This window comes from Danio aesculapii, chromosome 9, assembly GCF_903798145.1.
Source record: "Danio aesculapii chromosome 9, fDanAes4.1, whole genome shotgun sequence".
Taxonomy (NCBI): Eukaryota; Metazoa; Chordata; class Actinopteri; order Cypriniformes; family Danionidae; genus Danio; species Danio aesculapii.
The window spans coordinates 45850935-46130976 of record NC_079443.1 but is presented as its reverse complement, the minus strand read 5'-3'; the positions used below and the strand labels follow the sequence as shown (position 1 = coordinate 46130976).

At 35.3% G+C, this 280042-nt stretch overlaps 5 protein-coding genes and 1 pseudogene across 8 annotated transcripts; 3 read left to right on the top strand and 3 right to left on the bottom strand.

The window, feature by feature from the left end:
* The first annotated feature begins 4944 nt into the window (after positions 1 to 4944).
* Positions 4945 to 11119, top strand: zgc:66484 (uncharacterized protein LOC327557 homolog). Of its 3 annotated transcripts, none has more exons than XM_056465867.1 (4): positions 4945 to 5114; positions 5287 to 6488; positions 7521 to 7704; positions 9978 to 11119. In XM_056465867.1, exons 1-4 carry the CDS (start codon positions 4980 to 4982, stop codon positions 10095 to 10097), a joined length of 1641 nt encoding a protein of 546 aa, XP_056321842.1. In that variant the 5' UTR covers positions 4945 to 4979; the 3' UTR covers positions 10098 to 11119. The 3 variants fall into 3 exon arrangements, with proteins under 3 accessions (XP_056321842.1, XP_056321844.1, XP_056321843.1); XM_056465869.1 differs by having other exon boundaries at positions 5078 to 5146; XM_056465868.1 differs by lacking the exon at positions 4945 to 5114 and adding an exon at positions 5119 to 5160.
* A 404-nt stretch (positions 11120 to 11523) lies between these two features.
* dnajc10 (DnaJ (Hsp40) homolog, subfamily C, member 10) lies at positions 11524 to 39596 on the top strand. Its single transcript, XM_056465866.1, has 23 exons — positions 11524 to 11577; positions 14347 to 14599; positions 17397 to 17562; positions 17690 to 17740; positions 19459 to 19541; positions 19646 to 19777; positions 21795 to 21888; positions 23331 to 23408; positions 23482 to 23525; positions 23632 to 23763; positions 23860 to 23949; positions 24214 to 24324; positions 25616 to 25730; positions 26151 to 26278; positions 28568 to 28684; positions 30497 to 30598; positions 30687 to 30842; positions 32117 to 32250; positions 32342 to 32395; positions 34516 to 34663; positions 36428 to 36550; positions 36635 to 36742; positions 38846 to 39596. The coding sequence occupies exons 2-23, from the start codon at positions 14402 to 14404 to the stop codon at positions 38855 to 38857; spliced, it is 2376 nt and encodes a 791-aa protein (XP_056321841.1). The 5' UTR covers positions 11524 to 11577; positions 14347 to 14401; the 3' UTR covers positions 38858 to 39596.
* A 25247-nt stretch (positions 39597 to 64843) lies between these two features.
* On the bottom strand, positions 64844 to 66897 carry LOC130235006 (secreted frizzled-related protein 3-like; annotated as a pseudogene).
* A 21253-nt stretch (positions 66898 to 88150) lies between these two features.
* On the bottom strand, positions 88151 to 94695 carry frzb (frizzled related protein). The gene is made up of 7 exons (XM_056465859.1): positions 93851 to 94695; positions 93175 to 93213; positions 92969 to 93025; positions 92713 to 92778; positions 92381 to 92585; positions 92245 to 92308; positions 88151 to 90632 (listed from the first exon to the last, which is right to left on the bottom strand). Exons 1-7 carry the CDS (start codon positions 94305 to 94307, stop codon positions 90582 to 90584), a joined length of 939 nt encoding a protein of 312 aa, XP_056321834.1. The 5' UTR covers positions 94308 to 94695; the 3' UTR covers positions 88151 to 90581.
* Positions 94696 to 97862: 3167 nt separating this feature from the next.
* On the bottom strand, positions 97863 to 194886 carry nckap1 (NCK-associated protein 1). 2 transcript variants are annotated; one of them, XM_056465856.1, is made up of 30 exons: positions 194586 to 194886; positions 175417 to 175527; positions 164962 to 165054; positions 163211 to 163267; positions 162974 to 163116; positions 162789 to 162879; positions 159489 to 159626; positions 157691 to 157739; positions 157054 to 157210; positions 156863 to 156919; positions 153551 to 153754; positions 152296 to 152428; positions 151731 to 151812; positions 150150 to 150208; positions 143400 to 143545; positions 141580 to 141712; positions 133182 to 133301; positions 131264 to 131403; positions 128265 to 128396; positions 124117 to 124335; positions 121649 to 121779; positions 121438 to 121535; positions 113535 to 113628; positions 112543 to 112625; positions 109105 to 109185; positions 108935 to 109028; positions 102832 to 102948; positions 102565 to 102674; positions 102336 to 102425; positions 97863 to 98817 (listed from the first exon to the last, which is right to left on the bottom strand). In XM_056465856.1, exons 1-30 carry the CDS (start codon positions 194691 to 194693, stop codon positions 98701 to 98703), a joined length of 3387 nt encoding a protein of 1128 aa, XP_056321831.1. In that variant the 5' UTR covers positions 194694 to 194886; the 3' UTR covers positions 97863 to 98700. The 2 variants fall into 2 exon arrangements, with proteins under 2 accessions (XP_056321831.1, XP_056321832.1); XM_056465857.1 differs by having other exon boundaries at positions 164962 to 165048.
* A 2964-nt stretch (positions 194887 to 197850) lies between these two features.
* On the top strand, positions 197851 to 204596 carry dusp19a (dual specificity phosphatase 19a). The gene is made up of 4 exons (XM_056465858.1): positions 197851 to 198144; positions 198488 to 198534; positions 198637 to 198789; positions 204019 to 204596. Exons 1-4 carry the CDS (start codon positions 197922 to 197924, stop codon positions 204235 to 204237), a joined length of 642 nt encoding a protein of 213 aa, XP_056321833.1. The 5' UTR covers positions 197851 to 197921; the 3' UTR covers positions 204238 to 204596.
* Positions 204597 to 280042: the final 75446 nt, after the last annotated feature.

The following is a 280042-nucleotide window of genomic DNA, read 5'->3' as shown; positions in this document are numbered from 1 at the left end:
TTATTCCTGGGGAATAAAATAAAATATAAAATATGGTAACACTTTATTTTGATGGTCCATTTGAATATTAGTAGATTGTCTGCTTAATATCTGTTGATACTGCTCCTTTAACAGACATTTAACTGACTATAAGAAACTTTGCAAGTACATGTTAACTTACACTAACCCTAACTCTAACCCCAACCTTAACCAAAATCTAACAGTCTACTTATAATCTAATGATAATTAGTTGGCATGTAGATGCAATGTAACAAACGAACAATCAAAATGAAATGTGACCCAAAAGAATATATATATGATATAAATGAGTGACAGCTTAACCCTTTGACTACCAAACAGTTGGCAGATTTGGCCAGGGCTAAACCCCTAGTCTTTTTCGAAGGACATCCTGGGATTTTTAATGACCACAGAGAGTCAGGACCTCGGTTTAACGTCTCACCCGAAAGACAGCGCACACTGAGCAATATAGAGTCCCCTTCACTATACTGGAGTGTTAGGACCCACACAGATCACAGGTTGAGCGCCCCCTGCTGGCCTCACTAACACCACTTCCGGCAGCAACTTAGCTTTCCCATGTGGTCTCCCATCCAGGTACTGACCGGGCACAGCACTGCTTAGTTTTAGTCTGCGACCATGTGAGAGTTGCAGAAAGCTATAGCTGCCAGTGTTGAGTGTGTTAACTAGCGACATTAGGTGTTAAAAAATGCAATCCAAACATTTTTCTCTTGGTGGGGTAGTTAAAGGGATAGTGTGGCCATAGTGTGTGTAAGTGGGTATGGGAGTTTCCTAGTACTGGGTTGTGGCTGGAAGGGCATCCACTGCGTAAAACAATTGCTGGAATACTTGGTGGTTCATTACACTGTGGCAACCCCTGATAAATAAGGGACTAAGCCGAAGGAAAATTAATGATGCAAATGATAAATAAAAAAATATTTACTGCATTAAATAGGTTACATTTTATATAATTATAAAATTATTTAGCATTGACTTATGCAGTACCACTGAAAGATGTGGACATATAATGGGGTAACGTTGGATGATTATAAGGGCAAACGAACTTTGGGGGATCCCCCAGAGATCTGCTTTATTAGTATTGCCAGTACTAGCAGCTTGGCCCAATCTGCTTTATTAGTATTAACAGTACTACCAGTGGGCCCAACCTCAAATATTTTTCATAGGGCTTAACATTGCTAGCTCCCCTGAATACTACTCATATTCATACTATATAGAACATACTATTCTAATGGTCGTGAAGTAAATTCAAATGTAGTACCTACTCGATTTCAAACACAGCCTTGCTGTGAGTAAACAATGAGGGATAGTTAAAGTGTCATGGATGGATGATGTCAAACTCCAGGTGAGTTTTCTTGTGTGTCTGTGCCAGAAACACATCGAAGGGAAAATTTGATCCAATAGCCTTTATGCAGCTGTTGGTGAACATGTCAATCCAACAAAGACTACAGATTTTAGCCTAAAATTATAGGAATCTTTTAGGATTTCCCAAATATGTCTCAGATAAGCAAATCATGGCTGAAATCGCACAGTGTGTGCAGTGATTAAGACCTGATGGGTGACATTTTGCATAAAATAATTTTATGGAGCACAGTTGAAGTCAAAATTATTATCATTTAAAAAATCTTTTTCAAATATTTGCAAAACGTTTTTCACAGTATTTCCTACAATATTATTTCTTCTGGAGAAAGTCTTATTTGTTTTATTTCGGCTAGAAGCATTTCTTAAACCATTTTAAGCTCAGTATTATTAGCCCCCTCATTTTTTGATTATCTAAAGAACAAACCACCACATTATACAATAACTTGCATAATTACTTTAAATTGCCTAACTAACCTATTAAGCCTTTAAATTGCACTTCAAGCTGAACACTAGCTACTTGAAAAATATCTAGTAAAATATGATTTACTGTCATGGCAAAGATAAAATAAATCAGTTATTAGAAATGAGTTATTAAAACGATTATGTTTAGAAATGTGTTGAAAACTCTTTCCATTAATCAGAAATTGAGGAAAAACTATTATTATTAATAAATAATAATTAAATATTTATTAAATAATTATTCTGACTTTAACAGTTCATTAGGACTGCACGATACTGGAAAAAAACTGACATTGCGATATTTCTTTTTCTGTGATACATGTTGCAATATTGTATATAATTTCACCAGATGAAATTAATAGCTCTATTTAAAGAGAAATTACAAAATTTTACATTGATTGTAATGATTTTGTAGAGTGCATCTGCATTAAATATAATAAACCAATCAAATATCGATAAAAGCAGTAGAACAAAGATGTAAATGAAAACAACAACAGTGTTTTTTTTCTGGGAGTCTAGCAGTATTCATATACACAAACTAGCAGTGTAGTTTTCATTGTGGGTATATATACTTAGGTATAAACAATCTTTCTTAAAGTTAAAGATTACATTTCTGGTGCATGAATGCTTTACATGCTTACACAATCACATGCCTCAAAAACACAAACACGATCACCTGTGGTTCCTGAACAACTATAATCCCGCCTCAACATTTCAGATGTGCAATTGCAGATGTGCACATTGCGATATCGATGTTTTGTGAAAACGATATATTGTGTAGCCATACTGTATATCAGTGTGTGGATATTACATCTGTTTTGTGCTGTAGTTAATTTTTTGTCCTGCACATGAACTGTTGTCTTGGTTCCCTTTTTTACTGTATGAGAAAATGTAAATGTGGCATTAGAAAATGTCATTTACTTCAGGGTTGTCAGCCATTTATAATGCATTAGTCATGCAATGTATAGACAATAGAATACTTTTGAACTACAGTTCTGCAATTCTTTACTTCAATAAATAATAAACAAGACTGTTCCCCAAGACATCGTTAAGCAGCCTGTCGGACCTGACAAAAGCAAAGCCAGACAACGAGACTAGGTGGGTATAAACTTTCTTTCAGCAGGGATTGTTGACTTTAATCCAGGTTTGTAAAATCCCACACAAATGACCCTGTTATTACGCTCACACCCGACACGCCTGGTTTCACATACAGTGAAAATTTAATTAAAGAGAAAACAATGCAAATGTGCAGACAGAACAAATGTGCTATGTCATCATGAAAGTTCAGCATTTGTGCTTATTAGGCACACACACATACAACATCCAAATATTTGATCCAAAATTAGTATTAACTTAGTATTTTGCCAAAGTGAGTAATTTGAATTTTATTAATTCCAACATTAAGGATGTATTGGAAAATAATAAACATGGCAAAAGGCTATATGTGCCTGCAATGCCTTTAAAAAAACTAATGTTTTTAAAAACAATATGCAGAGGAAAACTCAAGTCCCAATTTTGGGACTTGATTTTTTTCTTCAGGGGACCCTTTACGTTACCTCAGTACTGCAAAGTATTTAGATTAAGTCAAAAGAGCTGAGCAATCTAATTAAATACATTAGAAATTCCTTTTTTTATGCTTTCTATTAAATGTAACAAGCTGCAACACGGTGACTCAGTGGTTAGCACTGTCGCCTCAGCAAAAAGGTCGCTGGTTCGAGTCTCAGCTGGGCCAGCAGGCATTTTTGTGTGGGGTTTGTATGTTCCCCTTGTATTTGTGTGGGTTTCCTCCAGGTGCTCCGGTTTCCCCCACGGTCCAAAGACATACGGTATAGGTGAGTTGAATATACTAAATTGGTCATTTTGTGTGTGAATGTGAATGTATTGGTGTTTTCCACAACTGGGTTGCAGCTGGAAGGGAAGATGGATAAGCTGGCGGTTCATTCCGCTGTAGCGACCCCTGACAAATAAAGGAACTAAACTGAAGGAAAATGAATGAATGAAGGAATGAATGAATGAATGAATGAATGAATGAATGAATGAAAACAACAAGATTTTTTAGAATGGAAAAAAATTATTAAGCAAAATTAAATTATGAACAATCACTGTGTGAATCTGGTGAGCATTTAAAGTAATGAAAACTAATTACATTTTTTGGGATGCATAGGCCTATTAATCAGTTCCTAAACAGCCTGGCATAAAAACAGTAAAATGTATATAACAGGACATCTTTAAAACATCTTTAAGCAGAAAACTTTAACTAGCCAGACTAACCTGTGGGAATAAGATCAGCAAACGAGATTAACGTTAGGGTAGAACTTTTCAGCAGGAATGGTAGGCTAATTTACACAAAAACACACAATACAGACACATCCTAGCTAAACATATGAAGAAGTACTCTAATATATTATTCAGAAATAAAACTTTCGTGAGAAACAGCGCAAACACAAACCTTGATATGTTTTTCGCAGTAGCTTCAGCAAACACAAGATGACTTTTAGGTAGAGTCGATATGCTTTAAGGGAAAGTAATTTTCTTTCAAACATTTCTCGTCAATATTAGTTTATCTGTTTAGAAATTAGTTATTTTGAAGATTTTTTGAAGTGTTAGGTAATTTCGTAAACAGCTAACTTCATAATTATGTAGTCTGAGACAAGTCAACAAGCACGAAAAAAGCGGGTTGTTAGCGCCATCTTCTGACTATCAGCTTAAATTCCGCTTATCAGACACAAGTTTGGTTTCATTTCATCAGTTTTTCCTGTGTAAAAGTTTTATGTTTCGCGTTAGTATAATTAGTAGACTCAGCCTATAAGTGACATTCATTTATAAAGTAATTCTTAAATATTTACTAATATAAATCTATTAATAGACTAATCTGTTTGTTTATTGATATTTTTTGCTAACAGGCTATATCAATGTTTAGGCTATATGTTAGTAGATAAAAACAAATTAATAATAATAATCATTTAAATAATGCATATTTAAGATTTTATAGTCTTATTTAAAGTAAATTAAGTCTTATCTAAATAAGTTTACTTCTTTCTTTTATACACAGACATTTATTTTGAAGTTTGGCTTTATCGTGAATGTGGCTGCATTCACACTGTCACTGCCGTCAAAACAGCAGAAAAACAAGAATGTGACCGTTCATGTTTTACAGGATATTAAATAAATCTGCTATCGTCACGCAGGCAAAGTGTAAACGAGAGAAGAGGTCATGGTGCCTACAATACTATTTACATCTCCATCTTCCATTGGATAACGAAAAACCACCTGATCTTTATGTAAATAATACTGTACTATATGAATGACAAAGGTCAGGTTTTACAGGTGCTACGGGTATTAAGTACTGCTACATAAAGGCAACTTTAAAGTGCATAGGGCACTCTTTAGCATTCTGTCTGTTAAGTTGCTGTCTGCAAAAGTTAATGTATACATTTTCTGCTTTCTAAACAGCTCAACAAAGCAGCAAGAATGAATACAGGACCAGAAGATGCCAAAGTTCTAGTGATAGGTTCAGGGTTTGCAGGTTTGGCCGCTGCATCCAAGTTAATCGAAGCAGGATTTCAAAACGTCCTGGTTCTTGAGGCAAAGGAAAGAGTTGGAGGTCGAGTTCACACCACCAAACCATTCACCGAGAACATTATCGAAGTTGGAGCAAACTGGATCCATGGGCAGAAAGGAAACCCATTGTACAAGATTGCCAAAGAGGAGAACCTGCTATCTGAAGGACCGTCAGCAATGAAAAACATGTGCCTTCCTCATTCTGTCTCCCCTCGAGATTACTTTTTCAACCAGGATGGCAAGCCAGTCTCCAAATCAATAGTAGATCAAGTGTGTGCACGCTTCAGCAAGCTCACGGATAAAGCTTTTGATGATGAGCTGGACGGCAAGTACAGAAAACTAACACTGGGTGCGTATTTAGATGATGCCTTTGGAGGAACAGCATTATCCAAAACTGAAGATGCCCGACAAGTTTATGAATGGTGCAAGAGGGTTGAATGCACGGATGAGGCTTGCTCCAGTCTGTACGAGATTTCTGCATCTCAGCTTAGCAATTACACCGAGCTAGAGGGAGGCTTTTTCAACACTTTGGGACCTGGTGGATATCGAGCAATTTTAGATGTTCTTCTTAGAGTTGTTCCTTCAGGAGCTGTCCGGTGTAATGCACCAGTTAAGACCATACACTGGGATTTGGTTAAAGAAGGCCAGAGCAAAGAGCAAGATCATCCTGTTCAGGTGGTCTGTGAAAATGGACAGACTTTTGAAGCAGACCATGTGATAGTCACTGTATCTCTTGGTGTTCTCAAAGAGCATGCTAAAACCATGTTCGAACCGACTTTACCAGAAAAGAAGCTGTCCGCTATTGATGATCTCGGCTTTGGGATTGTGAACAAAATCTTTCTGTTTTTCGAGAAAAGTTTCTGGCCGGATGATTGCGCTGGGGTTCAGCTGGTGTGGACAGAGGGACTCGAGGATAAAGATGTGTATGAGGCTCTGTCTGAAGGAGAAGACTGGAAACAGACGTGGTTTAAGAAGATCACTGGTTTTGATACGGTGGCTCGTCATCCTACGGCTCTGTGTGGCTGGATCACGGGCAGAGAAGCACTTTATATGGAGGGTCTTCAGGACAGGGAGATCGGGGAAGTCTGTGTGAGGTACAGTGTATAATGGTGACAAAATTACTCTCTCTCTCTCTCTCTCTCTCTCTCAATTTAATAATTCAGTTCAATAATTGCTTTATTGGCATGATTGCTTATGTTGCAAATGTGTTGCCAAAGCATTTATAAAGTTTACATTAAAAAATCATACATATATTTAAAAAAAACATAGTAAATACAGTAAATAGTAGAAGTAGTTAAAAAAATTAAATAATTAAATAAAAGTACAAATTAAAAATGTTAATAAATCAGAATAAACTACATTTAAAAATAAACATTTATAGATAAAGCAGTAATAATAAATAATAATAATCAGTATATTTACATGGATTCATTTATAATAATCTAGATTCTCTCTAATATTACTTATATTTTATTAAATGTTATTTTTTAAATAATTTATTAGCACACATGCTATTTGAGTGTATGTGTTACATAAATATATTTTTTATTTTATATTTAGATGTAATATTTATATTTAATATTTAGTAAATAACATTGGGGCATCCCAGTGGCGCAGTGGGTAGCACGATCGCCTCACAGCAAGGAGGTCACAGGTTTGAGCATCGGCTGGGTCAGTTAGCATTTCTGTGTGGAGTTTGCATGTTCTCCCCGTGTTTACGTGGGTTTCCTCCACAGTCCAAATACATGCGGTATAGGTGAATTGGATAAACTAAATTGGCCGTAGTGGATGATTTCCAGTACTGGGTGGCAGCTGGAAGGGCATCCGCTGTGTAAAATTTATGCTGGATAAGTTGGCGGTTCATTCCGCTGTAGCAACCCCTGATGAATAAAGAGACCAAGCTGCTGTGAGGTGACAGTGCTAACCACTGAGCTACAGTGTCACCCTAGTGTTGTTATAAATTAAAAAAAAAAAAAACGATATCTGCCTATAGATCAGTAATTAATTAGCATATATAGCAATTAATTATAAACTATCACAATTTAAGCGCTTTGCACATAGTGTATTGTTGTCTGTTGTATTTGTTGTTACTAATAAACTGAATATCTCTATATGTATTTTCACAGGTTGCTCAGGTCTTCCACAGGTTGGTCAGTACCAGAAGTGTCAAAGACGCTGATCTCCAGATGGGGTTCTGATCCTCAAGTCCGCGGCTCTTATACATTTATTCCTGATGGTGTTGATGGAGTGGAAGCACACAAGGCTTTAGCGTCTCCTCTTCCCCCTAAACACAGGTCCAGGGGAAGGAAGGTAACATTTTAATATCCTGTATAAATGTTTGAATTATATTACACATGTTTAATTTTTATCCGTACAGTCTAAAATATACAAAAATCTGAATATAATGAATATAACTAATGACTATATATTTGCCAATGGTATTTAAAAAGGACATAGTGTTATTTATTTTATTTAGTTTTAGTTTTGTTACATGCTTTTAGCATTAATGGTGTTTTAAAACTTTTTTTCTTTTTTAAATATTTCCCAGAATATGTTTAACAGAGCAAGTAAATTTTCACAGTATGTCCGATATTATTTTTTCTTCTGGAGAAAGTTTTGTTTTATTTCAGCTAGAATAAAAGCAGTTTTTTATTTTTTAAACACCATTTTAAAGTAAAAATTATTAGCCCCTTTAAGCTATTGTTTTTTTGATAGTCTACAGGACAAACCATCAATATACAATAACTTGCCTAATTACCCTAACCTGGCTAGTTAACATAATTACCCTAGTTAAGCCTTTAAATGTCACTTTAAGCTGTATAGAAGTGTCTTGTAAAATATTATTTACTGTCATCATGGCAAAGAATAAATAAATCAGTTATTAGAAATGAGTTATTAAACTATTATGTTTAGAAATGCATTGAGTCGACTAAAAAGGCTCTGTAGCAAGTTACCTTACAATTTTAAGTTTTAAAAAGTAAAAAATAAAATACAGTGTAGCTTATGGATATGGTGGCACGGTGGCTCGGTTAGCACTGTCGCCTCACAGCAAGAGGGTTGCTGGTTCAAGTCCCGGCTGGGCCAGGTAACATTTCTGTGTGGGAGTTTGCATGTTCTCCCTGTGTTGGTGTGGGTTTCCTCTGCATGCTCCGATTTCCCCCACAGTCCAAACACATGCGCTATAGGTAAATTGGATGAACTAAATTGGCCATAGTGTATGAGTGTGTGTGTGAATGCAAAAGTATATGGGTGTTCCCCAGTACTGGGTTGCAGCTGGAAGGGCATCCGCTGTGTAAAACATATGCTGGAATAGTTGATGATTCATTCCGATGTGGAGACCCCTAAAATAGAGATTAAGACTAAGAAAAATGAATGAATGAGCTTATAGATATACTTAAAGGGCACCTATGGTAAAAAAATCTACTTTTCAAGCTGTTTGGACAGACATATGTGCATGTATGGCATATAGACCGTCATATTGGGGTGATATAAGCACACCCAGTGCTTTTTTTTCAATTTAACAACATAAAAACAGTGGACCAATTGGAGCTGTTTTCAAACCAACCGCAACTTTACGTAGGAGAGCGGTCCCCCCGCCCACCAATATTGATTGACAGGCGCAAACTGACATCATATCCTCAGTTTGTTGATTCACGTCCGCCATTTTCAGCATGAGTCGAAGCGATATCACTAAAGAAACACCCTAGCTCTATTTTTAGATGCAAGGCTCATTGAGCTCAACACAAGAGCAATATTCTCCACATTATCGCTCTAATCGGAATTATTGGTTGTATCTTTAGGTAGGTTTGCAAACATGTGTACTTCTCATTGAGTCTACCTTATACTTCAGCCGTTTGAATTTCTCGCGATCCCAGAAGCTCCCTGTGATCTTAACTAGCATGCGTTTTAGAATTCTAAACATCGGTTTCTATCAGGGTACACTCAAGTCGACGGCTGGGCGCCGCGGACCGCTGCAGAAACCTATGTTTAGAATTCAAAAATGCGTGGCGCGACGATTCAGGACACATGTTTCTGCCGCGCTACAGAGTGTCTGGTGTGCCATGTCGCGGCTTCGAGCAGCGCTCCGGTGCCTCAGTCAAAGTTAATTCGGTGTCCGTGGTTATTAGTTTCTGTGTACAAGCTCGGCACTTGAAACTTGCACACAGTTGGCTGTAAAACTGTACAAGGACACAAATGATTTTGTACTCTCTGCTTGGTCTGTGTCCGAGTCGTACATGTACGACTGATTGCTGATCCTCTCACTCCAGCTCGTTCTCGCAGTCTGCCTGTCAGACTCTGTTGCAAACGCAGAGCGGGTGATCACTAATTTACATGTGAAGCAACACACCCCTAAATCAGCGAGCTGTGGACACGCCCCCAACATGACACTTTTTAACACATTATAATAAAAAAATCTGAATTGTGTTTTAAACTGAACCTAAACTGGCACACTCAGAAGAACCATAATATTAATATTAAATCATAAAAAAGAGGTAAACTATGTGCCCTTTAAAACTAACATATTGATACTAATGATTTCACAGGGACTTTATTAACAATTTTTTGTCTCTCTGTTTTTGAAGAATCTTCAGATTTTGTTTGCTGGTGAAGCGACGCATGTGAACTTCTACACCACCACCCATGGAGCCTATTTATCCGGACTCCGAGAAGCAGAAAGACTCATCAGCTATTACTCTGACTGAACATACAGTCACAAAGATAGAGGAACATACACTTTGGTTTTATGAAGAAACATTTTATGAGCGTAAAAAACACTTTATAGACTTGCTCTTACATCATATAGAGTCTGCGTTTTGTCTTTGCATGACCCAGAAGACATTTATAGCTTAACTGTGAGTGCTTACAAATGACATCCACCTGCTCGTGTTATCATGCATATCTCCGTCCTGTTAATTGTTAAACATCACCGACGTGTCGTACGTGTAGTACTGATGAAGAAATATTCTTTTGCACTTGCCAAGCATTTATACAGTTATGGAGAAAAAAATTAAAAAACCACTTGAAAATTCCTAGTTTCTCTGGATTTATTAGGTGTGTGTGTGTATGAGTAATATTATTTGTTTTATTTTATAAACATCTAATTTTTTTCCAAATTTTAATAATAATAATAATAATAATGATTTTAATGTATAAAATGATTTATAATTACAATTTTTTTTTTCAGAAAATATCAATTGGTCACAATAAAAAATCATTGTGATTGAAAACCAGGGTTATTCCAGCAAACATCGATTTCTTAACTTTTTAGAACTAAAACAAAATATGTTGTCTTAAAATGAACATAATTATGTGTTTTGTTTGTTTATTGTTTTATGCAAAATAATAATAACAAATGATAAAATTACAACATTCAGAATTATGTCATCAGTATATTATAGAATAAAAATAAATTATGTATTGCTCAAAGACATAAATCGAAGAAACTGGGAATTTTCATGTGCTCTTAATCTCATTTCATTGTACAATATTCATATTTTCCAAAAAGAATGTTAGTCAATTATAGACGTAAATTAGTATATTACAGCATTTTTTTTAAATCCTGACCTACATGTACATGTATTTTGAAAATTTAGAAATGAAGCTGATCCATATAACATATGATGAGCTATTTATCTGCAATACAGTGCCTTGATTGAACAGAATCGTTTATTGGGAATATCTATGTTTGTCTATTTAAAACAATAAAAGCACTTTTACCCCCAAATTATTTTCTACTCATTTGTTCAATTTTTTTAATTAATTGTAATGTTAGCCATGTCATTTAAACTGTGAAATCCAGCATGTATGGATTTGGGAAATGCATTGTGATTATCAATTTCTGTAGCTGAATACTGTTAGGCTCCTAGGAAAAATATTAAATAGAGCTATTCAAATGTATTATGAAACTCTATTTATATGGCAATATTTACTGCAGAATAATAAAATATCAGATTTTTTCCAATATCGTGCAGCCCTAACGTTCCTTTATAAGAAATTCGCTAAAGTTCACAGCAACAAAATTAATTGTTTTGAAAATGTCTTTTATTTTGAAAATATCTTACTTCCGGTGAGTTAATTGTCCTCTTTCCGTCGTTTGCTTCACTCTGCTGCAGACACCGGTGTGAGTGGAAATAACATGATCATCTGTGCGAAATTGGAGCAACAGTAAAAAGTGAGACAAAGGTGAGAAAATCGAGACACAAATCCATAACACAGGAGTCGATGTCACTTTCGTTTATATTTAGGAATCACTTGTTGTGTCGTTTGATCAAAAGTTTGCATCGGAATGCAGTAATTAGCTAGCTGACGGTTTAACTTATGTTAACGTTACTGACTTTAAGTGTTTCCATCAGTGTTCATTATCTCAATTATAAACTTTCAATTATGGCCTTAATGTGAACTGAGCAGCTGTACAAAGATAAACAGACGAGAATCTGACTAGTTTGCTTCAGCTAACAGGATCTAATCTGACTAACTAAACAAACTAATAAACTTTATACTTTAATAGTACTGACTGTGAATTTCAAAACCCGGGCAAACTGCAGAGAAAATATTGTTTGTAATCGATGTTATTTAAATATATGTAGATATTATTGCGTTCTAGATGGTCAGTTAAGCACATTTACTATTTATAGGATCATTTAAGTTACAGTACTATAATACTACATAGTCAAGTAGCTGTACCATTCATTCATTCATTCTCCTTCAGCTTAAGTTAGTCCCTTTATTAATCAGGTGCCACCACAGTGGAATGAATCGCCAACTTATCCAGCATATGTTTTACACAGCAGATGCCCTTCCAGCTGCAACCCAGTACTGGGAAACATACCTACACACTCATTCACACACATACACTATGGCCAATTTAGGTTATTCAATTCCCCTATAGCGCATGTCTTTGGACTTTGGGGGAAACCGGAGCACCTGGAGGGAAACCCACGCTGACATGGGAGAACATGCAAACTCTACACAAAAATGCCAACTGACTCAGCCAGGACTTGAACCAGCGACCTTCTTGCTGTGAGAGGCGGTAGTGCTAACCACTGAGCCACCATGTAGCCCCTAGCTGTACCATAATGCAACAGTATTTATATATCATTGTGGTATTTGTTGAACTTCGTTAAACTGACTCAATGAGATTTTAGGGTTTGGACTGAATTAAATTTACAAAAGATATTTCATTTAGAGAAAAATTAAATGCAAGTGTCTTAATAAAATGAAAGATGTCAGTATGGACGAAATAGTATTTTAAATTCACTGAGCACAACATATATATATTTGTGAAAAATCAAATGACGTGCACAATTTTATAACACGTTTATTATTAAAAGCCTTTACTGAAAATGGGTCAAATCTTGTGGTTTGAAGGATAGTGGCACAGTTTTAATGACGATTAATTAGTTTTATGGTCTTTTGATTTGTTGTAAAATGTTTCATAATTAGTATGAATTATTATTAAACTGAAATATGTTTTAGTGGGTCTTTCTGTAAATTATAATAAAAAAATGTATGAGAGTCATGATTTTTTTTATCAGAAAAGAAATTGAGACACATTCAATAATACAAATTATTATTATTGTTAATGTTAAATATTATTGTATTATTGGTTTGATTCTTGATTCCTATGCTGTATTGAACCATATGAATAGGGATATTATTTTCTAAATAGTTTTAAGTATTTCCCAATTTATATTTGCATTCTCCATCACATATATGCCCAGTCTGGTGCAAAATCAATTTTTAATTATATTTTAAAATAATAAATATAATATATATTGTATATATATTGTGATGCCGGAAGTGGTGTTAGTGAGGCCAGCAGTAGGCGCTCAACTTGCAGTCTGTGTATTGACACCCCAGTATATTGACGGGTACTCTTTCTGCTTGTTAAGTCATGACGTATGAATACTGTTTCCAGGTCCAAGCTGCTACTCATTAAAATTGAGAAAAGATTTGTTTATGACCACTTATTAGTCCTATCACACTTTAAAGTGAATTTTATATAAAATCATGGTGTACACAACAACAATTTCTGGACTTGCTGCATCACAAACATCAAAATTTTACCAATTTATAAAAAATGTATCACTTTCTGGCCATCAGATATTAGGTATATGGATATATATTGCGATTGTGATTTTCGAAAGTATTACATTGCTTTGTAAACGTCTCCCCATTCAGTCTGATAGAGCGCTTGGACCAGGAAGCCGCTTCGTGTGACGTCACACTTAACAAGCAGATACTGCTCAGTGAGTGCTGTCTTTCAGGTGAGATGTTAAACCGAGGTCCTGACTCTGTGGTCGTTAAAAATCTCAGGATGTCCTTCGAAAAAGAGTGGCATCCTGGCCAAATTTATCCACTGGCCTCTGTCCATCATGGCCTCCTAACCATCCCCATATCATAATTGGCTTCATCACTCCTCTCCATCAATCATCTGGTGTGTGGTCTGCACACTGGTGGTGGATGAGGAGTGACGAAAATGTGTAAAGCGCTTTGAGCGTCCATGAAAGTGCAATATAAATGTAAGAAATGATTATTTAGATTTCCAATTTTAATATGTAAATTACCTAAAAATCTTAACACTTCAAAAAATGATGAATCAAACAGAAAATGAATTTAGGAAACACCCAAATTGAATTGATGTGTATAACGTGCAAGCAGAAAGGGTAGCAAATAGATCATTTAAATATTATTTGTCCTACTGCATTTAGACTTGTGTTGGAAAATAGGATTGCTTTTTCATCATAACACCATGGGACGCTTCTAAAATACTGAACTGGGTTATTACAGTATTGCGAATCACAATTAAGAATATTGATTTAAAAAAATATGGATCATGACAGACAGCTTGAGAAAGTTGCTCCGCCCTCTGTAAACACTGACGTGTTCATTTCCAGTAGCACTGCATTTGTGAACACTTCTCTTCCTCTTTATTTCACTCTCTTCATCAAGGTCTCTTGGCTGATCATCACATATCTGTAACCTCTAAAGTTCTTCTACACCAACAATGGAGATGATCCTGAATCATTTAACACCTTCAAGGAGGTCTCTGCTGTTTGTCTTCATCGCAGTATGGCTTTTTGTTTCCATTTCCTCCGATGAAGATTACTACAAGCTTTTGGGTATCTCGAGAGAAGCCAGCACACGTGAGATTCGACAGGCGTTCAAAAAGCTCGCTCTCACGATGCATCCAGACAAAAACCCTGTAAGTCGCTTTATTATGGAATGCGGGTCAGATACAGTGGGTAAAATAAGTATTGAACATGTGACTGTTTTTCTCACATGATATATTTTTATAAGAGCTGTTGACTTGAAATTTTCGCCCGATGTCGGTAACAACCAAAGAAATCCATCCATACAAAGAAAAAACGAATGAGTTTAGAAGGCATAGTTCAGCCCAAATAACTACAGACACTCCCTCGAGTGATTTCAAACCTTTATGTGCTGCTTTATTCTGAAAAAAAAAGATGATATTCTGAAAACCTGTAACCATTGACTTCCATAATAGAAAAAACAAATACTATGGAAGTCAGTGGTTACAGGTTTATAACATTCTTCAAAATATCTTCTTTTGTGTTTAACAGAAAAAAAAGAAACTCAAAGGGTTGAAACAAGTAAAGATTGAGTAAATGATGACAATGTTCTTTGTTAGATGAACTATCTCTTTAAGTTATGTGTAATAGATTGAAATGACACAGGGAAAAAATATTGAACACATGAAGAATTGAAAGTGTACAAAGGCATGGAAAGCCCAGACAGCAGCTGAAATCTTTCAGTAGTTAATCAGCAAGCTTGCCTCTCTTCGGTTTAAATTAATATTAGAAGCCTCAGTCCCAGCACCTATATAACCAGATGATGAAGATGAAACCATGGTGGACATTTCAGCAAGACCTGTTCTGGACTGGCCATCTGACAGACCGGGCAGTTTCCTGCTGGGCCGATGTACTTTTTGGGCCGGTTTGATCATCTTCTTATGATCTGATTGGCGCATAAAATGCTTAGCAGCCTATCAAATATTTCTGCCTAATCAATTGATGATGCTGTGATCTGTGCCGCTCTGGAAGTAAGATGTTTTTTTTTCATACAGACTAGCCCATGTGACAAAATCTGCAGCCCACTGGTTCTTTTCTTTATTGACATTAAGATGACCCATCTTAATCTCAAACTCCCATTTTGGGCTCTGTGTGAGCGTGCAACGTCGGTGTGCATTTGTCAAAATAGTCGAGAATCAGAGAGAAGGAGAAGAAACGGAAGGGAGGAACAGAGAAATTGCGGGAAAATATGGACAAAATGTTGCAAAATAACTAAGATGTTTTCTGCTGCGGGACTTTCATCAGTGATCACTGGCAGCACCAGTGAGAAAGAAAAAGAAAGGAAGAGGGTTGAAGTGAGTGTAGAGCTTGCAGTAAGCATAACTGCTTTCAGAACACTTAGGATGTGAAATAAATGCAGATACCCCTTGTTAAAACGGAGACAAAACATAAAATAATGGTGATTAGCACTGTAATAAATGAATAGCATCCTATGCTCTGAGACTACGTGAGTTTGGCTTGTTACATTTATGTACGCGGGAGTAGAAAGCAACACTATAACCATAAGGTGGTCAAAACTACTTTTTTTTTTGTCACTGTCAGGTTAAGTCTAAAGCAAACAGCAGATCTTTAAGCTATGTTTCACTGTTGAGTTAAACGTTTTAATTTTTGAATGGTCTCTGATACATTGCTTTTATTATTTAACTTAATTTTGTTAATCAACATTAACTGTGTGCGTCAGCAGGCAGTTTTTGTTATGTCCATTATTTAATATAGGCTTCCTCAAAACACACAGGCACACACAAGATGGACTTCCAGTGTGGATAAAATTTTTTATTTTATAATAGTAAATATAATATAATAACTTATATTAGTTAATTAGTTATAAGTTAATATAAATAAGTTTTTAATTTGCAAACTCTCATTATTTCCTATTTGTGCTTTTATAGAATAGGAGTTGGAAAACATATTCAAGGGCGTCTACAGATAGCGTTTTGATTGTATGTAGTGGCCCAAAATGCCAGGGCTAAGAATTTGTATTAGTTTTGGTACCAGTCCAGCCCTGAGCAAGACCATGATCCCAGATATATCCAAGGAAACCCTCAATGTGCTTTACAGAAGTGTTTTTCAGCCATCGATAAACATCCAGTTAAAGGTTGATGTAACTATCTTCAATTTTAAAAGATTCCTTTTACAGCATCGTTAATGTAATTTAATCACAATATAGTCAGTTAAATAGATATGTGACCATCTATTTAGCGTTCAAGCTAAAGTGTTTATTTAACATTTATTGTTCAGGCATAAAACAAGTGAAAGGCCGTTTAAATGCAAACATCGTCAGAAGCAGCAGCTGAGCGCAGAGAAATGTTGTGGTAAAATAAATGTTCATATTTTAAAGATATGGCGACATGTCAATGAAACCCACATTATATTGTATCTCAATCAGGCAGTGACGATCATTGATTTTAAATAAACCAAATCTTAAATGCAGCAATTGTTATAATGGTTTTTTATGGCACGACAGTTCAGCGGAAGAGCCTGAGCCCCGTGCATAAGGTTTATTAGTTTCAGAAAAAGAAAATAAAGCTTCTAGAATACAGTAAAAAATAGGAACTAAAGGTCATCGATGAGACCCACAGATACATCTAGATTTTTAGTATGAGCAAAAAAAAAATGCATGCAACTCCATTCTCCATACAAGAGGTGTTTTGAAGCTGTCATTACTACAAAAAACCTCTTATACAAAGTATTGAATACATTTCAGTAGTTCAGTATTTTCTCCTTGTGTCATTCCACTGTTATTGCACACGTTTTTTGTTTTGGCTGTATGTTTGGATTGTTTGGGTTTTTGGGTCAGCAGCTTCTTTAGAAATATATTTACTAGGAAAAATCATGATGCGTTCAATACTTATTTTCAATATTTTATCTATGCGGCATGTTTCATTGAGAATGTTGTGATTGTCTTTTCAGAACGATGAAACGGCCCACGACAAGTTTTTGAAGATTAATCGGGCCTACGAGGTGTTGAAGGATGAGGACTTGAGGAAGAAATATGATAAGTATGGAGAGAAAGGCCTGCAAGATGAACAGCAGGGAGGAAGATATGAAAGCTGGAACTATTACAGATATGATTTTGGTAATTATTTTTTTCTGCGTGATGTTCTGTGTGGATGAAGATTTTAAAGTGTTACAGTACAACAGTGAACATGTTGGAGGGTATGCTGTAATTGTCTCTATACTGAAGGAAAATCATGTTTTTTCAGGAATCTATGATGATGATCCAGAAATTACTACATTAGACAGAGGAGATTTTGGTAAGTGTTGATGTAATTTAACCCGAAATAAGTGATGGACTGTATTTATTTGAAAACAAAAGAAGAAAAAAGCTTAAAAAAAGGATGCTGTATTGAATCCCACCAAAACATTTTCAGATTATTAAAATAAAATAAAAAATAAAGTGCCCTCAACTTTTACAAATTATGCATCCTGACATGTAAATGCATCCCAGTCATGTATATATAATACTTTTGGTGTATTAATTCAGCAAAAAAATAAACGATACAATAAATTTGATTTATATAATGTTATTTTTTATGCCTGGGGTATGAATAATTTCTGTCAATCTCACACACATATACACACAGTAAATTATTGATTCCTCCTGTGAAGTTGTAATCTGTTTTCAAATATTTTCCAAGTGATGTTTAACGGAGAGACATTTTTAAAAAGCATATCATTTTTAATAAATAATTTCTTTAGTCTTCGCCATGCTGACAGTACGTAATATTTTACTAGTTATTTTGCTAAATAAAATACTAGTATTCAGCTTAGAGTGCAATTTAAAGTATTATCTAAAGTTAATTATGTTAATTATGCAAGCTCGTAAAAAACAATGTATGTATATCATTTTTAAAGGGGACTAATATTGACTGTTTCAGGCAAACTAAAAGAAATATTACTTTATTTTAATACTAACCAATGAGAATTTGAGGGAAAAAATGTGCCGGAAAACAAAACATAAAATAATGGAATTTAATTTACAGAAATTTACTTTAAAATAATGAATGTTAAATTAAAGAAATTTACCGTAAAATAATGAACTTTTTTTTTTTTTAAATGTTTCAGGCAAACTAAAAGAAATATTATTTTTTTTTAATACTAACCAATGAGAATTTGAGGGGAAAAATGTGCTAGGGTGCTGGAAGACAAAACATAAAATAATGGAATTTAAATTACAAAAATTTACTGTAAAATAATGAATTTTAAATTACTGAAATTTACAGTTAAATAATGCAAGTTAAATTACAGAAATTTACCGTAAAATAATGAACATTAAATTACAGAAATTTACCAAAAAATAATGAACGTTAAATTACAGAAATGTATCATAAAATAATGTACGTTAAATTACAGAAATGTATCATAAGATAATGTACGTTAAATTACAGAAATTTACCGTAAAATAATGTATGTTAAATTACAGAAAATTACCATAAAATAATGAACGTTAAATTACAGAAATTTACCGTAAAATAATGGACATTTAATAACAGAAATTTACCGTAAAATAATGGACATTTAATAACAGAAATTTACCGTAAGATAATGTACGGTAAATTACAGAAATTTACTGTAAAATAATGGACGTTTAATCACAGAAATTTACTGTAAAATAATGGACGTTTAATCACAGAAATTTACTGTAAAATTATGCACATTAAATTACAAAAATTTTCTTAAATTTAAATTTCCAGTAAATTTCTGTAACGTGTTATTTTACAGCAATTTTCTGTAATTTATCGGCCAATATTTTAAAATAAAAATAATAAAGTAAAATAATGGATTTTTTTTACAGAGTAGTATTTGTAGACAAAAGCTCAATTTTCTGTAATTTAGCCTATTAATTTTCAAATCAGATTTCTAAAAACACACCCATGATATCTTTTAAGCTGATCTAGCTGTGTTTATAGAGGACTGAGCAGCTTCTGCCAGTGGTGGAGTGTTGACACACCGGTTTTGTCTTTTTCCACAGATGCAGCTGTAAATTCTGGGGAGGTCTGGTTCGTGAATTTCTATTTCCCACGCTGCTCACACTGTCACGATCTTGCCCCTACGGTGCGTAATTCAGTTATCTCCCACTTACAATCACTTTCTCCTCACACGTTTGATTATTATAGTCACTGTAGTGGATCTGTCTGATGTGTGAATGAACCCTACAGTGGCGGGAGTTTGCTAAGGAAATGGACGGTGTGATTCGGATTGGTGCTGTGAACTGTGGTGATAATGGCATGTTGTGTCGCAGCAAAGGCATCAACAGTTACCCCAGCCTCTACGTGTTCAGAGCAGGAATGGTAAGAGCATTGTCCAAAGGGCTGCACGATATTGGAAAAATCGGACATTGCGGTATTTTGTTTTGATGTGATATTTATTGCAGTATGAATGAATATAATTACCTCTATTTGGAAAGATTTCAATTATTTACAGGGTTTCTGCAGGTTTCACCAAGTTAAATTCAAGATTTTTAAGACATTTGAAGACCATTATGAATGAAATTTTAGACTAGTACAAGGCTAAATGCAAAGTTTTTCGAATGTCCCAGTTGGAAAAGATTTTTATATGTCCTATCAAGAAATGTATTATTATTTACTAATAAAACATTTAAATAATTTAGTTATTTTCTTAGCAAAATCTATTAAATAATGTGTCAAAACAAGCAAGCTCAAGTTATATACATACAGCTTTTCAACAACTTCTTTGAAATAAAATAAAAAAATTAACAAATGTTTTAAAAGTTATAATAATCTAAATGTATGTAACAGTCTGTCCAGGTCAGTGTCCTCAGCAGTAAATACACGGGGAACCTTTAAACAAACGTTATTATGAGGAAAATAATTAAACCATTATGATAAATAGTGTTAAAAATTATATTTTAAATAAAAAATTAAAGGTTTTATTGAAATGAATTGTTGGTGATTGGATGGGTGTTGGCCAGATTGGGCAGCTATACATGAACAAAGGAAAATTAAGACCTGTTTAAAAAAGACTTATGGCCTACAACATAATATTTCAGTAAATTTAAGACTTTTTAAAGCCTAACATTTTGTTTTTGAGATTTAAGACCATTTCCCGCTAACATTTGATTGCTGTTGAGCACGTTCTTAAACAGTGCTGATTTGCCATTGTTCAGGTGCTTATAAGAAATGACTGTGATTGGCCGAGAAGGTCATCAGTTCACCAAACTCACCGCTGTTTACTGAGTGTAACCACAGGAAGACAGGAGCATTTAAAAGCTGCGATTCATCAGCAGATCGCTCGTATGTCAGCTTATACAGGGTATATGCAGAAATTTTAAAGATAATTTCAATACTTTTTAAGACTTTTTAAAGACCTTCTCAGAATATTTGAAGACCTCATCGCCACTTCAAGTTCTAATCAGTATCAAAGCTTTAACTTAATAAACAGTTGTAGTTAAATAAATCAATGGAGCACAACCACGCAACAGAACTCTGATAAGCTCAGAAGAAACAAAGTTTGAAATAATAAATAACGCGGTTGTTTTCAGCGACAGGCTTCAGCCTCTGTTTAAACTCATTTTTCTTCAACCAGGAGTACGCAAACTAACATTTTTCCATTTTGCCGTCTGTTTTGCTCTATGGTTTCGCTCCATGTGGAGAACATTACATCACATTCCCGCGTTTGTCGCAAATTACGTGACATTACCTGGATAAAGGAGCTTGGCCGGATACACCCCAGGCCGAACCAATCACGTGGATCGAGCATGCAGTTGTTAATATTAGGAGAAAAATAAATATATTTATGCTTTAAATTTTAACAGAAGTTTGGACCTCATAAAACGTAATTAAGACTTTTTAATACCTTTTTAAGGGCCTTAATTTGCTATAGACAAACTAGCTTATCGACGTGACTTTAAAATGCTCTAGTTTTCCTGTACCTGTGGTTACACTCAGTAAACAATGGTGAGTTCAATGACCTGATGACCTTTACGGTCAATCACAGTAATTTCTTTTGAGCACGTGAACACAACGGCAAATCAGTGCTGTTTAGAAACGGGCTCAAATGTTAGCGGGAAATGGATGTTTTTAAAATTTCAGTATTGATTGGTATCGAATTCCAGTACCGTGACAACACTACCATGTACAAATAATAATAATAAATCTGTTAATCTTTAATAAATAAATCAATTCCTGCGATATGACTATTGCAGGTACAATTGTGGTATAGATGCTCAAACAACATATTGTTCAGCCCTAATTGTCTATATCAGTATGCAACTCATGTGTATGTACAGAATGATATATGTTTAATGTCTGTAGTCATCCAAAATGATAACTGTAATCTTGCCAACAGAATCCTGAGAAATACTTCAATGACAGAACAAAATCAAGCCTCACCAAATTTGCAATGCAGTTTGTGAAGAGTAAAGTGACGGAACTATGGCAAGGTAGTAAATATTATAATTACATTTTCATGTAAAGCCAAAGGTAATGTATTAAATAATGAGTTAATGTTAGTGTTTTAGTGAAATGTTCCTTTGAGATTGTTATGATGCTATTATTTACACTCACCAGCTACTTTATTTGGTACACCTGTCCAACTGCTCGTTAACGCAAATTTTTAATCAGCCAATTACATGGCAGCAACTCAATGCATTTAGGCATGTAGACATGGTCAAGATGATCTGCAGCAAACCGAGCATCATGATGGGGAAGAAAAGTAATTTAAGTGACCTTGAACGTAGCATGGTTGTTGGTGCCAGACGGGCTGGGCTGGTTTTCATGCACAACCATCTCTAGTTTTTACAGAGAAAAAATGTCCAAAAAAGAGAAAATTTACTCAAATGGCCTCCACAATCACCAAAACTCAATCCAATAGAGCACCTTTGGGATGTGGTGGAACGGGAGATTCGCATCATGGATGTGCAGCTGACAAATCTGCAGCAACTGTGTGATGCTATCATGTCAATATGGACCAAAATCTCTCAGGAGTACCTTGTTGAATTTAACCTCCTAGGGCTTGAGTGTTTGCATACATGGACAGCACATTTTAGCTCTTAAGTGGCTATTTAAAATACTTTGAATGTTTTACATTTTGTTACAGACATACAGTGTCATCCTGAAACTGTTTTGCAGCAAATGAAATGTCCCAAACACTATTTTTAACTGTCCAAAATGAAAAAAAAAATTGTTTTTACTCTCTGATAGTCAAAGCAAGTTCCAAAAAATTTTTCAATGTTAAATATGCATTAAAAAAATTATGGAAAAAGTGTTTTATGTAAATTCGGACCAAATTCAAAGGGGGTCCAACCCGGTACTAGTAAGGTATACCTAATAAATTGGCTGATGAGTGTATAATGAAAGTGGTGTATTTATTAAAGTGGAAAATGCTAAATGGACTAATTTTTACTTGTGATTTTTGTCTAACTGTAGATTTTGTAAATGGATTTTGTAAATAAATTATTGAAAATTATTTTTTTCTTGTTTTTTAATACATTTTACATTTACAAGTGGTTTCTTAGCATGTTATGTGTTCATCCCAGTATTAAAAATACAGAAATGTTTTGTACAAAGAATCTGATTGCAAATTTTAGCCTTATTTGCAAACAACCTCTCTTTCATTGACTTAATGTTATATATATATATATATATATATATATATATATATATATATATATATATATATATATATATATATATTTACAGTAAATTACCATCAAGTTTTGTCTTTTGTCAAACAGGCACATTCGTTCCATTTAATAAAAATGTCTTTTTACCACTATGTGAACAGCACCAGATGCTAAATATATTATTATCAGCTTTAATATTGTACTGCCTTTTACTCATGCTGTATATTGTCTGTGTATTTAATTATGCATTTAATTTTCAGGGAACATTTTTAGTGAGATTGAGCGAGCATTTGCTGAACGAATTGGCTGGTTGATAAATTTTTGTGCAGACACCGGAGGTGAGACTACTACTGAAGTTTAGAAATCACTGTTATATATCCTAAAAATCACTAAAACCAGATTTGTTCACAGACTGTTTGGAATCTCAGACTAGACGGAAACTAGCAGGAATGTTGGTAAGTGTTCCCTGTTTTTCTAAATTCAATTCCAGTGTCTAAACATTTAATAATGGCTCTTATTGTCCTGTGAGCACAAATGAACATTGTAATCCCTACAATACAGGATGGTTTAGTTAATGTAGGATGGATGGACTGCACCAAACAGGTGGATCTGTGTGAGAGCTTTGAAATCAATACCAGCACTACAGCCCTCTTCCCTCCAGGCAGTTCTCTCACTCAGAAAGGCAGTGTATTGGTGGGTAAAATATTGTGTGTCCTGTTTAGATGCATCGTTTTCTTTTTCATATGATATAATGGAGTGCTTTTGTTTTAATTTTGACCAACCTTGCAGTTTATTCAGAGTTTGGATACTAAAGAAATATATGCACAAGTGCTGCAGCATCTTCCTGACCTGGAGATTCTCACAAAGAGCAGCTTTGAGGTAAGAGTGCAAGTGACTGGAATGCATTTCAAGAGAGCAAGGAAAAGTTGTACATAATAGGTTTGTGTTTGCAGTCAAGTGAGTGTAGTCTTGTACCGCACCCAGCCCTACCTGCAGTATCTCTGTTTACACACTAACTGACACTAACTGGATCAGATATCACATTGTGTGGTGGAATTGTGTGGCTCTTTTTGAAAACTTCATGAAATATACCTTATTAATTTATTAATTATCTAATAATGTTCTTTAACTTTGTCATTTCAGCATAAATTGGCTCATCACCGATGGCTTGTCAGTTTTTCTTTTGGACGCAATGATTTGGCTTCACACGAGTATAAAAAACTCAATGCTCTTCTGAAGAACTCGCATATACAGGTTCCTGATGTTTTCAATTGTATTCATTTAATTTTATTCATGAATATATATATGAGTATAATATATATATATATATATATATATATATATATATATATATATATATATATATATATATATATATATAGTGTATATATTGTGTATATAATTTTTTCATTATTTATTAGCATCAGTATTTAAGTATATTAGTATTTGAGTAAGTTATCCATCATCCTATTTTAATAATCAATTTTGAATCTCTACTAAATTGTATGAAATACAAAGTGAAATTTTAAAGAGATTTTTAAAACATTTTAAGACTAGATTTGATCAACTGATTTTTACTAGATGTCGTATTGGACATAGAAGATTAACCTATGGTTTTTTGCTTAAGGTGAAGACCCCACTCTGTGTGTTTTGCACACACAATTCCTATTACTGTAAAACATTATTCAGGGTGCCTTAAAAGGTATTAAAAAGTCTTCAATGCTATTTTGCAAGGTATTCAATTTTATATAATTTTTGATTATACAATGTATGGTTGTATGATAAAGTGTGCCTTAATTAAATCTGAATATCAGGATGCTGTGTATTTTGCGAAATCAATGAAAGCCTACTAGAGTTGACATCATGCTGCTTTATTTTCTGCAATTACCAAGGCAACACCATTATTTCTGCAGTCCTATAGGCGCCAACCTGCTGAATTAGCTAGATTTAATAGATTTTTATTCAGTGTATGAATGTTTTATTTTTGGAATTTTTTTTTTTTACATTTAATATTTAGCAAATATACTGTAAGTTAAAATCTCGCCAGTGTTTCCTGTTGAAAAGTGGTTATAAGGTCTTAAAATGTAGGGAAAGAGTCTTAAAAAAGGTTTTAAAAGGTATTGAATTTCACTCGCTGATTCCTGCATATATTCTGTTATTGGACTGTCCTGCTTTTAGCCACTGCAGAAGGTTTTTTTTTAATGAAATTAACAGTGTTGCCAGGAAAAAATGTAGAATTTTTATCATGTATTAACGTTAAAAATCGTATCTAATTTATGTATTCATTTGATTGTGGTTTATTGGTTTATTTTTAATTGTTTATTTATTAATGAAATGTTTTTCTGCCATAAAAATAGCCTTTGTTGCTGACATGGCATTAAATCAAAATACATGATATGAATTGAATCTCTACTACAACAGGTTAACATGCATTCTGAAAACACGCTTCTGTTTTTACTGCTGTTTTACACAGTCTGTTGGTCATATAACTTTCTGGTATATGATGATGTTGTGTTTGATTCATCGCGTTTATCTGTTTGCACAGGTGGGGAAAGTAGACTGCATCTCAGATTCAGAGCTGTGTTCTTCTCTGTATATACATAAGCCCTGCGTGGCGGTTTTTAAAGGAGTCGGAATTCATGATTTTGAGATCCACCACGGTGAGTTCAGACACGCTTTAGTAAGACTAATCTTAATAACCTAATAAATACAGTAAAAGCAAACAGTTTATATTTTTTTAAATGTAGGCTATGTCTCTGACAGTAAAGCTGAAATGCTTTATAATATAATAAATGCTTTTACTGTAACTTTTTTTGATCAATTTAATGCATCCTTGCTGAAAATCTTATTTTATATGAAATTATTTCTGGAAAAAACATCTCTCAAATGTGGTTTGATTAAAAAAAATTGATTTAAAAGCAGCATCAGAGGGTTAAAACACTTTTGAATCCACCAACAACAATAAAATGCCATAACGTTGTTCTAAATGAGCATTAGCATTAGCAATGAGTTAGCATTAGCAAACAAGTGATTTTCTTAATTGTTTTGTGATGCCTGTTACTCTTTTTTTAAATCTTTAGGTAAGGATGCTCTGTACAACGTAGTGGCCTTTGCCAAAGAGAGCGTGAATGCCCACGTCACCACACTGAGGCCTGAAAACTTCCCCAGCCATGAGAAGGAGCCCTGGCTGGTTGATTTCTTTGCTCCTGTGAGTTATTCCTTGCATTATAAACCTCTGCTGAAGCATCCATTTGAACAGTAATGATTATCTGCTGCACACACACTCACATTGCCATGGTAACTTCCTGCCGATGGTTGATTCATCAAGCTCAGGATGGTGAGAAATGATCTGTGAAGGCAAGCATAGAGTGAACATTACTGCCACAGTGTGTAATTTGTATATTAAAAGGTCAAGATTTCCCCCTGGTTAATACTCAATCACATTTGAAAAATGTGTGTTCTGCTGTGGAGTGGATAAATAGATCTTTAAATACAAAAGCTTCTTTCTAATGTATGTATCATTGCACACAACAAAACAAGCATGTATTGCACGCGTAAACACGTATACCCAATGTTTACTATTATTAATGAAGAAATATTCAATTCAAGTTTATTTGTATAGCGCTTTTCATAGAAGTTACTGTTTCAAAGCAGCTTTACAAAAGGTGCATATTATTGCATTACAATCAAATTCTGAAAAGTTAAGGTTATTATTTACCATAATTATATTAGTTACTAATAACTTTAACTAATAAATTTGCAATTAACTGCTAGGCCCAGATGGAATTTGCATCCAGATTTCTGCAGAATTTTAGCCCATCATTGAGTCTATTTGTTTACATGTGTAATTGTGTGTAAATTTATATTTATTTATATTAGTTTTTATATTAATTTCAGTAATATTATTAACAAATATGAAAATGTTCATATGATTTATTTACAATAATTTTTAATGTTATATTTTCTGTTATTTATTAGATGTATTATATAAGATACTTGCTTTGTTTTCTAAATAAGTGGATCTAATTGGATTTGCACTGTAAACATTAAATAAAAGGTAATACATGTATAATTTTGATTTCCTATATTAAGTTATGATACTTCCAAAATCATTTTGCAGAAATCTGCGGATTTTTTACAAAATTCTCCCACTACTAATAGCTATTAATGGTTAAAGTAATATGTATAAACATAGCTAACCTGCAGTTATATGGTATGTTATATAAATGCACAGTCGTTCATATTTTAACTCTGCATTGAAAACGATGCTTATTTTGTTATGTTTATGTAAGCCATTTGATTGGCTGTATCTCGGAAAAGGCTGGTTACACTTGCAAAAACGGCATTTCTGTTGATAATTCTGTACAGGCAAGACAAGTCTATTTATATAGCAAATGTCTTATACCATAGTAATTCAAAGTGCTTTATATAAACAATAAGATAATATGAATTTGTATTATCTCATTCGTACGATTTGGTCATCCCCCAATAATGGTTGGGTTTAGGGGTGGGGTCTGGTGCCACACCTCCTTTTTAAAGTGGTTCATTTTCATAAGACTGAACTAGTACGAATTAGCCACTAAACTAACAAAGCATAAAATAGTTATGTTTCCTCATGAGATCAGGCTGAATGCTAGAATAGACTCCCAAAATAATCATACAATAAGAAATAAAAACAACAAAAAATTAAAATGATTGAAAAAAATGAATGTCGGCGCCAATAGGCTAGTGGTTAAGCGCGCTGACATATAGCACCATGGTGCTCACGACAACCAAGTTCGATTCCCGGCTTGAGGCCCTTTGCTGATCCGTCCCCTGTCTCCCTGGCTCCCAATACTTTCCTGTCTGTAACCTCCACTGTCCTGTTAACTAATAAACCTCACACAGAAACTCCAACAAAGCATAAATAAACACTCACTTTTGGATCTATGAACACATTTGTTCCTCACTGCATGCATTCCCATACAACACATACAGTAGTTTCTGTCAGACAAGCACTGAAAAATAATAATGAATAAAAGTCATGAATAATTAAGCGGATCATCTTCTCATAGGATATGAATGCTCGCTTAACACAATTAAAATAAACCAAAAACAAAATTGCCCTCTGTTCAAAACAAACACCTCTGTTAAAATGAATCTCTGTTTGAAATATCTTAAACATATCTGAAAAATATTGGTGATTAGACAAAGACAAGAATACGCAAGACATGTCACTCATATAGGTTTAAATGGGAAAAAGTGTAACGTCAATATGGCAAATGAGGCCCCGCCTTCTAGTACAGGAGCCAATCATTGATCGCTATAGACAGGATTCTCTGGGGGAGGGGCTCGGACCAAATGTGAGTTTCTGCAGACTTTGTGTGATGTCATGGGCGATTCTTAATATGAAATTTAATCGTAAGCTTGGCAAACAATTTTAGAGAATTTGATAGCCGCTGAGTGTAATGACTTGCCTTAAAGATACTTTGTTATTAATAATGAATCTGTCCTACAGTGGTGTCCGCCATGTCGAGCTCTTCTCCCAGAGCTGAGGAAAGCCTCCATCCAGCTCTTCGGACAGCTGAAGTTTGGGACTCTGGACTGTACCATTCACGAAGGCCTCTGCAATACGGTACTGAAACATTCACACTCAAATTAAGGCTGCACGATATTGGGAAAAATCTGACATTGTGATATTTTATTTTTCTCTGAGATGTATTGTGATATGAATACAATTTCAGCAGATGACTTGAATAGCTCCAATAAAATCATTCATTTAGATTAACTGGAATAATCTTGTAGTGGACTGAATCAAACAAATTGCAAGCATAAATAAAATATGTAGTGCTTTATGGTTTTCTGTAGAGTGAAACAGTAGTCAGATATGGAAGTACAGTAATTAAATAATTAAAGGTAATGTAAAATAAAACTGTAGAGTCTTCGTTGCTAATCACAACTCAACATTGCGGATTCTGCGATGTGACTATTGCGAATGCACACATGGCAATATCGATGCTGAAACATTGTGTTGTATATAGAATAAACCAGGGGTTTTCAAACTTTTAGAACACACGCCCCCCAAGCTTGTCCAATTTCAATCGCAAACCTGTATTTATTGTTGTACAGAATCACAAAAAGGATGCTGATGCGCACATGCTCAGTAGACAGTTGTAAACACTTCTAGCTTTAACCAAACTACTGTACTTGAAACTGTAAGGTTGATGTGTTGGATTTGAAGTTGCATGTGTTCAATGTGTGTAGCATTTTAATGTGGTTTCCTGCATAAGCGTGCACTTAATAGGATTACGATCCTCATTAGCTTCCTGTCTGAGTGAACAGATCTGTATATAAAATGTGTTCAAAGAATCGTCTATATCTTTTTGAATCTTTGCCACAGGAAACCACAGCATTTGACGTCTTACATTTTCTTCATATTGCTTCTGCACCACTAGCAGCAAAATTACAAAACGAACATAATCTTGGTTTTAATGGTAATTACTTTATATTTTATATTTATCATACTATAAAATCAAAATAATAATGAGAATACACTGTAAAAATCGAATTCTGTTGGGATAACATGAAGGAATTAAGTTGTTTTTACATATGTAAGTGGATTTCACATAAAACAATTAAGTTGTCCCAAAACCACCTCAAGAGATGTTGTTTCAGCTCATTTTACATTTGTTTGAACAAATGTCTTTTTTGTGTCAAAAATAATAATAGTTAATGTTATTTAATGTTGTCTATTAATATTCTATTATTTTAGTTATTAAAATTTTTTACAGCTATTGAAAACTTGAGCAAACACTAGAAAATTATTAGAATTAATAAGGTATAATTTTGAGGGAATTGCTAATATTTTTTATTCTATAAAGATCTGATAATGTTTCTTCATGATTTCAAATAAAAATAATGTCATTTAGAGCAATTGATCACAATAACAGATATTTTTACTTTTCATTAAAAAATGGGCATTTACTCCAATTACCCAAAAATTGGTATTGTGTAATAAATATTAACCTTTAAAAAGATGGAAATTTTTTGTTATTTTATTCAACAAAATTGATATAATTAACAATATTTGTTTATTTTAAATGTGGCAGAAATGGCATGCGTAGTTCAAGAAATAAAACAAATCACAATTTAATTAATCACATAATTACATTGTGATTTGCAGCATTTTCTTTGGCATAAAATACATAAAGAGGTGCCATGTTCATTTTACCAATATTGTTATTTGTATTGTTCATATGCAATAGCAATGTTTTGACTTCCAATTTTTATTATTATCATAATTTTTAGACTACTTTTTGGACCTCATCCTGCTTTTGCTTTTAATTACAATTAATTTCGGCTAGACTTGTATAATAAGCTAATATTACCAAAGTTTGAATATTCAGATGACATCCAGTTTAAACTCTTGCATCTTCCCTTTCTTCAGTACAACATTCACGCTTATCCAACAACTGTAATCTTCAACAAGTCCAGCATCCATGAATATGAGGGCCATCACTCTGCAGATGGCATCCTGGAGTTTATAGAGGTCAGTATACATTTATTTATATACCATATAATACTGTATGCACATTGTCTATCTGTTTCAATGTAACAGGTGGCTGTGTTTTGCACAGGACCTGGTGAACCCTGTGGTGGTGACTTTGGGCCCAGAGTCATTCCAGGAGCTAGTGAAGAGACGCAAGTCCTCAGAGACATGGATGGTGGACTTCTACGCCCCGTGGTGTGGCCCCTGTCAGGCCCTGCTGCCCGAGTGGAGGAGAATGGCACGGGTACCTGCTCTATTACATTACACTGACAGCGAGTGCAGTGCTAATGCATGACCTTATTACTTATTACTGTTTTTTTTTTTGCAGTTGCACATTATTATTGATGTGAAGACACTAGATTAAGCGCCTGTCCACCATTGTTTGATAATGTTGTGCACTTTAAATTATAATGGCAAAATTCCATGCAGTTATTCAAAACGCCATGAAACAATTATTGTTTTTTAATAATAATTGCAGCTAAAAAAATTAATTAAAACAATATAATAAATAAATAAATAAATAAAAATAAATGACAGTTCATAATACTTGTAAGTATAATTGAGATAATAATTTGAATAAAATAGTAAACTTAATTTGTTATTCATTTTTAATTAATGTTTAAAAAAACACAATTATAATAGTGAAAACTAAATTACAGTTAATAATACATGAAAGTATAATTAAGCTAATAATTTAAATAAAAAGTAAAATTAACTTTAAAGGACTTTGAGGTTTTAATATTAGCATTTATGTTATGTTAGGGATAAAGTACATCCAGGAGGTTATTCTCGCAGAATAACGCCGGACAGGCTTATCAGCAGTGGTGTAAAGTAACTAATTACAAATACTCAAATTGCTGTAATTGAGTAATTTTCCTCAGAAATTGTAATTTACTAAGTAGTTTTAAAAATGTGTACTTTTACTCTTCCTTGAGTACATTTAGAGTGCTGTATCGGTACTTTTACTTCACTACTTTCCTTCAACCTGCAGTCACTACATTATTTGTTCTTGTCTGTGTGTGTGTGTATATATATATATATATATATATATATATATATATATATATATATAGAGAGAGAGAGAGAGAGAGAGAGAGAGAGAGAGAGAGAGAGAGAGAGAGAGAGAGAGAGAGAGAGAGAGAGAGAGAGAGAGAGAGAGAGAGAGAGAGAGAGAGAGAGAGAGAGAGAGAGAGAGAGAGAGAGAGAGAGAGAGAGAGAGAGAGAGAGAGAGCGAGAGAGCGCGCGCGCGCGAGAGAGAAAGATATCTAGATGTATGTGTATGTATGTGCTCACACATTATATAATGTTAATAGTAATAAAATATATTTCAAAAGTCTTTACGTATATAATTTATAATTTAAAATATTTACATGTATAAATGTTTCCGAGTACATTGTGTAGAAGTTGTGTAATTAGCTTACACTCTATTTGAAAAAAAAAAGACAAATAATTTTTTACAGTAATTTGACATAATTGCTTACAAAAATGTCATGGTCATTACTGCCCTGTGTGTTCTAGATGCTGAGTGGGATTGTAAATGTGGGAACGGTTGACTGTCAGAAACACCACTCATTCTGCCAGAGCGAGAGCGTCAGAGCTTATCCAGAAATCCGTCTGTTCCCTCAGAACAGTAACCGCAGAGACCAGTACCAGTGCGTGTACCTCACTTGCTCTTCCTCATACGCATTCACTCTATTAGTTCTACAAGTTCTGTGTTTCTCTTTCATTCCTCTTTTTCATCAGGACCTATAATGGATGGCATCGAGATGCTTTTTCACTCAAGACCTGGGCCTTGAGGTGAGTCAGATTCTTTGCAATGAAGTATCCATTTTTAAAAATATAACTACACTGTGAATTGTGCAATTAGTTTAGCAAAATGTTTATGTCGAACTATTGAAATAAAAGGAGCTGTGGCCTACAGAAATTGTTATTCACTTAGTTCACTTGCTTTGATTCAACTCCGGGCCAAACACAGTGTCGATTTTCTGAAGCAGACATAAAGGTCTGCAATATGCATTACGAGGGATATATTGAGGATGTGAGTGTAACTGAAAATAAAAACAACAACAATTAAAATAAAATTGAAGGTATAGCCAACAAGAGACGGGAGTTTCGGATCATTCAAATATAATAAGTGTTACATATTGATCCCCTAATATAATTCATAAACAAAAGCAAACAGTGGCATCTTAAAACAAGACAAAACTATAATGCATCTGAGTTTGAAATAAGAGATAGTGGTGTAACAGATCACAAATCTCACGGTTCGGATCACATAACAGTTTTTTAGTCATGGATCGGACCATTTTTCGGATCAGCCATAAAGGGGAGGGGACAAATGTAATTTGGTTTCCATTCATTACTAAAACAGCACTGCAAGACAACTTTGAACCTGTAACTGCATTAAAAATAAAATGAAGAAATAATCACTTGAATAAAAATAAATAGTAAAATATCCAGTACTGTGAAAAATTCACTGTTACCACTTTTGCTGATGACGCTAAATACATTATAATTGTATGACCCATATTTATTTTTTGATTAATTTTAAATAAATGATTCAGTTATTCACTCATAAAACTTCATGTTTCATTGCTAGATGGATCATTTTTGAAGAATTATTCAGTGGAGTATTTTTGATGGCTGGTTGTTGCCACCTATTGGCTGAATAATGTAATTGCTGCCTACAACTTTCATTTTTAAGCGTCGTTAAATGCATAAGATGGAGATTTTAATCTTTACCATAAACATCAGTGGTTATATCTAAACTATAAACTGTTTTCCCAGTACTTCTGTGTTATTTGACTGTTTGTAACTTCAGAATTAACTCAGAAGACTAAAGAATGAATCTCTTTCCTGATTTTTACGTTTTCAGATTTAAATTCAGCGATTGGAAGAATTAGTAAATGTATGCAAATCACCAAAAACGACATGAGAGGTGATCTCTCTGTGATCAATACAAATTTAGGATTAATCTAACAGTAAAAAAAAAATAATTAATCTGCGGGTCACGTGTGTTCCGTGAGATAAACCGTGATCTTTTACACCCCCTAATATGAGACAGTAAAGACTGATTCATTGTTTATCTAGGTCTCCGGGGTACACTGCAAATAATGCTTTTCTTACTTGTTTTTAATCTAAATGTCTAAAAATTGTTAAATTAAGAATAAGTTTCTAGACAAGTAAAAAAAACATCTATTTTTCAGAAATAAAAAGTAAAAATTAGGGGATTTTTCTTAAAACAAGCAAAATAATTTGCCAATGAGGTAAGCAAAATAATCGTATTTCAAAACGAAAACAAGATTATTTTACTTCCTCTGATACTTCACTGGTTATTTTGCCATGTAACAAGTCACATCTTCCTAAACGAAAGTTATGCAGGCTGTGCCAGAAATGATTAGTTCATGCATCTCGAGACCTTGCATTTTGAGTCATTTGTTCAGCAGTAGTGACCGCACTATTAATGACAGTTGATGGTGATCTGTCCACACAAAAGTATCAATTTTATATGCTTCTCTAGGTCTCAGGAAAGGATTAAATTGTATATTGCCACAGGCTTTCGAGGTGCCAACTGCTACTACAATGCCTGTCTGACAAAATGAAAAGAATATCAGCGTTATGATTGGCGGTCAATCAATTGGCCATGAAGGGTCAATTGAGTCGGATCAAATTCACACCTACAAAAAGTACCAGCAATTGTTTGGAAGCAGACAAAGAATTGGGTCTGGCTCCATCTGTTTGGTGTGCACCAGAGTGCTATATTCACACCTGCCCAAAAGATGAGGAAAAGAGGAAACAAACTTGAGGTTGATTAAATGAAATCAGGCAAGACAGGTGTGAATACAGCCTTTGGTTCTACGTCTGTTAGGATACTGAGTTATTTGCTTTTGTAAGTTAACTCTTGGACTCTCTTATAGCTCACTGCCTCGTGCATCAGTGGATCTGTCACCTGAGGATTTTAAGAGGAAAGTTTTGGGAGGAAAAGATCATTGGGTGTTGGATTTCTATGCCCCGTGGTGTGGTCCATGCCAGCAGTTCGCCCCCGAGTTTGAAGTTCTTGCCAGGGTAAGACTTCATTTCGACAAATTTGTGAAGACATCTGATAATTGTAAAGCATTTACCCTGATTATTTTTTTAAACCTGCCAGACTTTTATTTAATATTAAACTTTTCTTGGTATAGTTAAACTTCAAACACACACCAACTTCTTCACACTTGTGTTTTAAATGTAAGTTTGGCAGTGTTGTATTTAAATTGTTCAACATTTTAGATTATACTGCTGTTGTTGTGGGCTTTGATTACTTCCTTTGAGATTATCTGGCATTTTCAACTTAACTAATGTTTTTCACAAACGTTTACTGCTTTGTAACTATTGGAATTTCCTAAAACAAATGCAAATATAGCTGCAAATGAACTTTAACCAGCTGGACCAATGAAAGCATGTGTAGTGCTTTAGCCAATCACATACATTATTGCTTTTTAATGCTGCCAAGTTGTTTTGCATGTACACCTGTGAACTGAAACCATGTTTCTTCATTTAATCATATATATTTTTCTTTCTTTTTTGTTTGATTAGTAACGTAAGTTATTATTAATATAATCATGTGGCTAATTGTACAAATATAGTTTTGATAAGCCGAGAATGTAAATACTAATATATATATAGAAAAATAGTAAAATAAACATTTCAACTGCCTATCTTAGATTTAACATAAAATATGTGGGTCGCTCTTGACAATAAGCTTTCATTAGTTAATGTTAGTTAATGTATTTACTAGCATGAACTATACTTGTATAGCATTTATTAATCATAGCTCAACATTTACTAATGCATTATTAACATCCACATTCAAGCTTGTTAACGTTAATGCATTTTAAGTTAACATATAAACTAACATAAACAACTGCATTTTAATTTACTAACACTAACTAACAGAAATACTGTAATAAATGTACTGTTCATTGTTTGTTTTTTAATAAATGCATTAACTTACATATTGTAAAGTGTTAACAAAATGTGTGGACATAACATCAAATGTGAATTGTTACACAAGAAATTCTGGGATTATCAATTTATGTTTTTTCCACTGTAACTCTAAAACTCTAAAATTACAAAAAATGTACTGTTAGATGTATGATAGTATATAATAAAACTTGGCTATTAACAGGTTTTTACTGTAGCATTTAACTTAAAATATTTTTTTTCAGATGGGTGATGGAAAATGTGTAAACATGACAGATGGATGGATGGATGGATGGATGGATGGATGGATGGATGGATGGATGGATGGATGGATAGATAGATGGATGGATAAACAGACAGACAGAGACGGATAGATAGACAGACAGATAGAGACGGATAGACAGACAGACAGACAGACAGATAGATAGATAGATAGATAGATAGATAGATAGATAGATAGATAGATAGATAGATAGATAGATAGATAGATAGATAGATAGATAGACGGACGGACGGACGGACGGACGGACGGACGGACAGATAGATAGATCTCACTAAGGGGAAAATGCTTCAATAACAAATACACTACTTATTTAATTCTTAAATAATTTTAGTTCCATTTCTTTAGTTATTTTTATGTCTTGTAGTCTGGTGTTGTTTTTCTGTACTGAATATCAAGATTATCATTCTTAAATCCTGCTTTAGAACATGATCATCATGTTTTGATCATCAGCTCCGGTATTAACTTTTCCATTAAACTGAAGATAATGCAATTGTAATATAAAAAAGCAACAGTTTCAAATCCATTGACTTCAGTCAGTGGACATACTCTGATCATGAATAAATCTGCCTGTTTCTCTCCTGCAGATGATGAAGGGAACTGTACGAGCTGGAAAAGTGGACTGCCAGGCACACTATCAGACCTGCCAGAGTGCTGGGATCAAGGCTTACCCCACTGTCCGATTCTACCCCGCCCTGGGCACCACACGGGTACAGCTCAAGCATTGGCCATCATAATGCTCTCATATTGTTCATCATATTGTGCTCACTGTTATTTGTGTCTCAACCTCTTAGCGAGATCAAGGAGGAGAGCATATTAACAGCAGAGATGCCAACGTCATTGCAGACATTCTTCGACAGAGACTCCAGCAGCTAGCATTACAGGGAAAGTCCAAACTTAAAGTAAGAAACTCATCGCCTATAGGATTATCTTACTGCTTTTGGTTTGGGAATCTTTGAAACGCTTCAAATGACAATGCATTTGCATTTAAAGGGGTAGCTCACCCAAAAATGAAAATATGCTCACTATTTATTCACCCTCAAGTGGTTCCAAGCTTTAATGAGGGCCTTTTTATTTTGGTTGAACTCGCAAGATATTTTGAAGAATGTTAGAAACCAGTAACCAGGGTGTGAATTACAGGGGGGTTTGGGGGGGGGGGGGGGGGGGTGGATTGACCCCCCTAATTAATGCTTGATCCCCCTTGTGAAAACAACATATATTGGGGGTCAGTCCTCTATATAGAATTAGTAAGAATTAGTTTGCTCTGATCTCCATCTTAAATACCAATATTACTAATTGAATAATAATAATATAAATATACATATGACCACCCCTATAAAGGATTATACCACTGTGAATGCATAATCTCATCAATTAATCAAAGCTGATAGACATGGTAAGTGTTCACTTTTGTTTATTTTTAAATATAGCCTAAAAGTAAGGTCAAATTAGATGCATAGTTTGACCTATAGTAACCTACACAAACAAAGAATACACAAACTATCCCACAAAACACTGGAGAATTAAATATGTTGCATTAGTAAAATAGATGTCATTTCATTTTGACAAGTGAAGGGTGATTATATGATGACAAAATATCCAGTTTTGAGTGAACAATCCCTAAAAGACAACATCATGTTGAATCTGAAAAACTGTGCTGTCAATTTATTTTTTATTTTATTTATTATTATGCTTTTAATTAAGTTTGTTTAATATAAGCCATGTTGCCACTCAATTAGGGCAAAAGTTAATCATTACTTTACATTTAGTTCAGGAAAATCCGATCAATCATTATTTTTCATTTATTTTAAATAAATGAACAGTCGATTTACTTGAATTGTAAATACATTTATTTTGGAAAAAATACTTTAAAAAATATATATATATAATTTAACCTGTTTGCCAGCACTCACTATTGGGGATTTACACCTACCTAACTTTAAATAGTAACAGTTCTTGACCCCATTAAGCTACAAACAAAGATATCATTGGAAAGAAGACACTTTGAGCTTTACTATGGTCCATCTAGAAAATTTCATGCTAAAAAATATAAAAAGTTATACTATATAAAGAAATGAGAGAAAAAAAATCGTATTGTGTAATATTTGTTTTCCATATACAAACACAGGAAAACATTAATGTAATGACCTAGAAAAAAACATGCCTTGAAAGCCAAGTGTTTCATGAGTTTATATTTCAAATTTGATGAAGATAGCTTGCAAAATAAGATTTCTGTAAAAAGTTTTGTGAGATTGTATCAGTGTCCTTCTCTCCCACACCATCAGAGACATTTTCTCAAAAATGACCTTCCCAAACTAAAACAGTAACAGTTGCTGAATAATTTGGTCTATATTCTCAGTTCATGTATCTTTAAAAAAGAAGACACTTTGGGCTTTATTATCCATCATCTACAGTTTATAATGCTTAAAATGAAAAAAGCTATAGATGTTATATATTATTTTAGGTGTACATACATATATTTTTCACAATGGAAAGTGCGATTGTTTTAAATAATTTTTTTGAGGGGGACAACCCTCACATGTTCCCTCCGTCCCCCCCGGGATTGACACCATTATATAACGGGTAAATATGACATTGAAATTGACAGTAGATAGTCAATTGCCTGTATTAATTAGTAATTAATTGAATCATTCATTAAAAAGATTAGTCCAAAACTGCTGATTTGAATCAAGGGATTGCTATTGTTGATGGGTGATTGAAAAGGGATGTAAGTATGTGTAAACTGATGGTACTGTTGAATTATTAAAGAAAATAAACGGTTAATTGAATCAATGATAGCACTGTGTTAAAACAACAATTACGTTGACAATAAATATCACACACACCATTGTGACACCAAAATCATTTTATCTTGAGCGTCTTGCTTTTCCAATAGTTGAAAGTCAGATTCATAATTGAAAATGAATTATGGTTAATCACCCAGCCCTAATTTACAGCTCAAACTTGAGTTCCTAATAGCACGTTTTCCTTTTACTTCACTACAGGATGAACTTTAGGGCCCATTTTGGATCTGCAGAAGCTGTTGTATGTGAAGCAGTGACAGTGATGGGAGAAAACGCACATGGACTCATTTTGATGAGAGATTTGAGTTTGTTTACTGCCAAATGGACTGTGGAAAGCAGACTCGCCTCGGCTGCTTCATAGAGGGAATGAATCAGGACTCATCTAGAACCTCTGAATGTGATACTGATGCAAGAAGAGGTGGTCAACACAGTGCAATTATTTATGACTGTCTGCAATCTGTGAATGTACTGTCAACTAGTGTCTTCATTTCTAAACACAAACTATATTTATGACTGTAATGTGTTTTTCGCAGCTGCTCTGTTTCGGGTTTCTGTGATTAAACAGCCGATTTTGAATTTTTAGGACACTTTTATTTGTATGTGCTTCTAGAACATGTTTTAGTTTTGCCCCATTCGCCATAACTATCATGCAGTTTGACCTTAAACCAAATTACTGGAGAAAGCATAAAACTACACTGGCTATAGACGGAATCTGTAGTTGACTTTGTTTATATATTTAGTTTTATTTGATCTATTTTAACCATTTTTTAGTCTTTGTTTACTGATGTTTTTTAATAAAACTGTGTGAATGTTCTCCACATGGCCACAAGGAGGCGATGATTTTACACAAAGTCCTCACAGGCCTGTTAAATCAAATGTTCACGTTCAGTGTGAGGAATATTCACCATTGTTTTATAGAAGTAACAGCTTAATAAACCTGACAGAATTCCCAGTCTGTCCTAATCGGTGTATTTTGATGTTCTGTAGCTGAAAATATAGGGATTTTTCTACAAAGTTTCATTAAGCTATTTTAACAAGTTTTAACACAGTCACCTCACAGCAAGAAGGTCGCTGGTTCGAGCCCCGGCTGGGTCAGTTGGCATTTCTGTGTGGAGTTTGCATGTTCTCCCTTTGTTCGTGTGGGTTTCCTCTGGGTGCTCCGGTTTCCCCCACAAGTCCAAAAACATTTGGTACAGGTGAACTGGGTAGGCTAACTTGTCCGTAGTGTATGTGTGTGAATGAGTAAGGATGTTTCCCAGTGATCGGTTGCAGCTAGAAAGGCATCCACTGCGTAAAATGTTTGCTGGATAAGTAGGTGGTTCATTCCGCTGTGGCCACCCTAGATAAATAAAGGGGCTAAGCCAAAAAGAAAATGAATAAATGAATTACTGACCATCTTGATTGGGTTTTGAAGACTTGTTTCACATCTGACTGTACGTTCTCAATCCCTTGTTAACATTCTTATCTGCTAAAGAAAAGCCATTACGACACCATCTACACTCTTGAAATAAAAAGTACAACTGTACATGCTAAGTACAAGTTACCATTATAGTAGTATTCCATTTTGCACTGCACCTAAAAAGGTAAGGTTTTTTTAGAGAGAGAGAAAGAGAGAGAGAGAGAAAGAAGGCTCTCTAAGATTGCCATCAGATTTTTAGGACTTTGTACTATTAAGGTAAGCATGAAACATCCATTTGACATATCGTCCACATCGCTATTTGACCCTTTTCCTCCCTAAAACAATGATAAAAAAATATATAAACAACATAAGTTGTTTCTGTGACAGTCCAAACCTTGAGGCAGATGATTGGCTGCCCGTGGCTAAGCAAGTAACTTTATAACCTCATCATCAGGGGCAAATAGATGACAACAACAAACCATCAAAAATGAGAAATAAAAAAAAAAAAAGAGTTCATAAATCATTGACTGAAAATGAGATGAATAAATATTAATAATTTGTTTTTGTTTACAAGATTGTAAAATGTATACATTTAGTGATTTTATCAGCAACAGTAGTGATAAAGTAATAAGAAATGGTTTTAAAAGTATATAGTACAGGTTTTCTGTAGGTTTCCCAGAGTGAAATTTAAGACCTTTTTTAAGACTGTTATAAATGAAATGTCAGACTTATACAGGGCTAAACACTAAGGAATTTTTTCCGGTTGGTCATGTGGAAAAGAGGTTTACTTGCCTCATCCAGAAAAATGTAATTAGCTATTTCTTTGCCACATAATTTAAATAATGTGTCAAAACAAGCAAACCCTAGTTTTATACATGCACTTTATTTTAACAATTTTTCTGAAAAAAAAAACATATTAGTATATAGAGTTTGGTTGAAGGATTATTGAGATGTGTTGTTGTTGGAGACATTGACAGATGAAAATTAAGACTACAAGACAATATTTCAGTGAATTTAAGACTTTATAAGGCCTAAAATTTAGTTTTTGAAATTTAAGACTTGTTAAGACCCTGATACCTGATAGTAGTGAGCTTTCAGTGAAGAAATATTTCATTATTTTATATATATATATATATATATATATATATATATATATATATATATATATATATATATATATATATATACATATACAGTATATATATATATATATATATATATATATATATATATATATATATATATATACATATACAGTATATATATATATATATATATATATATATATATATATATATATATATATATATATATATATATATACATATACAGTATATATATATATATATATATATATATATATATATATATATATATATATATATATATATATATATATATATACATATACAGTATATATATATATATATATATATATATATATATATATATATATATATATATGCAAAGTTCAGAAAAAGAAAATATACAGCAGTCAGCAATATTTTATATATGGCTGGAGAATGTTAAAGTAATGAGATTGCGTGCTGTATTGGTCCAACCATTAAAATGGTCAGTGTCATTACAAAATTACAAACAAGGATATCAACCACAGGTTTAGAATTGTACTATGTAAAAGGCCACATATGAACTATGAGCAATCAAAACATAAAGCAGGAATCTGTTTATGGTTTGATAATTTATCCTAGAAATTGACAAGCTGTACTGTATGCAGTTGTCAACATTTGAAGTGAATCAAAACTAAAGTTCAATTGCAAACTGTTTTGTAAAATTGCTTCAAACGGTTTTGTAGACTACAGTATGAAGCGTGTATGAATGTTAGGTTGTTACTGTAGTTGGCTTTTAGCAATAACAATCTGACACCCCATTGATTCATACTACTCTTCTGACAGCACAATGTGGGGTTAACTGGGTCTCATACCCTTGGGGAAATACCCTAACTTTATCTGGGATTAAAAGTTAAATTTAGGGGAGTAGGTGGGCTGTCAGGTAACAGAATACTTGACAGAGTGAACAAGATTTCTAATGCATTTGTCCATTTAATAACACTGACACTGCGAATATGCAAATACGGATATTTACCCCTGAGAGTTAGTGAACAAAAGCAGGGTGAGGGATTAAACCTGAAATCATGGCTGAAATTTAGCCCTGACTCAGTTGCATGAAGCAGGCTAAATTACATTGCTATGGAGATATATTATTTACAGCTTGCCTGCTTCAGACCAGGTTAATAATATATGCTAAACAGACGAAATAGATACACATATTAGGTAAGTGTTTGCAAATAATCTTCATGATAAATTTCCTGAATAACATGAATGTTCACTGGTCAAGTAATCAACTGTTAATTTGTTAAAGGGGACCTATTATGCTCCTTTTTACAAAGTCTCTGATGCGGGAGTGTGTATGTGAAGTTTCAGCTCAAAATACCACACAAATAATGTTTTATACAGTAACTCTTTGAAACTGCCCCTTCTAAGTAGAGCTGTGCGATTAATCAAAATCAAATCGCAATCACTATTTGAAACATTGCGATTAGCTAATTGCAAGAGGCTGCGATATGAAATATATATGTATTACCTAATTTCCCCGCTCAGAGCAAATGCGTGACTGCCATCTGTGTGTGACAGACTTACTAGCCAATTGAGTGAGCACACTTTCATTCTGCCCAATCAGAATTGCGCAACCAAACTATGCAGAACGCCCACAATAAAACAAACAAACAGGAAATTGCAGTGGGATGACAGCATCTGGTGTTTCAGAAGCACTGACAGACAAATGAATATCAAAGAAAAACAGCACGTCGGTAATATGGGAATATTTTGGTTTCAAACTCACGGACATCGAACAAAAACAGGTCGTTTGTAAGAGCTGTCGCAGAATTGTTGCCACAGCACGAAGAAACTCAACAACCAGCACCTACAAAAGCACCACAGGTGGTGATATGAGGAGTTTCTTGCTAAAAAGTCTATTGAAAATGCTGCCAGTGACACTCAATCTAGTAGCAAACAACAACAAAGTATAATTTCAGAGTTGTTTGCGGCTGTTACACCGTTAATATTATTTCAGTTTCTTTTTTTAACTAACACTCACTGAATTTTGCAGTAAGAAGATACAATACAGAATAATGAGCTGAAGCTTGACTACGAAATTAAATTGCAAATCAAATCGAAATCGCAATATCTGTTAAAAAAAATGCTGTTAGATATTTTCCCCAAATTACACAGCCTCACTTCTATGCTTTAATCCTAATTGTGCCATTTTGGTGACTGTTGCTTTAAATTCAAACAAGATTGTGCTCTTTTTAAAAGAGGGCGGAGCTACAAATGCCTGTTTAGTGGCAGCATAGTGGCAGATTCAAAAATAAGACTCTGCTAAAGAGGAGATATTGTCACTAATGGGCAGGGCTCTCTGATGTACAAAGGGAGAATGTCAATCAAAGAGTTTTTATCAAGTGTGATTATAAAAACATTTTACCATTGGAAGCTGGCTATATTCACAGACTATTGTCACACAACTGTGTTCCAAGAGGTCGCCCTTAGCTGATGATTGATTATATAGCGTGTTTGGCATGCTGTCCCGGAAGAGAGCCCTGAGCTCGAGAGATCCTCGAGCCTGGGGCTCCCCCCTGTTGCAGGGCGAGAGGGGAGTCTGTGTTCAGGTAGGTCTCGAGAACTCCCCTGCTTGATAATGGTAGATGTAGATTATGAATGCTATAGAGTGTGAATACCGGATTCAACGCTTGTCTATGTCAATTTAGTTGTCAATTTACTTGTGTTACATGTTTTTTCAGTGTCATGTGAAGGAAACCGGAGAGCCCGGGGAAAACCCACGCAAACACGGGGAGAACATGCAAACTCCACATAGAAATGCCGACTTGGCCAGGTAAGAACTGAGCCAGTGATATTCTTGCTGTGAGGCAATGATGCTAACCATTAGGCCTCCGTGCTGCCCTGACAAGGAAATGGGAGGAGTAGGGGTGGAAGGGGGGATTCTTCAAGACGAAGATGGCTACGGTAAGATACTCTAGTGATTTAGGAATCGTCTGATTGGTGAATCATGCGTTAGCTAATGAGGACCAGCTGCTATCAATCATAAGCGCGTGCTCCTCTCGAAATTAGTTTATAAATAAACTTCACTTAAAGCTCTTATGAAAATGATTTTTGCATAATGTTTCGTCTCCCCATGTTTCCATTAAGTCTCTGAATGAAAACACAGGATTGATTATTTGTTAATCCTGAAGTGTGAGCAGTAATAAGCAAGATAACTTCTCTAGGTTCAGAGTGACTCAACTACTTCACCTTTGAAAAGGCTCTTTTTTTCTCAATTTCTGCAGGGTCAGTGTGGCTGTATGGCTGCCTCCACTCTGAGTTCATTCAAACTTCCTCCATTTTAGCAAGGGAGAAGAGAAAGGAGGGGTTCAAAGGGCTCGCCGGGCCCCATGTGCAGATGTTCAGCGGATGAAATGTCCAGGGATTGTGGCAACACATCAAACTCTTTTCTTCTCGCTGTCTGTCACGAGCTCCCTTCATAGTGCGCAGTGTGTGTCCTGGCATGGGCGCTGGAACAGGGTTCACCCCGCGCGGACACCAAGGACACGCTGCTTTCCTTGGATGAAAGCTCGCGTGGGCCTCTCGCATACGGGCCACTGGAAGAAAATCCCTCTGTGGCGTGACCCTACTGTACCCCCCCAACCGCCGGGTCTCGTCCAGCGCTTATGAAATCATGGGTAACACGCAGGGTGGGGAGAAGGCCATAAAAAAAGCAGCACACCCCAAATTAAAGCAAGGTTCAGTAGTAATTGTTCAGGGTCATTTTGACCATTAGAGAACATTGGAAAGGAATCATGGGAAGCGTGTGAACGTCCTGCCCAGGTGAGGCAGCGTTCCCAGAGCTGCGGTTTGCGCTGGTGATTCCTGCGGGATCGCTGCGCATTTATTTTCTTTTATTCTGAGGTGGAAAAATCCCACCTGGGGCCGCTGGACAGGCTCTCTCGGCTGGCAGTGCTTTTCCCAGTTCTGGCGTCAGCACCTTGTAGCACCTTGTAACCACAGTGTGGTTTTTACGAGAGGAACACTAGAGTTCACGGAAAACACACACTATATGCTTTTAAAAACCAACGTCATTTTGGGCAATCATAAAGATGTGTTTTGAAATTTACACCGTGATTAAGGTTTTATGCTTTTTCAATTAAAAAAAAATCTCACCAAACTAATATATTTTCTTCTTCTTTTTTTTAAATTGACTTTAAAGTTCCTATATTCTTATTTTGCTGCCGTTCACACACATTGGGGAGTCGGGGGGAAAGCAGGGTTTATGAAGCCCATGTGACACTGTAATGATTTTCCTCCATCAGGTGCACAACCAAACTAAAACAACCACAAAGAGGGCTATGGGAAAGTCTTTTACACTGAAACAAATGATTTATTGGATTTACTAAATGTTTTAGGTAAGCAGTTGCAAACAATTTATATGGGCTGAATTCAAACACACTAATAAAATTTAGTAATGTTCAACTTAAATTGTTTAAATTCAGCCCATATCGATTGTTTACAACCACGTACCTAAAAAAAAATGTAGTAAATCCAATGAATGTTTGTTTAGTATATATTGGCCAATTACATCAGGCATGTATTTAAAAAATTAATTTAATTACTTGAATGCAGCTCTTTTATGCTAAAGGTTTTCAATGTCTGTATTAAAAGCTATTTTTATAGTTTTAATAGGTTTTAATGTAAAACTGTGAAGCTACTGTAACTTTACATACGCTACCTGACAAAAGTCTTGTTGCCTATCCAAGTTTTAAGAACAACAAATAATAACTTTGACCTCTAGTTGATCATTTGGTATCAGAAGTGGCTTTTATGAAAGGCAAAAGCCCCTAGATTACGCTTATTTTACCTAAATAAGATATCATCATGCCTTGATTTTTAATTATTTAATTAAGACAGTAAGGTCTGACTTTGCTTAGACAAAGGTCTTATCACTTATTACTTATCACTATTTAACAGAAATAATGTACAGTATAGAATATAAAGTCATGGTGCAGTGGAAAAAGGATGAATATTGTGTATGACTCCCATGAGTTTAAATAACCTATTAATAAAGTCATCTGGAATGGCAAAGAAAGCAATCTTGCAGGACTCCCAGAGTTTTTAGATTCATCTTCGATGCCTCCATCTTACCCCAGACATGCTCAATAATGATCGTGTCTGGTGACTGGGCTGGCCTATCCTGGAGCACCTTCTTTGCTTTCAGGAACTTTGATGTAGAGCCCAAGTATGAGAAGGAGCGCTATCCTGTGGTTTGTAATGTAATTGGCAGCACAAATGTCTTGATACCTCAGGCTGTTGATGTTGCCATCTACTCTGCAGATCCCTCATACGCCCCCCTACTGATATCTGTGAGAATCTTTGGTCCATGCGGGTTCCAATAGGTCTTCTACAGTATTTGTGATGCAGTTCAATAGATCACTCATCAAAAAAATTTATGTTCTGTCACTTTTACAAATGATCAACAGAAGTCAAGTTATTATCTGTTGCTCTTACAATTGGGATCAACAAAAAGACTTTTGTCAGGTAGTGTAGAATTTAAAAATGTTATGAAAACAATAATATAACATAATTTTTTATTTACTGTTTACAATTTTATGATATAATATATTTCCCAAAAAAGGTATGACAACAGTATTAATGTAAAAAAAACTGGTTCCCATTTAAAACTGAGCTAAATCTAACATTTTTAAAGCTGAATTTTAGATGTGGGAATTAAGTAAAAAGCTCTAAACCCATTAAGTCCAATCAACGTTTTGTTTTTGTAAATGTCCTGTTTGATGTGATGAGGTCTTTGGTGTGAATGACTAGGTAAATAAGATGCAGGTAAAGTCTGTCTGTTTGTCCAGACAGTGTAAACCTGATAAGCAGCTCTACATGATGTCTCTCTGACTGGTTTGCAGAACATCTAAAACAGCTTGCATCTGCTTATCATCACAGAGATTTTTCTTGTAGATTCATCTATAAGCAACACAGTCCTTAATACCTCACAGCAGACTATATTTGAGCAATTAGCATTGACCTATCCCTTGATAAGAAAAGGTAATAAATCAATTAGTATAGTCAGCCATAAAAATGAAAGACAAAGCATATTGTTTTTAAGAGCTAAATTGTAGGACTGTGAAAGGAATCATGGCTGCGGGAACCATGACCAATCACTTTAAAAGAGGAGTTTAAGACCTCCACCAGGTCCACTGCTGCAAACAGAACTGGTTAATAGAAAACTGTTCACTAAGATATATAGTATATGTGGAATTGAATGGTAATTGACAGATGTAGCAGACAGTTATCAGTAAATAATGCCAACATTTTTTAATCTGTTACTGACAGAAAGCCCCCCTATTACCAATTATATCCTCTTTTATATTTTTTGTTATTTTATCTTTACTGATCTTCAAATTGTTTCAACATATTTAGTGTAGCAAATACATTTATATGAAAAGCACTAATAAATATAAAACATAAATACATTAATTCCTTCATTTTCTTTTGGCTTATTCCCTTATTTATCAGGGGTCGCCACAACGGAATGAACCGGCAACTATATAACGATATATGCAGGGAATCCCCAGTGCCTAATTCACCTATAGCGCATGTCTTTGGACTGTGGGGGAAACTGGAGCACCCGGAGGAAACCTACTCGAACACGGGGAGAACATGCAAACTCCACACAGAGATGGCCCAGCTAGGACTCAAACCAGCAACCTTGCTGTGAGCTGACAGTGCTAACCACTGAGCCACCTGCCAAATTTCAAATGAAATGACAAAATTTATTTCCATATTAGGGCTGAAGCTATTCTGAAGGTGAATGCGGACCTTGGCTATGAGTGTCAAACAACAAAAAAAGGTCAAAAATCTTGTTATTCTGGAGTCAGATCTAAGTTTCAGTAGTCATGTCAAAGCAGTAAAGATTTTGTGGGGAACTGACTGAATCATTGCCTTAATATTGGTGGATCTCATGTGATTGACATAAACCTATGTAATATTGTATAATTATATAATATTCATAATATTATGACTGTTTCTTATGACTTTATTGTGAATTTGCACATGAGTTATCTGTGTTAAACAGAAAAAACATTTTGAAGTTGTCGCTTTGCTGCTTCTTTGTCATATTTAATCCTGGAAGCATCAATTTGTATGAAAAAGAGCAACTGATGCAATTCTTAAAATATCTATTATTTGTATTCATCAAAATCATTAAAAGGTTTGAAACAGCACAATAAAATGCATAAATAAAGCATCCCAAAATGTCAATTTTTACAGAAACCGACTATTTATTCATTAGTTGAACTAATAATGAACAATACTTGTACAGCATTTATTAATCTTCAACATTTACTAATCCATTATTAAAATCTAAATCAATTCTTGTTAAGTAAGGATGTCGTGAAATGACCAATCAGAATCAAGTATTCCAGATAGCCTTGTAACATCATTAGTTATCGCAGTGAATTAACACGAACAAATGGACAACTTTATTTTCATTAAGCAACTTTATCAAGCATGAATATATATACTGTAATAAATAATTGTTCATAGTTTGATCATGTTAGTAAATACAATAACTATCATTTTTTTAATAAAAACATTTTTGTCAAGTGTTACACACCGTTGGCTAAATAGGATATTAGCTCTAAGCCACCAAAATATCTTCTGACCATAAAATCTAAGATTTACAAACATTTTCTTTCTGGTTTTAAATCTAGTATGAAAACATGTTGCAATAGACGTTTCTATGCTGTTTTCTGTATTTAGTCTTTAGTAATTTAGTATATGTGGGTTTCTCTAACATGGAGATTTTGTGGGGAACTGACTGAATCATTGCCTTAATATTGGTGGATCTCATGTGATTGACATAAACCTATGTAATATTGTATAATTATATAATATTCATAATATTATGACTGTTTCTTATGATTTATTGTGAATTTGCACATGAGTTATCTGTGTTAAACAGAAAAAAGCATTTTGAAGTTGTCGCTTTGCTGCTTTTGTGTCATATTTAATCCTGGAAGCATCAATTTGTATGAAAAAGAGCAACTGATGCAATTCTTAAAATATCTATTATTTGTATTCATCAAAATCATTAAAAGGTTTGAAACAGCACAATAAAATGCATAAATAAAGCATCCCAAAATGTCAATTTTTACTATTTAAAACAAACTAGCAGTCTGTTTGTGGCCCATCCAGCAGCTGTTCACGTTTTGGCGTTCTGCTGTAAGTGGCCACACGGGGCTCAGGAAGACTCCACTTGTCTTTGGCCTCATTAAAGGGCAAAGTTGTTTTTCTGTGGCAGAGGGCAAAGAAACCAAGCCATAAATGTGAGCTGCGCAGATGGTTTAATGTTCTGCAACAGCCAGGCAGACTAAATCAAACATCTGCAATGCATTTGTGCTGGATCTCCGCAGTCCAGACAACCCTTCATCATCCACCACTTCGCACCTGCAGTGGAGACTCACGCATATAAGAGCACGTCTCTGTGTGGCTGAGTAGAATATAAATGCTAACATACAGTAAGTGTTGCTGATTTGGTGTCACATGTTTCTTTTGAAGCTTAATCGGAAACGAAGGGCTTGATTTCAACAAAATAGTTCAGCGCTGTAATGTGCTGCGTTGTGCAATAGGCTTATTCATGCTCCCAAAACAAGAGTGATCAGACTGAGGCCGAATACACAGCCACATATGAAAGTGCTTAGAGTCAGTTTATCAGCACGGCCACATGGATTTAGAACACAACAGAAAGATTTGGATTTCCTGATCAAGTTCTACACATATCTATATCCTGTGTTATATATTTGTTTACTAAAGATTTTGCCTAATTGGCTAATATTTGGATCACACTTTATAATAAACACACAAAAAAATTATTTATACTTTTATTTATATTTATAATTTTGGTTTATATAATATTTATTTCTGCTTGTCTATACTACTCATTTAAAATGAGCTGAACCAACACAATTGTTGAGTTTTTTTTGGGGGGGACTACCTAAATTGTTTAAGTTCAATCCACTTAAATGTGTAAAAACAACTAAGATAACTTAATCGATTTGTGTTGGGACAACGTGAAGGAATCGTGTGGAACCCAGGATTTTTATAGTAAATTTACATTAGTTGAACTAATAATGAACCCTCTAAAAATATTTTTGCTGCTTGTTCAAACTACATATTTAAAATGAGCTGATTTAACACAATTCTTGAGGTTTTTGGGGGGGCAGGTTAATTGTTTTATGTTCAATCAACTTAAAATAGTTTGATGCCTACTTTAAATAAATATAGCCTATGCTAGTTGATACAAGAAAGTTGATTTATTATGTATAATTCTTAGCGGATAGCATATTCAAGATTTATTCACAATTTTCTTTTCTTTTTATACATATAATTTTGGCTCAGATTTTTTACCTTTATCTAACAACATGGGAGGGAACGTTCATTTAACAATGCACTGATAAATCATTTAAAATAAATACTTCATTCCTTTGGAATTTCAATACTTAGGAATTTACCATATTGATATTATAGAATTTAAGCTAACACCATTTAATTCCCAGTCATCTAATTGGCAGTGTGAAGTATGAACAATTATGAAAGGTATAATATATTTTACCCAAACCAAATACTTTTCAATGCAACTTGTATTGCAAAACGTGTTTTCTCAATGAAAGTTTGCTTGTTTGTTAGTTTGTTTTACCTCTATGGTTCCTACAGGTATTAACTGAGCAATGGTGATAGTAGGTTAAGTCTGGATGAGTATGTACAATGAGACATTTGCCATTTAAAATAATATTAATTTCTAGTAGTGAGTTAGACGCAGATAGACAGACAGACAAGTAGATGAACGGACGGACGGACGGACGGACGGACAGACGGACAGACAGACAGACAGATAGACAGATAGAATTCTTAATAGGATAGTCAGAACCTTAAGGAAAATAATGGTTGCGTTCTAGCTGTTTTCTTTTGGTAAACGTATTCAATATTTAAAAGTAGGTTATGTAAATGTGACTTTTTTTAACGGGAGATAAAATATCATTAATAATGTAAACAAACGTACATCTAAAAGCATTACAAATGTACAAAACTCACCAAGTTTGAACTTGTCTGTGCTCTGTTATTGAAGTCACAACAGCTGAACGCGAGCTTCACTCACTACGTCGATGATCGGCTGGCTGTATTTTGCCTGATTAAAAATATGTGAGAAACGTTAAAGGTTTGAATGGGTAAATACATTCCTTTATCTGTCAGGACATTCACTATAATTAACGATAACCATAAAGCGCACCTGAAGTGAACAGCAGACGAAGGATAAACACACTGAAAGCAAATCAGAGAATCATTCTGCTCAAAGGGCGCGAAATTAAAGCGCCAAAAGCACTGCTTGAATGCAACAACAAAAATGTTATCGTGCAATGGTTTGGATGATAAAAACGTGTTTATAATCTCAAAATGGAAATTTTTATGCTTTCTAATGGTTTTTAAAATATATTTTGCAGAGATATTTACTCCTAAAATTTGTCAAATACAAGTTCCCTCCCCTGTAAACGCTATGTATAAGCATAACTGCCTTGTTATTGCTAAGTGACTCTTGGCTTTGCTGTGCCCATTTCATTCCCTTTGCGTGCAAAACTTAATTAGCATTGGAATATCTTTTTTCCTGTTAACACGTACTGAAGCACAGAAGGAAAAAAAAAACATAGCAAAGTGTAGCTTTAAAGGGGAGCTCAGTCATTTTTTTCCTCATTAAAAGGTTTTATACATAAAAATATGAACAATACTTTTGATTATAACGTGGCTCACATGGAATGACTTCATTTGTAAGTAGGCCTAACGAAAAGAACTAAAACAATGTAAATAATGTTTTTTTTTTTTTGTCTAACTTGGTATATATTTACAGGGAGAGAGAAGGGAGAGATTTTATTGTTAGAAGGTCATGTAAGTTTTAAAAAAGTAGATGATTGTTTGTGTTAGAAACTTTTATGAAGAAAACAAAATAGATAAAACAACTGGAAATTTTTATTAAAAAGACTAGAAAATGGATTAGAAAGGGATTATTAGAAAGTTTTTATTGATTTATTTTAGCTATAGAATACAAAATATAACAGAGTGTTAGTATAGTGTTGAATATATACTGATAATTATATAGATTTAACTACATTTTTACATTTAAATATACATTTATCTATATAATTATATCTAAAAATAATTATATACGTGATTTAATATCTTAAAAATGTACCTGGGCTACTTCATGAAAAGTCCAAGTTTGTCAAATGAAAACTATTAAACATGAATGACTGTGAGCTTGAAATACAATCTACATTTTGACTTGCACTGGGCTGCACACCTCAAATCTGAAACATTTGCCAGATTTTTCACACACATTTCAACATGTGTTTCTGATCACTGTTCATATTCATATAGCAGAGCCATATGGTGTGACAGGAAGTGTCTAAAAATAGGCAAAGAGACCCAAAAGAACAGTTTCTCCTGTCAGCAGTTCTTTATGGTGTGAATTACAGTGGCTTTGATAGTTTCTCTGCGTTCAGAAATGGACAGTTCTTTTCGCCAGCGCTTGCGGATAACACAGCCTACATCCAATACACCTAGAACGGTTTTAGGAGTTGTTCTGCTCAGCGGTGTTCTCGAATTTTTTTGTTCTTGCTGAGCAAATCATATTTTTACTGCTATGCTCTTCTAAGCACCAGACCCAGGCAGCGCATACCATGCCAAAAGACTATAGAGTAACTTTTCCTTAAATGGATTTAGTTTTAATTGCTTTTACATATAATCATGTGGACCCAATCATTGGGTTATAACGTGGAATTTAAATTCAGTTGAAATAAATAACACAATGTTTGTCCATATTGATCTAACGTTGGATTATGACAGCTCAGCATTTTTAAGTGTGTGTGTGTGTGTGTGTGTGTGTGTGTGTGTGTGTGTGTGTGTGTGTGTACAGTGCTCAACATAAATGATTCCTCACAGATCTCACTTTTAAATAAAAAATTCCTATAGTATGCTATATCCTATAGTCATTATATTGGATTAGTCAGTACCAAAGCCAAAACTGCAACTAATCTAATAAAAAAACAACTTATGATCAAAGTCCAAAAATTTGTACACCCAAATTAATATGTTGGGGAAAAACATTAAATAAAAGAGATATATATATATATATATATATATATATATATATATATATATATATATATATACATATATATATATATATATACATTTTTTCACAAAAAAAGGTTTAAAGTTGGTTATATCTATATTTTTCAGTAGCATGTCAGTTTGAAATATTTACATTTCCAATCATTATTTTTTTCATTAATTGTAATTAATACAGTGAGATTATTGTCTGCACAAGGAGTCTGACAACAGCCAGTGCTCCACACAGAGATCTGATCTGATCATCATCCAGTCTGTCTGAAATAACATGAAGAAACAGAACAAACTGAGACAAATTAAAACCAGAAAAATTTTGGAAACATCTTTAAGACACTTCAAAAAACCTATCTAGATGACATCCGACACCGATTCAACATGCTGACCATTGAATCAATGAAGCCTAATGGCAGACCAAGTGTCAAATCCAGTTCCTGAAGGGCCTCTGCACAGTTTAGTTCCAACCCTGCTTACACTTACCCGTAGGATTCAAACAACCATGAAGGACTCAATTAGTTTGATCAGGTGTGTTTAATTAGGGTTAAAGCAAAACTGTGCAGAGCTGCAACCCTCCAGGAACTAGATTTGACACATGAGTGTCCAGGCCCACGCCTTCTCCTGAAGGAACTTGCATTGAAAACATTGTTTTCCAGCCGCAGCCGCACTTCATTCTCGAAATGTATAGTTTGTCTAAAGTGATACAGACTACATAGACTACTATGACCAGGGATACAATCAGCCAGCACAGTCATCCCTCCATAGTAAAAAAAAAAAGCGACATTTTGTGTCTGGCGGTTTGTTTACTTGTGGGAGTTCCACTGTCATTTACCCGCACGTTAATTCTGACCAATCGAAAAGCAGTTTAGGAAATACGTTCAATAACATCTGGCCAATGAGTGATGTGGATTTTGTCACATGACTGCATTTAAGTTCTTTTCCACTGGTTCGGATTAAAGAAATCAGTGTGGTGTGAAAAGGACCCAAAAACGCTAGAAAATGCTACAATGTATCATTTGTTCGGACTAAATAATCGAACCACAGATGTGAAAGAACCCTTAGTGGCTAATTCGTATGAATTCGTACAATCTCATTTATACAATTTAGTATAACTTTCTCGTCCCTTAATGACGGTTGGGTTGAGAGGCCGGGTTTGGTGCCATGCCTCCTTTTAAAAATTGTACATTTTCAGACGACTGAACTATGAATTTGTACATCTAAGCCACTACACTGACAAAATGTAAAATAGCTATGTTTCCTTATAAGATCGGGCTAAATGGTCAGATTTTGAAAATTACCAAAACAAACATGTATTTTTAGTGGATTAACTTTCGCAGATTAATTCTTCAGCTCAAGACTAACAATGTGCGCTCGCAAAATAAACAGTCAATTTTGATTTCATGGAGACCTTTAAAACTAGAAACGCAGTGCAGTTTCATGTTACAATTTTATGCCACATCAGAACATTGCGGGTCAGCATCATAAAATGAATATATCATCTGCCATTCGTTCCCTTCTCATGCATAATGGATGTCAAACCAATCCAGTGGATGGTGGTGCGCAAGCTGATTTTATATGTTGGAGCTGCTGTTAGGCCTCACTTCAAGTGCTCCTCTGGTAGTCATTACAGGGCTGTTTTGTGAAGTCAGTGATATGTTTTGAGGAGGCAGGCTGGCCATCAGTTTGACGCAGGGCCAGATGCTGAACGAGGCTTTCAGCTCTAGAGCAACGGAAACAGAAGATTTACATCGCCGCCATGTTGTTTTGATGGCTCCCACATGTCGCGTAATTTCAACAAGTTAAAAAATGAGGGCAGCAGTACAGACCTGTCACTGGGGCCATTTCATTAGCCTCGGTTACGGTGGCTCTTTCCTGAAGATCTGTGGGACGGTCAATTTATGTACCGATAAATCATCCATTTCATGTTAATTCTCCCATGAACCCCCCTGTCTGCGATTACGTCAACCTTTTGGATACATAAATTTGTCGCAAAGTCATTTTTCTTCAGCCCAGCCAAATCTGCTGGAAGTGACAGCACGACATAATGTGGGTCAGCAGTTTCTGGATGGATGGCTTTTATAGCATTGGAATGTTCTGATCCAACCAGTAATATCTGTGAATAATACATCGATTAATATAGTCATGAACGGCATGTTCAATTTTTTAAACTTTTTAGAACAACACCCTTCCCCCCAAAGTAGCTACTTGTCACTTTTTTAAGGTCTATATGCAAGGTAAAATAAACTCTGACTAGAATATATTGTTATGGTGCCTATACATTTGTGTTATGAATGAATATTAACAGATATTCATATTTTTTTAATTTATTCGATTTTTTTTTTTTTCATAATTATTAAAATAGTAAACACTATGACATTGCAACTTAGTTTCATTAGGTTTTTGTAAGTAATATTGTTTATAAGCACATAAATATTATTTATAAGCACACACACGCACGCACGCACACACACACGCACACTTGGTCAGAATTATTAGCCTCCTGAATTATTAGCCCCTCTGTTTATTTTATTCCTCAATTTCTGTTTAACGGAGAGAAGATTTTTTCAACACATTTCTAAACATAATAGTTTAATAACTCATTTCTAATAACTGATTTATTTTATCTTTGCCATGATGACAGTAAATAATATTGGACTAGATATTTTTCAAGACACTTCTATACAGCTTAAAGTGACATTTAATGGCTTAACTAGGTTAATTAGGTTAGGGTAATTAGGCAAGTTATTGTATATCGATGGTTTGTCCTGTAGACTATCGAAAGGGGCTAATAATTTTGACCTTAAAATGGTTTTTAAAAAATTAAAAACTGCTTTTATTCTAGCCTAAATAAAACAAGTAAGACTTTCTTCAGAAGAAAAAATATTATCAGACATACTGTGAAAATTTCCTTGCTCTGTTAAACATTATCTGGGAAATATTTAAAAAAAGAAAAGAAAATCAAAGGGGGGTTAATAATTCTGGGTTCAACTGTATATACACACACACATACAAATATCTATCTATCTATCTATCTATCTATCTATCTATCTATCTATCTATCTATCTATCTATCTATCTATCTATCTATCTATATATATATATATATATATATATATATATATATATATATATATATATACATACAGTATATACACACATATACACACACTCACTGGCCATGATTTTGGTTCATATTGACATGATAGCATCACACATGACTGTGGAGGCCATTTGAGTATAGTGAACTCTGTCACGTTCAAGAAACCAGTTTGAGATGATTCGAGCTTTATGACATGGCGTGTTATCCTGCTGGAAGTAGCCATCAGAGGATGGGTACACTGTGGTCATAAAGAGATGGACATGGTCAGCAACAATACTTAGGTAGGCTGTGGCGTTGACATGATACTTAGTTGGTACTAATGAGCTCAAAGTGTGCCAAGAAAATATCCCCCACACCATTACACCACCACCAGCCTGAACCGTTAATACAAGGACCAGGCAACGTTTTTCCCATCTTCTATTGTCCAATTTTGGTGAGCCTGTGAGAATAGTAGACTCAGTTTCCCGTTCTTAGCTGAAAGGAGTGGCACCTGGTGTGGTCCTCTGCTGCTGTAGCCCATCCTCCTCAAGGTTCAACGAGTTCAGAGATGCTCTTCTGCAGACCTCGGTTGTAACGAGTGGTCATTTGAGTTACTGTTGCCTTTCTATCAGCTCAAACCAGTCTGGCCATTCTCCTCTGACCTCAGGCATCAACAACGCATTTGCGCCCACTGGACCATTCTCTGTAAACCCTAGAGATAGTTGTGCATAAAAATCCCAGTAGATCAGCAGTTTCTGAAATACTCAGAACAGTCCATCTGGCACCAACAACCATGCCACGTTCAAAGTCACCTGAATCACCTTTCTTCCCCATTCTGATGCTCAGTTTGAACTGCAGAGGATCGTCTTGACCATGTCTACGTGCCTAAATGCATTGAGTTGCAGCCATCTGATTGGCTTACTAGAAATTTGCGTTAACAAGCAGTTGGACAAGTGTACCTAATAAAGTGGCCGGTGAGTGTATATTCTGTAGGTTATAAATACAAGTATAAATTATATCTTACCTTTAAATTTAACACTGTATTACACTGAATTTTAGGATTAACTGAAATGTTTACATATAAATTAACAGACATAATATTAATAAAATCACAACTTTAGCAAGCACTTATTTATTCCAATAAATACATGCTTAGCAATTGGTCTGGATGTGAAGGAACTTTGTTTAAGAATTATTTTTCACATAAAATCAAATACAAAACAATAAACACATTTTAAAATTATCTCTTAAGTGTAAGTGTGGTATTTTAAGGGCAGACCTGCTCTCTATTGCAGTCTGTACCTGTAATGGTGGACATGTTGTGGGGTCAGCATAACATCCGCTCCCAGGAACAGGTTATTTACAGAACGTCACTCTGGACGACTCTATTACGGTAGATTACTGTATACTAACCTGCAGCACTGAGAAGCAGAAACAGAGACTCTCTCTTTTCCCTGACAGCAGGAATGCTTCACTAAACTAGTCTGGACTGGCTCCAGCTATCCCGTGACCAATGGCCTAAGGAAGAGCAGGGGAGTTTTCAGGTCAGGAAATCTACTTTTTTCCTCTTGTTGTTGTAGTTCACAAAACTGTTGCAGAAAATAGAACATTTTAATTTTGAAGGAACACTCCACTTTTTGTGGAAATAGGCTCATTTTCCATCTCCCCTAGACTTATACACTTGTGTTTTACCATTTTTGAATCCATTCAGCTGATCTCTGAGTCTGGCAGGAGCACTTTTAGCTTAGCTTAGCATAAATCATTGAATCGGATTAGATTATTAGCATCTTGCTCTAGAAATTCCTAAAAAGGGTTTTGATAATGGTCCTATTTAAAGCTCGACTCTCCTGTAGTTACACTGTGCTATTTTCTAGGGTGATATGGTTAGAACTATACACTCATATCGGCGTAATAAATAAACAAAGGAATTTTGCTGCTGGACCATGGCTGCAGCAGGTGCAATGATATTATGCAGCACCTGAAAATAGTCAGTAACTAGTCTCGCATAACCAGACCTCAGACTGATAGTTTCTGAATTTTAGCCACAATAAACGGCCGAGGACTGCTTATGCTATTTGACTGACAGGTTAACCAACCAATCACCTTTCATTTCGTGCCGCGTCATGTTTAGGGATGTGGAAATGTCCACAGAATAACAAGCCGCAACCGTGCATCATTCATTCATGAACTCTATAAGTTTACAACAATGGTGCATCAATATGCTTAATGATCTGTCAACAAAACAAAGGAAATCAGTAGGACATGTACAGGATGTAGATGGAGACTGAGATGAACATGTCATCAGACTTGTTTTCAGGCAGCCTGGTTTAGATTTCTGCACACTTGACTCCTGGAAATCCGGTATCTTTAAACCAATTAGAGGACGACAGAGGATCTGCTGAAGTGAAAAGTGAGATATATGCATCACATGTTTGCTAACAGTGATGTGTAATATCGTTACTCTTGCAGCGGCAATGGTACGGCAGCAATGTTCCTTGATTATTACGCTGGAAAGAGTATAGGAATATTATCATAAAAATTACCTTTTATTTTTTTATGTGATGCTAATGGTCTAATCCGATTCAATGATCTATGCTAAGCTAAGTTAAGCTAAAAGTGCTCCCGCCAGACCCGGAGATTGGCTGAATGAATTTGAAAATGGTAAAACTGTTCATCTAAAGTATATGAGTCAATTTCCAAACAGAAGTGGAGTGTTCCTTTAAAATAAGTAAATACTGTCAGTACTATGAAAGCATTACAATTTTTTTTTACTTACTAATTTACTACTATATTAAAACAAAGACAGGTTTAATTAAGAAGAAAAATGACTAAGATATTAAATACTGTTTTCTGAAAATATGCATTACATTACAGCTAATTTCAAAAACAAGAAAATGTATCTTAATTTAAGGTGAAAAGATCTTTCTAACCTCACCGGCAGACCTTTATGTAGATATTATAAGCAAAATATATATATATATACAGTATATTTTCATAACTCTTACATCATTTTGCTTCTCTAGTACCTGCATATGGTTTTAAAATGTTTAAATATTTGTACTGTGAACAATTTGAAGTGTTGGTTCACCAAAAGGGGAAATGCCCTTACCCACAACTGGTCTCAAACCTGTTTGAGTGTCTTTCAATTGCTGAAAACAAAATAAACTATTTTAAAGATTGTTGGAAACAGGTACCCATTTACTTCCATACTATTGGTGATACTGTTCCCAACATTCTTCAAAATATGTTCTTTCAAAATATAACTTTTGTGTTCAGCAGAAGCAAGAAACTCTTACAGGTTTGGAATGGGATGAATAAATAAAGACAGAATTTTGTGTGAAATATCCCTGTAATAAGGAACCTGAAAAAGAAACAAGTAACATATATTTAAATAGAAACAAACATAAAGCATATGAGCATTTTGTTTGCTTTACATGTTTGTTAATATAACTTTTTCATTTATAGCACTTCATTTTTGCATTAATATTTAATATCTCTTGTTTAAATACACTATGAACAATTTCCACTCATCCCGAGGCCTCTAGAGATTGTGCAGCGCCATTGATGTAATCCAAGACCTGTGAAGAGATGATGCCAACCATAGAGGACTTTTAGAGGTATCCATAATCCTGGACCCGGCCGTATCCTGAGCAGATTCTGTGGCGGTCATGGAGGAGTGGAAAGCATGAGACTGATTCCTTAAAGACCCCAGTAACAGACGAGTCTTCGCATTGATCCCGTGGGCCAGCCTGAACACCCGCTGGTGACCTACTCACATCTGCAGCTCCTCCATGATAGTTGTCCAGCATTCTTCAGTCTCCGGTGCCTAGTCTGCAGCCCTGCGCAAGAAGTTTGGCCATAGGAGAAATGGTCGTGCCCAACTGTGCCTAATTTCTTTCCTTGTTTCACTTTCGTCAATTGGTGAAGTTTGTTCCTCGCCACTGGCTTGTTGGTTTACGACTTGTGGAGCTGCGCATCGATAGATTTGCTCTTCAGTGAGAAAATTTAAACTAAACTGAACTTCAACGCTGAAAACTGGATTGACACAGTTTTAATTTACTAGAACTTCTATGTTAAGCTGCTTTGACACAATCTACGTTGTAAAAGCGCTATAGCACTGGTCTTAAACTCAATTCCTGGAGGGCCACAGCTCTGCAGATTTTACCTCCAACCACCTCCAAGTCACACCTGCTTAATAGTTTCTAGTAGTCTTGAACAGCTTGATTAGTTGGATCAGCTGTGTTTGATTAGGGTTGGAGCAAAACTGTGGAAAGCCGCGGCCCTTCAGGAATTGAGTTTGAGACCTATGCACTATAGAAATAAATTTGAACTGAATTGAATAAATATAAAAAACAAACATATCACACTGAGCCAAATAAGATGAAACCTCTTTACTTAAACCCAAAATACAGTGAAGAAATCTTCTTGTTTGTCTCAGAAGACAAAATGTCTGTTTGCAAAATCGACGTCATTTGCGACGCATACAAACACGCTCATGTCATCCGTGAAGAGTTACAGGCTGATAATGGACTTTTGCAGCATTATGTACAGTTTGTACAATAGTTTCAATTGCATGACACTTCAAATGACATTTAAGATCAAGCGTATATCTACGAGAGGAACAGAAACTACAGGAATTATCACGTAAAATGCTTTAAAATCAACATCATTCAGAAAGCCCAACAGCTTGTTTTCATCGTCCGCAATAACGTTACACTCCTAAATCTTGGATCATCTCAACGTCTCTGTGCTTCTGCCAAAAGTATTCTCTTCAGCTTTCTCTCGCTGTTCATTGTTCTTGTGAAGAACGTTAAAACCTCCTGAGGGGAGAATTCAGCATGAGAGTGCGTTTGTTGCTTTTGTACGCAGAAAGCTGCATCATGTCAAAGTGAACTGGTGTCTTGACATTTCATCCAACCCATCAGATTATGCTATCAACACTGTCTCTGAACGGTTCTGAGATTGGGGTTATTAGGTGCATAGGTTAGGGCTTCATATCACACTACTCCACATTAAAAATTTACACTGGTAGCAAAATCTGATGTGTAGCGTATTGCGTCATCAAAATGTGCTACCTACTTTTTGAATGGGAGGTAGGACAATCTGACAAGGTAGGTCTAATCCACCCCGGCACCTCAAATACCTTTCAGCTTTGATGGGTAAAATGCTGCCCGACACTTGCCACCAGTGTTGGGTTAAGTTACTTTTAAAATAGATATATTACAATCTTAAAGGGATAGTTCACACAAAAATGAAGATTTATTAATTCACTCACCTTGAAGTGGCTCCAAACCATTATGAGTTTCTTATTTTGAACAATGATGAAAACCTGAAACCACTGACTTTCATAGTAATGCAAGTCAATGGTTACAGGTTTCAAACATTTTCAAAATATCTTATTTTGTGTTTGACAGATTAAAGAAATTCATACAAGTTTGAAACAAGTAAATGAAGACAGATTTTATTTTTATTTTTAGGCGAATTAACCTTTAAACCTATCTTAATTTTAAAAAATTGCAAATACATACACTGTAAAAAAAAACTAATTCCAAAAAGTTAGGACAACAAATATTTTATGTTGCTGTAACTTATTTTAACAATAAGGTTTTTTTTTAAACTAACTTTTTTAAAATTATATGAAGTTTAACTTAATATTTTAGTCAGTTTGATTGACATGAAAAGAAAATTCAAAAAATTATTCAACTAAAAAATGAAGGGAGCAAGAATCTTTTTAATGTACTTTGGCATTACTTAACTTAAAAAGTAATGGCAACTTCTTTTAAACAACATTGAACTAACCCTTTAGGCCTATCTTAATCTTAAAAAAAAAAGAAAAATAACAATACATACGCTGTTAAAAAAAGTTGACTCAACTTAAAGTTTAAGGCAACAAACTTCAGGACATTTTTGAGTTGACTCAAAGTTACTGCACTTGACTCGATTTAAGTTAAGTAAACTCAAAAATGTCCTGAAGATTGTTGCCTTAAAATTTTACGTTGAGTCAACTTGTTTTTACAGTGTACTTTTACAATACATTCTTTAAAAAGTAACACATTTCGTTAATTTTAAATCCTATTTTGGGTGAACTAACCCTTTAAGCCTATCTTACTTTTTAAAAATAACAATTACAATACATACACTGTAAAAATTATATGATCAATTAGTCCTGACAGCATGTTTTTAGGTCATTGTAACTTATTAAGTTAATCATGTTTTATCTTAATGTTATAAGTAACGCAAGCTGTTTTTAAGTGGGTTTAACATAATATAAGTTTATTGGAGGTAAGGGTAATTTGACTCAGCTTAAAAATGTAAAGCAACCAGGATTTTACAGTGTACTTTTACATTACATTCTTTAAAAAGTAACACATTTAGTTCAATAAAAATAATTTTGGTTGAACTGACCCTTTAAGCCTATCTTAATCTTTAAAAACAGAAAAACAAAAATAACAAATACATACTTTCACATTACTTTCCCTAAAAATGTAACATATTTAGTTATTAAATAGTTACTTTCTTTAAAAAAAAAAAAAGTGACTCAAGATTGTAATGCATTACTCTTAAAAGTAACTTTACCCAACATTCCTCGCCAGCCATTCCCAACACAGCAATGTCAAACCAACATTTTGTTTGTGCAAAGGCAACAATTGTTAATGAGAATTTAACAACAATAAAAATTAAAGCGACACCCCAAAAAAAAAAACAAATGGAAAAAAAAGTACAATAGTGCAATTTTTCAGTTTTCTGAAGCTCTTCTGCTCCTCAGGCTTGTCTGTGTGGTTTATTTCCAAGGACAGTTTAGTGGTGGATCCATTTGGTCCTTCTCCCGTTTGAAGCCTGGTCCCCAGCGCTGGCACACATGCACAGAAGAACATTAATCAGGGGCCTCTGTTTCCATATGCTCATTCACAGTGTTAAGAGATTATCACAGCAGGTCAGTTGCAGAACACAAATACTCTACAATACTTTATTCATAGAAAAGCATCTTCCTTTATAGATATATATATGATACCCACAAATATACACGGAAAAAAATATTCCCTGGATTTTCCCTGGAATTTATTTTCAGGTAAGTGGTTGAAAACAATTTATATGAATTTAAACACATTAAATGTAGTAATGTTCAACTTAATTTGTATAAATTGTTTGCAACCACTTATACTGAAAAAAAAAATTCAACGATGATTCATTGGATTTACTTCTTGTTTTTAAAGGTGGTCGTAAACAATTTATTTGGGCTGAATTTAAACAAACAAATTAAGTTGAACATTGCTAAATTTGATTTGTTTGTTTAAATTCAACACAAATTCTTTGCAACATTTTTGCTTAAATCATTTTTTTCAGTGTACCTTAAAAATGTGGAAATCTAATGAATAATTCTTTTCAGTGTACAGTAAGTTTTTGGACCACTCATTCTTGTCGTTACAATAGATCACTAATAAGATGTTAGACGAAAATTGTTAGGTTTGAAATCTTAATTTTAAAAGAAGACAAAAAATAGATAGACATTTCCATATATAGATAATTCTTAAGGGGGCCTTTACAGTAATGTTGACCTTAGCAGTTTTTAAATTATTATTATTACAGCCAAACTAAAAGGTATCAGACTTTCTCCAGAAAAAAGAAATAAAAAATTAATACTGTATATATGTATATATTATTGCTGTCAAAAAGATTAATCATGATTAAAACGCATCCAAAATAAAAGCTTGTATAAACCTATATATAATATACATATATATATATATATATATATATATACATATACATATATATTCACGTTTTCTTCGTGAATTTCCGACCAAAAACTGGACAAAAGGTGAATTTGGATTTCTTGTTACCAAAAATTGATCACACTGGATCAGTATGTCATGTGGAGGTGAGTCCACACACTGCCCCTACTGTTTAAAATATCACTACTGTCGAAGACATGGTACTGAGCCAAGAAGACGCAGAAGAAGGTTAATGCGGTGACATAAATCAGGTAGAGTGGAAAATGTATACATATTATATAATTTCACCTATGTGCCATCTAATTACAAAATATATTTAAAGTTTTAAAGTAGGAGGTATTTTGACGAAATTTTTCTGAGACATGATATATATAAGTTATGATAAAGTGTCTACTAGGACTTACTATAAAATTAGTTAAAAGGTCATATGAAGAAAAATTGTAATTGGATATTTTTCTGGGTGTGAAATGTAAGTCAGTCGTGAGTCAGTTCAGATTTTTTGTGGATAAATTCAGTTTTCACACAGGCATCCTTAGAGTAAAGATTGTAGACTATAACTACGCCTGTGTTTATTCTGTGGGGGCACCTGTGTAAAAAACTGAATTTATCTACTAAAAATCTGAACTGACTCAAAACAGACTCATCATTTGCATACACTTTGCATTGGATTGCAATGACAGTTAGACATTTTAAGTCTCCAACTTAATATGTTGACTTATTATCATCTTACCTTCACTTTCCGGCCTATTTCTCTTTCCACTTCTGTGCAATGGATCTGTCGATGAGCAGCAGCCTGTGGCAGAAATGATTTATGAGAACTGGAAGATAATCCACACACCTCCTCGTCACCTAAATCAGGCATTACCTGGAGCGTTCCTCGTTTTCATAACCCATGATTAATGTACTCTTCATTGGCTGTGAGGCGGAGGACACAGACAGCCGGAATTATAGTACAGAGTGACCGTGTCTCGAGGGATGTTGACCAGAGAAGACTTCAGAACCTCTTTGACCATCCCACTACTGCGCTCAGGTCAATGATTTCTAATCCTGATCTCCTTCACTCTTGCCCGGATCACTGCAAGGAGAAAACATGTGGCAAGATTTAGGATTACCTTCAGGTTGTAATAGTACTTGAGGTGCAGTTTAAGAAAAGAATGTAAGAAATGCAAGGAGGCTTTTGAAACAAAAAACATTCCGGCCTTACCATAATTGTAATTATTCTTTGAATATGGTCTTTTGATTAAATTTCACAGACTTGCATTTGCACCGATCTGAAAAAGCAAAGGGATTTAGGTTAAGAACTTTCAATGTACATTTTTTGTTTATTATCCAAAGTGCAAATACTAATCTTCAATATTAAACATATTTCCACATGATCTAATATTGATTTTGATTTTTATGTGTGGACCAAAAACCCCCCAAACATTTAAAATAAAATAATAATAATAATAATAATGTTACCATTCGCTCCTTTGCAGTTAGTATTGTGTGAATCCATTGGAAAGTCTGGGTTTCCCTCTGTGCAAAAAAACAGAAGATCAACATCCAACCTAAAATTCATTTTTGTCCATTTGAGACTCTAAAATAAACCTCATTAAATGTGCAATAATAATAAATAAATGTTAAAATCTAAATCTAAAATGATAATAATAGTAATAAATCCTCACCAGGGTTACATTTCGCAGGGTCTTGATAGTAAGAATTATCTTTAGGGGGAAAAAAAACATTCAAATATGATTTATTTTTACAGAATTTGTCTTACAAATATTAGAAATAAATGAATACAGTATAGATAATGCATACTTTTACTTTTAATACATGTGTCTATCCAGTTATATAAAGATAATATACTAATCTATATCTATCCATCTATCTATCCATCTATCTATATCGGCTGAATGAATGTAAATTGAGCAAAGGGTTCATAAATGTCTATATCAATATAGTATAACATACTCTAATTATACCCGCTTATTTTTATTATTACATCTATCGTTACATACCAATAATGTCCATTATTTAAAAAAATTCAAACATTGTACACATTAAACACATAAGAGTGCAATAAAATCTGAAATTTAATACTACATCTGCCTACTTTTTCATAATGAAATGACTATCATAGCCAAATAATCATAGTAAATAATCAAAATTTACTTGAATTTTCCCTAAATGATTGTATGTATATAACTTACATAACTGTATATTATTATACTAGTATAAAACTATTCACTATTGAATACAATTCTAAAAATTATATGAGTTTTCATTATACTATTGACTTTCTTGTGAATTTAAACATGAAATTTTTTATTTTTTATATTTTAAATAAATAATAACCTGGCCCCTCCGCCTTGACTATGGCCTCAGGTGAGATGCAGACTCCTCGGTCGTACACCGGCAGCTCCTCGCAGGCCAGACTCTCCGGCCACGTATGGTTGTACCTCTTCATGACCGGCTCGCAGCCGCACTTAGCCCGCTCGCACACGGACTTGCAGGGCTTGATCGGGTCGTGCTGGAAGTCGATGGTGCAGATGGGCGCGTACATGGCGCACAAGAAGAACAGCAGATCCGCGCTTGCACTGGGTGCCCAGAAGCCCTTCAACTGCTCGATGGCCAGGACGGCGTTGGCCTGCGTGCTGTGATGGAGGTGGTTGGGCATCTTGGTCATGTTCCAGGGCATGGATTTGCACATGGGGATGCGGATGGGCTCGCAGGACGCGGCTCCGGTGCCCCGCGGGATCTCCAGGAGACATGCGAAGGCCATGGACGCAGATGAACATCTCGTAAGAAAACATTTTTGCTTAAAAAAAATATAATAATTAAAAAAGCGGAGTTACATAGAAGAAGAATGACATGCGGAGATGTTTTGGAGACTCTTGCGCGTAAAAGCTCCCCGGCGGTGCCAAACGAAAGTTCCTCAACTAACTTCACCATTCATGAGGGAATGCATCGGATGGTAAGAGCACAAAAAGCTCATCTCTTTTTTTGAAATTGTCGATGAAATAACTGGAGTTAAGACAAAAAGAAGAAGAAAATTCTCTTGTGGAAATGCTGAGGGTTCCTCGCGTAAGGAGGAGCGCGCTTGTGAACTGGTCTCTCCTTCCCTCCCGGCTCCTGCTGACAGAAAGCGACTGGAGGAAGAGAGCTGGAGGAGGAGAAATAGAGGAGTGGGCAGGGGACATGAAGCCAGCCCACCTCCTCCATCACTTCAGTGTGTGTCCCGTGGCGCGGCTGTTACCTACTGCTGCCGTGTAAGCAAGACAAAAGCGCTGCTTGAATTAAGTAAAATGGTACATAGAGCCTGTAGACTTAAGGAGGTGTTAATTTAAAGGAGACCGCTAATAAACATCTGTCTGTGTTGATTAGGTAACTACAAAAGGGTCAAATCAATTAGACGTTCGCACTTTAAATGTAATTTTTGTTTGGAGATTTTTATACGATTATTTGTATATTATACAACTGTTTAGAAGACATGTAACTAGCTCTAATATACATTGACACTCAGAATCTATGTAAAATACCACCAAAGCATAATTTGTCATTAAAACATGCTACAAACTGCTTATTCATGAACTCAAATTCGCTAGCTAAACAGGAAGGCTAATTCGCCTGGGAACGTGTTTTAGCCGCAGTGATTGGTTTATGAGGTAAATAAAGCCAATGTTAACATTAACGTTACGTTTTACAGCATAAAGTACACAGTCATAACTCAAGACATATTTCTAAAAGAAAAAAAAAAAAGCTAGCAGGATATCGTGCTAGCAGCTTTCTACAGTTTAGACTACACGTTGCGTTCTTGGCGAATCCGACAGCCATTTTAAGTTGTTGTAAGAAATATTTGTCATATGGTACAACTAAGTGTTAAGTATCTTAAATAAATATACTACAAATTTTAATAAACAAGCTATGCTAAAAAAAAAAAAACAATTGAAACTTTAGGAGCTCGTGAATATTTATTCTTGAATTATTTTCTTTTAGGAGCATACGAACCAAGCAAACCCAGTGATATCCGTCACCAGAAGATATAAAACCTGATATAATATCAGTGCAACAAACTGTTTAACGCCACTCAATTCGACGTTTTTCGGGAAAAAAAAATGTATTACTACAATAATGACGGACCCCCCATTAGCTTGAAGTTAACATTCTTGACGATTTGGACAGCATTTTGCAGTTCTCACCACATTGTTAGCATCTCTTTAAGCCAGAAGAATATTTATGGAATGACATATATCTCTTATGTGTACAACAAAATGTTAAAGTCTCATTAAAAATGTTAACACACTTTAAATAAAAACTGCTGTGCTAAAAAACCCATCAGAGATGTCTAAGTGCACTCGTGGCTCAAAACTGCTAATTCTGTCTGGTCTTTATGACCCAACAGCTTTTAAGCAAATTCATGAAGTGATCTTTCCAACACTACATGTAATCGCTGACATTATGTTGTTAAAGCATCTGTAGTGAGAACAAGAATCTAGAAAAGTAGCAGTCGTTTGCATGACTCGTGGTTTATTTAAATAATTGACATTAAAGGGATAGTTTCACCCCCAAAACGAAAATTCTGTCATTATTTATCACACATTCTTACTTCAGGGGTACCCAAACTCAGTTCTGGAGGGTCGGTGCCTTGCAAAGTTTAGTTCCAACCCCCAATCAGACACACCTGGGCTAGCTAATCAAGGTCTTACTACTGTAGGCTTTCTAGAAACCTCCATTCAGGTTGTTGAAGCAAGTTGGAGCTAAAATCTGCAAGGCATCGTCCCTCCAGGACAGAGTTTGGACACCTCTGCTTTACATTTTCATACATTTAGTAGTTTCTTTCTTCTGTTGAACACAAAATAAGATATTTTGAAAATAAAACAAGAAACAATGTTTGAAACCAATTATTTAAAATTTTAGGTGAACTACCCCGTTAATTCGCATGGAGAAATCAGATTTCTTTAGCAGCATACAGAGATAAGTTTTAGATTGTATACACTCACTGGCCATGTTATTAGGTGTCTAACTGCTCGTTAGCGCAAATTCTAATAAGCAACTCCATGCATTCAGGCATGAAGACATGGTCAAGACAATCTGCTGCACGTTTAAACCGAGCATCAGAATGAGGATGAAAGGTGATTAAGTGAATTTGAACGTGGCATGGTTGTTGGTGCCGACAGACGGTTCTGAGTATTTCAGAAACTGCTGATCTACTGGGATTTTCACGCGCAACCATCTCTAGGGTTTATAGAAATATTCAGAAAAACGAGCAAAATATCCAGTGAGCAGTCAGTTATGTGGGCAGCAAATGGCATTGTTGATGCCAGAGGAGAATGGCCAGACTGGTTCGAGTGACTGAAGGCAACAGTAACTCAAATAACCACTCGTACCAACCTAGGTATGCAGAAAAGCATCTCTGAACACGCAATATTTTCTTGGCATGCTTTGGGCACATTAGTATCAATTGAATACCTGAGTATTGTTGCTGACCATGTCCATCCCTTTATGACCACAGTGTTCCCATCCTAATGGCTACTTCCAGCAGGATAACACACCATGTCATAAAGCCTGAATCATCTCAGACTGGCTTCTTGAACATGACAATGAGTTCACTGTACTCCAATGGCCTCCACAGTCACGCTCAATCCAATAGAGCACCTTTGGGATGTGGGAATGGGAGATTCACATCATGGATGTGCAGCTGACAAATCTGCAGCAACTGCGGGACGCTATCACGTCAATATGGACCAAATCTGTGAGGAATATTTCCAGTACCTTGTTGATTCCTTGCCACGAAGGATTAAGGCAGTTCTGATGGCAAAAGTGTGTCCAACCCTGTACTTGTAAGGTGTACCTATAAAGTGGCCGGTGAGTGTATATGCCAAAAAGTGCCAGGTACAATTTAAACATAAGGTAGCGATATAAAAAAGCAAAAACAAGCTCATAAAAGTAAATATGTCTTTGAAAAACATCTGCACAAACACTGTGCCTTTGGCTCGTTTCATCTGAGAATTTTAGATGATCAGCCTCTGATCAAAGAATTTCAGCAATGTTCTTTCAGTAACAACAGAATAGTCAAAATGCTGCTTTTAGAATTCATTTTCCACATTTCTGCATAATAAAATGTCAAAATCACAGATGTAACCTGTTACAGGGTTCCCGTACTTTATCACCAGTGAATTCCTGTTCATTTTCCTTTCATTTTAAAGTTGCACATGGCTTCGAGATGAAGATTTCAATATAAAACCACCCGTTTAATCATCAATGACATACAGGTAATTAACTTAGATGTTATTAATGAGTTCATAATCCACGTTTTTTTTATTATGATATAAAATACTCACTTAACAACATTAAAGTAAACCACTCAAACCATATATGACCTGATGTTTATTCATGTTATGGAAGATACATTGTCATTTCCAAAAAAATTCAAACATATAAAAACCGGTTAAGGGAGAGGAGGAAAGGGGGAAACGACTGATAAACATTCAATAAATATGTAAGAATGTTTATTATAGCTCACAGACGGGTACAATGGAGTGTCAATGCCACAAGGCATCATGAAAGTTAGTTAAAAAATTATACTATGCTTTGTACAAACAACACTAGGTTGCTTTTAGAACATGTAGTTATGCACAATTCTGCCGTTTCAATCCAAATGAGATGCTGTTATATTCATTAATTTGGCAAGTATGTAAAAGGAACACAAAGTGTAATGAAAATAAATGCAAATTCACAGGGAGGGAGAGAGAGAAGCACGCAGTAACCCACACAGATTAGATCTAGAACAACATCCAAAAAGAAAAAGAAAAGAAAAATCACTGTTTCATAGAGGCATCTGTTATCAGAACAAGCATTTAGCATCATGTAGTTTTTAACAATTCACCCCTGCCCTCCCCCCCACATCCCAACACTCACAATTAACTATTTAATGTGTTTGTTTCCAAGTTTAACCATTGCAAATTAAAACCAAACCAAAATAAATGGTCAAAAATGATACTTAGTGTCACTAGTCCCTGGGATCAAACTTGATTATTAAGTGGTCAATAAACAAATTATTATAATTATTTTTTTTGCCATTTTTCCCTCTTTATTCAGTGTCATAAAAGTTTTGATCCCATCGAAAGTCTTGTAAGACTATAACATCGGAGAATCCTACGGAGGAATATGGAATGAGAGTTGAAGTGTCCACCCCTGGAGTGCTCTTATGCTGAAGAAGATACCGACTGCTTGTATACGGCGTGATAGGCGTTTCGGAGCAGGACGTATGGAAAGCAGGACTCCAACAGGTCCATGGTGAGGAATGGCGATTCTTGAACGATCTAGACAAGAGCAGATCTCAGGGTGATTGGGATGTTCTGCTGAAGCTCACACAACGCACACGAGGCCTCGAGTCTGATATGTACGAAAATAAACGCTTCTTGCTTTCCATTACACCCTAATTCGGTGCATCCTGGAGATTATGCTTCAAAGAGCCGAAAATCCCACAGACAATCCCACACAAGAGTAACGGATCAAAAGAGCTGCGTGACTCTCAAACACAACAGCACATTTTCCCAGTCATCTGACGGTTATGGACTCAAAAGGAAGACGGAAATATGGAGAAATCTTTTCACTGGCTGGACTAAACACAGGATTGATTATTTGTTAATCCTGAAGTGTGAGCAGTAATAAGCAAGATAACTTCTCTAGGTTCAGAGTGACTCAACTACTTCACCTTTGAAAAGGCTCTTTTTTTCTCAATTTCTGCAGGGTCAGTGTGGCTGTATGGCTGCCTCCACTCTGAGTTCATTCAAACTTCCTCCATTTTAGCAAGGGAGAAGAGAAAGGAGGGGTTCAAAGGGCTCGGGGCCCCATGTGCAGATGTTCAGCGGATGAAATGTCCAGGGATTGTGGCAACACATCAAACTCTTTTCTTCTCGCTGTCTGTCACGAGCTCCCTTCATAGTGCGCAGTGTGTGTCCTGGCATGGGCGCTGGAACAGGGTTCACCCCGCGCGGACACCAAGGACACGCTGCTTTCCTTGGATGAAAGCTCGCGTGGGCCTCTCGCATACGGGCCACTGGAAGAAAATCCCTCTGTGGCGTGACCCTACTGTACCCCCCCAACCGCCGGGTCTCGTCCAGCGCTTATGAAATCATGGGTAACACGCAGGGTGGGGAGAAGGCCATAAAAAAAGCAGCACACCCCAAATTAAAGCAAGGTTCAGTAGTAATTGTTCAGGGTCATTTTGACCATTAGAGAACATTGGAAAGGAATCATGGGAAGCGTGTGAACGTCCTGCCCAGGTGAGGCAGCGTTCCCAGAGCTGCGGTTTGCGCTGGTGATTCCTGCGGGATCGCTGCGCATTTATTTTCTTTTATTCTGAGGTGGAAAAATCCCACCTGGGGCCGCTGGACAGGCTCTCTCGGCTGGCAGTGCTTTTCCCAGTTCTGGCGTCAGCACCTTGTAGCACCTTGTAACCACAGTGTGGTTTTTACGAGAGGAACACTAGAGTTCACGGAAAACACACACTATATGCTTTTAAAAACCAACGTCATTTTGGGCAATCATAAAGATGTTTTGAAATTTACACCGTGATTAAGGTTTTATGCTTTTTCAATTAAAAAAAAATCTCACCAAACTAATATATTTCTTCTTCTTTTTTTTAAATTGACTTTAAAGTTCCTATATTCTTATTTTGCTGCCGTTCACACACATTGGGGAGTCGGGGGGAAAGCAGGGTTTATGAAGCCCATGTGACACTGTAATGATTTTCCTCCATCAGGTGCACAACCAAACTAAAACAACCACAAAGAGGGCTATGGGAAAGTCTTTTACACTGAAACAAATGATTTATTGGATTTACTAAATGTTTTAGGTAAGCAGTTGCAAACAATTTATATGGGCTGAATTCAAACACACTAATAAAATTTAGTAATGTTCAACTTAAATTGTTTAAATTCAGCCCATATCGATTGTTTACAACCACGTACCTAAAAAAAAATGTAGTAAATCCAATGAATGTTTGTTTAGTATATTGGCCAATTACATCAGGCATGTATTTAAAAAATTAATTTAATTACTTGAATGCAGCTCTTTATGCTAAAGGTTTTCAATGTCTGTATTAAAAGCTATTTTTATAGTTTTAATAGGTTTTAATGTAAAACTGTGAAGCTACTGTAACTTTACATACGCTACCTGACAAAAGTCTTGTTGCCTATCCAAGTTTTAAGAACAACAAATAATAACTTTGACCTCTAGTTGATCATTTGGTATCAGAAGTGGCTTTTATGAAAGGCAAAAGCCCCTAGATTACGCTTATTTTACCTAAATAAGATATCATCATGCCTTGATTTTTAATTATTTAATTAAGACAGTAAGGTCTGACTTTGCTTAGACAAAGGTCTTATCACTTATTACTTATCACTATTTAACAGAAATAATGTACAGTATAGAATATAAAGTCATGGTGCAGTGGAAAAAGGATGAATATTGTGTATGACTCCCATGAGTTTAAATAACCTATTAATAAAGTCATCTGGAATGGCAAAGAAAGCAATCTTGCAGGACTCCCAGAGTTTTAGATTCATCTTCGATGCCTCCATCTTACCCCAGACATGCTCAATAATGATCGTGTCTGGTGACCTGGGCTGGCCTATCCTGGAGCACCTTCTTTGCTTTCAGGAACTTTGATGTAGAGCCCAAGTATGAGAAGGAGCGCTATCCTGTGGTTTGTAATGTAATTGGCAGCACAAATGTCTTGATACCTCAGGCTGTTGATGTTGCCATCTACTCTGCAGATCCCTCATACGCCCCCCTACTGATATCTGTGAGAATCTTTGGTCCATGCGGGGTTCCAATAGGTCTTCTACAGTATTTGTGATGCAGTTCAATAGATCACTCATCAAAAAATTTATGTTCTGTCACTTTTACAAATGATCAACAGAAGTCAAGTTATTAGCTGTTGCTCTTACAATTGGGATCAACAAAAAGACTTTTGTCAGGTAGTGTAGAATTTAAAATGTTATGAAAACAATAATATAACATAATTTTTATTTACTGTTTACAATTTATGATATAATATATTTCCAAAAAAGGTATGACAACAGTATTAATGTAAAAAAAACTGGTTCCCATTTAAAACTGAGCTAAATCTAACATTTTTAAAGGCTGAATTTTAGATGTGGGAATTAAGTAAAAAGCTCTAAAACCCATTAAGTCCAATCAACGTTTTGTTTTTGTAAATGTCCTGTTTGATGTGATGAGGTCTTTGGTGTGAATGACTAGGTAAATAAGATGCAGGTAAAGTCTGTCTGTTTTGTCCAGACAGTGTAAACCTGATAAGCAGCTCTACATGATGTCTCTCTGACTGGTTTGCAGAACATCTAAAACAGCTTGCATCTGCTTATCATCACAGAGATTTTCTTGTAGATTCATCTATAACAACACAGTCCTTAATACCTCACAGCAGACTATATTTGAGCAATTAGCATTGACCTAGTCCCTTGATAAGAAAAGGTAATAAATCAATTAGTATAGTCAGCCATAAAATGAAAGACAAAGCATATTGTTTTTAAGAGCTAAATTGTAGGACTGTGAAAGGAATCATGGCTGCGGGAACCATGACCAATCACTTTAAAAGAGGAGTTTAAGACCTCCACCAGGTCCACTGCTGCAAACAGAACTGGTTAATAGAAAACTGTTCACTAAGATATATAGTATATGTGGAATTGAATGGTAATTGACAGATGTAGCAGACAGTTATCAGTAAATAATGCCAACATTTTTTAATCTGTTACTGACAGAAAGCCCCCCTATTACCAATTATATCCTCTTTTATATTTTTTGTTATTTTATCTTTACTGATCTTCAAATTGTTTCAACATATTTAGTGTAGCAAATACATTTATATGAAAAGCACTAATAAATATAAAACATAAATACATTAATTCCTTCTTTTCTTTTGGCTTATTCCCTTATTATCAGGGGTCGCCACAACGGAATGAACCGGCAACTATATAACGTATATGCAGGGAATCCCCAGTGCCTAATTCACCTATAGCGCATGTCTTTGGACTGTGGGGGAAACTGGAGCAACCCGGAGGAAACCTACTCGAACACGGGGAGAACATGCAAACTCCACACAGAGATGGCCCAGCTAGGACTCAAACCAGCAACCTTGCTGTGAGCTGACAGTGCTAACCACTGAGCCACCTGCCAAATTTCAAATGAAATGACAAAATTTATTTCCATATTAGGGCTGAAGCTATTCTGAAGGTGAATGCGGACCTTGGCTATGAGTGTCAAACAACAAAAAAGGTCAAAAATCTTGTTATTCTGGAGTGCGATCTAAGTTTCAGTAGTCATGTCAAAGCAGTAAAGATTTTGTGGGGAACTGACTGAATCATTGCCTTAATATTGGTGGATCTCATGTGATTGACATAAACCTATGTAATATTGTATAATTATATAATATTCATAATATTATTGACTGTTTCTTATGACTTTATTGTGAATTTGCACATGAGGTTATCTGTGTTAAACAGAAAAAACATTTTGAAGTTGTCGCTTTGCTGCTTCTTTGTCATATTTAATCCTGGAAGCATCAATTTGTATGAAAAAGAGAGCACTGATGCAATTCTTAAAATATCTATTATTTGTATTCATCAAAATCATTAAAAGGTTTGAAACAGCACAATAAAATGCATAAATAAAGCATCCCAAAATGTCAATTTTTACAGAAACCGACTATTTATTCATTAGTTGAACTAATAAGAACAATACTTGTACAGCATTTATTAATCTTCAACATTTACTATCCATTATTAAAATCTAAATCAATTCTTGTTAAGTAAGGATGTCGTGAAATGACCAATCAGAATCAAGTATTCCAGATAGCCTTGTAACATCATTAGTTATCGCAGTGAATTAACACGAACAAATGGACAACTTTATTTTCATTAAGCAACTTTATCAAGCATGAATATATATACTGTAATAATAATTGTTCATAGTTTGATCATGTTAGTAAATACAATAACTATCATTTTTTTAATAAAAACATTTTTGTCAAGTGTTACACACCGTTGGCTAAATAGGATATTAGCTCTAAGCCACCAAAATATCTTCTGACCATAAAATCTAAGATTTACAAACATTTTCTTTCTGGTTTTAAATCTAGTATGAAAACATGTTGCAATAGACGTTTCTATGCTGTTTTCTGTATTTAGTCTTTAGTAATTTAGTATATGTGGGTTTCTCTAACATGGAGATTTTGTGGGGAACTGACTGAATCATTGCCTTAATATTGGTGGATCTCATGTGATTGACATAAACCTATGTAATATTGTATAATTATATAATATTCATAATATTATGACTGTTTCTTATGATTTATTGTGAATTTGCACATGAGTTATCTGTGTTAAACAGAAAAAGCATTTTGAAGTTGTCGCTTTGCTGCTTTTGTGTCATATTTAATCCTGGAAGCATCAATTTGTATGAAAAGAGCAACTGATGCAATTCTTAAAATATCTATTATTTGTATCATCAAAATCATTAAAAGGTTTGAAACAGCACAATAAAATGCATAAATAAAGCATTCCCAAAATGTCAATTTTTACTATTTAAAACAAACTAGCAGTCTGTTTGTGGCCCATCCAGCAGCTGTTCACGTTTTGGCGTTCTGCTGTAAGTGGCCACACGGGGCTCAGGAAGACTCCACTTGTCTTTGGCCTCATTAAAGGGCAAAGTTGTTTTCTGTGGCAGAGGGCAAAGAACCAAGCCATAAATGTGAGCTGCGCAGATGGTTTAATGTTCTGCAACAGCCAGGCAGACTAAATCAAACATCTGCAATGCATTTGTGCTGGATCTCCGCAGTCCAGACAACCCTTCATCATCCACCACTTCGCACCTGCAGTGGAGACTCACGCATATAAGAGCACGTCTCTGTGTGGCTGAGTAGAATATAAATGCTAACATACAGTAAGTGTTGCTGATTTGGTGTCACATGTTTTCTTTTGAAGCTTAATCGGAAACGAAGGGCTTGATTTCAACAAAATAGTTCAGCGCTGTAATGTGCTGCGTTGTGCAATAGGCTTATTCATGCTCCCAAAACAGAGTGATCAGACTGAGGCCGAATACACAGCCACATATGAAAGTGCTTAGAGTCAGTTTATCAGCACGGCCACATGGAGTTTAGAACACAACAGAAAGATTTGGATTTCCTGATCAAGTTCTACACATATCTATATCCTGTGTTATATATTTGTTTACTAAAGATTTTGCCTAATTGGCTAATATTTGGATCACACTTTATAATAAACACACAAAAAATTATTTATACTTTTATTTATATTTATAATTTTGGTTTATATAATATTATTCTGCTTGTCTATACGACTCTTTAAAATGAGCTGAACCAACACAATTGTTGAGTTTTTTTTGGGGGGACTACCTAAATTGTTTAAGTTCAATCCACTTAAATGTGTAAAAACAACTAAGATAACTTAATCGATTTGTGTTGGGACAACGTGAAGGAATCGTGTGGAACCCAGGATTTTTATATTAAATTTACATTAGTTGAACTAATAATGAACCCTCTAAAAATATTTTGCTGCTTGTTCAAAACTACATATTTAAAATGAGCTGATTTAACACAATTCTTGAGGTTTTTGGGGGGGCAGGTTAATTGTTTTATGTTCAATCAACTTAAAATAGTTTGATGCCTACTTTAAATAATATAGCCTATGCTAGTTGATACAAGAAAGTTGATTTATTATGTATAATTCTTAGCGGATAGCATATTCAAGATTTATTCACAATTTTCTTTTCTTTTTATACATATAATTTTGGCTCAGATTTTTTACCTTTATCTAACAACATGGGAGGGAACGTTCATTTAACAATGCACTGATAAATCATTAAATAAATACTTCATTCCTTTGGAATTTCAATACTTAGGAAATTTACCATATTGATATTATAGAATTTAAGCTAACACCATTTATTCCCAGTCATCTAATTGGCAGTGTGAAGTATGAACAATTATGAAGGTATAATATATTTTACCCAAACCAAATACTTTTCAATGCAACTTGTATTGCAAAACGTGTGTTTCTCAATGAAAGTTTGCTTGTTTGTAGTTTGTTTTACCTCTATGGTTCCTACAGGTATTAACTGAGCAATGGTGATAGTAGGTTAAGTCTGGATGAGTATGTACAATGAGACATTGCCATTTAAAATAATATTAATTTCTAGTAGTGAGTTAGACGCAGATAGACAGACAGACAAGTAGATGAACGGACGGACGGACGGACGGACGGACAGACGGACAGACAGACAGACAGATAGACAGATAGAATTCTTAATAGGATAGTCAGAACCTTAAGGAAAATAATGGTTGCGTTCTAGCTGTTTTCTTTTGGTAAACGTATTCAATATTTAAAAGTAGGTTATGTAAATGTGACTTTTTTAAACGGGAGATAAAATATCATTAATAATGTAAACAAACGTACATCTAAAAGCATTACAAATGTACAAAACTCACCAAGTTTGAACTTGTCTGTGCTCTGTTATTGAAGTCACAACAGCTGAACGCGAGCTTCACTCACTACGTCGATGATCGGCTGGCTGTATTTTGCCTGATTAAAAATATGTGAGAAACGTTAAAGGTTTGAATGGGTAAATACATTCCTTTATCTGTCAGGACATTCACTATAATTAACGATAACCATAAAGCGCACCTGAAGTGAACAGCAGACGAAGGATAAACACACTGAAAGCAAATCAGAGAATCATTCTGCTCAAAGGGCGCGAAATTAAAGCGCCAAAAGCACTGCTTGAATGCAACAACAAAAATGTTATCGTGCAATGGTTTGGATGATAAAAACGTGTTTATAATCTCAAAATGGAAATTTTTATGCTTTCTAATGGTTTTTAAAATATATTTTGCAGAGATATTTACTCCTAAAATTTGTCAAATACAAGTTCCCTCCCCTGTAAACGCTATGTATAAGCATAACTGCCTTGTTATTGCTAAGTGACTCTTGGCTTTGCTGTGCCCATTTCATTCCCTTTGCGTGCAAAACTTAATTAGCATTGGAATATCTTTTTTCCTGTTAACACGTACTGAAGCACAGAAGGAAAAAAAAAAACATAGCAAAGTGTAGCTTTAAAGGGGAGCTCAGTCATTTTTTTCCTCATTAAAAGGTTTTATACATAAAAATATGAACAATACTTTTGATTATAACGTGGCTCACATGGAATGACTTCATTTGTAAGTAGGCCTAACGAAAAGAACTAAAACAATGTAAATAATGTTTTTTTTTTTGTCTAACTTGGTATATATTTACAGGGAGAGAGAAGGGAGAGATTTTATTGTTAGAAGGTCATGTAAGTTTTAAAAAAGTAGATGATTGTTTGTGTTAGAAACTTTTATGAAGAAAACAAAATAGATAAAACAACTGGAAATTTTTATTAAAAAGACTAGAAAATGGATTAGAAAGGGATTATTAGAAAGTTTTTATTGATTTATTTTAGCTATAGAATACAAAATATAACAGAGTGTTAGTATAGTGTTGAATATATACTGATAATTATATAGATTTAACTACATTTTTACATTTAAATATACATTTATCTATATAATTATATCTAAAAATAATTATATACGTGATTTAATATCTTAAAAATGTACCTGGGCTACTTCATGAAAAGTCCAAGTTTGTCAAATGAAAACTATTAAACATGAATGACTGTGAGCTTGAAATACAATCTACATTTTGACTTGCACTGGGCTGCACACCTCAAATCTGAAACATTTGCCAGATTTTCACACACATTTCAACATGTGTTTCTGATCACTGTTCATATTCATATAGCAGAGCCATATGGTGTGACAGGAAGTGTCTAAAAATAGGCAAAGAGACCCAAAAGAACAGTTTCTTCCTGTCAGCAGTTCTTTATGGTGTGAATTACAGTGGCTTTGATAGTTTCTCTGCGTTCAGAAATGGACAGTTCTTTTCGCCAGCGCTTGCGGATAACACAGCCTACATCCAATACACCTAGAACGGTTTTAGGAGTTGTTCTGCTCAGCGGTGTTCTCGAATTTTTTTGTTCTTGCTGAGCAAATCATATTTTACTGCTATGCTCTTCTAAGCACCAGACCCAGGCAGCGCATACCATGCCAAAAGACTATAGAGTAACTTTTCCTTAAATGGATTTAGTTTTAATTGCTTTTACATATAATCATGTGGACCCAATCATTGGGTTATAACGTGAATTTAAATTCAGTTGAAATAAATAACACAATGTTTGTCCATATTGATCTAACGTTGGATTATGACAGCTCAGCATTTTTAAGTGTGTGTGTGTGTGTGTGTGTGTGTGTGTGTGTGTGTGTGTGTGTGTGTGTACAGTGCTCAACATAAATGATTCCTCACAGATCTCACTTTTAAATAAAAAATTCCTAATAGTATGCTATATCCTATAGTCATTATATGGATTAGTCAGTACCAAAGCCAAAAACTGCAACTAATCTAATAAAAAAACACTTATGATCAAAGTCCAAAAATTTGTACACCCAAATTAATATGTTGGGGAAAAACATTAAATAAAAGAGATATATATATATATATATATATATATATATATATATATATATATATATATATATATATATATATATATATACATTTTTTCACAAAAAAAGGTTTAAAGTTGGTTATATCTATATTTTTCAGTAGCATGTCAGTTTGAAATATTTACATTTCCAATCATTATTTTTTTCATTAATTGTAATTAATACAGTGAGATTATTGTCTGCACAAGGAGTCTGACAACAGCCAGTGCTCCACACAGAGATCTGATCTGATCATCATCCAGTCTGTCTGAAATAACATGAAGAAACAGAACAAACTGAGACAAATTAAAACCAGAAAAATTTTGGAAACATCTTTAAGACACTTCAAAAAACCTATCTAGATGACATCCGAACAACCGATTCAACATGCTGACCATTGAATCAATGAAGCCTAATGGCAGACCAAGTGTCAAATCCAGTTCCTGAAGGGCCTCTGCACAGTTTAGTTCCAACCCTGCTTACACTTACCCGTAGGATTCAAACAACCATGAGGACTCAATTAGTTTGATCAGGTGTGTTTAATTAGGGTTAAGCAAAACTGTGCAGAGCTGCAACCCTCCAGGAACTAGATTTGACACATGAGTGTCCAGGCCCACGCCTTCTCCTGAAGGAACTTGCATTGAAAACATTGTTTTCCAGCCGCAGCCGCACTTCATTCTCGAAATGTATAGTTTGTCTAAAGTGATACAGACTACATAGACTACTATGACCAGGGATACAATCAGCCAGCACAGTCATCCCTCCATAGTAAAAAAAAAAAAGCGACATTTTGTGTCTGGCGGTTTGTTTACTTGTGGGAGTTTCCACTGTCATTTACCCCGCACGTTAATTCTGACCAATCGAAAAGCAGTTTAGGAAATACGTTCAATAACATCTGGCCAATGAGTGATGTGGATTTTGTCACATGACTGCATTTAAGTTCTTTTCCACTGGTTCGGATTAAAGAAATCAGTGTGGTGTGAAAAGGACCCAAAAACGCTAGAAAAATGCTACAATGTATCATTTGTTCGGACTAAATAATCGAACCACAGATGTGAAAGAACCCTTAGTGGCTAATTCGTATGAATTCGTACAATCTCATTTATACAATTTAGTATAACTTTCTCGCCCTTAATGACGGTTGGGTTGAGAGGCCGGGTTTGGTGCCATGCCTCCTTTTAAAAATTGTACATTTTCAGACGACTGAACTATGAATTTGTACATCTAAGCCACTACACTGACAAAATGTAAAATAGCTATGTTTCCTTATAAGATCGGGCTAAATGGTCAGATTTTGAAAAATTACCAAAACAAACATGTATTTTAGTGGATTAACTTTCGCAGATTAATTCTTCAGCTCAAGACTAACAATGTGCGCTCGCAAAATAAACAGTCAATTTTGATTTCATGGAGACCTTTAAAACTAGAAACGCAGTGCAGTTTCATGTTACAATTTTATGCCACATCAGAACATTGCGGGTCAGCATCATAAAATGAATATATCATCTGCCATTCGTTCCCTTCTCATGCATAATGGATGTCAAACCAATCCAGTGGATGGTGGTGCGCAAGCTGATTTTATATGTTGGAGCTGCTGTTAGGCCTCACTTCAAGTGCTCCTCTGGTAGTCATTACAGGGCTGTTTTGTGAAGTCAGTGATATGTTTTGAGGAGGCAGGCTGGCCATCAGTTTGACGCAGGGCCAGATGCTGAACGAGGCTTTCAGCTCTAGAGCAACGGAAACAGAAGATTTACATCGCCGCCATGTTGTTTTGATGGCTCCCACATGTCGCGTAATTTCAACAAGTTAAAAAATGAGGGCAGCAGTACAGACCTGTCACTGGGGCCATTTCATTAGCCTCGGTTACGGTGGCTCTTTCCTGAAGATCTGTGGGACGGTCAATTTATGTACCGATAAATCATCCATTTCATGTTAATTCTCCCATGAACCCCCCTGTCTGCGATTACGTCAACCTTTTGGATACATAAATTTGTCGCAAAGTCATTTTTTCTTCAGCCCAGCCAAATCTGCTGGAAGTGACAGCACGACATAATGTGGGTCAGCAGTTTCTGGATGGATGGCTTTTATAGCATTGGAATGTTCTGATCCAACCAGTAATATCTGTGAATAATACATCGATTAATATAGTCCATGAACGGCATGTTCAATTTTTTAACTTTTTAGAACAACACCCTTCCCCCCAAGTAGCTACTTGTCACTTTTTTAAGGTCTATATGCAAGGTAAATAAACTCTGACTAGAATATATTGTTATGGTGCCTATACATTTGTGTTATGAATGAATATTAACAGATATTCATATTTTTTTAATTTATTCGATTTTTTTTTTTTCATAATTATTAAAATAGTAAACACTATGACATTGCAACTTAGTTTCATTAGGTTTTTGTAAGTAATATTGTTTATAAGCACATAAATATTATTTATAAGCACACACACGCACGCACGCACACACACACACGCACACTTGGTCAGAATTATTAGCCTCCTGAATTATTAGCCCCTCTGTTTATTTTATTCCTCAATTTCTGTTTAACGGAGAGAAGATTTTTCAAACACATTTCTAAACATAATAGTTTAATAACTCATTTCTAATAACTGATTATTTTATCTTTGGCCATGATGACAGTAAATAATATTGGACTAGATATTTTTCAAGACACTTCTATACAGCTTAAAGTGACATTTAATGGCTTAACTAGGTTAATTAGGTTAGGGTAATTAGGCAAGTTATTGTATATCGATGGTTTGTCCTGTAGACTATCGAAAGGGGCTAATAATTTTGACCTTAAAATGGTTTTTAAAAAATTAAAAAACTGCTTTTATTCTAGCCTAAATAAAACAAGTAAGACTTTCTTCAGAAGAAAAAAATATTATCAGACATACTGTGAAAATTTCCTTGCTCTGTTAAACATTATCTGGGAAATATTTAAAAAAAGAAAAGAAAATCAAAGGGGGGTTAATAATTCTGGGTTCAACTGTATATACACACACACATACAAATATCTATCTATCTATCTATCTATCTATCTATCTATCTATCTATCTATCTATCTATCTATCTATCTATCTATCTATCTATCTATATATATATATATATATATATATATATATATTATATATATATATATACATACAGTATATACACACATATACACACACTCACTGGCCATGATTTTGGTTCATATTGACATGATAGCATCACACATGACTGTGGAGGCCATTTGAGTATAGTGAACTCTGTCACGTTCAAGAAACCAGTTTGAGATGATTCGAGCTTTATGACATGGCGTGTTATCCTGCTGGAAGTAGCCATCAGAGGATGGGTACACTGTGGTCATAAAGAGATGGACATGGTCAGCAACAATACTTAGGTAGGCTGTGGCGTTGACATGATACTTAGTTGGTACTAATGAAGCTCAAAGTGTGCCAAGAAAATATCCCCCACACCATTACACCACCACCAAGCCTGAACCGTTAATACAAGGACCAGGCAACGTTTTTCCATCTTCTATTGTCCAATTTTGGTGAGCCTGTGAGAATAGTAGACTCAGTTTCCCGTTCTTAGCTGAAAGGAGTGGCACCTGGTGTGGTCCTCTGCTGCTGTAGCCCATCCTCCTCAAGGTTCAACGAGTTCAGAGATGCTCTTCTGCAGACCTCGGTTGTAACGAGTGGTCATTTGAGTTACTGTTGCCTTTCTATCAGCTCAAACCAGTCTGGCCATTCTCCTCTGACCTCAGGCATCAACAACGCATTTGCGCCCACTGGACCATTCTCTGTAAACCCTAGAGATAGTTGTGCATAAAAATCCCAGTAGATCAGCAGTTTCTGAAATACTCAGAACAGTCCATCTGGCACCAACAACCATGCCACGTTCAAAGTCACCTGAATCACCTTTCTTCCCCATTCTGATGCTCAGTTTGAACTGCAGAGGATCGTCTTGACCATGTCTACGTGCCTAAATGCATTGAGTTGCAGCCATCTGATTGGCTTACTAGAAATTTGCGTTAACAAGCAGTTGGACAAGTGTACCTAATAAAGTGGCCGGTGAGTGTATATTCTGTAGGTATAAATACAAGTATAAATTATATCTTACCTTTAAATTTAACACTGTATTACACTGAATTTTAGGATTAACTGAAATGTTACATATAAATTAACAGACATAATATTAATAAATCACAACTTTAGCAAGCACTTATTTATTCCAATAAATACATGCTTAGCAATTGGTCTGGATGTGAAGGAACTTTGTTTAAGAATTATTTTTCACATAAAATCAAATACAAAACAATAAACACATTTTAAAATTATCTCTTAAGTGTAAGTGTGGTATTTTAAGGGCAGACCTGCTCTCTATTGCAGTCTGTACCTGTAATGGTGGGACATGTTGTGGGGTCAGCATAACATCCGCTCCCAGGAACAGGTTATTTACAGAACGTCACTCTGGACGACTCTATTACGGTAGATTACTGTATACTAACCTGCAGCACTGAGAAGCAGAAACAGAGACTCTCTCTTTTCCCTGACAGCAGGAATGCTTCACTAAACTAGTCTGGACTGGCTCCAGCTATCCCGTGACCAATGGCCTAAGGAAGAGCAGGGGAGTTTTCAGGTCAGGAAATCTACTTTTTTCCTCTTGTTGTTGTAGTTCACAAAACTGTTGCAGAAAATAGAACATTTTAATTTTGAAGGAACACTCCACTTTTTGTGGAAATAGGCTCATTTTCCATCTCCCCTAGACTTATACACTTGTGTTTTACCATTTTTGAATCCATTCAGCTGATCTCTGAGTCTGGCAGGAGCACTTTTAGCTTAGCTTAGCATAAATCATTGAATCGGATTAGATTATTAGCATCTTGCTCTAGAAATTCCTAAAAAGGGTTTTGATAATGGTCCTATTTAAAGCTCGACTCTCCTGTAGTTACACTGTGCTATTTTCTAGGGTGATATGGTTAGAACTATACACTCATATCGGCGTAATAAATAAACAAAGGAATTTTGCTGCTGGACCATGGCTGCAGCAGGTGCAATGATATTATGCAGCACCTGAAAATAGTCAGTAACTAGTCTCGCATAACCAGACCTCAGACTGATAGTTTCTGAATTTTAGCCACAATAAACGGCCGAGGACTGCTTATGCTATTTGACTGACAGGTTAACCAACCAATCACCTTTCATTTCGTGCCGCGTCATGTTTAGGGATGTGGAAATGTCCACAGAATAACAAGCCGCAACCGTGCATCATTCATTCATGAACTCTATAAGTTTACAACAATGGTGCATCAATATGCTTAATGATCTGTCAACAAAACAAAGGAAATCAGTAGGACATGTACAGGATGTAGATGGAGACTGAGATGAACATGTCATCAGACTTGTTTTCAGGCAGCCTGGTTTAGATTTCTGCACACTTGACTCCTGGAAATCCGGTATCTTTAAACCAATTAGAGGACGACAGAGGATCTGCTGAAGTGAAAAGTGAGATATATGCATCACATGTTTGCTAACAGTGATGTGTAATATCGTTACTCTTGCAGCGGCAATGGTACGGCAGCAATGTTCCTTGATTATTACGCTGGAAAGAGTATAGGAATATTATCATAAAAATTACCTTTTATTTTTTATGTGATGCTAATGGTCTAATCCGATTCAATGATCTATGCTAAGCTAAGTTAAGCTAAAAGTGCTCCCGCCAGACCCGGAGATTGGCTGAATGAATTTGAAAATGGTAAAACTGTTCATCTAAAGTATATGAGTCAATTTCCAAACAGAAGTGGAGTGTTCCTTTAAAATAAGTAAATACTGTCAGTACTATGAAAGCATTACAATTTTTTTTTACTTACTAATTTACTACTATATTAAAACAAAGACAGGTTTAATTAAGAAGAAAAATGACTAAGATATTAAATACTGTTTTCTGAAAATATGCATTACATTACAGCTAATTTCAAAAACAAGAAAATGTATCTTAATTTAAGGTGAAAAGATCTTTCTAACCTCACCGGCAGACCTTTATGTAGATATTATAAGCAAAATATATATATATATACAGTATATTTTCATAACTCTTACATCATTTTGCTTCTCTAGTACCTGCATATGGTTTTAAAATGTTTAAATATTTGTACTGTGAACAATTTGAAGTGTTGGTTCACCAAAAGGGAAATGCCCTTACCCACAACTGGTCTCAAACCTGTTTGAGTGTCTTTCAATTGCTGAAAACAAAATAAACTATTTAAAGATTGTTGGAAACAGGTACCCATTTACTTCCATACTATTGGTGATACTGTTCCCAACATTCTTCAAAATATGTTCTTTCAAATATAACTTTTGTGTTCAGCAGAAGCAAGAAACTCTTACAGGTTTGGAATGGGATGAATAAATAAAGACAGAATTTTGTGTGAAATATCCCTGTAATAAGGAACCTGAAAAAGAAACAAGTAACATATATTTAAATAGAAACAAACATAAAGCATATGAGCATTTTGTTTGCTTTACATGTTTGTTAATATAACTTTTTCATTTATAGCACTTCATTTTTGCATTAATATTTAATATCTCTTGTTTAAATACACTATGAACAATTTCCACTCATCCCGAGGCCTCTAGAGATTGTGCAGCGCCATTGATGTAATCCAAGACCTGTGAAGAGATGATGCCAACCATAGAGGACTTTTAGAGGTATCCATAATCCTGGACCCGGCCGTATCCTGAGCAGATTCTGTGGCGGTCATGGAGGAGTGGAAAGCATGAGACTGATTCCTTAAAGACCCCAGTAACAGACGAGTCTTCGCATTGATCCCGTGGGCCAGCCTGAACACCCGCTGGTGACCTACTCACATCTGCAGCTCCTCCATGATAGTTGTCCAGCATTCTTCAGTCTCCGGTGCCTAGTCCTGCAGCCCTGCGCAAGAAGTTTGGCCATAGGAGAAATGGTCGTGCCCAACTGTGCCTAATTTCTTTCCTTGTTTCACTTTCGTCAATTGGTGAAGTTTGTTCCTCGCCACTGGCTTGTTGGTTTACGACTTGTGGAGCTGCGCATCGATAGATTTGCTCTTCAGTGAGAAAATTTAAACTAAACTGAACTTCAACGCTGAAAACTGGATTGACACAGTTTTAATTTACTAGAACTTCTATGTTAAGCTGCTTTGACACAATCTACGTTGTAAAAGCGCTATAGCACTGGTCTTAAACTCAATTCCTGGAGGGCCACAGCTCTGCAGATTTTACCTCCAACCACCTCCAAGTCACACCTGCTTAATAGTTTCTAGTAGTCTTGAACAGCTTGATTAGTTGGATCAGCTGTGTTTGATTAGGGTTGGAGCAAAACTGTGGAAAGCCGCGGCCCTTCAGGAATTGAGTTTGAGACCTATGCACTATAGAAATAAATTTGAACTGAATTGAATAAATATAAAAAACAAACATATCACACTGAGCCAAATAAGATGAAACCTCTTTACTTAAACCCAAAATACAGTGAAGAAATCTTCTTGTTTGTCTCAGAAGACAAAATGTCTGTTTGCAAAATCGACGTCATTTGCGACGCATACAAACACGCTCATGTCATCCGTGAAGAGTTACAGGCTGAATAATGGACTTTTGCAGCATTATGTACAGTTTGTACAATAGTTTCAATTGCATGACACTTCAAATGACATTTAAGATCAAGCGTATATCTACGAGAGAACAGAACTACAGGAATTATCACGTAAAATGCTTTAAAATCAACATCATTCAGAAAGCCCAACAGCTTGTTTTCATCGTCCGCAATAACGTTACACTCCTAAATCTTGGATCATCTCAACGTCTCTGTGCTTCTGCCAAAAGTATTCTCTTTCAGCTTCTCTCGCTGTTCATTGTTCTTGTGAAGAACGTTAAAACCTCCTGAGGGGAGAATTCAGCATGAGAGTGCGTTTGTTGCTTTTGTACGCAGAAAGCTGCATCATGTCAAAGTGAACTGGTGTCTTGACATTTCATCCAACCCATCAGATTATGCTATCAACACTGTCTCTGAACGGTTCTGAGATTGGGGTTATTAGGTGCATAGGTTAGGGCTTCATATCACACTACTCCACATTAAAAATTTACACTGGTAGCAAAATCTGATGTGTAGCGTATTGCGTCATCAAAATGTGCTACCTACTTTTTGAATGGGAGGTAGGACAATCTGACAAGGTAGGTCTAATCCACACCGGCACCTCAAATACCTTTCAGCTTTGATGGGTAAAAATGCTGCCCGACACTTGCCACCAGTGTTGGGTTAAGTTACTTTTAAAATAGATATATTACAATCTTAAAGGGATAGTTCACACAAAAATGAAGATTTATTAATTCACTCACCTTGAAGTGGCTCCAAACCATTATGAGTTTCTTATTTTGAACAATGATGAAAACCTGAAACCACTGACTTTCATAGTAATGCAAGTCAATGGTTACAGGTTTCAAACATTTTTCAAAATATCTTATTTTGTGTTTGACAGATTAAAGAAATTCATACAAGTTTGAAACAAGTAAATGAAGACAGATTTTATTTTTATTTTTAGGCGAATTAACCTTTAAACCTATCTTAATTTTAAAAAATTGCAAATACATACACTGTAAAAAAAAACTAATTCCAAAAAGTTAGGACAACAAATATTTTTATGTTGCTGTAACTTATTTTAACAATAAGGTTTTTTTTTAAACTAACTTTTTTAAAATTATATGAAGTTTAACTTAATATTTTAGTCAGTTTGATTGACATGAAAAGAAAATTCAAAAAATTATTCAACTAAAAAAATGAAGGGAGCAAGAATCTTTTTAATGTACTTTGGCATTACTTAACTTAAAAAGTAATGGCAACTTCTTTTAAACAACATTGAACTAACCCTTTAGGCCTATCTTAATCTTAAAAAAAAAAGAAAAATAACAATACATACGCTGTTAAAAAAAAGTTGACTCAACTTAAAAGTTTAAGGCAACAAACTTCAGGACATTTTTGAGTTGACTCAAAGTTACTGCACTTGACTCGATTTAAGTTAAGTAAACTCAAAAATGTCCTGAAGATTGTTGCCTTAAAATTTTACGTTGAGTCAACTTGTTTTTACAGTGTACTTTTACAATACATTCTTTAAAAAGTAACACATTTCGTTAATTTTAAATCCTATTTTGGGTGAACTAACCCTTTAAGCCTATCTTACTTTTTAAAAATAACAATTACAATACATACACTGTAAAAATTATATGATCAATTAGTCCTGACAGCATGTTTTTAGGTCATTGTAACTTATTAAGTTAATCATGTTTTATCTTAATGTTATAAGTAACGCAAGCTGTTTTAAGTGGGTTTAACATAATATAAGTTTATTGGAGGTAAGGGTAATTTGACTCAGCTTAAAAATGTAAAGCAACCAGGATTTTTACAGTGTACTTTTACATTACATTCTTTAAAAAGTAACACATTTAGTTCAATAAAAATAATTTTGGTTGAACTGACCCTTTAAGCCTATCTTAATCTTTAAAAACAGAAAAACAAAAATAACAAATACATACTTTCACATTACTTTCCCTAAAAATGTAACATATTTAGTTATTAAATAGTTACTTTCTTTAAAAAAAAAAAAAAGTGACTCAAGATTGTAATGCATTACTCTTAAAAGTAACTTTACCCAACATTCCTCGCCAGCCATTCCCAACACAGCAATGTCAAACCAACATTTTGTTTGTGCAAAGGCAACAATTTGTTAATGAGAATTTAACAACAATAAAAATTAAAGCGACACCCAAAAAAAAAAAACAAATGGAAAAAAAAAAGTACAATAGTGCAATTTTTCAGTTTTCTGAAGCTCTTCTGCTCCTCAGGCTTGTCTGTGTGGTTTATTTCCAAGGACAGTTTAGTGGTGGATCCATTTGGTCCTTCTCCCGTTTGAAGCCTGGTCCCAGCGCTGGCACACATGCACAGAAGAACATTAATCAGGGGCCTCTGTTTCCATATGCTCATTCACAGTGTTAAGAGATTATCACAGCAGGTCAGTTGCAGAACACAAATACTCTACAATACTTTATTCATAGAAAAGCATCTTCCTTTATAGATATATTATATGATACCCACAAATATACACGGAAAAAAATATTCCCTGGATTTTCCCTGGAAATTTATTTTCAGGTAAGTGGTTGAAAACAATTTATATGAATTTAAACACATTAAATGTAGTAATGTTCAACTTAATTTGTATAAATTGTTTGCAACCACTTATACTGAAAAAAAAAATTCAACGATGATTCATTGGATTTACTTCTTGTTTTTAAAGGTGGTCGTAAACAATTTATTTGGGCTGAATTTAAACAAACAAATTAAGTTGAACATTGCTAAATTTGATTTGTTTGTTTAAATTCAACACAAATTCTTTGCAACATTTTTGCTTAAATCATTTTTTTCAGTGTACCTTAAAAATGTGGAAATCTAATGAATAATTCTTTTCAGTGTACAGTAAGTTTTTGGACACTCATTCTTGTCGTTACAATAGATCACTAATAAGATGTTAGACTGAAAATTGTTAGGTTTGAAATCTTAATTTTAAAAAGAAAGACAAAAAATAGATAGACATTTCCATATATAGATAATTTCTTAAGGGGGCTTTACAGTAATGTTGACCTTAGCAGTTTTTAAATTATTATTATTACAGCCAAACTAAAAGGTATCAGACTTTCTCCAGAAAAAAGAAATAAAAAATTAAATACTGTATATATGTATATATTATTGCTGTCAAAAGATTAATCATGATTAAACGCATCCAAAATAAAAGCTTGTATTAAACATATATATATATACATATATATATATATATATATATATATACATATACATATATATTCACGTTTTCTTCGTGAATTTCCGACCAAAAACTGGACAAAAGGTGAATTGGATTTCTTGTTACCAAAAATTGATCACACTGGATCAGTATGTCATGTGGAGGTGAGTCCACACACTGCCCCTACTGTTTAAAATATCACTACTGTCGAAGACATGGTACTGAGCCAAGAAGACGCAGAAGAAGGTAATGCGGTGACATAAATCAGGTAGAGTGGAAAATGTATACATATTATATAATTTCACCTATGTGCCATCTAATTACAAAATATATTTAAAGTTTTAAAGTAGGAGGTATTTTGACGAAATTTTTCTGAGACATGATATATATAAGTTATGATAAAGTGTCTACTAGACTTACTATAAAATTAGTTAAAAGGTCATATGAAGAAAAATTGTAATTGGATATTTTCTGGGTGTGAAATGTAAGTCAGTCGTGAGTCAGTTCAGATTTTTTGTGGATAAATTCAGTTTTCACACAGGCATCCTTAGAGTAAAGATTGTAGACTATAACTACGCCTGTGTTTATTCTGTGGGGGCACCTGTGTAAAAAACTGAATTTATCTACTAAAAATCTGAACTGACTCAAAAAAGACTCATCATTTGCATACACTTTGCATTGGATTGCAATGACAGTTAGACATTTTAAGTCTCCAACTTAATATGTTGACTTATTATCATCTTACCTTCACTTTCCGGCCTATTTTCTCTTTCCACTTCTGTGCAATGGATCTGTCGATGAGCAGCAGCCTGTGGCAGAAATGATTTATGAGAACTGGAAGATAATCCACACACCTCCTCGTCACCTAAATCAGGCATTACCTGGAGCGTTCCTCGTTTTCATAACCCATGATAATGTACTCTTCATTGGCTGTGAGCGGAGGACACAGACAGCCGGAATTATAGTACAGAGTGACCGTGTCTCGAGGGATGTTGACCAGAGAAGACTTCAGAACCTCTTTGACCTCCACTACTGCGCTCAGGTCATGATTTCTAATCCTGATCTCCTTCACTCTTGCCCGGATCACTGCAAGGAGAAACATGTGCAAGATTTAGGATTACCTTCAGGTTGTAATAGTACTTGAGGTGCAGTTTAAGAAAGAATATGTAAGAAATGCAAGGAGGCTTTGAAACAAAAAACATCCGGGCCTTACCATAATTGTAATTATTCTTTGAATATGTCTTTTGATTAAATTTCACAGACTTGCATTTGCACCGATCTGAAAAAGCAAAGGGATTTAGGTTAAGAACTTTCAATGTACATTTTTTGTTTATTATCCAAAGTGCAAATACTAATCTTCAATATTAAACATATTTCCACATGATCTAATATTGATTTTGATTTTTATGTGTGGACCAAAACCCCCCAAAACATTTAAAATAAAATAATAATAATAATAATAATGTTACCATTCGCTCCTTTGCAGTTAGTATTGTGTGAATCCATTGGAAAGTCTGGGTTTCCCTCTGTGCAAAAAAACAGAAGATCAACATCCAACCTAAAATTCATTTTTGTCCATTTGAGACTCTAAAATAAACCTCATTAAATGTGCAATAATAATAAATAAATGTTAAAATCTAAATCTAAAATGATAATAATAGTAATAAATCCTCACCAGGGTTACATTTCGCAGGGTCTTGATAGTAAGAATTATCTTTAGGGGGAAAAAAAACATTCAAATATGATTTATTTTTTACAGAATTTGTCTTACAAATATTAGAAATAAATGAATACAGTATAGATTAATGCATACTTTTACTTTTTAATACATGTGTCTATCCAGTTATATAAAGATAATATACTAATCTATATCTATCCATCTATCTATCCATCTATCTATATCGGCTGAATGAATGTAAATTGAGCAAAGGGTTCATAAATGTCTATATCAATATAGTATAACATACTCTAATTATACCCGCTTATTTTTATTATTACATCTATCGTTACATAACAATAATGTCCATTATTTAAAAAAAATTCAAACATTGTACACATTAAACACATAAGAGTGCAATAAAATCTGAAATTTAAATACATCTGCCTACTTTTTCATAATGAAATGACTATCCATAGCCAAATAATCATAGTAAATAATCAAAATTTACTTGAATTTTCCCTAAATGATTGTATGTATATAACTTACATAACTGTATATTATTATACTAGTATAAAACTATTCACTATTGAATACAATTCTAAAAATTATATGAGTTTTCATTATAATATTGACTTTCTTGTGAATTTAAACATGAAATTTTTTATTTTTTATATTTTAAATAAATAATAACCTGGCCCCTCCGCCTTGACTATGGCCTCAGGTGAGATGCAGACTCCTCGGTCGTACACCGGCAGCTCCTCGCAGGCCAGACTCTCCGGCCACGTATGGTTGTACCTCTTCATGACCGGCTCGCAGCCGCACTTAGCCCGCTCGCACACGGACTTGCAGGGCTTGATCGGGTCGTGCTGGAAGTCGATGGTGCAGATGGGCGCGTACATGGCGCACAAGAAGAACAGCAGATCCGCGCTGCACTGGGTGCCCAGAAGCCCTTCAAACTGCTCGATGGCCAGGACGGCGTTGGCCTGCGTGCTGTGATGGAGGTGGTTGGGCATCTTGGTCATGTTCCAGGGCATGGATTTGCACATGGGGATGCGGATGGGCTCGCAGGACGCGGCTCCGGTGCCCCGCGGGATCTCCAGGAGACATGCGAAGGCCAGGACGCAGATGAACATCTCGTAAGAAAACATTTTTTGCTTAAAAAAAATATAATAATTAAAAAAGCGGAGTTAATAGAAGAATGACATGCGGAGATGTTTTGGAGACTCTTGCGCGTAAAAAGCTCCCCGGCGGTGCCAAACGAAAGTTCCTCAAACTAACTTCACCATTCTGAGGGAATGCATCGGATGGTAAGAGCACAAAAGCTCATCTCTTTTTTTGAAATTGTCGATGAAATAACTGGAGTTAAGACAAAAAGAAGAAGAAATTCTCTTGTGGAAATGCTGAGGGTTCCTCGCGTAAGGAGCGCGCTTGTGAACTGGTCTCTCCTCCGGCTCCTGCTGACAGAAAGCGACTGGATGAAGAGAGCTGGAGGAGGAGAAATAAGAGGAGGTGGGCAGGGGACATGAAGCAGCCCACCTCCTCCATCACTTCAGTGTGTGTCCCGTGGCGCGGCTGTTGACCTACTGCTGCCGTGTAAGCAAGACAAAAGCGCTGCTTGAATTAAGTAAAATGGTACATAGAGCTGTAGACTTAAGGAGGTGTTAATTTAAAGGCAGACCGCTAATAAACATCTGTCTGTGTTGATTAGGTAACTACAAAAGGGTCAAATCAATTAGACGTTCGCACTTTAAATGTAATTTTTGTTTGGAGATTTTTATACGATTATTTGTATATTATACAACTGTTTAGAAGACATGTAACTAGCTCTAATATACATTGACACTCAGAATCTATGTAAAATACCACAAAGCATAATTTGTCATTAAAACATGCTACAAACTGCTTATTCATGAACTCAAATTCGCTAGCTAAACAGGAAGGCTAATTCGCCTGGGAACGTGTTTTAGCCGCAGTGATTGGTTTATGAGGTAAATAAAGCCAATGTTAACATTAACGTTACGTTTTACAGCATAAAGTACACAGTCATAACTCAAGACATATTTCTAAAAGAAAAAAAAAAAAGCTAGCAGGATATCGTGCTAGCAGCTTTCTACAGTTTAGACTACACGTTGCGTTCTTGGCGAATCCGACAGCCATTTAAGTTGTTGTAAGAAATATTTGTCATATGGTACAACTAAGTGTTAAGTATCTTAAATAAATATACTACAAATTTTAAATAAACAAGCTATGCTAAAAAAAAAAAAAACAATTGAAACTTTAGGAGCTCGTGAATATTTTTCTTGAATTATTTTCTTTTAGGAGCATACGAACCAAGCAAACCCAGTGATATCCGTCACCAGAAGATATAAAACCTGATATAATATCAGTGCAACAAACTGTTTAACGCCACTCAATTCGACGTTTTCGGGAAAAAAAAATGTTATTACTACAATAATGACGACCCCATTAGCTTGAGTTAACATTCTTGACGATTTGGACAGCATTTTGCAGTTCTCACACATTGTTAGCATCTCTTTAAGCCAGAAGAATATTTATGGAATGACATATATCTCTTATGTTGTACAACAAAATGTTAAAGTCTCATTAAAAATGTTAACACACTTTAAATAAAAACTGCTGTGCTAAAAAACCCATCAGAGATGTCTTAAGTGCACTCGTGGCTCAAAACTGCTAATTCTGTCTGGTCTTTATGACCCAACAGCTTTTAAGCAAATTCATGAAGTGATCTTTCCAACACTACATGTAATCGCTGACATTATGTTGTTAAAGCATCTGTAGTGAGAACAAGAATCTAGAAAAGTAGCAAGTCGTTTGCATGACTCGTGGTTTATTTAAATAATTGACATTAAAGGGATAGTTCACCCCAAAACGAAAATTCTGTCATTATTTACTCACCATTTACTTCAGGGGTACCCAAACTCAGTTCTGGAGGGTCGGTGCCTTGCAAAGTTTAGGTCCAACCCCAATCAGACACACCTGGGCTAGCTAATCAAGGTCTTACTACTGTAGGCTTTCTAGAAACCTCCATTCAGGTGTGTTGAAGCAAGTTGGAGCTAAAATCTGCAAGGCATCGTCCCTCCAGGACAGAGTTTGGACACCTCTGCTTTACATTTTCATACATTTAGTAGTTTCTTTCTTCTGTTGAACACAAAATAAGATATTTTGAAAATAAAACAAGAAACAATGTTTGAAACCAATTATTTAAAATTTTAGGTGAACTACCCCGTTAATTCGCATGGAGAAATCAGATTTCTTTTAGCAGCAATACAGAGATAAGTTTTAGATTGTATACACTCACCGGCCATGTTATTAGGTGTCTAACTGCTCGTTAGCGCAAATTTCTAATAAGCAACTCAATGCATTCAGGCATGAAGACATGGTCAAGACAATCTGCTGCAGTTTAAACCGAGCATCAGAATGAGGATGAAAGGTGATTTAAGTGACTTTGAACGTGGCATGGTTGTTGGTGCCAGACAGACTGGTCTGAGTATTTCAGAAACTGCTGATCTACTGGGATTTTCACGCACAACCATCTCTAGGGTTTATAGAGAATATTCAGAAAAAGAGAAAATATCCAGTGAGCAGCAGTTATGTGGGCAGAAATGCCTTGTTGATGCCAGAGGAGAATGGCCAGACTGGTTCGAGCTGACTGAAAGGCAACAGTAACTCAAATAACCACTCGTTACAACCTAGGTATGCAGAAAAGCATCTCTGAACACGCAATATTTTCTTGGCATGCTTTGGGCACATTAGTATCAATTGAATACCTGAGTATTGTTGCTGACCATGTCCATCCCTTTATGACCACAGTGTTCCCATCCTAATGGCTACTTCCAGCAGGATAACACACCATGTCATAAAGCCTGAATCATCTCAGACTGGCTTCTTGAACATGACAATGAGTTCACTGTACTCCAATGGCCTCCACAGTCACAGCTCAATCCAATAGAGCACCTTTGGGATGTGATGGAATGGGAGATTCACATCATGGATGTGCAGCTGACAAATCTGCAGCAACTGCGGGACGCTATCACGTCAATATGGACCAAAATCTGTGAGGAATATTTCCAGTACCTTGTTGATTCCTTGCCACGAAGGATTAAGGCAGTTCTGATGGCAAAAGTGTGTCCAACCCTGTACTTGTAAGGTGTACCTATTAAAGTGGCCGGTGAGTGTATATGCCAAAAAGTGCCAGGTACAATTTAAACATTAAGGTAGCGATATAAAAAAGCAAAAACAAGCTCATAAAAAGTAAATATGTCTTTGAAAAACATCTGCACAAACACTGTGCCCTTTGGCTCGTTTCATCTGAGCAGATTTAGATGATCAGCCTCTGATCAAAGAATTTCAGCAATGTTCTTGTCAGTAACAACAGAATAGTCAAAATGCTGCTTTTAGAATTCATTTTCCACATTTCTGCATAATAAAATGTCAAAATCACAGATGTAACCTGTTACAGGGTTCCCGTACTTTATCACCAGTGAATTCCTGTTCATTTTCCTTTCATTTTAAAGTTGCACATGGCTTCGAGATGAAGATTTCAATAATAAAACCACCCGTTTAATCATCAATGACATACAGGTAATTAACTTAGATGTTATTAATGAGTTCATAATCCACGTTTTTTTATTATGATATAAAAATACATCACTTAACAACATTAAAGTAAACCACTCAAACCATATATGACCTGATGTTTATTCATGTTATGGAAGATACATTGTCATTTCCAAAAAATTCAAAACATATAAAAACCGGTTAAGGGAGAGGAGGAAAGGGGGAAACGACTGATAAACATTCAATAAATATGTAAGAATGTTTATTATAGCTCACAGACGGGTACAATGGAGTGTCAATGCCACAAGGCATCATGAAAGTTAGTTAAAAAATTATACTATGCTTTGTACAAACAACACTAGGTTGCTTTTAGAACATGTAGTTATGCACAATTCTGCCGTTTCAATCCAAATGAGATGCTGTTATATTCATTAATTTGGCAAGTATGTAAAAGGAACACAAAGTGTAATGAAAATAAATGCAAATTCACAGGGAGGGAGAGAGAGAAGCACGCAGTAACCCACACAGATTAGATCTAGAACAACATCCAAAAAAGAAAAAGAAAAGAAAAATCACTGTTTCATAGAGGCATCTGTTATCAGAACAAGCATTTAGCATCATGTAGTTTTTAACAATTCACCCCTGCCCTCCCCCCCCACATCCCAACACTCACAATTAACTATTTAATGTGTTTGTTTCCAAGTTTAACCATTGCAAATTAAAACACAAACCAAAATAAATGGTCAAAAATGATACTTAGTGTCACTAGTCCCTGGGATCAAACTTGATTATTGTAAGTGGTCAATAAACAAATTATTATAATTATTTTTTTTGCCATTTTTCCCTCTTTATTCAGTGTCATAAAAGTTTTGATCCCATCGAAAGTCTTGTAAGACTATAACATCGGAGAATCCTACGGAGGAATATGGAATGAGAGTTGAAGTGTCCACCCCTGGAGTGCTCTTATGCTGAAGAAGATACCGACTGCTTGTATACGGCGTGATAGGCGTTTCGGAGCAGGACGTATGGAAAGCAGGACTCCAACAGGTCCATGGTGAGGAATGGCGATTCTTGAACGATCTAGACAAGAGCAGATCTCAGGGTGATTGGGATGTTCTGCTGAAGCTCACACACACGCACACGAGGCCTCGAGTCTGATATGTACGAAAATAAACGCTTCTTGCTTTCCATTACACCCTAATTCGGTGCATCCTGGAGATTATGCTTCAAAGAGCCGAAAATCCCACAGACAAATCCCACACAAGAGTAACGGATCAAAAGAGCTGCGTGACTCTCAAACACAAACAGCACATTTTCCCAGTCATCTGACGGTTATGGACTCAAAAGGAAGACGGAAATATGGAGAAATCTTTTCAACTGGCTGGACTCTCCCTAAGTATTTTTCTCATTCGTTTTCTCCACAGGGATTTCAAAACAATCTTGAGTTTTAAGCATTTGTACAGTGTTTGGATTAAAGAAATCCTTTAATTCTTTGCAACAAAGTATATGAACAAAGTTAGCCAATTATTTATTCATTAGAGAGCACTGTGATCTTATAAAATAATAACCTGAGTCACTGTAAAGCATAAATACTACGTGTATGTATTGGGGTGGGTCAGTAAGACATCTCTTGAATCTCTTATTTTTGAACATAGGCTCATTTTACATCTTCCCTAAAGTTGAACGGTTGGGTTTTACCATTTTTATCCATTCAGCCAATCTCCGCGATTCAAGTGAGCAATTTTACCTTAGCTTAGCATAGATCATTGAATCGGATTAGACCATTAGCATCTCACTCAAAAAGATCTAAAAAATTCTTCTTTAGTTACACTGTATACCAATATCAACAGAAAATTAAAAGTTCATGGTATGGCAGCAAAGTTCCTTGATTATTACGCTGAAACGAGAGTTTAGTTCCTATCAGCCTTGAAATCTTTTCATTTTCTGTTCCTTAATAATTCTGACAGAACGAGAGTATAGTTCCTAGCCATATCAGTCTAGAACAGGGATGCCCAAACACAGTCCTGGAGGGCCGGAAGTTTAGCCCCAGCCCCTATTAGATACACCTGGGTTAGCTAATCAAGCTCTTACTAGGCTTTTTGGAAATATCCTTGTAGGTGTGTTGAGGCAAGCTGGAGCTAAAATCTGCAGGACACCGGCCCTGCAGGACCGAGTTTGGACACCCCTGGTCTAGAACATTGCAACTACTCATTTTGCGTTGGATTTAGTACATGATGTAACTACAGAAGAGTAATGGTTTAAATTGGAAAATGATAAAAACTCTGGTCATTTCTGAGTGAGATGCTAATGGTCAAATATAATTTAATGATCTAAGCTAAGCTAAACGCGCTCCCGCTAGACCAGGAGATTGGCTGAATGGATTAAAAACATTTTTTTCAAAAACTGTTTAACTCTAGTGTAAATGAGCCTATTTTAAGCCCATAATTTATTTAAAGACAGAGTAAAGGAATTATTTATATTATTAAATATAGTTTTCTATTTTGATGTATTTTAAAATGTATTCATTTCATGGCAAAGCTGAATTTGCTCCTTCATTACTCCGCAGCCTCCAGTGTCACATAATCCGTTGGTTACATTTACATTAAAATTTATTCATTTAGCAATCGCTTTTTTTCCAAAACTAAATATATAAATAAGGGATACAAGCAATTTTTCCTGAAGAGGAAAACTAATAAAGTGTTAAGGAGGGATTAAGAAAACAGGAATCAATTTTATTTCACTTGTGTCAGCCCACCAAATCATTTTATGTGGCCTGCGAGATCATATATACATAGTCAATGCAAACTGGGCACTGCAAATGGCACAACATGCTATAATTGTGTCTTCTGCACAAGTTCAGGATATTCCAAGAAAAATTCGAGTGAAAATTTGAGTGAGACGAAAAGCATCCCATACTCATTAGCAGCTCACAATTATTAGTTGTTCCATAGTTCTGCTTTTTTGGAGAAATTCTTCGTATATTATTTGTATATTTGTCTTTGTTATTTAACTTTGGTGTAATGTAGGTTTCTTAACCCGATTAAAGGCTATATATATATATATATATATATATATATATATATATATATATATATATATATATATATATATATATATATATATATATATATATATATATATATATATATATATATATATATATATATACACACACATACATACAGTTGAAGTCAGAATTACTAGCCCTCCTGTTTATTTTTTCCCCCAATTTCTGCTTAATGGAGAGAAGATTTTCAACACATTTCTAAACATAATAGTTTTAATAACTCATTTCTAATAACTGATTTATTTTATCTTTGCCATGATGACAGCAAATAATATTTTACTGGATACTTTTTAAGACACTTCTATACAGCTTAAAGTGAAATTTAAAGGCTTAACTTATTGTATAATGATGGTTTGTTCTGTAGACTATCGAAAAAAATATAGCGTAAAGGGGCTTATCATTTTGACCTTAAAATGTTTTAAAAAAAAATTAAAACGGCTTTTATTCTAGCTGAAATAAAACAAATAAGACTTTCTCCAGAAAAAAAAATATTATCAGACATACTGTGAAAATTTCCTTGCTCTGTTAAACATCATCTGGAAAATATATATAAAAAAAAATTATCAAAAAAAAAAATAAAAAAAAAAAAAAATCAAAGGGGGGCTAATAATTCTGACAATCAACTGTACACTTCAACTGAAGTAACACCTATTTTCATTTATACATGCATGTATTTGTTACTTTAATATGTTACAATGAAATAAAAAATAAAAAGACAATTATTTTATGATGTGTTAAGGGGTTGTACTAAAAACGGTTGTGCTGCTTTGCATTTTCTCTTGAGGAAACTTGAATGAACTGAAAAAAATAATAATTTATTTAAAATATAAATGTTTCTTCCCAGCAAATATGGGTGCAGGTGAAAAATTATATCACAATGCAGCTGAAATTACAGTTTGTTTTTTTAAATAGAAGTTTTGTTTCTGGCAGGGAATAAAAATAAAATTGTAATTCTGACAACCATCTACATATCATATCTCTTTAAAAACTTTGCTTAACCACTTAACTGTCGCCTCCACTTTTTAACATGTGGATTGCTGTAGCAAAGTAATGCTTTTACGACTCCTTTTAGCAAATTAATAAAAAACTATTGCTCAGTAATATCTCTAATAAAATAAACAAACAAAAAAAACCCAGCAGATTTAAAAACTAGAAATTTTAGAAAGTTTGTCCTGATTGCTTTGTTTAAAGTACAATATTATAGTTTAAAAATGTAACCATAAATGGTCCTAGGTTGTCTTGTGGCAGTAAATGTGTTTTAATCTATTGCTCTTTCTATGTAACAAAAAACAACAACAAAATATGTTTTCAGAAGGCTTACACCTTTTCAATGATATATAGTTTGCCTTCATTAGATTAGGAATTAATTGTAAAAACGTGAGGGGAATTTAAGCTTCCCGGTGGCGGGAATGTGACTGTAAAAGAATTAAAGTTAAATATGAGCTACATCTATGGAGAAAACCAATCTGAATCTACATACCAATATCAGACGCTGTCTTTTGTCTTATAGCTGAGTTGGGGATTTACTCACCATGTCCAGGAGCAGGTAAACAGACTCTCTGTTCCGTGTAGTGGTTTTATCCGTCTCCTGTCCAATCTTCAGCAGGCTGGAAGAGGCGAGCTGACAGACAGAATTGCAGGATTTATTAGGCCACAATGACAGTTGCAGAAATTGAGTGTTTACTGCTGATATGTTCATGTCAATTGTATGCTGTGTAGTAAAAGTACTGGAAATGAAAAGGACCATTCCTGTTACTTACGGCGAGGAACTCTTTGAGGCGATCCTCTATGCTCCCCTTGTGGATCGTGAACAGAGCGGCGGCAATCTGGTTTATCGCTTTAGCCAGACAGTGAATGTTGTTGCAGTGACCTTAAAAGATTTATAGAGAGTTAACGCACACACATACACACAAGCGATAAATGTCAAAAAACGAGCTGTTCCAGAGGACCGCAGTTCAAACAGCACAGATGTAATCTGATTTCATTCGCAGCGGTTCAGCGCAAGTCTGAAATGTAAAAATTGGTACCTTCTATTGCGGGACTGTACTGTGACATCACGTTGCTGGCCAGGGTTGGCATGGAAACCGCCACGAAGACCATCAACAGGCAGGCGATCTTGTACTCTTCCTCCGGGCTAATATTTTCTGTTACAAAACACAGAGAACTGAGTTCATGGGTTTTCCTTTAGGTAACCCCTGATATGCTGCCATTGGGAGAACGGCAGGGAAATTGCAGCGATTGCAGTTCTCACTCTGGACAGTGTCCGAAAATCTGCGTCAGGGGCCAAGAAAAACGGTGCTAATGTCCAAAAATTAACTCTTATTTATGTTATTAGTGCAACAGCGTTTGGGAGTGATTCAATTAAGTCTAGTTTGAATTGACTTGATATTTATATAGTAAACAGAAGACGTTTGGATTGAACTGTCGGGGGAACAGAACAAAAACATCAGCGTGGGCCAAGAGGCCCTGGAGGGTCTGCGCTGCTCTGAGAAAATCAGAGCCGTTCACTGGAGAGATTTGCTTAAATCTGGACAACTGCTATGAGCTCTGAGGTGTGTTTCTTCTCAGGAAGCTGATTCCTCGAACGGGCTCAAATGCTGGATGAAGGTTCGATAAGCAACACTAGGACACTTTGAAATAAACAGCAAAAAAAAAAAGACATTTAAAAAATTAAACAAAAAATGTTTAAATAACTTACAATAAAAAAAAAAAAAATTGAATTCACTACTGGTAATATTGATGTGTAGTTTCTGAAATATTGATAAATGTCAGTGTTTTTGCACAATATTTAAATGCAAGATTTTTAATTTAAGATTTTCTCTTTTTTTTCATTCGGTTTTTGACAATTGAGTGCAATTGTTAAAATAAAACCATAAGCAAATTTTATTTCAAATTGAATTCAAGCACTTTTAAGGACCTGTGTTTATTTTAAAGTTCTTTCCAGTGGTCCGTTCTTCATTCCTCGCTTAATTGATCTAAGATTTGGCAGATCCTGGGTCTGTTTATCTTGATAACTGATCTCTGGCTTTTTTTTGGTTCTTCAAACAAGTTAGCGAATTAGATTAAAATGTCTGGATGAACTGATCTGAGATCAATGCGTGTGTTGTGAAGGACTGATCTATCGATCCTCGAAATAATGATCAGCAATGCAACGATTGGCTGACGGCACAGCAGTGTAATGACATCATCTGATTAATATTCAATAGCAAAATTACATACAATTCGTAGTAAACGGTTTGTTAAATATGATGCACAATAACTTTTCAACTTTGTTGTGGACTGCAGGCTTTACACTTCCATGTGTCGAGAAGAGCATTTAGCAATTTATTTAGTTTCACAGTTAGAGCGGATTTTCTTTATTATAGTAGCCATAGTAGTGTTATAGTAGCCGGATCTTAATCGGTGTAAAGAATAACTGGATGTTTTAATTAATTTAGCATCACAAAAGCATTTTGATATTGGTAAAGGTGTCTGCAACTTTTGTGAAGGATCAAATCACGTCATATAAGCTGTCAAAACACGTGCATGACAGCATAAATGTATTATTCCTTAAAAAAAGAAAGTTGCATATTGTACATGTCTATTATCATACAAAAACTGTACTATATATATATATATATATAGAGAGAGAGAGAGAGAGAGAGAGAGAGAGAGAGAGAGAGAGAGAGAGAGAGAGTTAAAAATTGTATATAGTGTATATAACTACTACTGTAATAAAATATATAAAATATCAGAATTTGGTACATACTTTCAGTATTATCTTTGGTTTAAGCTAACAGAACTGTTGCTATGACAACAACTCTCGGATGAGTTTTGAAGAACGAAACGATCCTGGATCATGTCAAATCGTCAAAAACCAAATCCAGCTAATTAAGCAATCCATCTACGAAAAATGGACCCCAGGCCTTGAATCCATATGCTGGAAATTCAAGTACTTTTAAGTACTTTCAAAAAGTGTGGGAACCCTAAAAACACTAAAGTGATAGTTCACACTCAGTTCATCCTCATTTACAAACACTTTAGTTCTAAAATGTTAGTAAAGTTCTTTCTTCTGTTTAACACAAAACAAGATTGTCTGAAGTAGCCATTAATATTCAAAATAGAGACAGAAAAAATAATACTGCTGCTGCTTTCCAACATTCTTCAGTATATCGCCCTTTGTGCTCATCAGAATGGAGAAACTATAACATGTTTGGGACTAGTGGAAGAGGAGTATATTTCATTTTTGCATGAAGAGGTGTCAACAAAACATACAGGAACTGGACAGGTCTGCTCCACCAGTAATGTGACTGAATATGCATAACCGGATCTCCTCACCTTATGGATCCTTTTAACATTTCCAAAGAAATTTATTACATATAAAAATACATATAAATGTTCATAATTGTTTTTAAAAATGAAAATATTCAAAACTTATAAAGAATTAGGTGCCGATGACCGTTAAACAAGTCATAAACGTCTTGTCAAAAGAGTCAATGAGTGAATTACACAATGCAGCAGATCATATCAACAATTATGGCTGGATGGTTGTTATCTTTTTGACTACATGTTAGTCTGGTCTTTTTTCATGAACAATAACGTGCTGTTCATTCATTGGATGAGCAGATCAGAGCGCTCGCATTCAGTTTTCAGTCACGGTAATAGTGCAGAAGACGTGTCAATTTCTGCTGCCAAGCCATAGATAAAAAATAATTTTTCGGCCCTATTTTCATTGACGAAATTAACACTGGAATGAACTATCTCTTTAATTAAAGTAGATGTAATTCTTTACAGTAGTTCCTGAGGGGGGGGGGGGGGGGGGGGGGGGGGTTCATTTAATTTTACACAACAATAACATTTGGAAGTCTGAAAACAAGTTTTTGAAAAAACAAAACAAAAAAATTGTCTAATGAAATAGAAACAGAAAGAAAAACGATGCTCTTAATCACACAAAACAAAGAAATGGTTTGATGCACAATACAAAATCATCCAGCTTAAATTAAAATTTTGTGCGTTAAAGATTTATGACATAAAATGTAGAGCACTAGCATTGTGATAGTTGATTTGAGTGCTCTCAAAGACAACCATGTCTTTGTGTCCAGTCTACGACCTCCTTTAAAGGTCCCGTGAAATTAAAATAAACTATTTTAAGATGTTAGTTTAAGTCTGTTAGTTTTAAGGATATCTATTAGCCAGTGTGCTCCAAAACAGACAAAATTCATGTTTAGAAAGTATAAACCAGGTATAAACATCCAAAGCTTGCAGTTTGTCACTTCAGTTTCATGTCACCTCATATTTCAGTGTCTCATCACATCTTGACCAATCAAATGCTCCCTAGTATCTGACACCACTATATGTCCCGTCCTCTCTTCATGGTTCAGTTGAGAGTATGGCTGTTTCTCAATATGCGTTCTTCAGCGATCTTGCGTTCTCATGTTCTCGTGTCACGTCATCATCAGCTGCCAAAGTTTAGTTCCAATACTCAAGATCGCAAGAACGAAGGACACCTGAAAGTTCCCAGATGTGTTCTTGATATTGAGAACGCAACGATGCAAACTTGAGCACTGAACTCACTCTAGAATTCCCAGAAGTCATTGCGACTGGACGTGGGAAGCGCAGCATTTTATATAGCTTTATTATTAAAGTTCAGAGATATAACATATTTACCTCAGGAGTTTCCCTAATTAAAACAGTGAAAGTAAACACTTCACAGGATCTTTAAGCTGTATTCATAACGCATGACTCTTTATGCAATAAAAAGTATTGGATTATTGAGCGGTCAGTATAATAAGTTCTTTATGTTAGCTACTCATCAACACATTTACATTTACATTTACATTTAGTCATTTAGCAGACGCTTTTATCCAAAGCGACTTACAAATGAGGACAAGGAAGCAATTTACACAAGTATAAGAGCAGCAGTGAACAAGCGCTATAGACAAGTTTCAGGCGTGACACTGAAAAGAAGTCTAACACTGAAAAGAAGATTTCAGAAACCTTGATCTTCATATCTGCTAGTCACAGATATTTCGTATTATTTTTAACCCTTGAGGTTGTGGCCTGGCCGCGTGAGGTTTGAAAGTTTCTTGTGAATTCATTCACCGCAGAAATAATAAGACATGGTAAGCTGATACCATGACCAGACTGAACATGGGTGTGGATGTAATGCATGTGTGTGAGAGTGTGTATTATAGTGTGAGGTTACACCGTAATCACAGTGCAGGCGAGCATCCTCACGCTGCAGTACTTGACCAGTTTAGACCTGATGTAAACCATGTGATAGCACTTAAAGTTTAGACACAAACCAAAGCTTTTTTACAGCCAGCTAGCTTGATTCCAAGGTCTTTACGGGGATACAGGGATTTCTGGTAAATCATTTGGCATCAAATAGGCTTTAGATTTCAGCACCAAAGTGCACTTTGGAAAAACGATTCCTTTTCTTTCAAGTGCGTAAGTACCGACGTCACACTTTGGTAACTAACCATTTTGTTGCGAATGCTGTTGAAAGCTGCGTTCCAGTAGTTGACGCTTGATGTTCAAACTAAACTCGAGCAGAAACACCTGATGCATATCTGCACTTTCTTAAGAGGCCAAAACTAAAAGAACTTGCAGATATGCCATTTTATTTTCCTCTGACTTGGAAAAAGTGAGAGTGTTTCTATTCTGAAGACAACAAAATTGCACCTTGCCTTTAAAAAAATGGCTGGATTTGCTTTGCCATTTTGATTGGTCTGAAATACATGACTCGACATAACTTAAACTTGTCTCAACAACATATGAACACAAGTGGTTGCAAAAGTTGTATTTGACCGCATGATGATACCAGGTGGAAATGGTAATGCATCTCAGCTGATCGTCTGTGAATGGAAAACAGGTCTGATGTGCGGTGCCATATTGAATGGTCTGAAATAAATAATTCTAATACTATATTCCATGCATTTAATTAAAAAAAAGAAGTAATTTAAGATACATGTGACCCTGGAGCTTTGTCTATTGCACAGGTATCTTTCTGGCAATAGCCAAAAAACACACAGTATGTGTCATAATTATCCATTTTTCTCTTATGCCAAAAATCATTGGATTTTTTAATTAAATTTAATAACATTTTCTGGCATTTTTGCTTTTATTTGACAGGACCGTAGAATGACAGGAAGTGAAGTCGGAGATAGATGGGGACAGGATCGGGAAAGGTCCACAAGCCGCCTGAAGCACCGTTACGCAGACAAATGATTCAAATATTAAGTAAAGATCATTTTCAATTAAGATTTTTTAAGATTAAGATTTCCTACTGTAAATATATTAAAACTCATTGTACATACTAAATGAGTAATTTAAATAACTTTAAAAGGTAATTTTCTCAGTATTATGATTTTTTTTAACACTCAAATTTCAGACTCTTTAAAAGTTGTATTTCAGCCAAATATTGTCTTATTATAACCAACCATCAATCAATGGAAAGCTTATTTATTCTGATTTCGGGTGATTTATTAATCTCAATTTTTTTTTATCAAAATGGTAAACTTGTGGTTTATGGTCACAAATGAATGTGATTGCATAAGCAAAAAAAATCTGAATTTCAATAATCATTCCATAAAAATAATGCCTTGGTGATAGTTCCAGTAATAAGTGATTATTTACTTTAAATAAGTGAGAAAACCCATTGCCTTAAAAGTGACATATCGACTTTAATTAAATAAGCAAGTAGGCACGTTGTAACTTATAAAAATTAAATTAAATCTACATAAAAGTTCTAATTATGCACAGTTCATTTACTTAAAAAAATTAAGGCAATGGGGTTACTCACTTTAAGTCATCTTATTGGTTTAAAAGCCACAGGTTTACTATATATATATATATATATTTATATAATATGATTAAACTAATTTTAATCAACTTATAAGTTCCAAGTTACATGTTTGCTTTTTTTTTTTTATGGGTTTACTTACTGTTTAAGTAAAGTCAACTTATTGCCCTAAAAGCTACAGGTCTACTCACTTATTTTAAGTTAGGTCAACTAATCTTTTACAGAGTATTTTTTTTAAAATAAATATTCTCAACCCAACTCAAACATTGGAGCAGCAAGGTTTATATTTGATCTCAAAATGGACTAAGAAAATGAACTAAGATTTCGAATGGTTAGAAGTAACTTACCAGACTTCTGGGATGACAGCGCCACTACTAGAGCAGGGTCAATCTCACAGGGCAGCCCTGCAGCAGAAGACAGCTCGTACACGTTCATGGCCACCTGAGAGAAGGGAGAATTTCAGGTCTGGCTGTCCCCGCCATTGATACTGTTACCAGCAAGTCTGAACTCCACTTACCTTCATGTCAGTTTCACGAGGAATGTGATCTTTGAAGTCTTCAACTGAGCTCACCAGGAAGGGAATGTGGCAGGACAGCACCTGGAGAGAAGAACATATATTTGATGAGAGCTTATTTAGGCTACATTTTTGTTTAAGCAACCTTATTGCAATGATATTATCAACTTGTTAAGTCTGACATCACACGAAGCAGTTTCCAGATCCAAGCGCCCTGTCAAACTGTATGGGGAGGCTTAAAAAATGGTAATAACAAACATTTACAAAGCGCTGTAATACTTTCAAAAATCATGATCGCAATATATAATATTTTCTCAATTCAACTGAGTAGCAGCTTGAGCGGAAACAGTATTCCATAGGTCACAACTTTAACAAGCAGATTGTCGTTCTTCCTGCAAACAACACAATAAAACCTCCTTACAATAAAAGTGGACTGTAATTTGTGCCACCTATGCACAAAATCCAAATACTGACTAAATTCCAAGAATCCTGAAGCCATATTATATAATATAAAATAATCAGCATTATGTGAGAAAATGGGCGACTTTTAAATATTACTCACTGATAAAACGCAATTCAATCACCCTTTGCATATTCAAACTTACAATGTGACAACCAAACCTGAAGCGTTTCAAGCTGAATATTTGATTCAGATAATGTTATACAAATAAGATTTAGTATTAGTGACAAAGTATTTTTTAAATATTTTCATAATTTGTAGAAAATTTGTTAGCATTTTAAAATTAGTTTTAGTTTTTTATTATTCATTTTAAACTATTTTTTTAAAACATTTTTAGTGGTTTTTAACCTTTTACTGATAGAACATTGTAGAGAACTGACTGGAAATCATGGGGAGCAAGAAAAGGGGAAGGATTGGCAAAGGACCTCGAGCAGGGAATCAAACTTGGGTTGCCGTGAGCACCTTGGTGCTGTAGACCATTTTGAGGGATGTAAACAAAAACAATGGTCCCAACGTATTTCCAATTTTACTTTTTTAATTTCTATAGCTTCTGAAAATCCAAAAAGAGCCACATATTGATAAATAATGCTCATTCATTCATTTTCTTTTCGGCCTAGTCCCAATTATTAATCTGGGGTCGCCACAGCGGAACGAACCGCCAATTTATCCAGCATATGTTTTACGAAGTGAAGAACAAGAATCTCTGGGAAACATCCATACACACTCATTCACACTCCTGCACAACGGACAATTTAGCCTACCCAATTCACCTGTACAGCATGTCTTTGAACTGTGGGGGAAACCGGAGCACCCGGAGGAAACCCACGCGAACGCGGGGAGAACATGCAAACTCCACACAGGAATGGCAACTGACCCAGCCGAGGCTCGAACCAGCGCCTTTCTTGCTGTGAGGCGATCATGCTACCCACTGCGCCACCCACAACTATATATTGTATAACCAATCTGAATACTTGGAGAAAATAAGGCATACTATCAGTGGGTCTGTTGAGAGATTAGCCCCTTTCACACTGATACCGGTAAATATCCGGAAAATATCTGGAACGACTTAAAGGCACGGACAGTTCACACAGGCACGGACATTCAGGAATTTTTCTGGAAAAGACCGTTCACACATCCATTCCAAAATACCAACAAATTCTGACACCATTAACCATAATAAGCTCTAAAAGGCCGCGCTTGTATTTGTAAACATAAAGGGAGTCACGCGATTGGTGGTTTCACTTTTATTTAAAACTTTAGCAATCATGCAGCTGCTTTTGTCCAAAGGCAGTGGCACTAAACGCAGTTTTGTTTACACATATGACTGCATTACAAATGCTGATAATATGAAGAAACACTTCCGCATGTTGAGATCTGTGGTCGAGATGTTTATTTGAGTGCATGCTACAGCTTCATGTTTTTAAAACCAAGGTCTACCGGTGTTGTAGGCTACTCAAATCTGACTGAGGGGGGCGCTCTTTAATGTGGACACATGTCACGCAACAAAACGCAGAGTGTGGAGGTAAACTCACAGCTGTTTTTCATAAGCATTTTATCGATCATTTTTTTCCACAGTTGACACCAAGGAGGAACCCCGAAGTGTTACCTGACTAACAGGCAGCAGCTAAATGTGTCTGGAGAAGGATTCAAAGGCTTTTATTTTCATAAACAGCGCGGATTTGAATGCGTCTGAATGTTCTGATTGGCTGGAGTAGACGTCTACATCTTTCTGGCAATTTTCCTTCTGCGTTCACACAGACAAGCAATCCGGGAAATTACCGGTAATGTTACAACTTTTTTTGAAAAATTGTAGTAAGGAATTCACCAGTATTTTCAAAAAGGGCCTGTTCACATATGATCGCTTTCCGGAAAATTCCGGCAACCTTTTTTAACTCTTGTAATGGAAATGGATGCACACAACATGACAATACGAGAAAAAAGAAACTAATGTCATACATTCATGCAATGTTTTCATCTTTTATTTTCTATATGGACATTTGGTTATATATTGTTCCTAGATTTGATGTTCTGGGAAAGGGGTGGTTTTTTTTTTTAAATAACATAAAATATTATTTAAGACTTGTAACAACAAGGATTTTAATACATGAATTACGTAAAAAGGATTTAAGAGCTGTAGAAGCTCTGATCATAACAGAAAGTTGTTGCATGACTATATATAACTAAATATTGTGCACAAATCATTTACAGTTGAAGTCAGAATCATTAGCCCCCCTGAATAATTAGCCCCGTTTATTTTTTTCCCCAATTTCTGTTTAATGGAGAGAAGATCTTTTCAACACATTTCTAATCATAATAGTTAATAACTCATTTCTAATAACTGATTTATTTTATCTTTGCCATGATGACAGTAATAATATTTGATTAGATATTTTTCAAAACACTTCTATACAGCTTAAAGTGACATTTAAAGGCTTAAATAGATTAATTATGTTAACTAGACAGGTTAGGGTAATTAGGCAAGTTATTGTATAACAATGGTTTATCCTGTAGATTATCGAAAAAAAAAGCTTAATATAAAAGCTTAAAGGGGCTAATAATTTTGACCTTAAAATAGTTGATAAAAAAATGTAAATCTGCTTTTATTCTAGCCGAAATAAAAGAAATAAGACTTTCTCCAGAAGACAAAATATTATCAGACATACTGTGAAAATTTCCTTGCTTTGTTACACATCATTTGGAAAATATAAAAAAAAAAAAAAATCAAAGGGGGCTAATAATTCTGACTTCAACTGTACATTTTCGTCCACAGTACATCTTGGATGTATAAATCATTCTCTTGGAATTTTCAATCAGAAAAGAGCAGCTTGAACATTCTTTACAACATCTCTTGCTGCATTTATGGAATAAAAAACACAGTATTGTAATGAGCAAGATCTACAATATCTTTCTGTTATATTCTTTTAAGTGTTTTACATATGTGTGTGGATGGATTCATGAGAGAAACAAGATAACGAACTTACATCTCTGAGAGCTTCCTGAGCCAGAGAGCGGAACGACAAAATCACACCGATGATGGTCATCCGTTTTAGCACGCTGTCGACCGCTGCGGAAATAGAAGACGCGTCACATTAATAACCTCCCAACCCAAAATAGTCCATTTTCCTTCTTTAGAAGTGCTAAAAATAGGTCTGCAGGTGGTGTGAACATGGGCCGCATTCCTCAAACTGGAATTGAAAATACATTTGAGCTCAGTAATGTGACTGTATGAGGACAAGCCATAACAAATACCACAAATAGCTGTGTGCTGAGGGTCCCGTCTGTCATGAGGGGTGGCTGTTATTACAGCTCATACCATCAGATTCCGCACAGCTATTGTCTAAAACAGTGCTGCTCAACCTGACCTTCATGGACATGACTGGAAATGTACAATATTTAACATTACAATTTAATTTTAACATGTGAAATAGGAGATAATTATCATCTTCTGAAGCTATAATTGTTGCCCTCTGGAAGATGATTTAAATGCATCAAATGCTCAACAGATATCAATTAGATATAGGATTTATAACCTTAAATTTTTCAGTGTATGTTTTTTTTTGTATTGGGGATGAATATATTTGGTCGAAAACGCAACAAAAACATAATTTTAATATCGTTTTTAAAAAGTCATTCATTCTCCTGTGATACAGTGACACTTATTATTCTAATATAAAGATTTTGTGCGCAAAAAGAAGAAAAAAAAATTATATATATATATATATATATATATATATATATATATATATATATATTTATATATATATATATATATATATATAGTTGGGATACTTATATGGTAACCTTGATACAATTTTCTTTTGGAGTTCTTTTTGGAAACAGTATAAATGTCTAACTTTTTGGTCAATTCAAAGTGTCCGTGACTAATGTAATATAAAATGATTAAAAACTTGTAAATGGTACTGTCCATACCATAAAAATGCATTACAATAAAAATCCCACAACAGATACTCACATGTTAGCCTCTTAAAGAGGGCTGCCATATGGTCCGGCTTGTCAAAGCTGGTCCTCATCTGGGTCAAAACCTCCACATTGTCCACCACAAGTTTCTGGAAGGATGATAAAAAACAGGTTGAAGAGAAGGCATCATAATCTACATAAATCGTAAAAGGCATTTAAATCCAACAACCACATTTATGACAATCCTTAATCCTTGTGTGCTGTTGGGGATGTTTTTATCCACTCTGGGTAGATTTTGAGTCTTAATTTGGCCACAACTTTCCATGAAAATTCAACAATAGACTCTGTGCAAATTGACTACCCTTACATTATGTTTGGGGCTGTTTTTGCCCCATTGACTTCCATTATAATGACTTTATTGATGGCAAAGCAATGATGCCATATAATCATGCATTCTTGATTGTTGCTGATTTTCCCAGTTTTTAATTTTTACATTTGTTTTAATTTATACTGTTGGTCATCAGTTGCAGTGCAAAAAAAAAAAAAAAAAAGCTTAGTTTCAGCATTCTATGTGGAGTATAGTGTTACGTCCCTGATGTTAAATGTCTAGGAGGGGGAGCAACAGTGAAAACTTTTAATGTTGGTTGGGGTGAGTGTGGATTAGTCCCCTGCCTTCACGACAACACACCAAATTTAAGTTAAAGAATTTATTAACGGAAATGTACAATAAGAAAACAGAACTGGGAAGCAAAAATAGACTTCAGGAGGGGGAAAGTCCAAAACAACAAACTAAAGTACACTCCAGCTAGTTAGGGGATAAAACTGTCTAAACTAACGAAGTAAAATTAAATCAACAACAGAAATGTACACTAACTCACAAACTAAACATAAACAAGAGAAAAAGGGTTTTAGAAATAAAACGGCACCCACCTCCCTACAGCTTCCAAACACAAAGTTATGTTTCACAAGCAGGGTTTAAGTGGTTTCAAAAGCTTTTACAACAAGTTAAAGAGAAATCAAACACAATAATACATTCAAACAGCATGGAATGTAACAATAGTGTGTTAGGGTTGTCAAAACTAATTGTTTCTTCGGTGCACCAAAATGCAGATGGGCACAATTCGATATCGGTTCGGTAATAGATCATAACCGGTTGTTACCTACTGATGTCATTTATCTCCTAAGCGTGATGTCGCAGTAGAATACTATGGCGAAGGAGGCGAGGGCGACTAAATAAAACGCTCCTACTACTTAAAAGGTAGATAATTATGCACAATTCAACTGCTTGTGAGTTTGCTGGAAAGTCTTTCATTGACACTGAAGAAGGCACAGCACACGAGCCGCTATTTCACTACTAGGGTGGGATGCTGTAAAAATCCATCTCTGCCTCTCTCTCTCTCACACACGTTGGACATTTGACCCGCTCCGCTGGCCTGTTTGTGAGGTAACTTTTCCTCTCCTCTTGGCTTTGCATGGTTCGGGATCTGTAGAGCTGCGCATCGTTGGATTTGCTCTTCAGTATTTGGACTCTCAGTAGTGATTATTAAACCACACTGAACTAAGCTCAACTGAACTGAACTTAAACACTACAAACTGAACTACACTGTTCCTATTTACTATGACCTTTTATGTGAAGCTGCTTTGACACAATCTACATTGTATAAGCGCTATACAAATAAAGGTGAATTGAATTGAATTGAATTGAATTGGCTGTTAAAGCGATACTTGTGGATCCAGACATGAGTGTGCCTGAGGTGCGTATTATGCACATATAGACTGTAACCGCGGCTGTTCGTCCCGTGTGAATCATCGGTGAACAGCGCTTTCATTTCTAAAGCCAAGCACAGCCTTTACTGTTGAGCGGGTGAAGACAATGACGAATCATAGGGGTGTAAGATAGTGCTCAAAAAGGAAGTGGGCTAATATTTACATTCATTTTTTTTCTATTCACCTTATTCTCCGCGTATGAGTGGGCGCTGCCATTTGAATCATTTTGGCTCGAAACTTCCGGTCTCATTCACTTCCATTCATTTTTAAACGTTAAAAACAGCTCCTTTTGCTGCTTGGTGTTGCACACTGATATTTTCTTATTATATTATACTACTTTGTCTGTATTGTAATGCAAACACTTGTTTGTAGAGTAAGTAGTTTGACCTTTTTTTTGCCGTTTATTATTCCTAGTCATTTCTCCGATAGGCAACTGAATCGGAAGTTCTAAAACAATCGCAAAAACGCGCGCACTTCCGCATTGAAGAATAAGGTCAATAAATGCTCATGTTGTCTTCTGTGCATGTATTGGAGTTTTGTTTGAAACATTCAACAAGAGTGTTTTCTTTGAGCAGGTAAAAGTAAAGGCACAGTTCATAGAACTTACTGCTTGTATTAAAGGACAATATTGTATTACAAATAATATATAAATATTAATATATTTATAGATTTTAATAAAAAAATATTCCTATGTTGTGAAGAAAAAATCAAATTATGAACAGAAATCATCGTCAATGCACCGTGATGCACCGAGATATCGAATTGAACCGAATCGATGGCATGATAATCGGAACCGAACCGTGAGACCAGTGTAGGTTCATGCTCCTAGTGTATGTGTATGTGTGTGTGTGTGAGAGAGAAAACGACCTTTGCGCAAGTATGTTGATATGTCAGAGAAAATCAAAATAAGCCGTTCAGCTCTCAGAACATAGTAAACATAGTAAGTGTATTTAAGCACAAACACTATAATTTGCTGCTTTACTCCATAGAACTCCATATAAAAGCCATAGACTTTTTTCACAGGCCTATCTAAAGGTTTAAAAGCTGCCAACTAATGACCAACAGTAAAAATTACACATTTGACCTCTTTACCTTTTTCAAACAGAGAAAACCATCAACAATCAAGAATGCATGATTATAAGCTGCCATGCAATCAAAAAATGTAATTATAATGGAAGTCAATGGGGCAAAAACAGCCACCAACATAACGAAAGGGTAGTCAATTTAAACAGAACACAAGAGTTAACCAGAAAACAAACTTGTTTTGATAACAGAAACATAATTAGGCTTTTTTTCCCTCCAAACATTACATTTAACAGCTACAATCTTGAACAGTAGCCGATTAAAAAGGCATGAAATGGACTGAGAACCGGGAACTGTGAGGAAACGCATGGGCATGAGTTTGCATGTCAACAAATGATTTGCATAATTTGAGCTCTGAGAGAAAACACGTGGCATGTTTAAATGCTTTACTGAACATGCCACTGAATAGAAATTCCAAATAAACCATCTCACCCCACAGCTGATTGTGGGTCAGATAGGAAACTTGGTTCTCTTTTGTCCAAATTGCTTTCAGCTGAGGGAAAGAGGCTTGCATGTTAGAACATCGCTGACATGTGCCAAGCCTGCGTTGACTGCGTTCACACATTTCGGCTGGCTCTCGTGGCTCACAGGGCTGTTTCAAATACATACAAATGAAGTCAAAATTATTAGCCCTCCTTCGAATTTTGTTTTCTTTTTCAAATATTTCCCAAATGATGTTTATCAGAGCAAGGAATTTTTAACAGTATTTCCTATAATATTTTTTTCTTTTAGAGAAGGTCTTATTGGTTTTATTTTGGCTAGGATGAAAGCAGTTTTGAATTCTTTTTAAAAACCATTTTAAGGTCGGCGCCAGTGGTGTACTGGTTAGTGCATCGACACATGCATGCCGGTGCTCACGGCGACCCGAGTTCGATTCCCGCCTCGTTGTCCTATGCCGATGCTTCCCCTCTCTCTGCTCCCCATGCTTTCCTGTCAATAACCTCTACTGTCCAATACATTAAAGGTGAAAACCCTGAAAAAAATTATTATATATAAAAAAAACAAAACATATTAAGGTCAACATTATTAGCCCTCTTAAGCAATATTTACAAAAAAAACACTGTTATACAATAACTTGCCTAGGTAACCTAGTTAACCTGGTTAAGCCTTTAAGTTGCACTTTAAGTTTAATACTAGCATCTTGAAAAAAAGATCTAGTAAAATATTACAGGGTTTCTGTAGGCTTCACCAAGTAAATTTAAGACTTAAGACACTTTTAAGACTGACATGAATGAAATTTTAACTCCTATAGGGCTAAACGCAAAGGAATTTTTCAAATGGCCCAGATAGAAAATATTTTTATTATAATTTAATATATTTATACACACATACATACATATATACATACATACATACATACATATATATATATATATATATATATATATATATATATATATATATATATATATATATATATATATATATATATATATATATATATATATATATACACACACACACACACATATATATATATATATGTATGTATGTATATTTATATATTTTTATTTATTTGATTTATTTATTATGAACAGAAATATCATACACAAAAATTCTTTAAAAAATATCATAAACATGGTCAAAATGAAGCGGGATGAAGCACAAGTTTTTTATTTATTCTCACCCCATTACCACACACATCATTCGTCTATTACTTCTACATATTTCTTCTTTTACATGAGACATATGAGCTGTGCATGATATATATTTTATCCTTTTATAAAGTATTTTTAATACTATATATTAATATTATTTTTAATATTAATATTTTTTAAAATGTTATGTAAAAACATGCAAGCTCTATTTATATCCATACACTTTTTCCCCAACATAAACTTTCTTTAAAATAATGTTTATTAAAAAATGAACAAATGTTTTAGAACTTAAAAAAATTTATATAATAAACTAAATCTATGCACAACAATCAGTCCAGGTCAGTGTCCTCAGCAGTAAATACATTGAGCACTTTTAAACAAATGTTGATGTAAGGACAATAATTGATCAATTATGATAAATAGAGTTAAAAATGACCTTTAAATAAAAAGTTTAAAGTTTTATTGAGATGGATTGTTGGTAATTGTATGGGTTTTGGCCAGATTTGGTAGCAATACATGAACAAAGAAAAATTAAGACCTGTTTAAAAAAAGATTTAAGACCTACAACATCATATTTCAGTTAATTTATGACTTTAATGCCTAAAATTTAGATTTTGAGATTTAAGGCATTTTAAGACTTTAAGATCCTGTGGTTACCCTGTATTCTGTGCTGTCATTATGGCAAAGATAAAAAAAATCCTTTATTAGAATTGAGTTATTAAAACTTTTATGTTTAGAAATGTGTTGAAATAAATCTTTCTGTTTCACAGAAATTGGGGTAATAATTCTGACTTTGACTGTACAAAATGCATTCACAGACCTTCTGTCATTATTGAAAGAAATACACACTGAAAGAAAACCACAGGGGTTTACATGCAGATGCAATGACCAAGAAGAAAAAAGTATTATGTCAGGGAGTGCAAACAATACATTAGTCATACTTAATGAGGAAGGCCTTTCTTTATCACACAAACATTTGGTTCGGGTTTGATCGTAGTTGCAGTTATTTCATCACTGCTGACGGTTCTCAGTTGTCCTTGTCTAAATGTTAACTTGTAGCGAGGGGGAAGTGATAACTAAACTCTGTATCTCGTAAACAGGCCTCTGGCTGCTGAAACTCAGAGAAAGCTCTCCATTTCCACTAATCTGGAACAGCCATCATTCACAAAGTTCTGCAAATCCATTTCACATACCTTCTCATAAATAAAAAATTAATAAATGTCCGAACCAATAGCCTAGAGGTTAGCGCGTCGACACAGCACTGAGGTGCTCATGGCAACCAGAGTTCGATTCCCAACTCAAGGTCCACACTTTCCTACCTGTAAAATCTCCACTGTCCTATACTAATAAAGGTGAAAACCGCTTAAAAAATAAATAAATAAATAAATAAATCCAAAAACTAAATAAATAAAAAGTCCACAGATTCAATCTAATCTGGATCTGCTGTTTTAAGTGTTTTTTCTATGATTGCGATAATAATAAAAAAAAAAAGTTATTCAACCAAATGTTACATAAATCTCCTGAAGTTGGCATTGTGCGGTCTAAAAATAAACAAACATGGCAACTGTCGTATTATGCTGTCGTATAGTTCTACAAACCTATTTTACATATTTTCTTATACAATTAAAAAAATATATATAGAAACAATTACAAAAACAATAAAAACTAACAAATAAAAAGTCCACAGATCACAGATCAATCTAATTTGAATCTGCTTGTACATGTTAGTTTTCTACTATCACAATAAAATAATATTTAAAATTGTAATAATGACAATAAAAATTGCCAAAAAAAAAACTAAATTGTTAAATAAAATAAATAAATAATTCTTTTTATTCCAGACACTAGGTCCAATAGTACAAAAGACAGACAAAACAACACAAACCACACAATATACAAAACCAGCAGACTGAGGAACAGCTTTTTCCTCAGAGCTGTCTCTCTTTTGAACTCTGTCCCTCACTGACTCTTTAGCCCCCCCAATACTCCCCCCACACTCCTCTAACTTATACTCCTCACAATCACTGCACTATTTAACATTTGCACATTTAAAGTTTGCACATGTTCATTGCACTACATTGCACTGATTAACTTATCTGAACTGTACATACCCACTGCAGATTGTTTATCTATCTGCACACTCCTGAGTATTAATAGCATCCTGTACATATATTCATTTATTGTAAATCTGTTCATAGCTAATACACCTGTATATAATGTTCATAGTACATCCATCTGTAAATATTACCATAGTTTTTCTATAACTGCACTTTATAACTTATACCTGTATCCTGCACTTGCTGCTATTGCACTGCTGGTTAGACCTAAACTGCATTTCGTTGCCTTGTACTTGTACATGTGTAATGACAATAAAGTTGAATCTAATCTAATATACATTAAAAAAAGTCAGCTATGCCAATATTTCATCAAACGTGACTGATAACACACCTCAGTAAGCCTCGGATTTATCAACAACATCAAAATGCTATTCTGAGAATTCTCTAATCGACAGTGAAACTTAAGAGATCAAATTTCTCGTCAAAGCAATAAAATGATCAAACTCTTACCTTCATATTAATTCACTTGCACTACACCATTTATGTTTTTATGAAGAATCCTCATATAATCATTTCATGCAACCAGCAGCTTAAGGAGAGCACAGAGGAGCTGTGTATAAACAACTGCAATAACTTCTAAAGGGGTTTACCTTAACCTGCTCCGAACACAAATAAAACGTTCTCAGCAGCATATTTGCTTGAGCATATAACTTTCGTCGTTCCCTGTATAAATTTTATTATTATCATTCATTCATTTTCTTTTCAGCTTAGTCCCTTTATTAATCTGGGGTCGCCACAGCAGAATGAACCGCCAACTTATCCAGCATTTGTTTTACGCAGCGGATGCCCTTCCAGCTGCAACCCATTACTGGGAAACACATACACACCCATTCACACACACATACACTATGGACAATTTAGCCTACCCAATTCACCTGTACCGCATGTCTTTGTACAGTGGGGGAAACTGGAGCACCCGGAGGAAACCCACGCGAACGCAGGGAGAACATGCAAACTCCACACAGAAACGCCAACTGGCCTAGCCGAGGCTCGAACCAGCGACCTTCTTGCTGTGAGGCGACAGCACTACATAAATATAATTATATAAATGTAAATAAACATTTTCAGTCTCAACCTGCCTGTAAGCCAAAGTGAGTTTATCTTAATTTATAAAAATATGTTTTTGTTTTTTATTAATTAACTAAGAAACAAATAATTAACCACACACACACACAAAAAACACCCATAAATAAATATCTACAAATTTAGTCCAGTGAGTCGCTTGCCAGTGAGTCAAAGCGACAGTGGGAATCACCATTTAACAGGAAGACTAAAAAAGATGCTGCAATTGCTGTCAGGCAGAGAACTCTTCCACTGAAACTCTCTCAGAAGAAAAGCTACTGAGAAAAGACCAATGACGTGACCTTCCACCTTCGAGATTCCTGATGCTCACCTTCAGTTCTGCAACTTGAGATGAGATGTGCCACATGAGGCTCTCGCTGAGGAACTTCATCCCATACGGACCCAGCAGCTCTGACAGAGAGCGCATTTCTGAAAGAGAGAAAGACACAATCGTTCAGTGCAAATAATCACATCCAGCTGAAGAAAACACTGAGACGTATTTTTAAACAAGGTAATCCTTTATTCAAAGCATTTGCTCTCACCAGATATATCAGAATACTCCTCTGCGTTAAAGGTCAGCTCATTCTCCGTGGGCAAGTTGACGAAGGCTTTCATAGCAGGAAAGTACGCGATGTGACCGTTGCTGACCTGCCGCAGTAAAGTCTCCAGATACCTGCACAGAGATGAACACCAGAGTTTCTTTTTAAAGAAATATATCAAGCTAAATCAAACTTTAACAAAAATTTTATTATGGTAATATAAGTTTTACCTGGTCTGATTTAAAGGGTACCTATGATGCAAAATCAACTTTCGAAAGCTGTTAGGACAGAACTGTGTGTAGGTATAGTGTGTCCACAATAGGGTTGCATCAACTAATCGACTTTAATGCTCTGCTGTGATGCTTTTTGATTGACGTCGACTAGTCATGCTGTGAAGATCACGTGGTTTGACCTGAACTACATGGCAGCTTCACACACGAAAGTGGGTTCACTGAATAAAACTGTCCTCAGATTACATAAATTATTTTCTTATGTCAGCTTTAATGTGAACTTTGAGTGTACTTTAAATCGTAAAACAGATGGCAGTTAGGTTGCTCCATGCAAATACCCTAGAGCAGATGATAGCCAATCACCTTTACGCAACGATGGAAAAGTAATGTGATTGGCTGTAGTCCTCTGTGAAGGGTAGATGCTGTGAATGAATAGTGAAGCACGCTGCCGCGGAGGTGTGGCAAACTTCACAGGGTGTGTAAACATCATCCCCCGGTGAATGTGGTGAAGATGTGCAGCGAGGAGATGTCTGAGACCCACGATGAACAGTAACCAAGAAAAACGCTCTACTTGAACAGGATTGAGCAGCTTTCTATTATATCAGTAAAACATGTGTCTGAGCAAGTCTCTGACAGCATAATAAGGCTAAACTTTATAGCCTAGCCTTTGTCTTTTGTGCGTTATTTTGTTATGAAATATTTTCACATGAATCTGTGTGCTGACGATATATGCATTACTTCTTGTTATTGTTACATTCTAACTAGAACCTGCAGTGATCAATGTGTTGACTGCATATATTTAGCAGTAAATTAAGCCAGCGATAATGTTGCATTATTAACGAAATGAAAGTTTTGACAGTGCATTTGTTTTGCACTAAAATGAGTCATTAGTAACGTTACATTGTTTTCGCAACGCGTTATGAGCTGTCAAACAGCATGCAATAAATCAGCACAGCACTGCAAATAAATTGCCAATTGTGGGATGTTGCAAAACATTTGCATCTTGTGTTTTATTGATGATGTCACCACCGACTACTTAAAAACATAAATGTCAACTTCTAAAAATCTAAAGCCGTTCAACCCCTAGTTCACAGTCATATTAGAGTGATATAAACAAAACAAATAATTCTTTTGTTAAAATAGGATCCAAATTGTAGTGATTTTGAGGCCCACTCCAACATAGGATTGCGGTCTTCCCCACCCACTGAATTAATTAAATTGATAACGCATATAAACATGTCCACAGAACAGGATTTGCTAAGAAACTGGGATTAAAAGATCTGTTCCGACTCTCTGTGATCAGCTGCACCTCATGAAAGAGTTTTAAACTGTTTGTAATAAAGACAGTAAAATTGCTATGTAATTCATAACCGCTGGAATCACCACATCCACATAGTGTGTGTGTGTGTGTGTGTGTGTGCATACTGCAAACTTTGTATTGCCATTTTTGTGCGACTCATTGTTTCAGAAAGGCTAAACTGACTAAACTCCAACCCAAATACATCAAATAAACGTACATGGTATTTTAGACTAATGAACTGGATTTCTGCTTCTTCTGTGTCTGACTCTGTCACTGACTGCTGTTTATCTGACGTAACACAGTAGAAACAAACACAGAAGTGTAGCTACACTTTGCTCTGAGCACAAAACAGGCATATTCTGCATTGTAATAAATAAATAAATAAATATTTCGGCATAATATCAGCCCAAACAGAAGCTCGAACAGAGTTTGTTTCAGGACTTCAAAACAACTTTCCAAAACAAATTTTCCAGAAAAGCTAATTTCGCTGCTAAACCCCCTTAAACAGTTGTATAATGGGTAGGAGTGTCTCTAGGGCTCCCCATTCTTTGAGATCTTGTCTAGTCCATTTATTCTGTTTATTCCATTGAGGTCAGACTTACGAAAGTAAAAACAAACACTCCCAAGCTGATTAATAGTAGAAAATGAACTTGCAATTATAATAAAAACTGAAACTGACACTGTCTTTTCATGCCTGATATTGTAAAGCCACTTTTATGGAAGAAAGAATATGTTGTATGGAGTGGAAATAAATAAACATGATATGAATGCCGTGTCTATGCAGATCCCTATTATGAGTAAGGATGCTCACTAAGAAGAGAGCATCGTACGTAGACAGCACAATAGTTTCTAAAACAGAGCCATTCATCCAATTGTAAAAGGGAAAGTTATGCTCTGAAGTGACTTTGTGGTCATTTTTCTATGGTTATGCAGACTCTTACCAGTTAGTGTAGAGGCTGGTGATGGTTGGCTCTCCGTGGCTGTCTAGGTGTTGGGTTTGCTGGAGCAGCACATTGTTAAAGACTCTGGTGATGTCAATCTGCACATAATTCTCAATGGACTGCAGCACTGTCATGTAGGCCCGAACGCTAGTGAGCAACTCTGATGGTTTGGCGATCTCCTGTGTTGTCTGGTTGTACATGGTCATCCCGACTATAGACCTGAGGGAAATTATAGACATGATCAACAACAATTACTGAATGACAATCATACAGACCCTACTGGGTTTAATAAACGTGCCTAGATTACTGTCTATGATTACCTGTTGCATGTAATATTAAAAAGAACAGGGTTTGTTCTCATAATATTTTATCAAAGTGTATAAAATATAATATGGAAATGCCTTTATGTCCACCTATACATCTAAAAAATCTGTGTAAAATATATGCAATTAAATTAGTAGTAACATAAAACAAAAACAATCAATTCAACCGAACAATTAGCCCAATTTAAAATCCCAATGGATAACAATTTAATAACTGTCTACATATTTACATCCAATAGCAGTACTTGATTTCTCTGGTAGTCAATTACATGTTCCTGGAGGGCCGGTGTTCTGCAGAGTTTAGCTAACTCTGAACAAGCAAATCAAGCTCTTATTAGGTATACTTGAAAGTTCCAGGAAGGTGTGTTGAGGCAAGCTGGGGCTAAACGCTGCACGAACACTGGCACAGGACAGAGATTGGTGACCGCAGAAGGTCAAATATAGATATTAAATAAACTAAATAAACAGAGCAATATTAGAAGCAGAAAGCAAAGTAGATAATTACAGCAAAACTAATAATTACATGCAAGAGCATGAGCAAAATGAATTCAATTAAGTAAAATAAAAAACTACTGTAAAAAAATAATAAAAAATTATATATATTACAGTCGTTTTTTATTTTAATTTATTTTCAATTAATTAATTTTTATATATTCATTTAATTTATGAATAAAAATGAATAAAAATAATTAATAAAATACATTTAAATAAAAAACAACTGTAAATATATATTTAATTTGCTCTAACTATACATAAAATAAAACATATTTTATAATAAAATAAAATATCAATAACTGCCAAATGCTAAATATTTTAAAGACGAAGCGCATTATTATATTTTGAAAAAAAAAATAATTGTAAATTAATTATATGCAAAAAAATAAGTAAAGCAAAATGAATGAAATTAATTAATTAACTTTAAACTTCTATTATATTTAATACTTTTAAAACACTTGCTCCGTCGGCGCTAATAATCTAATGGTTAAGTGCGCCGACATATAGCACCATGGTGCTCACAGCTCGAGGTCCTTTGCCATCCCTTTCCCTCTCTCTGCTCCCAATAATTTCCTGTCTGTAATCGCCACTTTCCTTTACAAATTAAAGGTGAAAAACCTCTATACCAATATTTTCAGCCCTCAGCCCCCCAAAATAACAATGCCAGTGACTCACAACCCACAAATTCCTTGGAGGTGTAAAATATAGATATAGAAACATTGCGCACACAACAATAGGTAAATATAAACACGAGCATATTGACAATATGCTCGTGTCTACCAACCATATAATTTTTAGAGTCATTTATTAATTTGTCTATTTTAATATTAACCTCACCTAATGAGACTGGTTAGACAATGTTTTCATTGTCTATTCTTGGATTAATTTTGTAGACCGCCATACTTAGATCATTCTTATTGCACAGTTTTGGCCTGAATTTATTTGTAATGCATTTGATTGCCATAAAGGTATCAGAAAGTTTAACCTGGTGCTATACAATCAATCTGCTGCAGCTGAATCTATTGCAGTGTTGTTAATCTAACATAAACACACCAATCCTATAAAAACTATTTCAAAGCCTGATGGCTTTTTATTTGCATGTTGTTGTTGTTATGTAACTATTAGCTACTATTTTTTACTTCTGTGGGTTATGGATAAAATATGGTAATTATAATAGTTTAATAAAATTTATTTGACTTTTGGAAATTGTCATTTTCCCACAACCACTAATTTGGGAACCACTGTTTTAAAACATACTTTATTTCATTGTTTAATTTATTTTAAACTATATTTTATTTAAATTATATTTATTTTATATTATATTATTAATTTAATTAATTGATTAATTGTATTTACCTTTATTTGCTCTACATAAAAATTTAAAATAAAATAAAATATCAATAACTCCCAAAAGATAAAATATTTGAAGATGAAGTACAAATAAAATAAAATAACTGTATTAAAACATACTTTATTTCATTGTTTAATTTATTTTGAGCTATATTTTATTTAAATTACATTTATTTTATGATATTTATTATTAATTGATTAACTGTATTTACCTTTATTTGCTCTACATAAAAATAAAAAAATTAAATATCAATAACTCCCAAAAGATAAAATATTCTTAAAATAAAGCACGTTATTATATTTTGACTTGATCTTCAAAAGACTAACTCTCTTTTTTCTTTGGAATATTATGCACCGATAAATCCTGAACGTTTAAGACCTGAAATATATGTTAAGAAAGCACCAATTTGGACGTGGTTACATGGTGTGGATCAGAGTGCAATGGTGGCCTTATAAACAGATCCATAACAACAACATATTATTCCTATGCTTTGACCTGAATCAAGGCTATTTACCCCGTCAGATGGAAATGGGTAATAACAGCACATGGTTATATGGTGAGATCTGCTAACTGGGCCTCTCGCTGCTGAAAAACACAGCCACATGAGGGGTTCACAGCCCGGCAGAGAAGGGCCAGCCAATGCATCCGCGTCAGAGTTTTGAATCCAACTGTGGAAAATACCTGTTATTCCTCTGCCCGGTGTTTATTTAGTTGGACGAACGCTATTCTGGAACAGTGTCAAAAATCATGCTAACCCAAACTCTGGCCGCTAGTCCAATAAATTACACAAATCGAACAATAAACCCCAAGAGGCTCTTTAAGCTGTTGAGTTCTCAGCTTAATTAATAAGGGAGAGCTGGACGACAATTTTCCCCTGACATGCAACAGTAACTCTCTCCCCTATGAGGCAAATCAATATGATTGATGCTACAGTGTGGATAGACCTCATCAGGAATGACTGTGGGTAACGTGAGAGATAAAAAAACATCAGTGATATATTTATGTTAGTAGCAGCCAAATTCAGTTTAGGCTATCGAGATGTTTATGCTCAAAGGATTAAGAAAAAACAAAAGTCTAAACTTAGCATTTCTCACTACATTAGATCATTAATATTGTTAATACATCGTAGTATAACAAAGCTATAACAAATTAAAAGAGATAAATGTACATACAGGGTTTCTGCTTGTTGCATTACGTCAAATTTAAGACTATATTTGACTATAAGACTATTTAAGACTATATTTTGGAACTATTATTCTGTCACGAACACTCTCGGGATTTAGTATGGTAATGAATATGTATATAGCAATGTTTATGTATTTGGTGTTGGCGGTATCGATCTGCTACGCTGGAGCTGATTATTATGGAAGAGCAAATTCCGAGACCTCCTATTGCCAGTACATACTGTACACAGACATGCCACCTGAGAATATAACATGTGTCTGCTGTAAACATGATATATATGTAAACCCTGTAGCAGATCTATACACAGGTGGAGCTGGGGTGGAGGAGGGTCTCTGAAACGCGCCGCAGCGTGACAGCGTAAAATGACGCGGAGCATTTAAACTGATTGTAATGAGCATTTAAGCTCATTGCTTGCAGAGGTGACAGCAGGAGAAGATTAGGTGACAGTTTCATGGCAGAAATTTCATTAATTTACATTTTAGACTTATACAGGGCTAAACACTATGAATTTTTACTTGCCTCATCAAAAAAATGTCTAATTATAAATATTTGGACTGTGGGGGAAACCGGAGCACACGGAGGAATCCCATGCGAACATGGGAAATGCCAACTGGTCCAACCGGGACTCGAACCAGTGACCTTCTTGCTGTGAGACAACAGTGCTAACCAATGTGCCACTGTGTTGCCCATTACACATTTCAAACTCATATCAAGTTTTTATGATCACACCATGCCATCCTAGTTCAACGCTGTGCTGTCTGAACCATCATGATTGGAAAAAAAGTCGGACTTACTTAGTGAAGCGAATCTCAAGGTGGGAGGTCAGGTACTCGCGTGGGGTAAAGGTGTGCTCCCAGACCATCATGTTGGGGACGTAGTTGATGGAGAAGCAGAGCTCGGACAGAGCAGTGTGCAGTTTATCCAGACTGTAAAAACCAGACGACAGCCTTAAAAACTCATTTCCTTCAGATTATGTAGTTTTAGCCAGCACTCAGTATGGGGCCACACTGCTCACATACTGTTACTACTGCTCATGTGTGTCCGCATCAGGCTTTATGACAAATCCATTTTATATTATATGGAGGATTTGTTTGAATGTCTGCCGTATGGGAGGATTAAACGGTCAAGGCCTCCAGCGTGGTTTGTTTAACACAGTGGTTCTTCTTTCTCTACTTGTGAGATCTAATAGAGGTGCAACTTAAAAAAAACATATGCAAAAGAACACACCAGCAAATTAAGAAAACATCATTGTCAGGTTGACACCAAATCCTCATAACACATTAAAGATTGCACCAAATATTGGAAAGTTTTGGTTATCGCAATAATATTAATCGCAATAACCGTATCGCAGAAAGAAGAGAAATTACTTGTGTGTCATCCCTTTATCTGCTGGATGCAAAGGTCGTTAAACACTATTTGACCAATTAGATGGGACTTTACTATCTTTATCCTGCCTCCCCAGTAGGTGCTGTTCTGCTATTGGCTGGAGTGGCTCAAAGGTGAAACTAGAGCTAAAAATAAATGCTAATGGTAAGAGTGGAAACAAAAAAGAAAAATGACAGCCAATCAGAGTCAGATTTGATATTTGATGAGGTTTTTGCTCATTCATGGTGTTTTAAAGTCTTAAGGCTGATTTAGGCCCAATCCCAATTCTACCCCTTAGCCCTTCCCCTTACCCCTACCCCTCGTTTTGCGCGCTCCCGCCAATGGGTAGGGGTGTTCCGATTCTCTTTAGCTTGAAGGCGTAGGGCTGAGGGCAAGGGGTAGATACCCCTTTGAATGAAGATTTTTCAGGACCACACTCGAAACCAAGGGGTTAAAAAAATTCCCAGAATATACCAGCCACAGCTGCACCCGGAAGTAAGGAGATCCACCAATTAGTATTTTTTTGTTATTATTAGAATTTTTACAACAAACAAGCACATGTTTTAACATTTTTATAACCGCGCTTGTGTTTTATCATCATGCTTTAAAAAAACAAAAAAATGCTAAAATAAATTTCACGATCTATAATCCCTAATAATAACTCCTGTACAGGAGTCCCAAAACAATCTGACACTCTATGACACTGGAATACCCTGTCAGAAAAGTCTAGTGGCTGGGAATGAGCATTTTACAGTGTCTGTTATAATTTTAATGTTGTTTTTGAGTGTATACATAGATAAATATGACCACTGTATAAATGCACAGTATAATTACAATCTTATTGCCACATTATATCATTATGATAACATGATATATGCCTTCAGTGATTTCCTGAAGATAAATATCCAAAAATAACACAACTGGAATAACCACAGCAGTCACGATCGTCTGATCTTACATGAAGTAAGAGATCGCAATGACATATGATGACGTGTGCAGGTGCTTTAGTGCTGTCCCAATTATTAGGGGTAAATTTTGAAGCCCTTCCCCTTCACCCTCGGTTTTAAGGGCCAAGGGGAAGGATTAGGAGTAGGGGTACAAAAATAGAATTGGGATTTGGCCTTATACTTCTACGTCGAGTGATCGGCGTGATTCACGGCGCCTGCCTTGCTCGTAATCGTGCATTTATATTTCTGCGCGCTGTTTGTGTTGCTCTGTAATAACACTTCTGAAACACTAGCAGGCAGTAGGTTATGTTCCCCTGTGTCGAGTTTCTTCACGGATGTTTTGTTTTTTCTGAACTCTACAAGTAGCTAAAACTCGCTCATTTAGAGGTGGGAAACAGCGAACATGCAACAACTTTAATCATAAGGTGAACACAAAACAAACGTTTCCATCAGGAGCTCCTTCACGGGACTCGACACTAAACACTCGCTCTATCGGGCTTGCGGCTTCTAGCACTGCCCACGCTCGTCACCGCTACCAAATCGACCAATCATCGACGCGCAGTTACATTTTTTGAGAGGTGCACGTCAGCGTCGGCGTCAGCCACGGCGAGGGCTTTGTGACCGTGCAAAAGCTGCGCCAGACCATACAGGTGAACTTAAGAGTGAAATAAGAGTTGTTTGGAGAAAATTGTGAACCTAGGAGGAAAAATAACAGGGAGAAAACAGATGACCATGGCTCAGTTATACCATAGACAAGTTTTGAGTAAAGCTCAGAGTATTCTGTCAGATGATTCCCATCCAACGCAGTATCTTATTTTCCCAATAAGTTGCAGCCCTAGTTGCGAGTATTTGCAACATACCGATGAAGATGTTTTCTTAATTTGCTTGTGCTTTTCCTCTTTGCATGTGTTTAAATTGCAGCTTGTTGATAATAGTGTTGATAACCTAACTGATAATATTTTTAAAAAGTGATAATATTAAAACATTATAATTAAAAAGTAAAAAGTGTAAACAAACTACAAACATGGTGGACGCACGAGACCAACCATCAAGTTGGTCAGTGACTATTTATTAATATCTAGCCAACTGCATAATTAAATCAAGTTTTTCATGTTAGATTTCATCTGCGAAAATAATGTGAACTTATATAAACATTAAGATTTGAAATTAACTTCTGAATGCATAATTATCCAAAGACCGTAATTATCTGCACGAAAGACTCGTGAATGGCAGACTGACGGCTGCTTAAATCTCCAATAAGTTAGATAAGTAAATAAGAAAGAAATGTGGGTGATGCGTTGAGGTGATTGACAGGTGACGTAATTAAGCAACATAACAGTCCATCAATGAGGAAGTAGTATGTCCCAAAGCTTGCATACTCTTCTTCACCAACAAATAATATACTTTTAGGATGTAGTATAAGTATGTGAATTTTGACGCAGCGCCAGATTACATTAAATATGAGTAACTTTCGTTCTTACTTGGTGACCAGGAGTCTGTTCTTCCTCATGCTCTCCACGCCAGGTTTCTCTCGCTCCGGTTCTCCCTTCTTTCCAGTCTGCTTTTTCGACTTCTTGTTCACGGCCTGACTGATGGTTTTGGCACAATGTTTTGGCAGTAGCTGTGAAGAAGAACAACAGGAAAAAGCCCCTTTTTAAAGTCAACATGAAGTCACAATTGACCCTACTTACTTGCTTTGATACAAGTTCCTGGTCATATTGTGAACAATTCATCATCAGTGCAAGTTATAGTAAACTACAGAAATGTGTCTAGAGTTATGAATTGAGAACTGTTACATTTTCTTAAAATACCAGATCTGAATGATTTATGACATACTAAATACAGCATAACGGCAAAAGAAAATGTAAGCTTGAGTTGTAAGCTCGCAGCTTGAACTGAACATAATGAAAGATTGGGTTTGAGTAAAAAAAAAAAAAAAAAAAAAAAAAAAATCAAGGCAATGGAGAAAAATATTTCTGTTGCATTAACCTTGCTGGCTGCATAAAATAACATGCAGCTTTCACAGTGTGGTACATTTAATGAATAAATTACTTTATTTTGAAATATTTATATATTATGACTTAAATAAAAAAAGAGACCACAAAAAAAGTTTTTATGGATTCACAAATTATTTAATTAAGAATTAAGTATTTAAATAAATAAATAAACACATTAAAAAAATATTGAACAAATACAAAAAGATCTAAAATAAAAATGTAAAGCAAAATTGCATTAAATTAATTGGTAATCTGTATTTGTTTATTAAAGATTTTTACGTAGTATTTTATTACACTTTTAGACAAAATACCAATGTTATTAATATAATGTTGATATATGTTTTAAAAAATAAAATATGTTTAGAAAAATAAAGGGAACACTTCGAGTTACATTGTGTTGTTTGAAGACTGATTCACACAGGGTTTTATATTCAATGCTTGACTGAGGTACTGTCTGAAGTTGGGGTTGACGCGATCGTCACAGCAGCATCAGCCAATGAAATTAGACTGCAACTGGGTACTCTCTGAGCTGGGGTATTTGCATAAAGCGATCTGATTGGTTGACACTGTCGCTGGCTCTTGAAAAGTTGAGAAATTCCCAACTTCTCCAGTGAGCAATGTCGCTAAGGTGGCGCCGATAGATCCACAATTCAGTTCGGCAATGTTTGACGTCCCCCATTCAAAGAAAATGGGAAGCGCTGATGCCCCATGTGAATTGAGCATAAGTGTTCCCTTTATTATTTATATATATATATATATATATATATATATATATATATATATATATATATATATATATATATATAATAGATATATAGAAATAAACTAAAAAATTTACAAATAAATTTCAGACCTTTACATAATCTTTTTCATTTGACAAGTTCATGTTACTTTCCCAACATCCTTTTGTAACATTCACTTTCACCTACAATCAACTCCTTGTGGATGAAATCTCAAGTCTCTGCCAACTAAATGACTTGAAAATATATCAGATTACACATATAATAAAATGATTTAGGTCAAGTTTAAGCTTGTAATTCCTTAAGACAAATGTGTTTTTCTGCAGCACAGACAAGAGCAAAGCAGGAATGACTTATGAACTGCTGCTTTGCTTGCTTACGACGTGAAATCTATGCTCACCTGGGATGAGGGTTCATTAATCCAGTTTATTCATACTGTATGTGTGCGAATCAGCTCTGCCAACTGTGTTCAGCGAATCAATCGCACTTTAATTTCATCGTGATCATATTGCAAAGGATTGGAACATTCCTGGTGAATTTGCACAACTCTTTATAAACCCAGTTAAGTTTGTTAAAATCCCAGATATGACATGGAAAATTCCAGAACTCCCAAAAGTCCCTCTGTGTTTTGGCAGAGCTGGAAGCGTGTGTGCGTCACTGACCTGGTCGCTCAGGGTGCACTGCTCTGTGCATATGTCTGTGATGAGGTTGCGGGCTTGCTTGGCCATCTCGTCCAGGAACATGTTGCAAAGGGACAGGCTGCGGTCTCCGATGTGGTGCCTCTGTAGGGAGGGACACACAAGGAGACATCAGTGGAGATTTCCTTCAGAATGACCCCTAAGTTAAGCGAAAGTAAACTCCAGTACACTTTGCACATACGATTAGTTTTTATGGTGCTAAATAGTACTGGTGTAAATGTGTTAAGTGTGGAAATGCGGTGTAATCGGTTCTAGACGCCTTTTATTATTTGCTGTGAATAACAATTTGGCTTAGCTGGCCAACTGTAAACAGAGCCTTTAAAATAAAATAAAATAAAATAAAATATTTACAAAAATAAAACAAAATAAATAAAAAAATTACAAAAAATAAATAAATAAAATTATAATAAAATAAATAAAATTAAATATACTAAAATATTAAATAAAAATAAAATAAAACCTTAAATAAAATAAAAAATAAAAATAAATAAAACAATAAAATAAAAAAAAGAAAGAAACCAAAACAAAATTAAAAAATTTAATTCACCCAATTTAACAGGACAGGATGTTCAAGATAACGCAGCAAACTGTTTGAGTAGCATTCAAAGTCAAGCTAAACTTGAATCGCCTGAACCTCCTGATTAATGTTTTTGAATGGAAAGTATTAAAAAGATAAAAAAAAAAAAAAATTAAAACCCCAAAAATGAAAACTTACTCACCCCCTCAAGTGATTTCAAACATTTAGGAATGTCAAAAGAACAGAAAAGAAGATATTTTGAAAAACCTGTATCCATAACATTTTCAGTTACAGGATTTTAGCATTCTTCAAAATATCTTCTTTTGTATTTAACAAAAGATAAAGAAAATCAAACAGGTATGGAACAAGTAAAGGGTGCATAAATAGTGACATATTTATTTATTTTTTAGGTGAACTATCCCTTAATACTTCTATTCCTCAGGAATGGATTAAAATTCAAGTTTGAAAATGCAAAAGCAAATGCTACATCAAAAATATTAGTTTACACAATTATATTGAGCAGCACAACTATTTTCAACACTGATAATAATACAGCATTTTTCCCCACTACCAAATCAGTATACAAGTCGTGATGTTTTAAACGTCCATGTTATATTTTTTGTAAATTAAAATCTAAACTATAAAAGATAAACTTTGGTAAATTTCATCCTAGTCTGTAGAAAGAGTTTATAAGAATGATTTCTGAATCATCATGTGACACTGAAGACTGGGTTAAGTTCAGCTGAAAATGTCGCTTTATTATGAAAGGAATAAACTGCATTTTAAAATACACTTACAACCACTTAATTAGGTACACCTGTCCAACTGTTAATGCAAATTTGCGACATTCAGATGGTAGGATCAGAATTTGGCATTAACAACATGAAAGCATGGATCCATCCTGCCTTGTATCAACGGTTCAGGCTGGTGGTGGTGGGGTAATGGTGTGGGGGATATTTTCTTGGCACACTTTGGGCCCATTAGTACCAACTGAACATCATGTCAACGCCACAGCCTACCAGAGTATTGTTGCCGACCATGTCCATCCCTTTATGACCACAGTGTACCCATCGCAAATCACCTCAGACTGGTTACTTGAACCTGACAATGAGTTCTCTGTACTTAAATGGCCTCCACAGTCTCCAGTTCTCAATCCAATAGACCATCTTTGGGATGTGGTGGAATGGGAGATTCGCATCATAGATGTGCAGCCAACAAATCTGCAGCAACTGCGTGATGCTATCATGTCAATATGGACCAAAATCTCTGAGTAATATTTCCAGTAACTTGTTGAATCTATGCCACAAAGGATTAAGGCAGTTCTGAAGGCAAAAGTGGGTCCAACTCGGTACTAGTAAGCTGTACCTAATAAAGTGGCCGCTGAGTGTATATTGAAATAGAAAACGTTTACTTAAAAATATGCTAATATTCCCAACATTGTCTTTTTAACTCAAATAACTAGCCTCAATTGATAAGCAAATGAGACGTCTTTCAATTCAAAAACTTACACCCTGACCCCAAACTTCATACATTCATGCCAATGAATTAACAAATTACTTGGTCCAGGAGTGGCAGAACACCTTATTTGTCAGCATGCCATTTACTGTTGACTCGATCCAAAAATCGGTAAGGAGTGATTCACGGATATGCTGTCAGGAGCTGAAACCACTCCAAAATAAGCTGCTCAGGTGAATCTGGCTCACAGTGAGGTGCTGTGTATGACCCGTCCGTGTGTAAGTGAGGCTCCTTGTTATGACCCAGCTGGTCCCACCGCCTCAACTCCCTTCCTAAAGCAAACAGTGCATACTCTCCAAATTACTAATGCAAAACAACTTTCCTGAACCCTCTGCTCTTGCTCTGTATTGACCAGACCCAATTTTTCACGACCAAAAAAACAAAAAAAAACAAAACAAGTGTCATTTAAAGGGACAGTTCACCCAAATCTGATTACTCCCTCTAACATTGTTTTTATACTAGTAATGATTCGTTCTGGAACGATTCATTCATTTTGAACGAATCTGACTCCAGAACGATGAGTCCTCTCAGGGAGTGATTCGTTTATTTCTGCATATTTGTGCAGGTGGAGTAGCAGATTAGTTCCTTTTTCGAGTCTTCTATTGTGTTTGAATGGTTTGTTCATCATGTAAAAGACAGAAGCCAATCATATCAGAGTGGGGAAAAAGATTTGATCCGTTAATTTCTTGAGCCCTCGGTTTGAATCGTTTGTCCATCCCGTGAAAGACAGAAGCCAATCATATGCAGTCAGACCGGAAAAAGATTTGATCCGTTCATCTCTCGAGTTCTCGGTTTGAATCGTTCGTTCATCACGTGAAATACAGAAGCCAATCATATGCAGTCAGAGCCGGAAAAAGATTTGATTCGTTTATCTCGATGCCTTGGTTTGAGTCGTTCATTCCTCATGTGAAAGAGCGAAGTAAATCATATGCTGTCAGAGCCGGAAAAAGATTTGATCTGTTCATCTCTCGAGTCCTTGGTTTGAATCTTTCGTTCATCACGTGAAAGACAGAAGCCAGTCATATCAGAGCCGGAAAAAGATTTGATTCGTTCATCTCTCGAGTCCTCGGTTTGAGTTGTTCATTCATCACAAAAAAGACAGAAGCCAATCTTATGCAATTAGAGCCGGAAAAAGATTTGATCCGTTCATCTCTCGAGTTCTCTGTTTGAATCGTTCGTTCATCACGTGAAAGACAGAAGACAGTCATATTAGAGCCGGAAAAAGATTTGATCCGTTCATCTCTCGAGTTCTCGGTTTAAATCGTTAGTTCATCACGTGAAAGACAGAAGCCAATCATATGCAGTCAGAGCTGGAAAAAGATTTGATTCGTTTATCTCGATCCCTTGGTTTAAGTCGTTCATTTATCATGTGAAAGAGCAAAGTAAATCATATGCCGTCAGAGCCGGAAAAAGATTTGATCCGTTCATCTCTCGAGTCCTTGGTTTGATTCTTTTGTTCATCACGTGAAAAACAGAAGCCAGTCATATCAGAGCTGAAAAAGTTTTGATCTGTTCTTGTCTTAAGTCCTCAGTATTGAGTCATCAGTTTTTATTCAACTTAATTTATCTTTATTTCTATAGCGCTTTTACAATGTAGATTGTGTCAAAGCAGCTTAATATAGAGGTTCCAGTAAACTGAAACACTGTCAGTCCAGTTTTCAGAGTTGAATTACAGTTTAGTTCAGTTCAGTGTGGTTCAATTCTCACTGCTGAAAGTCCAAACACTGAAGAGCAAATCCATCGAGGCACAGCTTCATACGTCCCTAACCAAACATACAAGTGGTGACAGTGACGAGGAACAAACTTTACCAATTGACAAAAGTGAAGGGAAAAAAAACCTCAAGAGAAACCAGGCTCAGTTGACCATTTCTCCTCTGGCCAAACTTCTTGCGCAGATCTGCAATCTAGGCACCAGAGGCTAGGGAACGCTGGACGTCCTTAGTGGAGATTTTATGCTGTCACGTGCAGAACAAACAACTCAAAAACCCAAAGACTCAAAAGGTGAACTAATCACAGGTCAATTCCACACAGACTGTGTTCATTGGTTAATCGTATATGGGACCGTCTGTCTCACATAAACGAACCACTCAAATTTGTATACTTTGTGGTTATAATGTCTCTGATTACTCTCTGACTACAATAAACAATCACTGTAGAGCTGAGCTAATCATAGACAAAAGACACAGGTAAACTATTATTGACTATTTTGTCTTTCTAATAGTTTTCTAGTAATGACTTGTTGGTAGTATGATCAATGTTTATGCTAGTTGTAGATGAGCAACTTGTGACATTATAATAATATTTTGGCAGGAACAAAATGACTCGGAAAAAAGATGTCAGTAAAATGATCTGAACTTCCTATCGCTGTTTTTTATTATTATCTATTTTTAGGGGTTTTTCATCTTTATAATATATGATAGTGGAGTTAAGACCGAATACATGGGGAGCAGAGAGAGAGAGTGGGAAGGATCGGCAAAGGTCCTCAATTCAGCAATCAAACTCTGGTTGCTATGAACATCTCAGTGCTACATGTCAACACACTTTAACACTAGGCTATTAGCGTCGACCCATCACTATTTTATACCTTTATAAGTTTCATTTTTTCGTTGAACACAAAGACATATTGAAGAAAGCTCAAAAACCATAAAAACAAATATTATAGAAGTCAATATTCACAGATTTCCAGCGTTCTTCAAAACAACATCTTTTGCATTCAACAAAAGAAACTTAGACCGGTTTGGAACAAGTGAAGTAAATGAGTAAATGATGACAGAAGTTTCGGTTTTAGCTGAATATCCTGTCAAAGCTCGCTTGATCTATTCATAAAGCCGATTCTTCTGCCTTGCTCTTCATGGGCATCTGAGGGCAGATTCTGAGAAGGTGCAGGTTGGAAATAACAGATCTATCCGACGCGATGCTGAGCGCTAACCTCTGCTGAAGCGCCGTGATCTTTTGTTGTTTCTCAAAACCGCTGTAAAAAAAAAAGGTTTTCTGCATGAGGATGGAAATATTCTTGGAAACTTTTAGTGCTTTTCCAACATAAATAAAGCCTGCAGCTGTCCAAAGCTGTGTGGAGTGGACATAGGAGGAAGACCATTTCAGAGACATGCTGAGAGAGGGAGTTTCATGTTTAAATAAGGGAAACCCAAGCCTTCTATGGCTCAATAAATCTCTTTTATTCCTCTAAGTGCTCTCAGACAGCTCAATGTTCGGGCCCAGCAATGATATGAGAACTCTCATTGTGCTGTTTGTTTTGGTGCCGTTTGTCCACCAATTAGGGGCCGAAAATGTGGGTTTATTTACCAAATTAAGTTGGATATTGGAGGGTACGGTGTTTGGCAGGAACAAACACTCTGTGAATGTGCCGACCGTATAGCAGCGGGGGGGAAACAGGAATCTGTTGTGCTCCTGCGTGTGTGCGGAGGGGCTTCCAGATGCCCCCGGGGAGCCTGGGTAGCTGCACCGGTGTATGGTTCAATTACAGATTTAATAAATCATGCTTTTCAGCATCCTGATACATGGACCACAGCGCTCAATGCTGCGTGTTGGGACATTCCAGTTCTAGTTAACTCGTGGAGCTTTCCGGTTTCACAGTACGGCTCCATCCTGAACCCTCGCATGGGTCGCGGCTAAGCTGAGGCGAGACCCGATGGAGAAGAGGAAAGATCTTTTCCAAACTCCTCTTCTCAAAAGGAACACTGACCATATTCACCAGGGGACGTTCATGGACACATAAAATAACCTTTTTTTTTGGTTTCAAAAAACAGTGTTTGCATAGAAACTAAAGCAGAGATTTTAGCACAAGGCCCAAAAAAATCTATTAAAGTTCAATAATATAGCTGAGAACTGATTTATAACAGTCAATAAAAGAAAGGACATGAGGCTAAAAATGCTCAAGCATAAAGAACATCTAATTTCAACTTCAATATCAGACAGACCTGGTGAGTTCCATTTGTTCCAAGTGAACGAACAGAACATTTTGAAATGATTCATTTAAGTAATCACTGCTAAAATGTTTGCAGAATCACATTTGTATATATATACTTCCTATAAATAACAATAAATATAAATAATCTATCTATCTATCTATCTATCTATCTATCTATCTATCTATCTATCTATCTATCTTGTATTATTTTTCTTCAATTCTATCCATCCATCCATCGTGTATCATTTCTCTTTTCTCTTCCATCTATCCATCATTTTATCTATCCATCCATCCATCGTGTATTATTTTTCTTCACTTCTATCTATCCATTCAATTATCCACCCATCCATTATCTTTTCTATCCATCATTTTATCTATCCATCAATCTATTGTGTATTATTTTTATCTATCTATCTATCTATCTATCTATCTATCTATCTATCTATCTATCTATCTATCTATCTATCTATCTATCTATCTATCTATCTATCTTTTCTTTCTTCACTTCCATCCATTGATCCATCATGTATTATTTCTCTTTTCTCTTCAATCAATCCATAATTTTATTCATCCATCTATCGTATATTATTTCTCATTTTTATCTATCTATCTATCTATCTATCTATCTATCTATCTATCTATCTATCTATCTATCTATCTATCTATCTATCTATCTATCTATCTTTTCTTTCTTCACTTCCATCCATTGATCCATCATGTATTATTTCTCTTTTCTCTTCAATCAATCCATAATTTTATTCATCCATCTATCGTATATTATTTCTCATTTTTATCTATCTATCTATCTATCTATCTATCTATCTATCTATCTATCTATCTATCTATCTATCTATCTATCTATCTATCTATCTATCTATCTTGTATTATTTTTCTTCAATTCTATCCATCCATCCATCGTGTATCATTTCTCTTTTCTCTTCCATCTATCCATCATTTTATCTATCCATCCATCCATCGTGTATTATTTTTCTTCACTTCTATCTATCCATTCAATTATCCACCCATCCATTATCTTTTCTATCCATCATTTTATCTATCCATCAATCTATTGTGTATTATTTTTATCTATCTATCTATCTATCTATCTATCTATCTATCTATCTATCTATCTATCTATCTATCTATCTATCTATCTATTTATCTATCTATCTATCTATCTATCTATCTATCTATCTATCTATCTATCTATCTTTTCTTTCTTCACTTCCATCCATTGATCCATCATGTATTATTTCTCTTTTCTCTTCAATCAATCCATAATTTTATTCATCCATCTATCGTATATTATTTCTCATTTTTATCTATCTATCTATCTATCTATCTATCTATCTATCTATCTATCTATCTATCTATCTATCTATCTATCTATCTATCTATCTATCTATCTATCTATCTATCTATCTATCTATCTATCTATCTTTTCTTTCTTCACTTCCATCCATTGATCCATCATGTATTATTTCTCTTTTCTCTTCAATCAATCCATAATTTTATTCATCCATCTATCGTATATTATTTCTCATTTTTATCTATCTATCTATCTATCTATCTATCTATCTATCTATCTATCTATCTATCTATCTATCATTATTTTTCTTCCCTTCTATCTATCCATTCATTTATCCATCCATCTATTCTCTTTTCTATCCATCATTTTATCTATCCATTGACCTATTGCATATTATTTTTTATCTATCTGTCTGCCTGCCTGCCTGTCTGTCTGTCTATCTATCTCTGTATTTTTTCTTTCTTCGCTTTCATCCATTAATCCATCATGTATTATTTCTCTTTTCTCTTCAATCCATCCATAATTTTATTCATCCATCTATCATGTATTATTTCTCTCTCTCGCTCTCTCTCTCTCTCTCTCTCTCTCTCTATCTATCTATCTATCCTGTATTATTTCTCTTTTCGCTTCTATCTATCCATCATTTTATCTATCTATTTATCCATCATTTTATTCATCCATCTATCGTGTATTTCTATCTATCTATCTATCTATCTATCTATCTATCTATCTATCTATCTATCTATCTATCTATCTATCTATCTATCTATCTATCTATCTATCTATCTATCTATCTATCTATCGTATATTACTTCTATCTATCTATCCATCTACATCTATCTACCGTGTATTATTTCTCTCTTTTCCATCCATCTATCCATCAAGTACAAGTGGTAGTTTTGAAATTTTTCTTTGTTCTAAATGGTAAAATGTCAAAAATGTAATATCACATCTTCATAGTCCATCCCATTCCTTCTCATGGTATCAGACATCAACAAATGGACTAAACTAAAGCTTCTTCATCTGCTGAACATTCAGAACATTGTGCTCCTCTTGGGCTCTATTGAACTGACTCCAGGTCAGTGCGACTCACCTCTTCAGGGCAGAGCTCATGAGTGCAGCTCATAAAGTGGGTGCAGAGCAGTGGGAAGGAGATGGAGTATCGAGACTGGGACGGCAGTTCAAGACACTGCTGGAACATCTTTTCAAAGGCGCGGCTGTAAAAACTATCAGACAGAGAGAAAGAAAGAAAAAAATGAGTTGCCAGTTCCCTTCACCGTCTGGTACAGTCATATCTAATCAGCTGAAACACCCCTGTCCGCTTTCCACACAGCATGAAAGAGAGAAACTATCTAAAAACAAGAGCAACAACAGACAGTTGCTATGGCCTTCTGAGAAACCGATATGCCTTCTGCCAATTGTGGAGCTGGCGTTAAGCAGCGCTTCCTGCGCCACATCTGAATCAACAGAATCACAGCAAAAACATTCATATTTGCACAAGTTTTGAACTTGTAGTTAAACGTATAAGCATGTGTACATGTATACAGTCAAAGTCAAAATGATTAGCCCTCTTTTGAAATTTGCATTCTTTTTCAAATATGTCCCAAGTGATGTTTAACAGAGCAAGGAAATTTTCACAGAATTTTCTATAGACTGATTTTGCATGGCCGCCATTTTAAAAGCGAAATCAAGGTTGCGGTGGGAACAAAGCCGGAAGTATCGCCTGGAGTCACACAGGAACCGTGTGCACCTGGCTGTACATCTTATCAGTAGGCCCACACGGAATCTGTGCATGCAGAATTCCACAGATTTTTAGCCCATCGTTGAGTCTATTTTTTTACTTGTGTAAATGTGTGTATTTTATATATATTTATTCAGTTTTTAAATTAATTTCAGTAATATTGACTAATATGAAAATATTCATGATTTATTTACAATACAGTTTGTAAATAAATATTTTCTGTAGATCTATTATATTAGAGACTTGCTTTGTTTACCAAATTAAGTGGATCTAATTGGATTTTCACTGTAAAAAAAGTATTATGTTTTATTTCACATATTAAGTTTTTAGTTACGATACTCCAAAATAACTCCACATAAATCCACAGATTTTTAACAAAATTCTGCACAGAAATAGAAAAAAATGTCCGCAGATTTTGTATGGCCCTACTTATCAGCCAAGAGAAAGTGACACACATTTATCATTTCACTGCCTTCCGGGTGACCCCAAGGTCCGTTCTGAATGGATAGTGAAAATAAAAAGGAATAGGAAATGGCACTAGTTGGCTAACGTTTTCTTTCCCAAACACACGTTTTAGATGCCATTTATCAAACTCAAGTTAATGAACTGATTCTTTCACTATATTAGACTTGTCACGATACTGAATTTCGGCACCAACTGCTACTGAAATTTAAAAAACGTCAATTTCCCGCTAATATTTAAGTGCTGTTGAGCACGTTCTTAAACAGCAATGATTTGCCATAGTATGCACCAGTGCTCAACAGAAATGACTGTGATTGGCCGTGAAAGTCATCAGTTCACTGCACTGGACTACACAAGGGTGTACTACAGAGGACTGCATTGTTTTATCGCTCACTTTGCATTAAGTAATGTTAATAAGCACAACTTTGGAATATTAATAATGCATTAGCTAATGTTGAACTATGACAAATAAAAGCTTTACAAGATTATTTACACTTCATGTTAGTAAATACATGAACTAATGGACCATTATTGTTAAGTGTTACCTAACCTTTGATTGAACTAACCCATCAGAAAAGCTGCAGAACAAACTCACTCCAAACATGAACTGCAAGTTTTCCTAAATGTTTGTCTTCTATAGCCACTTTTTGTCCAATCTGCGTCTACCTTGCAACGTGTATGTATCTATTCTGTCAGATTTGAGGTCATACCAGAATATGGAGAGATCAGAAGTCTCCACAAGCATCTCCACCAGAGAGTCCACCATCTTGGTGTGGAAGATGATGGTGTTCATCATCTTTCCCAGTTCTCTGTGATCTGCCAGTCCCAGCGAAGCCTTGGACACGCTGGTGTAAGCCTAAACAAAAAAACAGACATCATCGTTAGCGTTAATCTGGAAAGCTCATTAATTATTATGACAGCTTTGCAAAATCTTTTTCTGAAAAGCTAAGCTGAACGGGCTTGATTTCCATGAGCAAATCCTCAAGCAAATGAAGAGCAACGAATCAGATTGGAAACTGGACCACGGGGAGAGTCTGAAGAAACGTGTGGTTTAATGTTTTACCATATCATTAACTTCTGAGAAGGCTCTCTGGGAAATATTTTCGTAAACTTGATACTTGCTGAATCAGACAATATCCAACCAACACAATTTCCTTTCTAGCATGCGCATGCATACATGATCAAATGAAGGCAGCATGCAAAACAGATTCTCTTTGGTGTTTGAGTTTTAAAAAAATGACACAGCCGTGCCAGTCAGAGTGTTCAGCTCTTGGATAACATAAGAAGTGTGAGAAAACTCAACCATGGATTGCACAAGCCCTGCACTGGCTTTCATCACCTAAAAAAAAAAATTGGCCAATTCAAAGAGCGTGGCATGCCAGGATGATGCCACATGACATTCAGCAGGTGCTAAACTCACAAAGCTTGCGGTTATGGAGTCCAGGGTACGACAATAAATATATCGTACAGCACAGAAGTCCAGTGTGGAGTTGAAAATGTATTGAGGAAAAAAAAAAGCGGGCTTATTTTTAGATGAACATTTGCAGACTGCTGCTGGTCGTTTAATCGGCCATATCGATAAATAGGACCGCACCTTTTGGAAACGAACAGGCCAAATGCAGACGTGAACTGAGCGAACGGCTAGTTATTATATACTGGCAAGTGTTAACTCAACAACGGGTCCATTAAACAAGAAGAAAGCATGTTAAATTTATGGAGAGGAGAGAGCATCCCTGCTTGGGCGGTAATTCACTCCAGTCAAAAATGGAGGAGTAGTGACCTATTCTAGTGCCTATAGCGTTTTATTGCAGGTATAGTTGGTTTCTTTCAAACAAAAAATAACTGTCAAACGTTTTCATGACCTGCTGTCTTTTATCTACATCTGGTTGTATTCTCCATGCTTTAGAACTACATAGACCTGCGTTTGCAGGAGGTCACCACCCAGAGCAACAGACAGCTACAAAGTCACTGCTAGTGTGAACGAGGCATTATACAGGGCTAAATCGTAAGGATTTTTACTTGCCCCATTAAAAGAATTAATTAATTGAGTAATACTTAAATAATGTTTCAAAACAAGCAAACCATATATACTTTTCTTTGACAAGCTTTAAAAACTATAATAAACTAAATGTTCAAGTCTGTCCAGGTCAGTGTCCTCACAGCATATGGTCTATAAATACATGGAGAATGTACAAATGTTATTTTGAGGAACCATATTGTTAAATAGTTGTTAAAAGTATTATAGAGATGTATTGTTGGTGATTGTATACTGTATACAAATGTTGGCCTGATTGGGTAGCTTTGAATGGACATAGGTAAATTAAGACCCATTTAAAATGATTTAAGACCTACAAGTACATTTTTTTAGCAAATTTAAGACTTTTTAGGGCCTTTTTGAAATATAAGACATTTTAAGACCCCACGGACACCATTTATGCTGAATTAACATAACTGTCATAATTAATTAATTTCGTTTATCTACATCTTTATTCTTGCTACTAAATATATGACTTATAATGTCCTGTTTAAAAAGCTGATGAAAAATATGGTTTAAAATTTAAAACACGTTAATTACAACAACAAAAATAGTAAATTCTTTGTGATTTCTTTATATCCAATTAACATAATTGTCAAAATTAAGTTTTCATGAGCAGCTCTCTTTTAACTACATCTTTATTCTTGCTACTAAATGTTTGACTTATAAACCATGTTTTAAAAAGCTGATCAAAATATGGTTTAAAATGTGACATTTTGTCCAACCAAAAAAAAGAGGCAATTTCTTTGTGATTTATTTATGCTGAATTAACATAACGGTCATAATTAAGTTTTCTTGACCAGTTTCTTTTATCTACATCTTTATTCTTGCTACTAAATATATGACTTATAAATTCCTGTTTAAAAAGCTGATGAAAAATATGGTTTAAAATTTAAAACACGTTAATTCCAACAATTTTTTTAAATTCTTTGTGATTTCCTATGTCGAATGAACATAATTGTCAAAATTAAGTTTTTATGAGCAGCTCTCTTTTAACTACATCTTTATTCTTGCTACTAAATGTTTGGCTTATAAACCATGTTTTAAAAAGCTGATCAAAATATGGTTTAAAATGTGACATTTTGTCCAACCAAAAAAAAAAAGAGGCAATTTCTTTGTGATTTATTTATGCTGAATTAACATAACGGTCATAATTAAGTTTTCATGAGCAGCTCTCTTTTATCTACATCTTTATTCTTGCTATTCAATATTTTAAAAAAGCTTATAAAAATATGGTTTAAAATTCAAAACACATTTTTTCAAGAAAAAAAAAACATTTAGCAAATTCTTTGTAATTTCTTTGTGCAGGATTTCAATATCATTAAATCATTGTAGTCTACTGTGTCCCGTGATTCTTCGGAAACCATTATATACTTATTTTCTGCTACAGACTTGTCAATTTATGTTCATACATCTGTTCTGCTAAATATATTTATAGAAACAAAGACTTTCTTTAAAGGTAAGTAGAGAACTTAAAGTGAGAGCAACAGAAACCACTTGCTTTGAAAATGTTTAACGGAGAAATAGCCTCCTCAGATAAACACAAATAAACAGGAAAATTAAATAAAGATAAAATAAGCAGACATGGCAAACAGTGCAAAAGTAATTTAAATTACATTAATTCCAATAAATAAAAAAGCTGGACATGTCATTAATTATAACTATTAATTATAAGTAGGCAGTTTTGTACATAAACGATATGAACATTTGCATATTAATTTCAGCACTATTTCTGAAATTAACATAAAAACGTAATATATTTGTACACACATTTACATGAGCATTGAATTGGCTCAAAAATGCTATGCGGACCAAATTATGCGCAATTAATAACCCATGTCTGGTTGAACTGTTTTACATATAACAGTATTTTAGCAATTGTGCGACTTGAATGAGTCTAAAACCCTGTCTGAGCATAAGGGGTTATGGGAATGTGTGTAAAAAAAAAAAAGATTGCCGGATTGACTGCCTGGCTTTACAAATAAAATGAATTGAAGTCACTATTCAAGGAAGTGGAAAGAAAAAAAAAGATCATTAATCTGATTCTTTAGATTTTTTTTTTTTATTATTACTCGAAAACAAAGCAATGATTTACAGCCGGTAAAAAAAATTGGCTGGTGAATTTTCTAACGTCAGTAGCCATTGGGAGGTTTGGTAAAAAATTAGTTTTAGGGCCTGTATATATACATCAACTCACACACATCTGTCAACCACCTCTTTCTTACACACACACTCACTCGCTCTATGGGTGACTGTTTAAATCCTTGAATTTGCTTTGTCCTGGCAAACTGAGTGTAGTCTGAGCTCAAGGCCGCGCAGTGAATAAACGCTGCTGTTATTGGGGCCAATTTGTTTTTGTGGCCATGTGAAAGAGAGGATTCTGGCTGTGAAAAGAGCGATGGAGACTGGGAAATGGCTCAAACACAGACAGCAGTTGTTCAGCTGTGAGGATTAATGTTTCGATTGCACTGATAGCGGGTTCTCCTCTTGAAAAAAGGGAACCGAAACCTTCCTGTGTGTAAGCCATGTCCAGAGTTCAACATGAAATTAAGCTTTTTGTGGGATTTGTGGTATCGCCACAGGAAATATACTGCCGTAATAAGTACAAATTGTGGTAACTAAAAAGGAAGTATAGTAAACACACTGGTTTAGTCATCTTAGTTGGCATGAGCCATGCACCACTTACGGATCATATGTCTATATAATATTGCAAGCAACTTTTCAACTTTATATTTTTAAAATTATAACAGTCAGTCAAGGTAATTTCTAATACTAACATCATTTAGATTTTTTTTTATAATTACATTACAGAGATTGAACAGATTTTGCTGGAGCTTTTGAAAAAAAAATCATAAAGATGATGTTATAATGTCACAATTCACACAATTACATTTAGCCTTTTAGAGCGGGGTTATAATATAGCTTGCATTATGGGGCAATACAATCAAGCATTTACTATATATTCCTTAATGGGTGTAAAAAGTTAATGTAATAAACCTGTAAAACATCATTTGGACAGAATTTTCCTGATCATAATGACCCTACATGTTAATGTAAAAAATTCTTTAAAATTATTGACATAACAGCCAAAATAATAAAAGGTTATAAATACGTATCGACAGTTAAAGTCAGAATTATTAGCCCCCTGTTTATTTTTTTCCCCAATTTCTGTTTAACGGAGAGATTTTTTTTAACACATTTCTAAACATAATAGTTTTAATAACTCATTTCTAAAAACTTTACTTTATAAAGTATTTACAAATAATATTTCACTAGATATTTTTTAGACACTTCTATACAGCTTAGTGACATTTAAAGGCTTAACTAGGTTAATTAGGTTAACTAGGCAAGTTAGGGTAATTAGGCAAGTTATTGTATAATGATGGTTTGTTCTGTAGATAGTAGAAAAAAAAATTTGCTTAAAGGGGCTAATAATTTTGACCTTAAAATGGTTCATGAAAAATTAATAACGGCTTTTATTCTAGCCGAAATAAAACAAATAAGACTTTCTCCAAAAGAAAAAATATTATTGGACATACTGTAAAAATTTAATGAGAGGGTGGCTTCACATCCACTCCGTGACTGCTCTTGAATGGCCCAGCCAGAGCCCTGACCTAAACCCAATTGAGCATCTCTGGAGAGATCTAAAAATGGCTGTGAGCCAACATTTACCATCCAACTTGACAGAACTGGAGAGAATCCGCAAGGAGGAATGGCAGAGGATCCCCAAATTCAGATGTGAAAAACTTGTTGCAACTTTCCCAAAAAGACTCATGGCTGTATTAGATCAAAAGAGTGCTTCGAATAAATACTGAGCAAAGGGGCTGAATACTTAGGACCGTGTGATATTTCAGTTTTTCTTTTTTAATAAATCTGCAAAAATGTCAACAATTCTGTTTTCTGTCAATATGGGGCGCTGTGTGTACATTAATGAGGGGAAAAAAATTACATGATTTTAGCAAATGGCTGCAATATAACAAAGAGTGAAAGATTTAAGGGGGTCTGAATACTTTCCATACACACTGAATTACAATATTATAGTTTACCTTTTGTGCCAATATAATCAAGTAGTTGATGTATGCTTTTGCCTTTAGCGATAGTACACTGTATGTCACTGTATGCATATCAATTTCCACTATTTTTCCAGACCTGCAAAACTTAATTTAGAAATTTCCTGATTTCCTGAGAACAACCCAAACAGCACGACAACCTCAAAACATTACGCAATTTTTGACAAACCACCTGTAGAAACACTTCTCTCTCTCTCTGACTTGCTGAATGCCTTCTCAACAGACTGATTTCACACGGCTGCCATTTTAAAAGCGAAAGCGAGGTTGCTGTGGGAAAAAACCCGGAAGTATCGGCAAGAATCACACAGGAACAGCATCGGTGATGGCGTACTGTTGTGTACTTGCCTCTATGTCTTATCAGCAAAGAGAAAGTGACACAAAGTTACCATTTGACCACTTTTCGAGTGAAAGTCTGTTTTGAATGGATAGTGAAAATAAAAAGGGATATTGGACCTCATTTTCAGCTAAATTAAGGGAAATGGCACAAGTTAGCTAAAGTTTTCTTTCCCAAACACACGTTTTAGATGCCATTTATCAAGCTTAAGCTAACAAACTGATTCTTTCACTTTATTAGACTTAGTCATGATACTGAATTTTGGTTACTGAAAATTTCAGTACCGTGACACTATTACAGACAACACGAGGGTGTGTTACAGAGGACTGCATTGTTTATTACTCACCAGGTTATATAGGCTGAAGCAGGGAAGCATCCCCACAGTGTTTACCTGGTGCTGGTATTGTAAGTCACTTTGGACAAAAGCGTCTGCTAAATGACTAAATGTAAATGTAAAAAAAGGTTGATAAAGCTTAGTTTTTGAACACAAAAAATTAATTTAAGTGGTCAGATGGCATCTCTGTTGTGGGACTGGGCAGGACAAACACACAGGAAACACATCTGAGAGCTACTGGACCATCCCAAACGCTGCAGTTCAGACACATCCTCAAAAACACATGAACAAGCTTGTCTCTCCATCTCGGTCTCGATTTCCAGCCACCCACATGCACAGTTATTCCAAGGAAAAAAAAAAGGCTGCGTATTCCACAGGGATGAAATCTGGCGTATTTGAGCCTGGATGAAAGGCCACGGCTCTTCTTCAAAAGTCATTTTTCATTCAGCACGTAAATGTCATGTAAAAACAACAGTTAAGCAAATCTCTACAATACACAGTCGTCAGAGTGAAACTTTTTGTTGTGCTGTCTTTCAAACTGGGGGAGCTTTAGTTGCTTTATGCAACTCAGCATCTGCTAATTAGTGAGAGGGAAGCTGAGATAAGAGTTGTTAATTATGTCTGATTGGGATCAGAGGAAGCAAACACCATGTATTGACCAAGCTCAGACGGCAGAGATCATCTTACCTGAAGTCTGAACCAGTCCAGCCTCATCCCTCTGAAATCAAACACTTCGCCATCTTCAACTGCAACACACACAAAGTTAACAATTCTGTTATTTTCAGAGTACAAACAAGAAAAAAACATAATATTAATAAAAAAGAAATCAGTGAGAGTATATAATAATAATAATATTAATAATAATAATAATAATAATAGTATTAAAACCAGAATAATAAAATGATAAATTATAATAAAAAACTGATGGATTTGAATATATAAAACATAAAATATAAGTATAATATAATATAAATAATATGATTTCAGGAACTTATGTATATGGAAAAATATCACATTTTAAAACAGGTTGGAAATGGCAAATTTAAATTGCATAATTTATTTATAATATTCATTTTGCTTTGGTGGACAATGTAAAGTTATTAAAGAAACACACTGTCATTTTACATATTGAATGGACAATTTGCATATTAGGCAAGGCAATGCAAACTTTATTTATAGAGCACAATTTTACACAACCGTAGCTGATCCAAAGAGCTTTACAATAAAAAAATGTAATATTTGATAAAAAAAAATCAAATAAAACTTGTATTAAAATATAAGAAATGGAAATATATATGTAATACTAAAATACAGATAAGATATAACATGCATAAGTCACTCAAAGGCAAAGGAGCAAAAATAAGTCTTTAAGTTAGATTTAAAAGCATCCAATGATGGAGAAATCCTGATGTTTAGAGGGAGACTGTTCCAGAGCCTTGGGGCATTTCAAAATAATTTTGGTACTGATAAGCTTCCATGATTATGAAGAATTTTTCATATGCAAAATGCGTAAGGAAAAATTGACAGAAATAGCTGTTAAAAGCTGACCAAGAAACTGTTTAATATCTTATGGGACTTTTGTTTTAAATGAACCGCACAGAATCAGAAACTGTAAAATATATATATATATATATATAATGTAGTATTCACATTAAGTCAAGCTCACATATTATTCATTTGCCAATTTATAACCATATAAATCAGATACTAAAGTAATTATAATTTGTAAAGTACACTTTTTTTTTTTTTTGCTGGATTAGGCAAATTTGCAGAAATCATTCTAATATGCTGATTTGGTGCTCAAAAAATTTTGCTCAATAATGTTGAAAACGGTTATAAATTCTTTTTATAGCAACTCATACTTTTTCAAAACCATTTAATTATTAGAAAGGCATTATATATTTATTATTATTAATAATAATAATAATAATAATAACATTTATTATTATTTAAAATATAAAATATGAGAAAAGTGCTGGATTTTTATTTCTAGGTGATACTGAATCTATTTATTTGCGTCCACAAATAAACGCATTTCATATAATAAAAGATGATTTGTTTTTTCTAAATATGGAACATTTGGCAATGCTTATTAAATATTTAAACCATTTTTTCTTTAATTTTTAGAAAATATTAGATAAAATAGTTATCCATTTCATTACACGATATTACAGATTATAAGACATTATAAAATAAGGACGTGGACACACATTTAGATCACAAGCTGCTTTTTTAAAACAAATTTAAATATGAAGAAATGTTCACTACCTTGTTTAACACTGAGAGAGGTCATAGTGTTTACGAACGACGACATAATAATGGATTCATCTTCTGGGCACACGGACAGGTTCTGCAAATGAGGAAGACACAATGATTGTCCAATTTGAGTATGCATTTCAAGATGAACACACCACGAAGAGTAAAGACTTTCTGCAGACTTTCTCAGAGCCGAATGACAAGACCAGCTCTCTATCTAGTGGAGAAGTTCAGGTAGTTCACTTCAAGTTGTTTTTACATGTGGCCAATGAAAAAGATGATTATGTGAAAGAATTAATCAACCAAATAATATAATAACAATCAAAGTTAAAACAATATAATCAATTAGTACAATACTAGCTCTTTATTTAGCGGTGAAGTTCAGGTGTTTCACTTCATGTTCTCTATGAAGCTCTATGAAAGTCCCTGTGAATGAATCATAATGTGACTAATGTTCATGTCTGAACCACACAACGGCACATGACTGATCCTCAGCTAAAGGGAGCACCAACAACTACTCTAAAAAGGACGTGCTACTGATCTGTGGGAAAACTTTATCCAGTGTGGACATTCTTACCTGTACAAGCTCGTTGAGCACCACTGCGTCAAAGCCGGACAGGTACTGAACGTAGTACCTCTGCATCACCGGGCCGTATTTCCGTACATGAGCCCTCAACTCCTCCATGTAGAAGATCAATTCTGCAATGTGCCTGAAACAAACAATCAACAGCAAAAAATAAATAAAAATACAGCAATGAAATATAAAGACCACTTAATTTCCTTATGTTTTTTTCCCTATTTATTTTCTCTGCCATGATTATAAAAAATATTAATAATAAATAACCATAATACACCAACAACTAGGATCAATTCTAATAATTATTCTAACATCCACAATACATGGGGCCATTGAAAAAGATTAAATTAATCTTATTAAAATACGTTTTTTACTCAAATTTCATTGGTCACATACACAGTACGATATGCAGTGAAATTATTATCCAACTTCCTGTGACCTTAAAAAAAGAATAATATCAATAAGGATCTAAAGTATAGACTATAATAAGAATTAAAAACTATTTTAAATATAGAAAGAGACGTTATAGCTATAGAAAATAAGACTTTTAATATGAATAATATAGCTATAGAAAATATAACAAAATATTATAAAATAAAAAGAAATCTTAGCTGAACAAACAAATGTAGTTACAAAGTGCCTTGTGCATACAGAAAAAAGTGTATCCTAGAGGTGACTTTTAAGTGAAAGAATTACTCAACCACCAATGTTTAAACGTCATGATGACCTAGTGTGTAACATTACAAATAATATTACAAGTAAATATTTACAATAATTACAAGTAAACTTACCAATAACATAGTAAAGATGATTATAATAAAGGCTGATGTAATCAAATAAGCATTATTCTTGTAAGTTCTATTTAAAGAATGATACAATAAGATTTATATAATGCAAGGGCCTTGCAAAGTGACCGATGTTGTCCTAAACAAAACATTTCAATATTATTGTAATCATCTGATTATTAATCAAAACATTTTAAATGAATTCATCACTTGAAATGAAATAAATGTTAGACTGAAAAAGCTGTAAAACAGCTTGAACTGAAATGAGCAAAAAAAATAATAATAAAAATAGACTAACAAAATAGAAACATACATTGGAAAATTGCTAACAATGTAACTAAAATAAAAACGTACTTAAAAAATGTGATGAAAAAAATCTGAAGTATCTAAAGTAAAATTTCAAAGCATTTTGACAAATAAAACAATTAAACAAGTATAGTTTAAGGACTTGCTGAGGTGTATGGATTTACTTGTCAATTAAGTCATCTGTGCTTTTCTTTTGAATGTTGTCGGCATGTCTGAGCAGCCAAATGATCTCATCTCGGGCAAAGGAGAGCGCCATGAACACAAACAGAGCCTTCGGACCCAGCAGTCCAGGCTGATCCGCCAGCACTGTGGCCAGCTCTTTCAGGGCAGACCTCAAGAACTTACGCCGTTCTCTGTGCATGGAGCCCCTGGAAAAAATGAGGAATGCATAAATACACAGGGTTTCTGCAGGTTTCATGAAGTCAAATTTAAGAGTGATTTCACACCTAGACGTTTGTTTCAGAACCTGTTGCGTTTGCCCCCTTAGCTCGGTTCGCTTGGGCACATGTGAATCCCGTAATCGCACTCGAATCCTCGCCAAAACAATCGCTCTGAGACCGGCTGAATGAGGTGGTCTCGGCTTGGTTAAAACAAACTCTGGAGCGGTTCGGTTATAGTGAGAACGCAATCCCATCCAACGAACTAACAAACCAGGCTACATCACAGTGTATTATGAATATGTAATAGGAATATAAATGGCTATTAAAAGAGAGAATAATGGGTAGAGGTATCGGTAAAAGTGTTTATTTCAAATGCGAAAGTGAAAGCATGCTGTCCAACTGAACTATTAAAATATATATGAAGAGTTCAGATGCAAAACCCTCTAAATCCATCTGAACTCTTTTCTTGTAAATGAGAATTTTCTATCAGGCTCCTCTGATTGGGTTCAGATGTTTCATTTTATATGTAATGAAAAGGTTATTATCTAGTAAATAAAATATATTTTTTTCAAAAATGTCACTTCAGGCAATTCTTTTTTTTTTAACAAGGTAGATTTTCTTTTGTAGAAATTAGAAATTATTTTACTAAACATAAAACACAAACCACTTGAAATTTAAAATATATAAATCTGTCAAGTGGCGGTTCATTCCGCTGTGATAAACCAGGGAAAAGCAGAAGGAAAATGAATGAATGAAATCTGTCAAGTGCATGAATCAGTAACTATAAAACTGACATTTATTAAATCTTAACAATCTGTTGTCATTTCTGATATTTGGAATTTAGATTTAATGTAAGTAGAGTATTGTAAACATTGTAAGCTAAGCTTGGTATATTCAAATAATGTAGTGTAAAAACATTGTGAAACATCAATATCTGTGCATTGTCCATTAATATAAAAAGCTTATCAGATGTTCAGGTATTATGAAGTAATACAAATAATGTTTTATACATTATATTTATCTTTTTAAAAAATAGCTTACATTAGCAAATAAAACACAAGGTAGGTCTACTGGGCAAAAAGGGGATGTCTCTCAGACTATTTTAGAAGCTGTCATTCATTCATTCTCACCATACTTGGTCTTGGTCTCTTGTTTATCCTCATAGCATCCACGTGGGATAAAAGAAAGGCATCTTGATGTGAAACGCAGTTGACGTTTAATGTATAGTAAATCGGACTCGGTCAAAGTGGCGTCGCTGTGCAAAAAATCATTATGAATGCATGTTACACTTCCGACTGTCCAGTGTGTTTTCTTTTTCTTATAATGCACAGAGTTTTAAGGTAAGGGACGTTTTCATTCTCCATTCACTGACAGTCAGACAGGCTCATCCAGAAATCGAAAGCGGAATATGTCTCCTCATAAAAGCCGGCGTATCAGCGCGCTGCTACATTGAAAACATATGATTCGATTCGCGCCTTCGCATTGGTTCTCGGGATATTGCGGATTTTGGTGTCAAAGGCAAGTGGTGTTTAGAAGCTTTTGCCAACAAACTGTTATTTCTGAATGCGCTGACGCTGCGATTTAGATGATTTGAAGCAAATCTATTTGTTGATGCTGTACTACGTGCCTAAAGCATTCACTCAATGTCATTATCTCATTTATGGCGGAAGTGACGTTTAGCGGCTTTTGCATCTGAACTCTTCATATGTATAATATCATTAACTTTTTGGTTAACTCGACTTCTGATATGGAATCAATATATATTTATATTTCAACCCTTGACAATTGTAATGAGGTCTATGGATGGGAAATTCTTTCCTCTGATTTATATTTGGTGATGACTAAATCTGTGGGTGTCACCATTCAAGATGCAAGCACACAATTAAGGTCTCATTTCCCATTGTCATAAATGAAAATAACGATGTATAATAGCTCAGCGGAATCCTGGAAAATAAACCAAACTCTGACCAACATGAGGAGAGTTTACTCGCATGTGACTTGTTTTAAGTATTTTGGTCTGTTTAGAATCTTTGCCGTGTGAAAGCGAACCGCACCAAGAACAAAAACCAACATTGTAAAAATTTTAATCTCTGTTTCAGAACAAAACAATCGATCTTTAAAAGTGAAACAACCCTAATACTTTTTAAGACCTTTTTGAGTCTATTATTAATTATATGTCAGACTTAAACATGGCTAAACGCTAAAGGATTTGTTCTAATGGCCCAATTGAGCCAGTCTTTTACTTGCACTATCATTTTTTTTATTATTAAAAAATAAAAAAATCCTAGCCACGTTTTAAATAATGCGTCAAAACAAGCATTTGTTTCCCAACATATATTTTCTTTTCAAAAAAATTACAAGCTTTAAAAAATATAATAAACTCAAAATAAGCAAATTTACATGACCATAGGAAAATTAAGACCCATTTTAAATGATTTAAGACCGGGGTGTCCAAACTCTGTGCTGGAGGGTCATGTCCTGCAGATTTTAACTCCAACATGCCTTAACACACCTGCATAGATGTTTCTAGAAATCCTGGTGAAGCCGCATTCACACTGGACTTTTAACCCCATAGACTTCCATTCACATGCATGCAAACGCGTCAGGCCGGAAACACAAGCTTGTGCTTTGGCAGTTCGCTGCACTGCAAAGTTCAAGCTTTCTGAACTCTGACCTGCGAAATCGCATCACATGACTGCGTGAGACCAATCGAATATCAAAACATAACCTTTCTGAACAGAAATGTAAAATATGGACCAATTGGTCGCTTTTTTAAATGTCTAATCATCTAGTTTAATTTGGCCCCTTTTCGCAGCACCGTATAACAGAATTTCGCATGCTCAAACTCTAGTGTGACCCCAGCATAAGAACTTGATAGCCCAGGTGTGTCTGATTGGGGTTGGAACTAAACTTTGCAGGACACCCTTGGACACCCCTGATTTAAGACCTATAAGACATTATTTCAGTGAATTTACGACTTTAAGGCTTAAAATATTAGATTTGAAATTTAAGACATTTTAAGATGACTAAAGACCACTAAAAAAGGCAGACACAAATGTTAAAATAAGTTTAGTTAGAAATACTGAGGCCACTTACGCATGTGAAAGAGCAGATTCTTTGCATTCACGGATATCATTGACACGTTTGTTGTAGCTGTGGAAAAAAGACACACACATCAACATCAGGATATACATACAAAACAAGTCAAACAAAACATTACATTTATTTTACACACAACACCCAAATTAACTAGAAAATGTGAGACTGTGCTGGTAGAAATCACTGACCCACGAATGTTTACGAAGAGATCCTCTGCAGCTTTGTGAATGTGGAAGACCTCGTCCCTGAACAGACAGAGACAGGAACTGCTCTGAAGGGCCAACTTCCACAGACTGAGAGCTGCAGGGTCACTGTTCAGAGCCGCATGACACAAGATAAAGCCGACTAGAAGAGAGAACAGAGAGAAAGAGAGACTGTGAGAAACATTATGATGATTATTTATACCGACTGCAAGTCATTTTTACATATCATCTGAATGCATGTACAGGTGTGTATTTTATTTATTTAGTTGTAGTTTTTTTCTCTTATATTGTAAATGATTATATGATTATAATGATATAAAAAATACATCTGAAAGAAAGAAAAAGGGAGAGATAGTTGTGATGGTTGCATTTTTTTTTACTTTTTAATAATCATTGTAGTCTTTTCTTATTTGTGCATGTATTTATCAAATTTCTGTGTGTGTTTATGTGTTTGTATTATATAATCACTTTATAATTTTATTAATGCATGTCAATGCTTACAATGCAATAGTTTAACAAAAAACTCAGAAATATATTCTGTGACAGCAAACATGGACAGAAATATCATAGAAAGTGTGTATCAACACTTATAAATACATATCGTTTTTAATAACACACTTACAAACGATCCATTTCTCCATGGTGTCCAGGGATAGGTATTCACAGGGCATCTAAAAACACAAACAAAATTACGAAAAACAGATTATATTTTAACAAACACACACTGTTCACATGCACCAAATAGAAATATATATATATATAAATTATTAGCCCCCTTTGATTTTTTTTTATTTATTTATTTATTTTTTTAAATCTCATAATCTTTTTTTCTTCTGTTTTATTTCACCTAGAAACAAAGCAGTTTTTAATTTTTTAAAAGCCATTTTAGGGTCAAAATTATTACCCCTTTAAGCTATATATTTTTTTCGATAGTCTACAGCACAAACCATCGTTATACAATAACTTGCCTAATTACTCTAACCTGCCTAGTTAACCTAATTAACCTAGTTAAGCATTTAAATGTCACTTTAAGCTGTATAGAAGTGTCTTGAAAAATATCTAGTCAAACATTATTTACTGTCATCATGGCAAAGATAAAATAAATCAGCTATTAGAAATGAGTTATTAAAACTATTATGTTTAGAAATGTTTTGAAAACAATCTTCTCTCAGTTAAACAGTAATTGGGCAAAAAAAAAGGGGGGGCAAATAATTCTGACTTAAATTGTATATGTATTTATGTATATATATATATATATATATATATATATATATATATATATATATATATATATATATATATAAATTTTATTTATAAATAATATAATTATATACAGTTGCAATCAGAATTATTAAACCCCCTTTGTAATTCGTTTTTCTTTTTTAATGTTTCCCAAATGATGTTTAACAGAGCAAGGAAATTTTCCACAGTGAGTATGTCTGAAAATATTTTTTCTTCTGGAGAAAGTCTTATTTGTTTTATTTCAGCTAGAATAAAAACATTTAAAAATGTTAAGGTCAAAATTATTAGACCTTTAAGCTCATTTTCCGATAGTCTACAGAACAAACCATCATTATACAATAACTTGCCTAATTACCCTGACCTGCCTAGTTAACCTAATTAACCTAGTTAAGCCTTTAAATGTCACTTTAAGCTGTATAGAAGTGTCTTAAAAATATCTAGTCAAATATTATTTACTGTCATCATGACAAAGATAAAATAAATCAGTTATTAGAAATGAGCTATTAAACTATTATATTTAGAAATGTGTTGAAAAAATCTTATCTGCGTTAAACAGAAATTGGGGAAAAAAATAAACGGGGGGTAACAATTCAGGGAGTTTAATAATTCTGACTTCAACTGTATATTAATAACTAATATATTATAATACATTTATTTAAACAATTTTTAAATAATTTAAATTTATAATTAATTTTATAACAGTACAGTGAGTTTACACAAAATGAAACTGTGGCAATGCCTAATATAATACTACTTACATTATACTTTTACCAACACAATTAGCTCAAAACAAAACCTGAGCAGAACTTATCATTTAAATGAAATGAAATATTCAATGAGTCCCTCATTAAGGCATGAACTTCCCACCACCACCAGTTTTGGAAAACTTGCTAGTAAAAAAAAAAGTGCAAAAACACATTTACAAAAATATTGTTAGATTATAGTCAATTTGATTTGTCAATTGTTGTTAAAATTGCACACCAGGATACAAATTTGTCCAGAATTAAAACTAAAAAAATAGCATTGTGTGCTTCATTTGATATGCATGACTAACTGTGTACCAATGATGAGTTTCAAATCAGCCTGTTAGCGTCCTGTTTTAAAAGATAGCTCCATATGACAAGAAAGAGACAGAGTTAAACAAAAATAAAATAACAAGAACTAGAACACAGCCTGACCGTGTCAGACTGAGCTGGGTTGAGCATGGTGCTGGGAGCACTAATCAAACTGAGCAGCTGAGCGTTTCTCCACTGATCTGCAGACAGATTCCGGCGTGGGTACACCATCTGCAAGGAGACCAGCGCATCTGACAGCGACTGTCAAAACACAGACAGAAAGACAAGAGGAAAAAAAAGACAGATATCTCGCATTAAACCAAGTCCTTCATCCGAGATGCCAAATTAATGGTGTTTTCTGATCTCACTGTATAGTAGGGCTGCACGATATATATAAAAAAAATGTAAAAAAAAAAATCAAAGGGCACATTCACACCAAACGCTTTGCTTCTAAAAACACGAGTCGATCAGTTGGATCAGTTAACAGACCTAAACGAAAACCCTGCCTCTGACATCTTCTGATTGGTCCACTGCTCTGGAACTAACAGTGATGAGCTGCACTACTTGTGAAAGTTCAAGTCAGGGGTGTCCAAACTCGATCCTGGAATGCCGGTGTCCTGCTAATTTTAGCTTCAACACAGCTGCCAGGAAGTTTCTAGTATATCTAGTAAGAGCTTGAATAGCTAGTTCAGGTGTGTTTGATTAGGCTTAGAGCTAATCTCTCCAGGACATCGGCCCTCCAGGACTGAGTTTGGACACCCCTGGTCTAAGTTCTTCTTTTAATTTCACGTCGTCTAAAAAAATGTGCGAGTCTAATGGTCACACACATCCGTCAAGCATGTGTTTACATTGAAAATCAACAGAAAAGAGGTGTATTGGAAAGGAAAAATGCATCCTGTGTGAACTCCTATAACATTTCGAAATTTAATTTTTCATCGATAGATACATGCCAATATGAATACAATTTAACTAGATGACTTGAATAGCTGTATTTGGAAAGAATTTAGAATTTCAGATTGACTAGGGAGATTTAATTTATGAATTATGCATACAATATTAAAAAAGTCTACACTCACTTCTAAATATGTGACACGCAGCAATTCGGAATGGTTTGAATAAAAGCAGCATACAGCATAAAGCACGAGGTTTTCCAAACACAGCCACTGAGCGCCTCTAAACAGAAAGCCCGCCTCTGAGTTGTTCTGATTGGTCCACTGCTCTGGACCCAACAGTGATGAGCTGCACTGCGTGTGAAAGTCTTAGTTCTTTTAACTTCACATGATGTCTAAGACAGGGGTTTTCACATTTTTAGGACACACGCAACAATAATACGATTTTAATACGATTAAGACAATACTCTGATTAGAGTCTACCATGTAAACAGCGATATTTGATTACCTTAATCTGACTAAAGTCATAACTGAACTAAACACAAATGGAATTAAGACGAGGAGTATGCATTTATTAGTGGCATTATTGAAGTAGACACCACAATCAAACTATTAACATCATGTAGGACTTTGCCTCATTTTGTGACAAGATCTACACAGGCGGCTGTCAGTAAAGGACCGCACACACACATCGCGAAATGTGGAGGTTTTTTTTTTCTCTCCATTCGACGTGCGGTATCAATAGAAGCAACACTCTTCCACCAGTCCTTACTTTATATTCGTGCCAAATACCCCAGTTTGTCACAGGGACGTGAATGTAATGTTCATGAGTGAAAGTGAAACTTGAAACGAACGGCAGTAAAGTCGAAAAATTAAAGATGAAACCTTCAAAATTACATGAGACTCTGCAGGAAACATGAATAATGTTAGCCTGGTGATGCAACATTCAAAAAGCACTTCAAGTAACACCTTAATTATATTATTGTCTTATTAAGGCAAATAACTGATGTCCATGTAAACATAGTCAGTAGTGTCTTCAAAGTAAGTGAAAGATCCAGATAGGCATCCTGCTGATTTGATTCAGAAGAGCACTTTTTTTGTCAGATGCTCACCAGTTTGACTATCATTCATTCACCGTCATTAATTTTTTTTAAAAAAGCACCCAGTCCATTTTATTTGTATATATTTTACTGGAACGCATTAACTCTACAGGTGCCTGATAGTTAGCTGTGGAGCTAACATTAATCATATTATTCCCTCTAGTGAACGCATAAAAATCGTCATCATAATTTACTCGAGTGCACGCCTCAATGTCGCGCCCCCCTTAATAGGTTCTGGCGCCGCCCTGGTGGGGCGTGCCCAACAGTTTGAAAACCCCTGGTCTAAGAAACGTGATGTGAGCGTAACGGTTACACACATCTGTCAAGTGCACGTTTACATTGAAAAACAACAGAAAAGTAGTGCACTGGAAAGGAAAAGCACGTTCTATGTGAATTGCCCCAAACATTTCGTCTTCATTGTATTTTTTTAAATAAAATTATTCATTATTTAAGTTACAAATTGTACAATTTCTTATGCCTGAATGCTTTTGAAATCCCCATACAGTCGCAGGCCTCAAAAAAAAAGTTTTCTTTTTTAAAGCTTTCACTCCATTATGTTTAACAGTGTTGGGGAAACTTACTTTTGAAAGTAATGCATTACATTGTTGAGTTACTCCACAAAAAAGTAACTAGTTGCAATACTCAGTTTTTTTAATGGTAAGTAATGCATTACATTACTTTTAAGTTACTTTTCCGTTACATTCCCTTACCTTTACTCTGGCTTAATCTCTTTCAGAACTTAAACAAGTTTTTTCTTCTTTTTTTTAATAGGAGGAGCTCTGCAATGAACAACACACTGTATAATGTACACCTTCATTTATCTTTAAAAACACGACAAAAAATTCTAATGTAGGATAATGTTATCTTTTGAGAACTTCCTGACCCCAGAGCCATACATGCGTATATACAGATTAATGAAAGTTTAAAGCAATGTGTTTGATACTTTTGTACTTTTTGTTGTTCGGTTACGTAAAATCACTGTCCATTGAATCAATCCCCTTTTCAATTTCTTCAATGCGTTCAAAATATTGAAAGAATTCTCTGGTTGAGTGCGTGAATCAAATGTAATTTTAATTAAGCAATTTATTTTTTAAAGATAATTAATCCAAATAAAAAGTAACTCACATTACATTGTTAAAAAGTAACTCAAATACTAGTACTTAATTTTTTTTTTTAAGGCGTTCCTTTGTTCATTACTTAGAAAAGTAATATTATTATGCAACTTATGTTCCTTGTAATGCATTACCCCCAACACTAAAGGTTAAACCATACAGTGACTCAACAAATCTCCTGTGTTCTAAACTACTGCTCCTGCTCAACCAGAATTCCGATTTAACAGTGCGGATCCTGCGATGCGACTATTGTGGATGCGCACATTGCGATATCGATACTAAAACAATATATTGTGCAGCCCTATTTATAGCATATTTTACTTTTCCATGAGGGACAAACTCCTCCATCATCTTTTTTAGTGGGTTCTCGTAATCCACAATCATCTGTCCAAGCCTGGGATATTCTCGATCACTGAACATGAAAAACAAAAAAATTCGAACATTAGCCACATTCACACTTCAGGAGAGTCTATGTAAGACTTTATATTATCATTACTATGTATTACCTTGAACCGTGTGTCATTTCGTGGGCATAGTTGTAGAGGCCGATTATCGCTTTGCGCTCTTCAATTCGGGAAAGCAGCAACATCAGGGTAGTGTACGTCACTACCAAGTCCAGGTAGTTCTTTGTGAGGTCAAAATTTACAGTCTGCATTGTGGTAAAAAGACATTGTGTTATACATCTGCTAAGTCACTGAATACAAATTAATCATTCAAAGATTATAATCAATGGCTTAACTCACAATGTCAAAGAAAACTTGACAAGCGTCAATAGTGTTCAGCAGTTCACAAACGTGGTCCTGAAGCAACAACAGTAGATGAAAAATTCAGACATATTGATATCTATCTATCTATCTATCTATCTATCTATCTATCTATCTATCTATCTATCTATCTATCTATCTATCTATCTATCTATCTATCTATCTATCTATCTATCTATCTATCTATCTATCTATCTATCTATCTATCTATCTATCTATCTATCTATCTATCTATCTAGATAATTTCATATCAGTCTAGACCAGGGCTATTCAATTGGCGGCCCGCGGGCTGGACCCGACCACCTAGGCAATTTGTTCCGGCCCTCCAAATAGTGTGACCAAGACATCAAAAATAAATTTTGTTCGCTATAGCTATGAAGTGATGTGCGTCTGTTCAATACAGCACGAGCTGCAGTTGAAGGCTGCACAGAGCTTGAGTCACCAGACATTAAGCGAGGGGCAGGCGAAAACTTTTGGATATTTTTTGTAGAAAAGGCCTTTTGTACAATGCACTGATATCGTTAATAGGGATGAAATGATTAGCCGATTTCACTATTAATCACTCTTTAATTCATTACAGTTAATTACCCGTAAAGGCCTCTCAACACCGCATTTCTGCTGCACGAAACAAAACTGCTACAACTAAACAGTTATGCCACCTGTGTGCTACTTTAAAGTTCTGAGCTTATACTGAGGCTAATCCGCAGCTCCCAAAATTCACATATTGCGTCTTTTCAAGTTCATCATTTCCAATGGAGACGTGCACGTATTGAGAATGGTGGTTTAAATCAAAAACTTGAATTTATTTTATGTCCAAAAAAAGTAATGGACTATTGTTTTTTTTTATTATTAATATTTTGTGCTGTATTTGGTTACTGAACAGCAATAAATAACACTTTAAAATATAAGCAGTTTTCTTGTGATTTTCTAAACTAGTTGTGTTTTGAATTTAATAAATGCATAATAATCGTGATAACCGTAAAACCATTATTCTTTAGACTATATAATCGTACAACCAAAAACTTTAATCGTTGCATCCCTAATTGTTGCGCAGTTTAAAACATAACATTTGAATGTGTCTGAATGTAGAAGAAGCCTATTTGAGCAATGCACTGATTTTGTTGTGCTTCGAAATACAACATTTGAATATGTTTGTACATGTTATGTAGTTTCACAATACAACATATTCACGTTTTAATGTAGAAAAAGCCAGCATGGGCACAAATACAGCATATGGGCTCTTATATGCTGTTGTGTCATCAATTACATTGCAAGTCATATCTCTCCGGCCCCTCATTTGGGAGGCTTTTCATGAACTGGCCCCCATGACAAACTAATTGAATAGCCCTGGTCTAGACTGAAACTATTATTGTGCTTGTTAATCATAAAATATATAAAAATATATATATATATTAGATCTAATTGAAATGTTTTGCATGCAATAAACTCTAACATTTAGTTGTATCCAATATATATATATATATAAAATTTATTATTTATTTTAAAACATTCATAGTTTGTCACTCAACACTTGAATAAATTACTAAAAATTATATTAAAAAATAAAAGAATGAAAGCTAAAAAAATAAATTAAATAAAATTCACAAAGCAGAAATAAACATTTAAAAATTAAACTAAAATATAAATAATCCTGTATAACTATATAAATATACAGACGTTCATTTTTTTGTTTCATGAATGAAGCCCATATAGTGAGACTGCAGTCATACCTTAAATTCCATAACGTCCACAAAGGTGAAGTAATATAGAGCTAAATTCTTCAGTATTTCTGACTTTTCTTTTTGTAGCTGTGCAAGCTGTTGCTGTAATGTAAAAGACAAAGGCAAAAATTAAACACTCGTCACATAAAGCTAGCCTACATTATTATGATGTGTCCAGGAAACTTATCAGCAGGGTTTAACAAATATTATTTCTAATAATTTACAGTTTGTTGTGATCTCGAAGTGTGTCTTAAAAGTAACTTAAGTTTAGAGGTCTGCATCTGTATGACAACTTTTAAACTGACAAATTGCCAGGACACCGGAGAATTAATAAGAATTATTAAATAATACAATGAACTATTAGTTACTAATATATTTAATGTTTAAATAATTACTTTTCAACAAAGTAGACAAGGCTGGATTGGATATTCTCATTATTTTTGTTGCATACATTGGCAAAGAACTTTTAATTTGCCTACTGTGCAACAAATGCAGCAAGGTGAAATCTACACACTTGTGTGTGGAAACTAAATTAGGGAGTGTTCACATTTGTAGTTCAGTTCTCTTAATTCATTTTGTTCTGACCAATAGAGAAAAAGAGACATTTTTGTCAATGGAAATCCAAAATGATGCTTACCGTACTTCTTTTATGTGTATCTAAATTATGGTTTTATTCAGCTCAGATTTTGGGGAATCAAAACAGACGCAGGAATTCCAATTAAAGATCTGGTGCAAGGAAACTGTGTTCATATTTTAGTTAAACCACATTCGAATCTGTTTGGAAGTAAACTGAAACCCACATTTTCTGCCTGTTTCATGAGCACTATTGTTCAGATGACAGTGTTTATTCATCTAAACATTAACTTATCATTGTTTTATCGAACCAGTTCTTTCAAATGTGAACACACCTTATATTAATAATAATAATTCCTTACATTTATATAGCGCTTTTCTGAACACTTTAAGCACTGTACACATTGGGGGAATCTCCTCATTCATCACCAGTGTGCAGCATCCACCTGGATGACGCGATGGCAGCCATATTGTGTCAGACCGCACACCAGCTGATTGGTGGAGAGGAGACAGAGTGATGAAGCCAATTATGATATAGGGATGGTTAGGAGGCCATGATGGACAGAGGCCAGTGGGCAAATTTTGGCCAGGTCAAAGGACATCCTGGGATTTTTAACGACCACAGTCAGGGCCTCAGTTTAATGTCTCATCCAAAAGACGGCGCTCACTGGGCAGTATAGAGTCCCTTTCACTATACTGGCGCATTAGGACCCACACAGGCTGCAGGTTGAGTGCCCCCTGCTGGCCTCACTAACACCACTTCCGGCAGCAACCTGGCTTTCCCATGTGGTCTCCCATCCAAGTACTGACCGGGCGCAGCCCTGCTTAGCTTCAGTGGGAGACCATGTAAGAGTTGCAGAGAGATAGCTGGCAGCTTACATACAGTGCTCAGCATGTATAAGTACTAAATCTCTTATTTAAAATAATATTTTCTATAGGATGCTTTACAGTATTATATTTGTGCATATACATTAGTTTAGTCAGTACTGAAGACAAATCTAACAAAATATCTTACAATAATGGTCCAAAAAATTGTAGCCCAAATTTATAAGTTTGGGAAACATATTAAATAAAATAAAAAAAATAAAAAAAGCAAAAATCAAGAGAAACCTTTTTTTTTTTTTTACTTAATTTACTTTAATAAATTTGTTTAATAAATCTGTTTTGTTCAAATGCACCAATATATATTGCCCATATTCACTGAGAAATGGATACAAATATTCATTTTCAAAATGGTGTGTACTCAATTATGCTGAACACTGTACTTGCTTACAAAAAGGACAGAAAAAATCTGCATAGATCTCCACTTGTGGGACTTTTTTGATGCGAAGATGACTAAATGTTAATGAAGCAGAGGAAATATAATTATAACTTGGAGTGGAACTGAAAACTTAAGCAGACGCAGACCTCTATCTGTGTGAGTAACAACAAATTTCAGACACGACTATTTAATACATAACTTTAAATGACAATCTAATTCAAAGTATTGTCTCTGAACAGGGTTCAACAACAGGGAGGTACAAGAAAATATTATAAACTGTTACTAGAAAGTAGTTCTGCGATTTCATTCATGTTCGCTGATTATTTATTCGTCAATATCAAAAAAATCTATATCTGAATAAATATGATGCCAGTGAACATTTCAATTCACTCAAGCCATATTAATGAGAATCTGTAAAAACTGAGATAAAACTGAGAAACTCCAGCTTATCTTATCAAGGTTTTCTTTAAAAAAAAATTTTTTTTTAATTAAAATTGTAGAAATTTGTCATGGAGTTACATTTACAAAACTGTTATTTTCTAATAGTTATACAGTTATATATTTTGTTTGTTTTATAAATAGCATTATTAATGTAGAAGGCCAATTGAAATGTTGACAAGGCAAACAAAAAGTGTCCAGCACAGGAGAAAAATATCCTTATGGTTGAGCCCTGGTCAAAAACAGCCTTTCTCAAATTGTATTTTTGACAGTCAAACTAGTAAATGAACCCTGCATCAAGTCCTGACATGCACAGGCCTTTCCCTTTGGTTGTCATTAAGGTATTTGCTACTCTAGAGCAAAAATGCATTACTGCTGCACCTGGCAAGGTATTCAACAAAACATGAATACTTTGACCTCAATTTAGACATTATAGATTCTATTGCACCAATATTAACAGTCTATATTACAGATAACATATTTAAACTGAGCCGAATCAACACAATTCTTGAGATTTTTTTAGGGGGGTTATTAATAAACTATTAATAAACTTATTAATGAACGTATGTCAATAGTAAGTTATTATGTTAATTATGTTATTAACTTATATTAGTTATTAACTTATGTTAATTAATAAACTTATTAACGTATTATGTTCAATCTACTTAAATTTGTATTTTTAAAAGTAAAAGAGCTACAAACTAAAGTTGTGTATCAAAAAGCTTGACTTATTTCAGCATTTTCTTTTTAACTACAGTGAAGAGTAGTGCAAATGTGCTCTAGAATCAAGTTAGTGACAGAATCCTTAGTTTCAGGATGTCCAGAAAACCGGGTTAATGTTAACAGAGTTAATGATGCACAGTGTTTACACCCAAAATAGCCCAATATCAAAGAAACTACTTTTAGGCAGAAAGAGACACAAAATCCACCAAACCACACCATCCCCACCGCGCTAAACTTTACTGCAGATATATTCAGGTCCTATCCTAAATAAGCAAACAATTCCAATAGATCAAGAGGTTAAAAATGAGTCTTGGGTTAAATTTTGTATGTCTATATGAGGTACAGATGATGAAAAACAGCAGAGAGGGAGATGAAAAAGTAATAAATGTAGAAATTGGATCCTGTAAGGTTTAATAATACAGAAGTATGTACAGTAGACGGTTCACTGAAGACAAAAAGATGTTTAAAAACTACATTGTATTTGTATTGTCCTTATTCTGCAATGGGGAAGTGTTCTCATTTTTGCGATTGTTTTCTGCCGTTTACTATTTTTAGTCATTTCTCCCACAGGCCACTAAATTGGAAGTTCTTAAACAGTCAAACTACTTGCTTTACTAACAATTGTGTTTATGACTACACAAAAAGTAGAATAATATAAGAAGAAAATATCAGTTTGCAACATCAAGCAGCAAAATTAGCTGTTTTAATGTCTAAAAATCTGTGGAAGTGAATGAGCCAAAATAACTGCAATGACTGAACCCACTAATTAGTGAAGAATAAGGTCAATAAAGAAAATTAAGCATACATTTAGCACTTTAAATTTAAATTACATTTTTATAACATTTATTTTTTATATGTTTAATATATATTTTTGTGTACCTTTCCATTACTACACAAATTTGTTTATTTCACATATTTGTTATTACTATATTTTACATTTATTATTGCTACATTTCGATCATCTAAAATATTTTATTGTAATAAAAAAGCCAGCAAATCCATTACAAATCTGCATCAAATTAAGGAAGCAAAATTTAAATAATGCAGAATGTTATTGTATTGTAGTCATAGGATTAAACATGGATTTTGGGATGTTTAAATTTCTCTCATTAGATTCTATTAAAAAATAATAATAATAATAATAAAATAACATATAAATAGTATAAAAAAAATATATAAAAAAATAGTAATGATATAAAAATGAATAAATAATATAAAAATAAATCAATAACAAAAAAATATAAAAAAAACAAATAAATAATATACAAAATAAATAAATAATATAAAAACAAATGAATAACATAAAAAATAAATAAATATAACAATAAAACAATAATAAAACAATAAATGAATAATATGAAAATGAATGAATAATATATATATATATATATATATATATATATATATATATATATATATATATATATAATAGAAAAAAATGAACAAATAGAAAAAATTAAATAATAGAAAAAATAAATAATACAAAAATGAATAAATAATAAAAAAAATATAATAAATAAATAACAAAAAATATAAAACAAATAATATAAAAAATAATATAAAAATGAATAAATAAAAAATACATAAAATAAATAACAAAAAAGAATATACAAAATCAAATAAAAAATATAAAAAATAATATAAAAACAAAAAAATTATATTAAAAATAACATTTTTAAAATAAATACATAATGTAAACAATAAACAATATAATATAAAAAAATGATTTAATAATATAAAAAAATGATAAAATAAATACATAAATAATATAATAACAATTAAATATTATGATAAATAAATAATAAAAATTAAAGATATATAAAAGAAATAAATAATATAAAAATAAACAAATAACATAAAAATAATGTAAAAACAAATAAATAATATAAAAAATTATAAATAATATAAAAATAATATAAAAACAATCTAAAAAATAAATATAAAAAAAATACATAATGTAATTTACAATAATGTATTAATGTATTTGTACAATAATGTACAAAAAATAATACAATATAAAAAATAAATTAATATTGTAAAAAAGAAAATATAAAAAATGAATATAATAAACAAATAAATAATATAAAAAAGAAATATAAAAGATATTAATAAATCATATAAAAATAAAGATATAATAAAGAAATAAATAATATAAATATAAATAAATAATAAAAACAATAATATATTTTTTGAATAATTTTAACCAGTTCTTAGAAGTTTTGTTTTATTATTATTATTATTATTATTATTATTATTATTATAACCAGGCAAACTATATCATATATTTATATATCCTCAAATAGTATAGCTTGAAGAAGAAGTGTCCATATCTCCATCTCCGCTCTTTTCAAAATAAAGTGTATTCGTGCAAAGCTATGTGATGGTGTGCACAACAGGTTAAACCATGTTACACCTTGTATTATATATAGTTTTGAAAAGAGTGAATAATATACTGAAGAGAGCATGTAACCATGCAATACGGACCCAAAGGAAGCTCAGAGCACATCCCGATCATTAGTCAAACACTAGTTAACCCAAAATAAATACATTTCCCAGGCTTTGTATTTTAGGAATTATTTCAAGAGCACATCTGAGATTCCTTTTGCCCATGTAGGTTACTGAAATACTGACATATATATGTGAGTACAACTGAAATGTTAAACTACATATACATAAGAGCAAGAACTAAAAGCAAATGGGACTCCACGTGGGAGTCCAAACTTACCAAAAGAATAATCCAGAAAATAGCCATGTTAAGCATGCAAAAAATGCAAAACAAACAAAAAAAGAAATATAAAAACAACACTAAAAAGGCAACTCAAACACAGTTGAACATGACACAGCTCCACATCATTGCGAGAAGCAGTTAAACATTTTATAACACAAAGTAGAAAAGGCAAAGCAGCATCTGAAAAATACAACACTTCAAAAAGACATGATGACTGTTAATACAGAGGGACCAAAAAGAAAAAAAAATGAACACATCACACATGGAATGCATATATACAAATCATATTTACAGCGAACATGAAAACAAAAAGAAGTTTGGTTAATTTGTTACGAGACAATCCCGTTATATAAAGTCATGATGCTGATGATATCCCTTTTTTTCCCCCCACAATGTATTTGTGACATATGAAACAAAAAATAATCCAGGCTAAATGTTTTTTTTTACTACTTTTCCAGACTTTTCCAGACAATCAGCATAAATATACACTTACTTGATAACTGAATGATAATGTATTTGTTTCTATGTTTATTTACAATGCTGAAGTGACTGATTGTGAACCAATACATTATTACTAATATATTATTACCAATCATTATTTTAAACTCTCCAATTTAAAAATAAATAAATAAATAAATAAATAAATAAATAATAATAATATATATATATATATATATATATATATATATATATATATATATATATATATATATATATATATATATATATATATATATATATATATAAGATCTATTAAATTCAATTTTTCAATTCAATTCAATTCAATTCAATTCAAAAAAAATTTTTTTTTGCCTAAATATTTTCCTCATTTTAGTTTTAAAAAAGTTAACCCTTCCAGCTCCTACTAGATCATTTGTCCTTCTGAAGACACAGTGAGTGTTTAATTGTTTACGGTAATGTCACAGCGTGTTTAACAGTATAAAGCTGCGGTCACACTTGGCTTTTCCTCCCATAGACTTCCATTCATACGCACACCAATACGTCAGACCGGAAACGCGGGGTCATGCGTTAAGTTTCGCAGGTTGCTGCGGTGCAAAGTTCAAGCTTGGTGAACTCTGACCTGCGAAATCGCATCACTTGGCTGCATGAGACCAATCAAGGACCAAAACATGACCTCTCTGGGCAGAAATATAAAACATGAAGCAATCGCTCGCTTTTTTACATGTCTAATAAGCTTGTTTAATCCCGCCCCTTTTCGCAGCGCCGCACGACAGAATTTCACACACACAAAGCCCAGTGTGACCGTAGCTTTAATTGAGTCTTTATGAGCCTCTTAGTTGTTCTCAGTTTGAAAATATCAGATTAGATAAACCTAGACCAGTTTAACTATTAGGACAAACAAGATACTCGGGTCAATATTAAACTAAAATTAACGCATGAACATTTTGGTCAAATAATTAACATTAATTAAATTCTGCAAGGTGCATGTAAAACATTTGCATACATTTGTATAATTAGTTAATAAAATATAATACAATTACAAGTTAATTAATACAAGTTATGTAAATATTGAACAGATTTATCAACTAAGTTTATGAAGAAAAAAGAAAGTTCAAACCATGTCCAATCAAATGTGCAACTTTGTTGATTATATTGGGAGCTAACTAACTCAGTGTTTTATTTTAGTATTACACTCAACATGTTCTAACATTGATGATCAAGATCATCATGATTATGGGGGCTTATTTTCCGATCCTAATTTTCTAAAACAAAGCACAGAATTGTGAATGCACAAAAAAATCCCAGGTTATTTCAATCCAAATTGTGTTAAATATGGACTAACCCAAACATTGAATTAAATTTGGTCCTATTCGGCACGTTTCCACTGAGTGGTACAATAAAAACAAAGGAGCAAATGATCGTTTCAGCCACTTAAAAAATATATAAACTTTTTTCTTGTTCAAACTACTTCTATAAAGTGAGCTGAAACAACACAATTCTTGAGATTTCATTGGGACAACTTAAAATTTTTTATGTTCAATTTACATAAATTTGTTAAAAGTGTTAAGTTAACCTAATCGATTTGCGTTGGGACAACATGTACGAATTGCGGGGAACCCTGCATTTTTTACAGTGTAAACATGAACAAACTTTTGTAAACATGAATTGCCTTTTGGACTATTATGAACTCGGAATGACGGAATTACTTTCTAACAGAGATTACATGTGCTGCTGAAGATTAAAGATGCAGATGAGAGGTTTGCACTGACTGTATGTTGCGTGTTGTTTTTGAACCCAAATAAGGACTAGATGTTTGCTGTGTGTAGTTTTTTTTAAATTAGTAACATACCGGAGACTGTAAGGGTCTGCGTGTGTGTTCATTCATATATTTTATTTAATTGCAGACATTACAGTAGTCTATTTTGCATCATTGATCTGCAGTTATAATAAAATCATGTTCTCAGAAAGGTTAGTAATGAACATTTATACAGTATTTATGTGTATAAAGCATCTGTTTTGTGAGAAGTGCTTCTCATATGATATGAGAACGACCCGTACAGCTTTACTTTGACACTTCCTCGAGAAAGAATGACGTCGACTGAAACTTTCTGTCGAACACCACGCCACTGGTACCTTTTTGGCAGTGGAAACGCAAGCCTGATAAAGGTGACCCATACCGTACCATACCACTCAGTGGAAACGGGCCTTAATTCAAAAAATTAACCCAGGAGTTGGGTTAGTCCCTATTACACCCAAAATTGGGTTGAAATAACCTGGCATTTTTAGACTGTCCGTAAAAACAGGGCTGAATATAATGTTTTGTGTAAAGCATTTATAATGGAAACCTGTGGGAAAGAGGTATCAGAGACAAATAACCCGAGGAACATTGTTCCTTCCCCTTAGTAGAGTAATCTATGTCATTTAGGTGCACAGAGAATGTAATGGCAGGAATGCATGACCAGAACCAGTAGAGGTGTGAAACTACACCTACATTCCTAAAGCTGCATGGCCTGATGTGATTTCCTGTTCTATAAACACAGCAATAAGGAAACGGTGATTGCTCCTTCTCTTTGAGTTATAGATGGATTCACACACACAAAAATTGCACATTAATTCTATTTGTGTTTTGTGGTCAAGACTGGCAAAAGGTTCCTGGAAAGACAGAGAGATCTGGGAAAGCCCCACTCATGAGAGCATCAGCTTATGTTCTATGATCTAATAAACCTGACACTGCATCAAATACTTGAAAACAATACATATTACAAAAAGCATGGGCTGCAAGACAAAACATTGTTTTTATAATGACCTCAAATAAACCTCAGTATTCCATAACCATGAGAAGTGAAGTTTGAGTTATTCTGGTTGAGAAACGACCACCATGGTAACCCACAAAAGGTGTGGTAAACATGTTTCAGAGGTGTTCAGGGCTTCGGCAATGGCAACAAAGAATTACTAAAACATCGGGCTTGGTGACTGCACTGTAAAAAGTTACATTTACTTAAAATAAGTAAACATTTTGCCTTAAAAGCAACAAGCTGACTTAGTAAACCCGTTGTGACTTGGAACTGATTAGTTGACATAACTGTTAGAACATGTTAATAGCTACTTAATTTTAGGGCAATGGGTTTACTCAATTTTTAAAGTAGTTAACTAATCATTTTTACAGTGTGGTGTTGGTATGATGGTAATTAGATGCAGGACTAAAACTGCTGAAAACAAAATATTGAGCATTTATTTTGTCACTGTCACACCACATTTACACAGAAAATGACTGTATATTTGCTGAATGATATAAAGCCATCATATACAACAAAGCTCTCAACTGGGGGCCATGGCAAACACCCAAAGGAACATAAGATGACTTGGGCTTTTATAGAAGAGTTTTTCAATAAAAATAAGATAAATAAGGTAAACATAACTTAATACTTTCAAATTGTGCTCTGAACGTGAATCAAGTGGATGTTAAGCCTATGTTAAGCTGCTTTGACATAATCTACATTGTAAATTGAATTGAATTGAATTAAAAGTATACTTATTGTTTACCTCAGAATTCTTTTTCTTAAGAAATGAATCACTTCAAATGAAAATCTTGAAGGAAACAGTGGGAAAATATTTTCCAAATGCACTCTATAGCTATTCTTGAACATTGTTTTGGAAGCCTCAAGAGTCAAAATGCTTGAGAAAACAATTGGTAATGATAAACTGTTTTCTAGGTTGACTGCTGAGAACCTTAGATACATTAAATATGGCACATACTTATAATATTAAACTGATCAAAATCATCCAAAGCAAGTTTCTCTGTAAGATCAATGCCATTCAAGACCCACTATAGTCTCCTTTTGGCTGAAACAATGAGATTAGCACAATAGCTGATGTGATCTGGGTCACGGCACCAGATTTGACTACAGATATATTTTTTCTTGTGCCTGGATGAAAATTCCATTGAACTGAAATGATATGTTATAACAAGAGAAAGCAGGGAGGATTTAACACTCTCCATAGACTACCGATACACCGGTATGATCCTTGGTAGATGGATATCATTATAGATGTACTGCAAGTGACGAGAAAACATGCCATACTTTTATTGGACAATTATTCTGACTGATAAAATTTGCTATAAGTGGTTTAGCTATTCTGATAAGTACAAAAAATACAATTAAAAAGTCAAACCACTTGCAGTACTTTTAACCCATTAAGCATAGAAAATCAGTAAAATATTATACAAGCAACAATCTTCACTCATAACAACATACATGACTGATAAAATGAAACTTACGTTGTTGTTGCGGGTCTCAACGGCTGGGAATTTTCTGACAATGAATTTCACGGCTGACTCCAGGTTTTTGTCAATCAGGTAGGAAGGCTTTGCCTTGGGATCTCCACAGGCCTACAATGAACAGGGAAAAACATCACTGCTAAACGTGCAACAGCTTGACCAGAACCACAAAGAACATGTGTAGAAAACAGACTGATATTCCACTGATCATGAACAAGATTCACACCGTTTGAGACAGATCAGAGGATGAACAGTGAGGTAAAGTGCAGGGATTTGACCACAGTTAGAAAATGCAGTGAAAGAAATGAGAAAAGAAAGAGTGAGAATAAAGAACAAAGAGAATGAAAAACAGAAAGAAGGGAAGGGAATCACAAGGAAGTTTATTGATTATTATAATAATTCATATTATCATAAAACATTTGCAGAAGCCCTAAATAATAGATTTAAAATAGTTTGTACAAGGTACTAACTCTAATTATTTGCAAACAAAAGAATTAAATGAATAAAATATGAGACCATGGAAATTAAGATTTATGCGTTATCTAAGATTTGAATAAATAAGCTTTCTATTGGTGTATAATTTGTTAGGATAGGACAATATTAGACTGAGGTGCAACTATCTGGAATCTGATGGTATAAAAAAAAAATCTAAATACTAAGAAAGTCACTTAAAAATTGTTTAAAGGGCACCTATGGTAAAAAAATGTACTTTTCAAGCTGTTTGGACAGACATATGTGCATGTATGGTGTATAGACTGTCATATTGGGGTGATATAAGCACACCCAGTGCTTTTTTTTTTCAATTTAACAACATAAAAACGGTGGACCAATTGGAGCTGTTTTAAAATCGACCGCAACTTTACGTAGGAGAGCGGTCCCCCCACCCACCAATATTGATTGACACCCACCAATATTGATTGACATCCTCAGTTTGTTGATTCACGTCCGCCATTTTCAGCGTGAGTCGAAGCGATATCACTAAAGGAACACGCTAGCTCTATTTTTAGATGCAAGGCTCATTGGGCTCAACACAAGAGCAATTTTCTCCACATTATCGCTCTAATCGGAATTATTGGTTGTATCTTTAAGTAGGTTTGCAAACATGTGTACTTCTCATTGAGTCTACCTTATACTTCAGTCGTTTGCATTTCTCGCGATCCCAGAAGCTCCCTGTGATCTTAACTAGCATGCGTTTCTGGGCGCCGCGGACCGCTGCAGAAACCTATGTTTAGAATTCAAAAACGCGTGGCGCGACGATTCGGGGCACTTCATGTTTCTGCCGCGCCACAGAGAGTGTCTGGTGTGCCGTGTCGCGGCTTCGAGCGGCGCATCCGGTGCCTCAGTCAAAGTTAATTCAGTGTGCGTGGTTATTAGTTTCTGTGTACAAGCTCGGCACTTTAAACTAGCACACAGTTGGCTGTAAAACTGTACAAAGACACAAATGATTTTGTACTCTCTGCTTGGTCTGTGTCAGAGTCGTACATGTACGACTGAATGGTGATCCTCTCACTCCTACTCGGAGTCTGCCTGTCAGACTCTGTTGCAAACGCAGAGCGGGTGAGCTCATGGCCCCGCCCCCTTGTTACGTTGGCGGGAAGCCGAAACTAATTTACATGTGAAGCAACACACCCATAAATCAGCGAGCTGTGGACACGCCCCCAACATGACACTTTTTAGCACATTATAATAAAAAAAATCTGAATTGTCTTTTGAACTGAATCTAAACTGGCACACTTAGAAGAACCATAATATTAATATTAAATCATAAAAAAAGAGGTAAACTATGGGCCCTTTAAATTTAAAAATGTTCAAATAGTCATGTGTATTATTAATTACAAATTAAGTTTTGATATATTTACAGAAGAAAATGTACTAAATATTTTCATGGGACATGATCTTTACTTAAAATTCCAATGATTTTTGGCATGAAAGAAAGATTTTGGCCCATAAACTTTTATGTGTTGCTAATGCCAAAGATATACACGCGTAAAATAACATGGTTTTGTGGTCAAGGGTTACACGTTAACGACAATTGTATCATCTGTGACTAATGCGAAAAACAGACAGTTCAAAACAGCATCATTGGTGTATTATCAATTTATTTGTTGAGCAGTCTCATCTCATCACATGGTGAAAATGGAAAGTATAGCTAAAACTATTACATATTAGTTATGCTCATATAGCTGTGTGTCTTGTTTTGAAAGAAAAAAAAATTATAATAATTTTTTAAAAAGTCATTCTGGACTCCCAACCCTACAGGAAAGACAGAAAACAAGAAGAAAAGAGAGAGGACAGAATTGAAAATGCTCTTCAAACAGACAAGGTGCTGTGTGAGAAGTTGGAGAGCAGTTAGTGGAACACAGACAGCAGTGTATGACCAGAAACAATCCTGGAGAGAGAGAGAGATAGAGAGCAACAAAGAGATGGTGGGTTTTGCTGGACAGTGCGTCTGATTGGCTGGCTGTTCTGTAAGAGGTGAGTGTCTTACAGAGTGAAAGAGCTTAAACGCGTCAGTGAACGTGCAGCTGAGGCAGGGCAGTGTGTATGATCACATGACACGTTACATGATGCTTTACATGCACCTAAGGCTAACGCAGCATCCAACCTCAAGACCATTCCATTGTGCGCAGCAACACACAGAGGCTCTGGGTGCTGTAAGACAACATGTGTGTGTTTTTTTTTTTTTTTTTACAAAGCCCATTAGGTCGTTCCCAAAAAAAGACACCGCATGGCTAGCAAACTGACAGGGTTTACACGCAGGCCCTGCAAATAACGCAAACCGGCAATCAGAAACCCACTAACATTAAATTTACTTTAGCTAAATTACTCCTCTGCCCACTGATAATTTAACAGCCAATCACAGCGGAGTAAATAAATAGGCCCAGAGAGAATCGACACTATGCCTCAAAAACGGCTGGTTTTGTTCTTCCTTGTTTATTGTATACGGCTGACATCCAACGGGTGCTTTGCAGTAAAAAAGCAAAACTTGGTGAAAATAAGAGGATGGTGAAAATAAAACAAACAAATAAGGGGAAAAAAATGGAAAATAAACGAAAATAAGCCACATGCATTAATATTATTACCCCAACAACTGAAAGGAAGGGTTTGTAGTTACATATGCAACTGGGCGATATTAGTAAACTGGCCGATATAACGTAGGCCTGAATTTTTGATGTATTGATAGATTAATTTAGAGCCATATACTGTTAACTGGAATAGATTAGTCTAATTGCATGCACTATTTCATGAACACCACTATTTAGACTTTTCATAAATTGGTCGTCCAAAATGGTATTTTTGTTTGTAATGTAAAGTACAAAATAAAGATAAATAAGGGCACGTGTCCACCGAAGCACTGAAAACGCCATCAATTTTGTAAAAATGCTCAGCTGTGAGTGCTTGTCCAAATGTCTGAGCTTTTAAAAAGCAGGCTATTTTCATTGAAAACAACAGGAAAAAAGTTCTCAGCTCAGAAAAAAAACGCTTCTGTGGACACGCGCCCTAACTCATTTGACTCAAAAACATTAATAAAGTTAGATTTTTTATTGGCAATGATTGTTCCACACTTTTTCTAAACCGTAAGAACCAAGAAGGTTTTCTGGAACCTTTGTTTTTAACAGTGAATGTACAAAAGAGAATTAAACATGTTGATTTACAACTGCTGTTAAAATGATAGCATTTCAGCATATATACACGGTAAAAAAATATCTGTAAGTTGACAGTTTTCAGTATTTTGTGATTCATGTTGTTTTTCCACTTAATTATGGATTTGAATTGCATTACGGGGCCTTGATCTTTCATCCAAAAGCATTTGATGCTGAAAATTTAGCAAAAAGTTACTTTTATTGGCATTTTTATTAGTTTAAAGTGATATATTGTCTGGGTCGGTGTTGCAATTTATGGTAGAAAATCCTGGTAATAAGCTGCCAGTACATTTTCTGTTATTTTACAGACTTAATTATCTGTATATTATTTCTTAAACAATATCTAGTCTCAAATATCTGTCTTGCGTTCATCTCTTTCAACTGCAGTTGGGTTACTTAACAAGCTCTAAGCTTACGCATATTGGATATTCCTGCACTTGAACGTGCTTTGATTTTTTTTATATTTTAATTGATCATAATTACTTTTTATTGTTAGCTGTATGTTTGTTTGAGTGTTCATCTGTGTTGGCTATTGCTGTTAACCAAATTGCCCTTCGGGGACAGTAAAGAATTCCAATCCAATCTACTAAAATGTCAATGAATGTCACTTTGCTAAACTGTAGAGTTGAATTTACAACATCAAAAGTAGACAGAGCAGAAATAAAAATCCCATAATGCAATTCACAATGTAAATAAACAGAAAACACCTGTGGATCACAAAATACGGAACCTGATTTTTTTTTTTTAGTGTAGGTAAATATGGATACATACTTCAAATATCCTTAACGCATGCTTCTAATGTGTTAAGATCATGAATATATCGCCCAGCTCTTACCACTCAACATCTGCAAGATTTAAGATCGCAAAACAGCATTTAAAGCTAAACTCATTCCGGTAAGAAATACAAATAAATCAGTTAATACAGGTTAAACAGAAAAAGTCCTGCAGGTGCTACAGTTTGGGAAGGGCCTTTTTTGTGAGTTGCGTACAGAAAGATCATGGGACATGAGACTGGTAGGGCAGCGAGGGGGAAGGGGACTGAGATTTTAGGAAGGTGAAAAGCTGTGCAAACCTTCCAAACTTGTCCTTGCTGGGGGAAGCATTGTAACAGAAAGAGAGAAAATTACACATAAACACAGGTTCCAATGTCTACCATGCATGTTCACTTCAAAACAAATTTTTAGCTTTGGGAACTAAATATAAGTCGTTCCGGTTAGTGTTGGTTTCAGGTCCTAAGAAGGGACACAAGGGGTCAGTTGGGTCACACAGTGCATTGAGAGGCAGTCGTTCCCAGAGCTAACATTGACACCATGCAGAATTCACTCCTCCGGGAGCAGGAACACTGTGAGCTGAGTTCAGAATTCACGTCCATGTTCGAGAAAAGACCAGGAAGTTGGTGATTAGTCAAAGAAACATAATCCATGCAAGTAAAAGGAAACCAAAGTCAACATGTTCACAAAATGACTGAAAACGGATCTGAACTTAAAACAAAAATGACAAACAGAAACACACAGCAAAAAGAGAGCCAGCAAACAACCAAAAATGACAAACGAACAACCAAAAATGTCACTATAATCTGCTCCAATGCAACAAATCATCTCATGCACTCAATTTGAAGACTGAATTACAGCCAATGAATTGCAGCTGACCTTCACTTATATCTCGGATCTGGAGAACTTTGACTATCTGTGTCATTTCAATCAGAAGTAAATGCAGGTGAGAGTACTGAATGGTACTACAATGAGTAACGCCAAAATGTGCTTGATCATTTGACCTCAGTTGAACCATCATCCAAAGCCTCTTTCACACATCCAGACCTTTTCAGAAAATTACCAGCAATTTGTGAACAGGCCCTTTTTGCAAATGCCGCTAAATTAGTTCAAGCAATTTTCCGGAAAGAGAAGTTGTAACATTACCGGTAATTTGCCGGAACGCTGCGCTGTGTGAACGCAGAAGGAAAATTGCCGAAAAGAGCGCATTCATGTTTAAGCATGGGACGATAACCGTTTTCAAGGTATACCGTAGTTTGAAAAAGTCAAGGTTTTAAAACCGCCAACATTTTCTGTAATACCGTTCCTAAGGTATGTGTAAGTTTTTTTTTAGGACAACAGTATCTCCACCTGAAAAAATATCCAAAGATGCGGTTTTAAATTGTAAAGAAATCTGTGTTTCTGAAACAAATTATAACAGCAAAAGTCAATGACTCATTTGATTACTTACAATTACTGCTCCAAAATATAATAAATCTTTCAGAAAATAGAATATATTGTTTTCAAAGAGGAAAAAAGTTATTGTTTTTTACTGTTGTTATTTCTTAAATAAAAAATCCATGTGCACCACTGACAGGTCAAATTTGCTCCCTCTCTCTCTCTAGTCTTGGTGCTGCTGAGAGATTGAGATACACCAGCCAAAGTTTGCGTATAAAGTAATGCAAAAACACAGCTAAAGAAAGCAGCATCCGGGATATGTTATGCGTTTTAGAAATCTTGGCTGAATGAATTTTGAAGTCCCAAATAGAGGACATGTCCGGGAAAAAAGAGGATGTATTGTCCCTAAATAATGAGCTGGATCAGTCTATTTAGTAAAAGGCTTTTCTTCTCCGCGTGTCCTCACGCTCCTCTCAAAGCTACTAACAAAGTCAGAACAAGTGTCCAGCGCGTTTCAGTGGGTCTGCAGCAGCAGAGCATGCAAGTCTGTGCTAGAGTATTCTCACGCACACATAAGCGGGCCGTTGAGGTACAGTCTTCTGTGTGGGAAGCACTCGCACGATGTGCGCTGCGTCGCCATTCGGTGCCTTGAGTTGCTTAGCAGCGTATACAAAACAATGTAAAGATCACTTGACATGAAGTAAATAAACCAGTAAAGAAGATGTGCCGTTGTTGATAGCGTCAGCGTGTGCCACCGTCACAATAGATTTCTATTGTAATACACAATAACTTAGTGTGAAGAGCATGTTAAATCTTAAAGAGACTTTGCTAGCAAGCAGTGTTGTGATCACGTGGGCTTTGCACGCTGGCTGCTCTGGACGCTGCTGGATAGAATAACTGTAACGGAGTTTAGAGCACATCGGACTAGCATGCTGGATAGCTGCTGGACGCTGCTGGATAGAATAACTGTAACGGAGTTTAGAGCACATCGGACTGCTTATATCTGAGTTTTTTAACGAGTCCGATATAGTTTTTTGCACTGATATCGGACCTATTTCCATTATCAATATCGGATCGGGACATCCCTACTTTCATTCTCTCAATCGCAGTGAAATAGGGGCTTCTGCTGTAAGTGTCAGTGAAAGACTGATCCAGCAAACACACGCGCTGTGAAATTGGGCACAGTTTCTGTGTTTTTAAGTAGTTAGAGCGCTGTAAATACTTGCGCTTGCCTCCCTCGCCATAGTAAGCTACGGTGATATAGCGCATATGAGATAAATGACGTCAGTACATAATAACCGCCTATGATTATTACTGAACCAATACCGAATTGTCCGCATCTGCATCGCGGTGCACAAAAGAAACAATTAATTTTGACACCCCTAATAGAAACGATATCTGACTAACATCTAGCAGCTAAATGTGTCTGAAAAATATTCAAAGGCTTTAATTATAATAAACAGCGCAGATGTGAATGCGTCTGAATCTTTCCTGCAATTTTCCTTCTGCGTTCACACAGCGCAGCATTCTGGCAAATTACTGGTAATGGTATAACTTCTCTTACCGAAAAATTGCCTGTACTAATTTACCAGTATTTTCAAAGAGGGCCTGTTCACACATGATTCCTTTTCGGTAAATTGACAGTAATTTTCCGGAAAGATCTATATGTGTAAAAGAGGCTATTTTGTACATCTCAACGTGTGAAAGTGTTCCTCCCTATGTTTTCATCGAAGTTGTTCACAATACTTATCCATCCACAATTTGTAATGTAGTCAAATGTGTAAACATTTAGCTGTGGTTCGCACTTCTGCTTTCGGATGTCTCTGAAGCTGCATTAATGCTAAAGTTTTAAATAAAAGTGAAACCATCAAGTCAAGTCTGACTCTTATGTTTACAATTATAAGCGAAGCCGTTTAGAGGTCATTTCTGGTTGATGCCAGAATTTACTGGTATTTTGGAAAAGATGTGTGAACAGTCTTTTCCGAAAAAAAACTAGAACGTCCGTGCCTGTGTGAATAGCGCTTTTTTGAATTTACCGGTAAAGTCATTACGGAAACTTTCTGGATATTTACTGGCATCACTATGTGAAAGGGGCTCAAGACATGTAGCTACTGAAATAATTCATTTCCTCTACAATTTAGCCTTGACTTTCTACAGGTAACAGCTTCTATGTTCTCTTGAGGGCTGTTCACACATCACGTCTTTTGTATGCTCAAGTTTGTTATTTCCAATGGAGGTATTCCAGGCACACCTAGTTGAAAACACTTTAATGTTTTCAACATTGTCATGTGACAAGAACAGACTTCATAATTTCTAAAGAATATACACATTTCGGTAGACTAATTACCTCACAGAACACCCAAACACTGCAGTGCTTTTTAATTTTCTCAATAGATAAAACTTGAATCGGAGCTGCAGCAATGGTTTGTCATTCTCTGAGAAAACGATTGATGGTTGCCTAGCAACGACAAACGACATGGGAGCGCGCGCGTAATGTGCTTTGAAAATAGTGAAGGAAGCAATGCATTCGAGCTTTCACACACTTTTAGACATAATATGTGAACTGCCCCTAACCCCTTTCCACCAAAACAAGTGCAATTTAAATTAAGGTGTACTATTTGATGGAAAGGACAATCAGAGCAGTGACCAAAAGTACAGTGGACATTATCGAGTGCTCTTTCTCTGCTATAATGAGCTACATTAATGGGTGTACAATCGATATACACTCACTAGCTATGTTTCCATCTACCTATTTTTATGCGCATTTTGAATACGCGCATTAAAAAAATTGGTTGATGGAAACGCCAAGATGCGCATAAATTTTGAATTAGAGCATAAAAACATATGCGCATAGCTGAGTAGGATAAACTTTTTATTTGATAAGGAAAGATGTGCAAAAACTTTGATGGAAACACTTTTATAACAAATTGCAGTATGCGCTAGGGTTGGGCGATGTCGACCAATTTGGCATCGTATGATGTCTAATGTGAAACATTGCGATGGAAGATGGCATCGTCGTCATAGGCGGAGATTAATGTTTTATAAATGAATAATTAATTAATTCATAAGGAATTTATTATTTGTAGCCTACTGTTTCAACTACCTGACCTGCATAGTCTTTGTTATACCCATAAACAAATCATAAATAAATAAAGATAAGTTACACACAAATTACCACCTGTCAATCATTTTCACTCTGGCATGAATAGGCAGAGCGATCTGTGTCCTTATAATGGCGTCCACAAACTTGTTCGGTAAAAAAGGTGCCCAACCAACAGTATCTGAGGTTTTCACTAAAATTACTAAGTACAATGTGAAAGTGAAAGATTGAAGCAGTGTACTGACGCTGTGACACATTACCTGATGGGTTCAAATAACTGAAGAGTCATTAGATAGACACAAGATTAATTAAATAAGACGTTTAACAACTATAGTGAGACGCAATCCAGCGGTACATCCTTGATGACCTGTCCGAAGTGCACTGCTCTCTGGAGCTCAGACAAGCGCATGACAGCGTGTGTGGCTGTGTGTGTTTGTGTGTGTGTGTGTGTGTGTTCAGAAATGCTAGGTAAAACACAGCGTGGATGTGGATCATTTTCATTCTAAAACGACATTTTAAAAATAAGATGTATTAGTGTAAGCGGGGCCTAAGTGTGTATTTTGCGCGAGCGGGTTTGCGACAGGGGCGAGGCGGAGGATCTGCGATGCCGGCTCAGCATTGTGTTGTCTATTGGCCATCGGCATTAAAATAGGTCATGAGATTTTATTATAAGAGATCATGTGATGATAAAAACATGTGCAAATGGATAAACCAGTGGGCTGAGCACATTGTAAAACATCTGAAATGTTGTTCTGGTCATTTTAAAACGCCATAACCATTTTAATGTTAGAGTTATTATATTATTAATTACCTCCAGAATCAAGAGCGTCTGTGCTTCCATGTCTCACGCCTTCAAATGACACCGCACGTTCCCTGCGTGTCAGGATTGCCTTCTGAGGCATTTATTAAGCAAAGAAAAGATTCATGCAGCTTCTCCTACCGCAGCAAATTCAGTTTTTACTGTTGATATTTGGCGCCAGCTAATCAGGAAGTGACAGTTTTGTTCGCTTTGACTCATTGGATGGAAATGCTGCTTTATTCACACATCTTTTATATGATATTCCAGTTTTGAGCAAAAAGTTAATTCGCATTTTTGAATGGAAACATAGCTACTGATTGGCTAAGGAATACCCAAAACACACCTGTGAGGCACTGCATCAGGAACATGCACAAATCCCTGGCACTAGTAGTGGTCAAATCAAGACGTTACTGTTTCCTCCTTTATTAACATGCATTCAAATAATCAATTGTGACCATTTGTGTATGGATTTTGTCAAGATCACCTGCTCTTATTTCCTCACACTTCTCTGGAGTGCCTAGATCCATGCAGGCCCATATTGACCACATCTTAAAAAGTTTGGCATCTTTTCTAGCTACAATCAATGCACATCTACACTGAAAAAAATGATTCAAAGATGATTCCCTGGATTTACTACATTTCTTTTTTACGTTAAGTGGTTGTAAACAATTTATTTGGGCTGAATTTAAACAAATTAAGTTGAAAATTACTTATTAGTCACGTCCCTAATTGACTAGTTGGTTCGAGTGTAGTCAAGCTAGCTGGTTCATGTTTTGAAAACTTTATGTAGTGGCATCTGAGCAATTTCATGCAAATGTCAACCTTGCCATGAAAAACAATTAAGCTTTCATCAAAATAGCAAAACCCTGTCTAATAGGGCTGTGCAATAAATCGTATCGCAATTTGAAACATAGAAACTAGTTAATAGCAAGAGGCTGTGATATGAATATGATATGATATATATATTATTTTATTTCCCTCATCCAGAGCAAACGCATGACTTCCGTCTGTGTGTGACCGTCTTACTAGCCAATTGAGTGAGCACACTTTCATTCTGCCCAATCAGAACTGAGCAACCGAACTATGCGAAACACCCACAATAAAAATAAAAAAAAAGAAATCAAACAGGAAATCGCGGACAAGTGAGATAATGGCGTCTGCTGCTTCAGAAGCATTAATAGACAAATTAGTATCAAAGAAAAATAGCATTGGCAATAGGCATGGGCCGGTCTAAGATTCTGACGATATGATAACCTTGGATAAAAATACCATGGTCACATGGTATTGTGATTACTGCTCTAAATTATGTTCTTTTTAAATTTCTGGGTAAAAAAAAACAACAACTTTTTTCTTATTTAAACCCAATATATTTTATTTTGAGAAGCATTTAAAATATTTTGGAACAGTAAACATGTCAGGCTAAATAATTAAGATGAATCATTGACGTTGACTGTCTTCATTCATTTAAAAACACTTATTACAATTTTAAACGGCATCTTTGGATATATTGGAGATACTGTTGTCCTAAAAAACAATAAATAAATAAATAAATCAAAAATCGTACACATACCATAGGAACGGTATAGCAGAACATTTTGGCGGTTTTAAAACCTTGACTTTTCCAAACCACGGTATACCCTGAAATCGATTACAGCCCTATGTCTAATTGGTAATATGGGATTATTTTGGTTTTAAAGTCACAAACACCTAACAAAAACGGGTCATTTTTAAGAGCTGTCACAGAATTGTTGCCACGGCTTAGAGATTTATTGAGCTGAAGCTTGACTACAAAATAAAAAAAAAATAAAATAAAAATCGCAAAAAATATAAATAAATAATAATAATAACAATAATTTGCCAATATTTTACCCAAATTGCACAGCCCTACTGTCTAAATTTTTTTGTGTAGGCTTGTGTTTTACTGTACTGTAAAATTAATGCCTCTGTCATTGTTTTCAAACAATTATATTCGATTTACCAAAGTCACAGAAGTGGCAATTTCACATGCCACATCCATTCATTCATTTTCTTTCCGGCTTAGTCCCTTTATTAATCTGGAGTTGCACAGTGGAATGAACCGCCAACTTATCCTACATTTGTTTTACATAGCGGATGCCCTTCCAGCTGCTACCCAGTACTGGGAAACACCCATACACACTCATTCACACACATACACTACAGACAATTTTTTTTAGCTTGCCCAATTCAACTACCACATGTCTTTGAACTTGTGTGGGAAACCGGAGCACCCGGAGGAAACCCACGCAATTACTGGGAGACTCAGAAATGACAACTGACCCAGCTGAGGCTCGAACCAGCGACTCTTGCTGTGAGGCGATCGTGCTACCCACTGCTCCACTGGGACGCCCTGCCACATCCATAACCAAGCTTTTCCTCATTTATGAAAAAATGTCAAATAAATTCAAATCAGTCATTTTTGTTCTATTGAGAGCTGACTCTTATCCTTTCGATTAGCATGGTTTCTTTTGGGTTGTGCAGTTTAATTCACAGAATTTCCACAAAGGTTTTTGGTTACATCCATAACGCAGGTTTTATTTTCTCATTTAAAAAATAAAAAATGTTTACAGATTGATATTTTTATGATCCCATAACTCTGTGGTTAGTTGTTTTGGATAATATAAACAGATGTGTCAAAATAACGTTAAAATACAACATCTATGTTAATTTATGTTTTGAGCTTTTACTGCAAATGTCACATCCATAACGCTGGAATTGCTCATCTCTGATTTCACATCCTTTTATCTGACCTTTGAAGAAAATCCACTGAAGGTTTCAAGTTTGAGGACCAGCACTCTGATTGTGGAAAAGGGTTCTCTGAGGATTTAATGTTGAGCTAAACACACTGTGAGATAAGAGCACACTTCCTGGGGTTGTTTCCATGGAAGGATTCTGCTGTCATTTCCTGTGACACAGTTTTGCCATCAACCTACATACTACCAATGGTTGAATAAACCAAATTCTAAACTTTTTACACTCAGAAAGAAAGGTACAAAGCTGTACTCTAAAGCAGTGTTTCTCAACCATGTTCCTGGAGGACCACCAGCACTGCATGTTTTGGACGTCTCCTTTGTCGATCAAACCCGTTACAGGTCTTTCAGTCTCTGCTAATGAGCTAAGGATCTGAATCAGGTGGGTTTGGTTAAGGAGACATGAAAAAAGTGCATAGCTGGTGGTCTTCCAGGAATGGGGTTGAGAAACACTGCCCTTAAAGGTCCGTATTGGTAACTCAAAATACATTTTATTAGGGATGCTCCGAACGATTGGCTGGAGAACGGTATCGACAGACAATTACACATACACACATATATGTATATACATATATATATACACATAACTTGACTTCTAGTTGATAATTTGGTATATGATTATATGATCATGCCTTGATTTTGAATTATTTAATTAGGACAGTAAGGTCTGACTTTGCCTACACAAAAGTCTTGTCACTTAACTGAAATAGTGTACAGTACAGAAAGTCATGGTGCAGTGGAAAAAGAATTAATATTGTATGACTCTCATGAGCTTAGACTGCATCCATACATCTCTGCAATGACTCAAATAACTGATTATTAAAGTCATCTGGAATGGCAAAAAAAGCATTCTTGCAGGACTCCCAGAGTTCATCAAAATTCTTTGGATTCATCTTCAATGCCGCCTCCTCTATATTACCCCAGACATGCTCATCTTCAATGCCGCCTCCTCCATATTACCCCAGACATGCTCAATAATGTTCATTTCTGGTGACTGGGCTGGCCAATCCTGGAGCACCTTGACATTCTTTGATGTGGAAGTTTAATCTGAAACTTTGATGTGGAGGCTGAAGTATGAGAAGGAGCACTATCCTGCTGAAAAAATTGTCCTTTCCTATTTATCCTGTAAGGTAATGGACAGCACAAATGTCTTGAACTGACTGATGTCACAAACTTGAGTGATTTCTGTGAGAATCTGGGGTCCATGCGGGTTCCAATAGGTCTTCTGCAGTATTTGTGATGATTGTGACGCAGTTCAACAGATGATTCATCTGAAAAATCTACCTTCTGCCACTTTTTCAAATGATCAACTAGAAGTCAAGTTATTATTTGCTGCTCTTACAACTGGGATCAAGAACTGTTGTCAGGTAGTGTAAACATATTCAGTGGAAATAAGAACTGAAAGTGGTGTGTGTTTGAAGTTCACTAAAACCTTTCTGGAAATATTAGGGGAATTATAAAAACAAAACTGTTAAAAACGTATGCATTTTTAATAACTTGAATATTATAACTTGTTGTAATATTTATTTCAATAAACAGTAGTTTATATGGCTATTTCCCTTTATTAAAGAAGCAATCCGTTTGGTAAGTGTGATGCTGCGCGAAGCAGCTTTCGGGTCGAAGCGCCATATCAAGCTGTAGGGGGAGACTCAACAAATGGTAATAATTAACATTTACAAAGCGATGTAATACTTTCAAAAATCATGATCACAATATATATATATATATATATATATATATATATATATATATATATATATATATATACATATATATATATATATATATATATATATATATATATATATATATACATACATATATATATATATATATATATATATATATATATATATATATATATCAATGCCTAATATACGAAGACCAGAAAGTGATAAAATTTTATAAATTGTTAAAATATTGGTGTCTGTGGGTCCAGAGACTGTTGTGTACACCATCATTTTATATACAATTCTCTTTAATGTGTGATATGACTAGAAAGTGGTCATAAACAAATATTTTCTCGATTCAAAGGAGTATTGGCTTGGACCCGGAAACAGTATTTCATACGTCACTGCTATGTCACAACTTAACAAGCGGATAGATTCATAGGTGTGCATTTTAACTTCTTATGCATCAAATATGTGCTCCAAACTTTCTTCATTGATAGACATGTTGAATTAATCTTCCATCATTTGCAATGTTTCCAAATTGCATGGTTAGTACTTTTTAAAATATGTTTTATCTATTATTTTCTGTAAAGCTGCTTCTGACCATGACATGTCCATATTAGGCATGGGACGATAACCGTTTTCAAGGTATACCGCGGTTTGGAAAATTCACGGTTTTAAAACCACCAAAATTTTCTGTAATACCGTTCCCAAGGTATGTGTAAGATTTTTTATTTACTTTTTTTTTTTTTTTTAGGACAACAGTATCTTCAGCAGAAAAAATATCCCAAGATGCTGTTTTAAATTGTAAAGAAATCTGTGTTTTTGAAACAAATGAAGACAGCAGAAGTCAATGACTCATTTGAATTATTTAGCCTGACAAGTTTACTGTTCCAAAATACTATAAATCTTTTCAAAAAATAGAATATATTGTTTTTAAAAGGAGAAAAAAGTTTTTGTTTTTCACCCAAAAATTTAAGAAGAATATATTTTAGAGCAATGAGCACAATACCGTGAAACCATGAAACCGTGATATTTTTATCCAAGGTAATCATACCATCAGAATCTTAAGGTCCATGCCTAGTCCATATCAAATGGTTATATGAGGTGTCTTTAAGGGATTACATTTTAATAACTTGTTGAAATGTAATCTCTTAGATAAGGAGAAAACTCAGAAGAAAAGATGGGCTTTTTGCAATGGCATAGTTATATAAGCTTGAAGCATCAGAATCGATACTGTACATCGGCCGATCGACATGACACGGAATCAGTACTCAGTATCAGCTGCAAAAATCCTGATCGAAGCATCCCTACATTTTAGCACCTAAAATTCTCAATAGGTGCGCTTTTGTACTTTTTACATGTACCTTTAAGGTGTCAATATTACAGACACATTTTGGTCAAATGTGTACCTTTTGGAAAGGCACAGAGTAAAACAACGCCAGAATAGGTAGTTATCAGTGTATGCTTATATTGCTCAAGCACAGGAAAGATGACATGCTTAATACATGTCTCTTTACTGTACATGAAAATAATGCAGCGTCGATCCATAGTGGCTTAGATATAGTGAGCTTTACAAAGCAGAAAGTTCAAAATGTCAGTTTAAGGAATACAGAATCAAATCAGCATCAAATGCCATCTAAAAATTTTACTCCCTCTTTGTATCCGCCACAACACAGCATAGATCTTACAGCACTCGATGCAATGCCTGCCAGTTGCTAGGCAACAGGACTACCAAAAGCATGTATTCCAATTTCTAGTCCTGTGGAAAAGCAATCCCTCAACTAAATTTGACAGAAAAAACTGTAGTGTGAAACAATGTGCCAATAACACTGAACTGGTTGTGTCAAGTTTTCCACAGTCCGTTTTACCATGTTGCATTCGGAATGAATATAGTGCATGGGAGTATACAAGGAGGATATACATGACTAATATTGGGCTGACCCCGATGACTTGTTTGAACGAGTAAGGTCAGACATACACAAGAGTGACATCAGTGGGCATGGAGAGACAGGCAGCACTTCAGAGACCTTCTTGCGCTTTAAACGGGCATCACACACACTGATGAATTCACATCACATATCTGACTAGTTCAAGCCCAGAGGGGGAAAAAGAAAAGAAAAAAAAACACGCTAACAGTGATGGTCCTCCACAAGCCCACTTTCTGCTGTGATCTGGACAGCTTCCATTACTGCTAGCCTCAATGCCAAGCCTTTCTCAAAAACCTTAGAATTGGCAATGAGAGAGAGAAAAAAATCTTCGACATTCAGACTAGAACTGACAGGGTTTACTCTGTGTGTGATGCACGACTCAAGATATTTCAAGCTCCTTACAGCTGAAAATGTAAGATGATGAATCTCGTTAAAACATGTCCAGCTCACATTTAAACCTAACATTAAGAGAATATAATGGTATATATGTGGTATATAATGTGGTATTTATATGGTATATAATGGTCCTGACAAATTCTTGACATTTTATTGAAGATGCTTATACTGAAACAACTCCAATTTTTTCAGCCTCTATCAAATTAGAATTAGTTTTTCTTATTTGAGATAATATTATGTCAAATAAAAACTCAAATAAATTTGTTTTGCATTCATTTACCAATATACCATGCAGACCCTGACAAATTTTGCCCCTTTTCAGATCAGCATCAGTCTCGATTTGTTAAATCATTAGAAGTGAAATCATAAAAAATGATTGCAAATATTCTTCATAGATATTAATGTTTACTTTTAATTGTTTATATGAATATTAAGAACACCAATAGAAGACTCCTTTAATACAGACTAGGGCTGCACGATATTGAAAAAAAAAAAAATGAAATTGTAATATTTTATTTTTCTGCGATACATATAGAGTTATCGAGTATAATATTAACAATTAATAGCTTTATTTGGAAAAGAAATAATGTATTATTTATTTACAATAATTTTAGGACAATAACAGCATGGTTTTGTATTGGAGCGCATGTACATAACATGTAACTAACCAATTCACAAGCAATGATAAATACAGCAAAGCGAAGTTAAAAATTAAATAAATGCTTTAGGAGTGACACGGTGGCGCAGCGGGTAGCATGATTGCCTCACAGCAAGAAGAAGTCGAGCCATGACTGAGTCAGTTGGCATTTCTGTGTGGAGTTGAATAAGCTAAATTGGCCGTAGTGTATGTGTGTAATTGCAAAAGTGTATGGGTGTTTCCACATGTTGGGTTGTGGCTGAAAGGGCATCCGCCGAGTAAAACATATGCTGGATAAGTTGACGGCTCATTCCGCTGTGGCGACCCCTGATTAATAAAGGGACTAAGCCAAAAAGAAAATGAATGAATGAATGAATAAATGCTTTATGTTTTTTTCTGGGAGTCTAACGGTGTTCAGGATCACAAATTGAACAATTTACAATAATAGAAATAACACCATATAATCTTCATTGCATATATATACTGAACATAAATACGATTACAATATCTTGAAGTTACTAAAATTTGGATTTTCTGTGCCTGAATGATTTGCACTGGCTTGAAATGTGTACACAATCACATGCAAATGATACCATTTTTTGGAAACTTTATGGTTAAACTTTGCAATTACTCCACAATCATGTGTGTTTTTAATGCCTACTCTACTATAATCCTGATTCAACATTACAGATCCTGCGAAGTGTCTATTGAGGATGTGCACATTGCGATATTAATGCTGAAACAATATATTGTGCAGCCCTAATACAGACCAACATATTGTGTCAATATGAATGAATGAGATGATGCGTTTAATATGTTTTAATTAAATTTTAAATGCATCAAATCATGTTGATTTAAATGTCTGTAAATTTTGCGTAAAATATACTTCCCACTAAGTATCTATCTATCTATCTATCTATCTATCTATCTATCTATCTATCTATCTATCTATCTATCTATTCAATAGATAGATAGATAGATAGATAGATAGATAGATAGATAGATAGATAGATAGATAGATAGATAGATAGATAGATAGATACTTAGTGGGAAGTATATTCTATCTATCTATCTATCTATCTATCTAGGGTATAGATAGAGATATATATATAGAGAGACTTTAGGTTAAATTAAAAATAAATACAGTTGGATTTGGGGGCAAAATTTGACCCAGACATGTTTCTGACCCGGAATTTAATTTCAAGACAGGCATCAACCATCTTGTTCCTCTAATTTGTAACTTACAGATATCTCAATTTCTGATTACAGCTCAGCAAAATTCAAACCATTTCCAATAATGAAATAATGGAAATACAATACTGCAGTCTAAAGCTACAACACCCACCAGCAGACCCTCTTCAGAACCCTACAGAACTGACATCTGTCAAACATACTCTAGATTTCAGGTGTATGACAGCTCAAAGAGTGAAAGGGCTTGGTATTTCAAACACACCCACTGGGATATCAAACTTACGAATACAATCTAACCAGGACTGTCAACTACCAACAATTAGATCTTTGTAGAAACTGCAGCTTCCAGTGCTGGGATGTCTGTATTGGATTATCCTTCTTTATAGATGGGATATAATAAGTGCTTTAAAAGCTGGGTCACTGTGAGGTTCTAGACTGGACACAAATGTTCACAGGCCTTCTCAATCACTGCTTTGTGCACTTAAACTCGAATATCCAGTGCCAGTATATAGATGTATAGCTTGATAGCTGCTTTAGATCATAGAGAATGTAAAACTAGGACATTAGCCATCATCATCATCATCCTCATCCTCATAGCACCATTACAATCCTCCATCGTTGTTATATTTATGGTTAAATCGACCCTTATTAGCTTTAAATCACTAACCTGTTTTAAATCTCAATCGAATGAGCCATTAATGCACTACACAACGTAAACAGTGATTTATGGCTGTATCGCGCGCACACACGCACGCACGCATTCAATCAGGGCCTGGCCTCATCAACCCAGTGTGTGTGTGTGTGTGTGTGTGTGTGTGTGTGTGTGTGTTTGTGTGCGGTTACTGCAGTCGTCTGAAACACACATGCATGAAGCGCAAATTCTCACCTTTTTGATGTTGTAGATGCGTGTGAGCATCCCGATGCCGCGGTCGTTGAGGATCGTCAGTTTCTCCGCCAGCTTCTGCTGGCTCGGCTGCATCGCGCCCCGAGACATGGCTCCAACGACCGTCAAAACGAGCTTAATCGCAACCGAAAGGATTCCTTGGGTAGTGTTATAGGATAAGGTGCAAAAATGAGTCGGTTTTTAGTGTTAAAATTCGCCCATGTTAGGGGCTTCAGGCGCGTCGTCGGGGATGTATTTTTTTTCTAGGTGTTGCCCTGACGGCCAGAACGAGGCTGCTTCCGGCAACGACGTCACTGCGTCATGTGACCGCAACCCTCCGCAGGACCGCCGCCCCCCTCATGCTGCTGATTTGGTTAGATGTGGTTACTGATATTACATTGTAAGAAGGTTTATTTTGGCGCTTATGTTTCAATAACAAGTATTTCATACACATAAGTGTAAATATTAGGAGTCTTACAGTAGCCTATTATCAAATCTTTTCTATTTAAAATAGAGATAACGATTTTAGACGAAGGAAAGATGTATATGGTAATCTAAACGAAGATTAGGGGGTGATGTTGCAGGTTATTACTATTCTTTAAAAAAAATCCTTCAATGAAATCTATTAATATGTATCTGGCGATACCTGCCGGTCATAGTGGTGTAAATGCACCGTAAACATTGTCTATGATGGGTGTCAAGATGTAGAATTTCATTTTCCACATCAAATTAAAAATACAAAAGTGATTCTCCATACACAGTATCTGCTTCAAAGTTGTGTCAAAATACAGTTAATATAATAAGATAAATAATGTTCCATCGTCTTTTAGTATACCATTGAATTTATGGTAAAGTTAAACAACATGATTATTCTGACCTATAATTATCAGATAAAGTCTTGTTCTGCATACTGGCTGACAAAATGCTTTTGTATATAAATTTAAATGTAAATTTTAAATCTCTTTATACTACTTTTGCCTACCCATAAGCAATGTATTTTAAGGAAATGAAAATTGTTTAAAACATAATACCTTTTTGTATAAACAAGTTCTAAATTTCAATAAGCAAATGCCAAAGTATGTTGTTTTATTGCATAAATATAACCAGTATTGGGTAAAAACGTAATAAATATGTATTATGTTATGCTATTTATTTATTTTATTTTTGTATTTAAGATTAAAATAGACCTAACTTGTAATATAGCCTATTACTTTTTTACTCAACACTGAATACAACTGTTAAAGTGGGTTGTTATTTTGCCTAAATGAGAGAGTGTTGGTACTGGAATCTTTTTAACATTAAGAATATTCCACCAAATGACAAAAACATTTCCCTGAATGACCCTACAGTTTGCAATCAGAATTATTAAACCACCAAATATTTCCTAAATGATGTTTAACAGAGCAAAGAAATTTTCAGAGTATGTCTGATAATCTTTTTTTTTTTTTTGAGAAAGTCTTATTTGTTTTATTTTGGATAGAATATTTCGGCTAGAGTTTTAAAATTTTTTAAAGACCATTTTAAGGTCAATATTATTAGCCCCTTTAAGCTATATATTTTTCGATAGTCTACAGAACAAACCATCATTATACAATAACTTGCCTAATTATCCTAACCTGCCTAGTTAACCTAATTAACCTAGTTAAGCCTTTAAATGTCACTTTAAACTGTTTAGAAGTTTCTTGAAAAATATCTAGTAAAATATTATGTACTGTCATCATGGCAAAGATAAAAGAAATCAGTTATTAGAAATGAGTTATTAAAACTATGATGTTTAGAAATGAGAATGAACATAATTGCCTCACAACAAGAAGGTTGCTGGTTCAAGCACTGGCTGGGTCAGTTGGCATTTCTGTGTGGAGTTTGACATGTTCTCCCTGTGTTTGTGTGGGTTTCTTCCGGGTCCTCCGGTTTTGGCCAAAAGTCTAAAAAACCCAACACTAGGAAAACTGTTGTTTTAAGACATCAATATTTTTAATGAAACTGTTTTTACTAGGATTACCTTTTACCACACCCTTTTGGAATAGCATCCAAAACAATAGCGAATTCTCTCAGTTTAACTGGTAATTTAATCTTTTAAAAGAAATTAAGTATAAGGTAACAAATATCCATGATGGTTAATCAACTGCCTTACTAGCAGAAAGCCATTATTGAACCAATTCTGATAAAATAAATACTTGTTTTTATATAAAACATCCTTGTTATTCCATATAAATTATTGTGGGGTGAAAATTTGTCTTTACCAATTTCCATGATAGAAGGGCTTGTCTATGAAAACTGGCCAATTTACAAAAAGTGTTTTTTTAAAGCTATCTGCCATAAAATTGAAAGACCATTTTGAGGGATTTAAAGTTAATTTCCAAAGCTTCCAAGAATCCAAAAATGTCCACATATTGATAAATAATGATAGCTGTTTTAAATATTAACATATGATTAAATTGCCTCTAGTTACAGTTACAAAATAGTTTTACAACAAGGAGGAAATGTTCTTAGGCCAGTGACTTTGCCACATTGAAATGGTCTATACCAGGGGTGTCCAAACTCAGTCCTGGGGGGCCTGTGTCCTGCATAGTTTAGCTCTAACTTCCTTCAACACACCTCCCTGGAAGTTTCTAGTATACATAGAAAGAGCTTGATTAGCTGGTGCAGGCGTGTTTAATTGGGATTGGAACTAAAATATGCAGGACACCTCTACTGAAAAAAAAACAGCTTAAACAGCTTTTAGCTGGTCAACCAGGCTGGTTTTGAAGGGGTTTTAGCCACTTCCAGGCTGGTTTCCAGCCATTTCCAGCCTGGTCTTAGCTGGTCAGGCTGGGAGATGACTAGCTAAAACCAGCTTGACCAGCCTAGCCAGGCTGGGAGCTCAGCCAAAACCAGCTATGTCCAGCTTAAACCAGGCTGGTCAAGCTGGTTTTAGCTGGTCATTTTCCAGCCTGGCCAGCTAAGACCAGACTGCAAACCAGCCTGGAAGTGGCCAAAACCCCTCTAAAACCAGGCTGGTCAACCAGCTAAAACCAGCCAACCAGCTCAGGCTGGTTTAAGCAGTTTTTTCAGCAGGGACCGGCCCTCTAGGACTGAGTTTGGGCACCCCTGGTCTAAACTGTATGCAGTGCAGTTATGTCAGTCTCCTTTAGGTGTCACTGTTGTTTTGATAATCACCGTGCAGGTAATTATGCTGAGGTGCGCTAATGAATCCTCTCAGTTTTCAGGTAGTATCAAGGTCACAGAAATGTAGACGGGCATTAGCTGACTAGTGAGGGAGCACCGAACTATCCCACAGCACAAACCAAATTCAGGAGCCTTTGCTTTTCTGCCTTGGACATTCCGGCCGCAAATGTGATGCAGTCGCTTGCTCAAGAAATAAAATCCTTCTCCAAAACTAATTTGCGGAAACAATGCACCAGAGTGACGACTTTGAGCGGCAGGAGGATTATTGAGACATGGAAAGGCTCCATCGTGCAGGTGGTTGAAGAGACAGTACAGCCTGAAACTCCGTGTGGATATGTTCAGGATAATAACTGGGATCTCCAGGTTGGATATGTTAAACCATATCTACTGCTTGGTGAGTATTGTTGATCTTCTTGTGTGGAAATAATATGTAAAACGCCTCAATTTTGTTTGAAATAAGCATTTTAGTGGATTAATTGCTATTTAATAGTCGTTTAATATGTATTTACTTGCAGTATCTTTTCTGAATATTGTATGTTTATCATTTTAGCATTAAATGATTAGAAATATATTTACTTTATGCATAAAAGTGTATATTAGAAGTCATATTTAAAGAAGTATTGTTATTAGAACTAAAACTCTAATGATAAAAACTATAATACAGTGTTATTGTATATACTTTTGTATATTCCAAAAATAATAATACAATTTTAATCACTTTTTTTATTATTTAACAGGGTCACAAGATGCTGCTCACGACTTTGCTACTTTGAGGAAATATAAGGTAATGTGACCCCTTTCTGATTTCTGACAACTTTATTGACATCATATTTTATAATATAATAGCTTTGTCTTAAGAATAATCATGTGTTTCCATTGGTTTCAGGTTACACATATATTAAATGTTGCATATGGTGTGGAAAATGCCTTTCCTGACTTGTTCATCTATAAGACATTGAGCATACTGGATCAACCTGATACTGATATCATATCACATATCAAGGAGTGTGCACAGTTCATAGACCAAGCGAAGGATGAGGTAATATTTACATTGACACTGACAGTCATAATTAGATATTTAATATTATGGCACTTCTATTATTTAGTTTTTTGCAGTAATAATAATAATAATACATTTTATTTATAATGCGGGGTGTCACGGTGGCTCAGTGGGTAGCATGAGTGCCTCAAGGGCAAGACGGTCGCTGGTTCGAGCCACGGCTGAGTCAGTTGGCATTTCTGTGTGGAGTTTGCATGTTCTCCCAGTGTTTGTGTGGGTTTCCTCCGGGTGCTCCGGTTTCCCCCACAAGTCCAAAGACATGCGCTATATGATTTGGGTAAGCTAAATTGTCTGTAGTGTGTGTGTGTGTGTGTGAAAAATGTTTCCCAGTGATGGGTAATGCTGGATAAGTTGGCGGTTCATTCTGCTGTGGTGACCCCAGATTAATAAAAGGACTAGGCCGAAAAGAAAATGAATGAATGAATGAATATGATGTGCATTTCTAAATCCCAAAGTGCTACAACAACATAGAAAATCAAACATGCAAAAAATACAAGCATTTAACATAGAAAAATAATTAATTATAAATACATTACAATGTTTAAGAATCTTAAAATGCAATCTTAAAAAGATAAGTGTTTAACATATTTTTAAACTGTAGCTAGTGTGGAAGCAATCGAATGCATTTGTTGTTGTAGATATACTTGCATTTTACTTAAAGACTTAGTTCAGCCAAAAATAAAAATGTACTCACTATTTACTCACCTTCAAGTGGTTCCAAACCAAAACAAATTTCTTTATAGGTTGTTTTGACCTGACATAATTGATGACGCATGAAACTCAGATGGAGGGCAGGAAGTGATTCTTCTGCATAGGAATCGCATTCAGAACATCAAAATGTTTCTGTTTTGTCTTGTTTATAATTGTTTAAATCAGCCAAAATAAGAAATGCCGAACAGCTTTTATCGACTTCCAAACGTTTTAGCTCATAAAGGGGAGAAAGTTGAAGAAACTGGCTGAAAAACAGATAAAAAGTCGGCATGTAATAATCATTCATTCAATACATCCATGTGTGTACAAACTTTTTTAAACGCGATAATTCATTTGACAGCACTAATAAAGATTAAATACAGGCCTAGCTATGTGTATAATGTGTATAATGTGTATAATGTGTAATAGCTATGTATATAAAACACCACCACACTTATACAAAATCCAGGAGAAAATAAATAACGCACAGTGTTTTGCAATAATCCATGTCTTTACTGGTGTTTTGGCAGAATAAACAACAGTAATGCGAACATCAAGATGCGCAGCAGCAGTGAATGTTTGTTGATGGCAAGTTCATCGACCGAGAAAAAAAGAAATGTAACCCTTGTGGCAAAGCTAGACGATTATTATTGTGAAGCACCTTTTCACCGTTACAAAAATAAATAAATAATAATGTAGACTATGCGTCAATGCTTTTATATGCTTTCATCTGTTATTTCGTGATGTCTGGAAGATATCTGCATGGAAAAAAAACTATAGTAATTTATAATAAACATGTTTTTGAACCACATAGTGAAGTGTATAATGTGTACAACTGTTTGTTAATGAATGCAACAGAATACTATAGCAAACTGATAAACTTTAATAAATACTGTAACGTTAGTAACTGCAGTTGTGTCATACCACAGCAACAATATGATCCCTATACAGCAGTTTAATTCAAGTAATTGTCTATAGTATGCTTCCAAACACTATACAGGGTTCGGGCGGTCATGGGAAACCTGGTAATATTATGGAATTTTAACGTGGCATTTTCCAGGCTTGGATAAATTTAGGAAAAACAGAAAAATCCACAAGGTTTTGAAAAAGTCATGGAAATTACATTTACATTTAGTCATTTAGCAGACATTTTTGTGCAAAGCGACTTAAGCTGCGGTCACACTAGAGCTTGTGCTTGCAAAGTTTTAGTCATACAGCGCTGCGAAAAGGGGCGGGGTTAAACAATATGATTAACATTATTAAAAGTGAGCGATTGCTCCATTTTAAAATTATTTGTTTTAAATGATCATCTATTGGTCTCACGCAATCACCTTATATGATTTCGCAGGTAAGAATTCACTAAGCTTGAACTTTCGAATGCAGTGAAATGCGAAACTTGTCGCATGTGCTTGCGTTTTTGGTCTGCCACATTCACATGCCTATGAATGGAAGTCTATGGAGTGAAAAGTGCAGTGTGATCGCGGCTTTATAATAGAAGTAGTTTTACCTTCTATTACTAGTTTTACAAATTATTAACATCATCTAAAAATAGTTTGACAAATATCTGTATATTGGAATGGAGGTTAGTTGTTTATACTTCTTTTCTTTTCTTGGCCAAAAACATGCTCTCACATCATTAGTGCCGTGTAAGGATCTATTTTACATAGATATAAAAATAATAATTGAAACTATTGTGTGTTTTATGATATGCTGTAATAAATTTTAATGTTTCTTATTATTTACCACATACAGTTGAAGTCAGAATTATTAGCCCCCCATGTTTTTTCCCCCAAATTTCTGTTTAACGGAGAGAAGATTTTCTTCAACACATTTCTAAACATAATAGTTTTAATAACTCATTTCTAATAACTGATTTATTTTATCTTTGCCATGATGACAGTAAAAAATATTTTACTAGATATTTTTAAGCCACTATACAGCTTAAAGTGACATTTAAAGGCTTAACTAGGTTAATTAGGTTAACTAGGCAGGTTAGGTTAATTAGGCAAGTTATTGTATAACAATGGTTTGTTCTGTAGACAATCGGTAAAAAAATAGCTTAAAGGGGCTAATAATTTTGACCTTAAAATGTATTTTTTTAATTAAAAACTGCTTTTATTCAGGCTGAAATAAAACAAATAAGACTTTCTCCAGAAGAAGAAATATTATCAGACATACTGTGAAAATATCCTTGCTCTGTTAAACATAATTTGGGAAATATTTAGAAAAGAAAAAAATTCAAAGGGGGGGCTAATAATTCTGACTTCAACTGTAAACTGTAGACATTACATGAAACATTAGGTCATGAAAATAGTTTTGAAAGTCCTGGAAAAGTCATGGAATTTTTGTAGCAAAAATGTGTATGAACCATGACTATAGTATTTACTATAGTATTTTTTCATGTAATGTAATACAGTATACCACCTGGATGACAGGTAAATATATTTAAGTTCAGTAGAAAACTCGGCCTTCTTCATTATGTAAGGATCGTGCCCAACATTTCCATTTTACTTTCCTCTATGTCTACCATTCAGTTTTCTTACTTCCTGCCCTCCATCTGAATTTCGTGCAGAACCAGAACCATGTGATTAAAAACAACCTATTCTGTTGGACCCAAAAGAAGATATTCTGAAGAGAACTGGAAAGCTGTAACCATTGACTTGCATAATAGGAAAAACAAACACTATGGAGGGCAATGGTTGCAGGTTTCCAACTTTCTTCAACATATTTTACACTCCAAAAATTATTTTTGCTGCTTGTTGAAACTACTTATTTAAAACGAGCTGAATCAACAATTCTTGAGGTTTATTTGGGACAACTTAATGGTTTTCTGTTCAATCCACTTAAATTTGTCAAAACAATTAAGTTAACTCAATCGATTTGTGTTGGGGAAACAAGAAGGAATTGTGTGGATCCCTTGATTTTTACAGTGTATCCTACAATACAAAGGATGAATAAATGATTTTCAGTTTTGGGTGAACTTTAAAGTCCATTTAATGCAACATGAATGTTTAGACATGTCTGACAGCATTATGAGATGGATATTTTATTGTGTTGGGCTTTAGTGCCTGGCCTATGTGACATCCAACGGTCATCCAATGGCGAACTGCCTTATTCTAGGTAATCGTGCGGCATGCTGAATAATGGAATAATTTGTTTATTACCACAGTTGTGTCGTACCACAGCAACAATAATATGACTACAACAGTTTAATTCAAGTATTGATTTATAGTATGCTTCCAAACACTATAGTATTTACTATAGTATTTTTTTCATGTAACGTAATAGCTTATACAGCATATACCACCTCGATGACAAGTAAATATATTGTAGTTCAGTAGAAAACTCGGCCCTCTTCATGATATAAGGATCATGTCCAAAATATGTGCTTATTTTCTATTTATATCTCCTTTGACATATGCTATAAATCGCAAAAATAAGGACTTTCCTCTATGTCTCCCATTCAGTTTTTTATTTCCTGCCCCTATCTGAATTTTGCGTGGAACCAGAACCACAGGAAACAACCTATTCTGTTGGACACAAAAGAAGATATTCTGAAGAGAACTGGAAAGTTGTAACCATTGACTTCTATGATAGGAAAAACAAACACTATGGAAGGCAATAATTGCAGGTTTCCAACTTTCTTCAACATATTTTACACTCCAAAAATTATTTTTTGCTGCTTGTTGAAACTACTTATTTAAAACTAGCTGAATCAACACAATTCTTGAGGTTTATTTGGGACAACTTAATTGTTTTCTGTTCAATCCACCTAAATTTGTCAAAACAATTAGGTTACCTCAATTGATTTGTGTTGGGGAAACAAGAAGGAATTGTGTGGATCTCTTTATTTTTTACAGAGTATCCTAGGATTTTCAGTTTTGAGTGAACTTTGAACTCTTTTTAATGCAACATGAATGTTTAGACATGTCTGACAGCATTATAAGATGGATATTTTATTGTGTTGGGCTTTAGTGCCTGGCCTATGTGACACCGAACAGTCATCCAATGGCGAACTCCCTTATTCTAGGTAACCGTGCGGCGTGTTGAATAATGGATGCTGAGTTTTCACGATGCATTATTTAACGAGTTGTAGAAAGATCATATCACTAACGGCCCGTTGTTTGTCATACAACCTCTTTACTAATAGTGTCGCCAGTCACCCTTAACCTGACACTGCCTCATGATAGGAATTCACTAAGGTTTATGATTACAATGGCTGCTGGAAATAAGTTTCCATTCCTTTGTAAAACGAGCGTAGCGCCTCCTGTCACGTAATTTACTATCTCGTCTATGATGCAAAGGGAAACAACAGCTCAGCTAATCAAATAACGTTCTTCTCAAGTCGGCGGAAAGTGGTTCTCTCATCCGTAACTTGCAATTTAGTAATTCCTTGCAATTAGCGATAGGATTAATTACATGCTTTTATAACAGAGTATGTAATGATGTGAAATAAAATGCCTCCTTAGAGGGATTCGGTTTTGCTCTCTGACCGAATGATTGTCTTTCTTTTTCCAGAAAGGAGTTGTGCTGGTGCACTGCAATTCTGGAGTTTCACGCTCTGTCTCGGTTGTCATTGGATATCTGATGTTAAAGGAAAATCAAGGATTTGGTGACACGTTTGCCCTGGTGAAATCAGCTCGACCTGCCTCGTGTCCAAATCCAGGTTTCATGGAACAGCTGAAAAACTTCAGGCCGCAAGACGTCACACAAGCAAACGGTTTGAGTCACGATTGAACACTTAATGGCTGCATCAATATTGTTAAAGGGACAGTTCACATCAAAATTAAAATTCTGTCATCATTTCCCCATCACTATATTATTGTATGTAGGACACAAATGGTGATATTTAAAGAACATGTTCAAGCTGTTCTTTTCCTAATAATGAAAGTGAATGGGGACTATGGCAAGTTTGGTAAATATCTTAAAGCGTAAAGTCCCCAGGACTTAAGTTACATTCTCTAAAATTTACGATACGTTTTGAACTTTTTCCAATAAATGTATGAAATGAGGGTAAATATATCAGCCCGATCTCATGAGGAAATGTAACTATTACGTATTGTTCGTATTTCATTCATACGAAAATGTTCAATTTTTAAATAAAGTTCTACTCCTAAACCTACTCTTCATATGTACTATATAGTAAATAGTATGTAAATATATATATATATATATATATATATATATATATATATATATATATATATATATATATATATATATATATATATATATATATATATATATATATATATATATATATGCATATTATATCGGCCCGATCTCATAAGGATATGTAATTTTATTTCATATTGTCAGAAAAGTGGCTAATTCATACAAATTCATATGATTTCATCAGCCTGATATCACAAATAAGAATTTTATATTTTGGCAGATTATTGGGTAATTCGTATGAATTTGTATGCGTTCAGTCGTACTAAAAGGAGCCATGGCACCCAACCCCGCCCCTAAACCCAAAGGCGATGCAGTGGCACAGTAGGTAGTGCTGTTGCCTCACAGCAAGGAGATCGCAGATTCGAGCCTCGACTGGGCCAGTTGGCGTTTCTGTGTGGAGTTTGCATGTTCTCCCTGCATTTAAGTGGGTTTCTTCCGGGTGCTCCGGTTTCCCCCACAGTCCAAAGACATGCGGTAGAGGTGAATTGGGTAGGCTAAATTGTCCGTAATGTATGAATGTGAGTGTGTATGGATGTTTCCCAAAGACGGGTTGCAGCTGGAAGGGGTGCGTAAAACATGTGATGGAAAAGTTGGTGGTTCATTCCGCTGTTGCGACCCCAGATTAATAAAAAGATTAAGCCGAAAAGAAAACGAATGAATGAATGAATGAATTTGCCACTAAATCAAACTGTTATAAATTGTGTGGGATTACATTATATATATATGGCTAGAATAAAAGCAGTTTTTAATTTTTTAAAAAGCATTTTAAGGTCAAAATTATTAGCCCCTTTAGCTATATATATGTTTTTTCGATAGTCTACAGAACAAACCATCATTATACAATAACTCGCCTAATTACCCTAACCTGCCTAGTTAACCTAATTAACCTAGTTAAGCCTTTAAATGTGAATTTAATGTGAACTGAATACTAGTTTCTTGAAAAATATCTTGTAAAAAATAATGTGGTGTCATTATGACAAAGATAAAAAAATTCAGTTATTAGAAATGAGTTATTAAAACTAAAACTATTATGATTAGAAATGTGTTGAAAAAATCTTCTCTCTGTTAAACAGAAATTGGGGGAAAAATAAACAGGGGGCTAATAATTCTGACTTCAACTGTATGTATATATATATATAGTTACATTTCCTCATGAGCGCGATCTCATGAGAAAATGTAACTATATTACATATTGTCAGAAAAGTGGCTAATTCATACAAATTCATATGATTTCATCAGCATGATCTCACAAGGAAATGTAAGTATTTTACGTTTTGTCAGATTAGGGGCTAATTTGTACTAGTTCAGTTGAATGAAAATGTATGATTTTAAAAAAGAGGTGTGGCACCCAACCCCCTCAAAACACAATCGTCTTTGGGGGATGAGCTAGTCGTATTAAATTGTATGATGAGATTGTATGAATTCATACAAATTAGCCACTAAATCAAAAAGTTACAATATGCTGTAAAATAGTGTTGGCTTTCATTTATATGAATTTTTTTTAATTAAGTCCCACCCTTTAACCTACCCTTCTTTTAGGGATGAGAAAATCCTACAAAAATCCAATCATACAAATTATATATATATATATATATATATATATATATATATATATATATATATATATATATATATATATATATATATATGTACGTACAATGTTGTCAGAATTTTTATTTTTGGGTCAACTTCCCTTTTAAAGCCTCCAGTGCTTCCATTGCAGTCTCATTTATGGCTTTGATTTAACACATTGGAATAGTTTCTACATGCTAATATGACAAAAAACACAGGCATTACAACAATTCACATTCAGAATTCAGTTCACTGAATTACCACGGGTTGTTGAATTGTAATTTAAATGAACTGAATTGCAGTACAAACAAATTCACCACAAACCCAGATTCTCATATCGAATTCCATATTATTTTTTATTCCTTAAACTAATTTACAATTCTACATTGTTAGCGCTGTGCTACCTCAGTTCACGTTTAGGAATTCACATTCAAAATAAAAGCATTCACTTTCATTTTAGAAGCGTCTGTCGGGTATACATTTCATAATAAGTTGTCTTTCCTACAAACCAGGTTAACAGATGTTTAGGATATTCCTTACTGATTGTGATATCATGTGGCCACAGCTCACATTTAGCAAGCTTTTTATAAAATAATAGAATAATGACCTTTTCTTGGTCTTTAATGGTGACATTTTGTTTTCTTTTAACTTTCTTTATTAAGATCTAGGATGATAAGTTATGTTCATGCAATAAAGTAACATAAATATCTAACAAAAGAGATGGGCTTGTTAAAAAATATTGTTGGTACATCAAATTATAGTTCATTTTCTTATGTAATTTTATAATTTTAATGACATATTTTGAGGTTTTTGTCCATGGATTGCATAGTAATATAGTTTTTTTGTCCTGTTTAATCCAGTTTTTAACTGTTGTGATGTGTTTTTCTGAAGGTAGAAATTTGTCCATAAATACTTGACGGTATGTCTGACTTTTGTTGTTGTTGATGATGAGAATTTCTGGGGTTGTGTGATGCAGATCAAGCAGGTTTTTAATTTTACAATGGATGAATGTGTGGAATGGATTGTAATAAAAATGGATTGTATTGAATAAAAATGTAAATATATTCAAAGATGCTTAAGATGTCTGCAAAAACTTTTTTTGTCTTTGACAATGATTAATGATTTTAACTGGATTTAAATAAATATATCCAATCTAATTAAATTAAATAAATATATCCAATCAGTCCAGGCCGTGGTACACTGGACCAGCTCTACACGCTCACCAGGGTGCTCGAGGGTTCATGGGAGTATGCCCAACTAGTCCAAATGTGTTTTGTGGACTTGGAGAAGGTGTTCAACTGTGTCCCTCGTGGCATTCTGTGGAGGGTGCTCTGGGAGAGGCGCACTGTTAAGGGCTGTCTCATCCCTGTATGGACAGAGTAGGAGTTTGGTTTGCATTGCCGGCAAAAAGTCAGACTTGTTTCCAGTGCATGTTGGACTCTGGCAGGGCTGCCCTTTGTCACCAATTCTGTTCATAATTTTTATGGACGGAATTTCAAAGTGCAGCCTTGGGCTGGAGGGGGTCCGGTTCGGCAACCACAGGATTTCATTCATTCATTCATTCATTTTCTTTTCGGCTTAGTCCCTTTATTAATCTGGGATCGCCACAGTGGAATGAACCACCAACTTATCCAGCACATGTTTTACGCAGCGGATGCCCTTCCAGCCGCAACCCATCTCTGAGAAACATCCATACACACTCACTCACTCACATACACTACGGACAATTTAGCCTTCCCAATTCACCTGTACCATGTCTTTGGACTGTGGGGGAAACCAGAGCACCCCGAGGAAACCCACGCGAACGCAGGGAGTAGTCTGAATAATCTTTTTTAAACATACATGCCACTGCGTCGCCCCAGAGGATTTCATCTCTGTTATTCGCAGACAATTCTGCGCTTCCGCGATTCTGGCTTCATCGAACATGACCTTCAGCATGCACTGGGGTAGTTTTCTGCCAAGTGTGATGAGAATCAGCACCTCCAAGTCTGAGGCCATGGTGCTCCACCAGAAAAAAGTGGTTTGCCACCTCCAGGTTAAAGGAAAGTCCTTACCCCAGGTGGAGGGGCTCAAGTATCTTGGGGTTTTGTTCATGAGTGAGGGAAGGATGGAAAGTGGGATTGGTGCAGCGGCATCAGTAATGCAGTCGATGTACCGGCCTGTTGTCATAAAGAAGGAGCTGAGCCAAAAGTCAAAGCTCTTGATTTACCTGTCAGTCTACGTTCCTACTCTCACCTACGGTCATCAGCTTTGGGTCATGACCGAAAGGACAATATTTTGGATACAAGCGGCCTAAATAAGTTTCCTTTGCAGGGTGGCAGGGTGCACCCTTATAGATAGGGTGAGAAGCTCTGTCACCCGAGAGGAGCTTGTAGTAGAGCCGCTGCTCCTCCACATTGAGAGAAGTCAGCTGAGGTGACTCTGGAATCTGTTTTGGATGCCTCCTGGACACCTACCTAGGGAGGTGTTCCAGGCATGTCCCACCAGGAGGAGGCCTCGGGGAAGATCCAGGACACGCTGGAGAGACCATGTCTCTCGGCAGGCCTGGGAATGCCTTGGGATCCCCCCAGAGGAGTTAGAGGAAGTGTCCAGGGAGAGGGAAGTCTGGGGTTCTCTCCTAAGACTGCTGCCTCCACGACCTGGCCCCGGTAATATCCAATCTATAAACTACACTGACCCCATAAACATAACATAGTCTCATCTTCATTTTCTATGTAATGCTCAATAATTTTTATTTTTATTTTTTTTTTTATTATTTTTTCGGGGTTTTCACCTTTATCAGACAGGACAGTAGAGAGTGTTGACAGGAAAGCATGGGGAGCAGAGAGAGGGGAAGGATCGGCATAGGACCGCAAGGCAGAATCGAACTTGGGTCGCCATGAGCACTGGAGTGCATGTGTCGACACACTAACCACTACACCACTGGAGCCGACTATGCTCAATAATTTTAAACAGAAAAACATGTTTGGAAGCTGCTTATTAACTAATAAAGTAGGGAAAGTAAAAAGACTATCATTTAAATTGTATTATTACAAGGAAAACAAAACGTTAAAGAGACAAATTCTCCAAATGAGTTTGCTTAACATATTGTTTGTGACCTTGTGTGTTTTATTTATTTATTTATTTATTTATTTATTTATTTATTTATTTATTTATTTATGCTTTATTAACTAGAATCAGCATGTACAGTTTCATTATACAACAACATTACTTCACATTCCTTAACAAGAAGGATTAAATGAAAAAGAAATAAATAAAAATAATGGTACATAATTCAATCAATCTTTATATAATCAATCTACAGAGTAATGTTCCTTCATTCATTTTCTTTTCAGCTTAGTCCCTTTATTAATCTGGGGTTGCCACAGCGGAGTGAACCGCCAACTTATCCAGCACGTTTTACACAGCGGATGCCCCTCCAGCTAGGAATACATTGTAATATATTATACATCAATATTTTTATTTTCAAATTTAGTTATTAAAAAAGTTATAAATGCACTTTTAGTACATAAAATACAAACATTTTATGCAAAAAATGTTGAAGGAGGAGCATATATTTTAATTGCTTTCCTATTTTTAGACTTAGAAATCACTTTAATATACATTTTAATCTCTTTTTCTAGCAACACAAAGAGAGGTTTGCTTTTTGCAAACTTGCATTTGTGTATGTGAAATTTACATAACAATAGAATAACATTTATAATGAAACCAGCCTCTTTTAAACTCTCAGGAAAATATGGTACAATGTTGTACTAAAGAAGGTACAAACCATTGTCACTGGGGCAATATCTTTTTATGGACCAGAACTGTACCTTAAGACAAAGAAACAAATTTGTTCTATTGCAGTTTGTACCATTTGCACCATGGGAAACCAACATGTACCTTTGGCTTTTAAAAAACTTGCAGATACAATATTGTACCTTCATTAAAGGTACAAATCTGATCCAAGAAAGCACCACAGTTACAAGACACTTTGTACATTAACAGTGTCAAATCTGTTGGGCTTTTTGCTTTATTCAAAATGCGTCAATTTATTTTCAGTAAATATAAAACATCGAATACATTTTTAAACAATGTTTTTTTTAATCTTTTTTTTTTCCATTTACAATAAAGAATAAAAAATACTTTAACATAAATCAAAAGATCAATTTTTTTGCTGAACATTTCAAAAACCTTATTAAAAAAATATTACAGAAATACATTCTCCCATGTACAATATAAAACATTTTTTCCTCGAATTTTCACACTTTTTAATCACTTAAAAGTTAATTTAATTGACTTAATGTTAAAATAGAAATAGAATTATGCAGAAGTATTGTAATGAGATATGCACAATGTTTGATTAGTCTTACAATGCTAAAATGTCCGCATGAACACTTTGCATATGCAGGACTTTTGCCAGCTCACGTGTGTAGTGGAAAGCAAATGCCAAAAGGTGCGAATATCAATAATGAAAATGTATTTATCAGAAAATGCTTACCAAATGTTCATTAAAATGCCTTTAATGTTTAGTTTACAATACCTTTAGTTTTGTTTTACCAGTTGTTTTGTTTTATAGAACTTAATAATTCATGTTTATGAGTTTCTTTAAACATATGCTTTTAAATGATGATTCATGGTTTAATATGGAAATTATTCATAAATCACTTTGCCTTTCCACTAATATTTATTTTCATAGACATTGTAATAAAGGAGTTGTCCAACACTGATGTACTTTTTTAATGAGAACAATTGTGTACCTTCATTTCAATTGTACCATAAAAAGTACAGAACAGTATCACAAGATAGGGCACAACTTTTACAAATGTACAAAACTGTTCCTTAAGGAACATTGTTTGAACCACCGTGTACCTTTTTTTTCTAAGTGTGACGAGCAATTCTTAACATAATAACCCAAAATCACATGCTTATTAGATAAATAAAATGTCTTTATCAATATTATGAGGAATGAAAGTTTTAGCATTAATCCAAAAATATTGAGTATGTTGGCCAAAAAAAATGTGAAATAGTTTCATTTAAGCACACTGAAAAAATGATGCTTGCTGTTCATTCAAACTATGTACTGTATGTAAAATGAGCTGAAACAACACAATTTTTGAGGTTTTTATTGGGACAACTTAACTGTTTTATGTTCAATTGACTTAAATTTATAAAAACTAATAAATCAAATGAATTCCTTCATGTTGTTCTAACACAAATAAATTTTTACAGTGCACTAAAACAGCATTTTAACTCGATATCAGTTTTTTGTGTGTGTGTTTATGGGACATTCTACCAGAAACGTACATTTTCACTTATAAAAAATGTGACTGGGCCTGACCTAAGCTTGTTGTCCTCAAAAAACCTTACAAAAACAAGCATAAAATCGTACAATTCAATGATAGAATGCATCCTTGATCACTGTCAGCTTCTTCTCTGTCAAATGATGCCACGTCCAAGTCAGCCTCAAACGTGTATTGCACGCATTTAATGTTAAACTTAATGCAAATGTGACAACTCTGACAGAAACGTGGGGACAATTGTAAATTTATTTGTATTATATATTTTGTATTTGTAGAATTTATCAAGGGCATTTGTGGGGATGGGTGAATCGAACAACCCCCACCGCCAAGAATAAGTATAGTTTTATATTGTATGTTAAAGATATATAAAGTAAATTAAATAATCAGACCTGTAGCCAAGGGGGTTTTAAAGACCAAAAGTTGGATTATCATTATTATTATGTTTTCATTATCATTATATCAAATTATTTTTTTTCTTATTATTCAAATCACCAAATTCTGAATGAGGAAAGTTGAATGTGCTGGCCAGTTTGATATTTGTCTATGGGCTTCAGATTTTAATTTAAAACAAATTTAAACAGATTTCTAATATATATATATATATATATATATATATATATATATATATATATATATATATATATATATATATATATATATATATATATATATATACACATATGTAATGATAGATGATATTAAATTGGTATTTTAAAATTAAGTATAAAACTTACAGTTTAAATGCAAACTTGTAAATAAACACTTAAAATATTATGGTAAACAATTTGACAAAATGGTTGGAGATATATATTTTTTGGAACATCAAAAAGTGTGATTATGATGACCACCCGACAAGCTAATCCAGCAAAAAAAATGTTTTTTAAAATGTCACTAAAATGCAATATTTATACCTCATAATTAAATAGAAAATGAGAACTGCAAAAAGGTTCAGTTTTTCAGAAAACAAATAACCACCTCTTTCAATAAGCTGGCTATGGGCCTAATAGTGTAATGGGAAAGGAATGTTTATTAACTGACTAATAAAGACTTCCATTTTTTAGCCAATTTGCAGTATATGAAGCATAGTATCAGTATTAATAAAAGATGGAGCACAGGATGTAGTTTTTCTGACAAATTGTATTAACTGAATTTGGACATGAGATTATAGGAGAACTGGCAGGGATCATATACTTTTACATGTAGCTGTTTATTCTGCAGTTTGTTTTCAGGGAATATTATTTACACACTATAAGTCTGTTATAATGTTATAATGTACGTTAAAGCGGGGAAAACACAAGCATTAACGGCATTATCATGATGGACTCTACTCGTGATTTTTTAAAAGTGAATTCAATTATTGGTGAGGACATTTCAATAGTTTGTGGATATTGGTGGGGACGTGTCCATTACATTCATGCTAAGTCTACGCCCCTGGAATTTATTTGTAATTTCATGTTTTTAATCATTTGATGTGAATGATAACAATTTAAACTTCCCATTTCTGAAGTATTTTTTTTCTAAATAACAGTTTTTAGCATAAAAAAAAACTACTAAATCTGTAGGTTCAATTGGTTCGAGGACAATGACAGGGTTTGCACATTTGTAAAGTGTTTTTAATAAAGAACAAAAATCTGAGAACCAAATAAATCACATGTTCCTGTACAGAACAACTCACATCAATCAACCACCAGTTCATTTTAGACATTTTTGTGATGAACTGCTTTCTATTCACTGTACTTATGTTTTATTTCAGGGACAGACTGTGTACGTTTCTGGTAGAATGTCCCTTATGTACTGTTTCAAATAGGCAGGGTTGTAGCGCCCTCTCTGTTACAGATAGGAATTACTTCTGGACAGGGGCGCGCACGTCTGCGATGGCGCTTTATCACAGGACTGCCTACATTTGGATATTATTATGGCTGAACTGAGATGACTTATCTCAACAGCACAGAGAAACTCTTTTGACTATTAGCTCCACTTCAGCTTTAACTCCCATGTCGTTGATAAACACGGGGATTTGCTTTTCCACATGGGCACGTTCTCATCCAAGCTGTCCAGGAGAAACATTGTGACCGTGAAGCCCAAAGAGTCCGATGACGGCAGAGCGAACCGGGACCCGACCGAGAGCCAGACTCGGGTCATTAAAAATGCAGTTCAGAGGGTCAGCCGGGAAGTTCAGAGGGCGTCTGTCATCACCGAGGGAGGCAAGTGATGAGAGTTTCATTGCTGTTTTCCACACTAGCCGTGCTGAGCAAAAGTTTGGCTTTGTCCAGTCATGGTTGTGTTTATTAACTTTAAAGGCGGGTAAAATTACGTCAGACATTTGGTAATAACTTTCAGTGCCTGCTACATCAAGGGTGTGCTTTTATAGCAGAGAATAATAAACTAAATACAACAATTAGTTTAAGGTATTTGTTAGCAAAACCGTAATTGCTAATTATGGTTTAAATATAGTCAAATAGGATAAAATGGTTTAACATTAGCTGCAACAATATTGCTATGTTTGGTGACACGATGGCTCGGTGGTTAGCACTGTTGCCTCACAGCAAGAAAGGTCACTGGGCTGGCTCAAGTACTGGCTGCACTGTAAACCCCGCTGTTGTCACTACTGAAGATATTTAGTTGATATAACTTGACATAACTTAAAATACCAAGTTTTGGCATTAAAACTTAAACAGGTGTGTTTAATCTACTCATTAGGTCGCAAAAAAACTTTTAATTCATATTTTAAGTTCTCTAAATCTAACATTTTAATTTCTTTAAGCGATTCACCATGCTGTTTCTCAATATGCGTTCTTCTGGGAAAGTAAACATTAACATGAAAATCTTTATAAAGATATAAACGCATTAAGGGTGTTTATTTGCTGAAATGTGTATTAAAATTTGTTTTATTTGTGTTGTGCAACGTATATTTGTAAGGTCTTTATGCATAGTATATATTGTGAAAAGGGGGAAAACAATAAATTGTTGTATGAATGCTGCAATGTTTCAATAATTTTCCATTAAAAATGTGCGAAGGTCATGTGACCATAAAGAAGAACGCAGCATATTATTTCTCACAGCCAGGGTGCGTTCTCTGTTCTCGTGGTGTCCCGAGTTTGTTCTTCCAAGGTAACCTGGCAAGACCGGTCTCCAAAAGAACGCGAGTCCGTTCTCTGCATTACTGGAAGTGAGAGACAGCTAGTGTCTCTGTTTAAAAGAATTGGTTGTGCTTGAAATTCTGCCTTGACAACTGTGCTGATTGGTCGATATATGTTATATGACACAAGGTGGTCATTTTGCTTGTGATGTTGAATTTTGCTGAAGCGCAGCAGGACAGAGGTGCTACCCTAACCCATCTGACAAAAGTGAAAAGTTAAATTAGTATGTAAATATTTAAATACTCATAAATTTTTCATAATTGATGTACACGCAGGGGCGACATATTGGCGCTGTGGGTTATTTCATCGCCTCATAGCAAGAAGGTCGCTGGTTTGAGTCCTGGCTGGGTCAGTTGGCATTTCTGTGTGGAGTTTGCATGTTCTCCTCTTGTTCGTGTGGGTTTCCTCCAGGTGCTCCGGTTTCCCCTACAGTCCAAAGACATGCGCTATAGGTGAATTGGTTAAGCTAAATTGTCTGTAGTGTATGTGTGTATGTCCTGGCCCTCCAGGTTGTGGTTGAGTGTTGGGCTAACCTTGTAAAAATTAGATGTTACAAAACATCAACATGGTGCGGCTAAATATCAATTAACGCCCTTAGAGTTAGTAAGTAAGGAAAGAATATAAAAGCTAAAAAATGTGGAAGTTTAGCCATTTTAAGTTAATTCAATGAAGAGACCACATTTGGTCAACGTAATTAATTGAGTTGTCGATTTCCCATAACTCAAATGAACTGAGGGAATCACTTTCCTCAAATCATTTGAGTAGTCTCAACTTATTACGCCCCATTCACACCGGGCGTTTGAGTCCACTCTTCCCACTGACTTTGAATGGGGTATGTCAGGCATTGCCGAACTGCGTTGTGGATCCACCTGTGCTGCTTCAGTGGCGTTGCTCGCTGCAGAAGTTGGGAATTTCTCAACTTTTTAGGCACCAACAGACGCGTCAGCCAATCAGATCGCTTTATGCAAATACACCAGCTCAGACAGTAGTCGATTGCGGGCTAATTTCTTCAACTGACGCTGATATGACAATCGCGTCAGCCATCTTCAGACAAGCCCTCTGTCAAGCGTTGATGCTGAAGCCCGGGCGTTAGGGTTTACAGTGTGGGTCAGTTGGCATTTATGTATGGAGTTTGCATATTTTCCAGTGCGAATGAGTGTGTATGGATGTTTCTTAGTTCTGAATGCTGGAAGGGCATCTGCTGTGTAAAACATATGCTGGATAAGTTGGCAGTTCATTCCGCTGTGGCGACCCCTGATGAATAAAGGGACTAAGAGGAAGGAAAATGAATGAATGAATATTACTATATTACTAGAAATGTATGCATATCATAGAAATATACCTTAACATCACACACATACACACACATTTATATACATAAAACGTACACTGAAAAAAAGCCCATATAAATTGTTTGCAACCACTTACTTTAAAAAAATGTTGTAAATCCAATGAATAATTTTTTCGTATAACATATTTCAACTCGGTTATAAACTTTTTTCATTTAAAGTTTAAACCTCACTTGTTCACCATAGATTCCTTCTGCAAAACTATATTCAATGGCATATTGGGTCCAAGTACAATTGTATATCTAGTGGATCCATTAGACTGGTAGAAATGTAGTATTGTAAAAACTGACCCCTCTAAAACTTCTTGAACTTGCTAATGCTTGATATGAATGTAAGCGCTTTTTCATTTAGACCTCATCTATTCACCTGGGATTTCTCGAGTTAGATACAAATCTGAAGGAATATCCGGTGTGCTTGGTTAAACTTCATGGGTGGTATTTGACACACTATTGTAAAAGTTGACCCATTTGAAATTTGAAAATGTATGCTTAGATATGCTAAGTTAAAAGAAACTCAGGTAAGCACGTTTCTTTAGACCTCATCTATTCACCAGGGAAGCCTTGTCTTCAGAATAGACAGAAAATTGGATCCAAGTATATTTGTTTAAAGCAGGGGTGCCCAAACGTTTTTTTTTCTTTTTTAATAAAGGGCCAAAAACCAAACTTGATTAAGGGCTGTGGGCTGAATATATTCCAAACCATATTACAATAACTTTGCCAAAGTGAATTTCCTAATTTATTTGGTAATATTTAAAGCAAAAAACTAGAAAATGTTGCTTTAAATAATAATTACTAATGCTGAGTTCAGACTGCATGAGTAGTTGTGTCACAGATGTTTTCACACCTCATGACTATCTAGCGTTTCGTCACTGCTTTGTTTACACTGCAAGATGGATCGGCAAGTGCACTGTGAAACTGAAATTGAAAGAAAATCTACTTATTTTGCTCACCTGTGTTTTGAAGGGAATTAGCAATTTCTCCTCAACTTTTTTTCTTTTCGACTTGGTTGTTATATTGCTAAGATGATGCATCAAACAGACACGGGTGTTGCTGCCAAATTTTCACTAGTTTTTCCTCCATTTCTTGGGCCAAAATAAACAAAAAAATGAGCGCTTTTGACTTCTCCAACCTCCCGCTGGCCTGCAGATACCAATACTAGTGGATGCTGCCCTCTCATTGGCTGTAGGTAATCAGCGATATTATTTTCAATCAACACATTTCACACGGCATGATTTTGCATGATTTTCACTCATCAGCGATTCTCTCAGATCACATCTTTGATAGTTCACCCTGTGTGATTGTTACTCGCGTGAACAAGTACTGATTTACCTGTGATTTCAGGCATTTGTTGCTGATTTCTCAAAACCTGTCAGCAAAGCAGAATCAGGGCTAAAATCATGCAGTCTGAACTCAGCATAACCCAGTATCGTTTTTACAGTTTTATAATGAACTTATTGCTGTAAAAACATAAACGATTCCATTTATAACCCAATGCTGAATACACTAGTCGAACTGCTCCTGCCTTCACCTTAATTTTCTCCCAGATGACTTGTGGATCTGTCAAGTGACAGTATTTACAGTTTAAAAGTCTGAACATTTAATTGAATCATTTAATTTCAGTTGGCTTTTTTTGTAGCTCAGCAATAAAACAAAGAAACAAAAGGTTCAATTCAAAATTACAATCTCTGTCAAAGGTATTCGCTTCAATCCCTCTCCATCATCCTCACTCTCTTTTCAGATGGAATGGTGGGCCAAATCATAGAGATGTACCGAATTTTCAGCCACCAAAAATGTATCGGCCCAAAATGTTATGCCATTTAATGAACCCTCTAATTTTTGTGGCTTCAGTCATTGTTGGGGTACTCTTTTAAATCTGGTAGCATTAAGAACTTAAATCGAAAAATATATCGTTATCGTTCAGTAAGGAAAATAATTATCGCGATCGCATTTTTGCCATAATTGGAAACAGTTAAAATATTGATGTCTCATATTTAATAATTTACCTGGAGAGTTTTTAAAGTAATGCCGTATGTCTGTGTCAAATGTAACTACAAAATAAAACAGACTAATTTATTACCTAATAGATTTCATTTGAAACGTTTTTTACATATGTGAGGGCAAAGGGGCTACACAGGCAAAGCACTAGGTGAGCGATATGAATATTAACGCCCTTCCCAGAATGACATGACATGGCCAGTATTTCACTGCTGTCTTTGTCATGGCAACCTCTGTACAGTATTAAATAGAGTGTCATCGGAGGTCTCGTTTCTTTAGAGATTGCATTATAATGATTTGAATCTTACTATTTTATTTCAAGCCTCTTGGACGTAAAGGGCTTGAGTGGGCAGAACAAAGCCGCTGGAATTCATTACGAGGCCTCTCTGCTTCGTCGATTGGGATGCTGCAGATTGGGGGCTAATTTGCTCACCGTTGTTTTGGTTGCCAGCCGTGCTGGATGGCTGCGAGGAAAGCAATTAAAGATTTTGTCTTATAGCCAAATGAAGAGCAATTAAGAGGAATGAATTCAGCCTCTTTATTTCACAATCACACTGAAGAGCTGTTGGTGGTTAGATTAGCATAAGTGCTGGCAGCCAGCTTTGTTCCCAGTGTTTTTCCACCCTTTGACCCCTAGTAACTTCCCCATAAATCTCTAAAATGGAGTTCACAAAATAGTATCTTCATATTCAGTATTTTGCATTTTGTTCTTAAGCATCTACAGAGCACTTTTTCAGAGGTCACATGATGCCACCAGCCAAAACAAGTCTGCAGCTGCGTAGGAAGAAGTGAAGTTGAGTTATGGCAGTGGTCGTGTTAATTGATGTAATGATATACTGTATATGTGTAATACAAACAATATACACTCACCGGCCACTTTATTAGGTACACCTTACTTGTACTGGGTTGGACCCCCTTTTGCCTTGAGAACTGCCTTAATCCTTCGTGGCATAGTTTCAACAAGGTACTGGAAATATTCCTTAGAGATTTTGGTCCATATTGAAATGATGAATCTCCCGTTCCACCACATGCCAAAGGTGCTCTGTTGGATTGAGATCTGGTGATTGTGGAGGCCATTTGAGTACTGTGAACTCATTGTCATGTTTAAGAAACCAGTCTGAGATGATTTGCGCTTTATGACATGACGTGTTATCCTACTGGAAGTAGCCATTAGAAGATGGGAACACTGTGGTCATAAAGGGATGGACATGGTCAGCAACAATACTCAGGTAAGCTGTGGTGTTGACACGATGCTCAGTTGGTACTAATGGCCCCAAAGTGTGCCAAGAAAATATCCCCCACACCATTACACCACCACCACCAGCCTGAATCAGGATGGATCCATGCATTTCATGTTGTTGACGCCAAATTCTGACCCTACCATACGATTGTTGCAGCAGAAATTGAGACTCACCAGACCAGGCAATGTTTTTCCAATCTTCTGTTGTCCAATTTTGGTGTGCCTGTGTGAATTGTAGACTCAGTTTCCTGTTGACAGGAGTGGCACCCGGTGAGGTCTTCTGCTGCTGTAGCAGCAAGGTTGGACGTGTTGTGCATTCAGAGATGCTCTTCTGCATACCTCAGTTGTAACGAGTGGTTATTTGAGTTACTGTTGCCTTTCTACGATCTCGAACCAGTCTGGTCAATCTCCTCTGACCTCTGGCATCAGCAAGGCATTTGCGCCCACAGAACTGCCGCTCACTGGATATTTTCTCATTTCTGTCTCTATAAACCCTAGAGATGGTTGTGCGTGAAAATCCCAGTAGATCTTCCCCATTCTGATGCTCGGTTTGAACTGCAGCAGATCGTTTTGACCATGTCTACATGCCTAAATGCATTTAGTTGCTGCCATGTGATTGGCTGATTAGAAATTTGCATTAATGAGCAGTTGGACAGTTGGACAAACCACTCTGTCACCGGTCTTGCAGTGTGTATTTGTGCATAATCATTAGAATACACGGCACCGCCTTCAGGACACAATGTTTGAACCATTGAGTCCACATGGTTCTCCAGAATGGTTTAGTAGTCCTTGTCAGTAATGCACCCATCTAGCAAGTATTGGGCCTAGAGAATGCATATTGCAGCCCAAACCATCAATACCATCCACCCCCATACTTCACTCTGGGCACCCAACAGTGATATGCTTCTTTGGGGCTTCTTCACACTGTAACTCTCATGAATATGGGAAAGACAGTGAAGTTGGACTTATGAGAGAACAGTACATCTTTCACATTGGCTACAACCCAAGATATTAAAACCAATGTTTGGCATTGGCACGAGCGACCAAAGGTTTGGATGTAGCAGCCTGGCCATATACTGTATATTGACCCTGTGGAGCTCCTGTTCAACAGTTTAGGTGGAAACGTGAGAGTTGATGTGCATGTTTAATTTTGCAGTGAGTTGGGCAGCTGTGGGTTTATGTTTTTTGAATACATTCCAGGTTTGCACCCAGACATCCCCTTCAGACAGCTTCCTCTTCTCAACAAATGGTGCTAATAAATGCTGACAGAGCTCTGTAATACGTTTTATTATTCATAACCAATTAACAGTAAACAATAAACACAACTAACAAGCAGATTGGGTCATTTTTTATATTACTATAGTTGCTGTGTTACCATAGCAACTCAATTAGAATTACCACAACATATTAATTGTACTAAAAAAGTACTATACTATTGGATGGTTCGAAAATACTATAGTATTACTACAAATTAATTTAGTATTTCTTTCATGTGGGAAGAACATGCAAGTTTCCTTTATGAAATTAAGTAAGTTTCCAAAAGCATGTACATTTGCTTTTACACTTATTATTGTGTCCAGCCAGAGAACTCTTCCTGTGACGTGCCCGCACTGTCATTACAGACAAATAGGAGCATTGATTTAAGATAAATGCGTCGACTATTTCCTGTTCATTGTTGCTGATAATTAGATGACCTTGAGTGTGGCCAGGACAGTTTCATTACACCCATTTGCATGTTCACGTCTGATAAACATGCAAATTATTTTAAGAAACAAACTGGGCTGTGAAAAGTGGCAAATATATTACTGAGAATCATCCACTGCCTCTCTTGTTATGATAAAAAGTGTCCTTTTACACAATAGCCGGTGCAATTGGGATTCACTGCCGTGGTACATACAAGCCTGATTTGTGTATTGTTTGACTTCTCTTGCTTTAGAGGACTTGCAAGTGATTTATTTGTATTAGCTCGTATATTAAATATCCACACGACCAGACAAATATGATTGAAATATGTATCCTGCTTAAACTCTTGAAGCATGAACAGAAATGCTCTCTCATAAAAACATTGGTCTGGGCACTACTCTAATACATTTTAATAGTAATATAAAATGAATGTGATAATTGATAATGCTGAATTATAGGCACACCATGTCATTTTCACTGCTAGAGGGCGCATGTTCACAACAAACAAACACGTAGTTTGATGACGCTCTGCATTCACACTATGAGCGACTCGCAGCGGCAAGTCAAGAAGTGACCATTCATTTCAACGGAGAGTGTGCGACTTCCGACGACCTCCGTCTTCGTGAGTGACAGCAACTGTTGGCAACAAGGTGGGCGTATCAAGCGAAGCGACAAAGTTAAGAATCCTTTACCTTCATGCAAATAAAGAGCGACTCTCTTGAGTGACAGCCAATAGCAGCACCAGTAGAGCTCAGGCGATCCTCTCTCAGCTCCTGCAGATGCCTGCAGTATTAAATCAAGAGACAAAATCGGTGCGTTTAATGTCTGCTTTCTTTAAAAATCAGCGATCTCCACTGGCTGAGTGATATCCGATATAAAGTGGGTCTCAGATTGTACAAGAAGCACTGCATTAAATTACATTTTTCCTCACCATGTCTTTATAATATGAGCATTTATTTTACCCCAGTATATTCAATGGAGCTTCTGCGCTAACCTGCCGATTCTGATGGGCGTGTGCAAGTAAACGGCTTTTTGTCTTGTTTTACGCTTCAGCAACTAAATGAATGCCAGTCTATTTAACTGATTGTATTTTAATTATATTACAACATCCATGCTGTAAAAGGAACCGTATAAAATGGAAAAAACTCACAATAACATGTCACTGGAAGTTTATCAGTATGGGAACAACACTAGCTCAGCATATACCCTATTGTTGCTGTATCAGATATGGGTGCGGAAGTTAACGAGAATTATTTATATTATTTAATAAATACTTAAAATTGTATTTTATTAATGTCTACCCCTACCCCAATCGTCATAGTAATGTAAAAACAGTAGTTGTATCGTATTATTTATGTTAGTTATTAAATTACTCAATAAATTATATTTTTTGAACGTCTGCCCCTCCCCCAACCCTAAACCCACGTCACAGTACTGTAGAAATATTAATTGTTGTACAGAAAATAATCAGAGGTGGGTAGAGTATCGAAAATCTATACTCAAGTAGAAGTACAAGTAGTTTCGGAAATTTTTACTCAAGTAAAAGTAACAATCTTAAAAGTTACTAGAGTAAGAGTAAAACAGTATCTGATGATAAAATTACTCAAGTAAATAGTTAATAGTTACTTTTCATCATATATTTATATACACACATATACACACACACACACACACACACACACACACACACACATATATATATATATATGTTCTTGTTTTATATCAGCTAAAATAAATTCAGTTTTTAATATTAAATACCTAATCAATATTGTTAATTAATATTATTTGCCCCCTTAAGCAATATTTTGGGTGAATGGGGTAAGCTAAATTGTTCATAGTGTATGTGTGTGAATGAGAGTGTGTGCTTCCCAGTGATGGATTGCAGCTGGAAGGGCATCCGCTGCGTAAATCATATCTGGATAAGTTGGTGGTTCATTCCACTGTGGCGACCCCAGATTAATAAAGGGAATAAGCCGAAAAGAAAATGAATGAATGAATGAATCACTCACCAGGAAAAACACAAAATATTTTTAAATTTAATTTAAAAGTCCTGTTAAATTACTTATTCATTGTGTTTTATTTGTTTTATCTACAATATAATTACTTATCCATACCAAATAATTACAATTACAACCAATATGACAATACTGTACCACTTGAGCTACATTTAAATGGAAATCTCAGATAATGTTAATCACTATTAGGCTACAAGTTTTTGTCACCAGAGGGCTCCCTTTACCCATACAAATCCAGAAAGAGTGCACAAACTATAAGGCCATCAGTTTAGTGGTTTGAAAACTGCCATGCATCTGTAAAGCATTAGCAGTGTTATCAGTGCAGATTACATTGCAGAGTTATGTGTTCTTTGAAGAATGTTCCCACAGAGCTGTAAATCTTGAGGAACATTAATAATGCTGTACAGACAAACCCAATGTGTTGCGAATGACAGTTTGGGAAGTTATTGAATAACAGAGCGAGAAGGATCTAGAAAATTTTGCATTTTCTTTGCAGATACTGTATGTGTTTACCCATCATGGATGGACTAAATAACATTGACTCAACCAACATGGAAAGTTTAGGTTTGGACTACAAATTAATACTTATTAATTACTTAATATTCATCCGCTGCGTAAAACATATGCTGGATAAGTTTGTGGTTCATTCCGCTGTGGTGACCCCAGATTAATAAAGGGACAAAGCTGAAAACAAAATGAATGAATGAATGAATGAATAATAATAAGGAATTTTTGTTTCTTCTTTTCCATTTTAATGGGTAATTTATTTTTAGGAATACTTTGAAACATATTTTACTTTTTTAACTATAGTTTTTCACAAAAATGGCCAGATACAGTACATGTTACGTGACTGTCAGTGCTGACCTGGAAATAAAGTTCATGTTTTCATATATAGTGAATATATTCATATATTTTTAAAGATTAATCTAAACTTAGCCAAAATCTGTGACGACTCATTACTACATCTAATTTCATGTTTGTGCCTGAGTCTACAATTTTGTCTGTGTTTTAGAAAATAAAACAAATATTCAAGTTTAATTTTAATTTTTAATTTTGTAATCACATTTTATGTATATAAGACAGATGCAAAACCTCTAAATGCCATCTGAAATGTTCTTCTAAAATGAGAATTTTTCTTAACCTCCTATGTTTATGTTCAGCTATTTCACTTGAAATGCAATAAAAAGAACTTATCCCATGAATGTAATATTACTGAGCCAGCACACAAGAGTTGTAGAAAAATGCTAATTTTGGAAGAAAATATCAAATGGCTTTTAGGGGTTTTTGCATCTAAACTCTTTATAAATATACAGTTGAAGTCAGAATTATTAGCCCCCCTGAATTATTAGCCTCTCTGTTTATTTTTTGCCCAATTTCTGTTTAACAGAGAGCAGATTTTTTCAACACATTTCTAAGCATAATAGTTTTAATAACTCATTTCTAATAACTGATTTATATTTTATTTCCCATGATGACAGTAAATAATATTTGACTAGATATTTTCAAGACACTTTTATACAGCTTAAAGTGACATTTAAAGGCTTAACTAGGTTAATTAGATTAACTAGGCAGGTTAGGGTAATTAGGCAAGTTATAATGATGGTATAATGATGGTTTGTTCTGTAGACTATCGAAAAAAAAAATATAGCTTAAAGGGGCTAATAATTTTGATATTTAAAATATTTAAAACTGCTTTTATTCTAGCTGAAATAAAACAAATGAGATTTTCCTCAGAAGATAAAAATATTATCAGACATACTGTGAAAATTTCTTGCTCTGTTAAACATAATTTGGGAAATATGAAAAAAAAAGTCAAAGAGGGGCTAATAAATCAACTATATATATATTCATAAGGGGTCCTAAGGGGTCACCACAGCGGAATGAACCACCAATTTATCCAGCATCTGTTTTACACAGCAGATGCTCTTCCAGCTGCAAACATCCATACATGCTCATACACTACGGCCAACTTAGTTTGTTCAACGCATGTCTTTGGATTGTGGGGGAAACCGGAGCACCCAGAGGAAACCCATGTCAACACGGGGGGAACATGCAAACTCCACACAGAAACAGCAACTGACTCAGCCGGGACTTGAACCAGCGACCTTGTTGCTGTGAGGGGACAGTGCTAACCACTGAGCCACGTTATTGCCCCTTTAAGAATTTAACTATTTTTAATTTTTAAGAATACTTTGAAACATGGTTTACTTTTTTAGTTTTTCCCAAAATAGCAAACTATTTATTGAGTGACTTTCAGTGCTGACCTCAAGATGAAGTTCATTTGTTCATATATAGTGAATACATTCATATATTTTAGAAGATTATTCAAAAATTTGCCAAAATCGGACATTCCGCATTCCGAATCTAATTTAATTTTTGTGACTGATTCCACTATTCTGTTTGTGTTTTGAGAAATAAAATTAAACTTTAAAAGGACCTATAACAGGCGACACGGTGGCTCAGTGGGTAGCACTGTCCCCTCACAGCAAGAAGGTTGCTGCTTAGAGTCCCGGCTGAGTCAGTTGGCGTTTCTGTTTGGAGTTTGCATGTTCTCCCCGTGTTGGCGTGGGTTTCCTCCGGGTGCTCCGGTTTCCCCCACAAGTCCAGAGACATGCGCTATAGGTGAATTAAATAAACTAAATTGGCTGGATAAGTTGACGGTTCATTCCGCTGTGACGACCCCTGATGAATAAAGGGATTAAGCTGAAAAGAAAATGAATGAATGAATGAATGAAATGACCTATAACAGTATCTCAATGATGCTAAAATAAGTTGTAGTGTCAAGTTTAAAGCCCTTGTGAAATAAAAATGTACTGTGTTTATAACTTTAGGTGAACAATTAATCCTTTCAAGTAAAAAAAAAAGTTTGTTTTGTAATCTTCAATCAAAATTTCACCATTTGCTTAAGGGGTGGTGTTCCTTGTCTGTTGACGTCAGTTTTGGCAGCTTCAGCCACAATATTAGCCATGCCTCTCTTACAATTAGTTTGCTATGAGGGAATTCATTCATTCATTCATTTATTTTCCTTCGGCTTAGTCACTTTATTCATCAGGGGTCGCCACAGCGGAATGAACCGCCAACTTATCCAGCATATGTTTTACACAGCGGATACCCTTCCAGTTGCAACCCAGTACTTGAAAATTAATAATTGAGAAGTAATTAAAGTAATGGAAGTAATTGAGTTTGTTCAATTTATCTATAGGGGGACACGGTGGCAGTGGTAGGTAGTAGTAGGTAGTGGTGTCGCCTCACAGTTTGCATGTTCTCCCTGCATTTACGTGGGTTTACTCTGGGTGCTTCGGTTTCCCTCACAAGTCCAAAGACATGTGTTACAGGTGAATTGGGTATGCTAATATTGGCCATAGCGTATGTGTGTAAATGAGAGTGTATGAGTGTTTCCCAGTGATGGGTTGCAGCTGGAAGGGCATCTGCTGTGGGAAACATATGTTGGATACGTTGGCGGTTCATTGGTGACCCCAGATTAATAAAGGGATTAACCGGAAAAAAAGAATGAATTAAGCAAATTTACCTATACCGCATGTGTTTGGACTGTGGGGGAAACCGGAGCACCTGGAGAAAATCCACGCCAACACAGGGAGAACATGCAAACTCCACACAGAAATTCCAACAGAACCAGCCGGGACTCGAACCAGCGACCTTCTTTCAAAAAGAAAGCCTTGCCCGCTACTCAAAATTTCATTTCAGTAGTATATCAACATTCTGAAATAAAAGTCTCAGCAATAACCCACACGGACCTTAAAATGTCATTTTACATTCTTTTACATTCTTTTGCATTGCATTTTTAACACTCTGTCTTAAAGTCTCATTGGTGAAATTCCTAAGTGTGTTTAAAATGAAAAAAAAAATAAAAATTAAATACAGAAAAGATTTAATGGCTGAGCTAATCTTACTTAAAAATTTATCACAGAACTCGCTGCCCAACATGAGAACAGCTCTAGACTTGGGTCCAGGTCAGATCCACCCTCCTCTCCTCGGTGTATACTCTGTCATCGCTACTCACGAATAGTGTCAGATATAGCATTTGACATTTCAGCTTATTAAATCAAGACAGGAACATCTACTCACCTTGGGATGATCCCTGATAAAACATTCATTAAGCTTAACTTATTGCCTTTCCTCCCTTTTTCCGCACTTTTGTTATGTCAGTTACCTCAAATGTCGCATGCTGTAAGATTAAAGACCTTTAATGCGTTTTTTTTTTTTGACATGGAAATGAATTAAGGCAAAGGTTTGATCAGTCCACTAATAATAAATTAGACAGACATGGATGATAAGAAGCACAAGGTGAGGCCTAATCAACAACACAAAGACTGCCTATCCATATGAGGATGATTTATCCTGCCAGGAAGAGGAAATTGGGCTCATTGTAGCGTGAGTAAATCCGGATTTATTTCTTCAATGAACCGTCGGGATGTAATGAAACTCTCTTTCAACTGATTATAATCGGCCTCCAAATGCCAGGTGTCAGTCGCAGTTATTTAAGGTTAAAAACAAAGTTGGCTTTTGAGTGCAATGCTTGCATGCTGCGTGTTTAATCACAGGTGTGCGAGTGTGATTCATGCCTTTTGTTGCAATAACCCATGCCAGCATTTAAAAAATAGTTATGTAATGGTTATGCAATGCTTAATTTTTATGTAATTCAGAAACACTTGGACCAGGCACATGTGTTTTTTTCTTCTAAAACAATTAAAAATGTTGTCAGAGTTCAGATTTTGGCGTTAAAATCAAATGATCTTAGTAATCAGTATGTCTCTATATTGGATTTCTGTATTTGGATGACATAAGGTATTAATTTTGATTAATCTATATGTTATATATATACTATATTTGTTAAAAAAATAGGTGATGCTATGGATATCTGTAACTGAAGGGACGCTGGACAACGGAGGGGAGGATCCAATTGCAGTGTCTTTATTTAAACAGAGGATGGTCAGGCAGGCAAGGGTCAATCACAGGAGTAAACAGTAACATAAAGGGAAATCCAAATAAGTAGTCAGAAGCAGGCAAGAGATATGCTCAGGCGGCTAACATCTAAAATTAATCAACAAGGTAAGGGTCTGGAAACATGGCATAGAAAAAGAAGGCAAGCTAAACGCTTCATAATGTTTACAGATTAAGACTCTGTGTGTGTGCATGTATATATAGTCCATGGAATGAGTCCTCAAGCAGCTTCAGCTGTGAGTGTTTGCAATCAGTTGGGATCAGGAACGTGTGTGTGTGGTGCATGCTGAGAGTTGTAGTTCGTTTGGTGGCAGATTTGTAGTTCTCCAGCGATCAGCAGTAGCTAGATCACTGGTGACTGTAACAATTTCAAATTATTGTGCTTTTTTCACTATAATATTTGTCTCTTGGCCATTGAGTTTCTACATTTTGTGTCATTATTAGATAAAAAAAAGAGAAATACATAAAACAGAAATATGTGTATCTCAGTTTTTACATTTATTGATCCAATTAGGTGTATTTATGGATTTTTTTAAATTTTTTTGTCCAAAATTCATTCATTAGTTTCTGCTTCAGTTCCTTATTTATCCAACCCAGGCTCATTCTGAAACCGTACTCCTAAATACATTGCTGGAGAGCGCCAATTATGTCCCGGGAACTACGTTTTTTGGCAGTTTTTGTTTTCGTTAATCCACGAGAGAACGCTGTGTATGCTTTTTGAGATCTCAAATATCTCTCAAATGCCATTCACACCTGCTCTTCTCATGTAAATCCACCAGAGGCCGCTGTCGATTGACTGACTGCCTGACCGATCGACTGACCCACCCTCCTCCTTCCCTAACCCCAACAACAGTGTTCTCAAAAGCACCGATTGACCAACCCACCCACTTCGCTAATCCCAACCGACAGCATTTTCAAAAGCAATCCAGAAAAAGAAAAGCCCTCGCCAGATTTTTACCACGTTTTCAGATTTTACCACATTCAAACCCTGTTATTTACTTTTTTATTTTATTTTTATTTTTGGCTGCTGTTTTTGTCTTAACCACTTTCTGGAACCGTTCTTCGCCAGACTCGAACCCTGTGATCGTGGTCAACTCTGCATCTTAAGTCTGCCATCGTACATGATCATCATACCACACCATAGTGTTTGTTTTAAAGATGAAATGCAGCCATACGAGCTACATAATTCATGATCTCCAGAAATGTTTATAGGGCAACGTTTTCAGAATGAGCCTATGTTGTATTTATCAGGGGTCGCCACAGCAGAATGAACCGCCAACTTATCCGGCATATGTTTTACGCAGCGGATGCCTTTTCAGCCACAACCCAGTACTAGGAAACACCCATGCACACTCGCATGGACAGACACTCTCATATACTACAGTTCATTCAATTCACCTGTACCGCATGCCTTCGGATTGTGGGGGAAACTGGAGCACCCAGAGAAAACCCATGACAATACAGGGAGAACATGCAAACTCCACAAAGAAATGCCACAGAAATGTTGGGAGGCGACAGTGCTAACCACTGAGCCACCGTGCCGCCTGTCCAAAATGTACAATTGTTACTTTAATGGAATGTTACAGTATTTCCAAATAATGTCCTGTCCTTTCCTAATGACACCTCTTCTCTGACTGTGTTTACTAGTGTGAGGACGCGACAGCCTGTCACTAACATAAAATCAACCAAAAGCAAACCAGAACCATTCCAATAATCCGTAATAAATTCCTCTCGACAAAAAGCAAGTACTTTATTATTGTTCAAGACACTGTTTCACTCAGATATACATCTCAAAAGGCAAAACTGGTTTTGTTTCATTTAGAGTTTAAGATACAGTAGTTGGTTTGCATGTTTTATTATTATTATTTATTTAAAGGTGCAGTAGGTAATCTGCCTAAATGCTATCCGTTAGCATACTATGTTTGAAACACAGTCCCTCCCCTGCCATCCAAAGCCTGATATCATGAGCGCGCACATTGCGGATGACAGTAGACTACCCATTCGATCATGTCATTCATCAGTTAGAAAACTTTATAGTACTTAATAATACTACAATTCTGAACTAAAAACTGTATTATATCTAGCACGGTTTCAGTTGTGTAGCAAGCAAAACTTGTCATAATGTGCAATATTTCATGCATGCAAGGATTGCTGGTCTCACTCTCTCACATGCTTTGTCCTAAAGCGACTACTGTATGCTTAGTGGTTGGCTGGCAGCGTGCAGGAATTGCACTTATTACTAAGCCATACTTACATGCTATTTCAGACCGAATATTCAGAGTAACATGGTAAACAATATAGAGAGAGCATCACATGTTATCATTGTTCAAAAATGAACCAATGTGAATATAAAACCTACACAAATCTACATTTGTTGACAGACAGTTTGGGCTACTTCTCAGAATTATGGAAATTATCAGCCTGACCAATTTTAATTGGATGAACATTTTTTAGTCTTTATGTCTTACCCAGAATATAAAAATACATATAAATACATTTAGATCATTTACTTTAATCAGTACTATTAGAATGTGAAGAGACTTTCAACCAGCACAACAAATAATGTTTCTGAATACAATCACCTTTAATGTAGTAACAACTTTTTAAATTTCACAGTACAGCAGACTGGCTCATTTGTACTTATGAAGGCAAAACCTCTTTAAGACAGTCACTTGCCTCAAATATAAATTCAAAGTGTGTGCTAATTCTGCTAATACATTTTCTTTGTTTTTAGAGGTTTTAAAGAATAAGCACAGCACATGGACCCTGGAATTATTCATAATCAAGATAAACAAAGCCTGACCCTCGGCCACAGCAGCTGTTACTGAGGAAATGAATTTTTCTTGGTCTTCTTTGTCCCGCTAAACCTGCAGTCTTAACAAAGACTAGAGACTGATTCATGTTTCAAATATTATAGATTGCCTTCTGCTAACAATGCCTAGCTGTCTTTCTGTCTGTATGTCAGCTTACAACACCCTAGAAACAATTTTAAAATGTTCTTACTGTAGCTCAGAGACACGTTGTAACACCTTAGTAACCTTCTTGAAACATTTGGAATTCAATTTAGTATGCCAGTAAATGCATAGCAATGGAAACATACTTTACTAAGTAGTTTTAAAAATGTGTACTTTTTCTTTCCTTTGAGTACATTTTTAGTGCAGTATTGCTACTTTTACACTACTTTTTTTTCAACCTGCAGTCAATACTTTATTTTTCTTGTCTATGGGGATTAGAAAAATCAGTCCTGTGATTCCTGTCCAATCAAATTGCACATAGAAGGTAAATCACATCATAATGAACTACCTCAAGACAATGGGGGATTTATAATAGCAGCAAACTGTTTGTAAGCATTAAAAGTGTCCAAGATGTCTAAAGTCTTTACACGCATTAACCCAGAGAACGTTTAGATTCATGTCTCTGATGAGAAGTTGACAGATGTTTACTGTATGATGACCGAAATGGCTTTAAACACCCAGACGGCACAAGACGTCAACATAATGTTAAATTGAAGTTGTACCTCAGCATCGTGGGAACGTTGCATTTTGTTTGGAAATAAAAATTGGGCTGATAGAACTCAATGTCAGGCCGACATCAATATCTAACGTCCAACCTATAATCAACCAAATATCAATGTCTAATGTTATAGCTTATCTGCCAGATGTTGGATTTTGGTTGCCATACCTGACGAATAAATGTCACTTTTTGATGTCAAAATGATTTAAGATGTTGGCCTAACATTGGAATTTGATCACTTTCCAACACAACCTAAAATCAACCAAATATCAACGTATCAAATAATTGATGTTGTTATTGGTGATCAAAATAACATTGTCCTTAGACGCTGGCTAGACATTGAATTTTGGTCACTTGACGTCACGACCTAAATCTAACGTAATATTAACGCAACACAAGGCTCATTCTGCAAACGTAGTCCTATATATGTTTCTGGAGACCGCAAAATTATGTAGCCAAAGGTACGTATAGCTGCATTTCCTTTTTGAAATGAACGCTACCGGGCGGTATGACGCCATTCCTTTTCGCACTTACCAGCTCACCGCTTACCTCCGTGTGGATGGCTTTCCTGCTGTAACCAGTTTGTCCCATTTGCTTGTCATGTACGTTGGTGGACTTGAGATGCAGAGAGGAGTTGACTACGATGACAGGGTTTGAGTCTGGTGAAGAACGGTTCCAGAAAGACAAAAACATAATCCAAAAAATAAAATAAACAGTAAATAACAGGGTGAGAATGTGGTAAAATATGAAAACATGGTAAAAATCAGATGAGGGCTTTTCTTTTCTGGATTGCTTTTAAAAATTGTTGGTTGGGTTTAGGGAAGTTGGTGGGCGGGTCAATCAATAAAATTAGTTGGGTTTAGGGAAGGAGGAGGGTGGGTCAGTCAATTAATCAGTCAGTCATTCAGTCAGTCAAACTGTCAGTCAATAGCGGCCTCTGGTGAGTTTGTGCAAGAACAGCAGGCACGAATGGAACTCGCGAGAGAAATTTGAGATATAAAAAAGCGTACACAGCGGCCTTTCGTGGATTCTTGAAAAAAAAACCCTGCAAAAATATGTACCTCCTGGGATGTATTTCGCATCCTCCAGAAATGCATATTGAGGTACGTTTTCAGAATGAGCCTGGGTTGTATTAACGTCTTATGAGGTTGCCTGCTGGGCAATAAATAAATTCACAATCTGTTTTTGTGTTTACACACATTCACAATTTACATGCAAATGCATGAGCTTTTCACAGCGTAATACTCACTACTCACTACTCTTGAGTACTTTTGAAAGGGCTACTTTTTACTCATACTTAGAGTAATATTTACAACAGATACATTTTTAAGCAAGTAATGGTACTTTTACTTAAGTATGATTTTTCAGCACTCTTTCCACCATTGGCTACTACATAACAACACTTTAGCAACCTCATGGAAACCTTTGAAATCAATTTAACATATGCAAGCAAACACATATAACACCTTAGCAATCTTCTGGAAACATTTAGAAACCATTTGGCATTACAGAAGCAACAACTGTACATACAGTAGCAACACTATAGAAACCTCCTGGGAACATCTAGATACCATTCAGCATACCTTTGCATCTATAGCAATACCATAGGAACCTCCTAGAAAATATTCAAAATACATAGGCAAGTGCATAGCAACACCTTAGCAACCTCCAGGAAACATTTAGAAACCATGCTGCATACTCAACCAAGCACATAGCATCACCTTAGCAACCTTCTCAAAACTCTCCCGTAACAACACAAACTAACCGAAATTCATCTGAGCATTTGCCACCAGGCCAGGGATTTCTGTGTCACTGAGCAATGAGGTCCATGATTATAATGACAATAAATGAGCTTTCCAATTAGAGCTCTATTTTTGCACTGGCAGAAGTGAGATATTACATCCCTAATGCGTCATCTTTTATTCAGGACCTATATCTTCTCTGATAGATACCTTCAGCAGAAAAGTAGTTTAGCTTCAATTCGCGAGCGGATGCTATTAATCAGACATTTGTCGAGGCGTAGTATATTTAGACAATAATATTCCAGTCCTGTTCTATTAACAAAGAGAACCTGGTCTTCATCCATCAAGGGTCCTTTAAGGTCTTCTGCATTTTTTTTCTGCTCTGGGTCTGTGTCGTGTCTTGCTGTGTGTACAGTCCTGTTGTGACTGTCCTGTTTGCCTACTGTAGCTTCGCTGTGTGGTGCTAATGAAGACCATTAACACATGCCATAGCAGCTAGACATACATACACACTCTCCAACACACAAAAGGCCCACGGAAAGCTTTAGGCCATTAAAGTCTGCGGCTTGGAGATCTGTCTGAATTTATAAGAATGACCTTTGTATTACTGACAGGGGATTGGATATGACATAGAGAGGGAGAATGGTGTAATCGACCGCTGGGCATGTTAAGGTGTCTTTTTGTTGAGGATATTTGACCCTAAGGCGATAATATAAAGATGCATGGAGGTCTTTTAGGGATTAATAGAAGATGAAAAAAAGATTAATCATGTTTAGTGAAGAGTCGACCACATTGCTGCATTGTTTAAGGATATTTTTGTGTCCATTTAAAGTCTATATTAGGGACATATACAGTTAAAGTCAGAATTATTTTCCCCAATTTATATTTAAAGGAAAGAAAAGTTTTCAACACATTTCTAAACATAATAGTTTTAATTAATAACTAATTTCTAATAAATTATTTATTTTATCTTTGTCATGATGACAGTACATAATATTAGTACATAATATTTTACCTGATATTTTTTTAAGATACCAGAATTCAGCTTGAAGTGCAATATAAAGGTTTAATTAGGTTAATTAGGCAAGTTTGGGTAATTAGGCAAATTATTCTATAATGATGGTTTATTCTGTAGACAATCTAAGTAAAAATATTGCTTAAGGGGGCTAATAATATTGACCTTAAAATTGTTTTCAAAAATTAAAAACTGCTCTTATTCTAGCTTAAACTAAACTAAACTCACAGTCAAACTATGACCAGGGATACTATTTTCATTTTGCTTCTTCGGCAGAATATGTCTCTAGGCACATGTGGTTGCATGTGTGAGCGTCCCGTGAGTTAACAGACATGTGTTGCACATTTAGGGGTTGATCACACTGAATGCGCATTTCCGTTCCAACACTGACTTTTTGTTGACAAGAAAAAAAGCAGCGCGGTGCTCTTTTTTATGTCACTAGGAAACGACTCAATCAGCTGCGCATTGTGCACAAGTGTTGATGTCGATGTGGTTATAATTGTAATATTTAATAATATTGTGATATTCAACATTTGTAAAGTAATACAGCTTTGCATAACTTGAAATAGCGACCACTAGTCTCTCCTCAATCTTTAAAAGTTCTCTGTAGTCATCTTGACAAAACAAACATTGCTGTCACCTCAAGGAAACCCCGCCTCAGCTTTCATTTGATTAAAGAATGAAAAAGACGCGACTGACATAACACGCATTTTCTGTGTGTGTGTGTGTGTGTGTGTGTGTGTTTTATTTAAAAATAAAAGCAGTTTTAAATTTTTTAAAAAACATTTTAAGGTCAAAATTATTAGCCCCTTTAAGCTATATATTTTTTTCGATAGTCTACGGGAACAAACCATCGTTATACAAAACATTTTCTAAGAATTTTTTAAGATTAAGAATTTTCTAAAAGAATCTCCTCTACATCTCATTCTAGTTTATAAAACAAAGATGATGGAGTTACTAAATTAATAGTAATAATATTAGCAAAAACTCTTTTCTATTTTAATATATATTTTTGAATGCAAAGGGATTTAACATCCATTACTGCAGTCCACATTAACCTTTCAAAAATCTAATAAGCTGATTTGGTGTGTATATCAATATCAGTATATGTTTATTTTAATTATTATTTATTTTTTATTTGTTATTTATAATAATCTAATAATATTGTTCACAATTGTTTTTACTAGTCACTAATGATTAACATATTCATTTAATCTTTTAAACTGCAATAAATATTGAACTATTCATTTTTCTTGTGTTTTTATGAACTACCTTCAAATATTAATAAAAAAATTTCTCTAGTAGCAGCTGTATTAAATAGACTCACACTGTGAGAAACAGGCGTGACGTTTCCATCAAATGCACTGAAGTGAAACCATCTGACCAAAGCAGAGGGACTCGCACACCTCAAATCACCCAGGCTGAGAACTGCAGGAAATGAGCTCGCAGTCCAACTGATGGCTGACGTTTCATGAACATTTGTGAGTTCCTTTTATTCCATCAATGAATTATTGATAGTGATCTGGAGGCATATTTTTTTCTGAAATGCATACGTCACCTACTTTTCTTCAGGGTCTTTTTAAGTACTTTTAAAGTTTTGCTCATAAGCAAATTGATTTGATTAAACCCTCAGATTTAAGTGTAAAAAATCTTTTCTAATTTAGAGTTTTTGTTGTGTTTCCAGCCCAAATATCTAAACATTCTTAAATCAAGAAACCTTTTTAAACAAGTTAAACATTCTTGCCTTTCAATGTGTGCTTATATTTCCAGTTTGCAATTGCTACCTTTGAACTTGTTGGATCGTTCTGACTCCTGTTCGTTGGTGTGTGTCCGGAACTGACCGTGCGTGTGATAGGGATGCAACGATTATAGATTTTAGTTGTATGATTATAATCACAGTTTTTATGGTTATCACAATTATTAAGCATTGATTGATTTCAAAACCCCACTAGTTTTGAAAAATACATGAAAACTCCTTATATTTTAGATTGTTATTTAGTTCTGCTCAGTAACCAATTATTACAGCACATAATAAATAAATAAATAAATAAAAACAAACAATAGTCTATCTCTCTATTTGTGCTTACAAATAAGTGAACTTTTTGACATTTAAACACAAGTAATAATTTTACACTGAAAATAAATGACAACAATGAATAAATAAATAAAAATAAGAATAAATAAAAAAATAGTATATGTCTAATGCAGGGCTTGAAATTAACTGTTTTACTTGGTAGCACCAGTGCTCTTAACTTCAAAAATTTAGGAGCACCATAAACAATTTAGGAGCACCCACCAAAAATGAATAAGCACCATCAAAAATTTTATATTAACAAATTTACTGTATTTGAAAACAACATCAATCAGGACTAACAAAAATAAAGTACAACTAACTAATTCTGTTATCACTTATTGATATTGTGCAATAATTCCAAAATGAATGTCTAATAATTCTAGAATATTAATGATGATGATGATGACGATAATACTAACAATTAATTACATTTCTCATTATCATGCTGCCTTGAATGTGCTTGAATGTGAGTTATACGCTATAAAAAGTCCTACTGTTACTTTATGACAAATAAATCTATTGTTTGCATCAAACAAAAATTACAGTACGAAATATCTATTTTACACTATTGTATAATATAAACAGAAGGTCAGACAAAAAATCGGACAAGAAAAGCCTCACTTCTACTACTCTTAAAAAGTTTTGGTTTTGGTTTGTGTCATTTTAAATGCTCAGTCTCATTATGCGCTGATTTACATTTTACATTACATTTTTCTGTGTTTGTGGAAAAAAGCAGGCAAGTCAGCCGACCCAATATTCAAGAGTTTACACTTAGCTCATGAGTTATACATAGTTATACATAGCTTGTTTGGCGCGCTGTTCTGGGAGAGGGAGCCTGAGCTCAAGGGATCCTAGGGGCCCAGGGCTCCCCCCTTTCGCAGGGCGAAGGGAGATTGAGCTCAGGTCGATCTCAAACTCCGCCACTGCTGATGCCAAGGTGAACTTCCTGAGAGTAAGACATTAGAAAAAAAAAAATTTGGCTTATTTTATCTATAATATAGAGCACATTTGGATGGTGGGAAGAAGCCAAGGAACCTGGGAGAAACCCATGCGGACACGGGGAGAACATGCAAACTCCGCACAGAAATACCAGATGGCCCAGCGAGGACCCAGCGCCATTGGTATTCTTGCTGTGAGGCAACAGTGCTAGTCACTGGGCCACCATGCCGCCCATTCTGGATAAAAATGGAAGAAGTGGTGGAGGGTTTTTTTTTCCAGACGAAGATAGGATATATATAGTGATTAGCTAATGTGGGCCAGCTGGGTCAATCATGAGCACGTGCTTCTCTCGAAATCAGTTTAAAATTAAACTTCACTATGAGCAGGGCAGAGCAAGATACTCGTGATGACCACCTGCACAGTACCGTTCCTTGCCTTGAGCTGCAGTTTCAGTTTAGTAAAGTCGACTTAGTAAAGTTCACTTAGTAAAGTCGAGTTTCTTTGGTGAAGATGTATACAGTGTTAGATTTTACATTTAGCGTCCATTTGCGCTGAACACGCAGTGAATGCATCGTATCAAGATTCAGGCAATTAAACAGCTGAGCCACTCTGAGTCTTTCAGCACTCTCTCCCAAAACTCAGATCTCGGCTGGCGGATCAACATTCACCACATTATCGCGCTCATCTATGCCATTATTTGTAACTTTAAGTGGGTTTGCAAACCTGTGTACTTTTCATTGCTTCTTCCTCAAACTTTAGCCGTTTGCAGTTCCCGCAGTTACAAAAGCCCCATCATCTCAACTAGGTGCACCTGAAAGCTTGAGTGTGTTGCGTCGTGGTGTGCACATCCCTCCATTCGAAATAATGAACTTGAACAAGCTTGCCTTAGTTAATAACCTCAGTCATAGTTAGTCCAGTGTGTGTGGACTATTAGTCTCGAAGTACAAACTAGCGCAAAGTTGGCATAACTTGTCACACCCTCGGCTCGTTCCCACAGTCCCAACCACCTCAGTCAATCACCAACCACCACACACCACTCAGGTGAACCATCACCCGAATACTAACAGCCCACACCTGGTACCCCAATCATGCACTCCCTTTAAAGTCTCACCTCCTCCAGTCACTCACCGGCTGGAATCAACGTCAGATGGTCTTCCTCGTCGACTCTCCTGAGATCCCCTGTTATCTCCTGTTCTCTTCCGTGGATGTCCCCCTTTCTCCTGTGGATACAAACAGCCTGCTCAAGGGAAGTGTCTTTAATGTGTGTGTGGTGTTATCAGCGAATTGGACTCACCATATAGAACTTTGCTTCACCACTTATCTGCTTCACAATCAGTTGTTGCTGTTATGCTTGAATAAATACTTGAAAGTCTAAACCTCCATTGTCTTCCTTGTGTGGCCGTGACATTTGTTTAGTTGCAGCAGTTTTGTTCTGTGCAGAAACGCGGTGTTGAGAAACTTTACGACTAATTAACCGTGACGAATTAAAGTGCGGTTAATAGTGAAACCGGTTGCATCCCTAGCATGTGAACACCAGCACTACTCTGCCTTGGCAAACGATGGAAAGTATTCTATCTAAGCCAATCATCATCTTGTTCTCAGTTACACCATGTTCAAAGACACACCAATCATCATTATTGGTTGGTTATGTGTCCCTCCCCAGCCACAAACACACACACACCCACCCTAGAGAAAGAGAGGTCTTATGGATGAAAGAGACGCTGCTCACATAAAAACTGCTTCAAGCCTCATTTTCACTACGAGCGTCTAGCAGCGGCAAATCTACAAGCAGCTGTTAATTTCAACTGAGAGCGAGTGACTTCCGGCGACCTGAGCTACAGCGACCGTTGGAGACCAGGTGGGCATTTCGAGTGAAGCGACAAGAGCTCCTTTCACACATACAGACCTTTCCGCAAAATTGCCGGTAATTTTACTACTAATTATACTACTTTAGCCAATCAGAACACTCAGACGCATTCACGTCCGCGCGGTTTAAGAAAATAAAAGCCTTTGAATATTTTTCCAGACACATTTATTTGCTAGATTTTAGTCAGATAACATTTATATGTTCCTTCTTAATGCCAACTGTGTAAAAAAACATCGATAAAATGCTTATGATGCTGTTTGTTTACTTCCAAGCTCTGACGTGTGTGCACATGAAGCAGCAGGGGCCTCATGTATCAACGCTGCGTGCACACAAAAACTTTGCGTACGCCGGATTTCACGCTCACATTTGGATTTAATAACAATGAAATTAACGTGAGAATGTGCATTGGTCTACGTCAACTTCATGTCTGGCGTACGTGTATTTCTTGTGTGTGTTTGTTTTATTTCCATTGGCGCCTCCTATAGGCAATTTTGTAAAATTGCCCACTACAAAGTATCTTTCAGCCGTGCAGTGCCAGCTGTATAGGACGGGATCATTCGCATGTCTAGCAGGTATATAAGGTTTCCATACCATACAGTTGACAAGCCAAACATAAAGGCGCAATTTGCAGCGATTGCCAGTTTTCCCAATGTAATCGGAGCGATCGACTGCACGCACATTGCTGTAAAGGCGCCATCTGAAGACGAATTTGCATACGTGAATCGGAAATATTTCCATTTAATAAATGTGCAAATAATATGTGACGCTCAAATGCGCTTAACATAATACACACATATTAATGATTCCTACTTGTCTTCCTCATGATGAAGAGTAGGCAAAATCTGATATGTAGTGGGGGAAAAAAGAAGAATGAGTTCATCAGACGCTGGATTCGAACCGGGTTTATGATCAAGCTAAACTCTCCCACTTTATTTTTTTTCTTTTGTTATTAATTCCGGAGGACAAACTTGCAAATAACACAGTTATTCACAGTTACTCTGGTCTACCACCGAATGGAGCCCCTCCAATTCACATTCTGTGAAGTTTCTCTTCTTGCTTGCTTTTGCCATTCCCTTTTTCGTTTGGTTTTGCCAAAGTAGAGTCATTACCATATTTATTCGGGGGAGGAGGCAGGGAGGGGTTTTGTGCTCATGCACGTGCTCGCAATTTCTCGTTAATTCGGATGTACAAAGAGAATATGCATGGGATTCCGCGTACGCAGTGTTTCACACATCTGAATTTTGTGCGTACGCAATGTTTTAGTATGAATTCAACGCAAGTCTTCGTACATGAGGCACCTGGTGAGCGCCAGCACACACACATATTAAGTATGTCTCGACATGCGAAAGTGTTCCTCCTTTTTGTTTTCATCGAAGTTGTTCACAATACTTATATATTTTCCTGATATTTACCGGTATCACTGTGTGAAAGGGGCTAAAGTTGAGAATCCTTCAACTTTATGCAAATGAAGAGTGACTTTCTTGAGCGACAGCCAATAGGATCATCAATGGAGCTCACATGATCCTCTCTCAGCTCGTTCAGAGGCCGGTTTTATTCATGCTGTATATAACTACACAGACCTGCATTTGCAGCAGGTCGCCACCCAGAGTGACAGGCAGCTACAAAGTCGCTGCTAGTGTGAACGAGGCATCAGTGTTCTCAAGTAAGGTCAGGCGCTTTTCAGCAATATTCTTCAATGTGCTTGTTTAGTAAATGCTGACAGGTTTTTAAAACCAAAAAGACAGTTTGTGATGGCGCAAGTAAATCTGGCCCTTAACCTTTAAAGTTCAGCAGATGCTAACAAGAAAAAAGAAGAAAAACAATTCTCAATGTCATCCAAAGGTCTCTCAAAGCTCTACCTGTTGCTTTTCATAGACATAAGTAGGTCATAAAGAGAGGATCATCCATTTGGATGTCAGCCACGAGATTCAGACGTCATCTTCATGTGATCATGCAAGCACCTCATAATCACTCACTCGAATGCTTTCACTGGATAACCATAGCAATCCGCTGTTTTTCTGACTCCAGCATAGAAACCGTTGCGCATTTTTGAGCCTTGAAAGGATTTTCTCTTAAGTGTCTGTTCCTCTGCTTCTCCATGGTAACGTGAAACATGTCCTCACAGGTCTGCTTGAACTGCCACGAGCAAATCAAATTTCCTGCTAACGGTCTGCAATACCTCGCCACCTTGTCTTTTCCCATAAGTGTGAATTATTGTTGAAAAAAAGAAGAATTGACAGCCTTAATATTTCACATACACACACACACACTCACACAAAAGAATTCATTAGGAATGAGTTGCACATACAGATAAGGACAGTTTTCGTAGTGCTGTAGTTGTCAACTCGCTGGGCAGATTTGCATAGAAAATGCTTAGTTTAATTAGCTTACAGCTATTTTCTCACTGACATGATCAGGACATTGTTAATTGCAACAGCTTTAATTAGTATTGAAAATGGGAATCAAAGTAAATGTATGTAAATATATAGTAATTTCGCTATGCTCAACCTGGAAAGATATCAAGTTATCAAAAGTTAGTAGAATCAGAAGTCACATTTTTGACACATTTTTGAAGAACTTTGGCAACACGTCATGTTAGAATGATAAGGTTTTATCTGACATTTTTGTCAAAATTGAGTTATTGACATATTCTTATTAAATGACAACTTATTTGCATTATGTGATGTTTTTATAAGTTGTTTACATTTTAAGACTTTTTTATTTAAAAAACAAAATAGGTTTTATTTACAGGGTCAAGCTCTAGCTTGGCTCTATAAGGTTCTTTCTGTGAGTCTGTCAGCAATTCGAATGCATGCACGAGGACCAATCAGGATCAGCTTTCTTTGTAATTCCACCAGACTGCTCTGTCCAACCTGAAACTGAGTGTGTAAATGTGATGATTTAGATGCGTTATTTTTTGTCATTTAGATGAAATGTTAAACTTTACATTGTTGAAAAATAAACAGTTATTTAAAAATAATATGAAAAATGTGAAATATTTTTATTTGTGTGTATATATAGTCAGTGAAACATTTTCAGTGTTTATTAAACTCATTTGCTCATTGTCTGTTTTCTTTTAAAATCTTTACATTTGATATTAAACTTTGAAGGGCAAATAATTAATTTAATTCATGGGACATATAATTCAATAAATATAACTCAATAGTTCATATAAATCATATAATTCAATAAATATGACCATATTAATTACATAAAATTAACTGCTGCACTGGATAAAATATTTAGCACAGCCTTGTATGCTTAATTTGAATAAGAAAAAAAAATTCATCCTAAAACATTAAATAAATTATATAGAAAGCAACAAATTGTAAAAATATCAATTATTATTTTTGTGATTGTATTTCTTGAAAAGTAATGCTTCAGTTAATAATCTGCCAGATAGAACCTTATAATTCCAAGCGGAAAATTAATTTTTTAGAATTAGAAGGTTCTGGATTTGAAGAAGTTATACATTTTTTAAAAGCCTTTTTAAGGTCAGAATTAATAGCCCCTTTAAGCTTATTTTATTTCAATAGTCTACAGAACAAACCATTGTTATACAATAACTTGCCTAATTACTCTAACCTGCCTAGTTAACCTAATTAACCTAGTTAAGCATTTAAATGTCACTTTAAGCTGTATAGAAGTGTCTTGAAAAATATCTAGTCAAATATTGTTTACTGTCATCATGGCAAAGATAAAATAAATCAGTTATTAGAAATGAGTTATTAAACTAGTATGTTTAGAAATGTGTTGAAAAAAACCTCTCCGTTAAACAGAAATTGGGGAAAAAATAAACAGGGGGGCTAATAATTCTGACTTGAACTGTATATACGTTTTTGACTCTTCTAAAGCATAAAAATACCATAATATGTTTGGAAATATTTAAGAAACATGCAAAGTGAACATACTTGTTTATCTTAAAAACAGTGCTGAAGTCACTTATTTTGCTTTGAAAATGTGTTTTCCGTGCCGGAACGCCTGTCTTTGTTTTGGTAATTTAACCAGCCCAATGCCAATTTAGACAATTTTATTTCAGCGCCTCGGGTTGCCTTGATGGAAAAAATGCATATTTAATTCATTCGGTCAGGAAGGCTCTTGAAAGTGTGCATCCTCGACCAAAATGTGACCTTTGGTGGACAGTAACAGCCTCCAAAATTAGATTCAGAGTTCCACATGAGGGGGTTGTTAATTAGCAAATAATCTAAATATTATGAATGTAAACATTAGGTGAGCAGGTTACATTGTAACCCTGTGTGCTAACAACACACTACGGGACAAGATTTGCAGTCATAAGCAATTTGGATGTTTGCACCAGACACAATATGACAGAAATTTAAATACAGTCATTCAGTAGCACAATATGTATGTGCACTTCAACGAAGTGGTAAGGAGTATAATTAGGGCCAGACAGATACTGCGGACATTTTTTGCAATTTCTGCAGAGAATTTTGGTAAAAATCTGCGGATTATTTTGGGAGCATCATAACTAAAACCTAATATGTGAAATAAAAAATAATATCTTTTTAAACTCTTATTTAACGTTTAAAATGCAAATCCAGTTAGATTCACAATATTTGGTAAACAAAGCAAGTCTCTCACATAATATCGCTACTAAAATATTACTTTACAAACTGCATTGTACATAAATCAGATGAACATTTTCATATTAGTCAATAATTTTACTGTAATTAATTTAAAAACTGAATAAATATAGATTTACACACATTTACTAAATTACACACATCTACTTATTAAGTAAATAAACAGAATTAATGATGGGCTAAAAATGTGCGGAAATCAGCAGAAAATCTGCAGAATTCTGTGCGCGCAGATTCCGTGTGGGCCTAGTTATAATTTAATTAATACATTTTAAACCTCTTTAACATAATGAAATGTACATGCTAAATCACTGATATGTGTTGGTTTACACTGAGTCACAGTTTTATAGTTTAATTTTAAATAGTTTCTTTTATTTTCAGGATCTGGGGTGAACAATTTGCTGCTGCTTTCAGTAGTATGGCAATAAATCTCACATAAATTACATTCAAACTCACAACAGCATTGTTTTAGGTAGGTTTTTCTGAAGCGTCTTAAAGATGTTGTCAGAGTTATTCTGGATTTAGTTAGTCTCAGTTTGTTCTGTTTCTTGATGTCATTCCAGACAGACTGGATGATGATCAGATCTCTGTGTGGAGCACTGGCTGTTGGCAAACTCCTTGTGCAGACAATAATCTCACTGTAGAATTACAATTAATGACAAAAATAATATTTGGAAATGTAACTTGAGTGTATTCAGTGGGTAGCGATGTCACCTCACAGCAAGAAGGCCACTAGTTTGAGCCTCGGCTGGGTCAGTTGGCATTTCTGTATGGAGTTCTCATGCATGTTCTCACCGTGTTTGTGTGGGTTTCTTCCTGATGCTCCGGTTTCCCCCACAGTCCAAAGACATGTGGTATAGGTGAATTGGGTAAGCTAAATAGGGGACAGTGCTAACCACTGAGCTTCCATGGACCATGTTTATTTAATGGAGTATATTTATTTAATGGGGGCTACACAGCCTCACAGCAAGAAGGTCGCTGATTCGAGCCTCGGCTGGGTCGGTTGGTGTTTCTGTGTGGAGTTTGCATGTTCTACCTGCGTTCGCGTGGGTTTCCTCAGGGTGCTCCGGTTTCCCCCACAGTCCAAAGACATGCAGTACAGGTGAATTGGGTATAGGCTAAATTGTCCGTAGTGTATGAGCGCGAGTGAGTATGTATGGATGTTTCCCAGAGATGGGTTGCGGCTGAAAGGGCATCTGCTGGCAACCCCGGATTAGTAAAGGGACTAAGCCAACAAGAAAATGAATGAATGAATTTATTTAATGTTTATGCAAGTAATAATAGGCTTCCCAAAGTAACAGCAAATTTAATTTAAATTGAAAATCAGAAATTATTCAATATGTTTAAAAGCAACACTATATAAATATACTCTAATAATTGAGGTTTTACGTTCAATATTTGAGCAATATCACACGAGTTGCTGTGCGATGTGGCTGTATATCAGCACTGGTGGTAGGTGTGCGTTGGCATGAGGCTGCAGATTGAGTCCCACCATTGACGATATACAGCCATATCACACTGTTACTCGTTTGATATTGCGTTCATAAAACAGTTCGACTGCATAATCGTGTATATAAAACAGAAAATCAAACACAGAGAGTCTCAAAATCCTTTTGTATCAGGAACTACTTTCTTCCGCCATTCATTCCCTTCCAATGCTGACGTCAGAACAGCAGGAACCGTTGCTACTTTACAAACGTCACTTTAGAGCTAGTGTTTGAATGATTCTCTAGCGTAATGTCTAAAGTGATGACAAAACAGGTGATTTTGCAGACATTTTGAGATTGTAAGGCTGAACAGCATGCAATGCCATCAGTCTACAGAGAGTTCCCAGTATTTCTCTGTTGCAATCGGGAGATCATTATAATTATCCCAAAGAAGCCAAAGCAGCGCAATCACTATCAGATTACTGTTCTGTTTGTGATAAGGAAAAACACTAAACACACGTGAGCATTTCTTCTTTCTTTCTGTTTACTGAACTAGTCTGCAGTAACAAAAACAGGAGACTCAACCAAAAAGTAACTCAGGGTTATACAAAGAGTGCCCAACACAAAATACATGCATTCCTGATATGTGAGTCCCATCTCACACTCAATACACTACAAAAATATATTATAAATACAACACTACAACATACAAAAGAGAGAGATCGACTTAGAAAGTCATCAGTTTTATAATGATTTGATCAGATGTAGTTAGAAAATTTGAGTTTTTACCCTTTAAGAGCTTATTATTCGGTCTCTGTTGCCATCTTGTGGATGGACAACGTCAGTCTTTGCTCTGCTTAACGACAGGCTGGTTGAGATTTATATTAATATTTAAAATAGACATTATCCTTATAAATAAACTGCATATTTGCAGTCTAAATAACTACATTCTCGCCTCAAAAGTACAATATGTTGTCCAACAGCAGCAATATTTGTCAAACTGAAGTGAGTCTATTAATCTGCTGTCACAATGTGGGCGGAGTAATACAGAAGGGTGAGGAGGCTGGATGAGTTCTGATATTGCAGAATATCGCATGGCTATCAGCCAGTCAGATTCCAGAACCAGACAGAACTGTTGTATAAATATATTTAAAGTGCAGTATTTATTTATATTTTTGTCCTTAGATTTATATTTTTATTTATTTTATCATATTGATAATGACGAGAATAATAACAGGTTATTATTCCTCCATTAAATAACACATTCAATTATCATAACATGAGGGTATTTTGAAAGTTGGTGAGCAACATAGTAACTTCGCATAGTGATATAGAAAATGTGGTCATAGGTGTGTGTGACTGCAATGTCTTTGAACTTGGCTCGACCAATCAGACTTTTGAGAAACTCTCCACTTCATAAATGAGCTTTCACAGTGTGCTTTTATCGCCTGCAGGCTTCAGTACAGTGTTTCTGCGAGATGTCAAGCCGTTGACCTCAGCTGCAAAGGCTCAGTCGGGCACAGTTGTTTCTGCAGATGAGAAGTGAAATTTTAATCGAGGCGATCACGGTCACACCTGCCGCTCATATAAACAACACACACATACACACTGATAGCACTTACACAGGTATAGGCTATTTCTTACAGCCTTATGTTTACACATGCACATTTTCTGCTCTTCTGATCCGTGGTTTGCATCAACCTTCACCGAAGAGAAATTGTGGGCAACAACATGCGACATTACGGATGAATAGCATTGCAGGGAATTTTCTGAATATATCTCTATGGCAACCAGTAAAACCCAATTTCATCGACACTGAATCATAAATTAGGCCGTAATTGTCGTGTCCACCCAACTGCTCTCTCTCACCATATTTAGTCACACATGCTACTGCATTCTCACGCTTGTCTCTGTCTTCTCTCTTTTACTTTCACATTTTTTGTTTTTTTTCTTGGAGTGTCACACAAACACACTCCGAGATGAATTTGGATGGATTAACCAAGAATGAAATGTGATTGCTGACATTTATCTGTAATGTTTTAGTGCTTATTTCAGTGAAGGGATTCTGCAAACTGAATAACTCTACAAATGGACCCTAGAAATTTTGAGCACAGGTTATACGCCTATTCTGGGAGTTCTGAATGCACATTTGTACAAGATGCATTATTTCTGCAGTATAGTGTATATTGTAGCATTGTTTCACACTTCAATTGACACTTTAGTTCCTTAGAGCCTGACATATGAAATAATTAGTAGTAGTCAGTAGTTAGTCTGAATTATGGTAGTATAGATTTACTACATTTTTTTAAGGTAAGTGATAGTAAATAATTTATTTGGGCTGAATTTAAACAAATTAGTTGAACATTATTAGATTTAATTTGTTTGTTTAAATTCAGCCAATAAATATACATTTTCAGTGTGGGCCTGTTACAATAATCAACATATCCATCCACTGCAAAATACATGATTATGAAACTCCACAAGTGACCTTCTTGCTGTGAGGCGATCATGCTACCCACTGCACCACCATGACGCCCATTTATAATTTGTATTATTCATTCATTCATTTTCTTTTCGGCTTAGTCCCTTTATTAATCCGGGGTCGCCACAGCAGAATGAACCGCCAACTTATCCAGCATGTTTTACGCAGCGGATGCCCTTCCAGCCGCAACCCATCTCTAGGAAACATCTACACACACTCATTCACACACATACACTACGGACAATTTAGCTTAACCAATTCACCTGTACTGCATGTCTTTGGACTGTAGGGGAAACCGAAGCACCCGGAGGAAACCCACGCGAACGCAGGGAGTAGTCTGAATTAATATTTTTTAAAAATTATACATAAACATAGCTAAATTATCTGTATGTATGTGTGTGAATGAGTGTGTATGGTTTCCCAGTGATGGGTTGCAGCTGGAAGGGCATCCGATGCGTAGAACATATGCTGGATAAGTTGGCGGTTCATTCTGCTGTGGCAACCCCAGAAAAGCCGAAAAGAAAATGAATGAATGAATATAACCATATACACTCATCGGCCACTTTGTTAGGTACACCTGTCCAACTGCTCGCTAATGCAATTTTCTAATCATCCAATCACATGGCAGCAACTCAATGCATTCAGGCATGTAGACATGGTCAAGATGATCTGCTGCAGGTCAAACTGAGCATCAGAATGGGGATGAAAGGTGATTTAAGTGATTCTAAACGTGGCATGGTTGTTGGTGCCAGACTGGCTGGTCTGAGTATTTCAGAAACTGCTGATCTACTGGAATTTTCATGCACAACCATCTCTAGGGTTTACAGAGAATGGTCCGAAAAAGAGAAAATATCCAGTGAGCGGTAATTCTGTGGGAGCAAATGCCATGTTGATGCCAGAGGTCTGATAGCTACTTCAAGCAGGATAACGTGCCATGTCAAAAATCCTGAATCATCTCAGGCTGGTTTCTTGAACATGACAATGAGCTCACTGTACTCAAATGGCCTCCACCATCACCAGAACTCAATTCAATAGAGCACCTTTAAGATGTGGCGGAATGTGAGATTCGCATCATGGATGTGTAGTCGACAAATCTGCAGCAACTGCTTGATGCTATCATGTCAATATGGACCAAAGATCTCTGAGAAATATTTCCAGTACCTTGTTGAATCTCTGCCATGGAAGATTAAGACAGTTCACACACACACGCACGCACGCACGCACACACACACACACAAATACAATTAATTAATACATCGTTACATAATGTAATGAAGTTTTATTGTAAAGTGTAACCAATTCATCTACAAAACATCTTTAATGCAATAAACATTTAAAATATTAAAAAATATATTTCATTGGGATATATGATAAATAAAATTATAGATATTTTTTTACATCTTCCTTTACTCCTGTTACATATTAATTGTGTAACATTTTTGATTGGTAGTGTGTTATTATACTGTAAATCATTGGTATTTTTATAATGATAAAGAAAACTGAATATATTATAAATGTAGTGATGGTTGCAATAAATATACCTGCTACAGTTGAAATCAGAATTATTAAATATTTCCCAGATGATGTTTAACAGAGCAAGGACATTTTCACAGTATGTCTGATAATATTTTTTCTTCTGGAGAAAGTCTTATTTGTTTTATTTCAGCTAGGATAAAAGCAGTTTTTAATTTTTTAAAAACCATTTTAAGGTAAAATGATTAGCCCCTTTAAGCTATATTTTTCTACAGAACAAACCATTGTTATACAATAACTTGCCTAATTACCCTAACCTGCCTAGTTAACCCAATTAACCTAATTAAGCCTTTAAATGTCACTTTAAGCTGCAAAGATAAAATAAATCAGTTATTAGAAATGAGTTATTAAAACTATTATGCTTAGAAATGTGTTGAAAAAATCTTCTCTGCGTTAAACAGAAATTGGGGAAAAATAAACAGGAGGGGTAATAATTCAGGGGGACTAATAATGCTGACTTCAACTGTATGTTATTTAATATTTAGAATTTAGTATGTAATTTGTGGTAATAGTGTGTGTTCTATACAGTACCACGTGCAAATGTGCTTCAAATGCTTCATGAATTTATCCATTAGCTGTTCTTGCACAGATGGAGAAAAGGACAGGTACTGCAGAGAAACATCTTTAATCGAATTAATTTCTCCTATCTGGAGCTTCAGGCTGAACCTTGAGAGATTAATGAAGTCCACATCTAAATGTCAGTGGAGGGTAATAATTAGAAACTTCAGCAAGACAATAATACATTTCTAATTCTAATAGAACGTCAAATCGTCATATTTCTCCTCTGGCAACCAGGAAACGAACAGAAGTCTCGTATCGGAGAGCTTTGAAACTCCTACTGATCATGGCTTGAATTATTGCCTTTAATTTTAACCTCTCACGCAAGCTGTGTGAGATATGAAGAGCTAGAAACTAATGCGGTTGAGGGTTCTGAGTTATCAGTGAAACTTCAATATTTTAATTTCAATATAAAAATAACCCAAATTTATTTTCAAATATACTTTTTAACAAAAATAAAGAAAAAAAGGATCAGAATTTGAGTTATTCCCTTTAATTTGAACTCTTTTTTCACAAGCCGTGTGGTCTATCATGAGTTGGAAGCTATTGGTAATGATATCTGGTAAAGAAAAGGCTGAGTTTCAAAGAAAACTAAACGTAAGTAATTAATTTATTATTTATTCATTAATTTTCCTTAAGCTTAGTCCCTTTATTCATCAGGGCTCGCCACAGCGGAATGAACCAGTATTTGTTTTACATAGCCGATGCCCTTCCAACTGTAACCCAGTACTGGGAAACTGTTTGGGTTGCTTGTGATGGGAGGGTTGTCTCGAGGGCAGTACCATGCTGAGACTTAAAATTGAGATTAAAAAGAGAAAATAAAGGGGGATCGCGAACTGAAGAGCGGTGGGGGGACAACCGCAAACTCAAGGATGGGTGGCTGGGGGGTTGGGATGTTTCTGAATAACATAGATAAGTAACTGTACTGTGCACCGATCAGATACTATACCAAAGTCGGCTATCCGGGGTTGTGTTATTCACCTTATTCTCCGCATACGAGCAGGCGCAGCCATTTGAATAATTTTGGCCCGAGACTTCCGGTCTCATTCCCTTCCATTCATTTTTAGATGTTAAGCTTGTTATGCTGCTTGATGTTGCAAATTGATATTTTCTTATTATATTATTCTACTTTGTATGGACAATCATGCAAACACTTGTTTGTAGAGCAAGTAGTTTGACCGTTTTCAGGCGTTTGTTAGTCCTTGTTGTTTTTCCCATAGGCAGCTGAATTGGAAGTTCTAAAACAATCGCAAAAACGAGTGCACTTCCGCATTGAAGAATAAGGTCAATAGACTGTACCAAAAAGCTAAAGACCGAAAGGGGGGAGGGAGGGAGGGTTTGGTGAAATTACGGGACGGCCAGGTGCTCCGGTGTTTTATTTTAAAGTGTTCATGAAATGTTTTATGTTTAACTCCAGGTGACTCTGTGCACTCCATGACGGTGATGCAGGCCGGCTCTCGGGCCCTTAGGCACAGGTGGGGCTCAGTAAGGGGCCAAAGCCAAGGACTGGCAGAAAGAGACGCGTCTGTTTCCAAAGATCCCAAAATTAGGTAAGAGTCCCCTGAAGTGACCAACTGCTACCAGACATACAGCGCTTGTTTGTTGCCTTCCGACATCACGATCAACCCGTTTTTGCCAGCTCATCTCCAGCACCATATGCTGCTTTTTGGAAAACTGCACAATCACTTGAGGCACAACTTATATTTTATGTTTATTCTAGTGCTGTCAAACGATTAATTGCAAGTAGTTGCATCCAAAATAATGCATATATATATATATATATATATATATATATATATATATATATATATATATATATATATATATATATATATATATATATATATATATATATATATTGACTATATTGCTTAAAATGCTTGTTTATCTTTATATATAAATATTTATATATAATACAAATTAAGGAGACGCAGTGGCGCAGTAGGTAGTGCTGTCGCCGCACAGCAAGAAGGTTGCTGGTTTGAGCCTGGGCTGGGTCAGTTGGCGTTTCAGTGTGGAGTTTGCATGTTCTCCCTGCATTTGCGTGGGTTTCCTCCGGGTGCTCCGGTTTCTCCCACAGTCCAAAGACATGCGGTACAGGTGAATTGGGTAGGCTAAATTGTCCGTAGTGTATGTGAGTGTGAATGAGTGTGTATGTGTTTCCCAGTGATGGGTTGCAGCTGGAAAGGCATCCGCTGCATAAAACATATGCTGGATAAGTTGGCAGTTCATTCCGCTGTGGCGACCCCAGATTAATAAAGGGACTAAGCCGAAAAGAAAATGATTGAATGAATAATACAAATTATATATGGGTGTCATGGTGGTGCAGTGGGTAGCATGATCGCCTCACAGCAAGAAGGTCACTTGTGGAGTTTCATAGTCATGTGTTTTGCAATAGATGAATGTGTTTATTATTGTAACAGGCCCACATTGAAAATGTATATTTATTGGCTGAATTTAAACAAACAAATTAAATTTAATAATGTTCAACTTAATTTGTTTATTTTTAATTTGTAATTCAGCCCAAATAAATTATGTACTATCACTTACCTTAAAAAATGTAGTAAATCAAATGAATCAACTTTGAATCATTTATTTTCAGTGTACAGTATCATGGTTAATGTACACTACCTGACAAAAGTCTTGTGAATGCCAGTCGTGAATCACAGTTGTAAGAGCAACAAATAATAACTTGATTTCTAGTTAATCATTTGGAAAAGTGGCAGAAGGTCGATTTTACTGATGAATCATCTGTTGAACTGCATCTCAATCATCAGAAATACTGCAGAAGACCTATTGGAACCCGCATGGACCCAAGATTCTCACAGAAATCAGTCACGTCTGGTGAAGAAAAAATCAAGGTTTGTAGTTACATTCAGTATGGGGGCATGCGAGAGATCTGTAGAGTGGACGACAACATTAACAGCCTGAGGTATCAAGACATTTGTGCTGACCATTACATTACAAACCGCAGGAGAGGGCAAATTCTTCAGCAGGATGGCGCTCCTTCTCATACTTCAGCCTCCACATCAAAGTTCCTGAAATCAAAGAAGGTCAAGGTGCTCCAGGATTGGCCAGCCCAGTCACCAGAAATGAACATTATTGAGCATGTCTGGGGTAAGATGGAGGAGGAGGCATTGAAGACGAATCCAAAGAATCTTGATGAACTCTGGGAGTCCTGCAAGAACGCTTTCGTTGCCATTCCAGATGACTTTATTAATAAGTTATTTGAGTCATTGCAGAGATGTATGGATGCAGTTCTCTAAGCTCATGGGAGTCACAAATTCATTCTTTTTCCACTGCACCATTACTTTATATTCTATACTGTACACAATTCTGTTAAATGACAAGACTTTTGTCTAAGCCAACTCAGACCTTACTGTCCTAGTTAAATAATTCAAAATCAAGGCATGATGATATTTTATTTTGGTAAAATAAGCATAATCTAGAGGCCTTTGCCTTTCATTTAAGCCACTCCTGATACCAAATGATCAACTACAACTCAAGTTATTATTTGTTGTTCCTAAAACTTGGATAGGCGACAAGACTGTTGTCAGTGAGTGTAGTTTTTTCTGCATTGTTTAAAACTTCATATCTTTAAAGGTTTACTATTTATTATTACCAGTAAAATTTCCCTTCAACAACTGCTCTGTTGTATTTAGTTGCACTGAATGCCATGCAGACTATAGCATGTCATATTACCCAGAACAGTAATTACATCTTGAGACTTATTGCGGTTTTATGGATTGTGGGCGTTTGATGTGTACAGCACCACAGTTTCTCCATGGTGAAACGTTTCAGGTCACCATAGCAACTCAGAAGCCCTCTTTACACCTGACTGGTGCGCCGAATGTTGACTGTCATCTTGGTTTTTGTCAATCTCTGAAAGTGGACACAGAGGGTTTTAAAAAGCATCCTGACCACCCGCTGGGGAACACTGGTGATTGGGCTGAACACCTGAGACGTGCATGAGAAAATACGTACTTCTTTGTAATAATTTGAATGCAAATTTATTTTTTCAAGAACCTTTAATGAAAATTTGCAGCATAGAAATGTGAATATTTCGGAGCCGTGGCCTGCTGCTTAGCATGTATCTTTAAGACAGCTGGTGCTTATGTGAGAGATACAGATTTGAAAACAGTCTATGGTAATATCCTGATTCCATTCCACCACATTTATATAAGGTCTGTGCAATAATAATAATAATAATAATAATAATAATAATAATAATAATAATAATAATAATAATAATAATAATAATAATAATAATAATAAATACAATACCTTTTTTATGTTAACATTTATTATGCTGGGTGTCATGGTGGCGCAGTTGGTAGCACAATAGCCTCACAGCAAGAAGGTAGCTGGTTCAAGCCTCAGCTGGGTCAGTTGGCATTTCTGTGTGGAGTTTGCATGTTCTCCCTGTGTTCACGTGGGTTTCCTCCGGGTGCTTCGGTTTCCCCCACAAGTCCAAAGACATCTGCTATTGAATAAACTAAATTGGCCGTGATGTATGTGTGTAAAATCCGATGTATGTGTGTAAAAGAGTGTATGGGTGTTTCTTAGTGTTGGGTTGCAGCTGGAAGGACATGCGCTGCGTAAAACATATCCTGGATAAGTTGGTGGTTCATTGGCGACCCCTGAATAATAAAGGGACTAAGCCGAAAAGAAAATGGATTTACGGAGCGGATGCCCTTCCAGCTGCAACCCATCACTGGGAAACACCCATACACTCCCATTCACACACATACACTATGGACAATTTAGCTTACCCAATTCACCTATAGCGCATGTCTTTGGACTTGTGGGGTAAACCAGAGCACCTGGAGGAAACTCACGCGAACAGGCTGTATGTATTTGATCAAAAATTCTGTATAAAATATATATTTTTAATGTGTTTTTAATATTATTTTTTAATAACTGTAATATTACTTAGTAGAATATAGTTTTAAGTAATAAAATCTAAATTCTTTTATTAAAAATTTTAATGGCCTTTGAAAGGTATTGCACAGTATGTATTCGTACAACCTTGATATTGGTGCTGATGTATTTAATATCATTCACAAGCAATGGAATTATGCTATCTGACATTTATTTTTTCCTGCTCAACCTTGTAAGTGGCTTTGACACAATCTGCATTGTATTTAAAGCACTGTAGAAATAAAGATGACTAGACTTGACTTGTAGTTAACCAAAGATTATTTTTAATACGCTTAATGCACAATTGCTGCAGAGTTTTTTATGAATTAGTAAATCATGGACTCGGGCTGCACGGTGGCGCAGTGGGTAGCATAATTGCCTCACAGCAAGAAGGTCGCTGGTTTGAGTTTCGGCTGGATCAGTTGGCGTTTCTGTGTGGAGTTTGCATGTTCTCCCTGTGTTGGTGTGGGTTTCCTCCGGGTGCTTCGGTTTCCCCCACAAGTCCAAAAACATGTGGTAAAGGTGAATTGGGTAAGCTAAAATTGACCCTAGTGTATGAGTGAAGAAGTATGCCTTCTTCACCTCGGGAGGGCTTTTTCAGTTTATTCATGAAAATTTGCATTTGTATAATGTTATTATTATTAGCAGTGTTATTTATTATATGCTTATTTATATTTGTTTTATTAAAAAAGCTTAGATTTGTCCACCTGTCAGGTTTTGGACCATATTGGCATAGGATGTGTGTTTGGATATAACTTAGTTTTTTTTAACACACTTCGTTATTATTCTTCATTCATTAGTTTGCTGGAAATTAAAACTGAATTTAGAAATAGTTTTGAAACAAATCTTTGCACTTAACAACTAATTAATTATGTAGGCTAAGGGATGTCTTCAGCGGAGTGCGTACAACACAGTTTCCTTATCCACAAAAGAGAGAAAGAGAAATTAAAGAGGCCGATTAGAGGAGGTTCGTTCTTCGTGCTGCAGATGCTGTTTAACTGTTTTCTTGCTAGTGAAGTGTTCAGTTTTTCCACTTACAAAGTCCGCCATGTCAATAGCAAATGCGTCATGGCGCGATGCAACTGACTCCTTAAGGGAATGGGAGTTGAGACTCTGTTTGGTTTAATGCACATTATGCACAAAACACACCTATAAGTCATTCAGAAAATAACCTCAACCCTGTTAGACCATGCGCCGTGGCGCAACCGCATTTTTCCATCCTTAAAAAAGCAAAAGTGGATTCGGACACGCCCTTAATGCTTTTGCACCATGAGTTTTAGACTGCATCTAGATCGTTAAAACTGAGCCCAATGGTTTTAATAACTAATTTCTAATAACTGATTCTTTTATCTTTGCCATGATGACAGTATAATAATATTTTTCAAGAGACTAGTTTTCAGCTTAAAGTGACTTTTAAAGGCTTAACTAGGTTAATTAGGCAAGTTAGGGTAATTAGGCAAAACATTGTAAAACGATGGTTTGTTCTGTAGACAATCTAAGAAATATTGCTTATTAGGGGCTAATAATTTTGACCTCAAAATGGTTTAAAAAAAAATTTTAACTGCTTTTATTGTAGCCGAAATAAAAAAACGACTTTCTCCAGAAGAAAAAACATACTAGGAAATACAGTGAAAAAGTCCTTGCTCTGTTAAACATCATTCAATATTTGAAAAAGAAAAAAAATCACAGGAGGGCTAATAATTTTGACTTCAACTGTAAGTTCTTTAAACTTCATTCGGTTTGGTGTCTATAAACAAATTAAATTTCACATGCTTCTACCATGCTATTTGTTCAGGTATACACAGTATGTGATTTGCCAGCAGATAGCTCTCTGCAACTCTCACATGGTCGCCCACTGAAGTCAAGCAGGGCTGTGCACGTTCAGTACCTGGATGGGAGACCACATTGGAAAGCTAGGTTTCTACCAGAAGTGGTGCTAGTGGGCCCAGCAGGGGGCACTCAACCTGTGGTCTGTGTGGGTCCTAATGCCCCAGTATAATGAAAACATATATAAAGTAAATATGTATAGTTTGAAAAAGAGTAGGGGTTTAACCCCGGAATCCTGGCCATATTTGCCCACTGGCCTCTGTCCATAATGGCCTCCTAACCATCCACATATGATAATTGGCTTTATCACTCTGTCTCCGCTCCACCAATCAGATGGTGTGTGGTGTGCGGCCTGGCGCAATACGGCTGCTGTCGTATCATCCAGGTGGATGCTGCACACTGGTGGTGGATGAGGAGATTCCCCCCAATGTGGAAAGCGCTTTGAGTGTCTAGAAAAGCGCTATATAAATGTAGGGAATTATTATTATTATTATTATTATTATTATTATTATTATTATTATTATTATGATTATTATTCAGGTTTTTACCCAATCCACAAGTGACCCTCACAGGACAGTCTGTCTCTTTCAGTTTCACAGAAGTAACAGTCCACATCTTACTCAAACATTAATCATGTAGCGAGCTGAAAACTGGCAAGAGCTCAAGTGTGAACCGTCTCTATTTGCATGTTTCTTTTTTGCCTATAGAGAAAAAAAATCTCAGCATGAGTCACCGAAATGGCTTGAATTACCAATGCAAATGCAAGAGCTTAAAATCACAATAATAGGCAACGTTAAGCACTCCAGGAGCAAAGGACAGATACATTCATAAACCCTTTTCACAATAGTGGATACGAACAGCCCAAGAAAGAAAAACCTGCTCAATGTGCCTACACAGATAATTGAATTGTCTATTAGGGAAATGGCTCAGAGTAATGACACATCATTACACACATTAACGTTACTGATCTTCCAGGCTTTGCAAGAATTCAGGTTTTGCATTTCAGTCAGAGACCTGACAGATAGAGTAGGAAAAAAAAAACAAATAAAGAGTTGTTCTTCCGCTTTGTTCGTGGTCTGGCTAAAGTCAGACCGCTGTGCTACTGGCAGAATCACATTACAAGCATGCTAATTAAAGTCAGTACAGGCTAAATTAGCCAAGCTGCGCTCGAGTGGCCTCAGAACTGACCGTTCCCCTGTGCACTGGATAACCTCACAACGCACTACTGCTAATATAGGACAAATTGAGAGGTTGTGAAAGACTATGCTGAACTGCCCGTTCCTGCATGATGTGGTGTGTTCATGACCTAATGGTCTGCCAGGAATGATGTCATCTTTTTGGGTGACATCATTAGTTTGAGATTCCTTTTGGTCAAGCTGATCAGATTTCCAGACAATGATCGTGATTAAAACAAATTTAATATATGCTAAATTAATATGAAAATTAAAAAGAAAATGATAAACATGTACATTTTTGTTTATTTTGCAAACTGTTAAGATGAAAATTAAAAGGAAAAGGAAAATTATAAAAATGTAAATAAATATTTTATTCTAAAGATGTAGAATACATTTTAATTTAATTTAATTTAATTTAATTTAATTTAATTTAATTTAATTTAATTTAATTTAATTTAATTTAATTTAATTTAATTTAATTTAATTTAATTTAATTTAATTTAATTTATTTTTTTTGTATTTTGGATTAAACTAACTGTTAAGATGAAAATTAAAAGGAAAATTATAAAAATGTAAATAAAGATTTGCATGCTTATATAAAGATTATTTAGTTCAATTACATTTTTATATTTAATTTTATTTCATGTATTTTATTTTATTTTATTATATTTTTGTAGTCATCAACTATTAAGTATTCTTTATTATTTTGGATTAAACAAACTGTTAAATGAAAATTAAAAGAAAAATGATAAAAATGTGAATAAAGATTTGCATGCTTATAAAGATTATTTAATTTAGTTTAATTTACTGTTTTATATATATATATATATATATATATATATATATATATATATATATATATATATATATATATATATATATATATATATATATATATATATATATATATATATATGTATATAATTTTATTTTATTTTGTTTACTTTACAATCTGTTAGGATGAAAATTAAAAGGAAAGAGAAAATGATAAAAATGTAAATAAAGATTTGCATGCTTATATAAATACTATTTTATTTTATTTTTGTAGTCATCAACTAAGTTTTTATCATTATTTTGGATTAAACAAACTATTAAGATTTACATTTAATACATTTAGCTCTTATTGTCTGTTTTATAGATCTGAAATGCATTTATTATAATAATACTTATAATTTTATTTAATTACCCATGCTGCTGCATTAGGTCTCTGCATAGTTTATGTGAGGGTGGGGGCTGGGTGTGGGGTGGGGGTATTTGTGACCTAATGGTCTGCCAAGAATGACATCAGTCGTTTTGGGTGACATCACTGGTTTAAGATTCCTCTTAGTCAAGCTGCTCAGATGTCCAGACAATTCCTAAAATAAAATGTCCAAATCAGATTAAAATTCGGCCTGGGTGAAAAAAATGATCACAATATCATGTTTCATATCATTTGATACCCATAAATATTTTAATTAATATTTTTTATTCTAAATTTTTTTAACAACCCATTTAGGAATATTAGGATTTTTTATTTAACCACTTTATTTTAATTTACCAACATTACTAATGCAAATAGTTTTAATAGTCTTAAACAAAAAAATGTTTGAACAAAATATCTCATCTCTTTATAATATAAACATATAGTGATTATAAGTTTTAAAAAGAGAATCTTAAACTTGATAAATAAAATGTTACAACGTGTGAGCAATGGTAAAGTGTAAATACTGAACAATCAAAGCAAACTTTAAGGTGTGAATAATAATGATACAGTAAATCTCAAACTCTGTCAACAGCACAAATTATGATAATCAAATCTGAGTTTTCTAGTAAAAGAACCAGCCATCATTATTCAGATACCTGCTGCAACATTATAAATTGTGAATTTGACTATATTACCCCCTATGCTAAAAAATCTTTCAGATGGGGAGCTAGTGCCTGGGATGCACAAGAAAAGAAACCAAAAAGCCACTCTGGCGACATCCTTGCATACTTTTTTATTTACAATCTCCTCACTGCTGCTATATGGCACTCATTTTTGCATGTGTTGTTATTCCGACCTAGAGTAACAAGCGTGACCACTCCTTGACCACTTACAATGGACTTTGCTCACACTTCCCTGGCATCTCTCGTAACTAGGCGACCATCAAGTGCTTTCTCAGAGGATGACAAATGTACAAACCATTGCTGTGGTTTCAATACAAGTTTATGGAGAAAAGTAAAAAGTGCTGCAGTGTTTGGATGCACTGTGTTTGGCTGAAATAATTAATCTACCCTTACTGAAATGTGTATATTCCATACAAAGTGTGAAACAGATTGGTTAGTTCTACTTACATGAATGACAAATGACAAACTGACACCCTAAGTTTATTGGCGTTGCTTCCAAGGTGCGCGCTCAGCAGCCACATTTTAATAGAAGTAAAGGCTTCATACCGAAAGTACATACCGAATCTTTTTTTTTAATCGAAATTGACAATGGTGATTGGTCTATAAATATCGATACTGATTTTATTGCCCAGCCCTAATTAAAATACACTGTTTTATATTACTAAAAAGAAAAGAATAATTGATAAACATGTAAATAAAGATTTTTGCATGCTTATATTAAGATTAATTTACTTTAATCGTATTATTATTTTTAGATTTTATTAATTTAATTTCATTTTTGTAGTCATCAACTACTAAGTAGTTTTTACATAATTGTTTGTACATTTAATACATTTATACATAAAATTAATACATAACTTTTATTTTCTATTTTATAGCTCTGAAATTAATTTATTATAATAATAAATAGTTTGCAAATAATTTTTTTCAAGTTGCACAAAAATAAGTCTTTCTATATGGAAGTATGTGACGTATTAAACAGCTGAAACTAAATTAAAAATGTATAATAAAAAAATTACAGAACTAAATAAATAATAAACTAAAATGGAAAAATATAAAAATACAGGACAACCATATAATAAATAAATACGTTTCCAGCATATTTTATAAACAATATTTTTAAATTGTCTAATGATATTTTATACAGTTAAACATATTCTGAAATAAATAAATATGCTTTTTAAATCTATCTAGTATATCAGCATAAAAATAGATGGAAAGATGTGTACTCTTATGGACATTTGATACAACCAAGACTTGAGGGATATTGAGCATTTAACAAACTCATCACAAAGTGTATTGCTTTTTTTTGTTCAATAGCCCTGAAGTTTAGTGTGTCATTTGGCAGAAAGCCTCAATCAATAACTAATGAGAGTCTTCCTGTCTCTTGTTCAATGTGACGCCAATCAGACAAGCTTTGAATTGGTGGAGTGACACACAAAAACCATCAAACAATCACGAAAGGTTCATCTGTGCTTCATTTCAGCCATGACCCTGGAAAAATGGAAACGGCAAATCAGCACTTGCATTTTTAAGTTTGAAGCTGTCATTATAACCTGGGCTGCTGCTTCTGGCGCTTTCAATACAAGGATAAATGGTTGTCTGCCATCCGTTGCCTTAATTTGTTTTCCATTGACTTTTTTTTCCATTGACTCTCTGTAAATCATTGGTTAGGCTGTCCAGATGTCCCAATGATTCCTATATATATAAATATTAGGGCTGCACAATATATCGTTTCAACATTGATATTGCAATGTGCGCATCTGCAGTAGTCACATCACAGCATTTGCAATGTAGAGTCACAATTATTGTTGACTAGGAGCCACAGTTGAAATTGCATGTGATTTATGGTTACACTTTGCAATAACTCCACTGATTTACCAAAAATTTTATCATTATGTTTGTAAGGTCTGTGACTGTGTAAGTATTTCAAGCCCGTTTAAAGCATGCAGGCACAGGAATTTATAATGTTTGTAACTTAAAGAAAGATTCATATATATATAGTCAGTTTACAGAGAGTTCCCAGTATTTCTCTGTTGCAATTGGGAGATCACAATAATTAACCCCGATAAAGCCAAAGCAAAGCAAACACTAGCAGTTACTGTTGTGTTTGTGATAAGGAAAAACGCTAAACACATGCGGGCATTTCTTCTTTCTTTCTGTTTTCTGAACTAGTCTGCAGTAACGAAAACGGGAAACTCATTAAAAACAAATGGTCAACCAAAATGTAACTCAAAGAAAGTCACTCTTTGGTTATACAAAGAGCGCCCAACACAAAATGCATACATTTCTAAAATGCGAGTCCCATCTCACAATCAACACACTACAATTACTATGGTATAAATACAGCATTACAATTTACCACTTACCAGTTTTATAATGATTTGATCAGCTATAGTTTAAAATTACGCTGGGTTTTTCATCCTTTAAGGTCTCTTGCTGTATGTGGGCGGAGTAATACACAAGGGTGAAGGGGGAAGAGGCTGGATGAGTGCTGTTATTTGCAGAATATTGCACGTCTATTAGCCAATCGGATTCAAGAACCAGACAGAACTGTTTTATATACATACATACATACATACATATATATATATATATATATACACAGTACTGTATACAAAGTCCATTTAAGGCAAGTCATTTCACTTGGCGGCCATTTTTGAAACTTTGAAATGATTCTTGAATTGTGAATATTATTTCCATGCTAATATCACTAGTGTGAAAAGGAACAAAAGTTGTTGTTGTCATACTGCCCCCTAGTGTTAATTTTACCTCAAAACTGCAGTCAAATATATTTTTAAGAACATTTTGCCGGTTTCACAAAAATGTAGGCTGAGGCACATATTTCCAATGAAAAAAAAGAAAAAAAAAAACAAATGAAAATAAAGCAAGATAAGAAACAAAGGGAACATGATGAACATGTTTCAAAAGTAAAAAGAAATAAAAAGAAATCAAATGAAGGGTTAATAATTTATTTAACTTCAGTTTTTTAAAGTATTATATTTTCTTTTGTGGATTAAATGATCTGTCAATATGTTATGGCTTTTTAAAAAAATCACATTTTAAAAAATCTGCTTTTTTATTTCATGATTCATAACAATAAATTGTTTTGTTTGTAAAAAAAAAAGAAGAAGTAATTTTTTAGAAACGAACTACGGTGTGAACTCCTGTAGCTCATGATGCATATGCTATGATTTGCATGCTCCCGTGAGATTGTGCCGAATGCCCCCACATTCGTGACATTCAGGGTATTTGTTTTTCACTCTTGCTGTCTCCATGTGAGGTATCCATGGTGACAGTCTTTGGCCTCTGCATTAGGCGGTCGGAATAAAGATGTATCATCAGTATCATCGGTTTATTAGTCTCCTGAGACTCGGCTGATAAAGTTCCTCTTTGCTTGCTGCTGGAACACTTCAGAAGAGATTTACTGCAAATTACTACCCTTCTGCTTTAGGAGTGGACGTATTGGTTATTTTTATGCTGTATTAACATTACGTGACATTATATGTGTGACAACATATATGACATGACAACCTTTTATTTTAAAATGGGAAGTCATGTTATGAGTAGTTTACAGATTAAAACCAAAAATTACTACTTAATTAAAGGCATCACATCATAAATTTGGAGAATGTGTCTCTGTCATACTGCATGTCAAAATGATATAGTGAATAATGAATAGTGGGTGTGGTCAGATATAGATAAAAACCCTTATACTGTGTTCACACCAGACGCGGAAAGAGCGAATAAATCGCGCTATTTGCGTGTAAATAGACGCGTGAACATTTTGGGTTTACTCGCTTCATTCGCGCAACAAATTCGCTTCATTCGTGAATCAAATTCACTTCACAACAGACGCGGATTTGCGTGATGGGCAGGGCTTCTGTTTGCCCGGTGACTCTATACTCTAGCTTTGTTGCTAAATGGCTAACATAGATTTTATTGAGAGAATAACGTCTTTATGTGCTTTATTAAGGCTGAAAAACAGCGTTGATTCGTTTGGAGCCGTGTCTGACTCCACTAGATAATTTCAGAGGTGCACTAAGCTCTGTGAGCTCATAAACTCCTCCAGAATTGTACCTAGATGATGGAAGCTTTCATCTGTGCTTTCGACTGAGCCGAGCCCAGTTCGATCAACTGTTGTCCGGTGTCTGTAGGAGGATTTCCCTCTGGGACACCAATAACAGGTGCTACGTCATAAGCACGCCCCTGCAAGAGAAAGCTTCTGATTGGTTAACCCGGCGCGAATGTCTGCTGAAGTTTAGATTTTCGAACTCGAGCGATTCGTGCGAAACGCGTGTCAAACTTGCAAAATGCTCAACTCATGCTGCTTCGTTCGTGTGAATTCCGCCATTCGGGCTGCTTCATTCGCGCATATCGCGCCGCAGGATGTCTATTCGCATCTTTGCATTGACTTAACATGTAAATCACTTGCGCTTGACGCTTCTTCCGCGTCTGGTGTGAACGCAGCATTATGAATAACTATGAGAAATCAGTTACTATAGTCATCTGCTAAATCACATCCTGTTCTGGTTCATGTGGTTTATTTATATTTATACAGATATACAAATTTATATACAATATACAAAATTGTGTGGCATGGGTTCCTGCGTGTATGGGTTCCTGCATGTATGACATTTTCCTTTGGCTTAGTCGCTTATTTATAAGGGTCTACACAGTGGAATGAACCACCAACTATTCCAGCATATGTTTTACGCAGCGGATGCCCTTCCAGCTGCAACCCAGTACTGGGAAACACCCATACACTCTCACATTCACACACTCATACACTATGGCCAATTGAGTTTATTCAATTCACCTATAGCTCATGTCTGGACTGTGGTAGAAACCCAGAGGAAATCCACACAAACACACGGAGAGCATGCAAACTCCACACAGAAATGCCAACTGGTCCAGCCGGGACTCAAACCTGCAACTTTCTTGCTGTGAGGTGACAGTGCTAACCACTGAGCCACCATGCTGTCTGACCTAGGTATTATTGTAATGATAATGAATGTGCTGACAACAGTGTAAAGTTCCAAGTGCAGCTTTATTCAAAGAGAATAGTCAGACAGGCAAAGGTTGAAACAGGAACAAACAATAATATCAGGGTAATCCACAGATCGTAATCTAGAAAAACAGGCGACAGGTATGAGGTAGGCAGCTAACAATCATAAATTGCAGGGGCGTCAAACTCAAACAGTTCCTGGAGGGCCGCAGATCTGCACAGTTTAGTTCCAACTCTAATTAAAGACACCTGATTATAGTAATTGAGTCCTTCAGGCTTGTTTGAAACCTAGAGGCAAGCGTGTTGAAGCAGGGTTGGAACTAAACTGTTTAGGGCTGTGTAGAGTTTGACACCCCTAATATAAGGTAAGTCAATGCAAAAACTAGGGATGTCCAGATTCGTTCACGTGATCACAAATCGGGCCCAATCACGCAGTTTCAGACTCGATCAGAATTGAATGTTTCCTCCAAATCAGACCTTGAATATATTTGTAAATATACAAATATAACCCCTATATATACAATATACAATACAAATACAAATATAAATATATACACCCCTAATATATAACTGAACGGTTTAATATGAATACGTGTATCGTTACACCCTTAATATATATTATATATGATACATTTACATATATAATATATAAAAATGTATATATATATATATATATATATATATATATATATATATATATATATATATATATATATATATATATATATATATATATATATATATATATATATATATATATATATATATATATATATATATACTCATAATTTTTTATCACATCTATAGTTATGTGGTGGCACAGAACCAGCAATGTGTGCAGCATGACATCACTTTGTTGCAGAGATGCTGTTGGTTAAATGCCGGCAAAGTAGAACACGGAAGCAGTATTAGAAAGTTGATGGTGACAACATTGCCATAGCAAACTGTGAGATATGTAAACTTGGGATTGCCTGCCGGATATTTTAAGTTGAAGTGCTACAGTATTTGTTTTTATATTAGATTTTTAAAAATATTTACTGTTGCACTAAAGTCTAAAATTGACGAATTTATTTATTACTTGATTGTTCAAACCTCACAGAAGTGCTCTGTTTGTTAACAAAGTTGTTGATTGTTTAAATAAGATGAATTAAATAAAAAAAGGAACATCCTGGATCTGTTTCTTCACTCTTCTTTATTCTTTTTATGTATTATAGAAGTATCGGAACGCGTTTCTATATCGGCAGATACTCAAAATCAAATGACTTAGACTCTGATCGCAGAAAAACCTCTGGTCTGGACATCCTGACCAAAACCACAACACAAACAGGACAGGGAACACAAGAGCGCTCAGAATTGCACATTTTACATATAAACAAGACTACGCAATGAGAAAGAGTGACTGAAGGGTTTATATAGTCAGAGTAATCAGTGATAAAGATCTTCAGCTGTGTGTGTGTGTATATATCAGTCCAGATTTTTCACAGCTGTAGCGGGTGCTGATTGCTGCAAAGCGTCATGGTAGTTGTAGATTAATGTGAATAACAAGTAGTACATACAGATAGCTGGAGTGCCCTGTAATCAGTTTAGTGGGCACTCCAGTTGAGGTGGTTTATGAGGACATGCCATGTGTCCTCTTAATTCAAAACACTTAAATATCATTCTCAGTGAGGTTTTTTGACATAAAAGAATTGTCACAAGTGACCTGTGAGGGTTGGGTTTAGGGGTAGGGGTATAAATGGGTAATTTAAAATACATTACACTTAATAAACCACGCACACCACATATACAAGTGCTAGTGTGTGTGTGTGTGTGTGTGTGTGTGTGTGTGTGTATTAGGAGTGTAACAGTATTTGTATTCATCCTGAACCATCACAATATGGTGGTTGCGGTTCGGTCCATGCACTTTGACGGTGAATACAGTCAGTTCAGATGTGTAGGCACTAGTTAGGCAAAACATAAAATGTAGCACACAGAAATGGTTCCGCCATGTTGCCATTGTCATGCCAACTTGCCACAGTAAACAGTAGCGTGCAACCCTTGTCTCGCCTTCGAGTTCTTCTGATTGGTCCACTGTTGTGTAACTGACAGTAATGAGTGCTGCTGTGGTAAAAGCTGAAACTGTTTAAACTTGACCCAGTGCGGGGTGCTGCAGAAGACGCGAGTGTATACTGTTGAACCACACTTACATAGAAAAACAATGGAAATATAGGATTCTCACACAGAGGTCAGTCTTACACCCTTCTCTATACACACGCACGAGTCTGAACTGGAGTTGTCCTCTGCACCCGCTGTTATGAAGCACACAGTTCTAGCATTTTCATTAAAAGAGTTTCAGGTTTGAAGCTTACTGAATTAATGCACAATAATTATGTTTATTTTGGGGCGGCACGGTAGCTTAGTGGTTAGCACTGTGGCCTAACAGCAAGACAGTTGCTGGTTCGAGTCCCAGCTGGACCAGGAGGCATTTCTGTGTGGAGTTTGCCTCTGTGTCTGCATCGGTTTCCTTTGGGAGCTCTGGTTTACTCCACAGCCCAAAAACATGCAGTATAGGTGAATTGTATAAGTAAAATTGGCCATAGTGTATGAGTTTGTGCATGAATTAGAGTGTGTATGGGTGTTTCCCAGTACCCAGTAAGGGCATCTGCTGCATAAAACAAATGCCAAAGTATACACTGTGGCGACCCCTGACTAAGCTTAAGGATAGTGAGTGAGTGAGTTTTTTTATTTTGTACTTTTGCATCACAAAAAGCTTTTCAGTTCTGCAGATGATAACAAAACACGTCTGGAAATTTTTAGCTTATTTGTGTTGTACCAAACCTGTATCAAAGTGTCATCCCAAAACCGAGGTATGTACCCAACATCGCTTCAGTGTACTTTTAGACCGCTAATATATACAGTTAGGTTCATAAATATTTGATCATTGACACAATTCTAACATTTTTGGCTCTGTACACCAACACAATAGATTTGAAATGAAACGAACAAGATGTGCTTTAACTGCAAACTGTCAGCTTTAATTTGAGGGTATTTACATCCAAATCAGGTGAACACTGTAGGAATACAACAGTTTGCATATGTGCCTCCCACTTGTTAAGGGTCCAAAAGTAAATGGACATTATAATAATCATAAATCAGACTTTCACTTTTTAATACTTGGTTGCAAATCCTTTGCAGTCAATTACAACCTAAGGTCTGGAACTCATAGACATCACCAGACCCAGGGTTTCATCCCTGGTGGTGCTCTGCCAGGCCTCCACAGCAACTGTCATCAGTTCCTGCTTGTTCTTGGGGCATTTTCTCTTCAGTCTTGTCTTCAGCAAGTGAAATGCAAACTTGTTAATACAAATAAATACAAAAACAAAATAATTACAAATAAAAATCCCTGATATTCTATGGCTTTAATTTTTTTTTAAAGATTATATTATCTTATATTAGATAAAATAAGATTATATTATCTGAAAACTGAACTGAAGCAGTTTTAATTCACAAGAACTTCATCTATGACACAATCTTCATTGTAAAAACACTATGAAAATAAAGATAATATAACCTTATTTTTTTAAAGCCATAGAATATCAGAGATTTTTATTTGTAATTATTCATTTTGATTTCCGATTTCCATTTTATCAGTGCTATTTTATTCTTTTACCAATTGTCAACCAGCAATCACAAAGGTCAAATGCGTTCACCAGGCTGTGGTTGTTAAAATACAGTCTGTGGTTGTTTTTTGTCTGCTCAGTGCTCAACACAACAGCTGCCTGTTTTTCTGTTCATTATAGGTCATGGAAATTCAGCTTTTTAGTCAGTGAAAGTCAGGGAATTTGACATTTGGTTTAGAGTGGGAACCCTGTGCATTGCATTTAAAGTACAAATTTACAAGTTCTTGCTTTCCCTGGGAATCAAACTCATACTGTTATCATTGTTAGCTGTACATGCTTGTTAATGATTTATTTCATTTGGCCTACAATTAGCCTATTTTGCATTATTTCTGATTGAAATTATAAAATGTGACTTATACGACAATGTGATTTACTTGCATTTATTATAATCTTTTGACTTATTGTGAGTAGGGTTGAACGATATCGACCAATTTAGCATCGTACGATGACTAATGTGAAACATCTTGATGGACGGTGACGATGAATTAATTATTTATGAATAATTATTTAATTCATAACGAATTTATTATTTGTAGCCTAATATTTCAACCACCTGACCCGCATGGTCTTTGTTTTACCCATAACCAAATCATAAATAAATAAAGATAAGTTACACACAAATTATCACCTGTCAATCACTTTTTCCGCAGGACTCTGGCATGAATAGGCAGAGTGATCTGTGGTCTGTATAATGGCATCGACAAGTTTGGTTGGTAAAAAAGGTGCACAACCAACAGTAACCAACCAACAGTATCTGAGGTTTTCACTAAAATTACTAAGTACAAGCGTGAAAGCGGACGATTAAAGCAGTGTACTGACACTGTGACACGTTACCTGATAGATTCAAAAGTCCGAAGAGTCGTTAGATAGAGACAAGATTAATTAAATATCACGTTTAACAACTATAGTGCACTGTTCTCTGGGGTTTGTTCTCTAAGCACCTGCTGACTGCTGGAGCTCAGACATTCTAAAATGCCATTTTGAGACGGAATAGTGTAAATGGGGTATTAGTGTGTATTAAAAAAAAATAGTGTGTATTTTTCGTGAGTGAGTTGCTGCTGCGACAGGGGTGGGGCAGAGGATTGCAATGCCAGCTTAGCATCGTGATGTCTATCGGCCATCGGCGACGGATGATGGCATCATCTATGAACACAACCGTAATTGTGAGGTGTAACATATATTCATAAAAATAAATTGACCACCATGCATCTCTATTAATGCTTTAGACCATACAAAAGTGTCAGTTAATGTCAATAAATGATTTTCATTCATTTTTAAACTATCCCTTTAACCTCTACATAAATGTAGATAGGATTATAGATATATATATATATATATATATATATATATATATATATATATATATATATATATATATATATATATATATATATATATATATATACTATATAAACTAGACTCTTCGCTGTAAGCCTGACATTTCTCTAGCTCATTGACATCTTTTTAAAGCATCAATTTACTCTAGGTTTATTAATCTCTCCCCTCTGGTTTTCTTACTGTAATGGCCTGTGTATTGATTGAAATAAAGTGACCTTTCTGGACATGATGTTAAACGTAATTAAAACTGAATGTTCTGCAGGCCTGAACAGAGGGCTCACACGCCACACATGGTGGATCCATAATTATCCCCTGATCTTTACAGAGCTGGGGACAAACCTTTGGTAATGTAAACTATAATTGGGGAATGGCTTTAAAGATTGATAAGGCATGAACCTAAATATTTATTAAGGGGGCAATTAGAAAGGTCAGAGGCATGGTATAATTGACCATTTGCCATGGTTGGTTTCTGGTGCTGAGAGAGAACAGAATTTTGGCAGTGCTGAGTTTAAAACACATTTTTATTAGTATTTTATTAATATTATGCATTAGATTATATGTGTTTTTACATTAGCTTTTATTTTTATGTTTTAATTTTAGTTTAAGATTTTGTAATTTTATGGTCGGCGCCTGTGGTGTAGTGGTTAGTGCATTGACGCATGGTGCTCATGGCAACCCGAGTTCAATTCCCATCTCGCAGTCCTTGGCCGATACCTCCCCTCTCTCTGATCCCCATGCTTTCCTGTCAATACTCTCTACTTTCCTATACAATAAAGGTGAAAAGCCCTAAAAAGTAATTATATTAAAAAAAGATTTTGTAATTTTATTTATTATTATTATTATTATTATTATTATTATTATTATTATTATTATTATTATTATTATTATTATTATTATTATTGTTGCTGTTGTTTTATACAGTTATTCTATTGACTTTGGTACTTCACCACTTCAACACTTTAATTATATTACGTCACTTTTTAAAAAGTTTAAGTGGAGAAAAGAGACACAATTAAATGCAAGATCTAAAATTGACAAAAATTCATCTTAATAGGAGGTGTAAACAGGTGTAACACTAAGGATAATTATAACTTCATTATCATTTATTACCGCCACCTGCTGGTTAGGAGTGTGGCCCGACATCGCATGTACAAACAAACAGACAAAAAAGTCCTTCCTATCCATTTCTTTTATCTAAATTCTTTAATCTAATTTAGTCATTTTCAAATATAGTATTCAAAATTCTATACAGTTCCCATTTGATTTATTTTGTAGCAATTCTGTCAAATTAAACTTTATTTGAAAATAAAATAGAACAACTCACAATAGGCTTCTTTATCAGAATAGATGGATCATTGCTTTGACTTTGTACCTTCATTCGGCTTAGTCCCTTTATTAATCTGGGGCTGCCACAGCGGAATGAACCAGCAACTCATTCAGCATATGTTTTACACAGCGGATGCCCTTCCAGCTGCAGCTCATCACACGTTTTTGGACTTGGGGGGAAAACTGGGGCACCCGGAGGAAACTCACACGAACAAAAACCAGAAATGCTTTTTTTTAAGAAGAAGTGATTAACAGTGAAGAACTTTAAGGATGCAGCAGTGAATCTCACATACTGACAACTCATTCTGAAAATGTAGCATAATATAGATTTATGGAGAGTGCTAAATACCTTCCAGGAGGTACGTTTTTTTGCAGTTTTTGTTTTCGTGAATCCACCAGAGGCTGCTGTGTATGCTTTTTGAGATCTCATTTCTCTCGCGAGTGCCATTCGTGCCTGCTCTTCTCGTGTAAATCCACCAGAGGCCGCTGTCGACTGACTGACAGACCGACTAACTGACCGACTGATCCCCCACTCACCCCCTTCGAACCTCGTCGTCGTGGTCAGCTCTTCTCTACGTCTCAAGTCAACTGATATACGCGGCGAGCTACTGAACAAACTCAAACATAATTTTCGATCTCCAGAAATGTATGTAGGGCTACATTTTCAGAATGAAATGCATAGACATGATATTGGTAAATTTTCACTTTTTTCAACTGAATTATTGTTTGATTACATTTAGTTTCTTTGTGCTTTTAAGCAGCCTGATCTCTTGAGGAAACATAACTATTTTATGTATTGTGAGAAAAGTGGCTAATTCAAACAAATTCATACGGTTTTATTTGTATATAAAAGTATGATTTTTAAAGAGAGATGTACCACTAAATCCCACCCTTAAACCTACCTCTCATTGGGGGATGAGTAAATCATACTGAAATTTATGAATGAGATTGTATGCATTGATACAAATTAAACTCTAAATCAAAATGTTACAAATTGTCAAGAGATTGTGTTGTTTTAAGAGGTTCACAATGACTCGTATTGCAAGCTCTGTGATTGGTCGGCTTGGTAGCGATGACGAGTGTGGGCGGATGTGAGAGCCGCGCAAGCCTGATGGAGCGAGTGTTTACAAGTGTTGAGTTTTAGGTTTACCTTTATGATTAAAGTTGTTGCAGAGCAACACAAAACAGCACGCAGAAGTATAAATGCACGCATTGCATGCCAATCACTCAACACAGAAGTATAAACCAGGCTTAAAGAGACACACTGGATTGCAGGAATTATCAAAACACAAATTTATTTACAATTTTAACACCCATAACAGGAACTGCAGTCACACTAGAGTTTAAACATGCAAAACTATGTATGGCACTGTGAAAAGGCTCGGGATTAAACAAGATGGTTAGACATTTAAAAAAAGTGAGAGATTTGTCCATATTTTGAATTTCTGTCCAGAGAGGTCATGTTTTGCTCCTTGATTGGTCTCACGCAGTCAAGCGATGCGATTTCGCAGGTCAGAGTTCACTAAGCTTGAACTTTCCAATGCAGCAAACTGCAAAACTTGACGCATGAGCTTGCTCTTTCAGTCTGAAGCATTCGCATGCATGTGAATGAAAGTCTATGGGGAGAAAACGCCAGCGTGACCCCAGCTTTAAATTCACAGCATGCAATAGAACTCATTGGACACAGGGGTGAGACACAAGTGGAAACACTGAACTTAATTAACAAATGGCGGGAAAATGGAACAAAGAAATCACAGCACATGGGGAAGTCACATGACAAACACGGAGCACATGGAACAACAACATACTCCTGACAGATAGCCAGCACTGTTTTTATATTTCTTTTCTTTTCTTTTCTTTTCTTTTCTTTTCTTTTCTTTTCCTATTCTTTTTTATTAAACAAGTAAATAATAAACACAGATAGTTTAATAAGTGTCAAAGTTGCAATATTCATCATTTATAAAATTTATTAAATATCAAACTTTAAAGCAGTTCTACAGAAGATACTGGGCTATTTCAATCCAAATAAAAGGGTTAAGTGAAGTTTAGTTATAAACTAATTTCGAGAGGATCACGTGCTTATGATTGCTAACGGCTGGATCTGCATTATCCAATTCTCAATGCACCAATCAGACGACTCTAAAGCTACTACAAATACCCTGGGTTACGTACCACCCCTATCTTCGTTTTGAAGAATCCCCCCTTCCACCCCTACTCCTCCTTCTTCCTAGATGGGTGACACGGTGATCCAGTGCTTAGCACTGTTGCCTCACAGCAAAAACGTCTCTGGTTCTAGGCTTTACCAAACCAGCAGACATTTCTGTGCAGAGTTTGCATTTTCTCCCCGTGCTCATGTGGGTTTCCCCCGGGTTCCCCGGTTTCCTCCCACCGTCCAAAAAACATGCAACATAAGTTAATTGACTAATCCAAACCGGCACTATAGACATGTTCCTAGTAAATGGTTATCTCTCAAGAGCAATCACTGGCTGTTCATTGGTTATTACAGTGGGGGAGTTCTCGAGATCTACCTGAGCTCAAATTCCCCTCTCGCCTTGCAACAGGAGGGAGTCCCGGGCTCAAGGATCTTATGAGCTCAGGGCTCTCTCCCGGGACAGCATGACAAACAAGCTTATAATTAATCATCAGCTAAGTGTGAACTCTTGAAATAGATAAATATAGGTAACATTTCATTTAAAAATGGATCCTATCAGATTGCCGGTATTACAGTAATACCAACATTTTACCAACAATTGTAGTAAAATGCATTATAAAACTTGTATTATAAAAGGGCAGAGACTAATCATAAATCATGTGATGAAGCTGGTGTGTACGTTGCAAGGCAAAGCTTTGGAAAAGGTCTTTTGTCAGTTCTCAGCATCATCATCTAGAGTTTTTTTGGGATATTTGTGGAGTAGTGAGTAAAATAAAAGAAAATTTGCTCACATGCATGCAGGTTTAAATCTTGCCTGTTCCACATATTGCTTCCTTGTCATCTTTAATAAGAGTCAAAACCAGTATCTGTAATAAATAATAAAATAAAATGAATGAAAGCAGTATTTAGACGCAGGAGCGAGTGCTCACATCATCTAAAGAGCACATTCATATGCCGCATTTTGCTTGTCACATGCATAATGATGGCGGATATTTGAAGAAAGCCAACGCATTTCAGTTTTAAACTGTCATAAGCAAGTAAAAGCCAAGCCTGTCAGGAGTTATTCAGACTGCAAGATGAGCCGCCCATGTATTTAATGTGTCAAATGTATTATACAACATATGTCATGCTGTTGGGGTGTGGGGATAAACATTGTCTAAGCTTTTGGCTCTTAAAACTCCATTTAATTAAACGTCCAAACTAAAAGGAAACACCCTCTCTCACATTATAACAATAACCTGCTTGATGATGATTGCTCTCTGACGTCAAAGTTTGTCCATGAACCAATAGCAGTCTAGATTAAAACAAATGTTTGTAAATCACACAGAAGGGTCATTGGGTGACTCTTCACAAACATAGCCAAGGTCTTATTTCGCCATAACATTTTTGACATGGTGGCTCAGTGGTTAGCACTGTCACCTCACAGCAAGAAGGTTGCTGGTTCGAGTCCCGGCTGGGTAAGTGGGCTCGTGTGGAGTTTGCATGTTCTCCCCGTGTTGACGTGGGTTTTCTCCGGGTGCTCCGGTTTCCCCTACAGTCCAAAGACATGCGCTATAGGTGAATTAAATAAACTAAATTGGCTGTAGTGTATGTGTATGGATGTTTCCTAGTACTGGGTTGCAGCTGGATGGGTATTCGCTGTGTAAAACATGTTGGAGTAGCTCTCCACAAATGTATTTAGCGGTACATTTTTAGAATGAGCCTGGGTTCGTAAAGCCTTATGCTTTATTTTGGCAAGAATAAAAGCAAAATAATAATAAAAAAACATTATTAACATTATTATTGGGTTCTATTATGTTTAGAAATGTGTTGAAGAAATCTTTTTTCCGTTAAACAGAAACTGCGTAATAAAATATTCAGGTGTAACATAAGGAGTCAGGTGACAACAGAGATGAGGGTCCAAACAGCTTAGTCAGACTTGCAATGGTCAAACAGGAACAAATAGATACATAAGGGTAATCCAAAATCATAGTCTTGGTCACAGGTGTAGGGATGACTGATGTCAAACTGATGTTTCGACACAGTGTCGAGATCTCGAAGCGCAAGTGTTTTAAAACACTGCACCAAAGCATGATCCAAAACACCCAGGTTATATTATTCATTCATTCATTCATTTTCTTTTCAGCTTAGTCCCATTATTAATCCGGGGTCGCCACAACGGAATTAACCGCCAACTTATCCAGCACGTTTTTACACAGCGGATGCCCTTCCAGCTGCAACCCATCACTGGGAAACATCCACACACACTCATTCACACATACACTCATACATTACGGACAATTTAGCCTACCCAATTCACCTGTACCGCATGTCTTTGGACTGTGGGGGAAACCGAAGCACCTGGAGGAAACCCACGCAAACGCAGGGAGAACATGCAAACTCCACACAGAAATGTCAATTGACCCAGCCGAGGCTCGAACCAGCGACCTTCTTGCTGTGAGGCGATTGTGCTACCCACTGCGTCACCGTATATTATATTATATTATATTATATTATATTATATTATATTATATTATATTATATTATATTATATTATATTATATTATATTATATTATATTATATTATATTATATTATATTATATTATGTGTTGCACATAAAAAGTAATGAGACTAAAAATATGGTGTATTTAAAATGACTTTTTGTTGTTTATTAAAATTTTTAGGTGACATGAGTTTTTCTGAGATTCACTGCATTTACATTCACCAGTCTGAAGCCTGTCATTTCATTAAGTGATGGTTTAACATTTCAGGTTTTCTAAGCTGTAGCTATTAACACACTTGAGTGATGGCTGTTTACATGCATGGACACGTGATCTGCATCCACCCCCGTATCAGATGTGAGGTTCTGCCACAGCATAAAGACCTGAATCAAAGAGTGATGAACTCTAAAACACTAGAGATCGTTAACAAAACTGTCGCTCTAGTCCAAAACTTAGGGAGCTGCATTCATAGCCAACACTCTGCATGGTCAACAAGGGTAGCATGATCATGCTGTCTACTAAGATAATCTTTGTTATCTAAATTATAAAGCAGCATCACATGCATGGTTTTGAAGCTTTTGTTTTTAAGGTAGTGTGTGTGTACTGGTTTGAGTGGTTTACAAAGACACACATTTGTATATGGACATGGTTATGACATAGGTATTATGAAATTGATGTGGTTTATGAGGACATTGATTTGTAACTCAGTATGCTTAAACATCATATTTAACTTGTCAAATATGTTCTGTGAAGGTTGAGTATTGGGGTAGGGTTAGACAAGGCCTGGGCCGATAAACGATATTATGTCGAATCGCGATAAAAAATCTCTTTTTATTAGTTCCAAGTTTTTATTTTAGTTTTATTTCAATGAACAAAAATGATTTTAATATTTTTAGTTATCAATAACAATGACCATTGAGTCATTGTTATTGCTTGTATGATTTTTAAGCATTTCAAGTTAAGAATTAATGTCCTTATAAACCCCATAAAACGTTTCATAACGCCAGGGTTATAACCATGTCAGTATACAAATGTGGGTCCTTGTAAATCACTCAAACCAGTACAAAACTGCTTTCAACCCAGGCTCATTCTGAAAACGTACCTCTATATACATTTCTGAAGAGCACCAATTACGTCCCAGGAGCTACGTTTTTTGCAGTGTTTGTTTTCGCGAATCCACCAGAGGCCGCTGTGTCTCTCACGAGTGCCATTCATGCCAGCTGTTCTAGTGTAAATCCACCAGAAGCCACCATCGACTGACTGACTGACTGACCGATCCACTGACCCACCCTCCTCCTTCCCTAAACCCAACCAATAGTGTTTTTAAAAGCACCGATTGACCCACCCACTTCTGTAAACCCAACCAATAGTGTTTTTAAAAGCACTGATTGACCCACCCACCCACTTCTCTAAACCCAACCAACAGTGTTTTTAAAAGCACCGATTGACCTGCCCACCCACTTCTCTAAACCCAACCAACAGTGTTTTTAAAAGCACCGATTGACCTGCCCACCCACTTCTCTAAACCCAACCAACAGTGTTTTGAAAAGCAGCCCAGAAAAAGAAAAGCCATCACCTGATTTTTACCACGTTTTCAGATTTGACCACATTCTTACTCTGTTGTTTCCTTCTTTATTTATTTTTTTGGCTTTTGTTTTTGTCGTACCCTCTTTCTGGAACCGTTCTTCACTGGTCTCGAACCCCATCTTCGTGGTCAACTCCGTTCTGCATCTCAAGTTCGCCGACATACATGGTGAGCTTCTGTACAAACTGTTAACAGCGCAAAAGCCGTCCATACAGAGGTAAGCAGTCAGCTGGTAAGCGCGAAAAGGAACGCTGTCGTACTTCTTCAAAATGAAGATATTGAGACAAGAAAACTCTGTTTTTTTATAGTGAGTTAGGAATCATCTGATTGGAAAATCGATCGTGAGCTGATGCTGGAACAGCTGAGGACAATCATAAGCATGTGATCCTTTGGAAATGTATTTCTAAATAAACTTCACAAAAACAGACGAAATGCATACGAGGACTATTTGACCCAATGTATTCATGGCTGTAATCTTAGCAACATGCTCACGCTAACACTATGCTGTGTATTATGACCAATGTTGCTATGACGCACATTTCTGAACAGGTACCGAGTTCCAAATCAATCACTTTCATGGTTTTATTTCATTTACAATGCTGCCTTAAAAGGCAGTAAACAGCAAGGTAGCTTGGTATGTTTTGGAGCACAGCCATTGTGTTTGCTTAATGGAGTTCTGCACACCGTCTAAGCATTGACATTTCTCTGACTTCATGAATCGCAGTAGTTTGACACATCAGGAGGTCCTGGAAGTGTTTGTCACAATGAGACACTGTTAGGTGAATATGTAAGTGTCCAGATCACATCTGAACAATGTTTACTGATCATTCAATAGCACAAAAGCTTCTCTGATGTGAATCAGACTGCACCTTCTTACTCTAGTCCTTCTTGCACTATTGATTCACTTCAGTTCATCTTTATTTCTATAGCGCTTTTACTATGTAGACTGTGTCAAAGCATCTTAACATTGAAGTTCTAGTAAATTAAAAGTGCGTCAGTCCAGTTTTCAGAGTTTAGTTCAGTTCAGTGTGGTTTAAATTTCACTGCTGAAAGTCCAAACACTGAAGAGCAAATCCATCGATGCGCTTTTGAGTCGGTAATCACCATCATCATAATGACAAACATACAGGATGTGTGGCGCTCTATAGATAACCCCACACTGTTATTAGTTGTAGTCTTTGTTGGTGCTCTTTCTGTCTCCGTTGGTCTGTCTGTGCGTCTGTCTGTCTCTCTGTGAGACCTTCAAATCATTCTTTTACAGCCGTAATCATTCCCTCCAAAGCCATTTGTGTGGCAGTGTGTGTTGCCATGGCAACGCCTTTCATCAATCACCATTTTAGTGCAGAAAGTGAATATGAATAATGCTTTATTTACACACACACAGTGTCCAATTTTATGCATTTCCATTTATCAGAAGTGTTTCATTTGAAACAAATGGCTAAATCAACCCTCCCGACTCTTGACACTCATGCTATTGCAATATCTTTCTAAATGAAACATAAAAACGCGTAAAATAAAGAGAGGCTATTTTAACACTTGAAGCGATTTTAAAGTAATGTTGTTATCTCATTACAGAACATAGCACAGCAACACTGTGAACCATATATATATTTATATACAGTTGAAGTCAGAATTATTAGCTCCCCTGTTTATTTTTGCCCCAATTTCTGTTTAATGGAGAGATTTTTTTCAACACATTTCTAAACATAATAGTTTTAATAACTCATTTCTAATAACTGATTTGTTTTATCTTTGCCATGATGACCGTAAATAATATTTGACTAGATATTTTTCAAGACACTAGTGTTCAGCTAAAATTGACAAAGTCTTAACTAGGTTAATTAGGTTAACTAGGCAGTTTTGGGTAATTAGGCAAGTTATTGTATAATGATGGTTTGTTCTGTAGACTATCGAAATAAAATATAGCTTAAAGGGGCTAATAATGTTGACCTTAAAATGGTTTTTAAAAAATTAAGACATACTGTGAAAATTCCCTTGCTCTGTTAAACATAATTTGGGACATATTTAAAAAAGAAAAAAAATTCAAAAGGGGGTTAATAATTCTCACTTCATGTATATATATATATATATATATATATATATATATATATATATATATATATATATATATATATATATATATATATATATATATATATATATATATATATATATATAATTATTAAACATGTTGTTTTAATGTAATTAAAAAACATTTGCACCATTTTTTACGAACGTTAAGACTGAACGTACCTGAAAATGTCAAAGGTGCAACTGCCAAAAAATGTGAAATAATAAATAATTTACTCCTGTTAGATGATATGCAAGTGTACACACAGAAATAAATATTTCTTTTTAAAATATCACATTTACCAAAATTTATCTTGTTTGAGTTATCTCTAAATGTAAATTTTAATGAGTTATCGCAATATTTGGTCAGACACATGGTAAAAACACATCGGATTTCTAAATAATCTTTGACAAATTATGTAAAAATGGTTAAAAACTATTTTATTACACTACACTAGGTGTTTTAAATGTTATCTCACATTATTTCCATGTATATAATTATATTTAATGAAAAATACTGGTTACACCAATTGACACAAACCAGTGTCTTTTTGTTTAAGATGACTTTTTGTTTTAAGACAGACAATTACTGTATTGAGAGAATGAAACAGTTTCAGCTGAAGTGGTTTTAGTTTTTTTGAAATGCTAACCAAAATATCTGGCTAAAAGAAATAATTGTGGTGATGAACAGTGTACTCATGTCTAATATTGCAATGACAGTTGCGGAACAATATCTGAGGAAGGTGTAATTGTTATTAGCTTATGTTTTCTTCCAAAAATGCGAATTAACTTTATGCGCAAAACTGGAATATCCAACTCAATCTCACGGCAATTCGTTTGATTTAGTGGCTAATTCGTATGAATTCGTATGATCTAATTCATACAATTCAGTACTATTTGCTCATCCCCCAATGACGGTTGGGTTTAGGGTTGGGGTTAGGTGCCACGCCTCCTTTTTAAAATCGTACAATT

Bases quoted from the DNA above. Each gene is read 5' to 3' on its own strand.
- frzb (XM_056465859.1), bottom strand. From the start codon at position 94,307: ATGTTTTCTTACGAGATGTTCATCTGCGTCCTGGCCTTCGCATGTCTC. The intron at 92,586-92,712 runs GTAAGGCCCGGA...TTCTCCTTGCAG, and splicing joins AAAGAATAATTACAATTATG to TGATCCGGGCAAGAGTGAAG. The intron at 90,633-92,244 runs GTAAGATGATAA...CATGTGTGCCAG, and splicing joins AAATAGGCCGGAAAGTGAAG to CGCTGGGACCAGGCTTCAAA.
- dusp19a (XM_056465858.1), top strand. From the start codon at position 197,922: ATGCAGTCGCTTGCTCAAGAAATAAAATCCTTCTCCAAAACTAATTTG. The intron at 198,145-198,487 runs GTGAGTATTGTT...ATTATTTAACAG, and splicing joins TAAACCATATCTACTGCTTG to GGTCACAAGATGCTGCTCAC. The intron at 198,790-204,018 runs GTAATATTTACA...TTCTTTTTCCAG, and splicing joins TAGACCAAGCGAAGGATGAG to AAAGGAGTTGTGCTGGTGCA.
- nckap1 (XM_056465856.1), bottom strand. From the start codon at position 194,693: ATGTCTCGGGGCGCGATGCAGCCGAGCCAGCAGAAGCTGGCGGAGAAA. The intron at 141,713-143,399 runs GTATGACCTCAA...TCTGTCTGATAG, and splicing joins TCTGATCTCTCCATATTCTG to TTTTTACAGCCGCGCCTTTG. The intron at 102,675-102,831 runs GTACCAATTTTT...AAATCTTTTAAG, and splicing joins GTACAGTCCCGCAATAGAAG to GTCACTGCAACAACATTCAC.
- zgc:66484 (XM_056465867.1), top strand. From the start codon at position 4,980: ATGTTTTACAGGATATTAAATAAATCTGCTATCGTCACGCAGGCAAAG. The intron at 5,115-5,286 runs GTAAATAATACT...CTTTCTAAACAG, and splicing joins AAAAACCACCTGATCTTTAT to CTCAACAAAGCAGCAAGAAT. The intron at 6,489-7,520 runs GTACAGTGTATA...GTATTTTCACAG, and splicing joins ATCGGGGAAGTCTGTGTGAG to GTTGCTCAGGTCTTCCACAG.
- dnajc10 (XM_056465866.1), top strand. From the start codon at position 14,402: ATGGAGATGATCCTGAATCATTTAACACCTTCAAGGAGGTCTCTGCTG. The intron at 23,950-24,213 runs GTAAGAGTGCAA...TTGTCATTTCAG, and splicing joins TCACAAAGAGCAGCTTTGAG to CATAAATTGGCTCATCACCG. The intron at 30,843-32,116 runs GTACCTGCTCTA...TGTGTGTTCTAG, and splicing joins AGTGGAGGAGAATGGCACGG to ATGCTGAGTGGGATTGTAAA.